General features: G+C 41.4%; 1 protein-coding gene and 1 long non-coding RNA gene across 2 annotated transcripts; one reads left to right on the forward strand and one right to left on the reverse strand.

Annotated features, from left to right (window-relative positions):
• The first annotated feature begins 10,960 nt into the window (after window positions 1-10,960).
• LOC117886638 (cytochrome b-c1 complex subunit Rieske, mitochondrial) lies at window positions 10,961-16,024 on the forward strand. The gene is made up of 2 exons (XM_034788634.1): window positions 10,961-11,255; window positions 15,237-16,024. Exons 1-2 carry the CDS (start codon window positions 11,045-11,047, stop codon window positions 15,845-15,847), a joined length of 822 nt encoding a protein of 273 aa, XP_034644525.1. The 5' UTR covers window positions 10,961-11,044; the 3' UTR covers window positions 15,848-16,024.
• Window positions 13,240-183,395, reverse strand: LOC117886639. The gene is made up of 3 exons (XR_004648009.1): window positions 183,288-183,395; window positions 73,899-74,044; window positions 13,240-14,130 (listed from the first exon to the last, which is right to left on the reverse strand). It is a non-coding gene; the product is annotated as an uncharacterized LOC117886639 (long non-coding RNA).
• Window positions 183,396-288,358: the final 104,963 nt, after the last annotated feature.

Genomic DNA, 288,358 nt, shown 5'->3' on the forward strand with positions numbered 1-288,358 from the left:
GCAGTGACAAAATCAAGTGAGAGTGATGCTATACAATGTAAAACTTTATTTTCACAATCATTTGAAGACAGATGGATCTTCCAGTTTCTTGAAAATTTTTTAACCTGAAAGTGCTGTTATTCTCCTCCCCTTCCCAAATCCCATGAACCTTTAGTGCAAGTTTTGAAAAGAAACTTAAGGGTATGTCTACACTACGAAATTAGGTTGATTTTACAGAAGTCAATTTTTAGAAATCAATTTTATACAGTCGATTGCGTATGTTCCCACTAAGAACATTAAGTCGGCAGAGTGCGTCCTCACTACCGTGGCTAGCATTATGGCGCGGTGTACTGTGGGTAGCTATCCCACAGTTCCTGCAGTCTCCTCTGCCCATTGGAATTCTGGATTAAGCTCCCAATGCCTGAAGGGGCAAAAACATAGTCGCAGGTGGTTTTGGGTACATGTCGTCAGTCGCCCCTCCCTCCATGAAAGCAACGGCAGACAATCGTTTCACGCCTTTTTTCCTGGGTTACCTGTGCAGACGCCATACCACGGCGAGTATGGAGCCCGCTCAGCTCACCATAGCCGCTGCTGTTGTGGGTAAGTCTACTGTGGGGGCTGCTGTGATCCAAGTAGCCAGTGCAATCATTGACATTCTGTTATCAAGAGTAGGGACTCTGGGAAATGTGCAGGCCTTTTTAAATTTTAGGTGCATCATATTCCACTCCTTTGTCGCTGGTGAACAAGTCTTGCAGCTGCACATTCCAGTCTGATCGGTACTGTAACACCCTATAGCACTTCTGTGGTTGACACATGTAACAGCTCCAGGGCCCTTGGCTGAGGTACCTTGCCCTACCAGGACCTCCAAGCATTCGGCACAGAAGCACCTGCAGCAGCTGGCATTGCTACACAGCAGCAGCTCCTTGTTTTCGCAGCAGACGGTGCAGTAGGACTGGTACCCATCCTTGTCTTACATGTAGAAGAGCTCCAGGAATCGATCCCTGCAAGTCTGGCAAAGACCCGCCTCAAACAGAGGGTGGAATATGTCTGGGTTTTTTCCTCCCGCTAAGCCAACCACCCTCCCCATTTCGAAATAAAGTAACTATTGTTTTGAAACCATGCACTCTTTTGTTTGTTTGTTTGTTTTAAATTAATAGAGAGAGCGAGAGAGAGAACGAACAGACAAGGTGGGGTGGGGGAAGACGGAAGGACAAGGCCACATTGCTTATTGTAGCCACACTAAAAATCAAACTGTTTGAATGACAGCCTTCTGTTGCTTGGGCCATCCTCTGCAGTGGAGTTGCTGGTGCCCAGACCCCTGCGTTCTTGGACATCTGGGTGAGGAGGCTATGGAACATGCGGAGGAGGGTAGGCAGTTATATAGTGAGTGCAGCAGGCTGTCTGTGCTCTTGTTGGCTTTCCTGAAGCTCCAACAGACGCTTCATCATATCCATTTGCTCCCCCATTAGTCTCAGCATCACTTCCTGCCTCTGCTCTTCGTGTTCACTTAATTATTTCCTGGCCTCTGAATGCCTCCATGCATTAAGCTGTGCCCTATCAGTGCAGGAGGACTGCATGAGTCCGGAAAACATGTCATTGCAAGTGCGTTTTTTTCACCTTCCAATTGACCTAACATGGCTAAATTCAACCTAACACCGTAGTGTAGACCAGGCCTAAATAACAGAAGGGCTGGAAGTGCTGCCCAAAGGAATGAATCCCTCAGATGCGGGCTAGCATTTCCAGCTGGAATTTGCAATGTTGGTATTGACTATAGGATATGCTTACCTAGGCAGCTGCTACCTCTACCATGATGCTGCAGCTGGGATATATGGAAGCACTGAAGCTAGAGCCTTGTTGTAAAAGAGGTAGCTGATAAGGCCTTCTCAAGCCTTACCTTTCACATATACTCCCCCACACTCAGTCTGAAACAACCCATGTCTGCTGGCCTTCAAGGCACACTGCAAAGCTCAACTTTTAAAGGGATCTTTGGGGGAGGGAAGGTTTGCTTGAAGGGTAATATTTAAAGGATGGGGGAGTGCATTTATTTGTAATTTATCTGTAGGGTGTGGTTTATTCAGTTATTGTTCTGCCTTGAGGGTGGCTACTTCTATTGCATTTTTAATTACATGTCCAAAGTGCCAAGAGATTGAGACAGGCATCTCTGGGGGGGTCTTATAAATCTAAATTGCAACTGAGCAGTTTTGGCCTTTAATGGCTTTGCATGTCCAGATATATATATATAAATAAATCATCTGAAAAGCTCTACAGTGGCATGCAAACTGACGTTGCACTATGTTTTAGGAGGGTCTGACAGATGAAGTCAGTTTCATTGCTGTCCTTTAGGTTGGGTTTAAAATAAACAAAAAGGCAGCTGGCTCTTAAAAGTTCTACTAAAGGAAAACAAGAACTCATCTGTTTGCTTATCAAAGGTACTGATACAGGGCCAGAGTCTCCTCTCACTCACCTAGGCATAAACCAAGAGAAACACCACTGAAGACAATGGGTATAAAAATCAAATTTGCATTGTGTAGGTAAAATTCCTATACTATAGTTTCTGCAGTAATAAATCAGTCAAAATGTAAATAAATGGCCTTACTCTCCACTCTTCTATACTAACGTAAAACTGATGTAATAGAGTGGAGAACTGGGCCCCAAATGTGTGCAGCTGAGCCTATGGTATAGGGATAATTTGTGGTCCCAAAATGAGAGAATATATACTTCTGGTGATAACTACAGCTGCTGTGTTCCTTCACCCTGCTAATCATTGATGATGAGAATGAGTTTCTGGGGAACTGTTTGACTTCCATAGGAGTCTGAGTTCCAGACAGAACGTGCTGACGGTAAGCAATGTAAGAGAGACTGAAGCTGTAGAAACTGGTCACAGAAGTGTGGTGATAAAAACAACAAGTATGTGGTAAAAAACGTGCTTTACATTTTTCAAACAGGATGTAAAATTTACAACCCACAAGTTTCCAGAGATAAATTGCAAGATTATCACTGTTTTCCCCCCCTCTCTTGCAACTGAAATAACGACTAGAAAAATGGGACAAAAATTAATTGGATCAGCTTAAAGGGGCAGGGGAAAACAAACAAAAAAACAAAAACAAAAAACAAAAAAAACCAAACAGACTGAAGGAAAAAACCCTAGGGCTGGTCTTCACTACCCGCCCCCGGATCGGCGGTAGAAAAAAAAAAAAAAAATAGATCTCTCAGGGATCAATTTATCGCATCTCATTGGGACGCAATAATTGATCCCCGAACCGACACGCGTACTCCACCAGCCCAGGTAGGAGTAAGCGCTGTCGACAGGGGGGCCGCGGCGGTCGATTTGCCGCCGTCCTCACAGCGGGGTAAGTCGGATCAGATACACAAATTCAGCTATTGGAATAGCATAGCTGAATTAGACGTATCTGAAATCGATCCCCCCTCCCCCATAGTGTAGACGTAGCCTACGTTGCGCACACAGGAAGAACATACAACTTGGCTCAACAAAAATTTTTTCCTTCAGATAATGTTTAGAGATGTTTCTTCAATAACCCCAGACAGTGTCATGAGAGAAGTCATTCAGGATAAAATTTTCTAACTTTCAGATGTTGTAGGTTCATCCTGCTTTTGTTAGCGTGAACCTGTGTCCTGCAAGAGAGTTCAGGACTATTCACAAGTCTCTACATTTTTTTTTTTTAGTCCCCCTTTGAAATGTTCCTCGTGTTTTATTTACATTTTTGTAAGGACCAATACAGTAATTCTTAAAGATACAACATGTAAAAATGATATTGAGATGATAGGTAGGTAGGCCCCAATCCTGCAATGACCTCAGTGCAGGTGGGCCTCTATATATTCCATCTCTAATCCATTAATTACTGCATTGTTCTCAAAAATTTCAAATTAGGACTCCAGAAATGATTGGGGACTTGAATAATGCTCAGCTGGTTTGCAGGACTCAGGATAAACTCAACAAGAGCAAGAGGAATGCAAAAGATCTGGGAGTGGTACTAATTGTATCCTGTTTGACCTTTCTCCTGCTGGAAAAGTCAACCTAATGCAAGGGATGATCAAAACAACATCAGTAATACTACATTAAAGAGATATTCACAGTTTTGGAGCCAGTTTATGGGACTTTTCCTTTGTGTAAGGAATTTGTTTTGTTTTCATATTAATTTGTATTACAGTAATGCCTAGAGGCCCCATCAGTAGGCACTGTACAAACATACTGAGAGCCAGTTTCTGTCCTGAAGAGCTAACAGTCTAAATAAGCAAGATGGACAAAGGGTGGAGAAGAAAGAGGCACAGAAAGGTGAAGTGACTTGTCCAAGGTAACACAGCAGGTCTAAGGAAGAGCAGGAAATACAACAAATTCTCCTGAGTATGTTAGGCTTAGTTTGCATTTTTGTTTATTTGCTAGGTAATCTGCTTTGATCCGTTTGCTATCACTTAAAAAAAAAACAACTCTTTTTAATCTTTCTAGTTAATAAACTTGTTTTATCTTGACCAGTCTGTTTTGAGTGAAGTATCTGGGAAAATCTCAGCTTTATGAACAAAGGCTGTTGCATATCTTTCCCACATCAAGAGGAAAGCTAACTATAGTAATGAGCTTGCATTGTACAAATACATGCGCAGTACAAGATGGTATAATACTGGGTTTATTCTCCAGCAAGGGTGCAAGGCTGGGGGAGCTGGGAAATTGGATGTTGTCTTCTGTCTGTCCTTGAGAGGCTTAGGTAAAGCACTCAGGTAGCTCAGTTGGGTGTGGCACCACCTGCTGGCGTGTTGGTGATAACAAGGCAGCTGGCTGAATCACCAGCAGAGCAACGTGAAAGAGACCGGCCCAGCAGTATGGTTAGGGGGCAAAGAGGTTCCCAGACTGCACCCCGGGGGGTGATGACCCATCACAGCCCCATTCACAAGGTTTCATTGGTCGTTTTCATCTCAACAAAGATGAAAGCTGTTGGCTGTTTCAGGTACAAAACAATTGACCAGATTCTCAGACGTATAAATAGCCTTCTGACACGAACATACTCACCCCAGAGGGACACGTAATAGCTGAAGCATAACACAGGTTTTGCAAAAGGTTCCAACATCAATCACTCTTTACTTTAAAAAGCACAATATACAGATCTAGACAAAATAAAACGATACACCATTCCCTGCCTCAGTTTCCTCACCACTGTGGAGTGTTGGTCAGGATTTGGGTCAGTGTCTTTTCAGGATTCCAAGTTCTTTCTCCTAGACCTCGCTTTTCATGGCTTCCTCTCTGGGGTATGCTCTGTCTCTCCTCTCCTTCAGAGAGCTTCCTTTGACCTTGGCTGGACCCACAGTCAAAGAAGTTCCCTAGGGAAGTTCTTGCACTCCCATTGGAGCCAAAGTATCTGCTATTACTGCCTCATATGTTCATTAAATAAAAAAAAAAAAAATAATAAAAAAAACCACAAACATCTCAAGGAGCATACCATAATAAAGGTCAGTTTCCATCCACATTGTACAAGTCTCCTCCCTCAGTATTGCATGGGAAGGATACATGGTAGCAGAGTTCATGGGACCCCCTATGCTCATCACCAAAATACTTCTGATTAGCTTCTTGGGGCCATTTCAACCAGTCTCCCTGCAAACACCAGGGTCGTAGCCTGCAATGCCTCAGGGAGATCAGCAGTCCCTGTCCCAGGGTGAGGTTAAAAAAAAAAAAAAAAAAAAAACTTCCCACTTCTCCCCGCCCCCAAACCAAGCCTAAAATCTTCACCTTCCCACTTTGAGGAGAGATGAGCTGTGCTTCCTCCATCATCCCTCTTACGTTATCACCCCCCAAGCAGTCACTTTACATTTATTGGGATTTTTCCCATCTTCTGGTGGGCAGTACTCATTACTAACCTCAGTTTCCCCTTCTCCCAGAGGTGTTTCAACTCTCAGTACTGTTCAGCCGTGCCCCAGTTTCCCCAATTCCTGCAGAAGTTTGGAGCACAGACACAGTCAGCACTGACTTAGTTTCCCCAGCAAGGGTAGACAGATCTTGCCCCATTGGCTTGTGGGTCTGACCTAGGTGTGTGTGCATCTGAGCCCCCTGGGTTTAACCTTACTCTTGGAAATGATGTATCAAAAGAAATATCCCCATAGTCAGCACTACAGAATCTTTTTGCTGTCCACAATGATTCAGGCCACTGGCAGGGCAATGCGATTCATCACAGGGCCCTTCACCCACATCTGATTGTCTGCCAGCCCCTCATGTGGTTTGACTATAGTGCGTGCAGTTTCCATGTCCCAACGCCCTTCAAATGCCTCCCCATTGATTCAAACCTCAAGGTCCCATCGGGGATATGGCTGTACACGACTCTCCGGGTACGCAAGACATATGTACAGAAGGGTGGGGGTGTAAATTCAGTCACATGCACATTGTATCTCCTGTTTGCTGTCACATGGTTAACCTGCTGCACCTGTGGCACAGCGCCCTCGTTCCACTCTGGCCCGGCTGCCACAAAGTTAATCTGCTGTGAGGCACAGCCAGCTCCTTGGCATATGTTCACCAAGCAGTTTGAATATTTGTGCCCCACCCCCTGACAGGTGCCGTACCTCAGCTCCTTGAAATCTTTCTTTTGTGGTCAGCTTGGTGCTGCTGCTCCTGCTCCCTTGGGTTTACCTACTTCGCCTCTATGCAGAACATCCCCCTCTCCTCCTGCGTCCCATGCATGGGCCACTCCCCTCTGTGTCTTCTCTCACGTCCAGACCAGCTGTCAGCAAAAGCATCAGTCCGTTTTCCCTCCATGCACACATCCCTTGGGTCTCTATCTATTAACCAAGAGTTCAGGTCAGTAGTTTGTAGAACTGCTCCAGATTCATTAACACATAGGCATCTTATGCACTGTTCTTACAACACCAGTTCCCCATTTCCATATGTAAACTCTTCAACTAACTCATAGTCTCTTTTCTTTGAGCCACCCTAATTATCTTCCTGTATGTTTTGCTTATGTAACCCCCTGGGTTTCTCTCTCACCCAGAGACTCTGACAAGGACTACAAATAAGATAGAAGCTGGAAGGCCTTTGGCCAGAGGTGGGCAAACTACAGCCCGCAAGCCACATCCGGCCCATGGGACCCTCCTGCCCAGCCTCTGAGCTCCTGGCCCAGAAGGCTAGCCCCGGGCTCCTCCCCTGCTGTTCTCCCTCCCCCGCAGCCTCAACTCACTGCGCTGCCGGCGCAATGCTCTGGGTGGTGGGGCTGCGAGCTCTTACCAGGCCACGCAGCTGCAGAGACTCAGCCTGACCCGGTGCTCTGTGCTGGCTCCAGCCGGGCGGTGCGGCTGCCTGTCCTGGTGCTCTGGGCGGCGTGGCTATAGCACTGCCAGCCACCGGTGCTCCAGGCAGCACAGTAAGGGGGCAGGGAGCGGGGGGGGGGGGTTGGATAGAGGGCAGGGGAGTTTAGGGTAGTGGTCAGGGGGCAGAGGTGTGGATAGAGGGTGGGAAACAGTGGGGTTGAATGGGGGCATGGCTCCCAGGGGGGCAGTCAGGAAGGAGAGGGGTGGTTGGATGGGGCAGCGGGAGTCAGTCAGGGGCAGGGGTTCTGGGGGTAGTCAGGGGAAAGGGAGAAGGGCTGGTTGGATGGGGCAGGGGGGGGCAGTCAGGAATGAGAGGAGGGGTTGGAGGGTCCGGGGGTGGTCAGGGAGCAGGTGAGGGGTGGATGGGGCAGGAGTCCCGGGGGGGGGGCAATCAGGGGACAGGGAACTGGAGGGGGTTGGATGGGGCAGGCATCCCAAGCGGGGGGAGGGAGGCTGTCAGGGGTGAGAAGCAGGGGGGGCGGAGGCCAGGCCACACTGCCTGTTTCAGGAGGCACAGCCTCCCCTGACCAGCCCTCCATACAATTTCAGAAACCCGATGTGGCCCTCAGGCCAAACAGTTTGCCTGCCCCTGCCTTAGACGCTGGTCTCATCATGCTGGCGTGCCAGAATCTCCAAAAGCATAGCCAAAGGATCACAAGCTCCATAATGTCTAGCTTCCCCCTCCCTTTGCAAGAAGGCCACATGGAACTTGTGCAGGAGGGGAAGAAAAGAGAAGCGCCCAGGGGCTGTGGAGTGCCATTTAAAGCGGGAAGGTCATAGGTTTACCCTACACACATCTGGCCATTCTCCTCCCCACTATGGCTCTCCTCCACCCTCCAACAGCAACTTTGCCCCCTCTGGCCCCTACAGCCACTATCTCCCAGGCATCTCTCTCTCCAGGGACTCCCCTACCTTACCTCTCAAGAGCCCCTGCCACCCCAACCCCGCTCCTTATCTTACTCCTCCTTGCTAGCAAGCCTTGCCCTTGGGTGACCAGTCTGTTCTTCTCAGTTGGTCCCCAGTGCTGAAAGGAGTCACTGTGGTTTCAGCAGGCGAGAGCCCAGAACACTGCATACTGTGAATGCACAATGGGGCCTGTGTGCCAGCCATGACACATGCATTGCTAGTTACACATTCAATACACGTGACCACACATGCACACCATGAAACCCCCCTGCAAATTACATCTTTGGACTGACAACCACAAGAGTAGAAAAATCCACCAGACAGGTGGCAAATCTAATTTCCAGTTACTTACTTAAAAGTGGCCTGGGTGGCTTCCTAAGCTCTATGACCTATGGAAGAACCAGTCATGATGCTCTGGGCAGTCTGATCCTGAGGAGTTGTAGCTGGCTGGACTGATAGCAGGTCTCCTTAGGGAGAGGAGATCAGAGTCCTCATGCACAGGAGGAGAAAAAGGATAGTAGCCTTTGCAAGAGGCAAACAGCCAGCTTGCCTACAGAAAGAGTAGGAGAAGCATAGACTGGTGACGAGCCACACTGAGGCACAGAAAGGTGCCCTTCGCAAGAAGAAGAAATTGTGTTTGCTGAGCCATTTCCCTGCCAGGAAAGAAATGAGCTAGAACTTGTGCAGTAGAGACCTTTAACCCAGTCGCACTACCAGATACCAGCTAATCCCCCAGGGCAACGAGAGGAACTTCAAACAACCAAGACCATCTGAGGACTGTACCCCTCTTGGGCTGATGAGGATAAACTGAATTATCAGGGGGATTGCCCCTGCTATAATAAGAGAATAGTGTAAAGAATAGTCAACAGACTTTTTTTTTTTTTTTTTTAAATATAAACTCTAGCACCCTGGGGGATTAGGAGTCCCCTCCAGCCTCCACTTCAGGTCCACTGCAGTTGGAGTAAAGAAGAGACACATCCTCTCCTCTATGGAAAAGGAAAATCTATGGGAAATCAAAAAGAAATAAATCTGACCTGAAACTCAGGCAGTCTTCCTGTGGTAGCCCTTTAGACACATGCTCCAACTCCAGTGGCCTGTAGCTCAGGTCCTGTGAGACTTGATTGCAAGCTCCTTCTTCCCAGGCCTGTCTCAACTACCTATTCATCACCCCAGGACATGGCAGGTTTTCCCTTTTAAACTCCTCCTCCCTCCAGGCAGAACAAATCTTGCAGCTGTGTCTCCTTGAAAAGGCCCAGAGGAGCTCATTAGTCGCCTGTCAGTGTGAGGGCATTGTCCCGCCACACCTCCCCAAATAAAAAAGTTGTATATGTCCTTGTTCCTCATATTGTATTATCTATATGATTTAGTTGTACAGTTGCCAGTGTCTGCCCGCACAGAACTTTAGGGCTGACCCTGAGTATGGTAATAAAGTTAAGCACATATGTAAGTATTTGTAGGTTGTGGCTTGCTACCAGGACCATGAGTGTAATATAAATGTCTAAAGATCAGATAGAATCAAAGAGAGCATTCCAAAAACACAACAGTGAACTATCATCATGCCGAGGCAGGGCTGATGTGATGATGTTTTGGAGTGACAGGATAGTGTTTTCATGTGACATGTTTATGTGATTGCAATTTTGGATCTGCTTAAATAGCAATCTGATGTAACATAATGACACTGTGTAGCAACAGAACAAAGTTGTTATGACTATGATGACCTACTGGCAAGCATGATCACAGGTCTATGATGTGACAGTGCTCTCATCTTTTACAAGCTGTAATGGCAAGACAGTGACTTGGGCTGTGACATTATGACATGTTGTTGCTATATGACAGCATTTCAATATGACCTGATGATTCTGTGCTGTGATGGCATTTTGCACTGATCTGATGGTGTTTATCTGAAGCAGTTTGGTACTTCAATATCTGTGTTGCAGAATTAGGGTGTTTTGGTACCTGGGGTGATAGTTTCATGTGAGTTTGTCAGTAGGGCATAATATGCCATTTATATAAGGCACAATGTTATGATACAACATACACATTCTAAGCAGGTATACTTAATTTTGCCAGATGAGGGGTTTTTCTTTCTGAGGCCCCACAACATGCAATAAAAACTTCAGGGCCCACAACTACTATTTTTCTGGATATAAGAGCCAGAGCCAGCTGCAGGGGGTAACAAGCAGGGCAGTCCCCAGGGCCCCATACCACAGGGGACCCTGCAAAGCTAAAGTTGCTCAGGCTCTGGCTTCAGCCACGGGTGGCGGGGTTTGGATCACCAGGCTTCAGCCCCAGGTGGTGGGGCTTTGACTTTCTGCCTTTGGCCCCAAGAAGTCTAATGCCAGCCCTGCTTGGCAGACCCCCTGAAACCTGCTGGCAGCCCCCCCAGCGGGCCCTAGACCCCTGGTTGAGAACCAGTGGACTAGATGACCCATGGGGGGCCCTGCCAACCCTACATTTCTGTGATTCTGGCATGCGGAGGTGACATGTCATTTTTGGCCCACTCTCTCATTTTTATAAGGCCCCGTGTGACCTCATGCATTACGTGGCATGATGTCACTGGCACGCAGTGGTGTTCTGAATGACATCACCGCGCTGCACGGGCAGTGCCCAAGGTGACACAGCGTGGCATGGAGCCTAGGTAGGGCCGCTACGCAGCAGAACCCAAGGCTGGAGGGCGGGGGACAGAGCCGGGCCTGCGCACCGAGCCGGATGCCTGGGTGACGCCCCCCGCCGAGGGGGCGGGGCGTGCGCACGTACGTACGTGCAGGAGGCGGGGCACGGCGTCCGCGCGGCGCCACGGCCACCGGGAGGTTGCGCCCGGGAGTGACTGAGGTGATCCGCTCGAGACGCAGTCGCCGCCATGTTGTCCGTGGCTGCCCGTGCCGGCCCCTTGGCTCCGTACCTGTCGGCCGCGGCGCACGCCGTGCCGGGCCCGCTGAAGCCACTGGTGCCGGGGCTGGTGCTGCAGGCCGAGAAGCTGCCGCTGGACCCGAAGCGGCCGGTGCTGTGCCGGGAATCGCTGAGCGGCCGAGCGCCCCGCGGAGGCCTCGTCGCCACCGCCAGCCTCAACGGTGCGGGACAGGGGTGGGGGCAGCCTGGGGACGGGGCGCGGAGATGGGCCTGGGGGAGCCGCAGGGTCGGGCGTGTTGCTGGGGCCTGTGGGCCTTGCTGCCATGGGGAGCAGCGCTCGGGTCACTGCGGCGCAGAGGGTCTGGGGGAGGGAGCCAGCCCGGGAGGAGACTCGCACCACCAGCGGCCCCCAGCCTCAGGGCACTGTGCGAGGGGAATGGGCCAGGCCTGCGCCTGGCCCCTCTGCATCCGCACGTCAGGGGTGGCTAGGCCTTGGGGTGACCTTGGAGACTGGGGCTGCACTTCTCATGCTCGGGTTTCTTCTGCGGCTCAGCTGTGAGTTACTGACTCTGATCTGCCCCCCGGAAGTGTGTGGGTCCATCCCCAGCGGAGTAACTCTTTTCAGCCCCCATAGGATCAGGTGCAGGGGTGCTGTAAATCTCCCGTGTGCGGGACTGAGGGAGACTGGGAAACGTGAACAGTTTGAGTGTTTTCCATACTTGAGGAAGTAATTGAGTCTAATTCAGTGCAAACTGCGTGATCACAAGCAGTGATTTTAGACAAGAGTTTGTGCTTGACTCCTTGGTAGGTACTCCGGGCACGATTTCACTTCACGGCTCCAGAATAGGGAGAGAACAGAAAACACTGCATGTACATGTTAATGGTACTTAATTGTGTTAACTACAAGTGAAGGACTACATCTGAGACCAAAAGTGAGGGGGTTCTTTATAGTTACAAAAACAACAGTTTTAATCTTGCAAGGAGACTCATGCCATCAGCCTCACTGTTGTCCAATTCATGCAGTGTTTTGCAATTGTATGTGCAATGGTACTGACCGAGTAGTTCCTGTTAATAGAATGTTTGTATAGTGGATGACTTTACAGGACTTAATTTTCAAACTTAGCAAACTCAGCTCTCCATTCAAAACTTCAATATAACCCCTTTTCCAATAACACTATCCATGTTCCAGTTTTTAAAACTGAACGTATTAATTCCATTTTCCTATATTAAAAAAAAAAAGGGCTCACACATGTTAGTGCATAAATATGGAGACAGTAGGTGTGCACAAGTATTGACCAGCTGACATGTTAAATGCCACTTGGCCTTGTCTACATTGACTCAAGTCTTGTTTAACATCAGGTTGAGGTCGTTTCTCAAGGTTCAAGCATTAACCTAGTTTCTAGGGAAGGCAAGGCAATGAGGGTATAAGCCTGCACAAAATGGACAGAATGGTTTCTCTCAGCTTCCAGATTGCCTTTTCTTGATTTAGTTAATAACATTTTTATTGTAAATGGAACAGTTGCAGCTGCACTTAAAGTGGCCGCTGAATGTGTGTGTTGGGGGAGGGACACCATCACTGGACCTAACCAGATCAGCTACAACATCACCGGCTCATTCACCTGCACGTCCACCAATGTTATATATGCCATCATATGCCAGCAGTGCCCCTCTGCTATGTACATTGGCCAAACTGGACAGTCACTACGCAAGAGGATAAATGGACACAAGTCAGATATCAGGAATGGCAATGTACAAAAACCTGTAGGAGAACACTTCAACCTCCCTGGCCACACAATAGCAGATGTTAAGGTAGCCATCTTACAGCAAAAAAACTTCAGGACCAGACTCCAAAGAGAAACTGCTGAGCTTCAGTTCATCTGCAAATTTGACACCATCAGATCAGGATTAAACAAAGACTGTGAATGGCTATCCAACTACAGAAACAGTTTCTCCTCCCTTGGTGTTCACACCTCAACTGCTAGCAGAGCACCTCACCCTCCCTGATTGAACTAACCTCGTTATCTCCACACTGAGATATACCTGCCTCTGGAGATTTCCATTACTTGCATCTGAAGAAGTGAGGTTCTGACCCACGAAAGCTTATGCTCCCAGTACTTCTGTTAGTCTCAAAGGTGCCACAGGACCCTCTGTTGCTTTTTACAGATTCAGACTAACACGGCTACCCCTCTGATACTTGGAGGAGGGAGAGTCTCAAGTTCTGAGTGACAAACTTGAGACTGTTTTGGCTTGATTTTCAGAGGAGCAGAGTACCTGCATCTCATCTTGGGTGCAAATCAACCTCAGCCTCAGTTTTTGAGACCAGAAATTGCACTTAGAATTAGCAGCTGCTTCTGAAAATTTTGGCCTTTATCTGACGTAATTGAGATACAACCATAGAACTCTACATTACAATTTTCAGAGTCACATTCCAGCATAAGAACCCCACTTTAAAATCCTTAATACAAACTGGCTTGTGTGCTGCTACGTTGTACAGAAGTCATCAAAATCTCCCAATTCAGTCGCATGTAGTAATAGCTTTCACTATGTGGTCTCACAGTTTACACAGATGTTGGAAACTACTATTCCTTGTGGAAAGATGCTTTTGTAGTGATTACAATTACACAAATATTTGAGGCTGACATTCTGCTATAAAATGCACATCCTGTCATTAATCTGACATACTTGCAGTGCAAGTAATAGGAAACAGTTTATACTCAACACTATACATGAGGGTTAATACTAAATAGCACTTCTCCATTGAAAGGAGAACACAACATTTTTAAGCTTAAAACTGTGTTGCATCATTACATCCTTACGGGGTGTAAACTCTAAGATCAAGAGTTAAACAGAAAAGTAAATGAATAATACTTGCTATCATCGAATTTTAAAAATCACTGCTTAATTTCTCTGCAATTAAAGACAGAGAAAATGGCTGCTTTTTGCAAAGTTCCTTGTAAATAGATGCCCTTTATAGTCTCCATTAGTTTTATCTTGGTGCAGTCCCTGCATGATGATTTCCTTTGCACATAATGTCTGTTCTTATAAATCCTTTGAGGGGACTCGTCTGTTAACTTTCTGTGTTATTGATGGGAATTTCTAGAAAAAAATGAAACATGCAATGTAAGGCTAAATATCTCAGTACACAACAGAATATCAGCAGGTAGTGTTTTCGGTCTTTAAATTGATACTTACTTTATTCTTTAACTGAGTATCAGTTTTTGTTAAGACAAATAGCATTCACCTTTTCTGAAAAAAACTACCACATATGTTTGCATTAGTCCTGACCCAATGGACCATTTTGGCATAATTGTGAAACTGGGAATCCAACCAGTAAAATTTGGCACTGGAATATGAATACAAGACCTTAGGGAAACGTCTTAAATGTGTGCAGTAATCCAGCAAACACATGCATGCTTATCTTTACACACTCTTGAGTGGTTCCATTGAAGTCAGAGTAAAGTACATGTATAAATATTTGCTGGTTCACGGCCTAAATGCTTTTTTAAATCCATGTTTCTTAATCCCAGTGTTTCTGGGGAGCTTTAAAATGGAAAAAATCTCACTTTAAGAATTTCTTAGTCTTCCCTCCCTGCTGCCCATGGTATTCTTCAGGTTCAGTGTAGAACGTTAACATGTATAATAGGCCACCATTTAACCTACTACTGTCTCCAAAAAAAAAAAAAAAAATTGATTTTAAAGTTTTAAATTTAGGGTAAGCCATCGCTCATAAGCAGTCTTTCAATGAGAAAAGTATGGAAGGGAAGATTTGGCAAGGAAACAGATTTCAAGCTTTTAAGAGGTTATAGAATTTTAAAATGTCCTTTAACATTGCTGTATTTTAAGTTGTGCCAGGGCCCTTTAAATCATTACATAGCCCAGTTGTGAATATAATACAATCTGGAATTTTTCTTTTTAGACAGACTTGGCTTATAGTGTCAGATATTGGTGGGGGTGGTGGAGGTCACATGTAGAAACTGGTTAAGTTTCCCAAATGGTTTTATACTACCACAACAGGGTGGTAACTATTACTTTCTAACAATATGCAGTTATCAGATTTACTGTTTACAGAAAGTATTATGGACCTCTTTCCAATTTCACCTTGAATTCCTGGAAACACAACAAAAAAGCTTCATAGTCAATATGGTACTAGGTTTTTATTATGAAGATGCTTGCAGTTAATAGTATTTACCTTTTTGTTGCAGCTCCAGCTAGCGTTCGGTACATCCACAATGATGTCACAGTACCTGACTTCTCTGACTACCGTCGCCCAGATGTGTTAGATAAAACAAAATCTTCTCAAGATAGCAGCGATGCTAGGAAAGGGTTTTCCTATCTTCTGACCGCAACAACATGTGTAGCCTCTGCATATGCTGCTAAGAATATTGTCACCCAGTTTGTTTCCAGCATGAGTGCTTCTGCTGATGTGTTGGCAATGTCAAAAATTGAGATCAAGTTGTCTGAAATTCCAGAAGGCAAGAATATGGCTTTCAAGTGGAGAGGGAAACCCCTTTTTGTGCGTCACAGAACCCAGAAGGAGATTAATCAGGAAGCTGAAGTACCATTGACTGAACTAAGAGATCCACAGCATGATTTAGACAGAGTAAAAAAACCAGAATGGGTTATACTGGTAGGTGTCTGTACTCATCTTGGTTGTGTACCCATTGCAAATGCTGGAGATTTTGGTGGTTATTATTGTCCTTGCCATGGGTCGCACTATGATGCATCTGGCAGAATTAGAAAAGGTCCTGCTCCAGCCAACCTTGAGGTTCCATATTATGAATTTGCTTCTGATGACTTAGTTATTGTTGGTTAAATAGCTGGACATTTGTCTGCTCATCTTTTTCTGTATGAACATTGTGAAAAAGGGTTAATATTCTGGTGTGGTATAAAACTAAATGATCCTAAAAATGTACCTAACTGTCTAAAGTCACTCTTACGAAGAAGTATGCTAAATGCTTCCCAATAAAGAATCAAACTGAGTGATCTGTCATTTACTTGCTGTTATAAAATGCTGTTAGTGTCTAATTACTGAAGAAATCTGATGGCGGTACCTAATAAAAAAGTTATGGATGCCCTGTAATACGTATGGGGTGATGTAGCATTGGAACAGAAAACTTAAGTCAGAATTTTCCATACTTATCCCAAGCCACTCTCCAGAAAACCCTTGCATACTATAAGAGGAAAATCTGACCTGGGAACAACTCAGTTGTTTTAGGGAACAGATAAAGACTAATCTTTAAGAGGCAAACTTAAAAAAAAATCCCTACTCATAGTTACAGACATGTTATCAAGGCAAAGTCTGACCAGGAAGCATTCCTGCTTTAGGATTGCTACTATTTATATTTGTGCTTTCACACAATTTATCAGTCTATAAAGTTAGATGAATCATTATTATAATGTGAGAGAGAGTGCCATAATCCTTTCCTTTTTAAAGCATGTGTAGTTTGGAAGGGTTAGTCTGTCGCTTAAATCTGAAAGTGTCCTCATTTTAACATTGCCACAAAAGGAGATGCTGTATCCAGTGGTGGGTTTTATATACATATAGGAACACTGGAAATCTATGCTTCTGGCTCTTGTGGTTTTAAGAACAGACTGCCATATCTGAGTAGCCTAATTCTTCCATGTTTGACTTGTGTAACCTCATAACAGCCGTTAAATTCTGCAACTCCTTTCAACCTCTGTGAAACCATAAAGTGTTAACATAAGACATTTACTTCAGTTTGCAACATTAGTCTGGCGTTAAGCTGAAGACCTCTAAGCTGGTGTTTTAAAAACACACACTACTGCTTCCTCTACCTACACTGCATGGAGCCCATTCTATTAATTTTACATTTTTTAATAACGAACTTTCCTAAATTGCATCCAGTTTTTTATCAGGTCACTATTTCTTGTCATTCTCTGCTGCACTTCAGCTGGCTTTGGGGGATACAAAGCAAGATGAGTTGTGTATTACAGCAATATGGGCACATATTAGTAGAATTAAGGGTTTGTTATCATTTCTGTGATAACACCTTGTTTTATAATGGATATTCACAGAATCTAGCTAGGTTCACTTGATGCCAAAAGCCTGCACTGGCAGCATGCCAGGAACCTGAGTGTGCCTAATTTACATATACACAAGCATATTTGCTTGGATTTTCCTTGACAGTTGAAAACAAATTACTTGTTTAAGTTTACTAGCAATAACTTGGTGTTATCTTCAACTTACATTTACACTAAGGGAAAAGGGGGAGGTAAGGCTACTTTATGAACACTTGCTAATCCATAACTCCCCTCTGAGCTAGGTAAATCACCATATTCATAAGAATTGTGATATTCAGAACAGCAGTTGATGCAGTCTAGTCTTTCATGTCAGATACTAGCCAGAACCAGATGCTTCAGTCAATGTTGTAAGATTTAAGGCTGGGCAAGGAATGGTAATTCTGTTTCATGGAGGATTTTGAAATGTATTATTGAAATTTTGAACAGCCAAAATTCTTTGAAACAGAATCCAAAAGTTTTGGAAACAAATCTAAATACTTAATTTCTGTAACTTTAAACTAAATTCTACCTGGAGGGCTGCTGGGGAAACTGGAATGCCTAGCTGAGATGGGAGCCTTGGAAGTTATGCTCTCGGGGCTTCCCAGCTCTCCTTGAGTCTGCAAGCTCATAATTATTCTGAGCCCACAGCATCTTACTCATGATCCTTAAGTGAAACCTGAAACAAAATGAGTATAAAAAAATCCATTCCAATTTCTCTTAATATATTAATTTTACTGTGTTAAATATGTAGGTCTAAATAAGGGCTGCATCTGCTACTGAGTGAGATGCTGCTGTTCAGAAGTTCTGTGAACCAGTCTGTTTCTATTTAGGAGCCTAACATTTGAAAATGTTGGTGCTAATTTTCAAGCCCTGTAGTCTGACATGTTTGAAACAAGTGTCTATTTAAAAACACAAAACCCTGAAATAAAGGCCTTCAGCTTACACATATGCACTGATTTTCCTCAACATTTGGGAACTGTGATCTATATAGGGCACCTTGAATTAATTAGTGAATTTCATAAGTTCTCACATCCGAAGAAGTGGGTTGTAGCCCACGAAAGCTTATGCTCTAATAAATTTGTTAGTCTCTAAGGTGCCACAAGTACTCCTGTTCTTCTTTTTACATTTATCAGTGTACATGTAATCATTATACTTTGACCTGCTTCGCTTCTGCTACAGCTCTTTAAATGCCTGGTGATAAGCCTTTCTCCATATTCCTATTTTTAGGAAAATTGCATTGTTCATGGTTCATGAACTTTTGTTGGTTTCAGTTTATTTCAGGGGGGGAAAATCTTGCAAGTTGTTGTTGGGTAAGTAGAATCAGACAAGTTAAGACTTTTTGCTCCTCTCCCCCTGTTTTTAGGAGAAGCTGAGCTCCCAAACTGAACCTTGAATTTATATGAACATCTTCCATTGTGTAACAGCAAATAGCTAGCCCAGGGGTCAGCAACGTTGGGCACTCGGCTCACCAGGGTAAGCACCCTAGCAGGCCGGCCCAGTTTATTTACCTGCTGATGCGGCAGGTTCGGCCGATCGCTGCCCCCACTGGCCGCGGTTTGCCATCCCGGGCCAATGGGGGCGGCGGGAAGCCGCGGCCAGCACATCCCTCGGCCCGCACTGCTTCCCGCCGTCCCCATTGGCCCGGGATGGTGAACCGCGGCCAGTGGGGGCCGCGATCGGCCGAAACTGCCGCATCAGCAGGTAAATAAACTGGCCCGGCCCGCTAGGGTGCTTACCCTGGCGAGCCACGTGCCAAACGTTGCCAACCCCTGAGCTAGCCTATTAAAGAATAGTTAAAATCCCCATAGATTCTTTTGTTTTAAACATTCATCACAATTATAACAAGCTATATAATCCTTCAAAAACTGAATATTTTAACAAGTTCTGTCGTGTCTGTGCATGTATAAAATCCTAGACCGCTTTGCAAGCAGGCAAAGTCCTGCCATACAAAAGTAATATATAAACCAGTTTCACCTGCTACTTCTTTTAAGGGCACTGTCAATTTAAATCACACTTCTATGTAATATTAACTAATTTTTTTTACAAGTATAGATTAGAATCCTGTAATAAATATCAAAGAAAAATGTCTATTCACAATTTCTTTACTTTGTACATTTGACAGTAATTTGTGTATTATATATTGTTTCCCTGTCATAGTCAATTTCTGTTTAGTGAGTCCTTACAAGAATGGGGGGAGAAAAATATTAAAAGGATGCAGATGTAAAACTATGCAGAGACACTTAGCTCCTAATATTTTTAACTCTACTGTTAGGAATTGACAAGTTTCAAGTTGACAGTCTCCTGTTACAGTTAATCCCTCTTTTCTGTTACTCTTTTACCCCAAGGAAGTTGAACGATTTACTGAATGGAAGGTTTTCATCTCTTTAAATTTTCTGGCTTGGGGTATGCAGGAGGTCAGATTAGATCAGTGGTTCTAAGCCTTTTTGGGTTTAGGACCCATTTGTAAACCTTGATGGCCTGTCACGACCCAGCGACCCTCATGAGATTGCCCCGCACCTGAAGTCCTCCACCCCCCTACAATTGTACAAGGGTATTGACTCTTAACAGCGCAGCCTTAGCCAACTTTCACAGTGACTTCAAACATATAAGATTAAGTGAAGAAGTTACTCCAAAATTTAGCAGTATACGTGTTAATGACTTTTCCAGAATATTCATTTCATGCCATTAATTCTCAAAATACATTTTAATGAAGGATAAACTGACATGCACAGAAGTTGTGACTTTTGCACAGTCATCATACACCAGGTCAGCCACTGAACCAGGAACAGAACCCTGCTTCCCATGCCCCAAGTCTAACCACTAAAAGCATGTCTTCTCTTATACATATGACAACAAAGCCCAGTCGAGTTACTGAATATGATGCTTCAGTTGGATTAAATTCACTTTACAAAATCTTGCCAAAGAAATTAATATAACACATTAACACTCAGATTTTTTTGAATGAAGTGCAAGTTTTATTATTGTATGAGTGGAATATTTTCAGTTTTGTTCTAACCTTAAACCCTCCAGAGCTCAGGCTGTTGGAAAATTCAGATCCTGATTTCTTTAAAAAGGAATAGAGATGTAACATTTTTCAAGTCAGAGCAGTTTTCCCATTTTCAAACAGATCTTCTTTTATGAGAAATGACATTTAAAATGGGGTCAATGTATGAAACGCAGTTAAGGCCAGTTGTCAAGAGGAAAATGGCAGTAAATAAGGAATCAAAATGAAAAGAAGTCTTAATAAAATTCTTATGCACAAAAGTGGCTCCACCCTTTGACAGAAGTAGGTTTCTGTTTCCTTGTTGATTAGTGATTCCAGCAGTTCAATATTTCCCAGATACAGGAAATTATGGCATGAGAAGTGATAAATCCTATTGTTCTATATTGTGTCTCCTGCCTATGCCAAGCAAATTTAGTATTTAACAGATGGACTAAGATACACTTGAGCAGAAATATTTTCCATTTAGGATGGTTGAGCATTAAAGGTTTGGTGGTACTGTACTCCTCATGGTGAGGATACACTGTGTGAATGAAAAGTTGAAATGTTTCTGTGTAATTAAACTGCTAATCACACAGCATACTCGCTTGGATAGTATCCAATTCCGTGCACCAAAAAGAAAGACTTAGTGGCATTAACTTGCATGTATTCCCAAAGATTTAATGGCCAAGTAACCTGCTGTTTTGACATACTGTGTTAGGATGTCTCTATTTTGACTTTCTTCATTAGCCTATAATGGAAATGAAAGTCTGTGCAGATTAACTGCTGCTGCTCCAATGATGACCAAGCAGAATACCTGCCAGTACTGCTAACACCAACGCAACTCCAACAATATGTCCACATCTCTGGTTATTATTTATTTATTGTGAACTCACTGAATTACAGACCCATATGCCCATTTTGGGAACTTGCTGCACCTTTCTCTTTAAGAATGTCTCTGTAATGGTGAGTGAGAGGGGGAGAATGGTGTCTTAACACCAAAGCAGCAGCTTATACTACTGTTGAAGATTAGATAATTATAAACAGATAATACTTAGTGTATTTTCATTTGTAATCAAGTATTGAATGCCAACGCCTTAACTAAAGCAACAAAATCTTAGCTAACTTTCACAATGTTTTACAATTAATTTTATTGATTTTAAAAAACTATGCAGATTCTATTAATTTAAAAAACTGAACAGTATAATTCCCAGGTGCAGCCTTACCCATCCAGGTGCACTTTATGACCCTTAAAGCATTTTATAAACATTAGGGCCCCAATCATGCAAACACTTAGTTCATTGGGACAACTCACATGTTTAAAGTTAAGTATAAAAGTGTTTGTAGGGTAAGAATCTAATTACTGAAATCTCTCAGCATCTTTATGGAGGTAGGAAAGTATTTTATCCACATGACAGATGATGGAGCAAGTGAGGCACAGAGAAATAAACTGATTTGCCATGTGACTTTGAGTAAGCCTGTAGTAGAATAAATGGGAATAAAATCCATAAGATTTGGTTCTCACACCTTCTCCCTAAACTATAATATATGAGAAAACACATCCTAATTTAGGAATTAATTAACCCACTACTTAAACGGAATCAAATGTTATTCTGCTTATGATTTAGTGAACAAAAATAGTAAAACAGTGAACATGAATAAATGAACATGAAAGCACATTTTTATTTATTATTGAAGACTTTGTGAAGACTCGGTAATTCATTTCTTAATAAAGGAATAGATCAATGTTAGTCAAAACAGCCTTGCCATTTTCATGCACTGAACTTCTCTCACCAGTAAATAAATATGTAAAATGGCGCTAAAATACAATACATTATAAAGAAAAATGTTCAGGATAAAATAAGGTGAAATGGAAAAAATAATGAGTTCAAATGCTATGTCAATTAGAGCTGCCCAAAAAAGTTTCCACATTTTGTAAGGAGTACTTCTCCATTCTATCCTTGACCAGAGACTTCTTAAAGTCAATAACTCCAGAAGAGATAAACATGCAGTCTGAACAATGATAAATCTTATTGTCCATTATTGGTCTTCCTGCCAATGCCAAGCAAACTCAGTAATTAACTGATGTGCTAAGATGCACTTGAGCAGAAATATTGTCCACTGTTTCCAAGAAGGATCATTGTGGTCTAACAGTTTGGTGTAGTTATCCTCTGCATAGGTAGGATACACTTTGTGAATGAAAGGTAGAAATATTTCTGTATAATCAAAGTAGTATGCATACAGCATAGAGAGCCAAGGAAAGTCCCTCACACAGACCATCAGCACCAATGATATGGGGTTAATTGCCTTCTGTTCCCAACATTTTTGTGGCTCTTCGCCCCATGCTGTTTTAATAAACTTCAACTCCTTTAGAATGGTCTTAATGTAGCTGTTATTCTTTAATGAGCCATAAGGAGCATGAAGATACTGAGCAAACTCACTACGAACAATCCAAAGATGGCCATGCAGAACACTTGCCAGAATTGCTAAGATCAACAGAACCCCAACGATAGCCTGCCCACCTTGCCTTTTATTTCTTTTAGCACTTTGAAACTAAGAGAAACAACAAGCTCCCAACATGGCAAAGATAATTCGGCAAGCTCAGTCTGTAGCCTATGCTATTGTTCTGCTGAATGCCTTCTCTATTCTGCTTTATTGCATCATGAAATAGTTGCAAGCCAGAAAATGCTGGTGGTAAGTTAGCCACACATCATCCATACCAACCATGCAACCTCACAATGCATTCCTTTGAAACTCACTATTACATAGCTACCAAGGAGATGTTATAATTGTAAACGAGCCTCCTGTGAAATCATAGGCCTCCAAGTTAATTTCTCTTTACAGAAAAAGATACGCTGAGCTATGAACAGTTATTTAGGACACACTGGGAGAGATGGAGCATTTGTTACATGCATTTAAATGACAATTCACAGCTGATGTCATGGTAATGACACAGGCAAATTATAGATATGTAATTGAAAATGAGGAGTTTTGAAAAACTAACCCTAAGCTTCTGTATAAATATTGTGTAGAACTAACCATATCTGTGCATGCAACATACAGGAGGACTCAATGGTTCCTTGGATATATAATTGGAAGTAGAATCTTTCACTAACAGGTCTCTGGTTGAATCCAGAAAATGCGTTTTTTGGTCTTGGCTCAGTTCCATAATGAAAAATATTCATCACAGTTGACACTTAGGGCAGGTCTACACTAACCCCCCAATTCGAACTAAGGTACGCAACTTCAGCTACGTGAATAACGTAGCGGATGTTCGAAGTACCTTAGTTCGAACTTACCTTGGTCCAGACGTGGCAGGCAGGCTCCCCCGTCGACTTCGCGTACTCCTCTCGTCGAGCTGGAGTACCGCAGTCGACGGCGAGCACTTCCGGGTTCGACTTATCTCGTCCAGACAAGACACGATAAGTCAAACCCAGAAGTTCGATTTGCTTGCTGCCGAACTACCGGGTAAGTGTAGACCTACCCTTATGGACACCGTTGTTGATGTTCTCCTTTCAGAGGCCACAGATTGAATAGTCAGAGGCTGAACTGTCTTACCTAAAGCTTGTTCATCTAGATGAGGGTTTTGTCAAATAGAGGTGGAGAAGGCTGCAACTGCTTCTGTTTGTGCTGTACCTCTACCGTTCTCCATATCTATCAATCCAGTCCATTTCACAAGCACTAAACTAATTCAAAGTTATAGGCATGAGCCTCCCATGCTGACTGAACTGGGCTCTGTGCTGGACTGGAGATGGTTTTAAACCACCTTTGCTATTCCTAGGCCCTGAGGCTGGCTAGAGACCTCTCATATTCCTGGCCAATTTATAATAGGCTGTGGGCTGCTCTAATTTATATCCAGCTGCACAGGGCCCCCTAATGTCATTCTGGTAGATTGGGATAACTTCAGCCATACTCCATTTCTCCCGAGTGTCAGGAAAGAGATTGTAGAGCTCCAACACCAGCTCTAATCCATTTAGGAATTTCCTATCCTGTTAAGATGGCCTTCTGGTAGCTTGGTGCAGGCAGAGGAGGGGGGGCCAAGATTTGGTTCAATGTCTTAAAATTTAAGACTTAAGCACAAATTTTATTCTGCACGTAAATGGTTTAAAATTCAATTCCTTTAGTAAGTCAACATGCTAAAGCACTAAAGTAATTCAAGAGGTAGCCTCATTTTAGAGTTTATTTCAAAATTTATATTTTTGAACCTAGGGTGCCAGTCAGGACAATAGCGCTATTGTGCTACGTTCTGTACAATTACATATGAATTCAAAGCCATGAAAATTTTACCTTCTAGACCCTCATACAGAGACCTATGCATGAATAATCCATACATGAATGCATAAGTCATTGCAAGATTGGGGTTTAAGAAGTCAAAAGGCTATGGGGAGGACAGATATGATTTGCACACTTTTCGTTTTTATTAGACATAGATAAATAAAATGCTGTCTTCATCAATCCCTCAACCTAGCTATCACTGATCAGTTGATTTCTGACAGATGTCATGACAGAGATTAGTTTTGCAGAGAGAGTTGAAGGAGAAGATGGGTAATGGCCCTTTGAAGTATCAAAGATTCAGACTATTAAATTTTATTCACAGAGTGTATAAATCCTGAAAGAATCAATAAAACAGGCACAAAGAGTAGTGATAAATGTGTAAAATCGAGACTGATGACTTCATGTATGTTATTTGGAACTGTTTGAAATGTCTGGAGAGTGGTGGTCAAACACCATGAGGACATTAGGGATATACAAAGTTCTTTCCACCTGCAAGTTTGTTATCTAGACAAAACTTAGTTTGACTAATGTAAAGCCAAACATATTGCAGGTTCATTATTAGTAGGTAAATTAGCTGTTACCACTCAAGAAAGAGTGGAGTCATTGTGGATAGTTCTCTGAAAACATCCACTCAATGTGCAGTAGCAGTCAAAAAAGCGAACAGAATGTTGGGCATCATTAAGAAAGGAATAGAGAAGATGATAGAAAATATCATAGTGTCTCTATATAAATCCATGGTATGCCCACATCTTGAATGCTGCGCGCAGATGTGATCACCCCATCTCAAAAAAGACATATTGGAATTGGAAAAGATTCAGAAAAGGGCAACAAAAATGATTAGGGGTATGGAACGGCTTCCGTATGAGGAGAGATTAATAAGACTGGGACTTTTCAGCTTTGAAAAGAGAGGACTAAGGGGGGATATGATAGAGGTCTATAAAATCATGACTAGTGTGGAGAAAGTAAATGAGAAAGTGTTATTTACTCCTCATAACACAAGAACTAGGGGTCATCAAATGAAATTAATAGGCAGCAGGTTTAAAACAAACAAAAGGAAGTATTTCTTCACACAACGCACAGTCAACCTGTGGAACTCTTTGACAGAGAATGTTCTGAAGGCCAAGACTATAACAGGGTTCAAAAAAGAACTAGATAAATTCATGGAGGATAGGTCAATCAATGGCTATTAGCCAGGATAGGCAGGGATGTTTGCCAGAAGCTGGGAATGAGCAACAGGGAATGGATCACTTGATGATTACCTGTTCTGTTCATTCCCTCTGGGGCACCTGGCATTGGCCACTGTTGGATGGATGGACCTTTGGTCTGACCCAGTATGGATGTTCTTATGTTCTTAGTAGCTAGGACTAGTAATGTTCATTATTGGAGGAAAGATCAATTCAGTTAATAAAAGGAAGGGAAGAGGATCTATGATGTTTGACTGCCACTGGAAAAGGTTGTTTGTAAAGTAAGATCCTATTCTGAGTTCTTTGACAAAAACATGGATCTCCATCCTTCTATCTACACAGTATTTTATATCCACCATCACTGTATTATTTGAACACCATGCAGTTTCCGTCAAACTATTCAGCACCCTGCAAAATCAGACTCTAACATAATAAGTATTGAGTGGGGGCAATGGGGAAGGATATTTGGTTTAAGTTTTTATCTTACTGGTTTAATGGTTTTTGTGATGTGTCTTTCTCCTTTTGTTCTACATAGCTTTAGATTACATAAAACAATAAGGGGAGGGCAAGAGCAACCTTGGGCTAGAAGAGCAGTTGCTTAATACTACCCTCTGGAATATTTCTGAAAGAGAAATGAAAAACAAAACAGCAGCAATAAAGACTGTTACAAAACGAAACAACTGGTATTACAATATTTGACTTATTCAGAAGGTATCAAAGCAATTTGCACGATAGGTCCAAAATCATAAATTAAATGAAAAAAAATACTTCTGCCTTAAAGTTCATTTAGTTGGCCACTATAGGATTCCTTCTGCATAAGAGATAGGAGCCTCTGTTCTGCTCTGTGTCACTCTTCTCCGTGAAGCTAGTACTGAAAGTGTGGGTGGCAAAATGGATTATGACTAGGGAATCACCATGATGATCAGGGATACCCAGGTGCCATAACGTCTGTCACGTCTATTACCATCAGGTACCAGTTAGAGCAGCCTTCAGGCTGCTCAACCTGGATTGATTTTGATTTACTGCCAAAATCTTTCAAACATAAATACAACACCCGACAATTAATACATTTCTGAACAAAGCAACTTTTATTGTGAGATAAGGTGACAATCAAGTTTGGTTTTTTGTTTTGTTTTGTTTTTTCTTTCCAAATGTCAGAGTTCAGGAAGACTCAGGGATTGATTTCAACAGAAATGCAGAAGTTGCAATGTCAGCCCATTCTTCTACCTACAGACTTTGTGCTATCCTCACTACAGATTCTATACTATTAAGAGGCTCAACATACAACATCCAGTAAAAATCAAAGTTGAGGAGAAAATCAGGTGAAATGCAATAATAAAGGAAGGTAAAATTTCCATAAAGTAATATTGTATTAACGTGGCCCCACAGGGAAAAAGGTAAAGCTTTCCATTCTCTCTTGGACCAAAAGCTCCAGAAGCATATTAACTCCAGGGCAGATAAACTCAGAGCTTGAATGATAATAAAGACTGTTGTCCAATAATGTGCTGCACGCCCGAGCCAGGCAAACTCTGCAATTAACTGATGGGCTAAGGTGCACTTCAGCAGAAATGTTGTCCACTGTTGCCTAGTGGGATCCTTCAGGTCCAAGGATTTGGTGGTCACATCCTCTGCATGGTCAGGACACACAGAGTGGATGAAAGGTAGAAATGTTTCTGTATATTCAAAGAAATACAAATATAGCATGGTGAACCTTGGGTATGTTCTCGCCCAGCTCATCTGAAAAAGCAGTTTTCTGAGGTTAACTGCTTTGTATTCCCAAAGATTTTGTGGCTGTTTGACCCATACTATTTTCACATGCTTTGGCTTCTTTAGAATGGCCTCCTTGTGGCTATTGTTCCTAAGACCATGAGGAACATGTATATCCTGTGCAGATTCGCTGCTGCTGCTCCAGTAATGACCACACAGGACACCTGCCAGAACTGTTAAAGCAAATGTAACCCCTAAAAGAACGTGCCCACGTCGCTGGTTGTTATTTCTTCTCATATTGAGAACTTGCTGAATTGTATTTGCCATCTTGGGAGCTAACTCCACCTTTCTCCTTAAGAAGATGGGCTATGCCACTGTTTTGCTGACTTCTATTTTCCCTTTATTGGCATTGGGAAATAACTTTTGCGTGTTATCCAACAGTATCTGCAAGAGTACTCACTGCCAGTTCCTCTAGCCTCTTCCATTAGTTTCACTTCGCAAGTTTCATCTCCTTGTTTGCTTTTAGCTTGATTTCTGATGTCATACACTACATTATCTTTTCAGAGAAAGTCTCTATAAAAGTAATTTTGCCTTATAGGATTTGAAGAAAAACAGGATACTTATTGGCTCACATACACTTCTGGTCCTGTGCAGATTGAGATGTTAAAGATCTTTTCTCCACTTTGGGGAAAGGGATTTTCGGTCTCAGAAGTCTGGGTGTTCAGGGTGTTACAGAACTGATGTTTCTTCAGTCCCCATGATCAGTGGCACAGCTTCCTTCTGCCCATTCCTGGTGATGTCAAGTGAGTTAGATGCCTCATCAGTGACAACCATGCTACCTCACAATACACACATAAGAACTCCCCAACTACAGAGTTATCCAGGATAGGCCAGAATGACTATTTTGGAAAGTATGAAGGAGGCCCAACCACATGGTAAGTTATTTTATATATATTTATGCCACTGAATTTTTTGGGGCAGGGTGGGAGGAGTGTTAAGTTCATAATAGGGATCCTCTGCTAATTTTATCCATACAACCTGTCTAGCTTAATACTGAACACATGAAGAGAATATTTTGTAAAGATGGTTTGGAATTTTTTACAAAGTATTTTTCTGTTGAAAAATGCCAAATTCAAAACAAACTATTTACGAGACAGGGGATTTTTTTGGGGCAAATTTCCCGTGTCAATTTAAAAAAAAAAAACTTTTGAAATTGGCAAAACATCCAATTTCAAACATTTTGAAAATAGGGGGAAAAAACCCTGGTTTTAGTTCAAAATGAATTTGTTTTGAAAACTTTTTTTTTACTATAAATAACAAAAATAGAAAATATCATAAATGAAACTAAATTTTCAGTTGAGCCAAACCAAAATTGTTTTCAGCTGATTAGTTTGTAAATGTTTTTAGAGATTTTGACTTTTCATCCAGACTCGGGAAGGGAAAAGTTTTGGAAATCTTGAAAATTTTCCTGGGATGTGAAACTATTCCCTGCTCAGCTTATTATTTTGCCTATCAAATTAGTCACTACAAATTAATAAGGTTCTAATTTTCAGTACATAACATGTTGGCATTTAGGCACCCAAAACTGCGTGCCTATAAGTTGGGGATTTACATGTGCACATAGACATGATACGTCTATTTAGCATTTTGTTTGCTCAAAAATGCATCTGGTGCATAATCATATACAGAATGTCTACACTACAGCTGGAATCTCAAACTACTTAACAATCATTAACCAAACAAGTCTCAAAACACCTATGTTTTATACCCATTTTATAGTTGTGATACCAGGATACAGAAAAGGTTAATTTATCTTCCAAAAGTTACTTACAAAGTCCATTGAAGAATACAGGATTAAATCCAGAAGTCCTGTTTCTTAACCCCCTGCTCTATCAAATAGATATAAAACAACAAGACCTCATTTGGGTGCTAATGAAGCTACTAAGTAAATTACATCAAATCTGTCTTAATTGCAAAACCTTGTGAATAAAAATAAGGCAGTTTCCTGACACTGCATACATTTCTGAACAAAGCAGCAGTTTTTATTATACATGAGAGGGAAACCATTCCTTTTTTCTTTTCAGGGTTCAGCATTCGGCAAGGCTCAGGTATTGATTTCTCAGCAAATGGATGTCTGACAATCATAGCCCTCCTTTCAATTACCAACTTGGAACTTTCTTTCACCGCACAGAAAGCATGTGTAATGGCGCTAATGTACAACAATAAGTAAAAACCAAGGTCTTCCAGAAGCTGAGTAGCAATGAAGTACTACAAGGTAGAAAGGAATTTAGTGACTGCTCCACAATTTGTAAGAAAGTTTTCAATTACCTCTGTGACCAAGAACTGCAGGAGGGAAACTCCCAAATGAAGCCGTGTATGGTATAAAGGATATATCCAGTTGTCCCTATATAGTGCTGCACACCAGTGCCAAGCAAATGCTGCAATTAGCTGGTGGGCTGAGATGCAGTTGAGCAGAAATATTGACCAAGAACTGCTGCCAACTGGGATTTCTAAGGTCTACAGGATTGGTGGTTATATTGTTTTCATGGCCTTGACACACATGGTGGATGAAATATTTTTACCTTTCTGTATAATCTAAACAACAACATTAGTTGGCGTCTTGGAGAGACTTTCATTCCATTCCTAAGAAACAATGAATTTCTGGGCTCAAACACCCTGTGTTCCCAAAGATTCTGTGTGTGTTTGAACTCTTCAGCTTTAACACACTCCCACTCCATTACAATGGCCTTACTATGGCTGCTGTTTGCTAGGTTACAAGAAGCTAGAAAATCATGTTCACTGCTGCTGTCCCACCAGTGCTGCAAAAACAGAACGCCTCCTAAAGTTGCCGAAGCCAACACCACCTCAAAAAGAAGCACCAGTCTCCTTTTCTTTTTTAACTCTTTCCATCTTGGGAGCTTGCTGATCCTCTTTGTTTAAAGCTATGACCCATGCCAGAGTTATAAAAAATGTCTCCTCTTTTCTATTTAATGCCATTAGGAAACCACTCTTCAGTTCCAAGCCTTGGAACAATGCAGATCTTGGAGAATCTTTCTCATTCTTCACTATATTTTGGACTGTTTCTTGGAGGACACCAGCTGTACACCTAGGCAGTGCCAACAGAAGCTGTGCGCCACAGTTCAAAGTGGTAGGCAGGAGATGGGCCTGGATGTCAAAACAAAAAGAGTTTACTAACAGAAATCTGAACGTCGCTTGTAGATTCTGTAACAGTCTTCTTCCACTTGGTTTCACTTTAAGTCTCTTCTTCATTTTTGCCTCTTAGTTGATTTTGGCCACCATATACCTTTACATGCCTCTCAGGGAAAGTGTTGACAGAAATAATTATGCCATACAGGAATTGAAGCAAATCAGGATTATAATTGTTTTTTTTTGGGGGGGGAGGGCTTTTTTCTACTTTGGGGATCAGAAGTCTTGATAGTAATTCTGCTTACCTGCCAATGATCAGTACCTCTCCCTCTTCCTGGTGCCAAAGGAGTCAGATATGCCATCCTTATGTCCCTCACCATACAGGCCTTAGTAGCATGCTAGCAGTAGAGTTATTAAGGATGAGCTATAATAAATGTAGGGAAACCAGTGCTCATCCTCAGTTACATACAGCTTACAAAAAAGACCATAGGTTCAATTTTCACTTTTTTTACTCACCAGATCAGAGGGATACTCGCAGGAGGACAAAGGAAGCCCTGTGGAGAGCACAAAGCTGGAACCTGGCTAACCTTGGGAGGGGGCGGGGACAGCTCTCCTCATTCTGTCATATCTCTTGGGTTTCAACGCAGGCTCATGAGTTGTGAGGAGCTCCAGATTGCGTGGCACAGCAGCATCTGTGCATGTGTGAAGGTGTGAGAGATAGTCCTCTCTCCTTCCCACCCCACTTCAGGGCATGTCTACCACCATCTGTCATTAAAAGGGTAGGAAGGTTGTCCCATCACCCAATACTCCCATATCCATGACTAGCCTCCTGATGCTCATGTATCTCCTCTCCAGCAAACCAGAGAATGCGCCTTCTGCTGGTGACCTATGTTAAAAGAGGGACTGGCACCCCCTGGTTTACATGGCATCATGTACAGATGCTCCCAGCCCCTTCTAGCCTCCTTACATGTTAGCAGGAGATAAAGGGCATCATTTCTTCTGCCAGAGACATTCTTCTGGCAGGGAGATATATCAGACAACACTGAGCAGGCACGTGGGATTCTGCTAGGAACGAACGCTAAGGAGGAGGCAGTGCTCTAGGTGAAAGGCCACAATTAGGCTTTGGTGAAGAGTGGAAGGGGGAATCCATAGAAGGTGTGGCTACCATGTGGGTTGAATAATGGCCTCCATCTGCACCACAGCACCAAAGGAAAGGCAGAGAAGGTGGCCATCAGGCAGCCCGAAGGATGCTATGGGTGCTGGCACTTACTGCACATCGGGAAGCACAGGGCCAATGGTGGATCTAGGGGTTGTGGAACGGAACACAACACATCCCTACTCCTTCAGGAGCGGGATCAGGATGACTAGCATCCTCAGTCGAAATACTGCTACACAGCCTCTGTTGCAGCTCCTCACTGTACCCTGTCCAAGGATCTCCTAGCTCCGCTCCCACTTTACACAGTGAGCTGTGGGTTCTGCTGCCTCTACATTATTGTTACCAAATGTGGCAGCTGGATTATGGTGGTGCTCACTCAGGGAAGAAAATGACTATTACTAAAGCTATCACCTCAAAAGACCCTCCCCCCCAAAAACAGTTTTGGACTAAAAAGGAGATCTGAGCTAAAGGGTAGATACAAGGATAGCCTTCGATGTGCAGTAGTATTGTTACAAAAGGATTTGGATAAAAGGTGAGATGCTACACTGAAGTCATCATAAAGTGGTTTATAACATGCCATCCAGGACCCTGAACTCCCTCAGACTTTCCTCAAAAAATGTAAGGTCCTAAAAACATTAGCTTCTAGGTTTGGTTTATTGAAAAACTTCATATGTATATCAGCTTGTGACAAAGTGTTCTCTCTTACTGCTCTGGTGCCTCCTACTGGCCCATTTGAGGATCAGCTTGCTACATGGTCTGACACCTCTTTCTGCAGTTGCTCAGCCCATTGTACCACTCACTTGCTCCATGGCCTGTCTCATGCTCCCGGAGCTGCAGCACTTTCTTTTTTGTGTCTCAGCCCTCCGGCCAAGTCACACTGAAGTATTTCTCCCGCCCCCCCGCCTTTCTGAAGTATTATCAAATCCAGGGACTTAACCCAGCAGCTCAGGTCTTTATTCTCCCAGCCCTTACTGTGCCTTCCTTGGACTGCATCCTCCTGGCCTATTACAGGCGCCCACTCTTCCCCCTGGCATCAGGGAATATGACTGCAGGCCCCCTTCCCTGTTGTTAGTTTCCTGGTTTTCTGGAAGCCCTGCTTGTTTCTGGCCAGGTGAGCTTCATCCCCAGGTAAGCCTCATTGCATCTGGGCTCCCCTCCAGGTGCAGCCTCTGGCTAGTTGGCCTGAGGCCTCCCATCTTTATTTCCCCCTTCAGGCCTGGTGTGGGGTGAACGCCCCATCACACAGCAATAAAGGATTAAAAGTACCATTGAATGGAAAACCTTGAAACAACTGCAAGTCACTCCACCACAATAAGACAACCAAGCCTGTTTTGGCAGTTACTGAACTAGCTGCTTAATTTGAATCCAATTTGTCTTGCTGCCCAAATTTTGTGACCAAAAATGATACTGCATGTTGACAGAACACACAGGTTAACAAAATAATATTTAATATTTACTTCCTTTCTTAATAAAGGAACACACCAGGCAGAGCAGCTGAAATTCTCTTACTAATGAACCATTACGGAAAATGGTGTTAAAGTACAATATATTGTAAAGAAACATTTTCAGGATAAAATGAGGTGAAATGGAAAAAATTAATTAAAATGCTATCTTGATTAGAACTTCCCAAAAAAGCCTCCACATTTTGTAAGGAGTACTTTTCCATTCCGTCTTTGACCAGACATTCGTGAAAGTCAATAACTCCAGAAGAGAGAAACACAGAGATAAATCTTGTTGTCCAATATTGGTCCTCTTACCAATGGTAACCAAACTCAGCAATTAGCTAATGGCCCAAGATGTACTTGAGCAGAAATATTGTTCACTGGTTCCAAGAAGGATCTTTATGGTCTAAAAGTCTGAGGGTGTTACAACACACTTTGTGGATAAAAGATCGAAGTATTCTATATAATACTAGTATTATGCATACAGCACAGTGAGTCTTGGAAAATTCTTCACACAGTATATCAGAACCAATAATATGGGATTAATTGCCTTGAATTCCCAAAGGTTTTGTGGCTGCTGGCCCCAGGCAGTTTTTAATATAGGTCAGCTTTATTAGAATGGTCGTAATTTAGCTGTTATTCTTTAGTGAGCCATAAGAAGCATAAAGGTCCTGAGCAAACTGACAGTCGTAAGATAGCCAAGCAGAATACCTGGCATGATTGCTAAGGTTAACAGAACCCTAACAGGAGCCTGTCTACCTTGTCTTTTGTTACTTCTTGCACTAGGAGCTTGCTCAGTGATTTTGCCATCTTGGGAGCTTGTTTTTCTCCTAGATTCAGTCTGTAGCCTATGCTATGTCATTTATTTGCATTTAGAAATACTTCCTGAATTATAAGCCAGGAGATGAACTTGGGTTAATCCTTCACTTCCATAGCCAGAAGGCAGAGAAGAATCTGGACATATTTAACCCTAAAGAGTTACGTATAAACCACTACTGGCTCACAATGGTGTATGTCACATATATTTAACTGGCTCTGAACATGGTATCACAATCACCATACACCTAATTTGTTCACAGAAATTAGTGTACAGTTGAATTCAAATTTTTGAAAAAACTCTCTTACATAGATTCTATATAGATGTATCCAGTATGGACGTACATAGTGCTGAGAGGAATGAATGGTACATTGGATACACAATGAAATGTGTATCCTATAGGTCACTTGAATACAGGCTAGGTCAGTAATAGGGTTGGTCAGAAATGGAATTTCCATCCTACTGGAAGTTCTGACATTCTACAACAATTCTACCTAACAAATCGTGGATATATTGGGAATTATTCTGATCTCACAGCAGTTTTACAATGGTGTAACTGCATTATCTTTGACAGCGTCACTCCTGATTTACACTAATCTAAGTCAGATAAGGATCAGACCAAACATGTCTAGCCCATTCCTACTTGATGCTGAATTTGTGGATTCAGCAGACACTAATTCTATTGTGTAACTACCATGCGTATCATGGAAGAAAATTAGCATAGTGAACTTCTCTCAGTCCTGCTTTGTTGTACATACAGGTAGCATAAACCTGTCATATAGCTGAACAGAGTGGGCAAGAGTATAAACAGCAGTTATGTCTGATTCATGACTGCTATTTGTGAGAGCTAAATTCACTCACTAATCATAATCAAGGGACAGAAGACGTAGAGGATTAGAGTGTGTCTCTCCAGAGAAGGACTATGATGTGAAAGAATGGGGTAGAATGCTACGCAGTATTATTTGCCTGCCACTTCAAATTTCTAGTATAACTTAGAAGCTGATTAGTGCTGTTGAAGAAAACAATGTCCTCACTCTGAGTTTGATGCAACAAGCCAGAGGCAGCTTTATTACGAGCAATTGCAATTGCACGGAAGAGTACACCCGGGCAGGGGTTCCCCTCCCTAGGCAGGTCTCCGCTAGATAAACAATTAGGGCAAGCTTTGATACCTTTTGTTACATACAATAATGAGCAACAGCTGCATTTTGTTATACATATTTCTTCCTGATAGCTCACTTTTCTCATTAATTTCTGCTACAGTCTACATTCCATTCTTATCTAACACAAGGTCAAAACAGTATGTCTTACAGTCTGTTCCCACTCGCTTTCCACCCGCCTAGGCCCTGCTTTCAAGTCTCGTGTTATTAGAGTTAGTATCAGCCTGACTTTGTTAGCCTGACTCTTGCTCTGTTCCTAAAGACTAAGATATCTATGTTCAAATTCCTTTTATCCCTTTCTCCACTTCCACAGTGCTAAACATGGTGACAAATTGCAAACCACTTTTTTAAAAGGAGGGTTATTTCTCTTTTCCCCTCCCTCACCAGTTTACCTGGATAAACAGCTGAACTCTTTCCAGTGAAAGAGTGGGTAGCACATCATACTACATCAAAAGGAGAACAGGGATGTGTTTTCATAAATGCACTGGGCCAGGCCTGGGCTTCCTCTCTAATCTCCTTGCACCATTCCATTGGCACAAGATGGACATACAGTTCTTCTAATGGAGCAACTGAGAATTCCCTGGCATGGAATCCTTAGATGGCACAGAGATGGTATAACCAAGTGACAAACCACCTCTTCTCAAACTCCCTGCCAGAAAGTTCATGTTGGGGTTGGGGCATGGCTGAGTTTCAGCCATTTCTTGACAGTACAATGGCCCCTAGGGAACTGTTACAAGCTGATGGAATTTAGAGCATTTGTGCCCCTAATTTACAAAGCACAATGGCCACAAATGATCAATAATATCTAAATGGTGATTTGGGTGAACAATTGTGCTTAGTAGATATTGAAAATGTAGCTCTTGATTTCTTTCAACCAAATGAGGCATACATTCAGTTTTTACATGTTTTAATTCTATGACTTCACTCTATTTTAACTAGAAATAGAACAGGTCTGCTTCGTAACATTTTTAATTGATCACTTTTTTACCCTTACAAATCAATTCTCATATTTCAAGCTTTACTAACAGCTAAATAAACCCAAGAGAGAGAGATCAGGTAGTTTATAACTCAACTTGATAAAAGCATGCACGGAATTGTTGCCATTAATTACCTCAGTACAATTAATAACCGGTTTATGTCACAAATGTGATAAATTTTCTTTATGAACTATTTAGCATAATCATTTTAATAACCATTCTAATATTAATTATGACATCACCTTGTATTCTAGCAGTGACTATTTAAAAGCTTTTTTAAAAAAAATAATTGAAAGCTCTTGTATTATTCACTAAACTCTTGTAGATAATTACAGGTCACAATGGAAAATGTAGCTAAACAGTATTTTTTGCCATGTTATAATGAATGTTATTGTTGAAATAGACACAAAAAGCCAAACTGGTGAATAAAACAAAAAAATTCAAGACCTCAGAACATAGCATAGAAATCTTTAAAACACTTGTTGCAATCGCAAGTACTCTTTTTAGCATGAAAATGTTTCCATGCCATACATTGGACTTAAATGACGTTTTCCATAACTGCACAGTTTCCCTAACAAGCATGGGCAGGTTATTTTTTTCTTTGAGGATTTTGTTGTTAAAAGAAGCTGTCCTGTGTGAATATGTGGGTGTTATGTTGCCCTCTCATGGCTGACCCACAGAGAAAATAAGGGAACGGCTAATACCAACATCATGGATCTGTTTTACCTCACGTGTTAGAGGCCTGTGTTTTTGAAGGCTATGGGTTCTAGTCCTGGTTCCCAAAGGGTAGGTGTGATTTATCTTGTAATTATGGCTATTGTCTTTAGCACAGTATAGCAGATTGTCTATAACACCATGTAGCTAGCATAATTGCCTGGGGGAAGGCCGGGATGGGGGTGAGAGAAAAATCGCTCTCCATTTGGGTCCAGAGAGCCTTAATCAAACTGTATCCAAGACATTAGCTGGCAGTTTCAACCTTAGAACATTTACAATCCTATGGACACCAAATTATTGTTGCAGATTCTAGGTAAGCCTTCCTCTATCTTTGGTTTCAAAACTCAAAATTCACTAGTTTTGAAATGGGTACCAAAAGTATCTACAGTTTCAGTGACTTTCCTGGAAGCTTGCCTAGGGTTGAACAAGACACGTAATCCCAGAAGACTAAAGTCAATGGGAGTTTTGTTTGAATGAGAACCAAATAAGTTTGGCTTTTACATTTCCCACTAAGTGTACTGGTATTATAAATATAGTCACAAGCTCTGATCTGCTGAACTTTTTTTTGTGTGTGTGTGTGGCTACTTGATAAAATATCTATGCATTTGAGCCAAAGTCATTTTATTTATAGAGCTGTAAGGTGCCCAGATCCTGTGGTGATGAAGTAAGTTTATAATACATCATAAGGAGATAGAAACAATTCCCCAATGTTAAGTGCTCTCATATTTAAATGTCAATATCTTTGGTGAACAGGGAGTGCTCCTGCTTACATCACATCTGTATTTGGCCCTTAATATTTTAATAAGTAGAAGTTGCTTTCTTATTGTTCTGTGTTTGCTCTACTTTGCAGTACAAAATGTAGAGACCTGTCAACTAATCCCTATGCGTCACAGTCATTAAAGAGATGAAAAAACAAAGGGTTCTATTTTACACACACATTGATTGCACAGAAGCTGCATCATGTTACTTCTAGCCAATAAAACAGAAAAATTAGCCCGTCAGCACATATCTATGTATCTTTAGACAAATGGTCACAGACTTGGTTGAGCTCCCCCCATTGGACACTCAGACTTGGTCGGAGGTGATCCAAACACTGAAGGTCTTAGCTTGCTGGGTCTGAGCAGATTTTAGGCACTCTTCCTGGCTATGGACCTCTAGGCACACACACCAGGTATAGACCTTGTGTCTGACACTCCTGTTGGCAGTGAGGACTTCCACAGCCCAAATGCCTAGGCCCTGAAGTTAGTGCCACCTCCACCATGCCTCCCCAGCAGCTCTTGCACAATCCCCAGTATCCTAAAGGTGTGAGCCTTCTGATTTACAGTTCACCTCTTCAGGGGCACTGACACAGACAGACTGCACAGGATTCTAAGGCCTGGGCTACACTGGTGCTGTACTGCGCTGCAACTTGCTATGCTTGGAGGTGTGAAAACGCCCCCCCACCCCAGCGCATGCTCGCTCGCAGTGCTGCAAGCTATTCCACTCGGAGAGGTGGAGTACTTGCAGCGCTGCGAGAGAGCTCTTGCAGCGCTGGCGGCGCGACTACACTTGCACCGTGGCAGCGCTGTGAATTCTGAAGTGTAGCCAAGGCCTGAATGTAACGTGGTCTACCTCATGAGCTAAAAACCAACTGGCTGCTAGCTAAGGCTGTAGAACAGACTCATTTTATCTCTCTCGCTCTAAGTGGTCTCGGTGCCACTAGATAGGACAGAATACCACACCCAGGAGGTGTGTGGGTTACATAAACACCACTGCTTTTTACTTATTGCCACAAGAAGTGGCACTATCTATATAAAATGCGCATTTGCTTCCACAGGTTCCTCACCATTCCAGACCATTCTTTGGGGTTAGGCAGAGTCCTCTGCAGTATCCAGGATTCTTCCCTGGAGCACACGATCTCTCTTCAGACATGGAGCCTTTCCAGCCCAACTAGCTTTCTCTGAGCATGGTTGGTCCTGCAGTTAAATCAGACCCACCCACCCCCTCTACCGCTACAGAAACTTGCCCTTCTCTTCCCCTTTTCTGCCCAAAGCTTCCTGTCCTTCAAAAAGCCTTCCCCCACTTTTGTTCCTCGTGGGAATCCTTTTTAACCCCCTGCTTTGTCACCTCTTTCTCTTTATTCTGTTTGGGGGGTTTCCACTCTCCACTCCCATGCCCTGCTCCTTGCAGACAAGTTGGAGGAAGTAGCTTCTCCCAGCTCCAGCGAACCTCCTTAGCATCCCCACTGTTCAGTCCAGAACACAGTTGTTACAGGTAATAACTCTACATTGTCCCTGGTCTGAAACATGCTGCAAACCATGTCAGCAACTGGTGGATTCCACATCCATCTAAAAGCATTCCCTGATACAACAATTTTATAAACAACTTCCTAGTACCAACCAGAATTCGTAAGTTGTACACAGACAGATTCTTCAAATTGTCACACAGATAACAACTGTTGGGTCAGAATGTTCAAAAAATGAAAGATACTTCAATATTGTACCAACATACATGATAACAGCAAAACAGCATGATTTGTCACTGCTGAATGCAGTCATTTCATCCTCATTTAGGGTATTTTTTTTTTAGCAGCTTTTGGTCAAGTGGGTGTCCATCCTATGCATCCCTTAATCTGTAATAACACTCTTTCCCACAGTTTGTCTGGCCCACTGCTCTTTATGAGGCTAATGGAAGAGTTGTTCTTGATTATTTCATTTCAGTGAATCTGACAAAGGTTTTCTCACCTTGTGTCAGTCATTCTTCAAAAACATTTGTTTTTTTTTAAGACAGTTTCCTCTTTGGTATCTAATTTGCCCTTGCTTATGATTCATATCCATAGGAATGAGCCATTCTGACATATGAGCATATAAATCATCAACCTCTTTCAGTGTGGATTTCTTGTCATCTCCAGATTGCTTTATTGGGGTCATAAAGGTCACTGCTGCCAGTGCTATTTGTCTTCTAACTTTGTTCTTACGTCTACCCTTTCAATCCATTTTATTTCCCAGGCAAATATACATTCAATTATTTCAATAGATCACCCATTCAGTGATAGAGATCCAATTCATTAACTTCTGTCATTGATATGACTGACACCAGGAGTTCCTGGGCTCTTAGAGCAGATGTAAACCTGGGGTCCTTCACCTCAGTTTCACTCTTCGAGGTAAAATACAAGCAGTGAACTAGGTAGATGGGAAGAGTCCCCAATAAATCAAAGTATTAAGCAAAAAATTCATATTAAGTAAACAGTTAAAAATCCTGCTCTCATCACTGAAGTTGTGTCTTTCACTTGCTGGAAGAACTGAATCCCATAAAGAGCTCTGATTGCCCTTCTCAGGGTCCAAGACAAGCTACAGGGCAGACTCAATTAGGGCGCAAAAGTCCATGGAGTTTATTGAGGCAGCTCCCCTCTGGCAGTGGTTCCCTGCAACAATCTCATTTAGACCCCCTCAGGTCTAGGCAGCACTGACAGCCCAATAGTCTTTTTTGTAATTAAAGCAAAGAAATAGTCCCCAAACCAAACTCAGCAGTCCTGTGCCAGACCTACCTTCCTCTGGAGGGGCTCTGGCAATCATCAGTCAATAATCTCTGCAGAGGGTCTTGGCTGGTCCCTTCCTCCAGAAGCAGTAGACAGGACATTTATTCTCTTCCTTGATCAGCCCACCAGCGATCTGGCCTCTTCTCTTGTTAACTACCCCTTCATTACCTGATAGCAAGTGCAGGTGTAGTGGGGCAAGGCTGAGTGGGCCCTGAGCAGCTTGTTAACCCTTGCTAGATTAGGGTGGGATTGGTATACCCTGTCACAAGAGCCAATGGACTAGGCATTTATGAAACTGAGCATCAACTATTTCCTCAGTCAAAGCTGTTAGCCTTTGCATAGGAACAGATTAAGATTAGCCATATCTGAGGCCCCATGTAAAGCCATTCAACTAGGCCCCCATCTACGAGATTCAGTGTATGACCTTCTAGACCTCACCCTACCTTAAACAATTGTACAAGGTGGGGAAGGTTTTAAATCCATAGGTGGTCAGCCAGTGGATAGTACTGTCCAAAACTAGTGTAGCAAAGAATCCTATGGCACCTTATAGACTAACAGACGTATAGGAGCATGAGCTTTCGTGGGTGAATACCCACTTCTTCGGATGCATGTAGTGGAAATTTCGAGGGGCAGGTATAAATATGCAAGCAAGAGTGAGTAAGGCTAGAAAGGAAGATGATATCTGTCTGTACTTGTGCAAGTTTCTTCATGAGGTTGATGGATTTCCACTCCATACGGCTAAATGCAGTGCCTTCAAAACTAGTGTGTTTTTTCCATGGGAGAATTAAGATACTTCAACTGTTATTTCATATAATTATCTCCGATCCTACACATAGGAAAAGACCTGAAATATCTTACATAGCACTGTTTGGCAATTGTTGGCGGCAATATTTTTTGTTTTTAATTAAAACAAAAACAACAAATAAACAAAAAAACCTCAACCAACTCCAAACTGAAAACCAAAACATTTTAGTTTTTTGAAAACTGTTTTTGGCATAAATGTTCAGTTTTTAATAAAAATGTTCAGTTTTCAGAAACCAAAAACCAAAAGATTTTACCAAAATCCAAAAATGTTTACTGAAAAGTTTTGACCTAAATGATTTTTTTCCCACTAGCCTGAGGTACATACTAGATTTGTGTTCTTAAGCATTACCTGGTTGGTCAATGTGTTCATTGCATATGAGTGCACTCTGACTGGAAATCTTGTATCCATTACCAAACTATGGTTGGAAATGGTCATGACTGGGGAAAAAGGCTTGCTACAAGGGAAGGGAAACTTGCATAGATCCTGCCCCCACAAAACTTGAATCCAGCAACTGGTCAGAACTTTAGGCCTGGTCCATACTAACCCCCCCACTTCGGACTAAGGTACGCAAATTCGGCTACGTTAATAACGTAGCTGAATTCGAAGTACCTTAGCCTGAACTTACCGCGGGTCCACACGCGGCAGGCAGGCTCCCGTCGATGCCGCATACTCCTCTCGCTGAGCTGGAGTACCGGCGTCGACGGCAAGCACTTCCGGGATCGATCCGGGATTGATTTATCGCGTCTAGACAAGATGCAATAAATTGATCCCAGAAGATCGATCGCTTACATCCAGACCAGGAAGTAAGTATAGACGTACCCTTACACTCAGACGCAAGAAAAATACTTCAATGAATACATAGATTGCCACACCCAATACCCCAAAATTAGCTTGCTCCCTAGATGAGTTTTATTTCTTTCTCAGATACAACTTGTTGAAATAATTACTTATTAATTAAAAAAAAAAAGGCAAATAACCTAACAGAGCTACTTGTGCATTATCGTCTCAGTTTGCCTCACATATTTTAAAAATTGCTTAAAATGAGGAGGTTATTGTTAGTAATTTATTGGTAACTGAAGAAATGTAATAATTTCTTCCCGCATAGTATGAGTCTAATTTCTTGAAAATGATATTAAAAATATGATTGATATAAGTCCTAAGAGTGTTTTACAACCCTATCAAAAGAAAACATCAAAGAGCACTAATTCCAACATTATGCTCTCATAAATCACCGTGAATCATTGGTCCTTATAATACATTTTCACACATCCTACCTGTAATATGAAATATTATGGCAAAGAAAGTATAAAAATATGTACTGAACTGTCTGTTGGGTGTTAATACCTTAGCCGTGGCATCTCTTAAAGGTTCTGCTTGTTACAGCAATAATAATAATAACCACAATTAGTGATGGTTGCAAAAGGTGCCTTGAAACTCTTCCTGAAACTAAGACACACGATTCAGTAATTTTACAACCATTATATTTCATGTCTAAAGTGCTCTATTTCTTGTGTGGACTTCTGGTTTTAATTAAGAAAAAGAGGAACAATGATCTTGTGGCTTAAGACATTGAGCTGGGACTCAGGAAAAATGGATTGTTTTCAGCTCTATCACAAACTTCCTGCATATCCTTGGGCAGGTCACTCTCTGTACCTCAGTTTCTCGTCTGTAAAATAGAGATAATAATCCTTCATTTCACCCACCACTTGTTTGCCTTATCTGTTTAGATTGCAAGCTCTTCAAAGCGTGGATGGTCTTTTACTATGTGTTTGTACAGTGCCAAGCACAACTGGGCCCCAGCTGGGTCTTTAGGTGCTGTCATGATATAAAAAAGTAATAATTAATAATTCTGAAAGCTAATTCCTACCCCTAATTTATGTTATGTTGCATGGTATTGATTATTTTTATTTTGAATTTTCCCTAAATATACATGAAGATCTCTTCCAAGAAAACCCATTGTGTCCTGATTCCTTTGTATCTCAGGGAACTGCACAGTACAAAATGACTATCACAATAAAGTGAAATCTCGCAAAGATGTGTTTGATGGTATATAGACAGATTTGATATACAAAACCACTTGATAAAATCATAACAAAGTAAGGCATATTTATCACAAACAAAGCAATTATATATCTTGGTTTGTTTATTCTAAAATTAACTTGACATTAATTTAACATGAAAAGAATGATTTAATGAAGTCTGCAGAGAACTGCTATCCACCCTTTGAATGAGTTATCTAAAATGCCATTTTATTGTGCAAAGCTATGTAAAATAAATTGCACTTAAGCAGTGGTTCAAAAAGTCGCTTATCGTAACCTGATCCTGATGTTCACAGAGAAATGATATAAAAGATCTGGGAATCACTGCTCCACTATAAAGAAGGGGAAAATTAAGTAGCAATGGTCTTTCATTCAAAAATAGCGAATTTGATGAGCAGATAATTATCCTATTACTTTGAAATGTGATTAATTATAGCCTGAAGAAAAACTACAAAAAACAATGAAAACAAAATATAAGTGTGAAAATGGAATGCAGGCTGTTGTCATGTATGTGATTCATGTGACATGCTGGGCCTGATTTTTCAACAGGTTAGAAATCTGCATACAAAAAACATTTATGCAGCTCCCTCAGTTGTTTACCTAGATGAGGTTTCCATGTTTGCATCCACATGTAGCGCCATGCTAATAAAACATGGCTTACGCACAAATGACTATTTGAGTTAAATTACTTATTCATGTCTGTGTATGTGTATATATAATATATCTTCAGTTAGGCAGACAAGTAAACATGACCCAGACTGGTCAGGTTTTGAAAATGAAGCCCTTTAAATAACCATTAATCACACATTTTCCTCAGAATCTCTGTTTCAATTAAAACACAGGAATATAGGAGATGCTACCTAGGGTGATGGGGTGGAGAACATGATCAAGGGAGTTCCAGATAGTTTGGTTTCTTGTCTCCCACAGTGATTAGTGCTGGGAGTTTGAGGGAAGTGTAAAAGTAGTATAATCTATTTTATTGTACAGTGCAATACAAAGAGAAGCAGTGTCCTCCTGACCTGACCTGGTCAGCTAAGGTCTTGAAGCATGACACTTGATGGCCCTTGTAATATCTAATGTAACAATACACACTATTCTTATTCAATGCATTTGTTAAACTCACTCCAAATTCATTCTAAATTCATCTGTATGTCTCACTAATAGCTTCTGGCAGTGAATTCCATAGGTAATGTCTATATTGTGTTTATTTAAAAAGTACTGTACTTCTTTTTATTTGTTTTATAAGTGTTGTCTTTATATTTCAAATACCCTTACAGTCTTGTTTCCTAGCAGACTTCCTTTTGACACATAACAGTGTTCTTTCTGATATGGGTTTCATCTGCTATTTCAAAATCACACATTGAGATTGGTCTTGCTGAATAATTACTCTCTTTTAAAACCATTGTTTTATCAGATCTTAAAAAATGGAATTGGGTTACTGCTTGTTATGCATGTTATGTCCTCATCCGTAATGTATTGTTTGATGTGTTTGTACATAATAATGTGGAACATGGCTGCTGGGCTCTGACTGGCTTGTGGAAGGTGATTGTATTATGAAGAGATGGTGAAATAGTATGTATTAATTGTGATTGATTCCCCCTCCAAAAAGCCTTCCAAGGCACAGCATCTCTCAATGTCTCACTGCACTCCAGCACGCCCCCTGCAGAGGGCTTTGTCCAGATTACAGAACTGAGCCTTAAGGAAGCAGGGTGGTGAAACGATTAGGAAGAGCATAAGGAGTGTGGCAGGAGGAGAAGGAAATACAAGTAGAGGAATATAGGAAATGGGGCAAGATTCTGTAAGTCCTTGTATCTGAGGACAAGAAGTGCTCACGGTATGCTGTTGGAGAATAGAAATCAGTGGAGGAATTTATAGAAGGGAATGATGTAAACAGGACAACAAGAGGATTTTTGCAGCGGCATTGTGATTGGAGGAAGAGTTGAGAATAAATGAGATGGAGGTTATATTAAGGGCCAAGATCATTTTGGCTCTGGGATGAGACTAATGCAAAGGTAGGTAGACGGAGGTGTGTGAGAAGTGGAGTTATTTATATTAGAGTTGCCAAGATTTGGGTGAGATATTAACACCAAAGCAACTTCTGGACATTGCTGTTAATTGCCCAGGAAATCATTAAAACTTGCATGGCACTTTTGAAATGACCACAGAGGTAAACATGTCTGTCTGGATCAGGTTTTCCCCATAATTAAATAGATCGTGTCATCCAACTCTATGTGAGCTATGGCTGAGCGCATCTGATTGCTGGATTTCCCTGCATGACCAGTGCTTTGGAGTACCCAAAATATCAAAGATAGTAAATCAATCCAAATTATTTTCTCTTCTGTTGCCTATATATTAATCTAGCCAGCAGTGCATCTGTATAATTTATTTGCTTCTACATGGTAAAGCCTCTAGTAAATACATTCAGAAGGAGAGAGATTTAAATACCCTCCACCTAATGTTAGACTCTTCTTCCATCTAGTATATCCATATTAAATTAAAAGAGCGATTTCCAAATCTTACCATTGTATCTGACTCAGCTTTGTTCTGTTTCCATGTTCTGGTGAAAATGGTAGAAACATCACATTTGATTCTTTGAGTCTGGTTAGGTGTCGGACTAGCATCCTATTTTTTATTTAGTTATAATCCAAAAATCCAGAGAATCTGGCGTTACGGAAGATAAATTGACTTGGCAATAGTAGGGGATGAAATGGGCATGTAAAGGAAGGAGTGCAAAAACATTTTACTTAAATGCAGGGAAAGATTTAAAATGAGCTACCAAGAGCTTTGGGTAGCACAAGGGCTGTCTAAAGTACACTGGAAGTTTCTCCAGCCTCTGAAGCAGCCCAGGATCAGAAGGGTGAAAAGGTGGCTTAAAGCCACTTTAACAGCTCCAGTCCCCAGACTATGAATTCTGTGCTGCACCTCTTAGAGGCACAGCACAGAATTTTTCCCTAAGAGTGTACATAACAAGCTTGAATAATCACCTGATCTTGTGATAGTAACCTTTGACCTCGCTTACTCTATTCCATCCCTCCTCATTGTCTCAGGCTTATATCTGGGGCACAATCCTGTAATGACATATGTGGGCAAACTGTTGGCTCTGCATGGTCATAAGAGCCTGCCCATAAGATGTCACTGCAGGATCAGGCCCCTATGCTGCAAGGTCTTCAGGGCAGGGGTTGTCTTTTTTATTAGTACTTAAAGGTCTTAGCACACATTACTGTGTAATCATCATCACCTTTCTTCTTTTATTTCATATAGCATGGGAAAGTTTATTACCCCTGAAAATTATCTTCATATCTATATGTAAGCAGGGTCTGAATGAGTTCTTCCCTGATAGCTAGCTGGGGAGAGACTTCAGGAGCAAACTGTATTTACATGAATACACCTACTCTGCCAAGATAGCCAGCAGATAAGTGGTGTTGCGTTACAAATCAATGTAGTACTGAATGCAGGGGCAGTGAAATGTTATCAGTGGTGTTGTCTTTATTGTATGAATAAAGGGGAGCAAAACTGTGCTTAACCTATCCCAAATCAGGGGGTCACCCTCAGCTGAAAGGACCTCATTAAGCCAGGGGCTCAAATGCCAGACCCCTGTGAAAATAAGCAGGTTGGGGACAGGTGTCCCAGCCAGGAAGTGTGGACTCTCCCTAAGGGTCCCGGTCTGGTTTAACTTGTTCCTCCTCACTGTTCAAAGAGAAGGCTCCTAATGGAGCCTATTTAGCTCTTTGTTATTTGAAGTACTCAGTACAATCTGATATCACTTGTGGTGGGGCAGTGTTTCTGCTCACCCTGCTCTGAGCTGAAAGTCACTAAGAGACTGACCTACACAGGTCACAGCAGAGAGACAGGTGCAGCAGAAGGTGGCTGACTGGTGGCTGGCAAGACCGGCCGGCAAAAGTGGCGAACAGTCAGCCAGCAGGAGCAGCCAGCCAGTAGGAGCAGCCGGCAAAAGTGGCAAGTAGGGAGCTGGCGGGGCGACCAGCCAGAGCAAGGGCTCAGATGGCAGAGCAAGCAAAGTGCCTTCTTCCCTGGGTGGGAGGTGAACTCACACAGAAGCACCTCTGAACCCTGGGTCGTCTCTGATCAAGGACAACCATTCTGAGTGCGGTATGGTGAGGGAGCAGAGGGAGACACAGTAAAGGAACTTTTGGTTATAGAACTCAAGAATATGAGGCAGAAGACACTGCCCCACGCACTCTGGAGTGGGCGACCTGATCACAGTTTTATGTTTATGAATCCTGCTTGTGGCATTTTCCTTAATTAATGTTGGGTGACTTCCCTCCTTTCATTAAAAGTTTATTTTCTACACTCAGACTCTGTGCTTGCGAGTGGGGAAGCATTGCCCCTCAGAGGCGCCTAGGGGTGGTGTGTAATTTCCCCAGGTTACTGAGTAGGGGCTTGGGCCAGTTCTGTGTGGTATCATTGAAAAGGAACCCCTAGATATTGAACCCAGCTCTGGTTGCTGCTGGCTCCACCTGGCAGAAGGGTTACATATTATTTGAATGTGGTTCTCCCACATAATTGTCTCTCTTCCTTCATTTTAAATAGTTTTCTATTGATACGTGGCATGAGGGTAAATCTGTTCACAGTATGTCATAGTCTCAGTGCTGAGCATGTTGATGATGTTTCAGTAGTAAGAGAACCAAGTTGTGACTTCATACATAAGCCATGTCAAATTCATGAACAGGCAATGTACCTTTCAGCTACTACTGTACAATTTACATACGCTGTGTTTATGAAATAGGGAATTCTAGGCTGTTGAATTATTAACCTATTTTAGTACCGCCTTCAGTAGTCATAATATTTGCAAAAATGTTCAGTTAGTGGTAAATCATTTTTAATTCCTTTGGATTTCATTGTAATGATGTTAATCATGATTAATTCTTATGGCATTTAAGAAACGCAATTGTCAATTAGCTTTTATGAGGAATTATATATTGTGGTTAGTCATCAGTCTGGTGTTAGACCTTCTTTCTTCAAGAACTGTTATTTAAAATGTACAATCATTTGCTTTTATTATAATCCGTCTAAAGCCAATACTAGTTTCAAAAATAATTTAAGCTTTGTAATTACAATTAGAGGGTATTTTGAGGAATTATTTGATAATGCAATGTTACTGTTCATAGCTAATTATTTTGTATAATGTAAATTTCAGTAAATACTTTATTTACAGGAGCCAGATAACCACATTTTTGAAAAAAAAATATTTCAATAACTAATAACTAACTGCAAGATTTAAATAAACTGATACTTATGTTAAAATAAATAGGGAGTATTCTTTAATGAATATAAGCTTTAGTCAGGAAAAAATAAACTTAAGCAAGCAACGGTTAGCCAAGGAAACCTCACAAGTTTCTATGGTTGAATGGTTGTGGATCTTGATCTTGGTTCACTAATTTCAAAATATAGCCAGCCACGTGTGGCCAAACTCTCTGGTCTACTCCATTTTCTTTGTGAAAAGGGGTTGGAAACTGAGTGAATTTCTCTTGCTGAGGATTCACACTCCCAAAGTGGGGAGTTCCAAAGAATGTGCTGGAAGCTCACAGAGGGTGGGGTAGAATGACCCCAAGGATATGTCTATGTTGAAGTTGGGAGGTATAGCTTACCACAACTTATGCCATGGCTTGGCACATTGAGTGAGTCCTTCAGAATCCCTGCTTAATATCCACCCCAGTTTGTTAAAACATACTTTACATTCAAAACACTGGACCTGAGCCCGCAAACTCCTGCTACCAGGCATAGAGTTAACTACCATGATTGATCCCAATTAACCTAGTGCCCGGTTGTGTTTTCAGGATTGGTCACTGTTATTTAAAGGTTTTCACTGAGTCATTACCTTAAACTGAATTGTTTACTTTATCAACCTAACTGCCCTTTCTCCTCTCTCAGAGGGTTTGTGACTGAAAAGTCAACTGGATCAGATAAATGCGATGGTTCATTTATAGAACTAGGTAAGTTCAGTAGCTATTAAGCAAAATCTGCAAATGATTTCCTAGCTTGTTTGCTTAAAGAGTATTGTGACATTTTGGGGATCACCCAGACCAGTAAAGGGATTCTGCCACCCAACCCTGTAACCTTGGGGGGAGAGAAGGGCTTGGTGCCATTCTGCTATGGCTCAGAACCCTAACAGTGGTACCGTGCCCACAAGCACAAGGTTTCTCTTGGGTCTCACCAGCTTAGTTACTCCTGGCTGTGTGATGCCAACAGCCCTTCCAGGCCCAAATCTCCCCAAATCCATCTTCCTAGAGTTGGACCAGACAGTTGGACCATTCCCCTGTGGTTCTTAACCCCCAAAGGTGTGAAACCACCATGTCCCTTATCAGTCGACTTTGACACATACCCTCCATGCAGATTGCATACCGGGGACCTGATTGGGATAAAAATAAACAAAAAGTGTATTTAATAGAAAAACTACGGATTCCAAGATGAAATAGTAAGGGAAAGCAAATATATACAAGTTACACAGTAGATAAACAAAGATGCAACCTTGGGCTTTACGCTTCCATGTTAGATAAAATCCCTTTTTGCAAGCAAGTTACCTATTGCTTTTGATCAGTTTCCCAGGGTATCCCTAGCAATAGAAGAATTTTTTTCATAGACAGCTTCCTGCCTCCAGGCTGTCCCTCAGTTTCTGGATTCTTTCGCTTCAAACAGCTTAGATTTTAAAAAGAGTTTGTAGGGTGTGTTTTTTTCTTCAATTACTATAGATACACAAAGTGGGAAAATCTCCAGTTGTCTCAATGTCTTTCCATTAACTCTAATAGTCATCATTGTCTTTTCCTGGGTTGTACTATTGATCCTTTGTTGAGTCCAGTTTTGGATAAACACCTGACTTGGGAGGTGCCTCTCCCTGTCTGATTGATCACTGCCCTGCTATGAGGTAGAGCCGCAGTTTAGGAGCACAAATTCATAAGCATAGCCTGTAAACATACCTCATAGTGATTATTAAGGTTAGACCATTACAAGCTTTCATAAAAGACCTGATATATTTTTACAGTACAGTAACATTGTCATATACAGTCAATTGATTTAACTGCTTTTCTTTTGCAAATTTAAACCTTCTGTTCTCTCTTTGGGGTGTCTGGACCCTGATTGTCACAGGTATATTTGTGATTATCTCAATAAAAAAAAAAATAATTAAAGGATTAAACTGAACCATGAAGGACAGAAGCTGATCTCAGTTACAACAATGAAAATCGGCTGCATCTCCAATGAAATCATTGGAATTACCCTGAATTTACCTTGAATAAACTGAGATCAGAATCTGGTCCAAAGAGTGTAGAAGGAGTGAAGAATTGGTGCATACCAAAGTAATACTCCTTGCATAGATGATTTCTTCCTGGCTGTCTGGCATTCTTCTTACCTGAAATCAGTCTACTCTTGCCCTGGGATATTTATTGACCACAGCTTTCACTACAGAGCAGCCAAGTACAAATAACCTGAAATATATGCAAATTTTAAAAGTCTATATTCAGGGTTTAAACCTTTTTGCTTATGAAAAATGTTCTTACTGGCCTCTTCCTATCTCATCTGGGAGATAAAAATGTGAGCTATATAGTCGCTCTGCTTAGCTCTAAAAGAACCATTATGATTGCAATTCAAGCCCCTTGATCAACGGCACCTTACTGAAATATAGCAGTCTTCTTTATAGTTGTATATTATACTACATGGTTACAATGTGAAATCAGGCTCTGTAAAGATTTCCATATTGAAATCTTCTTTAAAATAATACCACCACCAGTAACTGACACCCGCCATGTATAGAGTGCTTCACCCAAAGAACTCAAAATAAGTCCACAGGAGTCTATTGCTTCACCACAGATAATATGGAAATTAAGGCTGACTGCTCAAATTTATCAAAAACTGCCAGCAGTATTGAGCTTTTCTCTGTGCCTCTGCCCCACTCATTCTCGCCTCACCCTCTCTTTTGTTGGCTTTGGAGCTGCTCCAAAGAGCATCCTCAGAAGGGGAAATAAATATACTCAAGAACAGCAGGGCTAAGAAATCTTCAAATAAATTATATGGTGTTAAATCAATGGGATTAATCTTTAACAGGTAGCTGACTAGAATCGATATTATGATGACAGTTTTCATACTGAATTCAGAAAATGACCCACCATTTAGTTTACTTAAATTGGTAGAGGTAATTCCATCATAATAGTTATATCCTACAATGAGTCAAAGGATGAGTGGTTCATTCAGAGGGCCATATTCTGAGGTAAGGTGTTCAGTGATACAAGTTAGATTCCCTTATGCACAATCACTTCATACAATATTTGATTTGATTCCCTCAAACCAACCTACACCACTTACGCCTGGAGGGAAGTCTAAACTGCAATAATTTTCAAGTTGAGAGGCCAGAAGGAAATCTGAGCATTTTAAGTGAGAGGCTAAAGTAAGATGTGACCTATTTTTAGTTTACATATTATTACAGCTTCCTGTTAATTATTTTTCTTGCTATATCCCTCCCTGTCTTCTTGTTCCTCAGTATGTGAGATACATTGGTTTTGATTTACTTACACTTCCATAAATGCACTTAGACTCAATGGGTCATATTCAGGGGTCTAGTGGGTAAGGTACACATTGGTAAGTGTGTGTGAATCTACAAGGAGTCAATAGGGAATATTCCCTTCTATAACTTATGAATATGAACCGGACAGAAGAACAATTTAGATCTCCTATAAACATATGTAAACTTCTGAATTTGGCCCAAATTGTCCAAGTAAACTGTGTTGTTCATGAATGATTTTAATTACATCCCAAATGAGTATGACAGTTCCTGCTAGACAGTCTCTCTCCTGTGGTTAAAGTAATCAGGAACCCTTTTCTTCCCTGTGATATAACCTTTCTAGTCCCGAGAGCCATAGTTAAATGGTTAGTACCCATTCACTGGTATGGGAGTAGAAGAACATAGCTGACAGAAAATGTAGATGATTTAATCAAAACAGATGAAAAAATACATCTAAATATAAGGAATGAATGAAGTGAGTTGGACATGTTTGCAGTAAAGAAAACATCAAAGATCACTGCATAGATCTGTTGAAATACATTATACCATGTATGTAGGGTTGCTGTGGTTACACTGAAGGGCATTGCGAGGGCAGCCAGTGACTTGAGACAAGTGAATGACAAGCTAATATTGTCCTAAATAAAATATGAATCAAGAATAATGAAGATCACTGAGACTTATATTCTCACAGAGTGAGCAGATGGAAAGGAGTAGGAAGATTTTTATCAAAAACTACAATCAGTTGTAAGCCGTGACTTTCTTGTTTAGCTTAAATACTTCAAAGCAAAATGTCATTCAGGATTACATACTACAGTACATCTGGGACACAGTTTGAAAAAACAACAATAATATGAGCCTTTCATCTAAGGATCTCAAAGCACTTTTAAAAACATTAATTTATTGAGTTGCTAAAAATGATACCACTCAATGACTTTAGCATATAATGAGTTTGTTGTAAATGATTTCCAAATATCAACAGATGAACATGAATATTCCCAAGATACACACAAGAACTAAAATGACTTTGCAACTCATCACAAAGACTATATCTAATACAGGCAATGTTTGTGTTTTACTTTATAGGAAGACACAGTTGTGGTAGAAGGAAATGGAAGGAAAACATGTGTTTTACACACACCAATATAGATCAGTTAAATAAAACCCCTTAAAGCTTGCTCAGGAAAAGACAGCCAGAAAGCAGCCCCCCCCAAACCCCAAACAACCCCCCCTCAAAAAAAACCCCGCCCCCTAATCTACCAAAAATGATTTATTGTTTGTGGGTCAACCAAAAGAAACACATTGACGATGGACGACTGCTGAATGAAAGAAGCACATTTCATGGAAGGAGCAGGTGAAAAACACAATATGACGCAGTTTCTACTGCCACAGAGATATGTGAAGAAAATAATTGGGGAGGGGGAGGAATAGCTTAAAAACTATAATCATGAAGTTAAACTTGATGGGAATTAGTGAGCTCACAGTTACTGAAACATTTCCTAAAAGTTACTAAATCTTCTCTAGCCAAGGAATAAAGGGTGTCATCCTGGCCCCACTGAAGTCAATGTGAGTCACTGAGGCCAGGATTTCACCCAAGATATATACCATTTTCCAAAAACTCCCTCTGTCAGAACCATTCAAACTAATGTGCGTAAACTGGGCAGGATTTAACCCACACACTTCTTTCTAGAGAAAACTGAAAACTGAGGGCATATCTACACTTACCAGGAATCGACGCTGTGGTGATCGATATACCGGGGGTCAATTTAATGGGTCTAGTGAAGACCCGCTAAATTGACCACAGATTGCTCTCCTGTCAACTCCGATTCTCCACTGGAGCAAGAAGCATAAGGTAAGTCGACACCGCAGTAAGTCGACCTCAGCTAGTGGATGTGTCAGCTCTGTGCCATCTGGTGATTCCCCATGCTGGGGGAATCCCCAACTATCTGGTGAAGTAGGCTTTCTGCCCATTTTACATTGTGGAGTAGTGCAAAGCCAATGGAATGGGGGACAGGATCTGACCCTACTTGTGATGTCTTTTTTCATAACATATTCTCCCAGACTCTGGTTTGCTTTCTTTAAGTAAGAATTTGCTGGACACTTAAACTTTCAGTTAATTTCACTTTCTTTTTTGTGGTGTAGCACTTAAAGCCACTCAGGTGACTGCAATAAATTGTAAGTTCTTTGGGACAGGGGCTGGTTTTTGTTCAGTGGTTGTACAGCACCTAGCACAATAGGGTCCTTCCAAGACTGGGGCTCCTAGACACTATCACAAAATAGATTAGATTAATAGATCCTTAATAGATAGATCAAATATTGTTAAAGGAAAGTAAGTAAATAAATAAATAAATAAAACATTGTTAAAGGAAAGTGAGAAAATGGAGCAAAGACATTTGAAACTGTTTAATAGGCTAATCAGCCAAAAGATTCATTTTACTTTTTTTTTGCAGGAACAAATAGATCAGGACTGTGATAGACTTTAGGCCAGTGGTGGGCAACCTGTGGCCCACGGGCTGCACACAGCCCATCAGGGTAATCCGCTGGCAGACCGTCAGATGGTTTGTTTACATTTGCACGGGCACCCTCAGCTTCCAGTAGCCGCGGTTTGCCGTTCCCAGCCCATGGGAGCTGTGGGAAGTGGCGCAGGCCACAGGGACGTGCTGGCCACTGCTTCCCACAGCACCCATAAGCCGGAAACGGCAAACTGCAGCCACTGGGAGCTGCAGGTGGCTGTGCAAATGTAAACAAACTGTCTGGCGGCCTACCAGCAGACTATCCTGACGGGCTGTGTGCGTCCTGTGGGCCACAGGTTGCCCACCACCGCTTTAGGCCCTGATTCAGCATATGCTTCACTTTAAGTCCTATTGGAGCCAATGGGGCTAGCTAACCAAATTCAAATAGCTAATCACTAACGTGCAGGATGGGGCTTCAGGACATGCTTAAAACTCAAGGGTTTTGCTCAGTAGGGATGGACAGACCCACATGATTAAGTGCTATGTTGAATCAGGTTCTAAATTGATTTATGGGGACGTGGAGAGAAAATTGTTCATATTCTAGGCCAAATGTTAGCTGGCATCAACTTGATCTTTAAATGTTTTATACACAATCATTTGCACTTGCCAAACCCCATTTTTTTCCACTAGCAGGAATTTGTACAGGCACATTCAGGCTTCGTGCATAACAATTCAGAGATTGTGTCTGAACATTTGATTCTTCCAGCCCAATAACAAAATGGTCTCCAATCTCCTGCAAACCAGACTCATGCAAGTGACCTTTCTCAGGTGAGTAGTCCCATCGAATCTAATGGGAGTGCTGACTACTTGTCTGAGTCCTTATAGATTGGACTTGAAGTCATTAAAATAAGCTTTCATCTGCTATGGAGGGTTCTCTCTCTTTCTCTTTCTCCTTGGTTTTAAAGGTTATTATTTATTTGAATGAAAAGGGGGAAAAAGAGATTCAAAATGAGAGCATGACAGCATGTGTGCTAATGAGCAAAGAGCTCCTGCACAGCATCCACTTGTGAGCACAAACATTTCTCAGTTGGATATAAATCTGATGATAGGCTGCATGTGCAATTGGGCAACGCAAATAATTTTTGGTTGCACTAGGGGCTTCGGCTGCACTTCTGAAAATAATATATTGCTTTTGCATACACAACGTTGAGGGTCATTGCTCGTAAATTGCATAAAATGCTCTCTCTGGGAATCTAGCCTTATTTCCTTGGCGTGAGTTTCTATTTCACTTTGCAAGATAAGGCCTATTTGCTGCTATTGCCCATCACAATGTAATCAGCTTCTGTTATTATCATCGGTTTATTCATTCCTCTGTAACCTACAGCCCTGTGCTTGAGTTCAATACAATAAATTTATTCTAAGAACAACTTGATTGTTGGTTTGCTTCTTCTGTGCTTAACTTTTTTATTATTATTTTTTCAAACAGTATACATGCAGAGGGATGTAGGTGGGCCACAACAGACAAGCCTTCCCACTCATAAATTAATGGGATGTCTAGTGATTTCTCCCATCTGGGGCCCAAATCCAGGGTCTGATTCTACCTCAACAGGATATAAGTAATTACCATTGACTTATGCTTGCTTCAGGTCAACAGGAGTTACCTGTAGGCCCAGGGAGGATGAGGGAGCAGGGGTAGAAAATTAGGCTGCTGCACTTCATAAACGCCCACGCACTGCAAAGATAGACAGCCAGCTGTAAGGAAAGGGGTCACAGAGAGAGAGAGAGTTTTCTCTGGTATAGAAAAAGGTTGTGGCCTGAAAGCACTGTATGGTCTCAGGTAAGTGGGATCCTCTATAGCACATAAGTAAAATAATTAAACTCTGTAAACTCTCTGTCTTACATTTTCACCTAACAGAGCACTTTGTGCATCTTCTATCTTATGCTATTACTAGAGGCACCCCAGGGACTGTGCTAATATACAAAGGGGACACTTTTCTGATAACCCAGTCTAAATAGTTACAGCAATAAAATCAATAGGCATTATGCTACTGGATGATGTGAAAGGGGATCATTTCATTATGTTGATAAATAAACCAATAAGCATTACAATACTGTATGAAAGCGGACTATGTAATACTAGCCACAGATGAATCCGACGTGCATTACGCAATGAAAGTAAAGGGAAATAATTACAGTATATTCTGCTTTCCAACAGCCAATTGGTATTTCAAGACAATCTCAAAGAAAAAGAGTCTATCGTGCATTGTACATTAAAAGACAATAGACATTACATTGTAAGGGGGGGATTCATCATGCAGTAAATCAAAAATAAATGTTAAAACAGACATGCCCAGCAATGAATGCAAGAAAACAATGATTAGCTAAGGCTTCCCAGGCAACTAGATTATTTTAACGTTGCTTTCAATGTTAAATTTCCTTGTTTATTTTTTAAATACACTAAGTCCTAGTGGAAAGAATGATGGTTTCTCCCGCTTAATTTTGAAAGGTATGTTCCTTACAACTCATTTGCCAGTTCACATATGCTGTCATTTCTCGGAGAAACTCATAATTTAATACTCATGAAAATTAAAAATAGCTGCATTGATTTAAAAAGTGTTTGTTTTAAAATTCCATTGCTATAATAAAGTAAAAAAACCTCCTACTTTGAATGCTACAATTGGCTTATTTATTCAGTACATTTTCTCACTAAAACAAGCCTCTCTCTTTAATTAAACACATTTTATATTTTTATTGCCATTGCATAAAAACTGAAAGATGCAACTGGGAATGCATTACTGAGCCATTACACATCTCCTGGGTGATTGAAAGCACTTGGCTTCACCTCATATGTCACAACACACTGGAGAAATGGGATATAATTATTAATAATACTAGTAATAACAGTAGTCACTTAAATATAGTGCAGAACATATATGCTGAAAGACTCCCACCGACTGGGCCTGGGATCAAGCTCACAAACCCTGGGACTGAAACTGCAACCCCCTCACTCCCAATGTGCTCTCTACTGTCCCCCCTGAAGTCAGTGGGTGGAGCAAGCTACATGGCCTCTTCCTCCACAATGAGGGAGAATCAGTGCACGATACAGCTATATCCCAGTCCCTCCTGCTTCCTGCAGGCTGCTGCTGAACTCCCGTGTCAGACAGAGGGGTACGCCCTGACCTCCTGTTCTCCTTCCTTCCACTGTGCAATGGAACTGCTGCCAGGGGAGCCTTCCCAGCTTAGGCGGCAGCGGCTGGATTTGACCCTAAATATGCAGGGTGAAATTCAGCCCTATGCAGAGGACCAGTACAAGGTGCGTGCACCACTTCAGCCCTTTTCACCCTAGAAGAGCCGTGCAAAACAAATACCGAGTAACAAAACCCTGTCCCAGAGGGGGTGTGATCGGAGGGCTTGAGCCGGCGCAGAGCAATGTAGAAAGAACCAGTACAGAGCTTAATGATAGGTGGCATCAGAGGATAGGTGGGTTTTCAGACATTCACGAACAAGAAAGGGGCCTGGTGAACATGGAGGGGGAGGTTGTTCTACACACACGGATTAGAGTAAAAGAAGGTATGACATCCAGTGAAGGCAAAAGAGACAGAATCGGTGATAATGTTCCAATAACGGATGACTTGCTTTGTCCTCTTATATGAAAATCCCCAAGGTACTAGATTCAGATTTACTGTACCCCTGAGATAACATTGAGAGACTCCAAGAAATATTTCTATGCAAGCCATAGCAAGTTGTAGGTCATGCATTTCACAGTACTATACTTGGGGCTCCCAGGGTTCAGTCTCTTTACAGTGCTTTGACTGTTTGAGCTCCTTTGATCTTACATAGGCTTGGTCTACACTAGAAAATTAAACTAATTTAACTATGTCAGTCAGGGGTGTGAAAAATCCCCACCCCTGAGCAGTGTTGTTAAGCTGACTTAAGTCCTCTTGTAGACTGCATTAGGTCAACAGAAGAATTCTTCCATCAACCTAGCTACTGCTTCTTAGGGAGGTGAATTACCTACGCTGATGGGAGAACCCATCCCATCAGGGTCGGTAGTGTCTATACTGAAACGCCACACTGCTGTAGTGATTTAAGTGTAGACAATACCTGATCTACTTGCTAGGTCTTTCCCTCTCTACTTCCTCCTCTCTCCCCTCACACCAAAATCTGAGCATAACCAATGTTTCTCTCTATCCACTCTTTAGTCTTATTTCTCTATCTGCAGTCAGGCCTTCTCTCTGCAGAGCTAGACACTTGGTTAGCCTTGGTCCCTCCTAATCTCTGCCTGTCACACTTAGTCTAGTCCCCTAAGGGCATAATACTTTGGCCAATTTTGACTGTTAGGGTTAGTGTGAGGATGCTGGGTTGTGTTGGTGGCTTGTGATATACAGGAGGTCAAATTAGAGGATCTGATGATCCCTTCTGGCTGTAAAACTCTACAACTCTGATTCTTTATACTCTGTCAGGATCCCTTTTCTACACCAGACTCCACTTTCTCTGCAGATGGGTCACAAGAACACTTCTTTCCATCCTTCTGCTCTAAGCTGACAAATCTCATTTGCTCGTCTCTGCAACCCCCAGGCCAAATCTGCCTCCCAACTTTCCGAAGACTATTCTCTTCATTCCACCAACACTATTTTTCCATCCATTCACTACTGCAGGGGTCGGCAACGTTTGGCACGCGGCTCGCCAGGGTAAGCACCCTAGTGGGCCGGGCCAGTTTATTTACCTGCTGACGTGGCAGGTTCGGCCGATTGCGGCCCCCACTGACTAATGGGGTGGTGGGAAGCCACGGCCAGCACATCCCTCGCCCGCGCCGCTTCTCGCTACTCCCATTGGCCCGGGACAGCGAACCGTGGCCAGTGGGGGCCACAATCGGCCGAACCTGCCGCGTCAGCAGGTAAATAAACTGGCCCGGCCCACCAGGGTGCTTACACTGGCAAGCCACGTGCCAAACGTTGCCAACCCCTGCACTACTGCATGCTCAGCTGCTTTGGGGGAAGGGTCAGAGAACTGCCACTGATGCTTTCACTTGAGTGGACACTGTTAAGCCATAGCCTTGGTTAAAAAGATAATCGGTTTGAAATCATTCATCTCATGTTTCGACTAATCCCTACTGCCCACATTTAAAATTTCCTTTGATTAGGTTAGTTTTTGTCACATGCACCAAAAGCATCCTATTTACAAAGTATGCCTGCGTTTGTCTTCTTTGGATCTAAATGTTGCTGCTTTATTGACCACTATAAGTCAGCTCTAATTGGACTTTTAGAAAGCACAATGAATAGACAGGAGGCAGCCAAACATCCATTATTAATATGACAGTGCTGGCCTTTAGTATGTCTGTATTATTGACTTTGGGAATCTCAGAAACGTGCTGAATTATGTTCTTTCCCCTGTAAATTAATCACTTCAAAATATTTGTTTCAGTTAAAAAAAAAAATCAACCAGACTAACAACATGTGCTTCTAGCAAATATGAACAAACCTTTAGTTGTCTCTAATAATATATTGAAACTTGAGGCTTTTCTTCAGAAGGAGGGAGTTTGGAGTCAAAAACAAGTTAAGTATTCTCTACCGAGAATAAAAGAAGCTAGTTATTTCAAGGCTAGTTTCCAACATGACAACCTCAATTCTTTGTTATTACTACCCCTTTTTAGCCCTAGCTGATAGCCAATATTCAAGGTCTTACGGGTGGTTTCTCTTAGGATGAGAAACTGATGATGAAGTCAGTTATTTCTTTGATCCAAATCCTATGTATTTACAAAGAATGTACACCAAGTCCTATTTCCTTGAACACAGTTTCTTTGCTTACATTGCCATGCCTCTATTCAGAGAGCACTCTCTGTCCAAAAATATCTCTCGGCTTTCTGTCAGGGTAATGCTGCAATTGTTTTTCTTGCTGTCTTCTTGGCTTTCTCTGGTGTCCTTTCTGCCACTTCTGACACACAGACACACAGAGCTCCACCAAAAAGTACCCAAGCCCCTCTATTTGCATTCAGACCACAGGGAAACTTCCTTAGACCACATCACTCAACTCCTACTCTATCCTTGCCAAGTTGGTCTGTGATTTGGGCAGTGGGTTTTATTGTTTCAGCTATTACTAAACAACTGGGCATTTACATGCTCCTCCTACATGCAGCCTGAATGAAAGGTGGCTATCAGGCCCACCAGCACTGCCCATAGAGCAAAGACACTCCCTGAGAGTGACCCAACCTGCAGAATTATATTATTATTTTTTGTATGCAGTAGTACCTAGGAGTCCCAGCATGGAGCATTGTGCTAGGTGCTGTACAGACACAAAACAAAAGTCCTTGCCCCCCCCAAAAATTTACAATCTAAGTATAAGACAAGACAGAACAGGTGGAGATGGAGAAGGAAGAACAAGTAAAAAATAAGACAATATTGGTCAGTTTTATGTGGAGTGGTCTTAGCACACCAGCAACTGTTGTCAGTTTTTTTTATTGGCATTGTGGGAAAGGAGGCTTTTAAGAAGGAATTTGAAAGAGGACAATGAATAAGTTTTGCAGATGTTTAGTGGTAGCTCCTCCCAACCATAAGGAGCAACATAGGGAAAAGCATGAAGGTGCTTGTTTCAGGGTTAAACAACCAGTGAAAGCAGCTTAAAAGAGCAATATCCTAACCCAGTAGAAACAGAGATGCTTCCCAGAGCTGATTACACCAGGCCCTGGCATCTTCAGGAACAGCCAAGCCTGGTGCAGAGCCTGTTTACACAGCCCACTGGGGCTTACGAGCTCCTTGTAACCATGTTAGGCCTTCAGGAGGAAATTCACACCTGTGGCACTGCTTGTCCATACCACTGAAGTCCTCAAAATAGGATTTAAGTGCAACCCTGGTAGTCTTTTGCAAAGGGAAATCAATATTTGGCTGAAAAGCTGCTGTCTCTGGAATTCTGAAATAAAAATCAATCACCATAGGTGACTGTACATTTCCACTAGGGTTACCATATTTAAAAAATAAAAAAAGAGGACACTCCACGGGGCCCTGGCCCCACCCCAACCCCGCCCCTTTCCCCGCCCAACTCTGCCCATTCCCCGCCCATTCCCCAAAGTCCCCGCCCTAACTCCCCCTCCTCCCTCCCAGCCATGCGAAAAGGGCTGCCCAAGCGCTACCGGCTTCACGGTTTGCCGGGCAGCCTCCAGACCCTGCGCTCCCGGCCGGCGCTTCCCCAGCACAGCTGGAGCCCAGGAGGGGAAGCGCCCACCCGGGGGCACAGGGTCTGGAGGCTGCCCAGCAAACCATGAAGCCGGTAGCGCTCGGGCTTCGAGCAGCCCCTATGCCTCCAGACCCTGCGCCCCCAGCCGGGCACTTCCCCTTCCGGGCTCCAGCTGCTGTGCTCCTCCGCTGACTCTTTGGCTCTGTTTAAGAGCCAAGCTGCCCGAGCCAGCGCTATGGGCTTCGGGCAGCCCCCTTGCCTCCGGACCCGGCGCCGCCGGAGCAGAGCAGCTGGAGCCGGGGAGGAGAAGTGCCCGGCCGGCGGCTGGGGTCTGGAGGCAAGGGGGCTGCCCGAAGCCGGTAGCACTGGCTCGGGCAGCTTGGCTCTTAAACAGAGCCAAAGTCTGAGTCAGGGGAGGCACAGAGCAGCCGCGGGAGAGGAAGTGCCCGTCCGTATTTTTCCCGGACATGTTTGGCTTTTTGGCAATTCTCCCCGGACGGGGGTTTGATTGCCGAAAAGCCGGACATGTCCGGGAAAAACCGGATGTATGGTAATCCTAATTTCCACTCTTGTGCATCAAGCACTCGCAGCACAGTAATTAATTAGCTATTTAGAATTGGGATTGGAGGCAGCCATTCTCTCCCCCAAATCATTCAAATTGCTATCTGTAATGTTCATGCCATATTCTGCCTCAGAATATCAGACACTATTAAGACATTTACTGCTAAAAGTTAGCAAACTTGTTACAGGACCATAAATGTGCGTATTGTCCTGCTACTCCTTCTACAGTGCAGCCCGAACGTTGGTCATTCAGCAGCAATCTCTTATTGAAAAGCCTGGAGCGAGTCCAGTGAAATCTGTGCACAATATTTAGTTTCAAAAGTATTCATCTAGCTTCTCTTTCTGTCTGATCAGAGGAAATTGCTCTGCTCTCTCACTGGAAATCTATTACCCACTCCTGTAGAATTGGTTTCTAGTTCATTTTCAATTCTACAGGAATCGTACTGGGGCAGAAGTAGTGTTATAATTGTGTCTGTAATAGAGACCTTGGCTAGATGCTAATTGGCTCTTGCCATGGAGTCGAGAGAAAGAAAAGAGCAAGGCACTCATCTCTTGTGCCCTCACAGAGGCTGACCAAAATCCCATTTCGCCCTCCTCCTAGCACTCCTATGGGTATCAGCTATCTGACAAGGGAGAAGCAGGGTGAGTGCATAGCGCTGGTTCTGTTGATCACTCGCCTCCACATACATTGGCCCACAGAACTGGCTGGGTACAAAACAAGAATCAAGCTCCGCCATCCCCAAAGCTAACAGTTCTACCCATAGGTGCTGACTCTATGGGTGCTCCGGGGCTGGAGCACCCAAAGGAAAACATGGTGGGTGTTGAGCACCCACCAGCAGCCCCCCATCAGCTCCCCCTTCCCCCCCCCCACAGCACCTCCCTCCTGCCGGCAGGCCCAGCCAATCAGCGCCTCTCCTTCCCTCCCAGCGCCTCCCACCTGCCACGATCAGCTAATTCACAGTGTGCAGGAGGTGCTGGGGAGGAGCAAGAGTGCAGCGTGCACAGGGGAGGGAGCAGAATGAAGCAGGAAAAGGCAGGGCGGGGACGGGGCCTTGGGGGAAGGGGTGGAGTGTGTGGGGGGGCTGGGACAGAGTGGGGGTCGAGCAACCCCCCTGGCTCATTAGAAAGTCAGCACCTCTGGTTCTACACTCCAGTACGGGTAACTGTGGAGCACCCCGGAGGAATTTTGGTTAATGGGGCTCCAGTCTCTCCATACCACCTCCAGTGGGTCTGAGTGCCCTACAGGCAGAACCTTCACCTGCATGGACTGATGGTCATGTCAGTCAGCAGTGTGATAACCCAAAGTTGATACCATTTTTCCATTTGTAAGATAATAGACCATTATAATTGCTACCTACAAGAAACAGCCATCCTTTCTTTAGTAGACATTTTGCTTATGTCATCCCATTTTCAAAAACAATTCCATCAACTGGAATATTGGAAACAATATTTCAGATTTCCCAATCCAGGAAAATATATAGCAGTTACTGAATGCTTATTTCCTTCACCCCATATTATTTAATGCATTCTTCAAGTTCTGCCATCAACAGAAATGTGTCATAGAGCATGTCACTCACCGCCAGACTCACGCCTCCTTCTGGTAGTTCTGGGGATTAGGTCGAGGCTGACACCCTCAGTCTGTGGTCTGCACCCCATCACTCCTTATCCAACTGCAACCCCCTCTTGCAGCATCAGGAACCATGGTGTCTGCTTCGTGGCTCAACCCTCCGGCTGTGTCACTATCCGTGTTCCCCCCTTCTGGGGGAGTTTAGCTCCTAGTCCTGCCACTTCTCCAGTGGCGAGTGGTGGGGGAGGGACGCAGACCTGCCCACTATTCTGGGTCCCGGCCTAGGCATCCTCCAAACTGCAGTCACTTACTGCGTTCCTTTGCCTTTACTATCTCTGCATTTCCCTGGGCCACTTCCCCATGTCCACAACACCCTACTCAGTTTCAGCAGCCTGTCCAGAGCAACTTTTCTCTCCATGTTCCTGCCTATGCTGTCCTGTCCAAGGTGCTACAGAGTTGCAGCCTACTCCAGGCACAATCCTCCATCCTCCACTCTAGGCAGCTACTGACCCTGCTCTGCTCTGAGGCACTTCTTATATGGGCCTGCTGGGCCCTGATTGGCTGCTCCTCACAGCCTCTCTCCTGTTGGCTGCTTTTCACGTAGCCTCCCAAGAGCTCTACTAACCCCTTACTGGCCAATGTGGGGCGGACGCCTCATCACAAAGTGTCATCATCTTCATAGGTCCACAGTGTTTACCTAATCTATTCTGACCTAAAGTATATCACAGGGCATTCAATTTTACCCCGTTATCTCTGTATTGAGCACAATGACTTGTGTTTGACAAAAGCATACCTTAAACACGGGAATCCAGGCTTGATTTGAAGACATCAGGAAATGGAAAATCCACAGTTCCCTTGGTTGTTTGTTCCAATGGTTAATCATCCTCACTGTTAGAAACGTGTTGTCTAATTTCTAATTTGAATTTGTCTGGCTTCAGCTTTCAGCCGTTGGTTCTTGTTACGCTTTTTTCTGCTAAATCAAAAAGCCCTTTTGTACCCAGTATTCTCTCCCCAGGAACTGTAATCAAGTCACCCATCACTCTACTTTTTGATAAACTGAACAGATTAAGCTCTTTAAATCTCTCACTGCAAGGCATGTTATTCAGCCCTTGAATCATTTTTGTGGCTCTTTTCTACACCCTTCCCAATATCTAACATCTTTTTAAAAAACGTGAACACCAGAATTGTACGCAGTATTCCAACAATAGTCTCACCAGTACCATCTACAAAGATAAAATCACCTCCCTATTCCAACTCACTACTCCTTTGTTTATACATCCCAGGATTTCTTTAACCCCTTTGCCACAGCATCGCATTGGGAGTTCATGTTGAGTTGCTGATCTGCTATGACCCTTAAATCTTTTTCAGAGTCACTGCTGTCCAGGACACAGTCCCCCATTCTGTAGGTATGGCCTGCCTTCCTTGTTCCTATACATACAACTTTGCATTTGTCTGTATTAAAAGACATTCTGTATGAATGGGCCCAGGCTACCAAGAGATCCACATTGCTCTGGCTGAATGCCTTGTCATCATCATTATTTACCACTCCAGCAATATTTGTGTCATTCGCAAATTTTATGAGCGGTGACTTTATATTTACTTCCAGATTATTGATAAAAACGTTGAATAATGTTAGGCCTAAAAACAATAACAATCCCTCTGAAACCCCACTAGAAACATCTCCATTTGATGATGATTCCTGATTGTTGCTAACTGACAGACCCCCAAAAGTAGTCAACTTTTTAATCTATTTAAATGTTTTATGAATGTTTTATAATGTTCTATGTTAATGAATATGTTATCAATTGAATCCCATCTGAGAATTTCCATTATTTTGCCCAGAACTGATGTTAGGCTACCTGGCGTGTAGTTACCTGAGTCACTTTGCATGCCCTTTTTGAATATTGTCTAATATTTACTGGTATTCCAAGACTTATTAAAAATTAAAATAAGGGACCCAGAGTTCTCTTTAGGCAGTTCAGGACATAATGTTTCTTTTCATACCTGATACTCTGTTCACATGAGACATTATTCTCTGCAGAAAGTCTGTGCCCAGAGCCCCTCCTTTTCTTTTCCTGGAAAAATGTTTTTTCAACTCTTTAGGTGTTAGATAAATACTATGTATCTTAGTTTTGTGAAAACTTTCCTTTGCCTCCAAGCGCAGATGAAATCTATGCTGATAGAAAATAATAATTGAGATGCTCTTTGTTCTTGGCTCCAAGGAAAGACAAAAATGGATTATGGAACATCCCTGATTTTTTACAAAGAGACAGAGATAAGGAATGTCTTTGTTGAGCTGTTAAGATAAATATACCTCTGAAAAGAGAGCTATGAATATTCACCTCCTCACATGATGGAAACCAACCTTTATTTCATTGTAGGGGTGCCAGCCTGTTATATCTCGAATGGAAACAATGTTATTAATGGCAAAATTCTTCTCACAAACTGAGTCCTCTCATGAATATATATTTACATTCCAATAGAAATCTGTTTCTCATCTGAGAAAGGAATTCATGAGCTTTAATAGCATCTTCAGACAATTTGATGTTTTTGTATTTCCTCAAGTAAACAGCTTTACATTAGCATAACAATGTTATCTATCCTTTAACTTTCTCAGCCACTTACTGGCCACTTTGTTGCATTTTTTAGTAACTTATCTGTGGGTTTTTTCTTTAAACATTTTTGATCTAGCTTTACCTTTGATGTCAGCTTCAGAAAGAATTTTACCTGTTTGCATATCAATCAATGAGCTAAAAATTACTTAACAATGCCTTATACTGGCCTAAATTATACAAAAAGATATTACAGAACTGGGTTTGCTTCTCTATTACAGCATGAATAGTTGGGACGAACAAAGATTGATGTTAATGACTGAAGGACATAAATGTAGGCAGTGTTGGTCCCAGTATATTAGAGAGACAAACGGGTGAGGTAATATCTGTGTAAGCTCAAAAGTTTGTATCTCTCACCAGCAAAAAATTGGTCCCATAAAAGTTATTACCTCACATAACTTATATCTCTGAAGTACTTAAAGACATTTAGCTCTTACAGGCTGCATTCTCCCCATTTTGTACCAATCAATAAAGTTGGTCAAAACTTGGAATTTTCATTTTGTGAAAAATTTTGACATGTCAAAAACAAATATTTTTTTTAAATCTCCTGAAAAATGGAAATTCAGAACAAAATATTTTGAAAATATTGTTTCAGAAAAAAATGACTTTTCATTTCAAAACATAACTTTTGTTTTGAAATGTATTTTATTCTATTCTTTTCATTTTATATTATTTTTACATCAAGTTATGACATCTCAGTGTTAGTGCATAATATGATATCCCATCATCATGGTAAGTCACACTATGCACTAATACTAGTATTGATGTATCATATTATGACATAGCAGTCAAATTGTATATTAGTTTATCAAGTTTGGTTTTTAAATGATATATCATTTCATTTTTTTTCCACTGGAAATTTTGTTGCAATCGACACAATTTCATTAAAAAATTCTAAAATTAAAAAATGGAAAGTTTATTTGAGAAAAAAGTTCCAACTGGCAGTAGAGGTCAGTGCAGGTGAAGCCAACCTCCACTAAGACATGTGTAATAAAGGAGTGTAGGAAGTCGCACTGTTCATGACCAGCACTGCGCCTGTTAAACAGTCACTGAACACAGAATAAGGGCCTGAAACAGCAATAAGCAATAAGCAGGAGAACCCCCTAGGCTCCTGGAGATCACCATTAGATTCCCCTGATTTTTCTGCCTGCTCGGAGCTTTCTGCCTGCAGGATCAGTCCCTAAGATTTCTCTGCAAATATTTTACACAAAAGTAATCTTTTTGAGTTTGGAAAACTTGAAAGGACAGGGTTAAGCTCTGACTGACTGAGGTATAATGGTTCAAATCTTGGCATGTGAACTATTTCAATTCAGACAATTGGGATGAAAGTCGGGTGTCATGTGCAAGTAGCAAGGGTTTGCTGGTGTAAATATACAGGCAAACCCTCCTTATGAAGACACTGCTTATCCCATAGAATCATAGAACTACAGGGATAGAAGGGACCACAAATCATCTAGTTTAACCCCCCTGCCAAGATGCAGGATTTGTGGTATCTGAGGGCTTAGCTACACTGGCGCTTTACAGCGCTGCAACTTTCTCGCTCAGGGGTGAAAAAACACCCCCTGAGCGCAACAAGATACAGCGCTGTAAAGCGCCAGTGTAAACAGTGCCCCAGCACTGGGAGCCACGTTCCCAGCGCTGTAAGCTAATCCCCTCCTGGAGGTGGAGTACCTGCAGCCCTGGGAGGTGGAGCGCTCTCTCCCAGCGCTGGTGCGCGACCACACTCGCACTTCAAAGCACTGCTGCTGGAGCGCTCCCGGGGCAGCGCTTTGAAGTTTTGAGTGTAACCACAGCCTAAAATAGATAAGCAAGACAAGTACTTTTGGCTTATACCAGTTAACTGAATGCAGTAAGCTATACTGGCAAAAGGACTTTGCCAGGATAACTGTGCTTACACCAGGACTTTTCCCTCAAGATCTATGTGGGGTTTTTTTTCACACTCCTAACTGATATAACTGTGCTGGCAAAACTTTCAAGTGGAGACCAGGCCTCAGATTAGCCCAGAATGTAAGCTGTTCAGGGCAAGTCCTCTGAATTTCTGTATGTTTGCTCAATGCCTAACACAATGGGATCCTGATTAGATCCTTTGGGTGCCACTGCAATAAATATAATAAGTAAGTAATGATAATAATGGAGATTAATTTACTGAAGAGCTCACAATGCAGTTTGCAAACAAAGGAGGTTTTTGGATTCTCAGCAAGAGTGGAGAAAATGCTTCCAAACCTAATTAAAATGCACCCAGCATGGAAAGGGAGGATCCTTCTATTCTAAATAGGGTGACCAGATGTCCCGATTTTATAGGGACAGTCCCGATTTGTGGGTCTTTTTCTTATATAGGCTCCTATTAGCCCCCACCCCACTCCCGATTTTTCACATTTGCAGTCTGGTCACCCTAATTCTAAACTAGTGAATCAGACAAACTCACTTAAACAGGAAACATGGGCCTAAAGCAGGTGTGGGCAAACTTTTTGGCCTGAGGGCCACATCGGGTTTCCAAGATTGTATGGAGGGCCGGATAGGGGAGGCTGTGCCTCCCCAAACAGCCAGGTGTGGCTCGGCCCCCTCCCCATATCTGACTCCCCCTGCTTCTCACCCCTGACAGCCCCCCTCCGACTCCTGCCCCATCCAACCCCTCCATTCCCTGTCCCCTGATGGCTCCCCGGGACCCCTGCCCCATCCACCCCTCCCTGTTCCCTGACTGCCCCTGGACCCTCCACCCTTGACTGCCGCCCACTGCCCCATCCAACCCCTCCTCTCATTCCTGACTGGCCCCCTGGGTCTCCTGCCCCCATTCAACCCCACTGTTCCCCACCCTCTGACCGCCCCGACCCCTATCCACACCCCCGCCCCCTGACCACCACTGCGAATTCCCTGCCCTCTATCCAACCCCCACTACTCCCTGCCCCCTACCGCGCTGCCTGGAGCACCAGTGGCTGGCGGCACCACAGCCGTGCCGCCCAGAGCATCAGGACAGGCAGCTGCGCCACCCAGATGGAGCCAGCCACGCCACTGCGCAGCATAGAGCACTGGGTCAGGCCACGGCTCTGCAGCTGCACTGCCCGGCAAGAGATCGCAGCCCTGCTGTCCAGAGCATTGCACCAGCGGTGCAGTGAACTGAGGCTGCGGGGGGAGGAGGAACAGGGGGGAGGGGCTGGGGGTAGCCTCCTGGGCCAGGAGCTCAGGGGGCCGAGCAGGAGGGTCCTGCGGGCCGGATGTGACCCGCGGGCCGTAGTTTGTTCACCTCTGGCCTAAAGGGTTCAAAGAGAGAAAGTCACATGCGCTCTCTCTCAGCTTGCAGATTTGATCCGAAAGAGAAAGGCTTAACATAAGAACATAAGAACCTCCATACTGGGTCAAACCAAAGGTCCATCCAGCCCAGTATCCTGTCTGCTGACAGTGACCAATGCCAGGTGTCCCAGAGGGAGTGGACCAACAGGCAATGATCAAGTGATCTCTCTCCTGCTATCCATCTCCATCCTCTGACAAACAGAGGCTAGGGACACCATTCCTTACCCGTCCTGGCTAATAGCCATTAATGGACTTAACCTCCATGAATTTATCTAGTTCTCTTTTAAACCCTGTTATAGTCCTAGCCTTCACAACCTCCTCAGGCAAGGAGTTCCACAGGTTAACTGTGCGCTGTGTGAAGAATAATTTCCTTTTATTTGTTTTAAACCTGCTGCCCATTAATTTTATTTGGTGGCCCCTAGTTCTTATATTATGGGAACAAGTAAATAACTTTTCCTTATTCACTTTCTCCACACCACTCATGATTTTATATACCTCTATCATATCCCCCCTTAGTCTCCTCTTTTCTAAGCTGAAAAGTCCTAGCCTCTTTAATCTCTCCTCATATGGGACCCGTTCCACACTCCGAATCATTTTAGTTGCCCTTCTCTGAACCTTTTCTAATGCCAGTATATATATTTTTGAGATGAGGAGACCACATCTGTATGCAGTATTCAAGATGTGGGCGTACCATGGATTTATATAAGGGCACTAAGATATTCTCCATCTTATTCTCTATCCCTTTTTTAATGATTCCTAACATCCTGTTTGCTTTTTAGACTGCCGCTGCACACTGTGTGGACATCTTCAGAGAATTATCCACGATGACTCCAAGATCTCTTTCCTGATTAGTTGTAGCTACATTAGCCCCCATCATATTGTATGTATAGTTGGGGTTATTTTTTCCAATGTCCATTACTTTATATTTATCCACATTACATTTCATTTGCCATTTTGTTGCCCAATCACTTAGTTTTGTGAGATCTTTTTGAAGTTCTTCACAGTCTGCTTTGGTCTTAACTATCTTGAGCAGTTTAGTATCATCTGCAAACTTTGCCACCTCGCTGTTTACCCCTTTCTCCAGATCATTTATGAATAAGTTGAATAGGATTGGTCCTAGGACTGACCCTTGGGGAGCACCACTAGTTACCCCTCTCCATTCTGATAATTTACCATTTATTCCTACCTTTTGTTCCCTGTCTTTTAACAAGTTCTCAATCCATGAAAGGATCTTCCCTCTTATCCCATGATAACTTAATTTACGTAAGAGCCTTTGGTGAGGGACCTTGTCAGAGGCTTTCTGGAAATCTAAGTACACTATGTCCACTGAATCCCCCTTGTCCACATGTTTGTTGACCCCTTCAAAGAACTCTAGTAGATTAGTAAGATATGATTTCCCCTTTATAGAAACCATGTTGACTATTGCTCAACAATTTATGTTCTTCTATGTGTCTGACAATTTTATTCTTTACTGTTGTTTCAACTAATTTGCCCAGTACTGACATTAGACTTACTGGTCTGTAATTGCTGGGATCACCTCTAGAGCCCTTTTAAATATTGGCATTACATTATCTATCTTCCAGTCATTGGGTACAGAAGCTGATTTAAAGGACAAGTTACAAACCATAGTTCAGGGGTAGGCAATCTATGGTACGTGTGCCAAACGAGGCACACAAGCTGATTTTCAGTGGCACTCACACTGCCCGGGTCCTGGCCACTGATCCGGGGGGCTCTGCATTTTTATTTAATTTTAAATGAAGTTTCTTAAATATTTTAAAAACCTTATTTACTTTACATACAACACTAGTTTAGTTATATATTATAGACTTATAGAAAGAGACCTTCTAATAACGTTAAAATGTATTACTGGCACGTGAAACCTTAAATTAGAGTGAATAAATGAAGACTCGGCACACCACTTCTGAAAGGTTGCCGACCCCTGCCACAGTTAATAGTTCCCCAATTTCACATTTGAGTTCTTTCAGAACTCTTGGGTGAATGCCATCTGGTCCTGGTGACTTGTTAATGTTAAGTTTATCAATTAACCCTCTGTAGTTAGAGAGGCTGGCTCAAACCCTGAAGCATGAGGGTTTATATCAAGCCCAATTGTGTTGGGTATTTTTAATATTTCCTATTACAGCTCCGGATATTGTAATGTTCACAAATATGTAATCCCCTGGTGGATTGTACTACACTCTTGCCTTCAACTATGTAGCAATGGCTTCCACAGGCTAACTGTGTACTGTGTGCTAAAGTGTTTCCTGTTATCAGTTTTCTTTCAAAATTTCATTGACTGTCCATTTGTTATTGGTTTGAGCTGTTGGTCCAAGAGTTAAGATTACCCATATGTGGGTTGCTAAATCCTTCAAATGCAACTTTAAAAAAAAATTAGATCAATAATGACACTAAGGACAGTAAAAGATACGACAAAATGTGATCTAAGTGTGTCCTATTTCTCTAGAAAGCTATAGGGCCATACCCTGACATAGGAAATGATCCTGTGAAATGCTGTGTACTCAACTCCTGCTGCTTTCCCTGTTTGGTTTGCCTTCCATTTCAGCACCACTCAGTAGCAAACTGTTGATTCCTTATACATTACTGACATTTTTAGGTATATCATTAATTCTATCAAAACCCTTTAGTGTAGCTCTAATTAAGGGCCAGCATGTCTTTAATAATTATTATCAAATAATTAATTGAAATATTTCAAATTCAACTGAAATGGTTGTTCTGCAGAAATCTTGCAGCTGCGGTATTAGTGTGAGGTCTTAGCTTATTCTGCGATATTTTACCAAACCGGAAGCAAATCACATTGGAAATGCAAAAAAGCTCAAAATATTAAAAACAATAACAAAAATCAACTTCCCTTATATCTCCCCTCCCTCCAAATCAAAAGTCGTACTGATCAATGTGAGTAAAGGGTGCAGAATTGTCACGCAATTTGAATAATGGGCTCCACTAGCACCCACTGAGGTCACTAAAGATTCGCCATTGGCTTCAGCAGGAGCAGGCTCGCCTCCGTGTTAGAAAATGCTGCTGCTTTCATTTCTGGTCTACTTGTTTGGGGGGCTGGATGGGGCAGGGGAACAACAGTGAAAAAAGCAATTCTTAGAGAAGCAAATGCACAATGTACAGTACAACAGCTGTGCTATGCAGCAGCCTAAAAGAACATAATACTGTAGCTACGTAGCCAAGTCATAAACCAACACAGCGTGCAGGGGTTTGGAATTTGTGTGTTCCAGCGTGTGTGATAAATGAGGTGGGTAAAATATCCTAAGGCTAGTACTCCCACTGACTAGGAGTGGGGGCTATCTTCTTCCCCTCCATTGTGTTTAGTGAATATAAACACCAAGACTAACAGGACATGGGTCAAAGCAGTCTAATGCCTGGTAGTGTGACATACTGACTTCAGCAGCACCTCCTGGCTCTCACCTTGTGCAATGCTTTGAGAAGTAGAGACCAGTGATGTAACAAGCAGAAATTCATTGTGGTCCTTAAGCTCCCCCTACCTGCAGGTTGAGGCACACGTTTGGATTTGGTTAGTTAAAAAGCAGGCCTGGCTGGGGCAAGCTGCTTTATGTAAAAGAAGAAAAGGGAATTTTTCATTCAGGCCAGAACTTGCTGAGAGGACTGATTTTCGTTTTAAGGATGGATTTTCTTTTTCCTGAACAGCTCTATCCTCTTTACAAGCTATTTGGGGAAGCTTACTTCTTTAACGAGTGGTGATTGTGTTTTGCCAGAAGTGATACAGGTGCAGCTGATTTCTCAGGAGGAAGTATAGTGCTTTTACTGTACCCCGATGGCCAAGTAAAACTGCAACAGAGAATGGTGCTGGACATGATATATAAAGATAGACAGACAGTAGTACATTTGGCAGTGGTTTGAAAACAGAGTTTATGTGACTTACACCATGTGTGGCAGGGTAAAGTAGATACATTTTAATACATTTAGTAATACATTTAAGGGAGATTTGCTGTATAAATGATAAAGAGCCTGATTTTCATATATAGGATTAGATTCTCTTCCACATTGAGATTTGTTTGGGTTTAGATACATGAAAATCCTAGTTATCCAAATACAGTGTGTCCCTTCCATTGCAGTCCTGTGTTAGCAATTTTGTTTATCCGAATGCCCCATTATCCAGAACGTTTGGATGTCCTGTAGGTTATTTGGATAAATGAGCATGGATTGTATTTGAAAATTCTATTTCTGAAATTATGAAAATAGCTACATTTTGCAAACAATTTTCAGCTATGTCCTCACATAGTATTAGGGATGGACTAAGCTGCAACATTTAGATCTAGATTTTGAACACCCCAGTGCTGGGGCCAGAATTTCACTCCTGGGGTTTTGGATGTAAAGATGGCAACATTTATGAAGATTGGTTCTTGCTTTGCATTTCAAATACACCCCAAATTTGAGGTTGCTCCTACTTGGGGCTTTGGTTTGTACCCAAATATACTAGTTATTTTATTTTCCACAGAGAAAGCCACTAAGTTGTTTTTTTAAACTAAAATGATTGCTATTATTATTGTTATTAATTTAGATTATCTAAATCTTGTCCTAGATCCCTTCTTGTCCAAATCACAATTTGTGTTTAAAGTTCTCATGTGAGTGGCGCTTGTCTCCTGCTATTTGTGTTTAGTTCCAAACACAACAGCAGCATGGGGCTCATCTACAATTATAAGTTGTTCAGGAAGTGCGTAAATAACTTTTGCAACATTAATGCCATTTCTCCTCAGAAAGTGCATATAAAATTCACTTACCATTCACAGCTCTTTTCTTATTGGGGTTCTACAAATAAAGTTGGCAAGGGAGGATTGGAACTCCATTTAATGGAATAAGACTAATCTCCACTTTTCTCCACCATAAGCTTCTCCAATTGATCTGATTAATTGTTTTGGTTAACAACCTGAAGAGAAAGCAACATGTACAGTATAATACAAGGTTAGCATATGGCTTTAGTTATCTTATTCTAAGTCATGAGTCTGCTAACAGAAGCTCATAATGTAATTTATGCCCCGTTCTTGATTTCAGAATTTCTTTCAGATGAACATGAAAATCCCTGTTCTGCATGGACACAGAGGGCCAAATATTCAGATAATGGTGACTAAACTGGGCCTATAAAAATGTTTGTGAAATTCCCCCTTATGCAGAAGGGCAGGCTCAAAGCAATGTCATAATTTAAGCCCCACTAAAGTGCAAAATGGTGCAAAGGCCTTGTACATAGGGGCTAATTTCACCCTCACTTGCACATTCTAAAACCACCCAGTGGGCATGGACATGCTCACACCCAAATCTGGATGAATGCATGAGTTCCTGGTTGTAAATGCAGATGCCAGACAAATGTAGGTATTATGTGAGCAACATTTCAGTTCTCGATTTCTGCAGAGATAATTTAGCTGCCAGTAACTTGGCCCTATACTTGATGCTTTTTGCAAGAGTAAAGGTTTATCCCGTGGCTCTTGGCCATGGAGTTTTGGTCCCATCTCAAGGTACCATGTGCTTTCGGCCAATTTTTCACCTGGTGGTCACCCTCCCCACCAAGTGACAGCTGCATTTCTATGGGATGTAGTCCAATTACTTATATTGTTTGCAAAGCACTGTGGGATCATGAAGAATAAAGATGCTACTCTACAAAATTTGAGATTAATATTAATCATCTTTAGATTTAAAAATAATAAAATAATTCAAGGAATTAATACACAAATGTGATTCAAGCCCAGGCTCTGTCTGGTCCAGTGGTTTTGGTCACAATGCCTCCTAATCAATAATCAAAGCAACAAAAATTTGCTTTTTCAAACTGATGAAACTAGAAAAACTTTCTCCTAAACAATTAGAAAAATCCCTTTACTGTTCTAACCATTTTCTACTCCTCACTAAAGAGCTTGTTTTTCTGTTGTAAATTTCCACATTCCTTGTTTTCTTATCCATCTCTAAAGCCCATGAAATTTAAACTAACCTTAGAACCAGCATTGTTCAGGCCCCAAAACATGCACGGTCTGATTATATAGGTATAAAAAAGAATTCCTTGCTTATAACAGGTATTTTCATTAGATCATTACCTGAAAACCCCTGAGAGAGAATGCATTTCATGCAAATTACATCTTTGGTAAGCCAATGGTTTGTGGGGTTCAGATCAAGTATTTCAGATCAGTGCCATCTCGGCTACAAACCTAAGTTCCAGAAGCATTTTTGACACAAGACACTTGCATCTCTTAGTTCAATAGCAGAGTGTAAAGTAAAACTATTGTTAAAGAGAGACAGAATCGTTTGGATACTATAAGACCTAATCTAACCATATCCACATCCATCAAACTGCACCAAACTCAACCCTGATTTAAGAGTTGGGAAAAAACCCAACAGCAAACTTTTTTTTTTTTTTTTTGATTTTGCTATATTTTCATGCTCTCTGTGCTACTAGGTTTCAGCTGGATCAAGACAAGGAAATGGAAATACTCCCAAATGCTCTCCTCCCAGCTGTGCAAAAGTCACCAGAAACCCTGCTCTTATGAGACATCCCTGCATGCATAGTGCCTAGCCCAGAGGGGAGCATGCCAGGGAGAATAGCTCCTTCCTTAGCCTCACCCTTCCCAACACAGGTAGCCTCAGGCCTCCAGACATAAGTCTCCTGTCAGATTTGAGGAAGGGGAGAATGCAGCAGAATCAGTGCTGCTCCCCCCATCCCATTCTATTCCCTATTCTGCTCCCAAGATTCTGCCCATGTTAATGCAGCAAAGCATATAGACATTTTCTGCCTCAGTCTTGAATCCCTGTATACCTTTGTGAATGCTGTTACAATCAAAGCTTGGGACAATAACAATGGCATCCTGCATGCAGGAGCAAACACTTTCTATTTTAGCTCTTTCATCAGAGAAGGTAGATTTTGTCAGCCTGGTTATTCTCGAAAAACAAAAAGAAATTAATTGAGCTGGGATTAACTCTCCAAAATAGTGAAAAGAGCAGACAGAAATGGGATTTTTAATGCTTAATTACTTTTCTACAGTATTTAATACTTCCTATAGTTTCTGGGGCTTAAAGCCTCATTTCCGTATATTACTATCCCTTTGAAACAGCTTTTAGGGCCCAATCCAAGGCCTGATGAAGTAAATGGGAGTCTTGCTATTATCTTCAATGGGCATTGGATCAGGCCTGAGGCAGCACCTCAGCACACGCATCTTTGGGCTTAGTGAGTTTCCTGTTAGTGAGATTTTTTCCCCTCCATAGTGTTGTAGATCTTAACATCCTCTTCCCCCTTGTTCTTCTTCCTCCCATAGAGCCATTGTTAAAGTTTTGCACGTCTGCAACAGTTCAGCAATTAAACAAACCCCTCCATCCTAAGCACCTTGGTTTCTTATGCCTAACTGGAGCAGCACTAGTGATTTTTCATTCTCTCTGAAACTGGGGGAGGGATAGCTCAGTGGTTTGAGCATTGGCCTGCTAAACCCAGGGTTCGATGACCTTTCAAGGTTCCTTCCAATTCTAGGAGATAAAATAAAAAAAAAAATTATAATACATCTCATATACCCCTGGGCGTTCAACATTCCGGTAGCCAAAGGAATGCGGTGTCGCATGAGTCTATTAACAAGCATCTAGTCCATGACAGTGACTTTGTTTTATAAAGTACTTTTGGAAGATGTGGACCAGATCTCCAGCTGGTGGAAATTGGCATAGGTCCATTGACTTCAACAGACTTAAGCTGATTTAAAACTAGCTGGGGATCTGTACAAACATAATCAGAGGATCTGGCTCTCTATCTTTCACTTTCCCCCCTCTCTGTACCCCCTGAATTCCTCCCATGCAGTCATGAACTAATGCATATGACTTGGGTGGGTTATCTTTGGTCTTCACAAAAATTACCTAACATTCCTCAAAGGCTTCTCTATGCTTTTTCTCAGAAGTTTATTTCCCCCCGCCCTCTGGTGAGAGTGAGTTGACAACTCCTTCAGAGCGAGAGAGTTATCAATAAAATCATATCTCTTTAATCACATTTAACAACACTACATAAATACTTGAAAAAATTATGGAAAAAAGTGTTTACAGTAGCTGAATATCACAAGGGAATTTACAGTCTTATTAAAAATTATTAGGCTTTACTTCTTATTCACTGACAAAGCTGCTTTCATAAACTGCTCTCAACAACTTCATATCCAGAGTTTGCAGGATGTTTATTTTCACATTTTCAAAATGCCATATTTCTTCCACCATTAAATTTTATTTTTGTGTCGTTTAAAACAGCAATTTTCCATCTCTCCTGACCCAGTAATTCAGCTAGAAAAATATGTTTCCCTGGAAACACTTCAGAATATACGGCAGCGTAGCATGACTGCAGGGCCTGTTGTGAATAATGTTGTAAAATGCTCCCGAGTATTCAAGTAATATAAATGTACATGTCAGAGACTGAAGCCTGCAAGTTTGGCGTTGATTCCAGGTTCAACTGATATAGAACATTTGGATTGGACTCACGGACCTTATTCACAAGGGGCCAGTCTTTGCCTCTCAACAACTAGCTTGGTAAATAGGGAGGCAGGAAACTCAGAAGACAATCAGCTTGTCAGACTGATTTTCCTGCAGGTTTTATTGCTGGTTTTTTCCTCCTATCAGATTTTCAAGGAAGTTGAATGGGTCAGCAGCACTCCCTCATGTCTGTGGCCCTGCAAGCTTGGAGAATCACCCTTTTCTTTGAGATAAGTGTCTGCATTTCACTTTCTAATGACAGGTTTCAGAGTAGCAGCCGTGTTAGTCTGTATCCGCAAAAAGAACAGGAGTACTTGTGGCACCTTAGAGACTAACAAATTTATTGAGCATAAGCTTTCGTGGGCAACACTTTCTAATGTTCCCAGAAAGAAGTGAATTGAGAGTGTGTAGCTCTCTCTCTCTCTCTCTCCTCTTTTGCAATATTGCCATTTTGGATTTTGCATCAGGCTGGCGAAACTCTGAATAAGGTCAGTTTGGAGAGACTGAATCCCTCTGAAGATCTTAGGATCCTGTACTCGTCATTTATAACAAATAATTACTTCTTGAAAACCTTTAGAGACATTCAGCAAGAAAGGATGCGGCAATTACCAACTGTATAATTATGCAGGGGTATTACTTTCTCAGAAATTAAGTCTGAAGCAATTTTTCCCATTATAAACCACATTTTCTACCCCATTTCCTAACTTGGTCAAAACCAAACCAACATGCCTTAAACTTTACATGCCACATCTCATTCCAAGGTAAAGTTGTCCTGGAAGAGTTGGGGCAAATCACGGCAAGGAATGCAGAGATCTGAGATTTCAAAAAAATCTTGTTTAATTTTCAAAGATTTCTGTTTTGTTTTGTTGGGGTTTTTTTGCTTCTCAACTCTCTGAAACAAGTTTGTATGTAAACTCTGAACTTCTCTTCTGTATTATTTAACAAGTAGAAGTGCTTCTCACGAGTTTTGAGGCAGTGCATCTAGAAGTGATTTAGATATTAAAAGTTTTTATCAAGTAATTAACCAAAATGGTAGTATGCACTTACCAGCATACATCTGTATTATTTACAAACACTATTTGGATGTATACATTCTATGCAAATACCATTTTGATGTATGCTTTGTCAAGTGTTCATGGGCTCAGAAACACATTATAATACAGACATAGCCCAGATGCAGATAACCAAGTGCAGGCAACAGGTGACAGGGTTTCACAGGGGTTCATTGGGGCAGGGGGGTTCATCTGGAAGGAGCAGAAATGGGAAAGCTACCTGGAGTGAGATGACAAGAGATCTGGTCTAGGGAATGGCAGGAGGAAGTTACAGTTTGAGGACAAATGTTGTCCATCTCTGTGTGACTTGCAAGGCCCTGCTGCTGAGCAATTCTTACACTTTTTTTTTTTTTCAAATGTAAGGAAATTCTTCAGCTAAAATCAGCGTAACCCATGAACTGTTCAGATCACAGTGACAGGCTCTCAAAAAACGAAAACATTAGAAATCACGGACTTTCCAACGTGCAGCCCCTGTGTGTGACGGGTGGATAAAGTTAAGATTCAGAAACAAATTCATCCCTCTGCAACTCCGCTGAACCCAGGTGGATGGGGAAGGCAGTGAAGTTAAGGGGAGAAAACTGCACAGTTTTCTGAAGAGATTTTGAGCTGAAGTGATAGACTTAACCCAGTTCCTGTTTGGTTTTTGGCCTGGTCCTTCAAAATTTGTTTCACGTAAAGAATAGTACTTAGGGATGCTTGCTAAGGGATTATTATATATAAAATATTTGTTTCAAACAGCAAAACAAAATAACATTTAAATGTCTTTCTCTGAAATCCACTTTTTGTTTCCATAATTGATAACCAATTACAATGCAGTTCATCACAATTCTTGTAAAATTCTATGGAGCATGCCAAAGTTCTGTACATTTTTTCAAGAATAGGCCTTGGACTCTTTTGTGGCACTTGCAAAGCCTTTTGAGAATCAGATCCATGGTGCCTTAAATACTGGATAAACTGTCTGGGTTATAGACAGCAATTCTAGTCAAACCATGTTAATTAATTAAATACAAGACTGTACAGGAGCATTGATCATAATTTACATGAAATAATCGGTCTGACAAAATCTCAGTGGTAAATCAAAATGAGGAAAATGGTTTATTCAGGTTAATTCTAGTTAAACCAGATAATTTTTTCAACATATCCCAATGGTCTCTTTTACAGAAAAGGGGAATGTGACTTGAATATGAGAGAACAGATTTCTATCCTGGCTTAGTCCATTCACAAGGAGAGGTAGTAAAATCCCAAGCCAAAGGCAAGAGACAAAATGGTTTCAAGTTTTTCCTCAGACTTTCATCTCTGTGATATATGGCCCACTGAGCAGTCTAACCCTTTGAGACTATTTAGCAAAGCCAGCAAATCATCACTGACCAACAAAGTAATTAAAATTCAGCACTACCCCTAGCAGTATCTGCCATTTGCTGAAGGCTAACACAGAAAAGATGCTGCAGAGGAAAACGCTGCAACATATTGAAAGGCTAGAGTTTAGAGGCAGAATGACAATGATTTTCAAAACTACACAGTTATTAAACAACTGGGTGTGACCTATTCCTATGGGTATTACTGAGTTTTATAAAAGCGTGAACTACAAGAAGCAATAAAGTCTATTGTTTTAAATCCTAATCCACAGTAACAATCTGATTGTAATTGTAGAACATGTTTCCAGATTTTAACAGGCAAATTAATTATTTTTACTTTAAATTTGAGGAAAGAACTGTGTCTAGGAACATCCGATAGATTTTAATCTGTTTAGTGTGGTGGTGCCTGGAGGCCCCAATCAGATTGGGACCCATTGTGCTAGGCACTGTATAAACATAATCAGAGGCTATCCCTGCCCCAAGAGCTTAACAGCCAAAAGACAAGATATGCTAGGTAGCTAAAACAAATGAGTGAACGGGGCATTGGGGGAGGGGGGGAAGTGGCAAAAATAATAAGATGGTTTAGCACAAACTAGCTGTGTGCACAATTTCTAGCCAATCAGGAGCAGCAACCACAACTGGTCATGGACCTGGCTGTTATCAGGTGGTAGTGTTTAAATTAAGGAGATTACATCATCCACTAGGCATAATATCATTCAATCTCAAATACTTATGAGGGTAAGTACTACAGGGAACCATGCAAAAGTTTTTGACTTTAGGCAATCGGACTTTGAGGAATGCAAAAAACATCTCAGGCAGCTCGGTTGGAATTTTGTAGCATGTGGGAAATCACTGTAAGGGAACCAGAAAATAACATACTTAAGAAACAATTAGTAAGTTTGAAGATAAAATTTAAATCAGTAAAGTCAGACAAAGGATGTCAGTTTAAGGCCAGCTTGGCAAAGTAAAAGTGCAAGTTGAAATTTTCTTCAATGCAGAGAGATGGCTAAAAAAGCCCTGTTTTGAGGATTTAATAGTACACAGGCCTTGGGCTTCTGCTGTGGGTGAATTTCACCTCCTATAGAATAGTATAAGCAACAGAGATAGCAAAAATTAAAAATACATAAATATTAAAGCAATCTAATAAGGAAGAGGATTTCAACACTGCAACCATATGCAGAGTCAAGTTGTTCAGATATAGAGAAGTGCAAAACTAAACAAGTAAATATATAGAGATTATTTCAGATAACAGCAAAGGGCTCTCAAAATACATTTGCAATAGACAAAAGGTAAACATGAAAAATAATGGAGTGGAACAGAGATAGGAGAGAACAAATGGCAAAGTTATAAGACAATTATTTTCCTGCTAAAGGACCCACTTCCCAGCCCTCTGTGTTGATTAGCGTGAGCTGTGTTCAACATAGATCAGCCCTGGAACAAATCCCACTACAACAGTCTGGCAGGAAAGTGTCTGGAAATATATTTTGCTAGTCAAATAGCAAACAGATTTTTGGGACATCTATTAATATTCTCTTGAAAGAGAATTGTCCATGTAAACCGACACTAATAATATTAATGATTAATCCTGTACAACAGAGCTGATGGTTGCTTCAAAGATGTTACACTTGCAATACCCTCCTCTTCCAGCTTGGAATAAACATCTAGTTATATTCACTTCTCCACAACTGGGTAGCAGACTTTTTGGACTACTATTTGATCTGTGGTACCATCTGCTGCAAGGTTTTAGTTCTAATTAGCTGCATGATACCTGTTTGTCTTGGTCTTTTAAAATTTTTTTGGGGGGCAAGAAAAGAGACAGCAACATCTGAGCCCCCAATATTCTTCAGGAGTAAGATGGCATTCTGAGAGAGCTACTCAATCACCAGGACTGCTGGGAAGGGAATGATCTTGAACAATGAGTACCCATGGTCTGATTCAGACCAGGTCATATGGTTGTAGACTGCTCTTTAGTTGAGGAATCAATAGGCTCTTCAGAACTGTTACCTATAGAGTGGGACTGATGTTGGAATAAAAGGTTTTGCTTTAAGCTCCATTCTAATTATAAGGGGTAAAAATATCCATGACCAGCCAATCTCTGAAGCTAACTCAAACCAATAATTCATATCATTGCAATTAGATAAGACAGCTTTTAAAATGGAAACTGGATTAAACATGAAACTACCATGGCGTGATTTGAGTAACTAGCCAATAAAGTCTCTTCCTTTGGTACAAATATTTCAAAACAGATTGATGTCTGATCCACAGGACTAACATCATAAACAGTCCAGAAAAGGAGAGAGAAAACTGATGGAGACAGTGAGAGGAAAAACAGTAACACTGGAAGCTGCATGGGATTAATGGTGGACATGTCCAAAGAAAGAAAGCAATCTGAAACAAACTCATACGATTATTTGGCCCTGGCTTGACATTTATTAACACACAAACAAATCAACAACGTAAATCTACTAATGTACACTGCCAAATACAATGAGACCCTCCAGACTGACTTCAGTGCACTTGACTCTGTTCTGCACGAAGATAGTTCCACTGAACTCCATTGAATTATTCTAGAGTTATAGTGGTGCACATGAGTACAAAATCAAACCCTATGTATATGAAATTCAGACTCCACATACACCATCTACTGGATCACTATACAAGCATACAAAACCAAATAGCCTTTCTCCTCATACAAGGACAGAGTCAAGAGCAAAAATCAAGTTTGTCCTATGTTTTTCTATATACATGGCTTTCACACTACGGCACCTCATGTTATTTTAATATATCCATAGTGAAAGTACTTCAGCATCAAATTGGAAAACACCATTTTAAGAATGGAGAGCCAACTATAGCTAAATCATATTCAAGTCACATTGTAAAGGAGGGATAGGAGTTGCTGGTCCAATGAGAAAAAGTTATTGTGTTCCCTTTACTTAAGCACTCTTCTTTTTCAACACCACCTTTTCCCCCACCGTTCTTTGCTCCCTTTCCCATCAAAACAGAGTATTTGAGCTGTAGATCAAATAATGCTGGGGCTTTTTTTTTTTTTTTAGAGTAGCTTTAAATCCCCGTTTGCATTAATTCCCCCCAAAATAATTACAATAACAGGTGCCAAAGTAAAGGAGAAGTGTCAAGCTGATGATTGTTTTAAATGTCTGATTCTCTGGAGAAATATCCTTTGCTGGATATAGTATGATACTAACAGATACTGGATCCTTAACAAATTTCAATGGGTAATTACAGCGTGGATATCTGTAAGAGCAAGACTTTTTTTTTTTTTTTTGCATTGTCAGAAGCTGGAAGTTTAGAATGGTAGATAAGCTATTCTACACATCTCTAGTGTCTAAATGTTGGATTTATCTGAGCCTGGACATATCTTCTTTAACATTATGTTGTGGGCATGCAACTCAAGATCTGACTGATTTGTGTTTTAGAATATTCTCATATTTCCCAATAATGAAAAATAAAGGCAGCCAAGTGAGCTTTGTAATGCCAGTGTTTTAAGTCAACTTCTGAGTACAATCAACAGACCATAACGAGGAATAATGGGCCAATGATTAGGGCACTAAGCTTAGAACTGTGCCTCAGTCCTCCATCTGAAAAATAGGGATAATAGCATTTTTCTACCTTAGAGGGATGTTGTAAGGAGAAACACAATAAAGACTGTGGGGTGCTTTGATCTTATGATAACGGGGGACATATGAATACCTTAGATAGAAACAGACACTGTTAGTTGGAAAGTTCTGAACTCATGTACTGAGGGACAATATCACCCAAGAGTATGGCTCAACACAGCAATCATGTGAACAAATCACCAAAGTAACTTTTCCTAAGAGCAAGAAAGTGAGCATGAAACAACAAAGTTGGGTAGTTTACAGCAACTTTAATGACTAGCTCCATATGACTTATTACAATTTGGGCTGCAATGAGAGAGCTTTTGACACCACAGAAAAGAAGTAGATTTTACATGGACAATTATGTGAAAAGTATGCACTGATGTAATGACTAGCAGGAGGTGAAGGGATGTGCTGAGTATGCAAATTGTCTTACATTCCCTTTGTTGGTGTACCCACTTGAATGGTTACATTATTGGAGTTCTGTAACTTTGCAACAATCAAACATGCATGTGCAGCAAGGATAAATTCATCAGGGTCTTTCCCCCCCCCTTCCCAAGATAGTAGGTGCTATTTTGTTAATTTGCACCCATCATCTTTCATGTGTGTTAGTTTGCACTACATTTTTCAAATGGATCTGGAAGCGCAAGCAGACCATAGCTTGGCAGTTAGCACTTTCAGGTGTTGCTGGACATGTGTCTTAACACACATTTAGTTTGACTAAAGTGGAAACTGCTTTTCCAAGTGCTACTTTTTAAACCTACATCTTTCTGGTCTGCTGTTGATTCAGCAAGTGCAGTTACACTACATCACCGGCCTGTGCATTGGATTCTGCTCAGATGTGTTATCCCTGCTTGCATTTGGGTGGATTCAGACAACTGGAATATTTTGGTGACCAGAAAGACAAAAAACAACCCAAAAAACCTTGCTATGTTTTGGACACCGCAGATTAAAAATAAACAAACAGGGTCATCATACAAGTGATCATGTACCTCTGTGACTTTAGCTTCTGCTTCATATGTAAGGGCAGACCTGTCTTTGGGGAAGCTGTTTGTCAGGATTACAGACTTCTCACACTTCACTGGTGACACCTTCACATTTTAATTGGGAAGGTTCTGACCACTATCATATCGACCATTTCTGCTAATTCTTTTACAGAGATATACTAGTTCTAGGTAACTGCCTGGATGCTGTAAAGAATTCTGTAAAGGGAGCACAGTTCATACCTTAGAGGCCTGATCAGGTAGTGGCATGCACACAAAATTCCATTGATGTCAATAGGAATTCCATGTGCAGAAGTGACAAGTAACCTAGTCTAAAAAATCTGAAGGGGACATTAATTCTAGAGGGAATACAATGTATTCTATAGAAATGTTTAATTGTACAGAACTGGAAGATTAATTATAATTGTAATCCCTAACCTAGATAGAGTAGGAGGCAAAACACTATATTTGGCAAATTATAGTGCCACAAAAATTGTTTTGGAACTTTTCAAAAGTTAAGCCATGAAATGGCTGACCACTCTCTCCAACAGTATTTGTGTGTGAGTGCTATGAAAGGTATAATGGCTGGATCATAGTCACTGGACTGTATGAAACATTTTGTAATCTCACATATCAATAACAGGTGAAAAGTCTGTTCCAACAGGTGTACAATACATAACTCAATAGCATATGCATGAGGAAGCAAAATTACACTTCAGATATTTAAGATAAAACTCCTTTAATATTACCACAATGTGATATATGCCATCATGTGCCAGCAATGCCCCTCTGCCATATACATTGGCCAAACTGGACAATCTCTACGCAAAAGAATAAATGGACACAAATCTGACATCAGGAATCATAACATTCAAAAACCATTGGGAGAACACTTCAACCTCTCTAACCACTCAGTGACAGACTTGAAGGTGGCAATTTTGCAACAAAAAAACTTCAAAAACAGACTCCAAAGAGAGACTGCTGAACTTGAATCAATATGCAAATTAGATACAATTAACTTAGGTTTAAACGGAGACAGGGAATGGTTGGGTCATTACACTAATTGAATCTATTTCCCCATGTTAAGTATCCTCACACCTTCTATGGGTTATCTCGATTATCACTTCAAAAGTTTTTTTTCTCCTGCTGATGATAGCTCATCTCAATTGATTGGCCTTTTACAGTCGGTATGGCTACTTCCACCTTTTCATGTTTTCTGTATGTATAAATATCTTCTTTCTATGTGTTCCAGTCTATGCCTCCGATGAAGTGGGCTGTAGCCCACAAAAGCTTACACTCAAATAAACGTGTTAGTCTCTAAGGTGCCACAAGTACTCCTGTTCTTTTTGCTTTTTATCTGGTTATTCTACATTTGCATGCTATTGGGGCAGCTCTGTCATGCCTCCTTGATTCCTTGTTTGCTCAAAGCTAATGTTAAAAATTATATAATACACAGGTTAAGCAAAAAGTGTCTGTACATCTGGGTGTAATGCTTAGATTATCCAAAAGTACAAAATCTGGTTTAAAAGTCATAAAATACATTAGTACATAATCTGCATCAACCCAAATTTAGGTGAATAAATTTAACGATACAGTTTAGATATTAGAATCCAAATACTCGGGTACCTCACTCATGAAAAGTTGTACAGAGAGTTGGTTGTAGAAAGCAAATATAGGAATGAGTGTAAATTGTCCCTCAGTAATTGAGCATTGATATGCATCCGAAGAAGTGGGCTGTAGTCCACGAAAGCTTATGCTTTAATAAATTTGTTAGTCTCTAAGGTGCCACAAGTACTCCTGTTCTTCTTTTTGAGCATTGAGGATAGGTTGTTGTCCCTATTACAATTAGCACCTGTCCTTAAGAACATTTATTGTAAATAAAGGCATATTTATTTCAGTTAAGAAGGTTCACAATTTCATTCCACTGGGATAGACCTGCACAGGATCGACCTTGTAAAGCAGAGCTCAGGGGAGGGGAATTGGAGTAACTCAAGATGTCCACACTATTACTTGGCTGGGGAGCCTGCAGCCAGCCAGTGCCACCTGAAAAGCATGACAGGGAGTTGTTAGAGTAGCTGCCAATTCAGTATAGCTTCTGCCAGCTAACGTCCCACTGTTGCTGGACAGTCAGAGGGAAATGAGGGAGCAGTACTGCCAACTGCCCCATCTCAGGTGAATAGCCCTGGATGAAGTTGGGCTGGCTAGCAAAGGGAGGTCCAGGATATGCCTTCTTGTGACTGTACTGTCAAAACTCAAACTGGGGTGGCTCTTAAAAGGGAGAAAATATCAAGTAGGTCTACACTTAAGGCAACCATAGAAGGCATACACCGCATGCCCCCAAGCATAGGAATAAATAGCATTGAAAAGGGTGAGGCACTGTTAGGTGAATACAGTGCAGGAACACCCTCTACCTTCCAAGGCAGTGACTTCCATGTCTACGCTGCTATTTTAGCAGCATAGCGTCCTGCTGCCTCCCCACTGCAAAAGGCTCTGGCAGGAGGAGGCAGCAGAGAATGGCTCCTGCAGTGGGGCTTTCACTGTGGTGGGATCTGGGAAAAGGGGCCAGGAGATCCTCCTGCCAGAGTTTTCCCTGCCACAGTGAAAGACTCCTGCAGTGGGTGAAAGCTCTGATGGAGGGAGGCCACCCTTTCCTTACTGCCTTCTACCTGCCAGAGTCTATCACTGTTGTGTGTAGCTACCTGCTGCAGTATGGATGCAGCTTGTCTTTCACTGCACTGGGTAGCTACACGTATCCTACATGCCACCTCGAGTGTAGACAAGGCATTATTTTAGTGAGGGTAGATTGTGCTTCTCTGTATGAATCAAGGTGGTAGGTGTGCAGAGTATATACTAAGTGGTGAAAAACGTACTGAGATTCTAATACTCCCTATATTATAATAATAAAAATATTTACATTTACTCAGCTGCTTCCATCTGAGAAGCCCGAAGTGCTTTCACAAAAATTAATGAATTAAGCTTCCAGCCAGAGGTGCTGCCATTTCATGGGAAATTCTGACATTTCAAAAATTTGTTTTTGTTTCAGAACAAAACCAAAAATGTTGTTTTGTGGGAAAATTTTCAAAAATGTTTGTTTTGGGTCCATTGCAACATTCAATTTTGATAGAACAAAATGTTTCTTTGACAATTTTCTTAATTCATATTATATTATAATTTGCAATGTAATACAAATATCTAAACAAAGAATCATTTCTTACATAAACAAAAAACTAACCCCAAAAGCTTTGTTCTGATAAAGTTGAAATGGAATGTTTCAATCTTATCAAAATGCTCCTCCCCCATTTTTTTCTAAATGAAATCTCAAAATCGACCCATTCTGATGGAAAAACACCTCTCAACCCTTGCTCCCAACATCTCCGAAAAGAAGGGTAAATTGAGGCACATAAAAGCAGAGCTAATAATAAGACCTAGATCTCCAAGTGCAAATCCTTTATCACAAACCAATACTCACCTGTTCACATTAGCAATAATATGAGCGTTAGTCATTTTAGAACTGATTATACATCCTGTAATTAAACCAAGAAACAATGATGTCTGAAACGGAGAAATCATTTTGCATCAAGTTTTGAAATACTACAGAATGACTTAACATGGAAGTAATTATCACACACACACTATACAGTACAGCTTGCACACATTAAAGTAATTGATTGCTTGTGGAATAATAATCCTAAATTTTATTTATATGGCACTCATCCGACAAGCCTTCCTAGGCAGCATTTTCAAGTAGTGCTTACTGAATTTAATTAAAATTATTAAACTAGAACAGAGCTGGCTTTACAGCTTTTCCATGGACATTGAAGACTCAGTGGGAGGAGGTGCTACTAAGCAGCTTCATTGCAATGACATGGAGGGCTATGACAGTGCAAGTGTAACACTCAGGCAGTGTCTGTCAAGTCCCCCTCTAATGGTTGGTCCACTCACAGAGGAAGAGTCTAATACTGCTGCTAGCTAACTGAGGTGCTTCTTTAACTCAAATGGTGCAGGCCTATGCTTTTGTACTTGAAGTCTCCCTGTTGATGATGCAAGGTGAACAGTTGTTATACAAGTTGTGTGACACACGGATCTGAGATCAACACAATGGAAACAGAATTTTAGAGTTCTTCTGTCAGTTACAATAATGCTGTTTTCATTAGAATAATGTTCCAAAAACAGAATATAAAAGCTGCTGCAGATTTGGTGCCATCCTAGAATTCTGCAGGCCACTGCTGCCATAACGCCTTGGAATTGCTGACGTTATTGCTCTGCCGCCCTGTCTGTCTAATGTTTGGCATCGTTCAGATGTAATAATGTCAGTCAAAAAGAAAATCATACTTCTGTTAAACTGGAACATTTCCAGAGAGCCTTCACTTTGCTCTGCCTTATCTGTTCAACGGAACGTGAAGATTTTTCATTAATATTTGATTAGTATTTTTAAACCCTCAGAATTTCTTGTAAAACCTGCACAGACCATCAAAATGTGTTAAAGTAAAGCATCATAACCAGTACAGCATTATCCTGAACCACAAGGGATATTGGCTGGCATTGCTCTTTACATCCTGAATCCCAATCCAGAAACCATTACATAATAGGCAGGTCTTAAACTTCCCAGTGCCGTGTGACAGACCAAGACCAGTTGGGTGCAGGAGTCTGGTAGAAGGCAAATATACTGGCCACTGGATGAATAGTTTTCTGTTCCCTGAGTGACCAGAGCAGGGGCTGCCCTACTGCAATCAGGAACCTTCTAGAACCAATTAAGGCAGGCAAGCTAATTAAAGACACCTGGAGCCAATTAAGAACTTACTAGAATCAATTATGGCAGGCAGGCTAATCAGGACACCTGGTTTAAAAAGGACCTCCCATCAGTTAATGGAGGACGTGCAAGGAATAGGGAGTGAGAAGCGGCTGGAGGACTGAGGCGTACAAGTGTAATCTTCATACAGGAGGAAGATCCAGCGGTGAGGATAAAGAAGGTGCTGGGGGAAGGCCGTGGGGAAGTAGCCCAGGGAGTTGTAGCTGTCACATGCGCTGATACAGGAGACATTGTAGACAGCTGCGATCCACAAGGCCCTGGGCTGGAACCCGATGGAGAGGGCAAGCCTAGGTTCGCCCCATCCTCCCAACTCCTGATCAGACACAGGAGGAGTTGACCTGGTCTGTGAGAAACACCAGAAAGGAAGGTCTAATTTGGAAAGGGATCTGGCCTGTCGCCGACCCACTAGGTGGGACAACAGAGACTGTGGAGATTGTTCTCTGTTTCCCCCATGCTGGCCAGTGATGAGGTTAGCTGAGTGAACTGCAGGTTTGAGCCTCTAGTAGAAGCGGCCAAACTGAGGGCTGCCATGAACCTCTGAGGTGAGCAAATCTGCCAGAAAGCGCAGGACCCACCAAGGCAGAGGAGGAACTTTGTCACAGCAGTCATTAAAGAACTCACAAAGGAAAGATGAGGAAAGCAGCCCAAAAATAAATCGAGAACCACATCTGAAGAAGTGAGGTTCTTACCCACGAAAGCTTATGCTCCCAATACTTCTGTTAGTCTTAAAGGTGCCACAGGACTCTCTGTTGCTTTTTTCTAGAACCACAGATCTTCATGCAATAACAGGACTTGCAATCGTTAGTCAACAAAAAAACAAGGTAATATATTGCACTGATGATATAGAGTTTATAAAGGTTACCTGTTGAAACAAAAGAGGGAAGGAGTTACCTAGTGCATCTTTGGATGTGAGTAAATATAGAATAAATTGCAGGGGCATATAGCACCTGAGAAGTGTCACAAGTTATTCCTTTGTATTCGACCAGGGCAACAGAGAAGTAGAATGCAGATGTCCCTAAAGCTACAGTATTAATAAAAAATAAAATAAAATTAAAATAAAATATATTGACATTCAAGGATGCTGGGTCTAGGATGAAACATGTTTGGAAAATATTTAGGGAAGAATTTCATTACTCTTAGCCAACAAAAATATTCCCCACTTCCGATTTCTTTTCAAATACTCTGGCCCTAGTTCTGATAGTCACAACAGCGTGAACCCTGGCTTCAATTCACTTACTTTAGATTAATGGTGGTGGGACAGAGCAGAGTTTGGCCCTATGTATGCAGAATAATATGTTTAGGGATGTTTAGTCTGCTGAACCCTTAATTTATTTAAGATTATCTATTTTCTCTCTATTCTCTTTCCCCGACTATTTCATTTTGCTCAGAAATTGGTGTTCTGGCTGGCTTGAGGAATGACTGCACATGCCATACACCAGATCTGAGTTTAGGTTTCATGCTTGGCCTTTTGATATCTGGGAAGGGAAGGGCTGAGAGCCCTGCAGAGGCAGCCCATTGAATCCTTGTGGTTGGGATAGACTTCAGTTGATCTTGCTGGTTGATTCAAGGAGGCTGTAGAAGGAATCCTTCTATCATCCTTTTCAGCAAATAGTAAAGTTGCCATTATGGGGATAGGGAGGAGGATTAAAATGAGGAGGATTCAGAGGAAAGATCTCAAAGCACCTAAACACCTGGCAAATCTATAATATTTCCCTGGAATTCCTGTGTAGAATCTGCTCTTTAAATGACAAGTAAAATATCTACAGAACATGATTTGTACATAGAAGCTTAAAAACTGAGCTCCCAAACTATAAAGTAGAGAACTGGGCTGTTGACAACTCAGAGCTAAACAATAAAGGAAAGAGTATAAAAAGGGGATAAAGGAAAAAGATACTAAATATATTTTCATATACTATTTATGGCATTTACACCTTTAGGACCTTTTTGACTAGTGGACGATTCGTATAAAAATGTACCATTTGAAATGAAAAGCTCTGTCTATGCTCATTTCTTTGGGGTCAAAGATAAATGCAATGACTTTGAACATGGGGGACTTTAAGAGGAGTATCTGACCACGTATTAGTACTCAGAAAAGATATCTCAGAAACAACAGGAAATAGTGCTTTTAAATCCAAAAGAAGATTTGTAGAAGTCTCATCAGGGAATTTATGCAAGTCCTCATACACAAACAAAATTAAAATGAACAGGTTCTTCAGAGTCCAAAACGTGTTAAAAATGGTGCCAGGAGAATAAGACAGCTCAGAAAGTCTATTAGCAACCTAGCCACATTAATAACCTGGAGGCAAATCCAAGCTGCCAACATAACTGCCTGAGGAATCTGCAAATGAGCCAGATGCCTTTGTTAGGAAAGTATCTCCCACAGGTTGGCATCTGAAGCTTGTGACTGTCATCCAGAGATGGTGTATTTGAAAGATTAAATGGCACTCAACCTGAGAGCTGTGTTGTTGCTGAAAACATATGTGTTAATATTTTATATAACTAGATCTTTTGTTTGCAGAGCAGAAATATATTTCATACTAACTACAGGTGGGGATGGCAGTACCACCTATACTTAAGATTGCCCAACACTTTCCATCATCTGATCCTGTTTTTGGTTGCTTAGAACTTTGCAAAACTAACTATTCAGGTTGAAACTCAGGCTTTGGGCTGGGGCAGAGGCTTTGAGTGTGGGAGGGCGGGTATGGCTCTGGGCTGGGGATGCAGGCTCCAGAGATCAGAAATGAGGGGTTCCGGGTGCAGGAGCGGGCCCTGGGCTGGGGCTGAGGGGTTTGGAGTGTGCAAGGGGACTCTGGGCAGGGACATGGGGCTTGGGGGTGTGAGGGCTCCAGCTGGGGGTGCAGGCTCTGGGATGGGGCCAGAGATGAGGGGGTTGGGGTGGAGGAGGGGCTGTGGGGTGCTGGCTCCAGGAGGCGCTGACCTCAGGTGGCCCCAGGGGCCGGAGGAAGTCCATGCGGCTCCCAGGGACGGAGGAAGTCCATGCGGCTCCCAGGGAATGGCAGCATGTCACTCCAGCTCCTAGGCAGAGGTATGGCAAAGGGGCTCTGCACACTGCCCCCACCTGCAGGCACCACCCCCACAGTTCCCATTGGCTGTGGTTCTTGGCCAAGGGGCGCTGTGGAGCTGGCACTCAGGGAGGCTCCTGTGAGCAGGGGCAGCATGTGGAGCCCCCTCGACCACCCCCCACACCTAGGGGCTGGAGAGACATGCCGGTCACTTCCCGGGAGCCACGCAGAGCCAGGCCTGGAGCCTGCCTGCCCCAGTGCAGCCAACTGAAATTTTAGCAGCCTGGTCAGCTGCACTGACTGGAGCTGCTAAGGTCCCTTTCAACCGGGCATTCTCGTCAAAAAACGGACACCTGGCAACCCTAGAAAAAACCCTTTGTTTTGCCTGTTAAAAAATTCATAAACCATTTTGTTGAGATGCTCTAATTTCTTCACGCTTTTGAGCAGAGACTTGAAATGTAGCAGAGGAATTGCCCTGGTGTCAGAGAAGTGCCTTTTGCCATCTTCATGAAAATTCTCCTAAATCTGTTCACACATGCCCAGTAGAGTCTGGCAGCTGGGACAGGAGCAAAAATAAAAACAGTATGAAATAGGACTGGACAAATAGTGTGTGATCCTGTAACGAAATACAATGCATACGTACAAGGGGGCTGAATTAAAGTTACAACCTCAATTCTGGCATTTCCTAGGTTTTGAGTGCTTGATTTTGCAACCTTAATATTTTTGTAAATTAGGATTTTTATAATACTATACATATAATACAACTACTCCCCCAAAACAGGTGGGGATGAATCTGACATTTGAGAGGTACAGACATTAACACTTAGGACTCCTAGATTCTATTCCTACTTCTGCCACTGCCCTGTTAAGTGATTTTGGGTCATTTCTCATAACCTCTCCATATCTTAACGTTCTTATCTATAAAATGGGGATAACAACACTTACCTATATCACAGGGCTTTGAGGTTTAAATCATGAATGTTTGGGCTATCCTGTGTTTTACTTATGACCATTGTTAGTTACGGGCATTCCAATAGCAGCCCAGAAGAAGTGAAGTAACTGTGCTTGATTTTCTTCCATCCTTAATGATTTAAAAGGTGGGGACTTTAGGTAGTTTGTATGTTAAACATCATGAGCCACTACTTAGGACATCTGCATTTTATTCACTGGCATTATTGCAATATTTCATGTAAACACATAATTGAGTAAAAACAGTGTCGTCTTAAGAAGAGATCAGATTCTTCCCTCATTTAAATCTATGAAACCCCCTGGCCTTCAATATGACCCAACATACATTAAACCAAGTTGGTACAACTGGATATATACTATTCATGGATCAGACTTGTAAATACTTGTGAAAAGCTCAGGTTTCATATGCAAATACTTAGAGTGAAAACCAAGACAGAATGAGCAGAACAATGAAAAGTCAGTATTTTATTCTCTCTCATCTGTGTTAGGTAGTACATAAAAATAACTCAGAAAATGAACAGCAGAAAATTATATTGGGGGAGGGAGAGAGGAAGAAAGAGAGGAGCAAAGAGTGATAGCCCTGACAATCAAGTGGGGAAAAAATGAATTAGTGAAACACTTTTGTAGCATTTGTTCAGTTCTAATCAGAAATCATACAACTGAGCCTTAAAGGTAAATTACACCAGGGGCTCACCACTGATGCATGGACTAAGACTTTTGAATCACAAGAAGGCTTACAGATTAAACTGCTATTCTGGTGGAAAAGGTTTTTAAGTCATTTTCAGCAGTCATTTATAATGACTAAAATTTGCATAGTTATATTCCTTTATTTCTAAACTGAATTTGGTATATTTGATACCCTGATTTATATACTTAGACAACAGAAGAGAATGCTTTACTTGAGATTAAATATTTATATCTGTTCGTTTCTGCACAGATTTAATATGTTAATAATTTAGGTAATTGTCAACCTAGGGTAATCATAGGCAATGGATACTACAGAGACGTCTCATCACATTTCCTGGGTGACATATTTTGTCACGCTGGATAATTGGGCTCCAGACAACACATGGCATTCGAGTGCACAGCAGGAATTTGACACAGTTTGCACAGTACATCTAATCCACTCAAACAGAATGCAAGTGACACCAAAAAAGATGCTACGTAATGATCCCAAGAGAAGGCTACTCCAAGACCCTGTCTGCCTGGAGTCGCAGTCCCAAGACTCTCTGCTAAAGCCTGCTCACTCCTAGCAGTGTTTGATCTCCCTGAGCATCCCCGCTTCATTGCAGCCTGCTGCTGCTCTTAACGGGGAAATCACCTGCTCCTTAGTAATCAGGGTTGGGGGTCCCGCGGCCTCCAGCCGCCTTGTCACAGCCTCCCAAAGGTGCCATCCAGCACATCACCGTGGTCCACAAAAAAAATCAAATCAGACATTGCTACCCAATCACTTCTTTTACGTAATTGAGATTAACATTGAAAACACTTGGGATGAAAAATACCATAAGTATTGTATATCTTAAAAGGAAAACCATGAAGCTTTCTACTGGTCAGGACCTTAATGCTGGGATTCATGCATCTGTGTTCCTCCTTTAAGTGGTGATACCACAACCATTTAAGCAGTTCCAATGGAACTAATATGGAAGGGCCAGGAGGGGCTGTTATTCTAGCACTACCATTGATATTGCAGAGGAGACTCGTACTCGGCTGTGGAGGTAGGGGCCTGACCAAGGTACTATCGCTGCTCATCACTGATGACCGAAGTGCACACATGGCAGCACCGTGGTTCTAGTACAGAATGATGGTGCTACAGTGTAAACAGACAGCATTACAAAATAGATAATGCTTTAATGAAGTGCATTCAATGGAGCATTATTTAGCATACAGTCAGATACCTATGAATAATTAGTTAAATGTTTTCATTAGTATCAAGTGTTCAATTAATGTATCGTACAAAATTTAAATGCTACAGTATATTTTCCTGTCACTGGGCAGGGATTAACATATGTAACTCCCATTACATCTGAATATATTAAAAAGTGTATTGATTAATTTTCTAATTACGTATTTACATATATGTAGTTATGTTCTATTCATTGGCTCTAACTCCAGTACTACATACAGGATCTATAACATGAATACAAGAAAGAATTCTGCTTTGCCACTTATTTTCAAGTCCCTCTCCAAGAAACCTCAATTTCTTCACTAAAATAAAATGCGGGTTTAGTACAGCATATTTTGTCAGTGCAGAGTCTCTGAATCTTGAGGGTGATCACATAACTCAGATGTGTCTCCTTCTCAGGCATGAGTGGGCGATACCTCAATATGGTTTACAGCAGGGGTCGGCAACGTTTGGCACACGGCTCGCCAGGGTAAACACACTGGCAGGCTGGGCCAGTTTATTTACCTGCTGACGCGGCAGGTTTGGCCGACTGCAGCCCCCACTCGCCGTGGTTCGCCGTCCCGGGCCAATGGGGGTGGTGGGAAGCCGCGACCAGCACATCCCTCGCCTGCGCCGCTTCCCGCTGCCCCCATTGGCCCAGGACGGCGAACTGCGGCGAGTGGGGGCTGCGATTGGCCGAACCTGCCACGTCAGCAGGTAAATAAACTGGCCTGGCCTGCTAGGGTGCTTACCCTGGTGAGCCGCGTGCCAAACGTTGCCGACCCCTGGTTTAGAGCCACATTTTTAAAGGAGGGGGCAATGAATGAGCCCCTACAAAAGGTGTGTGCACCCATGAGATTGTGTAAACCGTGTTTATGCAGTAGAAAGATATAACTGTGAATTCCATCTGAAATCTGAATACACAAGTGCCCATTTCCCCTATGCAACAGCAGTTTTTGGTGATATATACAAATATGTTTCCTCAAAAGTACTGTGGGTGCATTTTTGGAGGCTCTTGAATATCCCTTCACATTTCATGCCTTGTTTTGCTTGGCTTCTTTGCCATAGCAAGTGCTCTTCGGGCTGAAGGTTGTGCAACATGCAGGACAGTACATGTCTTCAAGAATTAGCTGCAAGGCTGATCGAGAGCAGCAGAACTTCTTTCATACAACAAAAATGATTGTACTGCCAAGTGGGGTGAAGTAATATGCTACTCAGTATCACTTCTTTAAGTCTTGAAACTTTTCCACTAGAAACTTCATTTATTCAAGATATAGAGCAATTAGGAAGATTCACATTTAATGCTTTTTCCAAATTTATACAACAACTTTAGGTCTAATTTATGAAAATCTAATACACCAAGAAAACACTACCCTAGCAATGTAGTTTTCATCATAGATTAAAAGCAGGACTTTTGGAATTGATGATGAGCTGCAGGAGCTAATTGAACACCTACTAGATCACTCTCCACGGGGCCGGCTCCAGGGTTTTGGCCGCCCCAAGCAGCCAAAAAAAAAAAAAAAAAAGCCGCGATTGTGATCTGCGGTGGCAATTCGGCGGGAGGTCCTTTGCTCTGAGGCGGAGTGAAGGACCGTCCGCCGAATTGCTGTCGAATACCTGGACATGCCGCCCACCTCCAGAGTGGCCGCCCCAAGCACCTGCTTGACAAGCTGGTGCCTGGAGCTGGCCCTGACTCTCCAAGCATTCTTCAAACATATGGACGATATTTTCCCCCCAGGATAGTGAATCAGGACAGAAACATGGAGACTCGTGCTGTAGAGCGTTAGTTTCGCTCCAGCTGGAAGCAGAATTGATTGCTCCTTTACCCCTTCCTAATGTGCTGCACTCAGGCTACTACCAATCCCCTAAAGAGCCATTACCAATTATTGTGACAGCCAGAAATACTTGGTGTATTATCTCTAATAAAAAAAGAGTGGCAATCCATCCCCCTTAAACATGCCATCTCCCATTCGTTTGGCCCCCATGCATGCACTGCCCCAGACCCATTGAACTGCTTTCATTTCTTCAAATGTTACCCAGATTACTATAGCAACACAATACACGTAGTTGGCCAGAAAATTTGAGTTAAACACGGATTCCCTAAAAGAGAAATGGGAAGAGGAACTAGGCCAATTATTCTTTGCTACCAATGGAAATTTTTTTTTTTGCCAGTTCTCTGAACTGCTCCTTGGATCTCCAGTTAAAATTAATCCAGGAGAAAATCAGATGCAGAATGCGTTGGATCCCTCACCAATGGTTCAAAACCTGTGCTGCTAAACCAGACAAATGTTGACTTTGTGATTGAGCAGGCGCTAATTTAACCCATGTGCTCTGGGAATACTCCTTCGCCTGTATGTTTTGAAAAAAGTTTAACTGCGGAGTTATTTTTTTCTATTAAATAAAATTCTGTTACAAGCTAAACCTGTCATTTTAAACCAAGCTCGGTAAATTAAAAAATTGGCTCAGCAAAATACTATTAATTGCTAAAAACACTAAAGCTACAAAAGTGGAAATCCAAAAAAATGATCAACAGTTGTAGATTGGAGCAAAAAGATCCTAAGCCTGGCTACCATGGAAAGAATTGTATACCGTACCAAAACCCCAAGACAAATTCAGAGATATGGGAGGCTTTCCTGAAAGTACCTGAATGATCCTATTAAATGCCTGTCTCTCACCCTTTTTCCACCCACTTCCTTCCTCCCTCTTCTCTTTCCCCCTCCGCTGAAGTTTTGCTTCTGTTCTTTATCTTATTCTAATTTATCTTTTTTTCAATTTCTCTGTAGATAAAATAAGAATAAGTCAGAAAGATTTAAAACTAATTGGATTTATAAACAAAATTTGTTTGTAAACTGTGTAAGACGAATTGATTTGTGTTTTACCATATTATACTTAATCAAAGGTTTCAAGTACACCTCTACCCCGATATAACGCAACCCGATATAACATGAATTTGGATACAATGCGGTAAAGCAGCGCTCCGGGGAGCAGGGTTGTGTGCTCCGGCGGATCAAAGCAAGTTTGATATAACACGGTTTCACCTATAACACGGTAAGATTTTTGGCTCCCGAGGACAGCGTTATATTGGGGTAGAGGCGTATAGTTAAAATTAGGTAAAAAATTCTTAACACATTCTGAAAAGTTTGTGTTTCTATGAGAAGTTTATGTGTAATTTATTATGTTTGTTTAGACTCTTTCCAAGTTTATAAATTCTTATCTTTCAGAGAAAATACAACTCACATTACCCCCATATGACAAGTGTGGTGTGATAAAATTCTTGTATAAAAGAGCCAAGCGACCTGGTGGTTTGACTCGTTTCTATGGTTTAGGGTAAAATTCTCCCCTGGGATATTAATTCTACATATGACTTCAGTGAGAACTCACACACATGCACATATCCAAGAGCAGAATTAGGCTTCCAGCTGTATCAGAACACACTGTAATTATAACCTTTGGTCTGATTCTACTCTTGGTTACACAAGTGCAAGTCAGAAGTTACTCCTTTGAAATCAATGGAGTTACAACAATGTGAATGAACAGAATGAGGTCTTCTATTCCTAGGTTTTCCACAAAGTGGGTAAAAAAGACTTATATATCTTTTTTTTTCAAAATTTGACTGATTTTAAAAAGGATACTGTCAAGATAAGAGTGTTAACACATTCATGCAAAACCTTTAATCAAAACCTGGGAAGGGGCGGGGGAGAGAGAGACTTAGTATGTTATGTTTCTTCAGGACCAGGGCAAATGCAAAAGAATGAAGCACTACAAATTCTTTGTAGTTAATATAAAAGGCAGCATCTGTCAGAAAAAATGTTCCCTTATAGGACAGCAATGGAAGTGCCTTTTGACAATTCTAATCAAGGATGTTCTAGTTAGTATTCAAGATGGCCATGAGGATAAATTACATGAATAACTTTGGTTCTTTGTCAGGACTTAGATAATATCTGTCTACAACACATCTATATCAGTGCACACTTAATTACTGACTGAAGGACAGATACAGAAGCACAAAACTTTTCTACACATCCTTTATGCTCAGAAAATGACAAATTCATGTAAATTATGGCATACATTACAGAAGCAAACATTATTTTCAATTTCTCTGTCACTCATTATACACTAGTGGGGCACATGACACAAAACTACTTTGGAGCTATGCAAGAAAAAGACCTCGTTTGAAGAGTTTACTTGTTTTAACAAAATAAAAGTGACTCTCTTTTAAAGAGACCATTTAAGCAACACTCCTGATAGATACTATATAGGAAAATCACTCAATGAGAACTTTAGTGGGGACTCTGGGATTTGGTCCTATATGAGCAAGGAAATCTTACTTGTATTTGTTATTAGTCTAATGATTACTGAAAAAAAGTATTCATGAACATTCACCTTAATGGTGTTTGCAACCCCCTTTTATTTGTTCTGAACAGTTATAGGAGTATTTTTTTCTGTTTGCAATAATTTTTGCAGAGAGAAATGGCCTTTCTCATACTAATCTGAACAGGTGTTCATCCAACAAGTGTGGGACATTTGGCCCAGCAGTGTGAATACACATTTGTACAAATGTTTCCATCGTGGGTGACTTATTTATTTAAACCCGTCTCCTATTCCATTAACCAGTCAGGGAGCTGAAGCAATACTATGACTCTTAGTGCAGATAATGAATAACTGTATAAACAGAAACAGCAAACAATCAAATGTTGCACTCTTTGGCACAAACCAGTAGAATAGTTGGAATAAACACACTTCAAATCAAAGTCTATTATTTATAGTAGCATCTAGAGTTCCCAATCATTGAGCAGGGTCCCACTGTGGGAGGTGCTGTACAAACATGTAACGTAGAGATGGTCCCTGCCTGGCGAACTTTCAGTCTAAGGCTAGCTGAGACACAGCAGGTGAATGCAGCAAACAGATGGAATGTGTAAGGAAACAATGAGATGACAATACTAGTCAGTATAACAAGCAGTGGTCACAACACACCAGCAGCCTAATCATTCCCTTTATAAAAAAAAATAAACATCATGGCACACAACAGCTTAAGAAGGGAGTGAAGGAAGCCAATGAGGTGGTTTTGGAGAAGTCTACAGGGAGTTTTCCCATGTATAGGGAAGGTGGAATAAGAGAAAAAAAAAAATAGGGCCATGAAGCCTGGGTATAAAGAGCTGAGTCAGTTGTCATCAACTTGGCAGCATGTCAGAGCTGATAGGGAGGGCAATGGTAGGCCAGGAAGGGTTTGAAAAGTAAAGACAAGTAGTTTGTGTTTGGGGTGCTAGAGATGGAGGAACTAATGGAGAGAAAGACAAAGAGAGGGGATGTGTTCAAAGTGATGAGCCAGGAAAATGAGCGGTGTCTTTCAAAGCTGACATGCAATTTTTTTTTTTTTTTTGCATCAAAGGAAGCACAAACATACGTCCACTTTTCTCCCATCTGTTCTTTATAAACATGCCCAAACCAGGTCATCTGGGGCCCCAGTGCAGTGCTAGAGAGTTTGGGAATTGGGTGGGTTGAGGGGGTGGGAGTTGTGTAGATTTCTACAGGGTGGATTCTTAATATCCTACCCTCCTCCATCCTACCCACAATATTGTACATGCTCTCAAAAAGGAGCAGGATTTGCTTCATAAAAGGCGTTCCAAAGCATTCCAGATATTTTCTGCTTTAAGTTATTTACCAGATTTCCTGCAGGAGAGTAACATTTTACTTTAACTTAAAAAAAAAAAAGATTAGCTTAATACGGTATGTTTTCACTGCTCCATTAATTATGGGAGGAAAAAAATCAGTGATGGACACATCTATAATGGCACAAATGTTTAGTCAAAAAATTCAAAGAGACTTAGGCAGGTAACCAAGCTATTTCTGTAACCACTGCATTATGATGCAGTGTATTCCTGTAATGGGCGCTACTGTATTGGTTCTGTCTTTGATATAGTGAGCTATCAGACTGGAAAATTGCTATTGAAGACATATAATCAACATTTTGACCAGAGTACACATACCATGGAGACGTGAATGTGAAACTCTTCTGCTTTGTCAGATCATATATGACTTGTCAGGAGTGTTTGTTTCATACAATTGGAAAGTATCTTATAAGAAATATGATGAAGTGAACAAATTCCTGATAACAGTTATTTGAAAAAAGTTTGTTTGGCATTTCAGCACACAATATGTTCAGTATAAACTGTTACTGGACTTGAAACCTATTGGAATTACACAGCTGACAAACTGATTTGGAAATTACTGATCCTGGTAACTTCTTGACTAGCATTTTCAAATCATTCTGGTTCATGACCTCTGCTAGTTCAATTGATTTAGCACAATCTGACCTGCTAGTTCTGTTAAACTATTATTATTTATTTGTAGTGCTGTAGGACCTCGGAACCCGAGGCATGGACCAGCAGGGATGGCCTTCAGGTGCCAGACTGTGTGGAGGGGGCGGGAGGCGCCACTAGGACCCAGAGTGTAGCAAATTGTGTCTGCTGCTGGTGCATATGTATTCTCTCTGCTCTAGATGCACAGAGATGGTGGAGTGCTGTGCTGGAGGAAGGAGGGCTCAAGAGACATAACAGGTAGGCAAGAGAAAAGGTGAGAGGGAATAACAGAAAGCAGCAGGAGCTGCAGGGAGAAAGAGGAGGAGGAGCCTCTTATGTACCTCTCTAGCACCTCCAGGAGCCTGGACTGCTTAACACCAACTTCTCAGGGAGCTTCCTGTTTCCTGAACGCACTTGAGGAGAACAGGCAGACAACTGAAGTAGTAGGAGCCAGTTACGCCCTTAAGACGCTGATATCTTTCCTGACTCAGGCACTGCTACCAGCCTGCTTATTTGTCCCCTTCAACTGAGTATTGAGAGCCACTATAACTGGCACAGAACAGCAGTCATGAGTGAAAGAAGAAAACATCCCTCTGTGGCAGTATTCAGAAAAAGCAAGCAAGCAAAGGAAGCTTTTCTACCTAAGCAGGAAGGAGCTCTCCTGAGATACACAGACACAAATATTCATGGTGAGCCTTCCGGCCCCAGTGAGGATGTGAGTGGTGAGGAGATGCCTGAACTTCCAGTTAGTCAGAGTGCAGGTGACCTGGCAGCTACTGCAGCATCCATAACTCCATCTCAAATGGATGTAACCATGCATATTCCTGAAGAAAAGTGTAGGTCAGAGAAGAGTGTGCTGGAGGCGCAAGAAACAGCTGCTGCTGAGCTTAGTTCCCTAAGTTTAGATGGTCCAGGACTGTGGACCCACTTGAGCTGTGGTCTGAGGGACTTCCTTGTACTGCCTGGGCCACAGCAAGTGAAAATATTTTGTTTCCCAAAGACAATGAAAATAGAAGTTTCCATCCAACACATTACTGGCGTGAAATTCCACAAAGTGGAGAGGCCATGGCTTATGTACTCAAAAACCCAGAATGCTGTTTGTTTTTTTTTGTGGCAAACTCTTCCAGTCTAATGTTCCAGCCACATTGGATTCTACAGGAACAAAGGACTGGAAAAATCTGGCTAGAAATCTGGCATGCCATGAGAAGGCAGCAAATCACCAGAGAGCATTCCATAGGTGGAAAGAGCTTGAGATGAGACTAAGGTTAAAGGCCACCATAGATGATCAGCATCTAGAGAAGATTACATCAGAGTCTCTTTATTCTGAAATATTCTGAAAAGGCTCATTGCCACTGTGAGAATGCTTGCTACCCAAAACCTAGCATTGCGTGGCACTTCAGATCAGCTGTATGTGCCAAACAATGGAAACTTCCTTAAAATTGTGGAGCTGATGGCTGAGTTTGATGCTGTACTCTAGAAGTATCTAAGAAGACTCACCACTCAAGAAATGTACACACACCACTACCTTGGAAAAACAATTCAAAATGAGATCATACAGTTACTGGCAACAAAAGTCAAACAGAAGATTGTGGCAGATCTGAAGTCAGCAAGATATTACTCTGTTATTCTGGACTGCACACCTGACATCAGCCATACAGAACAAATGACTTTAATGGTGCATTTTGTAACAACAACAGAACCTAGTGAAAATGTGCCTGCAATGGTGACTGTCAGAGAGCATTTTCTAGAATTTATTGACCTTGATGATACTACAGGAGCTGGTATGACAAATGTGCTGCTTAAAAAGCTGGAAGATAGGGGAATTGTGATAGCTGACATGAGAGGTCAGGGCTACGATAATGGTGCCAACATGAGAGGAAAGAACAGAGGAGTGCAGACACGGATCTGAGAGTTAAACCCTCAAGCTTTTTTTTGTCCCATGCAGTTCTCATTCATTGAACTTGGTGATCAGTGATGCAGCATCAGCTTCTAGTGAGGCTGCTGAATTTTTTAATGGAATCCAAAGCATCTATGTACTTTTCTCTGCATCAACTCATCGATGGCAAATTTTGAAGCAACATCTGGGAACATCCTCTCTGACACTGAAACCACTGAGTGCCACATGATGGGAAAGTCGAGTGGAGGCGATAAAGCCTATCAAACACTAAATTGGGAAGATAGCATTATTCTCCATAATGGCAACTATGGCATCATCTATGACAGGAACTGTTCATGGGAGAACAGTGGCAGAGGGAAATGGAATCACCAGAAACATACATAACTTCAAATTTCTGTGTGGCTTAATGTTGTGGCATGACATACTGTTTGAAATAAATGTTATAAGCAAGAGACTCCAAGGTGTTGACCTTGCTATATCTAGGCAATGGAATAACTGGACAAAGCAAAGTCATACCTACAGTCTTACTGGTCAGATGAGGGATTTAAAACGTTCTGCTAACTTCTGTGCACTCTTCAGAAGAACTTCACACTGAAGCTATTTTCCCACCCATTCAAGAGTCACTGAAGAAGACATTTTGATTACGAGGCACGGGATAATCCCATAAGAGACCCCAAACAACAAATCAAAGTTGAATTCTTTAACCAGGTGCTAGATCGTGCAATACAGTCAGTTGAACATTTCATGCAGCTCAAGGAACACAGCACTATATTTGGGATGTTGTATGATATTTCAAAACTCCTCACTATACCTGAAGAAGACCTACACCAGCAATGCAGAGCACTAGAGACAGTGTTGGCACATGATGACATGCATGATATTGATGCGAGTGATTTAGGTGATGAACTGAAAGCCCTTTCAAGATACATCTCAGCAGGATCAACTCCAAAGGCTGTTCTGGAATATATGTGCATAAATAAGATGACCACCCTCTTTCCAAATGCTTTTGTTGCTCTGCGCATACTTCTAACATTTCCTGTAACAGTTGCCAGTGGAGAATGCAGCTTCTCCAAGCTGAAGTTAATAAAAACACATCTACGCTCCACGATGACACAGGGGATGCTGGTCGGCCTTGCAACCATCTCAATAGAACATGAGCTGGCCCAGACTGTGGACCTTTAGCAGGAAGCAGTTCAAATCTTTGCAACCAAGAAGGCACGGAAAGCACCACTTCGATTATTCAAACAGATAAAAATGCCAGTGTTTACTATGCAGACAAGAAAAGTTAACTTTCAAATGCCTGAACAGCAAATGTAAGTGTTACTTTAAATTTTGAACAAAGCATTTTAAGTTGTTAGTTCTCCTGTATTGGGGTAGGTAGCAGAGCAGTACCATGAGAGGAGAAGAACAGGAAGAAGGCAGAATTGAGACCTTTCAAAGTTTTGCCCCAAGCGAGGGGCATGGTGGGGGCATCATTTGAGCTCCCCGCCGCAGCTGCCAAAATGTTGTGGACCGGCCCTGTGGACCAGGAAACTATTGTGGCCTGGGTAAATACTTTTTCCCTAGACTCACTCAGCTGGTTCACATTCGGAGCCATGTTCTTTCAGTTCAATGTGCATTAGTTAATACTGAGATTTTTTGATTGTTAAAGCATCAAAATACACAGCTCTGCAAACCATAACCTAGGGTTGTTTTATTATTATTATTATTATTTGTCCACACATTCTGCTCCTGAAGTCTTTTGTATCCAAGATTAAATCACAAAGGACAATTAGTTACTTGGACTAAATCAGAGAACTGATAAATCATAGCTGTTATTTGCTGATCTATAAGAACTGTCCCATAACACCTGATTCAAGCACTTGCCCTTAAAAAGATATTCAGCTCTAATACCCATCCATTGGTAAAATCCATGAGCTAATTATGGATTATAATTTAATGTTTTATGGCTACATTAGTGCAGTTATTAAATCTGTGCTTTATCATTTTAGAAATATCACCAAGCTAAAATCTTTCATGCCAGTGTTTTAAAAAATGTGTTCCTGTTCTAGGTTTTTTTTGGAATTAAGAAATTCATTTCTGGTTGGGCTTCTGGATTATGTTCTTCAGTGACTAAAAGTGATTCAAATGCTGCCCCATGGGCCTGCCCCTTTTCCCAGTATAAAGGATCCCAGATTTATGAGCGTTGGAATAGCTTCTGAAGGCAATTATCTAGAAACCATGTAACTGCACCACTGAGTCACCATTTTTAGTGCGGTGTATGAACATCTAGAAGCAGAGGTGAAAGTAAGCCGGTACGGGCCGGTACAGAGGACCGGTAAGAAAAGGTGCAGTCTGACTCCTCCTCCAGCCAGGCTGACGATGCTAGGCTCCATGCTTTCCCCCGCCTGGCTCTCAGCAGTGGCTGCAGGGGCTTCCCTCTAGCTTGCAGCAGGGAGCAGGGAGACTGGCTGAGAGGGAGAAGCAAGCCTACCCCCTGCATAAGAATAGTTTAAACTCAGCTGTTCCCTGCGCCATTCAGCCCCCGGGGTTAGGAGCCGTTTTTGGCATCCTTGTTAATTTCATTCTCAGTTGCTGGGGGGAGAGGGGGGAGGGTGTGTTTGACCATGGCAGGGGCAGTTCTTTTCTGCCCCCGGGATGAGGGGATCTCTCCAATACTAATATACACAACAAATACAAGCATTTGGCTGCACAGCTTAAATCCTCCCCACCCCCCACTCAGCAGGGGCTCTCCCCTCTAGCTGCCTGCATAAGAACATAGGGCCCAATCTCAGATCTCTTTTTGTTTTGTCCTGCCTGCAGAGTGCAGAGGCTGAAATTGACAAAACTTTCTCTAAGTATCTTGTATATTTCATGAAGGCTATTCCAGTTGTCCTTCATTCACCCCTGCCCTGCCTTCCCCTACTACTAGCCACCCACTGGTGTGCCCCCTGCACTCTTCTTTGTGCCTGGAAGAGAGATTAAAAAATCCTTGATATCTGACTCGCTAGGAAATAGGGAGGATCTAGGGAAAGCGGTGCACTGGTGGGCATGGTGCAACGCAGTCCCTGGCTCCCACCATATAGGGGTATGGCACTCAAAAGCTAACTTTGGAACATCCACATGAATATCTTCCTGGGAAAACAAAATCTTCTTGTCTTGCTTCACAGATCTAAATCTACTTTGACCCAGGTATGTTCTAAATGTATAAGTACAGTATGGATGGATCTCTCAAAAACGATAGCTCTTCAGTGTAGGAGTTGGACCAACAGCCCCCTGGGGAAGGACGGACTCCATTAAGCAGCACACATGAAGCAGAAGCTCCTGAGGTGTTAGCCCAGAAACACTCGTCTCCCCCCCCACTTAAAAGGGCACTGGCACCTTCCCCACAGGACAGTAATACAGACAGTATGTATGTGTATGAATGTGTGTGTCACAAACAATGCAGCTGCAGCCTGCCGCCGACTGCCTCGACCCCAGCAACCGGCCCCTACTATTGTATTATAGTAATATTGGAGATCCCCTCATCCAGGGGGCAGAAAAGAACTGCCCCTGCCATGGTCACACCCTCTCTCCATCCCCCCTCCCTCCCCCACAACTGAGAATGAAATTAACAAGGATGCCAGAAACGGCTCCTAACCCCGGGGGCTGAAAGGCGCAGGGAACAGCAGAGTTTAAACTGTTCTTATGCAGGGGGTAGGCTTGCTTCTCCCTCTCAGCCAGTCTCCCTGCTCCTTGCTGCAAGCTAGAGGGGAGCCCCTGCAGCCGCTGATGAGTGCCAGGCAGGGGGAAAGCACAGCCTAGCATCGGCAACCTGGCTGGAGGAGGAGAGAGGACACGGAGAAAAATGTGACAGTGAGTTTTCACTTTTTCAGGCTTATTCCAATATTAAAGTTTTATTACAGACAGTATTTTTAGTAGTAGTAGCAGCTTTATTTTCTATATCTATGTCATGCAATGGGAGGGATCCATGAAGTAGGTAGGAGAGGTGGGTTGCTTGCAATTGGACCATATGGGTAAGAAATGTAAATTACTTTTACCCCTGCCAAACCCCAGGGCTCCCAGCCTCTGCAGCTGGTAGCTCTGGGGGTGATTTAAAGGGCCCAGGGCTCCTAGCTTCAGCCGGATTCCCAAGCCCTTTAAATCCTGATTTAAAAGCCCCGGGATTTAAAGGCCCCGCCTTTTCCGGTTGAGGCCACACCTCTTCCGGTTGAGGCCACACACCCCACAGGACTCTGGAGTACCGGTAAGTCTTTTAAGTTACTTTCTGTCTAGAAGTACTTTTAATATGATTTTCAGATAGATGCTACTGACCCATGGGGTAATAAAGGTTAAAGAAGATCAGACTAGATGATCCATAATTTGGCTTTAAAATCTATTAATCTATGAAATGTACATGCATTCATAGGATATTTGATAAGATTTTTGCTGCAGTAGCTATTAGATTAAGAACTGTGTTCATGTTACATGTATCCTTAATTCCCATCACTAGCTGCTACAGGGCCGCCCAGAGGATTCAGGGGGCCTGGGGCAAAGCAATTTCGGGGGGGCCCCTTCCATAAAAAAAGTTGTAATACTATAGAATACTATATTCTTGTGGGGGGCCCTGTGGGACCCATGGCAAATTGCCCCACTTGCCCCCCCCCCACAGGCGGCCCTGAGCTGCTGATGTTTACCATCATAAAAATATTGTTGTAAAATATATTCTTGTGGAAGTGAGGGATTTCTGTTGTTGAACTTGTCCTGTAAGCATTCACACACAGCTCTAGCAATGCACCTCAACCCTAAACTACACACAGCACCTGGTTTACCCAAATTCTGCTCCTCCTAAATGCCACATTTTGTGGTGGATTTGTGATGTGAACTAGTGTTAGAGGAAGATAACCCTACAACACTTGATGCATTTTCATTTGTGATCAAAGCAATTCCTCTGCTACCATTTAAACCCTGCATTAGCTTGCCCCGCCACATCTTGCTGCGATTTCTTTAAAAACACCTTTTAGCCAAAGGCAAAGTTATGCTTTGTGTGACAGGTTGACAGGAGCAGAAGACCTAGACTGAAAAGAATCTAGACAGCTGGGTTTTGATAAGGAAGAGAGGTGGTTCATACAATAACTGCACATAAAAGGAACAAAGGCTGCTCCTAACTTAGCCTATGGTGGAAAGCCTACCTCTATTCTCTTCTAAAACTAATTCTCTAAAGAACTTGCCCTTCTGCTTTTTACAGTACTGCCTGCTGACCAGCTGTTTCCTGCCTGGTAAGCTCACCAGCATTCCTATACAGATTTTCTGCTAACCAATTAGGCCTTTCTATTTGTTTGCTAGCAGCCAATGTGTCAGGTGGTTGCATCAACCCAGAGGGTTAGTTACTGTTACAGGTGCACCTGGGGTGTAAAGGACAGGGTTTCAACCCTCTGTTTGCTACATGCAAAGTTGTAGGCCACTCAGCTGGTCACATTCTGTTGTCAAATTCTCTCTCACTTCTTGTTGCCTCATTAGAATCAACAGGGTGCATATGGTGTCTGTCCAGAATCCAGGGAAGTAAATTGCTACAGTTACACAGATTATATCATTAAACTGTAGCACCCAGAGGAGAATTGCACAGAACCCTTCTTGTACAGACAAGTCAAAATGTTGGGATTTACTTTTTTCCCAGTTTCGTAATAAAGTGAAAATTTCATGGAGTTTTGCCAGTTTTCAAAAAAGCAAAATACATTATTTTAGTTTGTTTGGAAGCGAGAATGGGAATAGACCTTGGAGTGGAAAGACTCCCATGGGCTTTGGTCACATTCTCAGAGCTAGGTGATTTATTCATGTTTTTGAATCTTGCTCCTCCGGTGGGGTCTCAGAATTTTCACTTTCCAAATAACAATATCTCAGGGTACAAACTTTGGATTTGGTCACAGTGGGCAGTACAGAGCCACCCCCACCTTGGGGAGCTCATTTCTTAACATGCACATTCCCTCCTGAGGGGCCCAGCACACCAGGAGACTGCAGAGGCAGACAGACCCCAAGCTCCCAGTTGATTGGCAGGAGGGAAAATAGCTTTGCGTCCTGCTCATCCCGCTCTGCCCTCTTTGGAGCACTGTGTACCCCAGAGGCACTCCAATGGAATGATCCCTGCGTCCTTCAAAACAAAGCCTTGGAAAGGTATAGGAAGGCTTCTGCACTCTTCTGCCTCCTTTACTTAAATCCCTTTCACAATGTGGGCGTAGGATAATTACACAAAAAACAGACAATGCACTTTCACTGTTTAAATTAAATGCTAGTGAAATAGTTAAGAATTTATTGCATTGTATGGTGCAAATAGACCTGGTTTGTATGTTAAAATCTATATTTGCCATTAGGCAACACTACTGCATCATACCTCGAGAGGTCCCCCATGGAATTATGTTGATATTGAGTAGAATTAATAAATAGGACTAAGGAATGAAGCACATCATCCTTTCATGTTATCAGCCTAGTGTGTTTATATTGACACATTATGAACCATGATAATATTTTAGTATTTTTAAGAAGTGCCTGGTTCTTTGAAAAGAAATTTATCTTGCAAGCTTGGCCGTGGAGGTGGGTTTAAATACACCTTTTACAGAAGTATGCTTACACAAATAAATTTTCCTTAAAGCAGACGGCAGCACTTCACATCTTATTTTCTCTGCCATGGATCATGTTAGTGGCCTTACTGACTAGAAAGATAGATAGGACACTAAGAAGATTATATTTAGCTTGTAATGACTGCAGATTGCTATAAATGATTTGCAGAATGGTAGATGAAAGAAATTTGCCACATTTCAGCGGTAATCAGTCCCTAGTTTATATTTGTAATTTGAAGCAAAGCATTCATTGTATTTAGAAATGGTTAACAAAATACTAACTGGGATCACAGTGAAGGTTTCAAATTTAATTCTAAATTGTGTGCTATATTCAGAAATCTAGTATATATCACATCCAAGTAATGTTTAACCAATCATTTCAAGACAGTGTTTTCCAAGGGTCTAATCCAGCTTCCATTGAAGTTAATCTAAAAACTCCTGTTGATTTCAATGGCAGTTTCAGCAGGGTCTAAATCACTTAGGACAAAATCCAGCCCATACTATCACCAGTCATAGAAGTTCTTGAATGGTGTTTGCTGGTCTTGACCAAGTGCAAAGGAGGATGGCTCAAGGTGGACTAGGATGGGTGGGAAGCCATGTCTGGAGCGCACCATACTGCTGCTTCACAAAAGAGAAGCAAATACTAACCTCCCTAACAAGTACTGCCAATCATGGCCAGCATCCCTGTGTGAATGCTATGTCCCCCAAATGGTAGACCACATCTCCTTGGAACTATGGATAATCAGCAAGCTTGTTACCCATATATGCCACCCAACATTCCAACACATGCTAGAAGGGTGTCTGATCCTGCAGTTGCACAGAGATATTGTGCCGGGAAAAAAGGAAAGAAAGAATCTGTGTATTTTGCCTTCTGAGAATCATGAAGTAAATTTAGCTTTTAGTGAGGATCCTAGGAAGAAACAGCCATTCACATTTACAATCCACAAACATAGCCAACATGTCCAAGTATAATATACAAGTTCAAAGGTTATTCTTATTATTTTACAGCTGTATAATGGCAGGAGAGCCACCCTGTTCAAGAAAAGCCCAGTGGTCCATATGAATTGTACAGCAATGACTACAGTATATGAGCAAATTATCTTCACTGGCAGTGCCTGTGCCCTTATCACAGTGATGTCTGGGTGGTGGCTCTCTCCGTCTCCTACCTGCTACTGGCAGATACTCCCCTGAAACCTGGAGACTACCTGTCAGAGTAAACTATTGCATCAGCATTTTACCTTAGAAGAACTAAAATGAAATCCTAATTTAGGTCACAAGTAGAAATTAGTTTGGTGGATTTATCTTAGTCTCCACTTGCAAACTGGACAATTCTGGAGGGTGTAGTTTGGGATAGAATGGCTAACAGCCACACCTCCATTTGGGTGGTGACAAACAGCCCTCTCCCTCGTTCTTCTTTGGCAGGGATTCTTTTATTAAGAAGGGTGCCAGAGGCCTGCTATCCTGAAGTGAATGGCATGCCACATGGGCACAGTGGTCAACCTTTGTGCAACACAATGCAAGATTGAGGCCTAGCATTGTAATTCAATGTGGGGAAAGCATTTACCTTGGCTTGATGGATGATCCCTGGTTTAACTGAGTGGAATCAAAGACTAATCTGAAAACACCTGCAGGACAGAAGAGTATCTGAATTATACTTGTGAAATCTAGGATTCCAACAATACAAATGAGAATGGATTTTAAAGTAAATGGGAATATAAATAAAGGGGAAATAAACTAATCAAGAAGACACTTTGCCTCAACTGTCCACTGAATACTTGGAGCAATATATTGAATGGTAAATATTGGTGATGTGTGATACTATAATGGAGATAAACAAAAAAGTATATAAGAGACCTACAGATAGCATGGTTGTATTTTTCTGAAAATTTCAAAGGATTGGAGAGAATGCTTAATGAGTTAGAGCCAAATTCTCTCATCAGATATTAACACACACAACTCCCATCTAACTCAAAGGGAGTTATAGATACCTATATCTGGGGGCATAATTTTTGTAGAGACGATGAGTATGTCGAAGACTAATTTTATTCATATCCTAGCTTGCACGATCAAGAGAATAACTTAATACATGGAAAAGCTTTAAAATAATCTTCAAAGGAACATTTTACCTTGGGCAGATTTTACTTTGCAGGATGGCAATCATGGAAAGAAAATTAAGATGAGGATGCAAGTCAGCTGACAACCTTTGGGAAAGATTAATGCAATCATGAAACCAACCCACCAATGTGTTTGAGAAGAAAGGCTTTCAATAATGGCTGCTGGCAGGGTTTAGGGCAGAAACTGAACTACAGGGTGGAACAGAAGGACAAGAGGAGTACAAGATGCTCCAAGAGAAGATGGGGAAGGGTAGGTATAATTATTAATTTTGACAATCCTAAATGAGTTTGAGATAGGGAACCAAACTGAAGAGGACAAAAGCAGTACTGGGGAGATAAATTAAATTAATTCTGACTACTAAGGACTAATGTATGAGACAGCCAGGAGCAACAAAACAAGATTGTGAGGAGCTAGGTAGCTACACACTGGATTGTCCAGTTTGAGATTATAATGTCACTGAAAATAACAATGACATAAGACCTTGCTCCTTCAAACCTGCACTCTCACACAGTTCCATTGACTTCAATGAGAATTCCAGTGGGAATTTTAGTGAGAGTTAGGGCTTTTCTTGTGACTCTGGGTATAGAAAATTAGGTCCATGATGTAACAAATCCACTTCAGCCACAACATTTTCAATCCACAAAGAAACTTTTGAAAAACAAACATTTTTGTCATACTTTTTGTATGTGGTCTATTTATCATGAGTGCTGAATGGGTGAATAAATTGACTTCGGGAACATTTTGGTATTGTAAAATCACTACCACTAAATAATGAAGAAAAAGGAAAAGGAAAGAATAGAGATTTTAAATTGAAATCCTTTAGACACAGGTAAATGTGCTATAGTGTGATAAGCAAGACTACCATTTGGCACTGACTTTTCCATGAAAGAGTTTCTAGGATAAATGCTAACGAAGAGCTTTTTCCATAGAAAATGTACCATGGATTTTACTTAAAGCTTTTTCTTAGGTTTAGTTACACTTTAGCTTCCCATCAATAGTTCAAATTTATTATATAAAATGTCTATCTTTCTGGCTGAAGTAGCAAAACACATTGATTTCTGTGAATGTTACAATTTAGCTGATTATGTCGGACAAAAAGACCACAGAGAGAGAGAGAGAGAGATACAAATTCACTAATCTTGACATGGCACACTTGGCAATAGAAAATGAAGATCTGATTGTCACATGTGGCTTTGTTGCACTGTATTAGAAACTGCCCTCAACTTCTCTTCCTTGTCCTTACTGTACTTGGGGTTTAAATCTGTGATATATTACCTGGGTGTAAACTGAGTGTCTGTAGCACCTATTGTACTTACCTGCTTTTTGACTCATCAATAGATTTCTCTAGACTAAGGAGGGAAAATTAGGAGCTAATGTTACAGAAATTTTCCTTCTGACTGCCACGAGACACGATGATGGGACATATTCACTATGGCCTCAACTTAATTTAGCCCATGCTTAAAATCAAGTCAATGGGACTACACAAATTTTTAAAGTAAAGTGCTTAAGTGCTGTGTTGGATTGGGACCTATGCACAGAAACTTAAAAAAGTGCTTCAAATCTTATATAAAAGTATGCCTGGTTATTAACATGGATTACATGTTTCCAGAACCTAGTTTGGAAGGTTAGTATAAATGAGAGTTGGAAAGCAAAAGCTAACCTGAGCATGATAACACAATGGTATAAAAATTATCTCTATACTATAAGTCTTCAAGAAGGTTCACAACTGTAAACAGTGGTTAATTCCTTTTCTGTTTCCAACAACTTCATATCTTTTTTATAGACTGTGGTTTAAATAATAACAAGCAATAACAACCCTACAGGTACAAGTCATTCTGATATCCTAATGATTAGTTCAAACACATATTAAAACAATGTACTGCCTGGTTCCGAAGGAAATGCTTTTAAATTGAGGGCAAGAGGCCAACTGGAGTTATAAGCACACTTAACGCACATGCTGCAGATTGTAAACATTTTTATTCTTCTAAACATGTAGCTATTTAGTTTATTAAACAAACTTCTCTACAGGGGTGATTTTAATCAGGTTTGCCTGCAACATGAAGATTAGCCCTTTTCTGTAGTTTCTGAAAAAGCAGGATGTAAGTATTAACTAGTGTGGATTTAAATTAACTGAAGCTGAATTCCATAGATGATAATCTGTATTTTTAATTGCTAGTCTCTTCTTAAATGAACTCTGTAGGTTTGCCTCCCTTTTGTACTAATGTACTTGAATAATTATATTTTAATAAGCCTAATGGCATAACAGCAGCATATAAAACTGCCAGGCAAAATATCCTGGTTCAAAATACACCTTTGGGTTCCAATTCATGGCCTGTATACGCATCTTGAAGATTCTGCAATGAGGTGAAAAGTTAGAGAACTTGTTCTATTGATTTTTTATTTTTATTTTAAGGAAGACATACACCAGGTTTGACCCAGTCCTTCAAATACACACATACAACTTCCAATGAAGTGGGCCTCATTTACATTCCATGTTTCTTTCAAATAGGTCTTGACATGTAAATTTGAATGATCTAAAGCAGGGGACGTATGTAATTCACAATAAATGTAATGACTTATTTTCTGTAAAAAACCAAGCAACATAAGCTGGTTTGTTAGCCTACGTTCACCAGTAGTAAAAGAAGAGCACTGCAACAATCTCATACAAAGATAATGCAAAAGTATAAGCAATAAGAACTCAGAAAGTGTGTGCGTGCATGTATGCATATGGGGACTTTTCTCATTTTCTTTCTATTATTTTCTTACATAAAAGCTCTTGCTTTTGGACATGTCATATAATCTAGACAGTAAAAACAACAACAACAAAGAATTTGAGCCACAAGAAAATTCCTGAAAAAAAGCACTCTTCTGAGCCTGAGGACTTGTCTAGATGGAAAGTTAGTATGTGGCAAGCTGGGGTATAGATCTACAGCATACTAACATGCCATGTGGCTCATGCTAACACACATCCGAAGTACCAAGTGTGTCCCTCGGGTGGTGGTGGGTGGGGGACTCTCCACATTTGGACAGCTCTAAATAACAAATGAAGAGATGTGGATATAATGTTCATGGGGTTGGAAACCTCATAATGTAAAAATAAGCTTTCTGAAGAAATCATAGCCAGGAGCCATATCAGTATGCAATAGGCTCGAACAAGAGATCAACTTCATGCGGAGAATATGGTGGGCATTAGTCAAACCCATAAAGAAGCCCATGTCCTGAAAGTCCCTTGCTGAAGACCAGATCAGTAACAAAAATCAGATTTTGGAATGTGAGAACAAAGTATGAAGCTACTCAAATAATTAAAGAAATTGATAGATCTTGATGCCCTTGGAAGTGTAAGTGTAGATGGACAGGTTCAAACAAACTACACTTTAGAGAAACTAATAAGACCATCAACTACTCCGGGCATCTGGATGGCAGACGTGAAGCTGGTGTAGCAATTTTAATGTCTAATGAAGCCAAGCAGGCCCTGATTGAGTGGGATTCAGTCAATGAAAGAATCATTAGTGCTTGCATTCAGACTAGATTCTTCAAACGAACAGTCATACAATGCTATGCACCAACCAACCAAAAGCCATATAAGAAAGAGATGCTTTTTATGATTTGTTATAGGATATGTTAACCAAGGTCCCAAAACATAATACAAAGATTGGAAAGGACAATGATGGGTTATATGAAGTTGTGGGCAAGTGGAGAAGGAGTTTGGACCAAAATGACATGAACGATTAGTAGAAATTTGCAGTCTGAAGAACCTATTGATAAGTGGAAGAATATTTCCTCATAAAATATCCATAAAGAGACATGAAACTCCCGAAATGGCACGGCAGAGTACCAGATAGATCCTTTCCCTAAAACATTTTGCAGCTCATTGGCAGATGTACATGCATACAGGGCAGCGGATGTGGGCAGGGACCATAATCTTTGTATCGCTAAATTGAAGATCTAGTGAAAGAGAATGAAGAAGGTTAAAAGACAACTGTGTATCAAGATCACACAACTAAAAGATCCAAACATAAAAAGTGCTTTTCAACTTGATCTGAAGAACATGTTCAGTGTTCTAATGAAGTTAACTGAAGAAAAACAAAACATCGATATTCTGTTGGAAAACATCAGTGTGTGCTATCTAGAAAGTGCAAAGACAGTTCTAATAAAAAGGAAATCTAAAAGGGAAGAATAGATTAGTGATGCTACTTCAGCGGCCGTGGAAAAGGGAAGTGTAAAGCAAAAACTCATGAATACTAAGACACGTGAAGAGACAAGCAAGTGGCAAGAAGAATACAGAGCTCTAGATAGAGAAGTAAAAAGGTGTGCTACAAGAGATATGTGAAGAGGCTGAAGATGTTAGCCAAAGAGGTGACCTTACAACTTTGTATCAGAAAATCAAACAGCTAACGTGAAACTTTAGCAGAATTGGAGGGAGATGAGCTTGGAAGCTATGGGTGCCCCAAGCATCGTGATTCCAGAATAACTCCACTTATGGACAAGAACCAGATCTGTAGAGTTTAGCAGGAGTTTGGGGAACAAAAGGAAGGGAGGACTGGACCCTGTGCAAGTTTTCAAGTTCAATTAGTTTTAGTTTAAACTTCGTTTTGAAGCTATAGTTGCATTTTACCATTGTTCCTCTACTTGGCATACAAAACAAAATTATTATTTATCGGTGTTTCACTACATATAGCTCAGGAAGTACTCAATGTTTTTCATTAGTTAGTTTTTTCTTTATTTAGGTACTGCTAGTATTTATACACAGGCACATTAGCTTAACCTTTTCTTTTACCTCATTTACATTTAAAAATTATGGCATAATTTAATTTTCCCAGATTTATTCACTCTTAATTAATCTAACAGCTCCAAAGCTTGTTTTTTAAAATTCTATTATCACTATTTAAACTTGAGTAGAGACTTCTAATTGATCTAAATTACATATTCAAATGAATCTTTGAGTTATAATTCATGTACCATAGAAATGTATTCAATTTGTTCCCAAAAATGTCACCTAAGTAGGTAATTTAATTGTTTTAGAATGTATAAATTAATATAATTTACAAATTGACACTTCAGTGAATTTCTGCCACTGATTTTTCACCTTAAATAAGACATATTATGTTTTTTCCATTGTTTAAAATTTGTGAAGTATTCCCCCCAAAAAACTTAAATCACATCCATATATGGTATTACTAATTCACAAGATATCCCTAATTCACATACTACTTCCCCAAGTATTTTTTTAAAAACTAATTTTTGTTTATTTATACCGTGGCACTTCCTGTTTCCAGCCTGCCAGGGAGCAAGAAGTACCTGAAATGTTCTATGAATGTCTATTTGGATCAGATTTGAAGGCCATAATTCAGATTTTGCCTGCTTTTTTCACATGGGACAACAGACAAAAATAGAACTGGTTAAAAAAAAAAAATCAGGAAAACAAAAACATTTTCACAGAATAGGCCCCATATTTAGGTTGACATTTCAAATGTTGGAATTTTTCAATCCGCTAAAAGTTGGTTGAAAAATAGGAACAATTTTTCATGAAAATGTTCCCTAAAAATTCATTTAGTTTTTTTCTTCAAAAATCAAACTTTGGAAAATTTCAGTCAGCTCTATTCAGAAATGAAGAATGAGGCTGTTACCGACCACCAGTGCACTCCCATTGCAAGGGATTCTTCCTCTTTAGTACCCGATTGTGTCTAGGTTCTGCAACTGTCTCCCATCTCCATAGCCTACTGCTCCAGCTAGGTCAACTGTCAGTCCAGTCCCCTTCCCGGGTTAACAGAAAACAAAGTCTTAACTCAAAATTGCCATCTAGACATTAAAGTCCAGATTATAAACACCAGACCTACCTAGAGATCCCAGGCCAGTCAAGGTTAAACACATTTCCTCTCCTGGCATCACCCAGGACTGGCAGCTAGTAAAAGCAATCAGCTTTTTTAATCTGACCTGATGAGTTCTGATTGGCCTTTGCCTGCTCCCAGCGTTCTAGGTGCCAGGGGACCAACTCTCGCTGCTTCTGCCTGGTGTTTATCATGGGAGGCCTCTCTAGGCAACGGCGGTCTGAACTTTCTGCTATTCTCTTCCAGCAGGGCATCTTCATATGACGTGGTATGCCCAGAAGGTGGGCAGCAAATGTCTGGAACAGTGTTAGAACCATTATACTCATAGATTTAAGGTCAGAAGGGACCATCATGATCACCTAGTCTGACCTTCCTGCACATTGTAGGCCACAGAATCTCACAAACACACTCCTGTAAATAGACCCCTAACCTCTGGCTGAGTTACTGAAGTCCTCAAATCATAATTTAAAGACTTCAAGTTAAAGGGAATCCACCAGTGACACTACTTTAAACCTGCAAGTGACCCGTGCTGCAAAGGAAGGTGAAACCCCCCCAATAAGTATCCTTTACACCTGCTTACTCCCACTTAAGCAAGAATAAAGTGTCTAAAATAATGTAACTTGCAAGCTCAGGAGCTAGACGAAGGCTATTTATTTAGTATATTTTTGTACTCCTTTATTGCCAAAGCTTTTGATTCGCTCAGAAGCTGTCCAAATCAAACATGCTGTGACATAAGACTAATAATATTTGTGGGTTCTCTTCGCTCTAATGAATACACTGTAAAAAAAATTCTTTGAGTCTAATGTTTAATACTTCACACGATGCCTCAATAGTTAATGTTTTGTGTACTTGAAATGGCAATGTTTCAGAGTAGCAGCCGGGTTAGTCTGTATCCGCAAAAAGAACAGGAGGACTTGTGGCACCTTAGAGACTAACACATTTATTAGAGCATAAGCTTTCGTGGGCTACAGCCCACTTCTTCGGATGCATATAGAATGGAACATATATTGAGGAGATATATATATCTGTTCATATACAGAGAGCATGAACAGGTGGGAGTTGTCTTACCAACTCTGAGAGGCCAATTAAGTAAGTGGAAAAAAAACTTTTGAAGTGATAATCAAGATAGCCCAGTACAGACAGGTTGATAAGAAGTGTGAGAGTACTTACAAGGGGAGATAGATTCAATGTTTGTAATGGCTCAGCCATTCCCAGTCCTTATTCAATCCTGAGTTGATCGTATCTAGTTTGCATATCAATTCTAGCTCAGCAGTCTCTCGTTGTCTCTAAGGTGCCACAAGTACTCCTGTTCTTTTTGAAATTGCAATGAGATTCATTGGAGAAATTCAGCTGCTGACTATTCCATCTATCCAGCCACCTTTGTCACTGGCTTAAATAGCCCATCAGAAGGGCTTAGTCTCAAGAAAACAGGAAAAAATAAATAAATAGACTGTCTTTGTGAACCAGAAAAGCTAAGCACATGAAAGGTTGCTTCTGGAACAGTGTTGATTATAGAGCTACACAGTTGTGTGCCTGCTACTATCCCTTTTCTACCACGGACATGAACTCTGACCTAAGCATTGGAGATTAAATTCAGTCTGCATGCTTATCCCACGTTTATCACTATGCCTCCTCTGAAAACTGTCAGTTTTCCCCAATATCTAACTGATGTATTTTGTTTAGTGATATAGCTTAGGTGAGTGATGGCCTCATTAGCACTAGTTCTCTGGTCCCACAGATGAATGGACTGTGTTTTCTCTACTAAGTCATCTATCTACTGTACTTAAATATATCTCCGTTCACTAAAGGCTTGACTGATTTTGTAAAATAAAGACTAAAGTTGTCATTTTCTGCATTCTTCACTATAGCTGCAGTGTTCACAGTACAGATGGCCTTTCTCTGTTTCCTGAACGTAACTCTCAGATTTTCCAAACCCTTAAAGCCTGCATTTCCTTTATTTTGAACAAACTGTCTAAACTAGTTAATTGTTTTAGACTAGTAACCAAAACATGCATCGGTCTCAATGACTTTAAATCATGGCAGAGTTATATGGAGGTAATATTTTAAAGTAATGGCATGTCAATTGCTTGTTGAATCACAGTGGATATATGCCTGTATGACTTATCTTTGTTATCCACAACAGGATTAACACTATGCAATGTTTTCATTTGCCTAAGACAAAATTCTATCTTAAATTTCCCAAGATGCACTGGGGTATGGTAGGGGAGTGGAATGGAGCAGGACTGGCACAGCAGAAAGTCCATGAATCACCCTGACAGCAGAGAGCAGGATAACACAATAGCTCAGCAACATACCATTCTGCTGCTGAAAAATGGAGCCACCTGAAACCCACTTAAGCCCTATGGCCAAATGCAACATGTTTACGCTACATAAGCATTTTACATTGTGGACCTGACCATCTCCCAAGCTAGAGAGCCATGCCCTTTTGGGGTTGTGGAGAGCCATCAAGCTTGTTGTCCAAGTCCCTTTACTCCTGCATCTTTGGCTCCTTCTATCACCTTAGCATGCGACCTCAACTCAGGATTCAAATGGTTTCCATCGGGAGCCTTTGGGCACTCCCGTAATACAAATAAGAAAAATTTGCATTTTCCAGGGCTACATGTTCATACTGGAGAGGGACCTGTTAAGTCTGGAAGTTTGCAAGTTTATACTCTGTGTTATTACCTGTCTACCTAGTGAGTCAGTGTAAAGTGAGAGTTTGGATGATGGCATTAATGAAAGCACCACTCAGGGAAGCCTCACCCAATTATGTAGCAATACTGAATGATGTCTCTACATCAGATAATGATTGGCCAATGCAAGGTTGCTGGGTGTGTATGACAGACAGATGGAAGTAGTTCTTACAGCAATAATTTGTGTAATAGCATTATTCAAGAAGACCATGTTGCCCAGTGTAACTCACAGAATTGTTATTCCCTTTTTTTATTGTAATGTACTATGTTCAAAATCTGAATAGATATAACTGACATAATTCTATACACAATTGCAAATAACAGTAGGGTGATTCTATTAATGTTATTTTTTGAAAACATCTCACATATCCCAGGTCTGTGTTAACTTGCACCAGCCACCACTTTGTCCCTGCAGCAGCCCACAATCCAGACAGTGCAAATGCGACAAAGCTACGTTTGGCCCTCCCATTCCTGGGCTGCACAGAAGTTGCCCCCCTATGACTCATCCTGCAAAGAGATACATATGGGCAGATCCTTACAGCCATTCAGGGTATGTCAATAGTGGAGCTGGTGCCATTTCTAGCTCTCACAGACATACCTGCCACAGCTCTGATGAAATCAGTACTAAAAAAAGGAAGCATAGCTGTGGTGGTTGAAGCGGCAGGAGGGGCAAACCATCCTGAGTATGATCCCATCTGAGATCCAAAGTACAAACTCAGGCAGCTAACCCCTCACACCACTCATGCAAGTGCAGCTAGATTTCTATTTTGAGCATGCTAGCTATTCCTGGGGGAATTCTGCGCCACTGCCCACTCACAGAATTCATGACCTCCGCAGATTTCTTTGTTTCTCCACAGAAAAATGACTTCTGATGGGGAAGCAAAGGGAAGCCACAAGAGTGGTCATGTGCCCCTCCCCAGCAGTGCAGACACATTGGTTCAGGTGCCCAAAGCAGCCGGTAGAAATGTAAATCACCACCAGGAGAAGGGAGAGAGAGTGAGTGTGTGTGTGAATGTGAGTGTGAGTCCATCCCTGACGCTTGCTATTGTGGCACATTTGGCATGGAGGGGCAGGTAGGCATGGGGCAAACTCTATCCCCTCAGGCAGAGCAGAATGTAGCAGCCTGCCTGCTTAGTGATTGTATCCACTGTTCTTAGTGAATTCCCCCCAGGAGTATAAAACAGGTGTAATTGTTTTAAGTCTCCTTTATATTGCCAGAGTGGTCTAAAGGAGCCTTATTGTAAAGCACAGTGTGGCCATATAAATGCTTATGGTACTTTAGTGATTAGAACTGGTCTAAATTTTTGGACTGAAAAAATTTCCTATCAAAATGTGCTCTGTGAACTGTTTACTACTGATCTTTCTGGAGATGGTCAGTAGTCAATATAAATTGTGAGTTTGATTCCCTCATGTGCTCTTCAGTTGCCTATGATGTAACACTGAGCATATGGCTGAATATATATTTGTGTTGACTAATAATTAGAAGTAAAGGGTCAACCCTAGCTACATTACTATTAGACAAAGGGGATTAGGGAATTTCCTCCCATGCTCCCCACTCCCATTCTCCATCCATTGTATAGTAGTTTAAATAAATTACCAAAATAATTGAAACCAGCGTGATTACATTGCATTAGTTTAATAAACGAAATAAACAGAATTTTGCAGAATTTTAAAATATTGTGAGCAGAATTTTTAATTTTTGGTGCAGAATTCCCCCAGGAGTAATGCTAGCTCTATCAGTGCTAGCCCAGAGCTGTCTACCAGAGTTGGAAATTATAGATTCCTTCTCTAGTGTAGACAAACCCTCAGAGTCCCATTATCTTCAGTGCAGGATCAAGGCTTAAATACCCTACCCAAGTCTACAGAAGAAATTATTGTATTATACAGAACAGTGTGGGAGCCAGTTTCTTCATTTCAGGGGGAGCTTCACAATTTCTTCCATTCAATAGAATCAAAACAAAAAATTGCATTTTCCCACAAGCTAAAAAAATTCTGAATAATTCATTTCAGGTCCATAGAACTGTTTCATTTTGACAAAAACATTTTGTTTTGAGTCTGAATTTTAAAAAAAATATATTTTATCTGTTTCAATTTTATGTAAGTCAGTTCTAAAGGGAAAATTGAAATGTTCCACTCCAAAAAGTTTGTAATGGAAACTTTTTGTCCTGTCTCCTCCTCCCCCCTCTCCTCCCTACTTTTCTTTCTAAACAAATTTTCCATGGACATCAGCTTGTTTCCACAAAACATGTTGCTTTTGATGAATCAGCATTTTTCCGACAGATAACCATTAGGTCAGAAAAATTCTGACCATCTCTAGTATTATATTATTATTTGTATTTTGTCGGTGGTAGGACATAGGAGCCCGAGTCAAGGACCAGGACCACATTATGTTAGGTGTTGTTCAGAGAACAAAAGATTGTGCTTTCCCCCAAGGAATTTACAACCTAAGTATGAGAAACGAGGCAGCAGTTGGATAGACAGAAACAAGGGAGCACAAGCGAGCATGGTAGGTAGTGGTCTCAGCACATCAGTAGCCTAACTGTTGTCAAGTTGTTAGAGTGTAAGAGGTAGGATTATAATTCAGACATTCCTGATGCCCAGTTCTATGCACAGACTAGTAATGACCCTTTGCTGTTTTTGAAGAACTTTAGGAACGCCTTCCCACCCCTCCCCCCGACATACACAAATTAAGGCTATGAAGAGATGTAAATATAAGGAACAAAAGCAAGCAAACCAGCCTCTTTCCCTCACGATTTCCTGTGCTGTTGCTCTTTTCCTAATCTTTGTGTCCAGAATGTATAAATACACTATTAGTAGATATAATTCCACAGTATTTTTATATATCTTTTATTGATTAAACCAGAAGATGACTTTCTATACCAGAAGCAGGTCTTTATTAACTAGAGCTCTAAGACTGTCAGCTCAACAATCTGAATACTTCAATAAATACTTTTCCTAGCATTTCTGTCCATAAAATGAGATTCCTTCAGCAGATTTTATTTTACAGCTGAACAAACAAGATATTTAACAAAGCCACAGTGGTAACAAAACAATCCTTTTTCTTCATACTGCAATTCTTCATTTGCAGTATCAAAGAAAGGGCTACAAAACTCTGGCAGCCCTTGTATATATTTAAAATAAATCTTATTTCAAGGAAAGGTTTTCAAGTTCACATCAAATCTATAAATTACATTGTGGAAAGAGAAAACAAGCCATAGCAAACTTTCACACTTCTGCTATTATTGGATCACAACAAAATAAAATACAATTCTGATGATGTCAAGGATATACATTCTGCAACTGAGGTGAGGGGAACACAGAAATATAAACCCAACACTGTCCACAAGCCCAGAAAATCTACAGACAAACTGCAGCACACTATGACACATTTTACGATTTTCTTGTCAGAAGCCTCCTAGAGCTGTCCAAGAGTCATCTCATTTGGGGCTGCTTCCTACAAACCCTTAGTTTCGGGAGTGTCCATATTCATAGAATTAGTCCTCTTGATTTCAATGGAGCTACTCCCTTGAGGAAGGATTTTCAGGTGAGTAAGGATTTGCAAAAGGGAGCCCTTAATTTGTTTTGAACTTGAAAAACAAGTATATATTGTAGTTATGGGCTGGATAATTACCACAGATGAAGCTAAACACTTGACTACATTTGAATCTTCACAGATTAAGAAGCACATTTCTTTTTCTGTAATTCACTATCCATATAAGACATTTCAAAGAGGAAATTAAACATAAGGTTAATAAACCTCATATTTTACCAGTGAAATCTCTAATAATAATAATTAATAAATAATAACATCATAAAACTGTCCAAGAGAGGGGCAATACAAAGACAGCCAGACTCAAATCATATGATGTTTGGGAAGAGTTCTGAGAAATTTACCCATACATGCACCAGGAGAATTTAAAAATTACTATCCTTACACAAAGAAAAAAGGAAAAACAAACAAACAAAAAAAAAAAAAAAAAACCCTTGAAGCTGTGGGGTGCTGAATTCCCTCAACTCCCAAGTAAGCAGGAGTTGAGGGTATATGATGGTCACCATCTTGGCTGACACACTGCAGATTGAACCAGGAACCTCCAGAGATGATAAACTGCTACAGATTGACCTGAAGAACCAAATCTCCCTACTTAAGCCGGTAGCAGACAGATATGCTCTGCAAATTGAGCATGGATGCTGTAACATACCCTCACCAGTGGGTTACAGGTACTTAACATCTCACAAGATCAGAGCTACTGTGGGAGACTGGATGCCTGCTAATAAGGCCTGTTTAAATCCTCTGATTCACTGGTTCCAATCCAATTCTGGTGATTGTTCTTTGATGGCCTGGGTGGAAGTCAAATCTCATTCTGGACCAGGATTTCCAAAGGAGCCAGATGGGAGTTGGGCACCTAACTCCCACTGGTTCTTTCAGAATCCCAGCCCTAGTTACTAATGAACAACACCACTAAAGTTAGCACTAACTGTAGCAGTTTCACCAGAAAAGCCAAAGAGGGGATGGCCCTGGAGACAAACAATTTTCTCACTATTAAAAATGATCCTCCCTGTGAGGATTTTATGATACAGGCTGGAAGGGGAACCTTGTACTGCTGCTACCCAGGCGGTACCTATTCCGTGTATAAACACCGGAATTCTGTCCTCAGGCTTCTGAAATTTTCAAGAGAGCTAAATTCACTTAAAAACACTTTAGAGCAAAATGACTTCTACTTAGAAATGTAAAAGTTATTTTTATAGCTAGTTCATATGAACCTGAATATCAGGTAATGATTCCATTACAACCAAATCAAAAGGTGCAATAAAATAATATACCAAACTAACAGCCAGGGTATTATAAGTTACCATCATACATAAATGGTATAATAATGTACTTATGTAATACAAATATATATAACATCGTATATTATCACTAGAGAAGTTGGTTTTTTTTAAAGCTGGGTTACTAGCAAAACCCCTGAATTTTAAACAGGTAATTTGCACTAGTCAGAGGTAGCACAGAATAGAAAGTGACATGTCGGATGTTCATTCGATTTCCTATTAAGATCAAAGGTTAGAATTACATTTTCTCTGGAGGGATTGCTTACAGGTATCTCACAACTATTTCCAAGTTACTAGTATTTTAACTCCCCAGTTAGCTACAAAGCATCATACAGTATATTTTAAAACAGACGTACCCAAACTGAGCTAGTTCAATATCACCATTGCTCCTTCCCCAACAGTTTTATAAAAATGTATGTTACAAACCTTGTTCACACTGCATCCCTTGAGTGAACCATTTATAAAATTTAGAAGGGAGATTTATTTAAATCCATGTATAGATTATGTCAAAGGGTTGTCTATTAGTATATGAAAGTGTGCAATAAAACCCCATCCTGCAATGTTTACTCACATCAGTAGATTTAACTGATTTCAATTTACTCGTGTGGCAAAGATCACAGGACTGGGTACTATGGCCCCAAACCTGCAAATGCTTATGTAAGTGCTTAACTTTACACAGGTGAACTCCATGGCACTACCCACATGTGAAAAGTTAAACATGTGCAAGATCAAGGCTTATCTTTGTTGGAAGGATTGCTATGTAGTGAAGGTGTCACATGTAAGACTGAATTCTACTTTCAAGTTGTATATTTTGTTTTTTGCCATTTTGTTTTTTTTATTATGATGTTTGTTCTTGGGGTGAGCTTACAAGTTAATGAATACTAGTTTGCAGTGTTGTAGCTGTGTTGGTCCCAGGATTTGAGAGACAAGGTCAGGGAGGTAATATCTTTTATTGGACCAACTTCTGTTCGTGAAAGAGCTTTTGAGTACCACAGATCTCTTCTTCAGGACCTGAAGTTAGTTCAATAAAAGATATTACCTCACCCACCTTGTCTTTTTCAATTAATTCTTGGACAGTGAACATATTTACGAGTTCAGCATTCTGAGTTTGTGAAAAGAACCCAATCCTTCAGACCCTATTTGTGTGAAAATTCTTTATACACGTGAGCAGTTCATTGGGTCTGAAGTTGGGTATTCAAAAACTGAGATCCAAAACCTAAGGCTGTTTTTGAAAATTTTAGCCTATGTAATCAATCTTCTTGTGTCCGCATCATCAAAGAATATATTAGATATTATTCAATCTATTTTTTCAGAGGGGCACATGAACATATTTGCATATTTTGACTCTAGGTGCAAAAAACTTTGCATGTGTCTGCCACTATCAAAAATATCAATTGTCTTCACCTATAATACATGCATTAGATGATGGAAATTTGCAAGGAAGGGAATCTAATACAGTGACAGCATTAAAATGAAAAAAGAATTAGTCTTTCTCTAGGTGCATGAAATGTGTATCTGGAATTTTAATTCCTGTCACAATATTTGCCTGGTACCAAGTAGCTGATCTAAACTTCTTTAAGGGAAAAATTACCTTAAGTCAGGCCTAAGAAAATATTATATTTTTCATGGCACTGTGTGTTACACTTGAAAGTGTGTTTTGTTTTTCTCATTTTACAAGGCTGTACAGCATTGTTGTTTATCAATTCAATTATTCCAAAACAGCCTAGGGTAAATCTGAAAAAACAAGCTCTGAATAGTGAACAAGCTAAAATCAGTGGATCTGCACATTTTTTTAACCAAAACCTCAAAAGCTTAAATTAAATCAACTTCTTATTACTCAAATTCCTTCAAGCTCTGAATCTCTCTCTCTCTTTAAGAGACTGGGCCACCAGTTCAGTCAGTTGAATCAATACCAGACTTTTTTTGATAATTTCAAACATCTAATTTTATTGCAGGTTGCATTTCAGATACTTAAAATATTTCAAGTGTACTTTGCTTGCCATTTACTAATAACTGCATGTAGCCCAATTGATTTACAATAAAACTACTTCCTATCCCAATTCCTGTCACTGGGAGTCAGTAGAAAAACAAGCTGAGCCTGATTCCCCTCTCCCTTATATTGGCGTAATGGACCTACTCCTGATTTCTACTGGTGTAAGGTCTTATTTACATGGGAAAGATGCACTGGTTTAACTCAAAACTTAAACTGATTTATTTAAAACAGTGCAAATTCCTGTGTGGCCATTCATTGCAGTGTGTGTGTCCAAACAGAAGCTCACATCAGATTAACAAAATCCATTTAAATTCACAATTTAGGTTCAACCGATGCACCTCTCATGCAAGCAAAGCCTTTTGTGAGATCACAGTCAGGCCTGAACTGCATCCCCTAGATTATGATGATAAGCCATTGCCCAGACACAGACTGGTCAAAGAATCCTTTCTTGATTACACTGCTTGCCACATGCCTTACAATTTTACCAATTTTGGCTTAGAAAAATAGATATCCTAGGAGTAATATATCCCCTATGCTTACTACAGAGAATAGCTAGAATACTGAAACAATGTTATTTAGTTATCTAGTGGGCGATTAAGGATGGCGACTGTATTTTGCATTTCAATGGCCACAACTTTTTTTGTAGAATAAAGCTGAAGGAATGAGAAGAGGGAAAGTTCAGTTGGAGGCAATTCCTGATTCCACTCTCAAGTCACAGGGGTCCCATGCTGTGGTTCTGCTGCGTGAAGGGAGTGAAAGCACAGCACTCTGCTCTGTGGCAGCTCCTTATACCTCAGCATGAAGGGGGTTTGGTGGGAGTAGGTCTGGGATGGAACTTGGATCCTTCCTACCCATGGCGAGGATGCTTGAGAGACCTGGGAGCTATTGGAGACTCCAGGCTGCAGACGTGGCTCCATGGTCCGAATGGGGGAGGATTCCTTTCCCTCTTTCCTAGAGATCTTCAGAGGACAGAAGTTCAGTTTTGCAAAGGATTTTGAGTTTTCAAAATGTAGCTTGATTCCAAATAGCAATAAAAAGCAAAACATCTCTAAACTCTCCATGAAGGAAAATTGAAAAAATCGTTTCAGGTCAATTGAAATATTGTGTTTCAATTTTGACTTTTTTTATTTTGTATGATATTATGGTACGTATCCTCATACAAAGTAAAACCAATTTAAAAATGCAAAGTCATTTAAAAATGAAACATCAAAATGTTTTGCTCCAGCAATGTCAGAACGGGACATTTTGTTGGAAGCTTCCCCCTCCCCTTTTCTTCATAAATGAAATTCTAGCAAAACTGACCCTATTTTGTTTTGATTTTGACAGAACTACATATTCCAATGGAAAATGGTTCCCTCAAAGTTCTCCAACCAACTTTACGTTTTTCACCCACACACTTCTCCCCAGCACTCTGTGCATCTGATATGCCCTTTTATGCCCATGGACTACCCCATCTCCCAGCTACAGCTTTGAAAACATACCCCACAACGTCAAAGCGAAAATGGTATGATTTATCAATTTGCTCTATTAAAAATAAAATAATAATAATTGTGCTTGTGGGCTTTTTGCATGATAAAAACCACTGTTTGTTCCGATTCTTTCCTCTCAAAAATATAGAACAGTGTGTCCATTAGAGACACTTACCATGCCTGAAACAACAATAAATATGAATCCAAGGTATAGAATAGCAGGGTACTACTCAGCCAACAAAAGCAACAGCCAAAGTAAGCAAACTAACAAGGTCAGATTGAATCTGGCCCTTACAGGAATCAGAGGGGGCGGGCTGGCATATGGAGTCCTGCTCCAGCTCCATGTTCTACACACTTGGGCCAGTCACAGCCCCTGTGCTTAGTCTCTGCTTCTTGTGCACGCACCCAGGTTTGCAGAAATTCCCGAGCGGGTTGGCAGGCATGGGGATGTGGTACTAACCCTTCTGCACTGGCCAATCACTGGGATGAGCAGGATGCGGCAGCTGACACACACCTGTTGCTCACCTTCAATCTAAGAGTGGGATTACGCCTCCTGGAGGCACAATCCTTTCCTGAGCACCCCATAAGCAGTGCGGCTCTGCCTCACTCCAGAGCAAGCCTCAAGTCCTGTACAATGTATAGAATTTGTCTTGTCATGTACCTAAGCAACTGAACAGTGATTCTGCCCTTGTAGAAAAGCAAGAGGTCCCCCCGCAACAGTTTATACACAAAACAAACTTTGATCCAGATCAATTTGAGTTCATATCACTGCGTCTGATTAATAGAAGGTGATTTTTTCTCTACTGTCATCATGTAGTCTTTTTGCTCACAGATTTAATTTAGATTAGCAAGACAAAACGGTACGGAGAGTTAGCCAGATTTCAGATAACATCTAACAATTAGGGCATCTTATTCATATTCATTTAGTACAAGTCAAGAAGGATTTCCCTTACAATGAATTTTAAAGAGAGTGAACACATGAGATACAGTTAATTCTAATTTATGGAATCCAGAGTAATTTTATGTTAAGCAGAACAAACACCAAGTATGGTTGGTAACTTCCTGTAGTCCTTCATGGTCAGTGTGTGTGATAGATCTCCCCATTGGGCCTGATTCACACAAGACAAGAGTCTGTTACTGCTCCAGTTATTGCGCCTTGGCTATAGCAGCTTTGGAGGTCTCTTGTTCAGTTCTGGGTATGTGGGCCAAGATGGTGGCTGTCACCTAAGGCGCACACTTCCATATGCAAAATACTCATTTCATGCCAGACATCAGTGGGTGGTTCAACTGACAACTTCTAAGATGTAATTATGCATTTTCAATACAAACAACATGATGAAAATTTGGGAGCAGCATAATATACACAACAATAAAGAGTACTGCACTGACTGTACTGGCCTAGGGGAACGAGATGGTGGGGAGAGACTTGGCAAGAGGAAGTGTCTCACAATTCAAGGAGCCTGTTGCATAAATTAGATCTAGTCAGTCACCTGGGACATGAACATTGGTAACAGTATTATTCCTCTTCCATTTAAAAAATACCAAACAGTCCATTGGAAGTGTTATTCTGCTCAGTAAGATTCCCTGAAGCCATGCTTACATTCAAAATTGTGTTACAGTTTCCTCTCACATCATGTAATCCTTTCCCTCACAGATTCAATTTAGATTAGGAAGAAAAAAAGAAAACAAAAAAAAAAACCCTGAATGTTTGCCAGTTTGTTCATTTAAGGCCTGAAATAGGTCTGTTTTATTGTCCATGCTCATGTGGTTTTCAACAAGTGGGGGAACAACATGTAACAAAATAATTTATTCTGTGAAATTTGCCTCTTTTTCCCCCTCCCTCCCACAAGCTTCTCATTTGTGATCTACCCTGTCACGCTTCCTTATGGGTGCAGACGGCCCTCTGTCAGTGGAATTGGTGTGGGTCCAGTGCTCAAGTGGAGGGAAGAAAATCTGGGAAGACCATACAAGAAGTGCACACAAGCTGCGTCGTGCAGCCTTCAGACATGCTAGGATATTACGAATGGGGCAGTAGGAGGTTGGGAAAGGGGCAGGGCCAGAATATGGATCCTTTGTCCTTCCCTCCTGCCACCCATCCCACACAGAAAAGGGATGGTCAGACTGTTCATGCTAATGTCATAGTAGAACAGCTATTAGACTGGAGTAGTAGCCCCCAGAGTAGGTTTTTTCCTGTCTTGCAGTGTAGCAGTGAGGATCCCTCACTGCCTTCCCCCACAGAGAAGACTAGGGTGCTACCCTACAAAGCAGTGCCCACTGACTCCAGTCCAGCAACTCACTGGAAGCACGTGCATAGTCCTATTGAAATCAATGAGACTGCTCCAGTGCTTAAAGATAAGCAGATATTTAAATCCTGAGAGGGGACAGAGTGCTTAGCACCTTACAGGCTCAAGCCTCTAATGTACAACCCAGAAACTTGTCCCTTAAGATACGTTTCTCAGACTCCATGAATATACTTATGAGAAGGATACACAGAAAACCTGAAGCCACATGAACCTTGCCTAATTTTTGGTAATTATATTACAGAGGTAGAGCTCAGAATAGGTGAGTGAACTTTTCTCTAAATCTCATGGAGGGAGCTTTTCAGGATTCCTCAGCCTGCACTAAAGTCACGTGAAAGCCATGGGTGAAATCCTGCTCCACAGAAGTCAATGGCAGAACTCCCATTGATTTGAATAGGGACAGAATTTCGCTCCGTGTGTCTTATTTGATTTTGAGTAAACTTTTTTTGACTGAAACCAAACTTTTCTTTGAAATGTTGAGTACATTCTGAGTCCAAAGGGAAACTGCAGCTGAATGGAAAGAGGAGCAATGCCACTTAGTATGTAAGGAAATTGTCCTTTAGCTGACAGAGTAGGCGCCTGTGCTTTCAGAGTGGGAGGCTCTGGAGTAGGAGTTTTATTCCCACTGTCACTGAATCATTCCAAGTGGCCACGGTATGGAGTGTAATGAAAACCACAAAATCCTAGGTGGCCACAGATTGGTTACATTATGCTTATTTGAATACTGATATATACCCAGAATCCTTTTCTTTCTGACAGCAATTTCCAAGGACAAATGGGGATTGCCTCAAATGGAAGCTTGGGACCAGATAACTGTAATACTCTGAACACCTCATGGCAAGTACTGAGAAGCTTCAAGCTCTTGTAGGACTGGCCCTTCTCTTGCTTACAGTGAAACCAATGGGCATTTCACCATTGACTTCAACAGGAACAGGCCCTTAATTTGCATTTTTCCCCCAGCTGGCAGCAGCAGGTGCAAAGGAGTTAGGCTGAGATACCCAGCTTTTGAGCATTTAGATGGTGGGGTGGATAGGGAAAAATCTTTGGGATTGTGAGAAACACAAGAACAAGCAATCCAATCATAATTAATTGAAAGTATTCTAGATATAGAATAATAAATCCGATAGCAAAGAATACAAAGAAAATGCTGTATCTGCCAAATAGCAAGGTGCTGAAACCTGCAGACCAGACAGATTTGCCAGGGTTTTTGCATAAAAATCTATAAAACACAGCATATCCTGGTAATAAGCTTTATATTGTAGTGCAGAAGAGCACAAAAAAGAATAATAGAAGATTTAAACTTCCGATGGGAAGAAAGTAAAATCCGAACGTAGACAAAACATTTTAATGAAAATGGTCATATACATATCAAATGCTGGTACACTATCAAAAAGAACTATTGAAGCAAGGAAATCTGAGAATTCTAGAGACACAAAGGTGAGTTTCTAAATAAAGAGAAGGAGAAGAAATTAGAAGAATGTAAACACATGGTATTTATTAATTATTCAGGTACTTATAAGTGGCAATTTTGAAAGCAAAGAGGGGTAGAGGACAGGGCAATTGTCTATAGTTCTTTTCCAGGGCCATCTGATTAGAGCATCAATGTCTAGTGAGAGAAAGCTAAAGGAATTAGGAAATGTTAGGCTGAAAACAGTCACTAAAACCATGTGAGAGCACCAGATTGGAGCCAGTGGTCTCATATTGTGTGCTATAAGGGAAAAGAGCAGGAACTATTTGGGGAATTAAGATACTTAATACAAAATGGAGTCAGGCCATAAGAAAGGGGATGAGCGAAAGAAGAAGAGACTATAAAATAATATTTTAGGAAACATATGGGAGAAAATGTGCAAAAAGTTGCTTAAATCCATAGCAGTGAAAATGCCATTACCAACCATATTTTTTACACTCACACTCTAGCAGTAGTCTACTCTTTGGGCGAATCTAGCTATCAACAGTGCGCTTCCTCACCTTCAACTTTTTTGTTTGCTAAAATCTCTTAAATAAAATTAGCATAACTAATTTATCCACACTGGATGCCTCATACCTGACATGACCTCACTCACATAAGGAATTCATTTTATTTCTGTAAATTTTTACTCTGATGATCTACGATAGAAATAGCAAAATTCAATGTATCCCTATAATTGGCAGTTGATTATTAATGCGTAAACCAAAATACCAGACTTCTCCTCAAAAAGGCACTTAAATGGTTAAAATCCAGTAAGGAAAACCTTTGATGACATCTAATTGAAAGGTCAATGTTGAAAACTGCCTGAATTCAGCATCCATAAAGATAAATGTATCCAATTTCAAGTTCAATGAAAACACAGAAATTATGTCAGTTGTCCCATTATAAATCCCACATAATAAGGGTAATGAATAAATATATACATCTATGTGTATGTGTACACACACACGAAATGTAAACCATTACAGAGCTCAGGAAAATAAAAGAAAGGTCTTGCATCACCAAATTTATATAAAACTTCCAAGTAACTCAGAACCATTCAGTTGTGCACTAGTTAGCTTATATAACTGCATGATCTTATTATTGTTACCCTAATAGTCCCCTTATGCTTCATAAAGAATAGGCTACAGTGTAGAATAAAGGGTTTGGAATAAACTCATTGACATGAGTTTGTGATGGCTGAGTAACTTGTGAGTGGCAAACCCACGAGTGAGTATGAAGGTGATCTCATAAGATGGGTGACTAACAAATACGTATCTCCAGCTAGCACAGATTTGTCTGCATAATAAACGTGATAATTCCATGTTAGCAGGTTAAAGACATTTAAATCCGTAACAAAATAACACTAACAAAAATACTCTCAGCAGGAATAATTATTTAATCAGAATGAGCTGCTTAACTGTACATTTAAATTTGAAAAAAATCAAGGTCTCACAGTAGCAGTTTTGTAAACAAAGGGGAATTGTACTCAGCAAGTTGCCTTTGAGAAAAATGCTCATGTTCATCATGAATTGAACATAATAGGCCCTTTGCACCATACAAAATTTCTGGTTGCTCCTAGGCAAGAGCTGTTCTAAAAAAAATAATTTAAACCTTAATGTTTTTGTGTTAATTCAAAGTATGCAACTTTCTGGAATTGAATTAAAAGAACATTTTGTAATTTAAGCAACGACATAGCAAGAAAACAATTTCTTTACCTTACATACTGATAAGAATTTTTTGTTGTTACTGAACTTCAGTAATGTAAGTGGTATTTTCCTGGGCGCAAATTTCAATCAAAATTTAAAAATCTTTTGCAGGTAAATCATCCAGTACATTAACAAACTATGTAAATCTGTCTATCTTAGGGTATGTCTACACTGGCAAGTTTCACCACTTTTATTAAAACGCTGGAATTAAACCTCTGTTGCGTGTCCACACTGTGCTCCTTGTGACAGTGGAGAGCTTCCACATTAGCCGCTCTTACAATGGCAAAGACAGCAGTGCATTGTGGTAGCTATCCCACTGTTCAACTGGCCGCAGGGTGCTTTGGTAAGGGTTTGCAATGCCTCATGGGGCAGGCACAGCATCACATGATGCAGGTTTCCCAATCCCATTGTTCCATGCATATCCTACTACATTGCCAGCTGCTTTTCAACTGAAGGTGGGGAGAGGGAGTGTGTGTGTGTGTGTGTGTGTGTATGGGGGCGGGGGGAAGAGAGACAGTGTGTTTTGGGGGACAGAGAGTGAGTCAGCATGCTGTCTTGTAAGTTCAGACTGTGGCAGGAAACAACCAGTCCTGAGGCAGGGGAAGGGGAAAACCCCGACATAAACCCCCGCCTCCCTCCCCAGCAATCTGTCTCTCTCTCTCTCTCTAACACACACACACACACACACACACACACACACACACCTGCCTCTGTGTTCAACCGCACGAGCATTCCACATTAATGGTTTGCTTTGTGTCCCAGAGCAGATCAGCACAGCACGCAAAGGCTGTCAGAAACAGAGCTTTGAAAGGATAGAGGCGCATGTCTCCAGGGCAGTCAAGTTCAAAACAATGAGCAGAGTGGCCACTTGAGGGACACTTCCAGAAACCAATTGATTGCTTTCTGCACTGTAATGTGTTACAGCGCTGGAGCCTCTGTGCTTTAAGGCTTAGGACTCTTGTCGAGGTGGCTTTTTTGCAACGCTGCAACTGAAGCGTTTCTGCACACTAAGTGGCTTGGCAATGTTTACACCTCAGGAGTTACACTGTAGGATGCTGCTGTACTGCCCAGTAACTTGCCAGTGTAGACAAGGCCTAAGCTACTTAGATGGCCTTCCATCACCTTAGCATCCGAGTACCATGTATTTATTCACGCATCCTGTGAAGTAGGGAAGTTCTATGGTGCCCATTTTACGTACGAGGAAGTGAGGCACAAAGAGAGACTAGAGTAATAATTTCAGTGACAGTCAGGCCCTTAACTGCTTTTGAAAATCCCCCTATGTGCCTATCTGTATCTTTAGGCACTTAAATATCATTAAAAATCTGAATCTAAAATGGCTTTACAAGGTCATATAAAAAGTCTATGGCAGAGCAAAGAATTGAACTCTGATCTCCAAATTCCCAGACTACCAGCCTAACCGCTGGACCATCTCTGTAAAGTAACATATAACTACATTTTAGCCAACACAACAGGGATTTACCGGGAACCCTCTACAATACAGAACAGAGAGGGGGTAACTAGTGGTGTTCCCCAAAGGTCAGTCCTCGGACCAATCCTATTCAACTTATTTATAAATGATCTGGAGAAAGGGGTAAACAGTGAGGTGGCAAAGTTTGCAGATGATACTAAACTGCTCAAGATAGTTAAGACCAAAGCAGACTGTGATGATCTTCAAAAAAATCTCACAAAACTAAGTGATTGGGCAACAAAATGGCAAATGAAATTTAATATGGATAAATGTAAAGTAATGAACATTGGAAAAAATAACCCCGACTATACATACAATATGATGGGGGCTAATTTAGCTACAACAAGTCAGGAAAAAGATCTTGGAGTCATCGTGGATAGTTCTCTGAAGATGTCCACGCAGTGTGCAGAGGCGGTCAAAAAAGCAAACAGGATGTTAGGATCATTAAAAAGGGGATAGAGAATAAGACTGAGAATATATTATTTCCCTTATATAAATCCATGGTACGCCCACATCTCGAATACTGCATACAGATGTGGTCTCCTCATCTAAAAAAAGATATACTGGCACTAGAAAAGGTTCAGAAAAGGGCAACTAAAATGATTAGGGGTTTGGAATGGGTCCCATATGAGAAGAGATTAAAGAGGCTAGGACTCTTCAGCTTGGAAAAGAGGAGACTAATGGGGGATATGATTGAGGTATATAAAATCTTGAGTGATGTGGAGAAAGTGGATAAGGAAAAGTTATTTACTTATTCCCATAATACAAGAACTAGGGGTCACCAAATGAAATTAATAGGCAGCAGGTTTAAAACAAATACAAGGAAGTTCTTCTTCACACAGCGCACAGTCAACTTGTGGAACTCCTTACCTGAGGAGGTTAACAGCGTTTAAAAGAGAACTGGATAAACAATTCATGGTGGTTAAGTCCATTAATGGCTATTAGCCAGGATGGGTAAGGAATGGTGTTCCTAGCCTCTGTTTGTCAGAGGATGGAGATAGATGGCAGGAGAGAGATCACTTGATCATTGCCTGTTGGTCCACTCCCTCTGGGGCACCTGGCATTGGCCACTGTCGGTAGACAGGATACTGGGCTACATGGACCTTTGGTCTGACCCGGTACGGCCGTTCTTATGTTCTTATGTTCTTAATTCTAGCTAAAGAGCCAAATCCTTCCTATTCAGAGCTGTAACAAACCCATATGTTTTGTGGATTGAGCATTGAGGGGATGTGTAACATATGCTGAGCAGTGAGCTCCAGTAGAACCTCAATTTTACAAACACTGGTCAACCACACCCCTCATTTGAGCCAGAAGCATGCAATCAGGAGGCAGCAGAGACAGACAGACAGACAGACAGACAGAAAGAAGCAAATACAATACAATACTGTGTTAAATGTAAACTAATTAAAAAAAAGGAAAAGTTAAAGAAAAATTTGACAAGGTACGGAAACTCTGTGCTTGTTTCATTTAGATTAAGATGGTTAAAAGCATCATTTTCCTTCTGCATAATGAAGTTTCAAAGTTGTGTTAAGTCAATGTTCAGTTGTAAACTTTTGAAACAACCACCATAACGTTTTGTGCAGAGTTACGAACATTTCAGAGTTACAAACAACCTCCATTCCTGAGGTGTTCGTAACTCAGATTCTGCTGTATAACAAAACAATAGTTTTTCATAATACAATCTTGCATAAACCCCCCTAAAATTACTCTGCCTAAACAAGCTGTGAAGATATACATATAGAACACAAGAATTGACTTAGTAACATTTGGTGTGAAAGAAGGCATCCTAGACCCAGATGAATGTTCATGGCACTCTGTGCTTGGCATACTACCCAACAAGCTTGGTGAGGTGTCTGTATTTTAGTGCTAAATCCCCCTCAGTGATGTTAATAAACACAGTGCTGTTAACGGAGCAGATGAATTTCACACCTTCACAGAGCAGAATGTGTTAGCTTGTTAAGACGACTGGGACTCCTTGCACTCAGAAGGAGAGAAAGAAGTGTTAAAACTTAGGTGATCAATGTCTGAACAGCTCTAGATACTGAAGAGGGTTTTCTGTTGGTAGCAGGCTGAAATAGAGAAAGAAAGAAGGAAGCAACAGAGATACAAGCAGCTCTGGACCAAGGCTACCGCTGAATAGGTTCTGGGCCTTCGTACATATTTGCTGTTATTGAGCAAATAGTGAGAAGAAGCTATTTGCAAACATTTAGGCAAATGAGAACCAAATTTGAATTTGCCATACGTGCAGTCTTTTGTATTTGCTTTTCATGCACATTTGTCGGGTGAATTGTTTGCAATGTATTCGGAATACCCAGTGAGATGGATGATGACAGTAAGTGTCTGGGCAGTTCAATAAAAGCAGCAATCAGGAGTTGATATTCTAATCAGTGGGCAGACCTATTTTGAAAAACATGGGTGAGATGTAATACTGTATATGTGCACTATTCAAAGGACTGGCGCGGTTCCTATTCAAAACAGTGGCAAAACTCCAATCAGCTGCAGTGACCAAGAGCTATAGCTACCTAGATGTGATACTTCCACTATTACTTATCATCCTAGCCCCACTATATAGTCACTGTCACTAAGGTGCTACCCCCTACACTGATTAATTACCTCTAGGTAGCCAGGGAGATCTCGATGGAGGAAGTAATTGTAAGTAATTATCCTTGCCTTGAAGGAGCCAGTGCTTGCAGCTGAATGAACTTCTTTTCCCCATGCAAAGGAGTGGGAAGAAGTGATGTACTCTCCAAGTACGAGAATCAATATGGTGGTGAATGCAGTGGATTCTTCAGGGAGTGTTACTCCACAGAAAATCCCCATGACAGCCTCCCTGTAACTGCCTACAGCTTTCATTCCTCACTGGGTTTCTTAGCTCAACTAAAGACTTAAATCTGTGGTTCACCTGAGACATCAGTCACTTCCAGGCATTCTGAACACCATCATTATGGTGAACATACAGCCTCTTCCATTGATCAGGCCACTTGGCTGGCGGTGCCTTTTCTTCAATTTTAAATGGGTTACACTGTGGGCCAGACCCCACTGGTGATCCAACCTATTTGTAACGCCAGTGCTGCTTTTCTTTGACAGAGGCACCCACTGGGTGAGCTACTTCCTCGTCTTCAAATCCTCTACAGACCCAATGACAGCCAAGCCAACCCCGGATGTTGTCATTTCAAGGGAATGCTTCTGGCACAGCTCAATTCCAACAATAGCCAGTCCTCAAAGGCCACAAGCCTGATCAAAGCAACAGTCCTAGGAACAAGGTTACTGAGGCAACAGTCCATTTCCCCATTACCTTTCTTTTCTAATTTCTGGTACACAAACCTAACTGGAAGGGGCCTGGCTGCTCTAAGTCCAGATAGATCCTTTGTCACGTTCTATTAAGTGGTCCCTGAAGCTTCACTGTCATTTTCCTTCTTTTAAAATTAATTCTCCGCTCCATCTTCTCTCTTCATCCGTTTTCATAACAGCTGAATGCCTTTCCACAGCACATTGCTGCCCACATGTTGCTATGTGAACTTGGTAGCTGTAGACGCTAATTAACCAGACCTGAAACACCTTTGCTAGTGTTTTCCAGGTTTCCTTCTGTACACAATGTGTTTGCCACAGAGAAAATACTTCTTTGTACTTTAGCACAATATAAATTACGTGGTGAGCCTAGAAGCAAGTGCTTTTATCTTTCATAGGCTAAAAAAAAAAGGTTTGCGCTCTTTTGTTTTGGTAAAACAACTATAGCAAAAGCCGCAGAAGCAGGAGGAATATGTTCAGCAGAAATCATAGCTCTAGCAGCTGCAGCCATAATCTGTCTAATACTTCCACGATAATTTCAAGTTTGGGACTAACAGGCTAAAACTAAAACAGAGGGATATTACCACATTTCTAAATGGGATAGAATTATGCTGAAGTTTGAAGCAAGGGAAATTTTTACCAGCCACCACAAAAAAAAATCATCGTGGTCTCAGTATTCTTGACTCCAATAGGACACTAAACACTGTGGTGATATTTAATATACCTATCATATATACTTCATAAATCTAAAATGGGAGACAAATGCAATACCTACCCAAATTAACATATTGTCATGTTTACTTGAGTACATATGACTTGACTATGGGCATATGGAACATGAGGTCTTTATCAAGAAGAATTATTTTTATCTAATTGTTAGAGCACAGGAATTAGGAGCAAGAGTTGTGGGCTCTGATGCTGTCTCAGTCACTGATTTCCTGTGTAACTGTGGGCAAACCTCTCTGTACCTCAATTTACCACTCTGTAAAATAAGTATACCACCCTTTTCCCTCCATCACCAAGGATTAATCCATTCATGTTTATAGAGAGCCTTGAGAGGCTTTAATAGTAAGATAATTTGTATTTCTAAAGATTTTGTTCTAACAGGCTGTCTAGGAGAGTCTCTGCTTAAGTTGGTTACCATAAATACATCCCTTTGTAATTATTAGTTACATACCTTTTGGGGCTTGTTACTAGTATTATTATTTATTCTTTATATTACTGTAGCACCTCGCAGCCCTATTCATAGAAAAGCAGAATAGTTAAAATATAGAAAAACAAATCGTCAGCTGCCAGCAGCACGCTGCTGCGATGTTACTTCTTTCAAAGCCCTGGTTCACTGTGATTTACAGGGGTTATCATTAGGTGGACACCCGTCATTAGGGAGCTGTTGGTAAGTGTCAGTTTGTTCAATCCTTCCTTTTTGTTCAGCTCCCAGCACAGCTAGCTATTTTTCTGCTCTCTCTTCATCGAGGGCCACCTGCTGATTCTATCTGATACTACTTTGTTTGCCTCTCACTAGGTCCCGGCAACATCATGCAGAAAGCTGATTCAGACTCTTAATGAAAAAGCCTGTATGTTTAGCGTCAAGAGGAGCCAGCGAAATCTCATATCCACTTCCTGTGCCGTTCGGGTGAAATTTTCAAAACCAACCTCTAAAAATTGTGCCTGCAAGTTTTGCATGTGTAAAATGTGGCAATGCAAAACTCCTAGTGTACATAATCAAATAAGACTAAACTATCAGATTTCAGGGCACAAATGTGGGGTTCGTGTGTGAAAATGGCAGACTTCAGAAACCTTGAGAGTGCTATTTTATCAGAGGCCAGTGTGAAAGTGCATGGAAAACATGGGCCTGCATTGTTGACATATGATTAAAGGATGTCTGTTTAGTTCACTCAAGAAGTTTCATCACTTATTTTACAAAGTTATGGGCCTGCGGCTTCCCTAATTTACACCAGTTTAACATCAGAGTAACTCCAGAGACTTCAATGGAATGGGTCACAATTAAACTACTACTTGTAGTTTAGTTTAGACTCCTGCTGGAGTCTCCTTCCTTGGAGGTTTTTAAGGCCCGGCTTGACAAAGCCCTGGCTGGGATGATTTAGTTGGGAATTGGTCCTGCTTTGAGCAGGGGGTTGGACTAGATGACCTCTTGAGGTCCCTTCCAACCCTGATATTCTATGATTCTATGATACTTGTTTAATCTATATTACCGATGCTTAAACTACTTTGTACTTATGGAATGAGGGTTTAGTGACATTTCATCCTTAGATTTTTTGCAAATGCTGCAGCTGCTAATTCTGAGCATTTCTGAAACATTTCCACTTCTGTTGGAGGAAAATTCCTTTCCCGTTTGGTTCTAAATAGAAACTGCATGTTTCTTAAGTGAGTTTCCAAGTCTAATCTATTCAAATAAATAGATTTAATTACGGGTATCATCATGTAGGATAGAATCCTTATTTCACAATGGGAGACATTTAAATCTGTTTTCATGGAATACATTACTTAAAGACTATGTTTTAAAGTGTGCATGAACCTGGATGTGCTTTTAGTGATGAATTCAAGAGATCCAAATTCAGAGGAAATAACACCTATTCATTGCCTTGTGACTTTAAAATGAAATAATAAACAAAGAGATATTGAGACCTTTAGTGGAAACACTGGAAATAACCATTTTCACTGTTGGGTTAAAATCTAACAGCAGAAGGTGATTTATCTCCATCCCCTTTACATATGATTGATGAACAGCTTATTCTAATTAGTTTTGCTATAAGAAACATTTGCCACATCTGTAGAAGGAGAGAGACTGGCTAACTGGTGAAATCAGAAACCATGATACATTTTCTTCCCTCTCCACCCTGCGCACAGACCTTAATTTTCATTGCATCCCTTTGTATTGAATTTAAATGGCATCTAGATAGTAATCTGATAGGTTACTTCCATTTCTACTCATGTTCAATTACTCAGGGTGGCACATGCCACTGTACCTGCATCTAATGCTGATTAGTTGTTCTGGTGATGAGCAGGCTTTTAAACAGTGTTGACTAGCATTACTACCAAAGTAATGAAGGATATATTGAGCAGCGGTAGGGTATAGTCGATATATATTATATACACCCTAAGATCAAAAACCTACACATGCAGATTTTGTCTATCTTGGTTCCTATTTTGATTTTATTTTCCTTTCCTACTCTTCATATGTTCATTGTCTTCATATGTTCATGGTCTTTGGGGCAGGGACCGTGCTTTATGTGTGTATAAGCACCGAGTACTAGAAGATCACATTCTTGGGTTCTAATGCAGCAAAGCTCTTAAGCAATGTATAATTTTGAGCACTGATAAGTCATCATCATAAATAATATAAATACTAGACCATATCCGGGAAGCCTCACTAAGGCAAAATTTCTATTTCAGTTAATGCAAGTTTTGTTTAAGTAACAACTGCAAAATCTGTCTCAGGCAGCTTTCCTCCAGGTGGAGGGGAACTCACAAATGCCCTCATATGAGATATGTAATATACTTATGTGGAAACCCTTATAATGATGCTCTGTTTCACAAAGCTTTTGTCCATTTAGATTGTAAGCTCTTGGGCTATAGGTATGTACAGTGCCTAGTACAAGTGCAATAGGGCCCTAAGCTCAATTAGGGGCTCCTGTGCTACTGTAATAACAATGGGAATCAGTTATGGCTTGAGATGTCATCATCCTTGGAGTCTCTAGTACTAGGTGCTAGAAACACTTCTGTGAAATGATGTTTTAAAAGCTGCAAAATGCAGAGTGTTCTGCAAGTCCCTGTGGTGCAAAGCCCCCCCGCCACCAACACTGACAAACTGAAAACTAGATGAAATAAAAATATTAAAATGGGCATTTGTAAGCCTCACCTCCTAACTGGCGGCAACTATCTTTCATCTGGGACAGCAAGAGAATGAAAGGCTAGAATCCTAGTTTAATAACCTGAAAAAAGAGCTGTGCTGCTAAAAAAACGGAACCATTTCTTTAATATTAACAGTACATTTAGTTTGTAAGTGATGGTCCAGTTTTCAGCAGAATGCAACTGTTAGCCAGCTAAGACTCTTCCTCACTATAAAGGGAAGAGAAATCAAGTCACTGTAGAGTCAATCCTGCCATCCTTACTCAGAAGAAACTCTTCTGAGGTCAGTGGGAAGTTTAGCTGAGTAAAGGCTGCAAGATTTTGACCTTTGAAATGGAGCAAATAATCTTTGGTTTTAAAATGTCCTTTTTTGAAGACAGACATGGTTTCAAACAGGACAAGGCAGCTACATAGGGCATGAATTCTCTACTACCCAGTCCTAAAGTTCACTGTGCCTGAAAGGCTACAGTTGAGATGATTTGCCAAACTATTCTAAAACTTCCTTATTCACTGTCTTGTTTTATTTATTTCCTACTTATTTCTCCTTTTAGTATGCCTGGGAAAAGCTAAAGGCTATAAATCTATTTAATCTAAAGAGACTAAGGCAGCATTTGTCATTAGACACGTCAAACATGGTAAAGGAGAATGCTGTCAATAAACTTAATGTGCTATTCCAAATGAATGTCGTAAATGGTGATGATGAGCAAGGAAAGTGAATGAAAACCAAATAGCTTGGCTTTAACAGCTGGGATATTTTAGGTGAGAAGAGGAGTGTCAAATGATAAACCCAATGGGTAAAGAATATTTATAACCTGGGAATATTGCAACAGAGGAGGTGTAACGTTTCATACATTACCGGGTTTACGTTAAAAATTTACACAAATTGAAATCACTGTAATTTACATGTTAGTTAGATCCTAGAATGGGCTAATCACAATGCAATAGAGAGAGTTGCTCATACGTATCTGAGGGGAAGCTAAAAAATGTTGAAAGCTTTAAATAATTACAGCCAGCTAAACGTATAGTACCTGATTCAGTGCCAAGTATTTGAATGGTGCAAGCCCAGGTAAGTCTGTGGATAACTGCTGTAACCCAAAGAACATTCCGCCTACCTTTTAAGCCAAATCTCAGCTACCCCGTTGCCTTTCCATCCCTCATGCCAAGTCTCTGGGAAGACAAGGCAGGTGAGGTAATATTCTTTATTGGACCAACTTCTGTTGGTGAGAGAGAAGCTTTCAAGCCACCCAGAGCTCTTGTCTCTCTCATCAACAAAAGTTGGTCCAATAAAAGCTATTACCTCACTGACCATGTCTTTCTCATATCATGGGATCAACACAGCTACAATAACACTGTATACAAGTCTCAGGGAAGTCAGCTTGACGTAGATACTGTTCATCACCCCTAGGGCAGTGGTAACACCCCTGCATGTGCCAGATTCAGATAGCCTTATTCACCTTGAGTAGTATTTTACTCAGGGAGCAGTCTCCTTGACTTCAATAGGACTCATTGAGGAGCACAGTATGAGAGTATCATTATTTGGCCCCCCGGCGGCAAGTGGGGAATATGACGACTCAGGATCAGTCTGGGGCCTGACATTTTTAAAACAAAATGAAATGAGCCTAAAGTTTTGCTGGTGTAGGGCTACTGTAATTGGTGGAGTTGTGCAAAAATAGATTCAGCCCAATGCCTGGGAGTAAGAGGTCTCTCCCACTCCTGACAGCTTGTGATTTCTTCTGGATTCTTCTGCTCCTAAGTGACATTGTCACAGTAGAGGGAACTTGCATGATAAAATTAAATAATAATAATCAATAGTCTCTGTACTCAGGGCTTGTTCCTGCAATGTGCTGAGCACTCCTGTGAGATGTTTATCATCCCTAAGTTCCTGCTTGGAACCTTGCATTATCAAGCCTGTTCATATCTAAATAAATCTGTCCTCCCACGGTCTCAGAGTGCTTTGCAAGCATTGGCCAGCAAACACCAGCACCATGCAACCTCCCCCACACAGCTCTTCTAGTCATTTCAGTCCCGGAGACTTCCTTATTTTTCCCAAGTACACTGACTGGACAAGGCTCCTTCCTAAGTCCATCACTGATGCTTCACAAGTCAGCAGAGCCAGATTGTTGCAGAGCAAAGCTCAAGAGCTGCTGCAGAACTACAAGGGCCCTGCTGGTTCAGAAGCAAAAGACTGAGCTATGGATTTGTAGTCCTCTAGATGACAATGCATTATACAATGGCTAGACCAGTTCCCAGGCTAACCTCAGTTCTTACCCCTGCTATTCAAATGGTGGGCCCTTACTGAGCAGAGATGGACAAGTCTCCTGAATTGTTCAATGGTTTTGTGATGTATGCAAATGGAGAGTAAAATGAGACCAACAATCAACTTAACTTTTAAACCAAGCAAGGATTGGAAACCATATCTTCAGAACTGAAAGGTGTCAGAGCTGAAGCTATGTAATCTCCTAGTCTGCTCTGGTTTGTTTCCTCTAGGGTGTCCCCAAGCAAAATGAATGGGCCACATTCTGACCACAATATTGATGGTGTAAAGTAACTGAACTACTTAGACTATAAGCTCTTTGGGGCAGGCATTGACTTTTTGTTCTGTGTTTGTGTGCTGTGCCACGGTCCATGACAATAGCACATAGGCACTCCTACAGTACAAATAATAAATAACTGAATTGAGTGAAGTCGCTTCAGATTTACACGGGGGTAAGGATCGAACACAGTCATTTAAAATACCCACATTACTTCTGATTCCTCTGGCTAGGGCCCTCTCTTTCATAAATAGTATCTCACTTATATGTACATCATGTTCACGTAGGTAATTCTTTTCTAAAGTACAATACAATGAACCACAACATTTCCAGCATAGTTCAGCTTGATGACTGTGCTGTACATTGATTGCCTTACTTCAGATTCCTTCATTTGATATTGATAGAGTTGGACTGGCACGTACTGCAGCAATCCATTCCTACGGGAAATGCCACAATATAAGCACTAATGAAAACCATTAGGACATTCTAGAAAAAAGCAAGACACCATGCTAATCAGTAGAGGACACCACCACATCTAGAAGTAGAACTCAGCAAATAAGAGAAAATATTTACCACCAATATTGGGTACAACTCAAAAGCAAATTTTACTTGAATCTATATGATTCTTTTTTGTACAGTTCATGTAAATATTTGAATGATTAGGCTTTGCCAGCAAGAAGATGCTGAAAAATTAATTTTAAACCCATGTGTTCATTAAAAGTGAATTTTGAATAATATATTACATTGCCATTTGTGCTGGATGTGTTATTTATGTAAGTCATCCAATCAGGAAACAAAACCAATACCACATCACTTGCATAAACAACACACTGTGAATTATTACATTTGAATATTGACCAACTGTCCACAACAGTCTACAGAACAAGAATTATTTGCAAAGGAAAAGTGTGAATAATTTCAGGTAAACGGATAAGAATTTCACAATCTTTTCATGGACAAATTATGATTTAAAAAAAAAAAAAAGCAAAATCAAACAAGTTGTTTGTTATTCACTGAATTATATGCAGAAACTTCTCCAATCCACTTATTCAGAAGAGCATGTGATGGAGATGCACAGTATGTCAAATTATATTTTGTGAATGTACTACTCCACGAATCAACACATGGTAAAGCTGGTGTATTCATATTGTCCACCAAAACCCCATTATATTATGATCCATATTTTATTTTCATGATAGAAAATTCCTAACAATAGTATATTGCTTCATTTTACTAGTGATATCCTCTAATTGGGTGGGAAAGTTCCTTGATTTTCCTCTGAGGATTTTGAGGTATCCTCCCTGACTTGGGAACTGCATAAAGTTACCAAAAATGTTTTGCAATATCCATGTTTGACTTCATTTACGTATTTTGTTACAAACAAGCTGTAATATTTGTTCTCTACTTATTACATTTTACATATTATGGGATAGTGGGGTTACAACAGAGATGAATATGGCCCTAATATATTTGTTGCTTTAACAAATATATGGATTTATGGATGCAAAACTGTGCGCACACAATTATTATTTCTTTCATTGTAAAAGTCAAATGCAATATATCACTGCTACTCCTTTGCAATTTTTCCTACATCTGGCAGCATCTTCACTGGCATTCCTCATTTCTGAAGATGAAAAATGGGTTTTGTTTGCTTTTATGTGGATCAAAATATATATAGGCTTGCATTTTAAATTGGAATCATCTGTATGGGTGATGTGTGTGTGTAACAAGGTGCATCTGAAAACCTCATTTTTCCCCCAGAAAAGCCAGGGAAAAACTAAATTCTCAGAAAATATAGCAAGGGCACTCTCTAACAAGGGAGAAAGTAGCACAGAATTTAAAGTAAAGATACTTTTATTTTCCTTGAATAAGTCCATGATTAGGTCAAAATGGAGGTCCTACTCTGTACAGTTTTATATGGTAATAAAAAGAGATTAGTTTTCTCTTAAATTCAGTACTGACTGCTCTCTTGTTAGAATGTGCTCCCACTGCATTTTCTGAGAGTTTAGTGCTTGTTTTAGTAGCATTACAATTCATACAGTTGCAGTTTGGAGACTACACAGTCCTCCACCCTTTCCCCCCGCCAGGGCAATAAGGCTATTTGGATACACTCTTTGAAACACTTATTGAAGTATAAACTTTTTTCTTTAAGTCATGAGAATCACGCGAATGTTTGATGTCAACTGAAAGGTTTAAGGAAGAGGCTGAAAGTTAATGGCATGACTGAAATGCAGTATTTTATCTTTATAGTGATAAAAGTTTTTAAATAGTGCTATGCTGCTGCTACACTATTCCTTTTACTCAAGCAACTGGCAGCAGATAAAGCCTGCACTCACATGAAGGGGCACATTAATAATAGCAAGAGGAAGGGAATGTTACAACAGCAACAAAACAAGGAGGAAATGTTCCCTGCTGCTGTTATTCAAAGGTTCACCTTTCAAATCATTGGCTTAGCCTGGAATGGACTAGGAGGCATTCTTCCAACGTTCCAGAAGAGCCTGCTTTTGATATAATCAGAATATAGCCGAAGTATTTTCAAATAATATTCTGCAATTTAGCATTATTCCAGTTGTGGGAAGAACAAACAAACAAACAAGGAAAATCTGTGCAATTTATGAACATAACAAACAAAAAGAGCTTTCCCCCGTCCAGGGCTTTATTTGCATTTGATAAAACTCAAACAGCACTAAAATGTACCCAGGGTGCGTCCCTCAGGCGTTGGTGTGCAGTGGCGACAGAAGTGTCTGACTCATCTCATTATTAAGCAAATAAATAAATAATAAACTGGTTATACAAACAAAAGAAAATGGGTCTCTCTGCCTATAACTTGCTTCCTTCCGTGGGGTAGATCAACAGGTGTAAATGGTCATAGCTCCACTGACAATCTCCACATCCCTTCTCCACATGGGAAAAGGGCAGGGGATGGATAATTTTCCCACCTCCCAGATTGCCTTGTCCCAAGACAGGACTATAACATGGCTACTGGGGGTGGGGGAGAACTACATTTCCCAGAAGTTCTTATCACCTGAATCTCAGAAACAGGTAATGTGGGAACTACAATGAGCTAGCCTTGCCCTTCATTGATGAGCTGAGAGAGTAATTCCAGCCCATTCTATTGGAGCAGGGTCTCCCACCTTCCATGTGGAGTGCCCGTACCACTGGGCTAGAGTGTCATTCTCACTCTCCCTCGCTGGTCCAATGCATATTTAATTACTCACACATAGTGCCCTGCCCCACAATGTCCCATAGCCAGTGGTCAGGGCATTTTCCTGAGAAGTGACAGATACAAGTGAAAATTCCTTCTCCATATCAAGCAGAGAGAGAACGGAACGTGGGTCTCTCAAATCCTGAATGAGATCCCCAGCCATTAGGTTAAAGGTTATAATAGCACACTAGCTGCATGCCCCCTTCCCTTCCCTTGCCACCACCTCCTCCTTCAGTGGTTCTCGCAAAACACCACCTTAGGCACCTAGTTGCAGGAGAGGATTCACAACTGTGAATCCTAAGGAAAGTCAGGCACCCTTTGAGGAGCAGGGATTAGGCCAAAGCCCTCTCCTTGCAATCTCCTACTGGCTAGACAGCTCTCCACTCAGCGTGCTGGTTTTGGTGAGTCTCATTTTTAGGTGCCTAACTCTCCCCATGCATTGTATTAGGTGCCTACATCAGTGGATTCCAATTGGCAGAAAGGTGCTTAAAAGTTAGGTATTGCAATGCTCAGTTCCTTCGTGACTCTAGTCTTAACTCACTTTTGAAAATGGCACTTAGGCTCCTAAATCACTTAAGTGTTTTTGAAAATTTGACCCCCTAAGATATTCTTAAGATATCTTATTCTTCTCTCTACCTTCCCACCCCCAGTTAAACTTGCATAGAAAATTCAATTACCCCTTAGCTAAAGAATATGGGTGCCCAACACATAACTCATCAATAATACATTCATGAAACAGTAAGACAACGTCTGCAATCAGCTAACTATCCTAGGACTGTCAATTACCCTATAAATCATACAGACACATTGCTGCTGCTGCAGCCCAAAAGTCATGAAAAACAATATATTGCTCTAAGAACATGTGGCGAATTCTTAGAGCACTGTAACCTTAAAAACATTTTCAGTGCCAGATCCTCTGATGGTTCATTATTTTTATACAAATAAATGTACTTTAGACTCTAAGAAACAATTAATTTCAGACTTCTTACCAAGTCTCCCAGAGGAAAAAAGCTCTCTCTAAAAAGGAGTTCTAGACACTTACATTTAGTTTAACATCCCCTGCATTCTCTACACATCCAAACAGCCCCCAAATTTGGGTGCAAAACAAACATGGACCTAGACATTTATTGACATCATTTCCAAATTTTAGTTGCAAATTACTTATAAGATAGCTGAAGCACAGATTTCCCCTCCTCAAACCTTTGTATCCAAGATGCAAAGTGTCAGATTGTCAGCTGAGGCTTGATCCAGATTCTATTGGAGTCAACAAAAAGACTCCCATTGATTTCAATGGGCCTTGGATCAGACATCTGGTACCAATCAGCACAGCTTTATTGACTTCAATGGTGCTACAATGACTTATCAACTGAAGGTGTAGCCCACTGTGCCTTTCATTCCTTAGATGGACTGACCAGTTAACCAAGATACATCTTTAAAAGCACAAATAGGTCGTTTGGCACAAATTGTTTTGTTTTGTAATGAGTTTTCACTTCTAACACTATAATGATCTATTAAACTGTACTTGTAAATTCTGATCAATTTAAAAAAAAGGAAACATTTTGTTTTTTGTAAACATTGTGTCAAATATTTGGCAATTCTGAAGCTATTCCTAAAAACAGTTTTCAGATTTTCATCCACCACAGGAAGTTTATTGATCAGCAGTGTAAATATTCTAAATGCATTGCTGTTAGTGAAAGTGGTAATACAGTGTAACTGTGTTTTAAAATAAACACATTACAGTTGAGTGGCCCAAGTTTTTTTGTGCCTCTAGCTTTTCGATTATCGTAAATAACAAAAGCAATAATGTCCTACATGATTAATTAAAACGACATCGTCCAGTGTGAAAGAAAACCAACATGTTATGGTCTACTAAATGGACTGATAGTTCAGAGCTGTAGTTACTTTATAAACCATTGATTTTGGAAAGTGAAAGAAGAGATTTAGCACGAGACATTTTAGATCATTAGTAAATTTAATAATTAAAGGGTTCTATCTCCTAAGGCAACATCTGTTTGTGTACTTTTGTGCATTGTATTTTTTTTTCCAAATTAGCAGGAACAAACAATAATGTCACTGGAACATCCTTGCAATATCATACTCTCAAGTCACTTAACAAGTTGCATTTAACTCCCTCAGGCTCCAGTTTAGCAAAGCATTTAAGCATGCGCTTAAGTCCCATAGGGAGAGCCTCAGCTGGTGTAAATAGTTATAGCTTTGGAGCTATAACAACTGCCCCAGTGGGGCATAAACACATGGTTAAGTGCTTTGCTGAATAGAGATGGATTGCTGGATTGGGACCTGAAAGACTGCTCAGGGGTGTGTAAGAAAAGAAAGAAAGAAAAAGAAAGAAATGTTTGATTCCCGACATTTACAGCATTAGCAGCATAAAAATAAATATTTATTAATGGTATTTCAGGATATTTATGTGTTTCATTTATTATGTATGCTCGTTCAATATTTATGTCAAGCCTTCATTAATTAATATTTCAGTAATTTATTATATTTACAGCATTAACATTTTTCAGCCTGAGGTAATGTAACACTTCTTAAAAGTTCATTAACATTCCCTGTGGTTACGCAGTCATTTAGTTGGTGATCTCATTATGTAGCCATTAGGATAACATAAAAGTGATTTCAGGAAAGCACATGAGTTAATTATAAAGTAACCTAAAACAAACCAAAAAGGAAAATCTATTTGATTTATTCTAATTGTTTATAGATGCTATAAATCCTCTGAATCTCCAAATTTGAAAGCCTACTGCATTTTTCGTTGCACATAGAATCATAGAAATGAAGGGCTGGAAGGGACCTCAAGATGTCATCTAGTCCAGCCTCCTGCACTGGGGCATGACCAAGTATACCTGACAGATGTTTGTCTAACCTGTCCTTAAAAAGAAGTTACTCATTTTGTGCAGTAATGATGGTTCTTCAAGATGTGTCCCACTATGGGTACTCCACTGTAGGTGTGCTTGTTTCCCAAGGTTGCTGATTCAAGAACTTCAGCAGCGATGTCCATTGGGCCTGCACATGTGCTGTCTCTCTTCGTGCCCCACCACAAGGCTAGCCAGTGCACGTGGGCTAACCTCCCTCAGTTCCTTCTCTGCCACAGAACCATAGTCAAGAACTCTGAAGTAGAGGGGAGGTTGTGAAGCACTGTGGCAGGGTGCTGCTTCAGAAGCCCTTAATCAGCTCCTACCACTCTAGCACCAATCAGGGAGAATGGATTGGGGCTGGGTGAACCACCCTATGTTTGTCTAATAACATTTGTTTGTCTAATAATGTTTGCCTTAGCAGGAGCGATAAGGCTGGAAGGAAGTGAGAGAAATGGAGGTGGAGACTAAGGGCAGGTCTACACTACCCGCCTGAATCGGCAGGTAGAAATCGATCTCTCGGGGATCGAATTATCGCGTCTCGTCGGGACGCGACAATCGATCCCCGAATCGACGCTTGTACTCCACCAGCGGAGGTAGGAGTAAGTGCCGTTGACGGGGGAGCCGCGGAGGTCGATTTGCCGTCATCCTCACAGCGGGGTAAGTCGGCTCCGATACGTCGAATTCAGCTACGCGAATTTGCATATCTTAAATTGACCTCCCCCCACCACCCCCATAGTGAGGACATAGCCTAAGAGGGGGAGGTGGTCAGGCTCAGTGGGAGTAGGAGCCTCCTAGTCTGTTGCTGGCCAGGCCTGTGGTAGGCGAAGTAGTTGTAGAGCCTGTATATAGTTGGAAACTGGTGGTGGGGAACTGATCATGAATAAATAACATGGGTGTTGCGCCAGACTGACGTGTCCCTGATCCACAGAGGAGAGGGGCCAAGGGGCCGAATCCGGAGAGGTGCAGTGGGTACCCCCTTATGAGTACCCATAGGGCGACACAGCTCAAAGAACCATTGTTACTTCACATGGTGAGAAACTTCTTCTTTAAGTAGTGTCCCTTTGGGTGCTCCACTGTAGGTGACTCCCATGCAGTATCCCTAATGGGAGGCTGGGGGGTTCGGAGTCGGATTGGTTACCGATGACAGCACTGTGGAGCTGAAGGTGGCATCGGAGGGGAGTTCCCAGTGATCACATAGTGTTCTGTGAAAGTGTGGACTGACACCCATGGCACCACTCTACACATTTCTGAGACGGGGTGATGGAGGAGGAGATTTACCTGGTAGAGTGTGTATGAATAGTATCTGAATGTGTAATGTTGCGAACCGGATAACATGGTCTAATGCAGTCCGAGACCCATTTGGAGGTTCTCTGGGCCGATATTGATGAGTCCTCGGATCTTTCTGTAATAGAGAAGAAAAATTTAGGAGACTTCCTGAAAGCCTTCGCCTTGTCCAGGTAGAAGGCCAGGGCTCTCCTGACATCTAGTATGTGTCATATTGCTGCCCTGCTGTCGCAGCGAGGCTTGGGGTAGAAGGTTGGAAGGTGAATCAATTGGTACATGAGGAAGGGTTACGTTAGGGATGTATTTTGGATGTGGCCTGAGTGTAACCGTGTCCCAAAAGAATTCTGTGTCGAGGGGATGTGCCATCAGAGCCACTATTACTCTAATTTTCCTAGCCAAGGTGATTGCTACCAAGCAGGCTGTTTTCACTGAGAGGCATGTAAGCAAACAGGTGGCCTTACTCCGCTGTTCCCACTCCAGGCTACACTCCCTTTTCTTGGAATCATGAAATCTATCATTCCATGATCACTTTCATCCAAATTGCCTTCTACCTTCAGATGCAGAATCAATTCATCCTTGTTAGGGAGAGTCAAATCTAGAATGGCTTTTTCCTGGATAATTCCTCCTCCTCCCGAAACAAGTAATTGTCCCCCAGTACATTCCAAGAACTTATTGGAGATTTTGTCTTGCTGGATTACTTTTCCAACAGATATATGGGTAGTAAAAATTCCTCCATTACTAGTAGGTCTTATGTTTGGGCTATTTCTGATTATTTGTTCTAAAAATGCCTCATTTGGTGATATATAGTAGATCCCTACCATGATATTACTCCTACATTTTGTCCCCTTTAATCTTCACTCAGCACCTTTCAACTGGTCTGCTTCTCATGTCCTTCTGGACTGCAGAACAAGTGTATATATTCTCGATGTATAATGCAATGCCTCCTCTCTTTCCTCCCTGATTTTCTTCCCTGAAGAGGCTATACTCCTTTATACCAATATTCCAGTTAAGAGATGTTTCCCTAAGTCTTAATTAAGCTTGTGAATTAAGATTTCCAGTTCTTCCTGTTTATTCCCCATACACCTTGCATTCATGTATAGACTTCTAAGATGTTGAGCAGATTCCACCATTGATTTCCCTACTGTAATTTTCCATATCCCCCCCCCCCACTCTCCCACAAATACCTAGCTCTCTGTTAAGGTTGCCTTTTTTTTATACTGACCTGTGTGCTTTTCTCATCTTCCCCCCCTTGAACCTAGTTTAAATCCCTCCTTGGTAGGTTGGTGAAAGCGTGTCTGAAGATGCTCTTCCCCTTCTTGGTCAGGTGTTTCCCACCTCTTTCTAGCAGTTCTGCTTCCCAGAACAGCATCCCATGGTTGAGGAAATCAAAGACCACCTGTTTACACCATCTGTACAGCTATGTATTCATTTCCAGGATATGTGTGTGGCCTTGCCCCTCGTCCCCAACCAGAAGAGTAGATGAGACCGCCACCTGCAGCCCCAACTCCTTACCCTCATTCCCAGAGCCCCGCTGATCTGCTCAGGGCATACTTAGTAGCATTATTGTTGTCCACATGGATGAGTATCATGGGGTGGTGGTCAGAAGGACAGATAAGCCTCATCAGTCTTTCTGTAATGTCTCAAATGTGAGGTCCAGGCAGGCAACACACTCCGAGGATGTCAGGTCAGATCAGCAGATAGATGCCTCCATCCCCCACAGAAGGGAATCCCCAACCACCACCATCCTACATCTGCTCCTTTTCTGTGTGATGATCATGAACCTCCCAGCCTTGAGGGTAGGTGGCTCCTCCTACATCACTGATGTCTGCTCCTCACCTCCTGTTGCCAGTAAAGCTTACTGGTTCTTGACAGCAATGGACAGGGGTCCTGGTGGTCATGGGACTACATCTGGTAGAAGGCAGCCACTTTCCTCCCTGCAAAGCAATCAGTTCTCCTTCCTCCTCTGGTGCCACTGTAGTCTTCTTTACTTGGCTAGCATCCTCCATCCTGGACATTTCCATGTGCATCTTGACAATGAATCATCATGCACCCAGATGCTATGCAGAAGAACCACCTTCTCCAGTAGCTCTGTTACATGCTTTCCCAAGGACTTAATCAACAAACATTTCACACTGGGTGGTTTATCTTGCCTGACTTTCTTCAGTAGGGACATGCAGGCTGCATTCCCAGCAAGTCCAGACCAGTACCTGGGTAGAAGCCTCCAGGTCAGAATGCCAGTCTGCAGGTGCAGGCAGAGGAAGAGCTCTCAGTGGTGTTGGCAATGCATCATTTTCCTCCAATTGTGGGTGTAACGCATGGCTAGAAAGGGTTAAACAGTCTGCGGCTGAATGACCCAAAGCCCACCTTTAAAGTCATGTTAGAAAGGTATGGGAATGATGATTAGGGCCGTTCATGCTAAATAGGCTAGAACTTTGAAATGCAAACCTATATTGTTAGAAGTAATACTAATTGTGTACATCTTAGATGCTACCTGTAAACAGACAGTTCCTGTCTGTCACTATAGTTATGGATTCAGAGATCAAAAGGGAATATTAACATTTAGATGAATCTTGGGTAAAATTTGTCATTGTCTATATGTCTCTTTGAAGTTTGTAATAGATTGCCTAATGGATAAATTACTCTAAGTTAATTTGTATAAGGAATTACTGGTGGTGGTTAGAAAGCAAAAGGTTACATCAAAAGCCTATTGTTTAACCAGGACTGTGTGGTCAAGTGGATACTAGAACACAGTATAAAAAGACCATTGGGTCCTGATTCTGTCATCTCAGATCTGTTTAGGCTTCATCAGGGGAAGTTTGAGTCGCAAGACTGAGGTCCCAGTTATGCTGGTATGCCCCGAATATGGTATTTGGACATTGGACTATAACCTAGGAACTATTTCTGAAAGAACTCTTTGCAACTACAAAGCTCACCATCTATGCTATGAATCTGAACTTCAATGAATTGAGCTCATGTCTGTATGTATATTGATCTTTTAACCATACTCTCTCTCTCTCGTTTTTTTTAATAAATTTTAGTTTAGTTAATAAGAATTGGCTGTAGCGTGTATTTGGGTAAATTCTGGAATATTCAAGAACCTGGGAGGTAATGTATCCGATCCTTTGGGATTGGTAGAACCTTTTCTTTTATATGATGAAATAAGATTTTCAGAAATCATCATATTTGACATGAATACCTGAATGAGGCCTGAGGCTGGATCACTTTAAGGGGACTGTGTTGTTTGGACTTCTGAGTAACCGGTAAAGTAATAAAGACGCTGTTTTATGCTGACTTGGTAAATCTAAGTATTAGAATATTCACCAGTTTTATGGGGATTGTCTGACCCTTTCTTTGCAGTTCACCCTAATTGAGTGACCACAGCTGACCCCTACTGGGACCCTGGTCACAGCGGGTTCTTCCTTGTAGAACACCAGGAAGTTAAAATGAAACAAAGAAAGAAAACAAAACCTCCTTTCCTTCCTTTTCAGCTCAGGAAGAAAATTCACATACTTCTGTTATTTTGCTTTTACACAATTTCCACACAGGTTAAAATTTTTCATTATGCCCATTGGAAAGTTTATTCTTATTGTGTATAAGGCCTAGCCTACCCAAGGAAATACTGTAGGCAATCCAGCAATTATGCTATTAGGTCAGATAGCACACATACATGCTCCAATGCATTATATTTGTTGCTGGTGGATAGATTTTTTCCCCCCTAACATTCAGTTTCTTAGGCATCGAGGTAAGCCAAAAAAAGTTCCAGTATGCCTCCCCATCTGCATCAACCATTAAGTATTCTGCAATGTCTCTCTCACAAAGTCCTTTCCTTAGAAAGAATCGAGCTGTGCTCTCACTTTCTTCTCCCCATCACCATACCCCATGAAATGCTAAAAGAATGCTGCAAAACATACCCAAAGTCAACTGGTCCCTTAAATCCTATTAGTGACAATTGTGGAACACACTGGGAGCTCAGAGTACAATCAAATGCCTGTGCCTATGGGCTGTGCAGCTAAAAATTCCTCTGCTGAACACCTCTCCTGGGACCAATCTGGCACCCACAGAAGCTCATCGACTTCAGTGGGAGCAAAATCAGCCTCAAAATATGGAATTACTTCCATAACTAAGGGCTGCAAGATCAGTCCCCTTACTATAAGAAAATTGCTTTCCCAAAAGAAATGTAGAATTATTAACAAAAATGGGGGTATGTGGTCATAATCCATGTTATGGAAACACTGGCTGTAGACTGACTAATACCCATACTGGTGCTTGGGAAATTGGTTTATTAGTTAGCTGCAATAAGCCAACTCAGCCTTGCTTCTCCCTCTTCCACACACATGCACACTTATACTTTCCATATTAAAAAAAAAGGGCTATCAGCATCTTACATAATTAAAATATTATTTATGACATATATTTTTCAGGCAAAGTAACCAATCAGTTTCTGAGTGTCAGCTGGTGAGTTGATATTCTATGAAAGAAAATTAAGGACAGTTTTCTAACTAGTTATATATGAGCATTTATTCACACAATCAAATCAGAAATATATTCAGATGCCCATTGTGTTCCATTATTTCTACATCTTGGTATATACATACATTACATTACTGTATGTTTTGTGTATGTCTGTGTGCATATTACATCAATGCTTTGAAACAGGAACTGCAATGCTGGATCAGACATGTGGCCCATCCTCATCCAGAAGTCAATTTCAGACAGTGACCAATACCAGATGCTTCAGCAAAACGTGCAAGAAACACCTTAATAGACAATTATGGAATAACCTATCCTTAGGGGAAGTTTCTCTCTAACTGTCAATAAATGGTTGACTGATGTGCTGTAGCATGGGCCTTTATATCTCTTTTACATTTTAATCCTGTCTAATGTACCACTAGATACACTGATACAGGTCATGCAGAATCCGGCCACAACTGATACACCACCATCTATTGCCAGTTTCAGAAGCAACACCCAAATACAAACCCTTCAGAGGTAAATATTACTACTCCATAGACATGGAATGCTCTAGACACACCTGAACTGGTGTGGTTCCACAGCATGAGGGTGGGAGTCATGGGGTGGTCTGCAGCCCTTATATTTCACACTCCTCTGCTCACCCAGGGATAGGAATGTTCCTTCTGCATCGGTGCACAGGAGGCTTAGGGAATGAGACACAGGATGGGGCCACTGCACCCACAACTATGCTCACCCATTGTTCTCATTCTCTCACACATGCACCCCAAAAAGGAGGGAGAATTGCAGAAGCCAAGGAGTGGTTCCTTGGGAAGGATTCTGTCTTTTCTCTGACTGTTATGTAGAGAACTCATCAGTCCTACTGACTCGCACTTGATTTCTGACCAGGATTTGGCCTTCAGTAATAATATTATTATTATTAATGGAGATATCCTATCTCCTAGAACTGGAAGGGACCTTGAAAGGTCATCGAGTCCAGCCCCCTGCCTTCACTAGCAGGACCAAGTACCCATTTTGCCCCAGTTTCCTAAGTGGCCCACTCAAGGATTGAACTCACAACCCTGGGTTTAGCAGGCCAATGCTCAAACCACTGAGCTATCCATGAAACATACTCCTCATCTTCTCTTCCAGCCAGGGTGGTCTCCTCAGGGCAGCCTTTGTGTAACTTGATTTGAGCCAGAGAGAGTTCTCTTCATCAGCTACTGTAAATTTGCTCTGAGCAGCACAAGTCAGTTTTGCTTCCCTACTTTCAGTTTATATCAGCTTCCATCACTTTCTACAGCACATAATCCCCTGACCTTCACCAGCATTTTTGAATGGACTCATTTTCCTCTAGAGTTTTAAAGGAGTACAGATGCATTATTATGCACAGCCACTGCTGTTCATTGATCAGCATTGATGCAGCAGGTAGGAAACAAACCTAGGCACAACTTAATTTCTCTGTGGGAGACGAAGGTCATCATTTTAATTATACTCCTCATTATATACCATAATTAAACAGATTTGTTAATGGTGCCAATGTCTATGTTGTTTAACACAACCAATTAAGTAAACAAGAGACCATTCTACAGAGTGGCAAAACATCATCTGTACATTCGCTGATATTTTTCATTTTACTTTACTGTTTTCCATCCCATATGAGAGAGAACAGATTGGAAGTTACTGAGGGCTTGTCTACACTTAAAACACTACAACAGCACAGTCGTGTCACTGCAACTGTGCTGCTGTAGAACTTCAGTATAGACACTGCCTACACCAACTGGAGGGATTCTTCCACTGGCATGGGTAATCCACCTCTCTGAGAGGTGGGAGCTAGGGTTATGGAACAATTCTACCATTGGTCTAGCACTGTCTACACGGGAACTTTGGTCAGCTTTACTACGCTTTCCAGGGGTTTGGATTTTTCACATTCCTGACCAACATCATTAAACAGACCTAATTTTTGAGCATTGGAAGATTTTATATAAATTGTACACAAACCTGTAATAGAAAACCCAGGAGCAGGTGGCACAGAAACAGAAAGGCATAGAAATTATATAAACAGCAAAAGTGGTGTAAACTGAAACTTATTCATGCGTATAGTAGAGGGAACAGAAAACAGATGAATAACGTGCTTTATGCTGATTGGATTATGGTTAATGAATATGTAATGTAGAAATTTATAAAAAGACTGAAGTGAAGAAGGCCCTACTTGGAGAAACACGGGACCAGAAACTGAAGGAATGGGAATGCAGGACTAGACAAGGGATCAGAGTGAGCAACAACCATCATGACGTATTGGAGAACTTCCCGGTAACCTGGAAGGCAGTAACTTGGGCCCCATTTTATCATCTGGCATAAACATATGTACAGACACTATACATGACAATAATTCTATGTGAAATTGTATAAATAAAGGCAAAAATTGATTAAGCCTAAATTGGGTGCACTTGTGCCTCAGTTTCCCATCTTACATGCCCAGCAATGGCCCTTGATAATATCTAGCCAATCAAGCAATAAGTCGCTTTATAAATAATAGGCTCTCATATGCTCTCCTGACATGTATCTAGTTAAGTTTTTTTCAGTATGTTTCATAAGGCAGAAATCTTCCCTGTAAATTCTCGGTATGGGAAAGGGGAAGGGTGAGGATTTAAGATTTACACTGCACTGTTGAAGAAATGGTTTACAACTCCTGATCTCTTGCTGAATTGAAAATTTTAACTCCTCCTCTTCTGCCTCTTGATTGTTGACGTTATGTACAATACAATACAAAGACGATCTTCCAAAATCATGAGCTGGGTAGGGAGGGAGGGAGAACAACCCCATCTGTTGTTGGTGCATCATGTAATCAGAGACAGCAAAACACTATTTCCCCAGCAAGCCTCATAGTAATGTTAAATCAAGTCAGAAGATACCACGAGACTGGATTGAGTAGGAGTGGCTTTATGTTCATCTAGCAAAAGAACAGCATTAACAATTACTTCAACTAGTCCTGATCCGGGATTGCCTTGGAGGAATGTAATGAAGTGATCTGTAACAGGACCTGAAGAAGAGCTCTGTGTAGTTCTAAAGCTTTGTCAGAAGCTGGGAATGGGTGACAGGGGATGGATCACTTGATGATTACCTGTTCTTTTCATTCCCTCTGGGGACCTGGCTTTGGCCACTTTTGGAAGACAGGATACTGGGCTAGATGGATCTTCGGTCTGACCCTGTATGGCCATTCTTATTTTCTTGTCTCTTTCACCAACAGAAATTGGTCCAGTAAAGGATATTACCTCATCCACCTTGTCTCTATGATCAATTGAAGTAGGAAAAGAGCCTGAGACATAAGCCCTTGTATCAGAGGCCTAGTATGAGGCCTGAACTAAAGTAATGTGTGGTAAGATGTTTCGCTGCGTGCATGTTTTCTCGTGTGTTCTCCTGTGTGCTATCCCAGCTGGCATAGCAACCTTGAGCGAACCACCCAATAAATCCACAGACTTGGCTCATAGCGAAGGCACTTGGTCAGGTTTATTGCTGACAAAGCACAGTGCTAATGCCCCAGCTCAATGGTTACGGGTACACTAATACATGTATGCCCATGATAATGGACCACCTCAGTGAATGGCCGGACTTTCCATTCCCTCTCAGCCAAAGACATTCCCTCTGAGATACATCTTTATACACCAATACAAACAAGTTACGCATCACCCTGGATGTATCAGGGTGCCACCCTCTGACATATTAGGGTGCCACCCATTGCCTTGTACCTGTTGGTTTGATCAAAACATCTCTATTCATCATGCTGTCATCCTGACCCTACACTTAAGATGGGTCAGCATGTTCCTGATATCTTCGGGGAATGTGTTTATCAGAGTGTTCTGGTACCATTCTTCTGAAATGGGTTTATGTGAGTGTTTTGTGCCTAGCATCTCTTAGGAGTATGTGTTTTTGCAATATCAGCCCTAGGCTTGCCAAATTCTGAAAGCAGAGCCTGCCTCTTGCCCACATCTTAACTTTGCTTTATATTAGCAAGTTTTGATCATTACTTTAGTTGAGGCCTCAGGTCTCATACCAGGCCTCTGATACAAAGACTTATGTCTCAGGCTCTCTTCCTACTACATTCCCCTACTTTTTGTCTTTTTTATGGGGAGGATGTTTACCCATCATTCCGGAAAAGCATAGTGCATGGATTGAAGATGACCCAGTGGGCTAAACACTGCTATGTGGCCACCTTACTTTACCATCCACACAGTCATGCCCCATCTGTCCATTAGTCTGCACATTCCCTTGTATGACTGACTGATTTTTTATTTTCCAATTGTTTTTAGTCCCTTATGGTGGCCCTGGGAATGTTAGGCCTGGGACCATGACTGATGTGGCTCTAGAGTTGTGCTTTGATAACCTTTGATAACCATGAAGAGGCCTTTATGCTTAGTTGGTTTTTGACGAGAAGGGCTTTGGTTTGGATTACAAGTATATTGTGCTTACCTTATAAAATAATGTAGATGTGTATATATACTGACATATATGATGGATTATATGATCATTTCCTTGAATGGTGTGACAGACCCAGACCATTGGGGTCCAGGAGTCTGGTAGAGGGCAAATATGCTGGTCATTGGATGAGTAGTTTTCTGTTCCCTGAGTGACCAGAGCAGGGGCTGCACTAGAGTAATCAGGAACCTTCTAGAACCAGTTAAGGCAGGCAGGCTAATTAGGACACATGGAGCCAATTAAGAAGAAGCTTCTAGAATCAATTAAGGCAGGCTAATCAGGGCACCTGGGTTTTAAAAAGGAGCTCACTTCAGTTTGTGGTGGGTGTGTGAGGAGCTGGGAGCAAGAGGTGCAAGGAGCTGAGAGTGAGAGGGTGTGCTGCTGGAGGATTGAGGAGCACAAGCGTTATCAGACACCAGGAGGAAGGTCCTGTGGTGAGAATAAGGAAAGTGTTTGGAGGAGGCCATGGGGAAGTAGCCCAGGGAGTTGTAACTGTCATGCAGCTGTTACAGGAGGCACTATAGACAGCTGCAGTCCACTGGGCCCTGGGCTGGAACCCGGAGTAGAAGGCAGGCCCGGGTTCCCCCCAAACCTCCCAATTGACCTGGACTGTGGGTTCTCCCAGAGGGGAAGGTCTCTCTCTGGGATGTTCCCCAACCCACATGTTGAATCTCTGAGGCAAGAAAATCCACCAATAAGCGCAGGACCAACCAAGACAGAGGAGGAACTTTGTCACAATGGTTAAATACCAAATAAGTTTTTTGAATACCTTGTGATGAATAATATAGATAATTGACACACACATGCATATTATCGACACATATATCTACATAAATATATAAATTATCCACAAACAGTGGGGGGAAAGAGGGGTGCTAAGTGGGTTATAGATTGTTATTACAACAGTCTCTTCCACCTTGTATTTAGCTGTGACACTCTGACTACATTTCCCAGACCTGAAGAAGAGCTCTGCGTAAGGTCAAAAGCTTGTCTCTCTCACCAACAGAAGTTGGTTCAATAAAAGATATTATCTCACCCACCTTGTTTCTCCAATATCCTGGGACCAACTTGGCTACAACACTGCATACCATAAATTCTGTCCAGCAGTAAGGAAGGCCTATTCAGTGACCAAAAAACGTATTTTTGGTTGTAAATTGTTAGTTAATTGTGATAATTGCATCATCTTAAATGTTTTCTGACTCATGACAGAACCCACACCTGACCCATTCTTTTTGGGTGGCAAATCTGAGGAACTGTCCCAGACTGAAGTATCAATAAAACAGGATTTAGAACAAAGTTAATAAATCAAACAGTAATAAATCAACAGGACAAGATGGTATTCACCCAAGAGTTCTGAAGGAACTCAAATATGAAATTGCACAGTAGCTGAGTGTGGTATGTAACCTATTGCCTAAATGAACCTCTGTATGCAATTACTGGAGGATAGCTAATGTAACACCAAGTTAAAAAGAAAAAAAGAAAAAAGAGAGGCTCCAGAGGCTATCCCAGCAATTGCATGCTGGTAAGCCTAACTTCAGTACCAGGCAAATTGCTTGAAACGATAGTAAAAAACAGAATTATCAGACGCACAGATGAACATGATGTGTTTGGGGAAAACTCAACATGGCTTTTGTAAAGGGAATCCTGCTTCACCAATCAATTAGAATTCTTTGAGGGGGTCAACAAGCATGTGGACAAGAGTGATCCAGTGGATATGGCGTACTTGGACTTTCAGGAAGCCTTTGACAAAGTCCCTCACTAAAGGCTCTTAAGCAAAGTAAGCTGTCATGGGATAAGAGGGAAGATCCTCTCATGGATTAGTAACTGGTTAAAAAGACAGAAGACAAAGGGTAGGAATAGTCAGTTTTCAAAATGGAGAGAGATAAATAGGGGTGTCCCCCAGGGATCTGTACTGGGACCAGGGCTGTTCAATGTATTCATAAATGATCTGGAAAAAGGGGTGAACAGTGAGGTGGCAAAGTTTGCAGAAGATACAAAATTACTCAAGATAGTTAAATCCAGCTATAGTACCACAATGTCATACAGAAATACTAATCATGACAGATTCATCAGGGGTTGTATTTGAAAATATGGGTGAGAATTATCCCTGGTTTAGCTCCATTAACTATAAAAATTTGCCCCCTGAATCATTATAAGGTGGTATAAACATGTGAATATTTACTGTACTACCTTCTAAAGGAAACTGCAAGAAAATTCAGTTTCAATTTATGTTTGCTTTCAAACAAAGGAGATTGTGGGACTGCAAAGAACAAAAATACAGTTTCCCCTGGATATTGTTATCAATCCTAAAGTCACTGTCATAATCTACTTTTAAAAGGCACCAAGTTAAGCATCTAATCTAAATATAAAATGCAAAATACTTATTTGTAATTTTTAATAATGCACACAGGAATTATATTCTTATTACCATTTGTAAGCATAAGTTTTTCTCACTACATGTGTAGTAGTATATTTAGAAAATAATTGATCTTGAATTAACTTGCCTGGACAATCTTTTTAATCCTCTGCAAACATTCCTCGCTCTTTAACTTTAGTCACTTACATGACAATTAGATTTATCTCTTACATACTTAAACTCAATTAGTGCTCCTATAACAATCAAATTATCTTTAATAAGGAAAAATTACTTTTTGTCAAGGCAAACAGGGCATCAGACTGTTAAAGTCTGGTTTAATTTTAGAGAGCGTTGAAAAAATGTCAATACTTTAGACAATTTTCTCTCACAGGTAAAACACCTTTTAAAAACACTACCAATATATTACTGAATCCCAAGGGCCTAGTTTTCCTGTTAGATACAATACAAGAAGCATAGATGTGATTTTCATTTCCCCCAAGTTTACACAAGTGAGGTGTTTACATTTTCTGACTTGTGTAAATTCCAAAACAAATTAACACATCAGTCAGGGAAATGTTACACAAAGTCCAGATCCAGACAGAGCAACTGAAGTTACAGAAAATGTTATTAATGCTTTGAAAAGGAATGCCCATAAGTTTAGTCTTCCTGCACTGTGGTTCTATGTCCCTACCTTGACTTGTTAATAGATGCTATGGCCCTGATCCAGAAAAGCAGTTTAACACATGTTTAACTTTAGACAGCCATGCGAGTTGTCCATTGACGGAATTCTACTTATTGGGAGATTTGCATGATATCACCTGACAGAATGGGACATCTTCCTTGACTTCAGTAGGACTACTCCTCTCCTTAAAGTTAATCCCATGCTTATGCGCCTTGCTGATCAGGGGCCGATAGAAACAGCAGCTACAGAAGCTACTGTGGAATTGTGCTCTATAGTGTTTCGGTAGAACCGTTAACCATTTAGCTCTCTGAGTTTTGTGTTCCTGCTCCACTGGCCTAATAAATAAAATGACTGAATTCTGCTTATTGGATGTCTTGAATGGTACCATCTGACAAAATGGCCCAGCTCATTGAAACAGTATTATTTTAAATTAGAAGTTTGACACACCTTCAAACAATCCATCATTATTTGAAATAAATCATCAAATAGCTCGCTGAAATGGCTCGATTAGCAACGATCAATATGCATTTAAAATGGTAATGTGATATTTCTCAAACCTTCTACCTCTCAAACCTTTTGGAGTCATCTAATTCTACTCACAAAAGAGAGAAATTACATATACCATTCTTGCTATTAGAACCATTTGTAAAAGGAGTCATTGGCCTCATAAAAATATCGGATGCCCAAGAGAAAGAGGAGATGTATCAAGGGCAGTATATAAATGGTAGGAAATAATTGAAAAGGGGAAAAGTTGACTTTTTCAGAAGCAAAATCCAATAGCTCTAGATCAGGCATAGTTCCTTCAACAAAGATCCCCTCCAGTCTGTCCCACATCAAGCAAATAGAATGTTCTACAGACAGAAAGGAGTCCATTACTAAGAACACCAGCACTAGTTCTTTTTTAATATGGATTTAACTTTTAGCACATGATTTTTTTGTAATGGCCTTGAGAATGTGTTCTTGGTTATTTTTCCACCAACTACTATGGGACAATGTTTCTGTTTTGGAGACAAACTGATTTTAATTTTTTTAATTTGTATTTATTTATTGTGCAAACCTATGAACCCAGAAAGAATCTGGATTCACAGTTTAACCCATGAAAATAAAAGTAACATGAAAGCTTTTGCAGGGCCACCCAGAGGGCGGTGGGCAAATGGGGCAATTTGCCCCAGGCCCTGCAGGGGCCCCCACAAGAATACAGTATTGAATAGTATTGCAACTTTTTTTTATGGAAGGGGCCCCCGAAATTACTTTGCTCCAGGCCCCCTGAATCCTCTAGGCGGCCCTGGCTTTTGTAGGCTTCTCCCTGGATAAAGTCACTTCCCAGGTAGTTAGGGTAGATGGCTACAAGCCCCTCCCAGAAGACCAGATATATGGTAACAGATAGGTGGGTTTTTTGAGAATAAAATATCCATAATGTGGTGGCTTTCTCCATGTTATGGGATATCTTCTAGAACTGGAAGGGACCCTGAAAGGTCATCGAGTCCAGCCCCCTGCCTTCACTAACAGGACCAAGTACTGATTTTGCCCCAGATTCCTAAGTGGCCCCCTCAAGGATTAAACTCACAACCCTGTGTTTAGCAGGCCAATGCTCAAACCACTGAGCTATCCCTCCCCCACCAAACCATTCTGAATTTTTCAGCCTATTCTTTATTTAAGTATAGTATGACCTGAAATGAAACATCTAAACCCCAAAAATGCACAGGGAAGATCAGACCCAGATCTGTATCTGAACTGTGTCCCCAAAGTTTTTTTTTTTTTAATAAACACAATGGTTCAATCCAGCCAGAGGTCCCCTCTCTAAGCAAAACATGATTTAATGGGACTACCCATATGCCTAAAGTTCAGCACACGATTAAGAGTTATGCTGGATGGGGCCCAGAGCTCTCACCATCTTGCAGGATCAAGCCTTAAAAGGCAAGATTAAAACAAAATATTTGAGGAAGATGGTGAAAGGTGGCTGATTCTTATCCTGAGCTATTGCTTTGCTCTCTTGGAACAATACTAAAAGAATAATATAGATATTTAATAATTGTAATGTAAAGTAATGCCTATTTAAAGTCCATGTGCTAATCAAGTAATAAATCATTTTATGATTAAATAAAGGTTTGCCATGACCTTCCTTAATTGTGTCATAAATCCAGACTTGCCTATACTGACCTATGTGCTATTACATCTGCATAAATCTATCATCATTTGCAGTAAATCATATTAGGAATGTACATCCATGTCACCTTTAAAATAACATAAAACCAATTAGTCATAACTGCATATTGATATTTACAAGAAGTTATGATTATACAAAGTTATTAAGCTTAGACAGCACTGGATATTTTAAACATACAGTATTATTACCCTGCATAGCCTAATCCACTCAGTTCAACCTTAGTTATGGCAAGGTCAGCCACCAGAGTTAGGTGAGAATGTTTGTGCTGGAGTTCCAAACTTTCCTGAAAAATTACATTTGAAAATGCTTTGGACCCTTCTGAACAATGTGCTGCACATTACTACAATTTATAGCTGTTCTTTTTCAAACACTCATTATAGAGAAAATGAAAGACTTTAGTATACTGAAACAGACAGACCCAAATGAACTCTAAGACTTCTGTTTAACAAACTGCACTTTACTGCAGATAACACAAGAGATCCAAAAATGCAGTGAAACTCTGCTGCGCATTAGGTGTCCTTGACTAATTAGACTGGTGATATAACAACCCCCACAACAATGTTCTAGAGTTAAACAGTTTTTGACTTCCCTTGCCAGCTTTGATGGTGAATATCAAGGGGAGAAACCTAACATAAAGCAGATGGAAGAACAAGCTGCTAGTCGGAGTATATGAATCAGAAGTCTAAGCAGCTGAAGACACATCTCTTATGCTTGTAGCATTTCATGCAAAACTATAAATTGATTTGGAGGAAGTTCTGTCACAAGTGGACATTTTAATGTCAGGCAACTGACAGGTAGTAAACACTTCAGCATCTTGCTTCAGCTGTATGGGCAAACTGTCAAGGAAAGAGATCAGCTGCTATTTATTCAAAGCAGGATTAAAAGGTAGAAACCAGAGGAAACTAATTTATTAATATTTGAACTGTGTGGGTGTATCTTCAATTTGTTCTGAATTATCTGTGTGGGAGGACAGGTGAATTCACTGCAACTATTAATAAAATAGCATGGTTTTATACTATTCAGGGGGAAATACCTTCAGGCCATCTGCTCTCAGGTTCTGAATGCTGCCTTTGCATCATCTATTGATAGTCAACTATGCACTCTCTTGTTTTACATATTCAGTGGCTTAGCATAAGACAGAACAACAGGCCCAAATTCTCAAGGCTGAGGGCTAGTCTAAACTTGGGGGCAGAAAATCGATCTAAGACACGCAACTTCAGCTATGCTATTTGCGTAGCTGAAGTTGAAGCATCTTAGTTCGACTTACCTGGCCACCCTCACGGCAGCAAGTCGACCACTGCGGCTCCCCCGTTTACTCTGCTTACTCCTCCTGCCGAGGTGGAGTACAGGCGTCGATTCGGGGATCGATTTATCGTGTCTAGATGAGATGTGATAAATCAATCCCCAATAGATCGATTACTACCCGCCAATCCGGCAGGTAGTGTAGATGTGGCCTAAGACTGACAAGTAGGACCCTGAGCCATTTGAGTCTTTCTGTTCACCCCTGAAAGTTATTGGAGGTGGGACAGGACTATTTGGCAATCAGTAGTGCCAAATGCCACAGAGTGGCACATCAGGAGGAGCACAAATGTCCTTCCCTTTGGACAGAAGTCATCCACCAGAACAAGAAGTTCTGGGTCTGTACATGCCTCAGCTTGAAGGCTGACTTAGAGGGATCCAGGATATAGGGAAATTATGCATGGTTTGGGGAGCTTTTTTTCCTAGCTTGATGATTAGTTTGCTTAGAGAAGGAAGACTAGATATTGGGTGGTAGTTTTATGAGGGCTCTAGCATTGAGAAATGGTTTGTTTTGTATTGATAAGATTATTGAATATTTTAGCAGGAATGGGAGATTGTTAGTACCTCCTCCAAAGATAAGAGAATCTCTTTTAGTAGGACTCCCATGTAGCTCTTCTCATCATCAGTTTGTCCATGACTACATTCTGTGTGTATATGCTGAATTCTTGGAAGGAGGGTAGTATATTCATGGCTTTCTTCTTAACTTGTTGCTCTCGGTGGCCTATAAGATTAGGACCTAACTTTGAATTAACCTTCATCAGCAGTTTGTTACATTTTGTTACTGTTTTGGGGCATCTAGTTTTCTAAGAGAACTTATTTGTAAATGGCAACAAACTGTCTATTAGATTATTATCAACCTTATGTGCATTATCAACATACTATTATTTCCCCAGGAAACAAAACAGGATGGCAGTCTACAAGAGTGAGTTTTGCCCGGGGTAAATTATTTTTCGTTTATACAAAATATCCATGAATCCTAGTCCAACTGTAGCTGAGCACTTCCATTTCTATTATTAAACATCTTGGACTAGGTTCATGGATTCCATAGCCAGAGGGACAATTCTGATAATCCAGTCTGACCTACAGTATAACTCAGATGATAGGACTTCCCCAAAATAATGCCTAGAGCAGATCTGTTAGTAAAATATCCAGCCTGGATTTTAAAAATGGTCAGTGGTGGAGATTCCTCCATGAACCTTGGTAAATTGTTCCAGAGGGTAATTACTCTCTCAGTTTAAAAGATTGTATAATAGAATCAGATGAAACACATTCTCACCTGCTTTTCAAGATTCCAAAGTGATAATTATTAATCATTTTTTTGCAATCTATTGGGCTAAATTCAGGGGTGATAAAAACAGTATTATTATGATGGAGGTTGGTTAAAACCCCATTGAAGCTGGTGGGCATGGTAGCCACCTTTCGTTTGGGACAAACACAAGAAACAGCTAAGTTTCTTTTTCGAGTAACATAGTGAAACAATAGGAGCCATCAACCAAAATACAGTCCACATGCAAGGCCAGTCAGAAAATGAGTATGTGATGAGAGGAGTTTTGCCGAGCAATTTTTGATAGAGAGCTCAGTGCGTCTGTTAGAAGAGCAGCCAAAAACCTAAGCAGACAGAAAGAGAAGGACTGAAAAATATGACTTTGAGAGAAAGCAAAGGAGCTGTTTTGGTAGAACTCTGCCTAGAAAGAGGTGATATAAGTTACATGCAGGAACATAATGGGAGAACGCATGGGAAACTGTTCCTTCACTAACAAAGCGCTCACTTGTAGCATCCCAGAAGGTTCAATCCTTTGCTCCTTATTATTCTATAATTAAGCCATTGAGGGAGCTGGTGATACAACACAGGCAGAAAGGCCAGTTGACAACGTTCAGCTCTACATCTCCTTTATGTCAAATGTAAGCTGAAGCATCTCTCAACTCTCTCAATAAATAGCCAAAATATCACCAGGATAAGGAGCAGCCAACTCCAGGTAAGATCGATGTATTGTTGGTTGCACGTGGCAATCTCTATAGCTGTTTAGGGCATCTGTCCTCAGATTTCTAATTTGACGCTCAGTATTTGGACTCCTCAGTATATCTGGATGACCAAATTAGCAATAATGGCAAAAAAAACCACCCACTAACATCTGCTCCCTATTCTATCAGATAGGGACTTCACCATGGCGATCCACACATTTGTAACCTCTAGGCTTGATTACTGGAATTTGCTATATCTAGAAAAGAGGAGACCAGGGTATCTCCATGAGTATGTAGACATTATTTTTTCAAACCATCTGTACAGAAAACAAATGTGCAACAATTTACCAAGGATCGTGGAGGAATGTCTGCCATTGGGTACTTTCACAGAGTAAAAATGACTGGTAAGGGGCCAAATTTTGCCCTCAGTCATAACCCCACTGATTTTACTTGTGGCCAAGATCTGGTCTAGATCTCATCAATTGACTGAATCAATCATTATTGGCAATGGGACTTCTACATGGAATTTAGTCCATTTCATTTTTCTTTGATAATTAACTGACGCTGATTTAAAAAGTCTTAATAGTCACACCTAGAAATTATACTGACAGACAGTTCAGGCAGTAGCAGATTTGCCATGGTGCCAGTGGCACCAGGCCCCCACTCCAAAGGGGACCCGCCCCCTGCTCTCTCCTGAGGGGGCAGACTTTTGGTGCTGCCGGCTCCTGGGGCTCGGGCTGCAGCAGGGCAGGCTCCATCAGCAGCCAAGCTCCTCCCTCCCCCACCTCTTCCCCTGCCGCAGAACAGCTGGTGCGAGGGAGGGGGAGGAGCGGAGCCGCAGCTCGCTCGCCGCTTGGGGGGAGGAGGCGGAGAAGAGGCAGGGGCGGGGTCTTGGGAAGGGGATGGAATTGGGGCATACCCCCTTGTGATGAAGTGAGACTGTTCTTAATGTTTCCTCTGAATACTGTATGGGTTCCTCAGTTTCCCCTATGCATTTCTTAAGTCTCCAGTGAGCATACGTGGCCAACACTCTGTATCATGGCAACAAATGGCTGGGGCCCTTCCCCCCCTGTGCTCTTGCCCCTTCACGCCCCGGGGAGGGCCCACAAACATGTTTGGTGCAGTGCCCACAAAAAGTTAATCTGGCCCTGCGTTCAGGTTGTTACCAAAAGCAGCAAAGCATGGTATGCACAATTAAGCAACAAATACACCATATATCCTCCAGTGCCAAGGAAGAATGGAGCTCACTAAAAAGTCATTAAGATGGCACCCCATTATGTCTAGGTATTTGAGGACATATGGTATGTTTTCACTTCACGGGGCACCTCATGAACTTGGTCAGATTATGTCACAATCTCACATTTTTCCCATTGGTATTTTTATGCATACATTTCATTTTTACAAAAGGTTTATAGTTTATGGTCCAATTTCAGCACAGCCTCGCTGACTTTAGAAACATAGCATGGTGTGTAAGTGGTGCTGCATTTGGCCGGGTAAAATTCTGAGCCAGATTGAACTGGAATGTATAAGTGTAATTAGGGCTTCCCCACAGAGTCACTACTAATCATGGCACATAATTATGGATGTTTCCGTAGTTAAGTTTGTGTGCTTTTGGTTCCCATTGATCTCTCAGTGGGCTGCCCTTGTGCCTCTGAAAGTAGAATCTGGCAAATAACAGAGACTGAATTAAATATTGATGCAATACTTTGAGAATACTACATATTACATTTAACATCCCCTAGGGGGAAAAGACCTCATAATGAAAATATGATTCACTGTAATTAGAACACTGTGAAGATAGCAATGAAGAGTCCTGTGGCATCCGACGAAGTGAATATTCACCCACGAAAGCTTATGCTCCAATACGTCTGTTAGTCTATAAGGTGCCACAGGACTCTTTGAATGCATCCGACGAAGTGGGTATTCACCCACGAAAGCTTATGTTCCAATATGTCTATTAGTCTATAAGGTGCCACAGGACTCTGTGTCACTTTTTACAGATTCAGACTAACACGACTACCCCTCTGATACTGTGAAGATAGTATCTGTATTATCTATATGTTACTTTTTAATTTCACTTTACTTTGTTTTTCTTAAGGTTAAAGCTAAAAATAGTGACCTACTTACTACACTAACCAATAGCTTTCAATTAAGTATCAGCTTCACTAGCTGTTTTATTTAGGCATTGCTCTAGAGCATCATTAACATACCAGTCATTCTCATTGTCTGTTAGCATGTCAAAAATGATTGAAAACAAATATACGTAGTCCTGAAGTGTTTCTCAGTTTAGTTTAGAAATGCAATAGTGTTCAGCATTCTGTTTCTCCAAGTGTGTCCTGTAGTTAATTACCAAGTTAGCAATCAACAGTGCTGAAGACATGTTCCAAATAAACCCTTGAGATGTGCTGTGCAGATGAGCTGCTGGATTAAACTGATCGTGCATTACATTTTCTCCAAACAGAATGACAGTATGTCACAGAGGACAGCATCTGTGCAGGAATCATGGGAGGTGCAGGGGGAAGGGGAAGTCTCAAAAGGTTGATAGTATTATCATTCAAAAATATCATAGCTGCTAAAAACTTGGTTTTCTCTATGCAAACACACACAGACCTCTATGTCATGGGCCAACAATGTGCAGGTCACATGGAAAATCTCTAAAGCAACCCCAACGATGGTGGATTGGCAACTGCTTTTCAAGATGGGGCTAGAGTAGATCTAACTAGTCAAACTGGTGGTAGCATTGATGAAGAACTGGAAGAAACTGAGTTGGTGCAGGTGCAAGTTCTTTCCAAGACAAGGAGCTCTCTATGGAATGCTTTGCCATACACTCAATTTCCTTTATACGTAGTAGCCCCTTCCATTTATCCATTCTAAATTAATCTCCATTATAGTTCTACTGTTCTGCATTGGAGGATTCAGAAAGCCATAGGTTAAAGCAATCCTTAGACAAAAATCAGCCCAGAGACTCAGCAAATCAGGACCAGCTCCTTAACAGAACCTTCCCATTTCCCCCATGAACTGAGTGGTTCTTGGTGCAGGAGAAAATCAGGTCCATGAAACCCAGAAGGTATAAATCATGATCAACTGTACTGAAATCTATGGAGTTATGCTTACTGGCTCAACGTGGTATAAATGAGAGGACAGTCTGGCCCATATTACACAAGACTATTCACAGAAAATACACTGCTTGTTGTAACCTATGCAAGCAGTCTTGTGGTTAAGAATATATTATATGAAAAACATGTAGATTTGTAAAAAAATATGTCTCTTCCCCAGTACTGCTGACAATGCCTTCAATGTATGCGCTGCTTTTGAGGAAGCAGAGAGAGAAGGAGTTGGAGAACTGTAAACCAATGTTTAGAGAGAGATCATTATGTATTTTCTTTGCTATCATTTGGGAGCACTTAAGATAAATTATCAAACCCCAGATAATAGATAACAGCACTTAGAAAAGATTGTGCTGTAAGTGAAAAAACACAAAATAAGTCCATTGGGTATTATTTGAAAAATACTGAATTGCTAATAAATTTTCTACTTATTAATTTTCCTTTATGAAAAATTGGCCAGAATATACAAATCCAGTCAAGCTCCTGGAGATCAGAAGCACCTCAACAGTTCTGCCTGGAGGGTATATATTTTAGAGTAGACAATAAAGGTCATGTTTTTAGTGTGAAGAACCCCATTTGCAATATGTATGAGCAATTTTGTGCATGTTTTACCATAATTGCACATGTAATAATCACAGGTTCACATGCAAATAGGACATCTAGATACCCATGTGCATGTGCAACAAGAGCAATTGCATGAACAATTGCAGTAAAATGTACACCATGCAATTCCACTTGCATCTTTGTCTGTGGGCTTTTGGCCTCTGAATTTGGCCCTAAGAATTGCTGATTTCACACGACTGCACGACTGACCATTAGTAGCTACAAACCTACACTAGTGATTTTGATATGATCAGGTGGCATAGCTCAAGTTAATGAGTAGGAGCAGCTCCTTTTTCAGTTGGCCATGGAGTGCTAAAATGCAGTGCACTGATACAAAAACACTTGCCCCAGAACTCCATGATAATCAGTCACACACAAAATGGTTGGTCAGTAGCTAACTAGTTACTTCTTGATAATCTACTCGTTAAAAGGCTGAGTGAACTGTATGGGGAGAAAAAAGAAGTGTGAAGGCATTTTGTTTTATAAGGCCTTGTCTACACTACCGCTTAAGTCAACGTAAGTTACAATGCTCAGGGGTGTGAAAAACCATCCCTGAGTCACGTAAGTGATATCAACTTAAAGTAGTGTCTACACGAGCTACATCAGCGGGAGACACTATGTTGACGTAATACGTCTTCACCAGACACGCTAAACCAGCATCGCTGGCAGCGGCACTGATTTAGCATGGTAGTGAAGATAAGCCCTTAAAAGTAAGTCAAACAAACATCCAGGCTAGGATTTTCAAAAGTGATTTGTAAGCAGTTTTCAATGGGATTTGGGAGTACTTGTGGCACCTTAGAGACTAACAAATTTATTAGAGCATAAGCTTTCGTGGACTACAGCCCACTTCTTCACAATCCTAGTGAAGTTGCAGTATTAACATGTGTCAGCAAGTCAAAGTAATCCCTAGACTCCCCCATAGTGTTTACCTTGACCTGCTAACTCGTGAAAACTACAACCTGCCTTTTCTTCATTAGGATTTTACCTCAGACTGGTATTTCCAATCCAACATATTGGATGATAGATGACACCTATTTAACAGTTGGAGATAATTCACAATTCACCCTGATTCTTAGCCCATAAGAATCAATCCTCACAATAAGCAACAAGTAAATGAGACAAGGCAGTCTGTGTCTGGAATTTAGACCTTTACAAAGCAAAATATTGTGACTTTTCTGCTATAATTTTGAGATTTTCTGCACTGAACAGGATGTTAGGGTGTCTTGAGACATGCAAAGAGGCTTTAGAATGCTAACTGTGCAGGAGCTTAGTTGGAATTTTACCTGTCCCAGGATCAGAGTGATTCTGTAGATCTTGAAAGAGTCTAGCAACTGCTTATGATATTTTGTTCCTGATGCATATTCTGAATAACCACATAGCTCCAAAAATATCCTACCCTTCCACCTTGAGTTTGGCTTACAGCAAATGCAGTGCTGGATGTTGCTGACAGCCAATTCCTTCAAATCATCATGGAAGTCAGTGAATACAATTGACTCATCAATGCTTTCAGGGAGAACATAAGTCTGTGGCATGAGACACTGGCTGTCTGATGAGATCCTTACTTTCAGATTAACTTTGTGAAGACTTTGACAACTTTAGGGTCTGCTAAAATGCTGTTAATTACTGGAGAGGGTTGCTGTGTCTCATGTAGAATGATCTCTTGTGACAGTTTTGCTGTAAGCCACCATTTGGAATGGTTAACAAAATGCAACAGGGGATGGTTACTAACACATAATTAAATGAGGAGCCACATATCTCATTAACAGCAGCTGGAGTTCACTTCTTGTACGAAGTTTGACACCCAGTCCTAAATTCAGGGATCTCTGTGCAAATCCTTCAGTCATCTATGCTCACCCCGCATGTCAATGTGCTCAGGCACAGTACAGTACATTTAGTATTTTTAAGAATCAATTTGTGTCTGAAAGTCTGGTGAATAAAATCTCTTGGGGAAAAAATTACCAGACTATTGCTTTTAAAAGGACTGGAGTCCTAAATTAGCATAGCGCTTCCAATAAACAGCATGCTCAGTCCTTAGCTGTGGCTCTCTGCTACCTTTATAAGCCCCAGACTAGGTTTTGCCAGGGGCTGATCTGGTCCCCAGCACAGTTTAAAGCAGCCTGTGTTGCTTTGCACTGTGCCAGCCTTAGATCACCACATGGCAGCAGTGCTCCAGACTGGGAAGTCTGTTACCGCAACTTCACTGCCCCTTTGCACAGCTGCATCAGCACAGAGATATCATGGTTAAAGAATCTGGCTCTTTATTACCAAGATAGCTTAAAATATCTTAGAATGTAGGTACTGGCATGCCAGATCAGTGGTCCATCTCTCCAGTATCCTGTCTCTGACAGTAGCCTATATCAGATGCTTGAAAGGAAGCTTAGAAAGGGGCATTATATGCAGCAAAATGAATAGGGAGGAAGTTTCTTCCTAATCATAGGCTGTTAATGGTGAGTTTAGCTCATCTGTTTAGTTATTTATACCAAATCTTATAAAATAAAAGAGGTAAAACAGATGGTTTCTTCTCACCTTATAATAAGTATTTGTTGAGGTGTTTTGTTTAATGACATAGTGTGGCAGTGAGTTCCATTGGTTCATTGTATAAAAAAAGTATTTCATTCTATCTATTTTAAAAGTGTTGCTTTTCCATTTCATTCAATAAATTCTGAGACAGCAAACAGGAACGAGCATTTAACCTTTTCTATATCATCCATTTTTACATGTATTGTGTCAGTTCTTAGTCATATATCCTTTCTTAACTAAATAGTCTGATTTCCTTTAATCAACCAGTCAATGCAAAAGTTTTAAGGAGTTGGGCAAAGTTATCGTGCTCTTACTATCTGACAGCTCCATCACAGCAGTCAGCCAAGGAGGGGAAGAAAAGGGCCCATTGGCTGAAGACTCTACTCCTACAACCAAAAAAATGAGTAGAGTCAATGGAAAAGAAAGAGTGCTACTCATCTAGATGAGGAGTCCAATGATGGAAGAGCATTCCTAGTAGCAAACCATGAATTGTGGGGAGATATGGAGGGGAAAGGTGCTCCTTTCTATGTATTTACACTCCCAGGGATAGTTTTTGTGAGCTCAGCAAAACAGAGGATAGGCTCAGAACTAATCACTCTTAGCCATGCAGGAAATTAACTACAGACTATAGCAATTCCTTGGCCTCTTGGCCCCAAGTACAGGAGAGACTATTAGGAGAATGATGCATGGGAGACAGGATTAATTTGCATCAGTTCTTGTGCCCTTACCAGCCATGCAGTGTGTGTAGCTGATTTTTATTCATGAGACATGGGGCATAGATCAGCATTCATGTCACACTCCCCATTAGTACCCAGGATGGGACAGGGAAGCAAACATTCGTCCATGAATCCTGGTCACATGCCACATGAGGCACAGTACACATAGACTAAGGAGAAGAAGACTCATGAGAAGTGGAAAGAGGACTGTACGAGGGTGTCAGGTTCTAGTTCTCTGCATAGCTATTTTTCTGATTCACCCTGGAAGCCAGGCCAGGTGGATCCTCTTAGCTCCAAATTAAGTATAAAAAAGTTGGGAGCATCTTTAAGATGAGGGACTTCAATGTAGGGAGAAACGGTGAAAATAGACAAGCTCAGAAGGTAGTTCAGGTTGAAAACTGTTTCTTGTTATTTAAGTTAATAATTATAACCTCAAGAAAGCAGTCATTATTCAGTGTATGTGTTTAGTATGTCAGCAGCATAAGAATGCTATCTGCTTATGCATTTGGGGACTTAGCTTTGGTTCTGAATGTTTCAGAATCATTCTGCATACATCCCAAATGGATACAATAATTAGCAATGGATTTTCTACAAAGGAAACCATTTGAGGAGTACAGACGCTCCCCGGGTTACGCAAGACCCGACTTATGCAAATTCACACTTATGGACAAAGTCCCATAAGCCAGAAATAGGATTTTCGAGTTGTGGAAATTTTTGCTTAACGTATGGGTATACATTTCTGACTTATGCAAAATTCGAGTTACGCAAGGCTTTCCAGAACGGAACGATTGCGTAAGTCGGGGGGGGTGTCTGTATAAAGCAAAAGCACTGAAAAAATAGGGATTACTACTGCACTTGGCTATTTTTGAGTATGTCCACGTAACAAATACAGGTATAACAAATTCTGTGCATTAGTCATCATTTTTATTATTATTCATGGAAGCATTTAATGAGTGTAGATGAAAAAAATGAATCATATGTTCTTGTCCTGGCTGATATTTAAATACAAGTGCAAAAGAATTCATTGTTGGTATGCGATGTTAGCAAGATTTACAAATCCCAAGGTATTTATATGTTCTAATTAGCAAAATGTGCTATGTAACAAAGATATTTGCTGGCATTAAAAAAAAAAAACAGTGAATTTCCTATACACGTAGCTGGTACTTGAATTTTATAATTTCCCTGTTGCTTTTTAAAGTGGAAGTTGAAAAGCAAATCTTATAACAACAAGAAAATACAATGCAATACGTTCAAATACAGGCATGTTCCATTTGACTTTGTTGTTGAAAGGTGCATTTCGCTGCATTTCCCTTATCATAAGTGCTTTATTTGTCTAAGTATTAATTAGTTTTCACTTAATGGACTAATTCGTTGAATAGTATTTGTAATACCCTTGGGATATCCTACTATATCTTGAGGGTAAAATTTATCCTTGATTCACTGGCGTAACACTTATTAATGTTAATGGAGGATAACTATGCACGGATGTCAGAAAGCACCCCTTTAGATCTTAATTTTTCACTTTTAAAATCCCATTTGAAGAACTCCCCCCTTATGTTAATATATAAACTTCTGAATCCTCCATTTCTTGCACAATCAGATCACATTTATGCGTAAAGCAAGTGATCCTAGGTGTACTTTTAGGCTGATATACAATTACCACCATTCTTTCTGCTTCTCTCCCTTCCTTCAAGTTTCTAGCTTCTGTTCTGCTTGACTTCATGCTAGGGAGAAGGCAGAATTGTAACAGTATTTATAGAAAAATACCCACATTTGAATTAACTACTAAGAGAAAAGGGCCCAATTCCACTCTCAAAGCCCTGTAAATCAGAGTCTTTCATTGAAGCCCCTAGAACTATGTCAGTGTAACTTTGATGTGAGATTAGAATGAGGCCCTAGGGCTTTCAAAACACTCCATACGAATTAGGGCCAGATTCTGCTTTCTCTTTCATGCACCTGCACAGTAGGGCTATGGAATAAGGAATCAGAATGCCAGAAATGGCGCTGCTTGCCCCTGACAGTGGGTCAGGAGAGGCAAAGAGTAGGGGGAACTAGGACTCTGCTCCACTCACGCCATGCACCAATCAGCAGAGCTGGATTGCTGTATGCGGGGGAGCAGGGGGTATATTGCACTCCTTGCAATGTACTGCAGATTGCACTGTCAACGAAACTGGGAGCTCTGGGAGGCAGTGACCTCTGTGGCACCTCCTAGGTTGGCGTATCTCCACATCATCTCTACTGCAGACCTATGGCGAAATGTCACAACGCAGCTCTGAGAGATTGAGTTAAAGTCATAGTTCTCTGTCAGCCTATGTAGAGTGATCAGATGTCCTGATTTTATTGGGACAGTCCCAATTTTGGGGTCTTTTTCTTATATAGGTCCTATTACCCCTCACCCCCGTCCCAATTTTTCACATTTGCTGTCTGGTCACCCTACTATCACATAACCCAAGAGCAAAATGGCACAACATGTGCTAGGGAAAAGCAAAATGTGTACAATCTATGACAAATCCATTTCACCACTAGAATGCCCTGCTGTGTGCAGCTAGCTGTATTGTTAGACCCGTACACCAAGGAAGAGGGCATGGCTGCAAGAATAAGGGGTGTCAGTCCTCTGTTCCCCCCCCAAGTAAACATGCCTTAGGGAGAGTATACAAGAGCATGTGTTGAAGCAGCCCCTGGCAGCTTTCCCATATACTGCTAGAAGAGTGTGAAGTACATTGATCATGGAAATCTCAATCATGAAGGCAGATTCCTGTGCAGGAGCCAGCCAATGAATGGTGATATTGATTACAAAGCAGTATCCTCCACAACGGAATGTGTGCGTCTTGGAATGTGGTCTGTGGCCAAGCTCTCTGGTAATTAATCAGTCCTACGGCAACCTCAACAGTGCGATATAATTACACATCACTTTTTGTCACTGCCAGTAACCACAGTCCCGTGAGTGAATGTCTTTTGTACACAGAACATACTGTATGCTCTTGTGGTGCCTTGGTATGGTGGGGCATTGTCGCTTAGCCCTACTTCTCTTTGCAGCCACAGTAGCGCTCAAAGGAGGTAGATAGGATTAACTTGTGCTCCTTGTTCACTGTTGGCCCAGTTCTATGGATACATTCCATTCCCATCAGTAACTGTCATCCTTGGTCATATTTGTGTAAGCTTTTGCAGCATACTCATCACCCACCAGCTTTCCTTATTTGCCTGGTAACGTCATCTTCAAATCTGCACAGCTCTAGGGGATTGGGCACCTTTTATTGTACATTTCTGAGCATATCATGCTTTCTGGAGTATATCATGCACTGATGAGGATATACTAGAGAAGAATAAGGTTTCACCAGCAATTCTAGAGCTCTGTAAGGGTTTCCAGGGTATGTGTTTCTTTCCTCTAGAAACTGATAACTAAGTATCTTGTAATTTGCTAGGGTATTAATGATCAATAAATACAATGGACAAATTTCTGCCTTCCAATAAACATGCGCAACAGCTACAGACGTCAAGCACGTATCTAAAGTTAGAATATGGCTCCACAATGTAATAATGTTTTGTCTACCTCTCACATATAGTAGGAACCATACAAATATTTTAAAGGGCTCATATTTTTATTCTTCTTAGTGATATATTTTTAAAATAGCCATAAAAACCATGGAAGACAAACCCAGACACTCAAGGTCTGCAGTCTTGCCCCTTCTGTAATCAGACACACTCATGCCAAGTGAATGCAAAATGCCACCATTCTTATTTGACATGGTTTGCACTCCCTTTGCATAGGTGTAAATGTCTACCGAAGGGTACATGGCAGTGGAGAATGAGGCCCTAAAACTCATGCTTCTGACATATTCACTGTACTGTTTACTAGTGCGCCAGATGAGATTGGCTGTGAGAACAGCCTTCATTAATCCTCCCACAGGAGCATGGATGCTAATAACTCTGACCTTCTCAAAAAGGGGATATGGAAATAGAGATATGGGTTCCTGTGCTCCAGGTCTTCTGAGTCATCTGAGAAGCAACTATTGTAAATCCCAAATTAACAAGTACACACTGTTCCTAACTCTCCCAACTACTCTACTTCTTGACAGTTCAGCAAATTTTCTGTTTATCTTTATTCAACAGAAAGTAGACCTGAAGAAAAACACTGATTAAATAAACAGCTTGCAGAAATATACATGTCAATGAGATGTGTTTTTCTTTGTATATAATAAATTATCATGTGCATTTCAAATGATTCTGGAATAGGAAAGAAATCATATACAGCCAGAAGGAGCTCTTTGCATTTTCCTTGCCTACAGTACCTTTAATTTTCATATTTCTGACATAATCTGCTTTAATCTAAGATTACTTTACATATAACTTCATGCAGCTATATCCCTGGCTATATCTAGCCTCAAAAAGTAAAATAAAATGTAAAAAGCTACTCCAATAATAATAATGTCTTTGAAGTCACTAGAGATGACAACATTGGATAAAATCTGAATCCTCTGTCAAACTTTCACCCTGAATTCAGACCGAAAGTTTTCTGAAGTTTGAAAAAGTTTGATTTAACTGCAGCATGCACTTCCAGATTTCAGCCATAAGCACGAATGCCAAAATACCTCAAGGAAGTGAGTCCTCTCCATTAGTAAATTTTCTCTGAGTAAAATCAAAAAGACCCTGACACCTAATGAGAAAATCTGCTGTCATTGGAGATGGGCACAAAGTTCTGCTCTGAATCCAGAACTGGATCCAAATTTTCCATTGTTTGGGGAACTGAGATCTGTGGCTTTGGTTCAACCTATTATAGCGAATGGGCCAAGCTGCAAAGTTTGGGTCAGTATCCAGATTTGAACATGCCCAGAGTCTGGAGGTGTTTAGAGCCATTATTTTGGTTCAGACCAGGCTCCTGAGTTTTACAGACCCAAAAATTTCAGATTGTTCAGAAAAAAAATTTCAGATTAGTTTCTAAACCAGGGGTCAGCAACCTTTCAGAAGTGGTGTACCAAGTCTTCATTTATTCACTCTAATTTAAGGTTTTACATGCCAGTAATACATTTTAATGTTTTTAGAAGGTCTCTTTCTATAAGTCTATAATATATAACTAAACTATTTGTTGTATGTAAAGTAAATAAGATTTTTTAAATGTTTAAGAAGCTTCATTTAAAATTAAATTAAAATGCAGAGCCCCCCGGACCAGTGGTCAGGACCCAGGCAGTGTGAGTGCCACTGAAAATCAGCTTGCATGCCACCTTTGGCACGTGTGTCATAGGTTGCCTACCCCTGTTCTAAACCTTTAGTTCTTATTTAAAATGAAATGGTCCTTTTCTATTCCCCCCCCCCCCCCCCCCCCCCCGAGTTATTTATCAGCCTGCTACACTTGCTTTTGGAACAGATGTTTTCTCTTGCCTTTGAAAGCTGTGCTCAAATGAAGCAAGACCACAACTAGCCTTTCAGAGACATGCTATTGACTTAGCTCCTATAATGAATCACATACCGGCTCTAGCACACCATGAGAATCAAGCTTCTCATGTTTGGGAAAGGGCTTTCACCACTGAAGTCACACTCAACAGAACAATCTTTAAAAAGAACGAGGCGTACTTGTGGCACCTTAGAGACTAACAAATTTATTTGAGCATAAATTTTCATGGGCTGAAACCCACTTCATCAGATGCATGCAGTGGAAAATACAGAAGGAAGATACATCTATCTTTGTGTCAGTAAAAGGCAGGACCACTCCTTGTCACCAAAACCTTTATAAACAAAGATACTGGGAAGCAGAGGGTATGAGGCATTAAAGCCTCATTTTGCCAGTGGTATCAGAGACCTAGGATGCGTGTGCCTGATTTCTCTGTCACATATGCTATTTTTATACTTGCATGAATCCACTGAAGTCAATTGGTTGTTTCTGATTTAGACAAGCATAAAATGAGAATTAACCCTTAATATCTTCTTTTAAAAACATTGCACATATGGTGTCAGTTATTAGAGATGAACTGTACTAAACACTATGATCAACTGTGAAGGGGTCAACTCACTGCTGGTGCCTCCTTGTGGCTGGGTGTGCTGTAGCAACTCTCTTTGTTGAGGGTCCGCTGCTAGTAGTTGCTTAGTCTCTGCAGTGGCCTGCTTCTTCCTATGACCTGGCCAAGTCACTGCAAAGTCTCTCCCCTTCTGTGGTAGTCTGTGGCCAAAAAAAAAGCAAGAAGAATGAATGCAAATAAACTGAATTAATAAGGGATAGAGAGGAATGACTCTCTCTCAGAATGCATCAGGATCTGGTCCTCCCTTCCCTCAGGGAGGGCCTTCAGGCAATGGTTGTCTGGGAAGCTCCTGCCTTCAGTCATCCCTTTCCTCAAGAGGTGAGGGTTAAAGGTCTGTTCTCTTCCCTGGTCTGCCCACAAGTGAGCTCTTCTGCTCTCCTTTCAAGCGCCTCCTGCTCTAGCCTATACATGCCTTGCAGGTGTGGCAGAACTAAGCTGGCTGAGCCCAAAGTAGCTCCTTAACACCTTGTTGTCCAATGAGGGGTTTGGATACCCCATCGCACCAACAGCAAGGGCCCTGGGAGCCCAGAAGAAGGTACTACCCTAAAGAGTGCTCTCTTTCTTTCCACTTTTCCTCCACCCCAATTCTTCTTCTTTACCTTAGTGTTTAGTATAATACATGGCGGACACCGTTTGCAACTCTGTTTGTGGAAGCTCCTGGTCTGAGAGCCCAGAACTGAAAACTACTATTTCTATCCACTCCCCCACCTATCTGATTAGGAGGGGACGAGGTCAGTCTCTATGCCTATTCAAATCCGTAGCAGTGACTGCCAACATGAGAGCCAATTGGGGTGTAAGTTTTAGTGATGCCTGTCCACTAGGAAATAGACTGTGGACTCTGTTAGAGAACCTCATCTGTGTAGCTATCATGCATTTTCTATGCGGTGATAATCTAGTTTCTTTTACAGGATATTTTGCTTTGTCTAGTTACGTGGGACTAGAACTTGCATGCCGATACCTAAAACCATATTGCGTTCACAAACAGAGACCAGCAACAAATGTAATTGATTCAGACAACATATGTAAAAAAGGTAAACTACATCAATTTGTTTCAGGAATCTGCTCTTCTATCTTTCACTAGCAGGTACTTATATGCCCCAGTGGATGATTAGCCTGTGGAACTCATTGCTATGGGATGTGGTGATGGCAAAAAGTATAACTGGGTTAAAATAAAGAACTAGATAAGTTAATGGAGGATAGGTCCATCTATGGGTATTAGCCAAGATGGTCAGAGATGCAGCCCCATGCTTGGGGCAACCCTAAATCTCTGTCTACCAGAAGCCAGAAGTGGAAGACAGGGTTGGATCACTCCAAAATTGCCCTGTTTTGTACAGTCCCCCTGAAGCTCTGCTACTAACCGTGGTCAGAGACAGGACACTGGGCCAGATGGATGATTGATCTGCCCCAGTATGGCAGCTCTTCTGTTCTTGACTCATTAGCAGAAGTCTTTGGTAGTCTTGCATTTCTGCCTCTCTTGCTTCTCGTTGCCTTATTGCCCCAGACCTGCAACTGGCTGTGCCCGTGTGCACTATTGACTTTAATGAGGCTCCATGAGGGTACAGGAGTGCGCTCAGTTGCTGTCAATTTCAGGATTATGGCAATAAACTGAATTCTTTGAGGCAGTTATGGTTCCTACCCCTGTGTTGTACAGCACCTAGCACAACAGTACCCCGATTACGGTTGGTCAAGGATTATCAATAGTAAATAATGTCTAGTGCTGCATTTTCTTATTTCAAAGCTGAGGCATGTAGTAAGTGGGAAAAGAAGCACAGAGTAAAAAATTCAATTTCTAGCAGAAACAACGGGATGAAAGTGATCTTGTACATGGGCCCGGAGTTATTAATTGTAGCCCTAGGGATTTTTCATAAATGTTAATGCCAGAAGGAACCATTATGATCATCTAGTTTGAGCATGTGCATAACACAAGCCACAGAATTCTTACCAAGTGAAATCAAGCCCATAGCTCTTTGCTGAACTAGAGCACATCAAAGAACAGGAAATACAAAATATACAGTTTATACAAATGTTCAAGTTGTGTGGAATATCCAAAGGGCACAGGGAGATAATGAAAGTCAGAAAGATGAGAATAGCACACAACCGTGTAACTTTTCTTTGACACCCCTTTTCACTTGCGATAAATAGAACAATGACGGGGCTATTTTTCTCAGAGGAAAACTGCATGTGTGTTTGTGTGTGTGCGTGCATGAAACGTTTGTAATGTTAATTTCTTTGCCCTCTTGATCACATACAGGGGTATTAGGCCTGTGCAAAAAGTTCCAGTAGATCCCAGAATCCACAGTGAGTCGTTTCTAAACAAAATACAATCCATGCTTGGGAATGTTTCCTCAACAGGAGCTGATCTTGTTTGAAAAATCCTACTTCTCCCAACTTCTGCGTTCCTTACATTTGCTACATGGCACCACAGCCATCCCATTGCTCCCAGGCTCCAAGGACCATTTCTCACACACACATTCAGAAATAGAAATTAGCAGTGACCCTAACTAGATTGATGGGATTCAAAGGATCAGAGACTAGAGTTCCTAAACTTCACACACATTCATATGCAACTCCTGCCTAATTTGGGTGTGCAATTACAATTGTATGTGATACCTGGGAATTCCATGCACACATTACCAGTTCAGTAGCTTACTAGTTACCTACATGTGTAGTTAACTAACGTGCACATGCAGCCATGGTAACTGTGCCCTTGGGTGCACGTGTGAAGTTCAGAAAACCACGCACTACAGGTGTGAGATTTTTCAAAGTTAGTGCATACTTGTAACGTGCTTGTTTTAAACACATGATTGTTTAGTTAAGCATTTTGCCATAGTACAGTAAATGATGGTTTATTTAAATCTGGGTTTTGGTGATAAAGCAACAGAACTTATAAGCAATGTATTTAGAGATGGTTTGTGGAAGAGGCTCAAGAATAGCTTTGATGAAGCTAATCTTAAAGTTAGTGCCCACATGAAATCTGGCCCATTTGAAGTCAGTGAGAGTTTTTGCCTTGTTGTTCAGAATGAGAACCAATAAACAGATTCGCTATCAATGTAACCCCCGATACAGGATAAGCTGCACTGGAACAATCACCAGGTGTTTCTCAAGTGCAGATCAATGAATCATTCTCCCAGCCAGATCTGCACATCGTGATAGAAATACCCTGATAAAAGTGGTGTAAAACTTGGCGATGGCTAGACAGAGAGAGGCACAACAAGCAGTGAGGTCATTGTAAGAGTCTCCACGATGGGAACATTGCTTTGCTTTGGACCTGGGAATCTTTACATTGACTCATTGCTATTATTATTCTGATCATGGTAACATGCTGCACAAATACAGAATGAGCAGGTGGACTTTGCCCTAGAGAGTTTATAATCTAGGTATAAAACCAGAGACAACAGGTGGAGACAGACAGAAGGAGAATCAAGCTCACAGTAAAAACAGAAATGTCAAGGAGTTTCATTTATTGAATGAAATGAAAACTATTTTAGTCATTTAAATATGTTATTATATTATACACAGAGATGTCACTTTTTTATTATAGGGGACTATTAGAAAAGAAATACCAGGTTTTATTATGATCTACCTTACCCATGTCATGTATTTACCTTATACCTCACTCAGTTGTGTTGAGATATCAGAAATATTTTATAAATGGTATTAGAAAGCGAGCTACCATGGTACAGTAGCTAACATGACTGTCCCGAAGCTTGGTACTTTCTCCTGATCATGAATATATTCTTGCACCTATATGCTTCTTCAGCAGCAATCACTCCAACAAAGTGCAGGATGACTGCCTGCCAGTAAGCACAGAACTTTTGATTTTTTTTGATACTAGGGATTCATCATATTCTGAATGATTCAAATAGTTCCAGCTGCATTAATATCAAACTGCTGTTTTAAAACAAACTGCTCTTCTGAAGTCATCTTGTCCCGCATTTGACGCTGGCAATAACAGCCAAAAATCAGCTGTCTGATCATGCTCGGTCCCACCATATCTATTATTTTTAAAGCCCATGGAATGGAAAAAGAAAACAAAATTTCACCCCCATACCTTAACAGCCAAAGCAAAAATGTGCCATCAATTTAAACTGATGCTGTTACTGCACTGTACAAAAGCCTTTAAATTAGATTGTTTCCCTCTAATGATTGTACGATCCTGGCTGTAAACATTTCTCTACAGCTTTTCCTGGTGTTCTATCCTGAACAGCAATATTGATGCATGATTAGATGGTTGACTTCTGGCACAAGCCAAAGCGAATGCATAAAAATCCTTTTGCCTTTTAAAGCACTGGCTTAATTCCATGCTTGTCAGACACTATTACAATTCGACTTGTTAACAGGAAGCCATGGGTAAGACTATTGCACATGTAGCTTTTTAAATTTCTTTAACAGCTAAGAAAACTAAATTTATGCTGCATCCTCTTCCGTTTGCTTCACAACACACGGATTCTGAGCCAGCCACCCCAGTACTACAACACTGACAAGAAGCTCCAATCTGCCAAAGTAGGCAGCCAAAAAAAATTAGCTGTCATTATGTCCTGCAAATAGATTGTTTTTAAAGCAAGACTAATGGGAGAAAGTAAATGTAGCTATAGGTTCCTCTGAGCTGTTTAATACAGTAATGTTCTGGTTCACTGCAGGTGCTCAGATACTAAGAGAACTAGTATCTAGAATAGTTTCACCACTTACATGGGGAGATCCAGTGTGCATTTCCTTAATGTTTGAAGTTTCATGAAGCTCACTTCCAACCCCACCTCTCAGGCTGTTTGTCCAGAATCTGTTTGAATGATTCTGATTTTTCCTGTTCTGCTCCTTAGATGCCGCTTTTCCTGAGTAATGATGGCTGACGCTCAGGGCTCAGTTCAAATAAAATAATCCAGAACTTTTGAATGATATTTATGTGAACTGGCATTAGCTTCTGCATCTGTGTAAGAAGATGGGAATCTCAGTAGAGGACAGGGATTCTCAGGAGATTCAGAGTGTTCCTGCTTCCTGTCTAGAGCACAGCCCAGAAGGGAACAGATGCGAAAAAAAAATGAAAAAAAAAAAAAGTGGAGATGGAGCTGAGCAAAGATAACAGCATGGGGCCTATAAGAGGGGTTCTCCTTTCCTTGGGGCCAATTCTGCCAAACCTACAGACACAGTAGGATCTGGCTCTCTCTCTCTTCACCCATCCCTAATGTGGAGGAGAGAGAACCTCTCCCTTCCCTGCGAAAATAGAACCCACAATATTAGCTCTCTTGCTAGAGTCCCAAATTAGTCTATGATCGATCTGTCCAGGGCAGTACTCTCGGGGCTTATTGCAAAAAGGGCTTTCAGAATTTCACTCAGCTTCTTCGATTTTACTTTATGCAAACTTACTTTTCTGCTTCCCCGCCCCACCATTTAAAGAAAAAAAATATATATATATACACACACACACACACACACACTATGGTTTTCTTCATACCTTTCATCAGGAGAAAAGTTTTCTGTATCTTTCTGCAGCCTTTTCCTTAAAGAACTATATTGACTCAAAAGATCAAAGGGAAGAATAGTTCAGGGAAAGCTTCTTCTGACCAGTCAAATATAAACCTGTATCTTGAGATCCATTCTGCACTGATAAAAGCTTTTCCTTCCCAAAATGTATTTCTTTGTAACAATAGATCTGATCCTGCCATTCTTACCCAAACAAGTAATCCAATTGACAGAGTGGCAGGATAAAACCCAATGACAGCTCTTCATCTGCACTTAACAGGAATATCAAAATATGACTTTGGCTTAAAGTTTTGCCTGAAATAAAGAAAATGGTGGAAGATGACAGCATGCAGTTGGGCACATTTGTGTATGCTGGGTTTTCTGTATGGCTCAAAGCCTTTGATCTGTCTTTCTTGCTAAGGACATGGAAATGGTGGGGAAAATAGCAGATAAAAATCTCCACATTTTCAAGTAAGAAATAGTTCAGTCTAAATCAATTCAGGCTAAACTCCAGTCAGTGTCCGAACCGAGGTCAAACATAATGTTATCATGGTAAATGTCAGCATTTAGGAGTTCAACCAGAAATTGACTAGTCTTTATATTCATCCCTAGTTGTATTTTGGGAACTATCTGCGACTATTAGTGAATTATTTTGTCATGTGTAAAGTATTACACATTTGAGAACCATCATATTTCAAGGACACATTAAAATATGCCCCTATTATGGACCATGCTGATTTTTATAAATCTTTATTTGCAGGTCCCAGGATAGAAAAATAATTTTAGTAGACGCAATTTATTCAATACTTCAGCAGCCAAGGGCTTCACCAGCACTCAGGAACATAATCATATAATGACAGCACTGGAGTCTGTCAGAGTGAAACGAAAAATTCATTTTCAGATCCTTTTGATCATTTTGCTTTGCATGAGGATAAGCTTTGTCATATATGTAAAGCTCTTATATATTGTAGACATCCTGCACTTATAGAATCAATGTCTTCCATTAAGGGGATCGAGTCTTTCATTGCCAATGAAAGAGTTCATTTGTCTTTCTTTTTTGGACTCAGCTATTAACATTAGAAGAGACTGACTTAACCAATACTTGTAAGAGGAGGCTGAAAGCTTAGGCTTGTTTATTTTCTTATCTATCTTAGGTACTTGTATGGCCCACATTACTGTAGCATCTGGGCCTATCACAATCCTTAATGTATTTATTCTCACAACACTGCTGTCAGGTAGGGAAGTGTTATTATCCCCATTTTAAAGATGGAGAACTGAGGCACAGAGGAGATAAGGGAGGTAGGTACCTAAATACCTTTGACTGGGCCGATGTGACTTTGGTAGCCAAATGACCTTAACTCTGCCCCCTTAGAGGCACTGGTCTCTCCTCTTTCCTTCTTTGCAGAAGGAATATGCAAAACATGCACCATAGGATGTCGGCTTCCTAACGTGCTTCAGCCACACTTGTATCCAATACTCAGTGTGCTAGTTTGTCACCCAGTAACAAGTCTCTATAAAAGAAGGGACCAGGAAAGTCTGAGGCTAGTGCCCTAACCACAGAACCTTTCTTCTTAACCAGAATCTTTGCTTAACTCTTGATTTTTTTTTTCAAAGTTTTGCTTGAATGACAGGTCACTTTATAAATGAAACATTTGTCTGCCATCTGTTATTGACAAGATAATTAGTAGGGTGAAGGATTCAAATCTACCCAGGGGAAAAAACTTCTCCTTTCATATCAAGTTCATTTTGAAACCTTTACACAGACTTAAGAGCCTTGGTCTGGGGGTGATGGTGTAGGGATAAAGTCTGGTTGCAAATAGGGAGTTTCCAAGAGTTTAAGAAAATGTAGATAAGCATCGGGGGGGGAAAAGCTTTTGGTTCTCCTCTTCACCAAAACTTGCCTTTTTTTTTTTTGGAGTTTTATTCAACAGGAGGGTTTTCTGGTGATAACGTACTGACTGTCTCTCTTGACCTGGCTATTGGAGACATCAGTATATGGTGGTGATGTTACCTTTGCAGGTCACCATTAAAAGATGTGAAAATCAATTTACTGAAATTGAACGTGTCAAAACTTAGTGAGATTTAAAGTGCCTTCATTTGAAATCACTGCAGACAGTAAGTGAATTACTAAAACTAGCCCCCCTTAATCATTCTGTCCTGCAAAAGAGACTAAAATGTTATTGATTACTAACCTTCAAGTGTGTGAAAATCTATTAGTCTATTTACAAAATATTTTCATAAAGTTCCAGGGAAAATCTTCGGAGTGTACAGCCACACGTACAGTTCTGTTACGTGGGTGCACCTTCTACACTCAGCAGAAATTGCAGGGAGGAACTTAGATATGTCCTTCCAGCACTTTGGGCCCAATTCTGCTCTCAGCTACGCCCACACAATGCCCACAAATACAATAGGGGCTGTACAGGCACATTTGATGACAAGTTTATAAAACGTGGACCAAACGGTTTTGTGCTGCAAGTTGTAGGGTAAGCTACATGTAGAGCATCAGTTGGTTAAAATACCCCAAATACACCAGATTTAATTAAGGCTAAACTAATTGCATAAAGCACTAAAATCCTCAGATGGAAGCTGGACAGCACAGAGGTTTTTGGAAGCCTGGGGGGGAAAAAAAAAAAAAAAATCTAAAACTGAAGACCCACATCCTTTTAAAAAAAATGAACATGGAGACAAGAGAGTTTAAGAAAAGAGGTTATGGAGAGGGGAGAGAGGGCCCCCACCTGTGGGGTCGCTCCCCTCCCTATGGTGGTGCTCCAGTGTGTCTGTGGGGCTACTCCTGATCCCAGACCTCACTGCCCATGGGAGTGGTATAATCAAGTCCTGACCCCGCTCCTACCTGCAAGCTGTCAACCTGGTGGGTCACCTTGGGTCCAGTGAGGTAATGCCAGTGTTTGCAATAGAGGGATCTAGGGCAGATATCTTGCTATATTGATGGTGGGTACCAAACCTGAGTGGTACTGCAGCCCCATGCAGCAGATCCCAACACCACTCACTCAAATTTGATCTGGCTGCCCCTCTGTCATTTATGGGGTACTATCAAACAGAGTGCCCCCATGCTCCAGGTTGCCGTGGATAGAAAGTGCTGTACAACAAAAATCGTATTAGTTATAGGGAGAAAGTCCAGTAAGTTTTACTTAGTGGGACAGAGAGTAGGCAGATGTTTAGCAGAGATTGAGCCATAAGTCTGTAGAGTCTGTTAATATTCATCAAATATCTCTTGCTTTTCTAATATTTTATAACCTCAGAGTTTTTCCTCTCACCTCATACCAGATCTGATCCTCTGGATCCATTCTTTCTTGGCTTGTAATGATAAAGTCTTTGATCCTGGGTGAGGTGATACATCTAAAAATCAATAAGGTGACTTCCATGAACCTTTTTTGAAAACTGTCCCTATAATGCCCTTGTAAACATGTGGACTCACCCCTGCAGCACCTCCTGCTGGTCATCCATGGGAATTAGCTCTGCCAGCTTGGAGCACCCTCCACAGGCTGGTGATCCACCTCACCACTTGGCCCCCCATGTCCCTCCCAGACCCACTGCCCCTTTATCTGTGGGCTGTCCCCTGGCAGTAACCCCTTTCTCTTTGGGTCTCCCCTCCCAGGGGAATCCCCACCCACTAACCCCACCTTACCTCAGTGTAAGGCTACTGCCAGTCACCATCTAGCCCCACTCCCTGGGGCAGACTGCAGTATAAGCCACTCATCACAGGCAATGTTGGGTCTGGACCTGCTGCCCCTATCTGGAACCCAGTGCCTCTCTAGGGCCTTGGACAAGGCCCTGTAGTCTGGGAAGTTGCCAGCCTGGAGCTTCCCAGCCCCCCTGGCCTTTCCCCAGCCCTGCCTCACTTTAGGCACCCTGCACTTCCCAGCAGCTAGGCCCTTCTCTCTCTCAAGGCAGAGAGAGATTGAGTGAGCTTCTGGCTCACAGCCTCCTATAGGGGCCAGCTGGGCCTGATTGGGGCATGGCCACAGCTGAGCCTACTTTTCCTCCATCAGCCCAGGCTTCTTGCCCAGCTGTTTCAAGCCCCGTGAGGCAGGAGCGGGTAACCACCCCACTACAGCCCTGAAGCAAACTTTCCAAGCAAATTAATGGGTTACTTACCTCCACTATTTCTTCCAAGCATTGTACTATCTGATGCCAAAATATTTGCATTTTCCTCCTCCTCTTAATCCTCATGCCAGAACTATAGTACCTTGTTCAGTGCTTATGCCTGTCTCAGTGCTGAGTGATTTTCATTAAGTTTATGCATTTTTTTTCCTAGTGAGCAAACTGAAGCTCATACAGAACACAGTTTTTTTGCATATCCACCGAGACTTCAGATTACATTGTTTGCCAATATGTTGGAAAACTAGTCAACAATTTAACAAATGAGAAGTATTATTATCCCAAATGGAAGATTTACTGAGCTTTATAATCCACAAACAGCTTAAATCTTTTCAACATAAACATGCACCACCGAGTTACCATTCAGGGTCATGCAAGATTTAAAAGTAGATCCCTTGATAACTGTGGTATTACTATAGGGAAGGAATTCAAACTCTAGGAATAAAGACAACATGAAGATATGTAGAGATCTCCCACTAAAGCAGAGATCACAACTCAAGGACCAGATCAGTCTGTTTTAAGGGTGAATTGAAATGCTTTAACTCCTTTTGTCCCAGTGAGAGCTATGGAGGTCTCTGAATGCAGCAGAACCAGTGCGGTTCCACTGAACAGGGAGGGGCATGGCCCAGAGAGGGACATGCAAGGGTCCACCATACCTCCTATGGTCAGTAGGCCTTCAGAACAGATACCTGATTGCAGACCAAGAAAGTGGCAAGGTGGAGGAGATTGTGGATTAGATAATGGTCTCACAATCCTCTGAGAAGATTCTTTTCAGGTGGCCTGGCATAGGGACTGAGATTTGACTGTAAATATTTAATAAATCTTGAAAAGTGCTTAGGATCTTATCCAAATATACACTTAAGGGGAGACTTTCAAGGTGGAATGAGGCACCCAAGGTGCCTGTCTTCTTTGCCTTTGAAAATCTCCTCCTCAACTTTTAACATTACAAATAAGTACAATTTAAAAATTAGCCCACAAGGTGGGTTGTTCTTTTTGTTTTGCCCAGCTGACAAGATCTGTATTCTGTGTTCCTCCCGCAAGTGTTAATGAGACTGCACACTCCAACAGCTCCGGTTGAATGCAACTATCTGCCTTGATTAAGTGCCTATGAAATCACCTCCCCTAACAAGACAAACACAGAACCCTGATACAGAAGGAAATCATGTTCAAATACTTTGCAATGTGTTAACTAATAACTCATGTCTATCCCTGGGTTCAATTTATTATTTACAGTCTTAATTTCTGTCCATGTTTATTTTTAAATGATCATTTGTTTCCAAAAACACCCAAATATGCTAGGTATTGTGCAAGCCTAAAGAGAGGCAGTCCCTTCCCCAAAGAGCTTACATTCTACAAAGACAAAACACACACAGGGGAGCAACCAGGGGAACAACCAGGGGAGAACATGGCTAGGTGGTGATTGGCTATCCTATCCCTACAATCTTGCACTTCAGTTCACCTCTTAAAGGATTTTGCTGGAAACTTCACAAGTACATTTGGACAATAACAGATCAGAATTAGCGCAGTACTAACTCCCAAACTTGCTGCCCACTACCACACACAATGTTCTAGAGTGTCCATTTTGACTAAGAGGAAACTGAGCACTAGTTTTATTTCTGAAACCAATGTATTACCGTTATTGTTTCAGGATAGCCCACCTGCTAATCTTGATGGCCAGTTCCCACTCACACATGACATATTGTGACAATCACTTTAAAGGTCCTTAAGTAAATTGTTTATAAATTGTTACTTTTTATTCCTATCTTCTAAACTTCATGGGGGCCTAAGTGTTTTCAAGTCTAAAGCCTACAGGAAAGGCAGATGAGAACAGAGCAACCTTCAACAGTGCAAAGAATCTTTAACAGAACAAAGAAATGCCGCAGCCACTTATTTATTCTGAAATGTGTGTAATTTGAGGGTGGTTTACACTAATGGCAGTGATTTGCATAGCTTCCATGGTGCACTACAGTGAAATGTTAGACCCCAGGGAAGCAAGCTGATCCCATGCATTTTTTCCCTTTTCTTCTTTCTCTCTTTTAAAAAAAAAATATTAAAAGCAAAATTAGTCTCCTTATTCAAGAAAACATGAATGCTGGAGAGCTAGGAATGATCACCTGGGTTTGAAAACAAGTTTGCTCATTTGTTTTTAACCCATGTGCATTAGGAGGGAGGTACACATCCTCTATAGAGATGGAGATTGGTAGGAAGGTAGGATGAAGCTATTGAATAACAGAGATCCTTGGAGCACTCCCCGCATACTAGACCTGCTAGGTGCACCTTATTTCCTCTATCCGTAAGGGCGTCAGCTGTGTAGCTTGCTAATATTTATTAAACACGTTACCTGAAGTGGTGGATAGGGATCAGAAGCAAAAGACTAAAGATGAAACCTGGCCCCGCTGAAGTCAGCTGCAAAACTCCCCTTGACTTCCATTCTAAGGGCCCAACTCATACTTGCCACACAGCTCCTGTGTGCCAGCATAAAGAGGCAGTCAGCTCACTGTACCTGCTCCCCTGGGAATGTCCCTGGTACAGACTGAGTCCCCACCAGGCATTGGGTCAGCATATCTGGATCTATGCAATTCACCGCAGGCATGCCCCCAGTGTTTCTTATTTATCAGAGGGGTAGCCATGTTAGTCTGAATCTCTAAAAAGCAACAGAGGGTCCTGGGGCACCTTTAAGACTAACAGAAGTATTGGGAGCATAAGCTTTCGTGGGTAAGAACCTCACTTCTTCAGACTTGCATCTGAAGAAGTGAGGTTCTTACCCACGAAAGCTTATGCTCCCAATACTTCTGTTAGTCTTAAAGGTGCCCCAGGACCCTCTGTTGCTTTTTAGAGATTCAGACTAACATGGCTACCCCTCTGATANCAGTTTGACCTCTTGTACCGCTTAGAGCAGCATTAGGGGCTGCACTCACTTGTGCTCAGCTGCCTATAGCCCCTATGGATCATTCTGATGGTTGGGATATAGAAACACTGGGACAGAGGGTCCTGTGGCACCTTTGAGACTAACAGAAGTATTGGGAGCATAAGCTTTCGTGGGTAAGAACCTCACTTCTTCAGACTTGCATCTGAAGAAGTGAGGTTCTTACCCACGAAAGCTTATGCTCCCAATACTTCTGTTAGTCTTAAAGGTGCCCCAGGACCCTCTGTCCCAGTGTTTCTATATCCCAACCATCAGAATGATCCATAGGGGCTATAGGCAGCTGAGCACAAGTGAGTGCAGCCCCTAATGCTGCTCTAAGCGGTACAAGAGGTCAAACTGGCAACAAGCGGCCCTAGTATAGAAGAGAATCCATGGTGGCCCTTGCTCTTTCCTATTCCCCTCCGGTCCTTGTTCCAGGCTCAATCATAGCACAGAAATTAATAGGGGCCTAAGTTCTTTGCTTTATGTTCTCTGCATCTCCCTGACGTTTTCCTCTGTTATGCTTTGGCTATCTAGGTATCCAGGGTTAGAGGGATTTCTCTGGTAGAATACTAAGTTGCAGCAGGAACTCAGCTGCTTCAATAGTTGAGAAACGGATAGAAAGAAGCAAGACTCCTCTCATCAGTTGTTGTCTCAGTGGATGGAATGACGCTACCCACTAAATGAACCAGATGGGTAAACATGAGAGCTTTGAAGAAGCAAAATTACGAAGTGAGAAACTACTTTTTTTAATCTCCTGCTTTCATGTTTTGGTTGTCGGATTGTTTCTTGCTATGCTGCAACTGTTATTAACTTACTGATTCTAGAGATAATATTTAATTAAACTACTTTGCAGCTTACTACTGTTTTGGGATTTTGTTAATTAATCTTTATGTAATTGCTGTGGTGTATAGCAAAAGTGCTTGAATTAGACATTCTACCTCTTTCAGTACATATAATTTCTGAACATAACCAACCACCTGTTAACAAGAAGGGAGGGAAGAGTTTAGGACTGAACAGCTCTGAGCCAGTTCCTTTGACCTCAGCTGTTGGATTCTGTTATACAATTTTTTTTAACATGAGATATACAAATTTAGGACATTTTTCTTGCTTTCACCCCTCAATCCAGACCCCACTTATTTAAATTGCAGACTGCATAGAAATCAGGCGATCGGTTGCAGGGCTGGCTCCAGGCACCAGCTTGCCAAGCAGGTGCTTGGGGTGGCCACTCCAGAGAGTGGCGGCACCTCCAGCTGTTCGGCGGCAATTCGGCGGACGGTCCCTCACTCCCGCTTGGAGTGAAGGACCTCCCACCGAATTGCCGCCACAGATCGCGATTGAGGCTTTTTTTTTTTCTTGCGCCACTTGGGGCGGCAAATACACTGGAGCCGGCCCTGATCAGTTGTCCAGTAGGAGTTCACGAAAGACAAAGCCAGATTCTGATCTCAGCTACACCAGTGTAAATCTCTAATGGAGTTACTCCATGTTTACACTGGTGTAACTGAGATCAGAATCTGGACTTTGGAATTAAGTTTCTTAGTAATTCTCTAACCACTGATAGACACTTAGCGGATTTCCTCACAGCTACAACTCAAAAGAATGCTATGCAAAGCAGTGATGATACAATCTGTTGAGACCCAATAATCAATCTTAGCAAGACCCTAAGAAGTGTTCCAATTCCAACACCAGTCCACCTGGCACGACCAAATTCCAGAGACAGAATCAACTGAGGTTTAGCAACAAGGGAGAAAACTTCCATTTTCTTGTTGGGTGCTTGGGTGCAAGATGAGAAAAGAGCTGGGAACGTGTATGGGACACTGACCCCTCATGCACTTGAAGTGTTTATATATCAACCCATTGTACAGACAAACACTTGGTGAAACCCTCAGTTAGCTGGAGATGAGCTTGTGCGGGGAAGACAAAGGTGGTTCTAAACCTGATTTCAGTCTTCCCAGATCTTGGGGCTCAATTAGCTCCCAGCACAAGTTTTAGTAACTCTTCGGCTGCTTTTATGGTCACATTTTCCTATTTTAATTGTTGGTATGTGAAAGACCCACACAAACAATAGAGGGAACGGTCTGACACACGCTATATGAGGGAGATAGTGAGACTAACTATACACAAAGTCATGTGAAAAGCACACATTCGACAGGCTGAAATACTAAAATCACGTCCAGTGTTACTTTTAACAGCAGGGTGTACTTTTTCATAGAGAAGAGGATTTTTAAGTTGATACTGTCCCTTTATATCAGAGGCCATAGAGGGAAGGGTGGCAACAGAGTAGGAGGCTACTTATTGTATGGGCTGGATCCCATTGTATCAGATGCCTGGCCAGGAGCTATAGATAAACCATGGTACTGCAACCGTGGCAAAGGGTAATCGTGGCTGCTTGGTCTGGAAGAGAAGGAGAAATGCAAAGGTGAATTGGCTGAAAGCTTCAAATCCCATATTTAGTGTCACGTGTGTCATTGATATTAGAGCATTAGCTTAAAAGTATGATTTGCACCTGGAATGGCATTGTTTAGAATGCCTTGGAAGGGAAGACTTTCTCTTTTTTTTTTTTCTCAGGCAGAAACTGCAAAGAAACCTATAAATTACTGTCTACATCCAGGCAGTTTTACTATTCCCTTATTGATACCAATCCGTTTTGAACAAAGCATTCTCAAAGCATGCGTTTTCCAATCTACATGCCTAGTTCAGCAACATAGGGCTAAGAGTCAATTGAATCTTGTCATTGTCTCACAGCTCTTTGAAAGGACTATATATCCAGAAGGAGGCACATTTAGAATTTTTTGTGATCCATTGCTGAGAGTAGGAAATGAGCTGTGGTTCATCCACCATTTAAACCAGGGGTCTCAAAGTCCCAGCCTGCAGGCCACCTGCACCCCGAGAACCTCTCCACTGTGGCCCGCGGAGGAGAGACACATGCAGCCACGTGGCCGGCTCTGTCTGCCGCAGGCACCGCTCCCTGCAGCTCCCATTGGCTAGGGAAGAGGGACAGAGATACCATCACTAGTCGCCGGGCAGAGTCAGCCAAGGAGACAGCATCATTAGTTGCTGGGCAGAGTCAGCCATGGCAGCAGCGTCACTTTTTTCCACAATGAATATAAACAAGTCAAAATACTGAACACAACTATCTGATGCACACCTTGCTGCAATCCTGAAGGTTTCAACTGCTCAGTCACTGAGGCCAAACATCAACAAACTGACAGAACTGAAGCATTGCCAGGTGTCTGGCCAACACTAAAAACTCTCTGGCAGGCGAAGAATTATATAAAGTCGTATGAGAGTTTTATTATTACTAAGAAATTCGAAATAAAAAATACAATATAAACATTTTCTTTTCTGAACACCATCTTCAGTGACATTATTGGCCCACTGGGAGGATTTGAGGACTGGCACTGGCCCTAAGGTAAAGTGAATTTGAGAGACCTGATTTAAACAAACAGAGTGTGGTCTTGTGCTCCTTGACATCAATGGGAGTTTTGCTTAAGGAAGGACATGAGGATCAATTCCCAAATATTTTTGTTACATAGGTTTTTACAAGTCCTTATGTTGTAACCCTACTAACTTAAATTCAGTGCTAATGGTGAAAACATAAGTAGATGCTATTAACTGTTGGTGATTAGGGATTAGATACATGTATGTACATCACCCATGTGAGAAGACTACTTTTGGCAGAACAGTTAATAAAATCCAATAGTTCACAGTGTTGGAGATTTCTATTTCCAGCCCATTTAGATTTTATTCAATTTTGCTACTCTAAGGAAAAGAAACAGAATATAATTGATCTGAGTTGTCAGGACATCATATCTTCTTCAATGAGCAAAATATTCTATTACCATACATAAAGACTAGATGAACAAATATCGTGTATTACCCACTGCTTTAACTGCTTTCTATACAAACAGCTCTCCAAATGTTGGAAGCATTTGGGGTCTGATCCAAAGCCCAGTGAAATCAACGGGAGGTTTTCCAGTGATTTCAGTGGGCACGGATCAGGCCCTTTGTTAGGACATAAACACTCTATTAACATAAAGACAGTTATAATTCCTACAGCGCCTTGCCACATAAACAACCATGTGGAGAATTATGTACCCTCATGTTTCATTGCTTTTATGTTTTCAGAGATTCTGTAACCCATTTACAAACAAAAACATAACCTTGCCATACTAGAAGTGACAGTTACCATCAGGAGTTGTTGTTTTTCTGAGAACAGTGTATGTCTTCAAACAATACATTTAGCTATGGAGAAACTCAACCAAGTGTAATGAATTTTATTACATAGCAGCTGTTCAAATAAAGCAAACAAATTTTGGCTTAATAGCTACTTGATGAATATTCACTGGCCTAACGGCAGGCAAATACAACACAGTAGCTATATTGTATATACTGTAGTGCATCAAGGTTACGAATGGGAATATGCAGAAAGTACACGGATGCTATTTCGATTTCAGTTCTACTTAGATATTTTGGGGGATTTATATAGCTGTGTCGGCAGTCTCCGCAGCTAAGGCTGCTTAAAAGAATTGCTTTGCCAAGGTAGCCACAGCACACTCAATTGAAATTCTATTGCAGTGGCCTGGCAAATTCCATTAAGGTGTCCTAGTGGTATACTGCATTATCTCAGAGATATGGTGGCTGAGAGAGGAGAAAACTATTTAGTACACAATGCTTTTTTGGGAAGAATGAGGTTGTCTAAAGACTCTCAAACTGGAACAGGAGACCATAGCGACCAATGTATTTCCCCAATAGAACTCCAGTTTGAAGAATAAGATGCTGGCCAACAGGACATTCTCTATGTGAGACCAAATTCTGAATTCATTCCCTACTTTGGGCCAAAATAGCCCAAATAAATTAACCTCCAGGTGTGCTGCAATGATGCTAATCTATTTTCTCTGTCTGAGGAGGCATCGAGGGCAGCTGATTAATTTTAATTCAGGGTATATGGGAAAGAAGTCACAGGATTTGATAGATTTTGCATGCATTTGTAAGATTTCAAAGCTATACTAAAGGTGCAGTGATTGCTTTGATTTACACAGACAGAAATTAAAAATTCCTCATCTCACAGGGTTGTTTGTAAGGCTTCATGAATGCTTTGAAATTTTTTTTTTTTTTTTTGGAATCTGCAGATCTAAGATGCTACAGGAGGGCAAAACATCATTGTTACAATAAATAATTTAATAGCATGTCCAGGCTACCTGAAAAGAAATCAGAAATGTTGGCATGCAGGAACATAGGAATTGCTGTAGTGGATGCTTTGTCAATCCAGGGGCCCAACTACTCCAGTAGCCTTTGGATGTCAATCTTTGAACCTGCCGCTTCTCTTTTGTAGTCAGAGGGAAGTATAAAGGAGTGGAAACCTGACTCAAAGAGGGAAGCATCAGCATCTCCACTGCATGATTTCCTCTCCCTGGGAGCTGGCTGAAGTGCTCCATAGAAGGCCCTTAGGTGTGGGGCCATGAACTGTTTGATGCAGGCAACAAACAATTATTGCATAAATCACACCAACACCTAGAAACCTGATCCTTCAGCTTCAAAACCACAAGTCTTTGCAACTTGAGCTAAAAGAACTCTCTGTATCAAGCAGTAGTAGTAGGTCCTTTTTCTCTCTGGACCACCCACAAGAGAAGGGCATTATGCACCCACAAAGCCAGTATATACCAAGTTCTCCCTGGGATGGGAAGTGGAAGAGAGCAGAGGAGCAGGTGTTCTGCATGGCACACTCCCTCAGGAACCCATGGTATTTACTAGCGGAAATATACACAGGAGTTAACCTTTCTCCAAGCAGCATAATCTCATCTGTGCCTGTTTGATTCTTTGGCGGGAGAGGGATTGGGCGGTCAGTGGTGGCACAGCTCCATTGAAAGAGATGCTGCTACTGGAGAGAGGAGGGAAAGAGAGCATTGTGAAGAGACTGGTTTCCTGTGCAGATGTCCCTGGATATGCAATGATGCAGCTAGGAAGACACATTCTGACCACATCCTCTTCCCCATCATTGCTGGCTAAGTACCCTTGAGGAGCAGGTGCAGAGGAAACTACAATGAGAGAACCTCACAGAGTTTCCAATGGACATTTTCCCCTCCTATGGATATTCTGGACCATTATTTCTAGTGGCATTCAAATGCTTTGAATGACACCTCTTCTCGACGACAGCCTGGCTTTGAACATGCCCATTAACACTTTGAGAAAGGGAGCTGGCTGCAAGCACTGAACAGTCAGCTATGCAGGATGTAGTGCAAAAGGAAAACTGATCTACGCTGTTTATGTGATATGTACAGTGTAAGGAGATGACAATTCATGCTATTAATATGGAAAGCAACAGCAGAAAACCTAATCCCCTATGGAAATCAATGGGGAACTCTCCAAACATTTTAGCTGAAAACTCCTTACAATTTCAATAGCTTCCCTTATCTTCCTTTGTCCGTAGTTGCTGACCGAAGCTAAACACTTGCATCCATCCCAGTCTATTACATGAATTTAATCGAGTGGCTATGTGACGACATGTTTGGCCACAGCAGATTTAGTTACCCTGCTGTGATAAAGAGTTGATCAATGTGCTATTATTCTTTCATTTATTGACTTTTCTTTCCTCCCAGTGTGCACCATAGTACAGTATCACAGACTAAGTTTTCTACAATCTTGATTTCACTGTCCCTTTTTAAATTGAGGCAAATCTGCATGTTTCAATGACAATGGGTATTTATTCCTTTATTAAAGCCTTGATTTTCAAGCAATTCTTTCCTTGGCCCAAAAAGAAACAATACTTGAATTTAACCACTGTTTTCTTGTTGGCCTCCAGTAATTAGAGAGGATTTTATTCATTTTGAAAATAGCTTAGCGTAACTACCCTTTATAAAATATTTATAAAGGTCCCTGTTACATGATCTTCTGGATTTTTGGTACTAGACACCAAACAGCTTCTTTTGGTTTTCTGTGAGTGCACCTAGATTTTCAAACTCTTACTCACTGTGGCTTTGATGCTCAAGTCAGGCTGAGCTGCACTCAGTGAATGTGGCTATAGAGCCACATTTGCATTCCTTGTGCAAGTTCTAATTTATGGCCACCTACAAAGGTGCCCATGCTGAATCAGGCCCTTACCGATATGCACTGCGTAATGCTGTCTGGCTAGGGACTGGAGCTAGTGATTGTAATGGCAATTAATTATTAATAATGATTCCTCCTATGTATCATTTGTATAGTGCCCACAGGGTGAAAGGTGTTCTGCAGAGCAGCATGAAATCTCCCTTGAAGGAAGGAAAAACAGTCACCACAAAGGAACTGCGGAACTGGGCGCCAGGGTTTTCATTTCATAATGGATTTGTTGTCAGCAGTAAGGAATATCCCCAAGAACTGGGCTATATGAGAAGCAGAGTAAGATTTGTTTCTGTACCACCACTGGGTAAGTGACAAATATTTCTGGTGCAAATACTCCTGTGTACAAATTTTAAATCTGTTTTCTGCATAGTTATACTTTCCACAAATATTCATGCCAGTAAAAGATGATTCTTACATAATGTACCACATGATCTTCAATGACGCTAGTGGCTAGCCCCTTGGAAGAGAACATCTCCAGCAGCAAAATGCTACTTGACACCATGCTGAGACACTGACATATTATTATTACTGAATAACTCTTATATAGCACCTTTCATCCATAGATCTCAGAACATTTCCCAAAGTAGCTCAATATCATTAGCCCCATTGTATGGATGGGGAAACTGAGCACAAAGAGGGGGACTGACCTCTCCAAGGTCACCCAAAAGGCCAATGGCAGAGCTAGAAAATAGAATGCAGGTCTCCTGAGTCCCAGCTCAGTGCTCTAGCTATTAGGCCACACTGTCTCCCTTGCACTGAGTCACCAGCACCGCGTCAGTCAACCATCTGTTTTCCTTGGACACCTCCCATCCAAATTCTAATCATGGCTCAACTTTGCTTAACTGGTGAGAAATTGCAAGAGCACCCCAGGAGCATTTGGTAGGATTCACATTAACAATGAACCTGCACTGTCTGTACAGCTTGCCCTGCTACTAAGAGTGCTGTTTTGTGTTCAAAACTGTGTATTAAAACTAACTTTAAATTTAAATAAATCAGTGAAGGTTCAGAAAAGCAAAACTCCCCTTCAGGCTTTTTGCTGTTACTGAGATTTCTAGTCTAAGTACTATTGCTATCATGATGTCATTGCTTCAATGGCAGTAATTGTGAGAAGTACAGAAATCATTCAACTACAGTCAGGGCCGGCTCCAGGCACCAGCCTGGCAAGCAGGTGCTTGAGGTGGCCGCTCCGGAGAGGGGCGGCACGTCCAGGTATTCAGCGGCAATTCGGCGGACGGTCCCGCACTCCCGCTCGGAGCGAAGGACCTTCCGCCAAATTGCCGCCGCAGATCGCGATCGCGGCTTTTTTTTTTTTTTTTTGGCTGCTTGGGGCGGCCAAACCCTGGAGCCGGCCCTGACTACAGTAGGTCTTTGGAAATGGGCACTTAACATTAGAACTTGTCTTTACATTTCAGTTATACAGGAAAATGGTGCATGTGATGTAAAGATCTTTGTAAGTGAAACTGGAGTGCATGAATTTATAGCAGGTGCATAGGAGGGTAAAAAGATCTCAAGAGGAAATGCTGCTGTAATGATCTTTTAATAGAGGGGAGAGAGAAAATAACCAACTTGTACCACAATTGAACACAGGCACAAATCAACAAGAAAACAAAATTAATGATTAAACTACTAGCAAACCCAGCCCAACAAATATGCAATATGACAATTGCAAAGCGACCTCTCCTCAAACAACAGGCACAAACCTAGAAAGACAGTGATTTCTAATGTAAAGGAAACTATATAATTTCTTTTAACCGACTTACTGATTGAAAGCACTATGTTCATTGGGGTATTACAATATCCATTACTTAAGGAGATCTCAATGGTCATGAGAACCACACATTAACGACAGTGCTGGCACCCTTCATCTGTGTTATCCATTTTGGAGGCACATATTTACTATCTGGCACCATGCCTGTCTTCAGAACAACAGGCTTCTGACTGGACAACACCTAAAGAATTAAAAGTTCAGTTCAGTTTGGATCATCTTTCAAAGCTATGAACACTTATTGTGAACTCTAAAGCTTTCACCTTCTCTGTCCCAACAGCCGTTTTAGAGACCCTCAGGTTCTACAACAGCATTACCAGCAATTCAGAATGCTGCTTGCTGAGCGATGGCATTTGCCTTGAGAAATTTCACAAGTGATGTTCTAGTAACAGACATGAGGTCTATTGGATGAGGTACAATATTCAAGCTGTTAATTCTTAAAAATCGAACCAAAACGATACTACTGAATAGACTTGCCAGGTATGAAAAACCTGGAGCCAGCCAATACAATTTTGATTTTTTTGGGGTGCAGTTTCATAAAAATATGCAACATGTAAAGCCTGATGTCACATAAACAGAGTGAAAACAAGGCTTGGTGGGTCAATGGAAGAATTTGATACGTGTCTCTGTCGTACAGCAGTGATAGCATGCATCTCACTTGATGATAGATCATAAGGACACACCATAATCATCATAAAAGTCATCCAGAAACTGAGCTAGCCACCACACACAAAAATCCAGAAGCGTTTCAATGAGACTGAAGGAAATCAGAGACAAGGTGGGTGATCCAATAAAAGGTATTACCTCGGCACCTGGTCTCTCTAATATCCTGGGACCAACACAGCTACAACTACACTGCATACAACCAAGGAAATCAGTCACTTAAAAATAAACATTCAAAATAATTGGTTTCTTATTGCTTGATATCTGCCCTTTCCTCAGAACCAGTCTAGTGTCCCATTATTTGGGCGGGGGCAATTTTAGCCCCCCTTAATTTCACTATTTAAAAAACAAATAACCTTGCGGGATTCAAGAGACTAGTTACACCCCCACCAGCCTGGCTCTCCTGGAGCCCCTGCCTCTTCCCACCCCAGCCCAAACTCCCAGAGCCCTGCCTTTTCCCACTCCTTACCTTACCCTCCCTGCTGGTGAGCATGAGGCCCTTGGTTGATGGATCCTGCTTCCTGAACCTGGCCAGTCCATAATGCTGAGAGAAGCTGCCACCACTGTTTCAGCAGCTGGTGGCAGCATGCAGCACACAGAGTGGGACCTATGTGTTGGTCAAGCCCTGGCGCACTCCCTCCCAGCCATGTTCAGGAACCAGGATGGAAGTTCAGGTTTTTTAAAGTGTGTATGGGGCGAGGGGTGTATGGCCCCTACTCTGCATTTTTAAAAAAAGGAGGGCAAAGGCCCTTTGACCCACCCATTTCTAATGCCTATGAATTTGGCGCTCCTTGAAAATAGTTTGGGTTTTTTTCGGGGGTGGGGGGCAAATATTCCTTGTTCCCCCCTCACAGGTAGTGCCAGCCCTGCCTTTGATTACCTCAGTTTAGAGATAAATGTGTTAAAATCCATTAACCTTCTCTAGTCATAAGTGTAAACAGTGTCTTCAAAGCTAACATGGCCCACTATAAAACCACAAATAACTCTTTGAAATGAATGTCATGGTCAGTTCGCTTCTGTGGGAAGAGTGTGCACGTGCCCATTGCACAAGCAAATCCCCACATTCATATGCAGAGAAATGGATGCCTGTGCCAGTCAAGTAAGTGCATGCACAGCTACTTATCTACAAGGTCAATGGTGTCCATACATTATGTTCAGCTCACATTTGGTCTGGGATGTTAAAATTGGCCGGTCTTCACTTGAGAGAGGCCTGGAATGTGATAGAAGAGAAGTGCCCATCAGCATTTAAATGAATTAGAAGACTTAAAGGGCCTGATCCTTGGCCCTTTTTAAGAGAACTTAAAGCTTCTTTATGGCAGAGGCTGACGATTTCCCGTGTAGGCTAGCCTCCCCACCAGGAAAAAGCAGTGTTCTGGGCTAGACTGAGGATGTGTTAGAGGTAAACCCATATCACAAGGCTCTCTTGTGATCCCAGCTGGAGGAGTGGCCCTTTGAAGGTTGTAATCCATGTGATCATGTTAGAACAACGCTGCCATTTCTCTAACTTTTGCCAGGTCCAGGTGTGGCATCCATGCACCCCTACAGCAGGAGTGTAAACAGGTGGCTCTGGCACAGCTGGGGATCGAGTCTGAAGGATGGAATCTCACAGGCTATCAGACCCTCCCTTTCCTGGGCATGAGGTTCCCCCTTCTTTGAAGAAGGACAAAGCAGACATGGTGACAGATCATCTCAGCAACTTTACTGGAATTCACTGCCCTCATAGCCACAGAATCCTGCCCTACCCTGCTCCTCTGTCTCTCCTCCAAAGTGCAACAGAAACAGGAAAAGTGTGCAGGGGTGGGGGGACATAGGAGCATTCTCTATCCCACTAAAACCCACAAAAATAGAAGTGGGAAATAGTGATTTTCTTTTTGAAAATCCCATGGGAGACTAGTTTCCCTCTGTGTGTGAAATGTTTCTCCAGCTCTAATTACTTGATCCCTGCTCCAAGATATTGGTAATTCCTTATATGCCTGTGGTAATTGAATGGTAACATAAACGTCAGATATATCTAATCAGATTTAAATCTAAGCAGCATAATGCTCCACCCAAACAGAATTACAAAGGTAAATGCAAGAGTAAATATTTAAAAATACATTTAAAAGACAAATGATTAAATGAAAGATTGATCCTATTAAGAATAATAGTGAGGATAAGTAATTAGAGACAGAGGATAAGGAAATAGCAGAGGCATTAAACTTGACAAAATCAGAGATTAGATTCGAGAAGCTGCAGATAAGGAATTAATGAAAGTGTGGAGAGCACTGAAAAGGAGTTGCCAAGAGGTTAGAGGCTTATAAAACTGACAGAGGACCAAGCCTCTGTATACACACTGGAGATGGAGATAGGGAACGGAAAAAGGATGGAAATTAAATGGGATTTACTATTTAACCCCATTTGGGGTCAACCAAATTAATTCATTTCAGCCCCATTTTATGTGAACTGCACATAGCATGCATCGCTGTTACAGGGCTACATTGTGTGGCCATTACGCATGTCAATGAGCACCCTCAAAAGCACTTGTGCCTCTGAAATCAGTGGAACTACTACAGGGGCCCATTGACATGAATCAGGGTGGACTCTTACAAGGCCTAGGACCAGATGTCAAATTTCAGGCTATCCATGTCTGTTCTGGTTTTACGAAAATGTGCAGTAACTCTACAGAGGGTCAGGCATGGGTATTAATTTGTCAGGAAAAGTTTTTGTGACTCACACATATTGGATTTGTTTATGTGTAACATTGATAAGAATAGGCTTAGTCACGATTATAGATGAGTTTCAACTGAAAGCTCAGGTCTGAGCTCTCCTAAGCACTCCTAGATGAGATGTTGAAAATCTGAACTGGGATCCAATGTTTGAAAATGGCCAAGCCAAACACCTGTCCGTGAATGTGCCTAAACTTTGGAGTGGTCACAATCCTGAACTGGGTCTGAAGCTTGAAACCTTGCTAGCCACTATTTCACTTTGCATATGAATAGATGTAGAGACTCTGGAAGAAAGACTGCCTGAACTGAGCTTGTTGAGAAAGAAGTGTGTGTGTGGGGGGGGGGGGAGAGGAGGGGAATCTCAGCACTGATGCAAAAACAATTAAAAAAAGACAGGTCTTTGAACTGTACCAAGGGTTGCACCATAAATCTCCACATTTGAAACCAGAAACAAAAGTTAGAAAATTCCTTCTTAGATTTCAAGTTCTTCAGGGCAGGGACTGCCTCTTTGTTAGCAAACATCCACCCATCCTATCTGGGGCTTCTGGGTGCCCCATTAGCATAAGCATTAAATAATTTTCTATAAACTAAACAGAAATGATTATGAATACAGGAAGGGAAGGGCAGATCTGCTGACTGAATTTTCTACTTTCTCATAGTCATTTCTTAGAGCCACCTGCCCAAGGTCATTCAGGAATTCGGTGGTGGACTAGGGAGTAGAACCCAGATCTCAATTCTGCCCAACTTGCATTTTAACCACAAAACCTCCTTCCTCATATGGTAATATGTAAATATGTTTGTTAATTGCAGATTGTCAGAATGGAAATTAATTACCCCATCATGCTTTTTTCTGTTGGTTTATAGACCATTTCAAACAAGCCAGTCTGCAGAAAATTCTCCACTAAATGCACCAAACAGTAATATCTATGCTTCATCTAGCTTTATGAGACATGGAAGCACCAATTTTTTCCCCCTCGATCACAATCATGCCCAGAACAACGGATCTCTACGGACAGTAAAATAACAGCCATCCGAGAGAAAGCTAAAGGGAAGTGTCTTACAAGCCACCCACAGTATTTACACATCGGGTACTGCATGCTTATGCCCCTTGTCTCTCTACTCCAATATTTCTTTTTCCCTTTTTTAGGTTATAATTACGACATTTCTATCTCCTTATCTGGGTAGAAGAGAAAACAGACGAGTCACCATTAAAAGGAAATGATGGACAGAAAGACATCGGACACTGGAAAAGAAAGGGAAAAGAAGACAAATCCTGTATAATGAAAAAGAAGAGAGGAAGACCAGGTCCTGAAGAGTAAATCCCAACCAGCACTGCAGTGACTCACCCCATCTGCTAAAGTAGCCTTGACATATCAGAGCCAGGGGAAGGTGCATTGCACTGAATTAGTGGAATTGCTCCTCCAACTGTTCACCACAGAGAGCAAAAGGAGCCCAAGCTCATCACAGGATTCTTCCATTATTCCCAGGGCTCTGCGCACTCTGGCAATTACATGGCTGTAGGATTTGTTACAGAATTCACTCCTTACCTCAGCCTTGTGCTTCAGAATTCTAGACTTCAAGGTTCTTTCTAGACTTCTGGGTTGCGGAAATAGCTTGCATTTGCAAGGTTAAGAAGAGCTAATGCAGTGATGTCTACCTGGTTCTGCAAAAAGTCCAAAACCACAGAGACTTTGAGACTATATAAACAGCCCCATTCCCCTCAGCATGCTGTTAACGCTGAAACCTATGGGTTTCAATCCCAACAGTTAGCTATTTCATTGCTGACTATTTAACCCAGGGGTCGGCAACGTTTGGTATGCGGCTCGCCAGGGTAAGCACCCTGGTGGGCCGGGCCAGTTTATTTACCTGCTGACGCGGCAGGTTCGGCCGATCGCGGCCCCCACTGGCCGCGGTTCGCCGTCCCGGGCCAATGGGGGCAGCGGGAAGCTGCGGCCAGCACATCCCTCGCCCGCACCACTTCTCGCCGCCCCTATTGGCCCGGGATGGTGAACCGCGGCGAGTGGGGGCCACGATCGGCCAAACCTGCAGCATCAGCAGGTAAATAAACTGGCCCGGCCCGCTAGGGTGCTTACCCTGGTGAGCCGCGTGCCAAACGTTGCCGACCCCTGATTTAACCAGTAGAAACATCCAGCTGGTGGTCTTATCGCACAATCCCAAGCTGCTTTCTGTGCTGCCCCAAGTGTTGAAAAGCCCAGCTATAAAAACCTCCATCTTTCCCTTTATAACTTGGACAGTGCAGTTAAGCACCGTCAGAGCAAAACTCTGCAGAGTACTGAAAACTGAAAGTGGGGAGAAAGAGTAAAATAAATTACATTTAATTTCAAAATAAACAACATAGGACCCTCTGCACTGATTGAATTATTCATCATCCTATTTGAGATGATAAAAGTAAGTCAGTGGGAAAGCGTCATAACTTAGGTCAACTTACAGCTTTAGTGTAGACCAGCTCACGTTCAAGGCTAGATGTTTTATGGTTCTAATTACCTTCAGCTACATTCTAATGTCTGGAAGTTGAAGCTAGACAGTTTCAGGCTGGAAATAAGATGTAAATTTTTTAACAGTAAGACTAATTAACCATTGGAACAAGACACCAAGAGTGATGGTGGATTCTCCATCACTGACCATTTTAAAATCAAGATTGGATGTTTTCCTAACAGATCTGCTTTAAGAATTGTTTTGGGGAAGTTCTATACAAGAGGTCAGACTAGGTAATCACAGTGATCCCTTCTGGCCTTGGAATCCATGAATCTTGCACTGGAGTGATGGAGTGCCTCTGTCATAGGTTTTACCCCCACTCTGGACTTTTAGAGTACAGATATGGGGACCTGCATGTGAACCCCTAAACTGAATTACCAGTTTAGATCTGGTTTTGCTGCCACCACTCCCAAGTTTTAACTCCTTTCCCTGGGTAGCCTTGAGAGACTTTTTCACCAATTTTCTGGTGAACACCGATCCAAACCCTTGGATCTTAACACAAGGAGAATTTAACCTTCCCCCTTTCTTTCCCCCACCAATTCCTGGTGAGTTCAGATCCAATTCCCTTGGATCTTAACAAAAGGAAAAATTAATCAGGTTTTTACAAAATAAGACCTTTAATTAAAGAAAAGAAAGGTAAAAGAAAACCCTCTGGGAGATAGCATACCAGCTGATCTCTCAGACAACAGATTCAAAACACAGGATGTTCCCCTGGCAAAAACTTAGTTACACAAAAATTACCCAATTTGATTATTTCCTAATGCCCAAGACAAGTTACAAAGAAAATAAACATAAACCTATTTATTCCCTTCACTAATACTTACTACTTGATAAGAGGCTGATTTCTGGAGCTTTCCCACTCCGGTCAAAACTGAAACTAAACTCTAAACAAAGGGAACTTCCCTCCTTCCTTTTGAAACATCTTATCCCCCCCTTGGTTCCTCTGGTCAGGTGTCAGCTAGGCTAGGTGAACTTCTTAACCCTTTACAGGTAAAAGAGGCATTAACCCTTAACTATCTGTTTATGACAGCCCCCATCCACACCACCTCAGCAGAGCCAGAGCTGCTGGACCAGAAGGGAAGGGCATGTACTCTCTGTCATCAAGGGGCATATTCTGATACCTTTATTCACAGTCCTGGATCCTTACTCCATGAGTAGTCTCAGGGGTGAAATCCTGGTCACAGTGAAGTCACTGGCAAAATTTCCATTGATCTCAGTAGGGTCACCCCAAAACGTTAACAATGGGATTATTCAAAGGTAGCAATGTTTCCCAGTACAAATTAAAATTAATTAAGGCTGTCGGCTGATTAAAAAGATTAATTGTGATTAATTGCACGAGTAAAAAAATTAATCGCACGATTAATCGAACTGTTCAACAATAACAGATTACCATTTCTTTAAATATTTTTGGATATTTTCTACATTTTCAAATATATTGATTTCTTGAAACACAGAATACAACACAGAATACAAAGTGAACAGTGTTCACTTTATATTTATTTTTGATTACAAATATTTGCACTGTAAAAATAAAAAGAAACAATATTTTTCAATTCACTTGAATTTCAATTCACTTTTTAATCTCTTTATCATGAAAGTTGAACTTACAAATGTAGAATTATGTACAAAAAATCTGCATTCAAAAATAAAACAATGTAAAACTTTAGAGCAGTGATGGGCAACCTGCAGCTCATGGGCCGCACGCAGTCCATTGGGGTAATCCATTGGGCTGTCAGACAGTTTGTTTACATTTGCATGGCTGCCCGCAGCTCCCAGTGGCCGTGGTTTGCCATTTCCGCATCAGAGTGTTGCTCTTTTAAGACTTCTGAAAGCATGCTCCACACCTATCCCTCTCAGATTTTGGAAGGCACTTCAGATTCTTAAATCTTGGGTCAAGTGCAGTAGCTAGATTTAGAAATTTCACATTGGTATTTTCTTTGCATTTTGTCAAATTTGCAGTGAAAGTGTTCTTAAAACAAACAACATGTGCTGGGTCATCATCTGAGACTACTATAACATGAAATACAAGGCTGAACGCGGATAAAACAGAGCAAGAGACATACAATTCTCCCCCAAGAAGTTCAGTCACAAATTTAATTAACGCATTATTTTCTTAATGAGTGTCATCAGCATGGAAGCATGTTCTCTGAAACGATGGCCAAAACATGAAGAGGCATATTAATCATAAATATCTTGTGACGCCAGCTACACCAGTGCCATGCAAACACCTGTTCTCACTTTCAGGTGACATTGTAATTAAGAAGTGGGCAGCATTATCTCCCATAAATGTAAACAAACTTGTTTCTCTTAGCGATTGGCTGAACAAGAAGTAAGATTGAGTGGACTTGCAGGCTCTAAAGTTTTACATTGATTTGTTTTTGAGTGTAGTTATATAACAAAACAACCTATATTTGTAAGTTGCACTTTCATGATAAAGAGATTGCCCTATAGTACTTGTATGAGGAGAACTGAAAAATGCTATTTCTTTTGTTTATCATTTTTACAGTGCAAATATTTGTAATAAAAATAATATAAAGTGAGCACTGTACACTTTGCATTCTGGGTTGCCATTGAAATCAATATATTTGAAAATGTAGAAAAACATCCAAAAATATTTAATAAATTTCAATTGGTATTCTATTGTTTAACAGTGATATTAAAAGTGTGATTCATCACGATTAATTTTTTTGAGTTAATCATGTGAGTTAACTGCTATTACTTGACAGCTCTATAATGAATATATTTGAGGGAAATATGAACTGCTCTCAGACACTCACATCCCTTCATGTGCAAAAAAGGGGTTAACTTTGTTGAGTAAATTATTCATTGTGAATCATTCTCCCAGAACTCAGTTATGAAGCACAATCATGTCTATATTTTTGTCTTGTCTTGTCTGTGCCATTTTCTCTCTGTTTGCCCCCTTCTCTTCTTTGTTGTCCCAACTCTGTAAAAAGCCAGTGCAGATTTTTAAACTTTCAGACTAGGCAGGAGGAGGAAAAGAGTGAAATGTTCTGCTATGCTGATCAACATGGGATCACAAGTCTTGGAGCAAAAAGCCCAGTGAGGGAAACTGTGTGAAATGGAATGCAACTCCAATATAATGACCAAGAAAAGGATTCAGGAGTTATTACAGAAAAATCCCTAAAGCCCTTAGCAGCAACAGTGAAGGAGATATCAAAAGTGTTGGGTTATATCAAAAGAGGAAAAGAACTGCCAGCTAAAGCAGGTGAAAATATATGGAACTCCAGTTAGACAATTTTTTTAAACTAGGCTTTCCCCAAAATATTGTGTATTAAATAATTTAGAAGAGATCATTATCCTCGGAATTAATCGATGAAACTAATGTAATAAAAAGTGTAGGGGCTAAACTCACCACATGGTCTATAAACACCTCCATCAGCACAGATCCTGGAGGCCTGCAGCAGTGGAAAGTCTGCCAGGAACAGAGACTGTGGTGGAAGAAGTGGCCAAAACTTACCCTTTGCCAGATTTTCAGACATGGATAGTGCTGGCTGGGGGAGGGGTATTGCCTTAGCAGCATGTCCTGGTGGGGTTCCTACAGACCCCCAGCATGATTTAAAGCTACCTTCCCCAAATGGAAATCAGAGGGAGGCCGGGAAGTCACAATGACCAAGGTCAAGGTTATCTTTTAAATCACTCCCACCAAACTCATTGATTTGAGCCCTGACCACTTAAAGAAAATGTAGTTTTGTTGTAGAAGAAAGTATTGCTGACATCAATCCACACTAATTCTGGGCGATAAAGTTGCACATCAGCTGTAAGGGTAGTAAATTCCTTTTGTATTGAATGTATTCAATACATACACCACTCGCATCATATAATAGTGGGGTCATCTGGATTTACACCAAAGGCACAGAGATCACAAGGGGTGCACAGAGATGCACTTCCCTGATCCTGCTCTGTGTATGTTCGACCCCCTCACTATGCTAGAGCCGCACTGGTTGGAGACATACCATTGAAGACTGGATTACTTCTACATTACATTAATCACAGATGGGTGTTTTCTGCACTCTGCTGATACCAGGGAGAGGTCACAAACCTCTACATCAGCTCTGTGCCACTGCACCGTCAAGTCTTGCACTGGGATCATCAGGCAGAGTGTTCAACCAAATGACACCAGCACTGCTGCAAAGTGGCCACCCTGCACTCCAGGATCTGGCTCTGAAGGTCGAAAACTGTAGTGTGCAAAACTCCAAAGATTGGTACGAACATTATCCAAACCATTCAAACCTGTTTGCTTTGCAAAGTCAAGTTGGAAATCATAGGACTATGACCTTTTTCATAGCATTTTTGAAACCTCTTCGGCTGGTACCAAGACACAAACAAATACAGAGATGTAAAAAAAAAGACACAATATTTTAACATATTAACCAAACTTTCTGGAAACTGGAAAAAAAAAACAAAAACACGTATCTGTGGGATTGTGTCAGGGCTTCTCCCTGCACTCTTTACTCTGGCAAAATTCCCACTAATGCCATTTCCCTGCTCTGCAGCACCATCTAGTGATACTGAAATGAATTGGAATTTATCTTCTCTGCAGAATTCTCTAGTAACACTGCAGTCAATGTGAATTTTGCCTGAGTAAGGACTGCAGGACTTGGCGCTGTCATGATCCTTCCACCCCTAGCTAGTTAAGAAATGTGGACTCCTTATAAAGGAAATGTATGTGCTCAGAAGGAGACAAGACAGAAACTTGAAGAAATCACTGGTGTGTCACATAAACTAAGCACTTTCCCTCCAGTTCTTGGGGCATAGGGGAGGATGGGGAAAGAAGAGGAAGAGATTATTTCAATGAGATTGGGGTGGGAGAAGAGAATGTTTTAACAAGATCTTTTGTATAGCTGAGTTTAAAATCACAAGCAGTGATTAGTAAGGTTTTCCTTGTATTAATCGGCTGTCACTACGTACCATAACAATACCTGAATTCTAAACAAATTAAATTAAATATGAGTTATCCTACTGATGGAATAGTTGGCCAACCATTCTAATAAAAATTCACTTGAACATGCCACTCAGTGGAATTCTAGACAAGGAAAATTATTTCAAAATATGGTTTAGTATTCTACAGTGTAATGAATACAATTATTCTTATCACATAGCACTAAAATAGTGACTATTACTGGTTGTTAAAGACTGTATTTGTTAAGAAATGCTTCAGATATTGTTCCTGCATACCAAGAGAAATACCTCATTTGTAGACTGCCTTATCTCAGCTTTACCGAGGAGATTGTGAGAGACAAAGATAATGAGTTTTTGTGATGTCACAAAAGGTAAATATAACCTTAAACCAAAAAAAAAAAAATTTCTTTATACCAGAAAGTTTTAACAACATTTTACACAAAGGAAACCCATCAATCCTGGTTTTTTTCTTATTTATTTTTTAAATACATACTAAGGCTGTTGTTCCAGGCTCAGCTCACAAATAAAATACAAAAGATCATCTCCTTTATACTCTAAACTGAAATTTCCAATACCAGTATTTCCAATGCTCCTCATTATATTAGTAAGTACCTCTTTTAAAAAATGAATGGGGTCATTTTAAACACAGATTTTGCATCGGCTCTACAGTTCAGGAGAGATTGCAGGGTTTATTTTAAGCTAAAATGGTTCAGCTTTAGCGCTCTTCCCTTTAAAACTTTTAATAACTTATGGATAAAGTTGAACTAGAAGACATTTTCTAGGCCATTTTGAGATGACAGAAACACAATATGAACTGAAAAAGAATACTTGAAGGAAGATTGATCAGCAGCAAATTACAATCACCAGCTGAGCACCCATTTAGATACATACAACAGGTACGGGGTCTGGGGGAGTGAGAAGAAAGACAGGATCCAGGAACTGGAAAATTTTACACATTGACTGAGACATTGCCTCAGTGACAGCCATTGACATAGCTGCAGCTTCACCAGAGCACATAGGCAAAGCCACTATGTACACTCATGCTTGAGAGCAGAGTGAGCTAAATTAGTGCCAACAGTGGCTTTGCCTGTCTATTCCAGGAGTTTGTATCAGCCCATCTACACCAATGGCTGGCCACAAAGAGCTGTACTCAAAACTAGGGCCTAGCGCAGACAAGGCTTGACACTCTAAAGGGAACAAATTTCTTGCCACATATGACTGCTATACCAGTGTCAAACCCAGATTAGACCTCAGGAGTGTCAGGCCTCCATTCCCAAACTTTGTCAGCTACACCATGTTTCCTATAGCAGGGACCATACAGCATGTCAATGGCAAGCAAATAATCAGACCACAAATTAGGAGTTTCATAAACATAAGTCCAAAATTGGACTGTAAGTTCTATGCACACACAGAACATGGATAGGATTTTCAGAAGTGCTGGGCTCAGGTCTACTTTGCGCCTATTGAAATCACACCCTATATGTACATCGGTTTATATGAGAAGAAGCATTGTCTAGTTGACTGAGCTTGAGAATGGCCACCAGGAATTCTTGAGTTCAGTTTCAATAACCCAAAACAAAACTACTTTGCAGAATCATCTAGTGAAATAGAACAGCTTCATTTTTTACTGTTCTTCAGTGTGATACTAGCTTGACCTAAGGGATACTTACGATAGGGATGATTGATGGCCAGATCCCAAGTCCGCTGAAGGACTCCTCCTGATTTCAATTATTTTTTCATCAGGCACTAACTATTTTTTAAATTCATTTCTTTTAGTAGTATTTGAAGTTAAGGTAACACTTACGCAATCTCTTTAGGGCAGAGGACACAGATTGTAAACTCTTTGGGCCAGGGTCCATCTTTTTGTTCTGTTTGTACAGCATCTAGCGCAGTGGGGTTCTGGTCCATAACTGAGGCTCCTACAATACAAATAAAACAAACAAATAAATATCTTATTGACAGGGTTTAATCCTGAGAGGTGCTGAGCACCTACAGTTTCCAATGAAATCAATGGGAATTACAGATGCTCAGCACCTACTTCGCCCATCTGGTGATGTAAAGCATTATGAGTATATAATATATTATGTCAAATCCTAAAAGGTGCTAAGCATCTGCAACTCCCATTTACTTCTTTGGGCCAATGTTGTTATCCATCTTATAATTTATGATAGAATAAAACTAACTGTATTTAAGTATGCTTAACTCCATATAATATTGATCACCTTCATTTAAATGTATTACCAAACTTTTTCTTATGAGCTTGATGCTTTGCATGGTGTCCTACAGCCATTTCTTTTCCATAGACTCATTTGTTTTCCTGGAAGCTTACATATTAATTTATCCTGGGGTAAGAACAGTCTCCTAACATTGGTATATAAAGAAACTAATTCCTGAATAAGTTTTTCTGTTGAATCAGCAATTCTTAATAAAAAAAAAATCTTAGTGTTAAGACTTCAGCAAGTTTAACTCTGAACGAGGGCTCAAACATGGATGTATTAACAGGAGACAGGAAAGCACCTCATTCTCCTCCCATAACACACACCATGGTTTCAGTTAATTTTGATTGAAATGATCACTTTTACACATATCACAGGGGAGTCTTATATTGACACTGCTTAGCTACAGATGTCTTATGAATATAAAAGAAATGCAATGAAGAAATATATGTTTCAGAAATTACAGCACAGAATATTGAAATACTAATTTTTCCACTTTTCCAGTGGCTACAACTGTTTAAGGAGGCTTATCTTACACTTCCAGAAATACTGCGGTAGGAAAGAAAATAATCCATAATAAGCCAATTGGTGAAAATGAAAAAGGTATCAACAGAGCAGGTGTTTTTATACCACAGTGTGACCCATAGATTAACCATTGACCAAGATTATAATTGCATTTCACCATCACAGAGTAATGTTTTTGGTGGTCACAGACCACAGCTGGATTTTAATGTATGATCTGTGAGAGATTCCTTATCCCATTGTTAAATCTCCTACCATCTTTTCATGTAGTGTTTTTTAATCGTTTGCCTTCTTATTCCCACCTCATCTATCATTATCTCTGCTTTCTTGGTTTTGAAATTGCTGAGTGCATTTACTGATTTTGGGCCTGCACAAAGCCTTACGTTCCAGGCTGCAGGGGACTCCAAGCAGAGCCCAGATTCCCTTACCATTACATGAGTCATCTGCAAATGGCTATAAAAGGAAAGGGTAAACAGTTGCAAAGGACTCTAAGGGAAGTGTGCATCCAGGTTGGCCAGTGCTTGGGCCTGGTGTTTGAATCTTCCTTAGATTAAACAAAGCTTGCCCTGAAGCAAGGGACAAGAATTTCTCTAGAATTTTAACCTTATTTGAACTCCTCATCTGGTGTTTCTGGGCACCAATTTTACAGGGCCCAATCCCAAATTCTGTTCGATTCACATATGTGTAAACTCGTTGAAATCAACACCCTCCCTACATTATGCACCCTTGTGTAGACAAAGCTTACAAATCTATAAAATTGAAACATTTGTATATTGATTTGTTCAAATTTTGTCAGCCTACATTAGCATTTTTAGCTCCAATCCTAGCTTTTACTGACATTTACATTAAGCTCAAGAGAATGAAGTATTTGATTGCCCCAATAAACAATAACTGTGCCCTCCTCTTACAGAATGATCTCAGAACAGAAGTACATCCAGTTGTGAGTGCTACTAACAGTAACTCCAAAGAAATGTTTTTAGAACTGAATTCCCAGAGTAACAGATCATAGAGGAAGGAACTGACAATACTGTGGGATGAAATGAACAGCAACATTATCAAGGATGTCTTTAGAAATAAAGCACTACATAAGTGACTCATAAATGTTATTACTAAGAGAACTCTAACACACATTGTCTGGCATTGGCTTTTTAGCACCATCCTCAGTCATTTCAGAATTAGTGAGGCAAATATTAAATACGACAGACTCACAATCAGTGTCCAGGACCCCATGGGACTTATCCCAGAGTACTAAAGTACAAAAATGCATAGGCAGCATGAAGAAATTACTAAAGTCAAGCAAAACCTCAGAACTTCATAGCAGTGAACATAATACTGATTTTTCTAACAAGGGACATAGAACTGCACTGGAAAAGTAAAACTAGCTGAATACTTTGTGCCCTGTATTGACATAAATATATAAAAAATACCCTTTTTTGAGCAATGCCATTTGTTCTGATAACACTGTGAAGGTCTTGCACCAAGATTCTAAGCTTTTTTGGGTCAGGACTGTCCCTTTCAGTGCATTCCACAGTAGGACCTTGTCCTAAGTGAGGCTTCTGGGAACTACTAGAATACTGAGTAATACATTATAATATATGGGGTCTAATGTGTGCTCTGTTTTGGAAGGTACAGGCACTATCATTTAGATCTTGTCAGAGAACTGAACCAGTGGTATAACACTGATTGGTTTTTGTTTGGTTGGGTTTTTTTTATTGAAAATTACTTCTGTTGCAAAATTGAGGACTAGCTAAATCATTTCAGCTCATCTGTACCCACACTGACACTAAAATAGTTTAAGCTGAAATGGTTCAAATTCAGTTGGTATTTATCCCAAGTGAAGCACAGTCTACTTCAAAGGATATTTAACATCGTTGTAAACCACTCAGAGCCTTTGTGCATATAGGCACAAGGTGTGTTACAATCTTTTGAGGAGGTACAAACAGTTGTTAGCAAGGTAAATATTTCTATGGTAGAAAATACTCCAGATGTAACCAAAAAACGGGGAAACAATGCCACGTACTGTGAAACTGACAAGCTAGTGAATACTCTATTATAGGTTTGATGATTGGAGTATACAGTGTGTGACACACTGTAGTTTATTAAGATTTTCCACAAAGATCAATGTGACAGATGTCTTTTTAAATCACAAGATGTAATGTTGGGGATTCACAGAAGGTTATCTGAGTGCACAGAAGGAATTTAGAATGAAGTGAGCTGTAACAGCCTTGCTCTTCTGCCTTTCTCCTCACATTGAAATGATTTAAACTCAGATATTCATATATGCATACACCTGTTTGCAAGGTATTGTAAGTTATTCACATCCATGTATCCTAAAGAATCTTATTTTTGTACAGATAGTAGGAAAAATATTAAACACTAATACATTTAATCGATTTATCCAAATAAACCTTTATTAAAAGGAGGAGCTGGATTATCATTTTTTTTAACTTTCAGGCACTTACCCTTGCAAACTGAAGCTTCAAACATCCCTTATGTTCCATCCCTCTTTCAAACTACCTTACACTTTCAAACATGTGTTGATATTCTTTATTGCTATCATATCAAGGGATTATAACTTTCTTCATTCTGTTCCCTTCTGTATGTGAATGATGGAGTGACACAAACTTCAGGTGGGGGGGTGGGCACTCTATTGAGCCCAATCTGTGGGATGAAGTTGTTTAAATGGTTAGTTGGTTTGGTCTATTGAAAGAGTCAGTAGGACAGCACTCCATAGGGTCACATTCAGATGTCTGCCTTTTAACCACAAAGCTAGACATTTAATTTTAAAAAGGCTTAAATTGTGCAGAAATTGATGGGGGAGGCCAGTGACTGCTGGTGTGGTGCACAAATGAGTATTGGCTCTATCACAGCCCTGCGCTTAGATGTACAAGGATTCTATGAGGGGCATTCCATTCATTTACTATTAACAATGGAATGCCCAAAGATGAACATAAGATGATCAGATGCCCTTTTTTATTCCCCATAACAAACACTTTTATGGAACTCAGCATGTCTTATTTCCAAGGGGTTTAAATGAAGTAAGCAGTGAAATTAAAAAGCACAAAAACAAAACTTTTGGACGAATGTAAATATCTTACAGCCCTTGTAGATTCACTCCCACCCCTACAAAAATTGCCAACCATAATCTACTCAGATAAAGATTTTTTTTTATTATTAAAAAAAGATAAGCTAGTTCACAAATGGATGCACATCAGTACATTTTCCATTAAAATAGAAAAACATTAATCTTAGTCTCTTATGAAGTCTTCTCATGATTTCTCACGCACAAAAGCACAAAAACTCTCACTTTTTTCCTCCTCCCCAGCTGACCTGACAAAGCGGATTCGCTCTCCCACAGGCCAGTTAGGCAACTAAAAATGTAACATTCATAGCTCCAGGCACCATAGAATCATAGGGTTATAAGGGACCTCAAGGGTATCTAGTCTAACCCCCTGCCAAGCTGCAGGATTTGTTGTGTCTAAACCATCCAAGACAGACAGTTATCCAGACTACTTTTGAAAGCCTCCAGTGAAGGAGCTTCCACAACCTCCCTGTTCCATTGTCCTACTGTTCCTACAGTTAAGAAGTTTTCCCTGAGATTTAATCTAAATATGCTACACTATAGTTTGGACCCATTGCCTCTTGTCCGGCTCTCTGTGACAAGAACAAACAACTTTTCTCCATCCTTTTTTATTTGAAGACCATTATGTCCCCTCTTAATCGCCTCTTTCTAAACCAAACATACCCAGTTCCTTTAGCCTTTACTCATATGGCTTGCATTCCATCCATTTGATCATCTCTGTCACTCATCTCTGGATCCTTTCCAGTTCCTCTACATCCTTTCTATACAAAATTGAACCCAGTACTCCAGCTGAGGTTTGGCCAGCACTTAGCAGAGCGGTCCTATCACTTCCCGCAACTTGCATGTTATGCCTCTGTTAATGCAACCTAGACCTACATTTGTCTTTTTTTTTTTTTTTTGGCAACAAGGTTGCATTGTTGACTCACCAGAGAGACTGTGATGTCCTTCTCTGCTCTGATTAGGAGGTGCTGCAATTGCAGGACAACAATAAAAAAACCTGACAACTTTTAGAGCTTTACAAGGTGCCCATTCTACACCTCTCTGAAATTTCTTTTTAATTTAACTCCTCCCTTAGGTCAGATGGTGAACCCCTTACTCATAGTGGTGAGCAGTTGTTCAAAAGAGTAGTTCATTGTCTCCAATGCAACTACTCCTGTGAAAAAGGAGCTCACAATTTGGCCCTTAGTTATGGCCTATGTAAAGTCTTACACCTTTAGATACACTGTGTAGTCAATATAGGGTCCTAACAAGAGATCTTTGGGGGGAGACAAAAACTGGCCAACCTAGTTTCTTAGGGTTTTAAAGAAAGACAAAAACTACTATTAAAAAAGAAAGTTTAAAGTCTATTCAGATTCTCATTCTCCATTGTGGCAGCATTTGTTCACCCTAAGAACTTGTATACCTTGAATGGCTGAAAATATGACGTTTCACAAGTAATTCAAATCCAAAGTGAAATGAGATTTTTGACTTCAGCACAAAGAGAGCAGAGGCATAAACAAACTGTATTACAATCCAGAAAGCACTGATTCAATTACAGCTGTGCAAAGATGGTGTAAATCTGTGTCAGATCAGAATTTGAACAGGTGTAAACTACTACACAAGCTGGGAATGAATCAGGACCTTACTCTGTGTAAACTAGAGAGGTCTGTGGTCTCGAGTATCAGACCAAAGACTAGGAATTTCTGGATCCTAATTACACCTCTGGAAATGATTCCTTTATAGCCTTGAGTTCATCATTAGGTATGGTTTTGTTTTCAGATATGCCAAGAGCTCAGAATGCCCACTTAAATCAATTGGAGAGTCAGCAGTTTTTACAGTCAGGCCACTGACTTTCATGGTCTGATTTTTTCCCCCCATCTCTAAAATAATAATTAGGATGGGCCAAAAATTGGTGACCATTTATTTATTTAACCGTTTGAATTTTTTTTAAAAGAAAAAACATTAAAATTCTGAATTTCCAAAAAGTCTGACCATCTCTGTGATAGCTATAAAGAGAAAAATATAAAAAGCCCTATAAATAACAAACTATATATGAAGCTTCTTGCAGATGATTATTAGAATCAAGTTTTGAAGAAAAGAAATGTTACTGTTTTTGCCTTTAAAATGTATAATAATTACTACTATTACACCAAGTTAAATAAACCTCAAGAAGTTTAGATGTTTGACAGAACAGTAATCAGCTGAGCTAAATTCTGAATATGAAAACCTGTTGATTTAGATATGTACTAGGAATATATAAAAATGGCCGTTGAGAGCATGAGAGGCAGGACAGATGACTTTGTGTAAGAGAAATAATCACAGCCAAAAAATATGCAGAGCATTTGGGATCTCATCTGAACATGTCTGGAGCCTTTAGTATAAAATTGCATGACTCTGGCTCTTCTATCTACTCGCAGGACTTGCTTTACAAAACTGCGGCTTGGAGGAGCATAGCTTCCTTCAATGGACAGTCACCAGAAATGTCCAGCACGGCTGTTCTTTGCACTTTGACCCCTCACAAGTGCCCAAATACATATATATTTAAATGTAAAAAGAAATGCAAACTTAATTGCATTCAAACTCCTTGGTAGAGAGATTAAAAAGAGTGGAAATCTTTGAACTACAATGACACTAGCAGGCACTGCTACAACAACAGCCTCATCCCGAAGGGAAAGTGCCCCACAGAATGATGTGTTTTCAAATGAGTATGTAATTATTGACTGCCGCAATGTATCCTAGCATAATTAGATTGCAAAAAATAACATTCAAGTGCTTCTAAATTAAGTGTTCTAAAGTAAACAGGGAATGGCAGCAACATGTTAAATAATTAACCCTCAGAAATTACAAAAATATTTTTAAATGATTCAGAAGCAAATTTAGAGAGAGGGGAATGATCTCTCCCGTGAGTGATTGGCAAAACCACCATCTTCAAATTGCATATAGCTTCAGGTGTTTGTTCTCTATTATTAAATGTATATCAAGCATGTCTTGTTTGTTACAATCAGTTGGATTTGTCAGGGGAGGAGGGGAGGAGAAGCACAGCATGTAAACAAGATCTGAGTCACATCAGTAGATTACCTTTTGAATGAATAATGCACCAGATTTTAGTGACAAAAGGCATAATTCATCCCTGGTGTAAGATTGAATTTAGTCCAGTCTTTTCTGGTTTGTTCCACAGGACACTTACTTAGCAAACCAACAACAAAGCAAACTGGCGTTAAAAAATTAATATTGTTTTCCATTATATTTCCTTTCCTTCTGCAAAATGTACAATGCAGCTGTCAGAGAAGAACACATGAAGATTAAGCTACAAAGAACAGAGATGCAATGGTCAGTGGCATCGTGCAATGTTGTTACTTATTAGAAAGAATTTGTGGTAATGCTTCATAAATAAATAAATTCCAGGCCACAGACAAAGTGGCTCAATATACAGTGTATAGGCAACTAGCTTGTTGATCTTGGAGCTGTCACAGAATTCAAAGTTTACTTCCTGGTCTTGTGGCACTTACAACGACATGATACAATTTGGCAATGTAGTAAAACACTGTATTGCAAGACACTTTGGGGGGAATGTTAATTAAGAGTATTTGTACCAGATTGTGCTCCCCTTTCAAAACACTATTCCCAGTTCAATTGCAGGCTACTTTATATTGTTTCAGGATCTGTCACTGATAACAATTCAGAACAGACACCAAACTACAGATTGCTGAGAAATCTCAGCTCCCATTGACTGCCAGCCATGCTCAGCACCTTGCAGAATTTAGGTCCCTTCTGCCTACTTAATAATGCAATGACCTATGGAATAAGAATCACCAGCCTAGGAAGCAACATACATTTAGTAGGGTTGATAGGGGAGGGAGCAATCCAGTTATGCGAACTGGTGGGACGGTGAAAGAGAAATGAGCACAGCACCAGGCAGCAGTGACTGCTCAGCAGGAGAGACGCTTCAGAAACACAAACCAAACAAAATCTTTCCCAGCTCAAGAATCTACCCAGGCCTCAGGATCCTGAGTAGGGAGCCAACCTCTGCCTCTTGGGCCATATTTAGTGCTGTCCCTAGTAGGAAGCACAGAACAGAGGTGCAGCCCAGAATGAATGGGGAAAAGGTGACTTTTGCATAATCTTTCACCTTCCAGATTCTGGCATGGTGCAGGGGCCACCATAACTCCCCACCCCAGGGCTGCTCTAACTTATGGTAGCTGCACATAGCCATCAAGAGGCAGCTTTGGGCTCCAGCCACTCCAGACCTCCTGCTGTCTCCAGCCGGAGCTGGGAACTGCAAGGGGCAGAGTTGGCATAGGGACATGGGCACTCACCCTACTCTGTGCTTATGCTGGGGTTTTTGCTAGGAGGCTGGTTGAGTCAGATTTGCCAACCACCTTGCAGGGGCTGACTGCTTAGCAGAGCCCAGAATCAGATATGTCATCTACATTATTTAAAAACAGATGTCCTCAGCCTTAATTCTTTGTTAATTGAGATTTTTTTATCACGGAACGTTTGGAATGTCTCTATTAGGACAGAATGTCTCTCTCAGACAAAGGACAAGAGGCCCTTGTCAAATTTTGTTCTATTCTTAGTACATTTATTTAGCTAGGGTGCTTCTTCCAATAAGACATTCATTTACTTCATTCAGTGCTGGTAGCTTTCATCAGCTTTGTTTATTTTTTCCACTGCTGCTGCTGCAGATAAAACCAGATAACAAACCTTCTCCTTTTATGCAACCCTTATTAATATCTTCTTTAGATGGGGCTGGAATTGGATGGCAGCAGGTTTTCAGGGGGCTTTCAAAATCTTTAATTGATGACAGTTCTTGTAGAGATGCATTTTCCTGGTCCTTCTAATCAGAAAAATTGTGTGAATCAAGACACCATTAATTTTGAGACCGCACTGTTAACATAGTCCAGTCTCACATTATAAACAAGCTTTCACTAAGTAATGCTTCTTTCTTTATAGGTTTCAGAGTAGCAGCCGTGTTAGTCTGTATCCGCAAAAAGAAGAACAGGAGGATTTCTTTATTGTTCCAAGTCCAGAAGGGTTTTACTTGGCCTTTTGAGAACCCGTGTCTCCTCCCAAAATTCCCATTAACTTCAATGAGAGTAGGATCAATACCATCCATGCTAATGATGGACTTGATGCACAATATGTACAGCGGCCTTCTGAGTTGTGCAGTCTGTTGAAGGCTACAGATGCTGGCTCTTTAGCGGGCCAGCATATTCAGAAGACAAATTACACTGCTACAGAGAACCCAAAAGAAAATTCTGAGCACCATGGGGTTGTGGAGGAATATGAAGGAGAGCCCACGTACACATACACCTTGTTTCCCACTCTGTGCAATCATCTCTCACCTATCTGTTTCCCCAATGCCACAGACAAAGCCAAGATCACACAGTATGAAGGAGATTATCTAGTCAAGAAGCTGGAGTCACCCCTGTGCTCAACCACCCTTGACAAAGGGACAAAGTTACTCTTGACAAATCTAAGGACCAGTTAAAAAACAGTACATCATTGCCCCTTTTCGACTCACGTAGCCAGTTAAAATTCAGGATCCTGGGGATGCCCCAGTTGGAAGCAGAAGTTGATTGAGTGTGGTATTCTCTTTATGCAAATGTACAAAGCCTTGTGTCTCCGAATGCAGAAGAGACCAAGAAAAAAAGGAGCAGTTTCTTGGCTTACAGCCCCAAGCTTCTTCAGCCAACATCAAAAGCTCTTTCTCTAGTTTTTTGCATGGTCACCATACATACTAGTACCTACTTGGCTTTCTTGCCTCTCCCTCTTCCTCTGTTCTTTGCTGTTCACAGCTTATGTGTGTTCTCTCTTCCACATCCCCACACGCCTACCCAAACTATACTCAGTCAACAGCTCCTGGGTGGGTTCACACACGTAGAATCATAGAATATCAGGGTTGGAAGGGATCTCAGGAGGTCATCTAGTCCAACCCCCTCCTTAAAGCAGGACCAATCCCCAACTAAATCATCCCAACCAGGGTTTTGTCAAGCCTGACCTTAAAAACTTCTAAGGAAGGAGATTCCACACCCTCCCTAGGTAACCCATTCCAGTGCTTTACCACCCTCCTAGTGAAAATTTTTTTCCTAATATCCAACCTAAACCTCCCCCACTGCAACTTGAGACCATTACTCCTTGTTCTGTCATCTGCTACCACTAAGAACAGTTTAGATCCATCCTCTTTGGAACCCCCTTTCAGGTAGCTGAAAGCAGCTATCAAATACCCCCTCATTCTTCTCTTCTGCAGACTAAATAATCCCAGTTCCCTCAGCCTCTCCTCATAAGTCATGTGCTCCAGCCCCCTAATCATTTTTGTTGCCCTCCGCTGGACTCTTTCCAATTTTTCCATATCCTTCTTGTAGTGTGGGGCCCAAAACTGGACACAGTACTTCAGATGAGGCCTCACCAATGCCGAATAGAGGGGAATGATCATGTCCCTCGATCTGCTGGCAATGCTCCTACTTATACAGCCCAAAATGCCGTTAGCCTTCTTGGCAACAAGGGCACACTGTTGACTCATATCCAGCTTCTCATCCACTGTAACCCCAAGGTCCTTTTCTGTAGAACTGCTGCCTAGCCACTCGGTCCCTAGTCTGTAGCAGTGCATGGGATTCTTCCGTCCTAAGTTCAGGACTCTGCACTTGTCCTTGTTGACTCTCATCAGATTTCTTTTGGCCCAATCCTCTAATTTGTCTAGGTCTCTCTGTATCCTATCCCTACCCTCCAGCGTATCTACCACTCCTCCCTGTTTAGTGTCATCTGCAAACTTGCTGAGGGTGCAATCCATGCCATCCTCCAGATCATTAATGAAGATATAGAACAAAAACGGCCCAAGGACTGACCCTTGGGGTACTCCATTTGATACCGGCTGCCAACTAGACATGGAGCCATTGATCACTACCCATTGAGCCCGATGATCTAGCCAGCTTTCTATCCACCTTATAGTCCATTCATCCAGCCCATACTTCTTTAACTTGCTGACAAGAATACCATGGGAAAATGTATCAAAAGCTTTGCTAAAGTCAAGGAAAAACACGTCCACTGCTTTCCCCATCCAGAGAGCCAGTTATCTCATCATAGAAGGCAATTAAGTTAGTCAGGCATGACTTGCCCTTGGTGAATCCATGCTGACTGTTCCTGATCACTTTCCTCTCCTCAAAGTGCTTCAAAATTGATTCCTTGAGGACCTACTCCATGATTTTTCCAGGGACTGAGGTGAGGCTGACTGGCCTTTAGTTCCCCGGATCCTTCTTCTTCCCTTTTTTAAAGATGGGCACTACATTAGCCTTTTTCCAGTCATCTGGGACCTCCCCCGATTGCCATGAGTTTTCAAAGATAATGGCCAATGGCTCTGCAATCACATTCGCCAACTCCTTTAGCGCCCTCGGATGCAGCGCATCCGGCCCCATGGACTTGTGCTCGTCCAGCTTTTCTAAATATTCCCGAACCACTTCTTTCTCCACACAGGGCTGGTCACCTCTTCCCCATACTCTGCTGCTCAGTGCAGTATTCTGGGAGCTGACCTTGTTCGTGAAAACAGAGGCAAAAAAGGCATTGAGTACATTAGCTTTTTCCACATCCTCTGTCACTAGGTTGCCTCCCCCATTCTGTAAGGGGCCCACACTTTCCCTGACCTTCTTGTTGCAAACATACCTGTAGAAACCCTTCTTCTTACTCTTAACATCTCTTGCTAGTTGCAACTCCAAGTGTGATTTGGCCTTCCTGATTTCACTCCTGCATGCCTGAGCAATATTTTTATACTCCTCTCTGGTCATTTGTCCAAGCTTCCACTTCTTGTAAGCTTCTTTTTTGTGTTTAAGATCAGCAAGGGTTTCACTGTTAAGTCAAACTGGTCGCCTGCCATATTTACTATTCTTTCTACACATCGGGATGGTTTGTTCCTGCAACCTCAATAAGGATTCTTTAAAATACAGCCAGCTCTCCTGGACTCCCTTCCCCCTCATGTTATTCTCCCAGGAGATCCTGCCCATCAGTTCCCTGGGGGAGACAGTCTGCTTTTCTGAAGTCCAGGGTCCATATTCTGCTTTTGTCTAGGTGGGGGCTTATGCTTAAAATTATGTTAATTGAAGGGTGAGTTCACACCACTTAATTTCAATGGGGCTTTAATTCAACTCATAACAAGCTTTCAGCCAGCTCAGGACAATAAAATAAAATTAAAAACAACAGCTCATGTAGACATGGAGAGGGCCAGACCACTCCAATGATGATCTCTAGTGAGATGCAAGGTCTTCTAGCTTCATTGCTGACCAATGGACAGATTTTCATAAGTGATCAGGGTGCAAAATTGGCCCCAGATTCTCAAAAGATTTCAGCAACATTAGGTCCCTTCTCATGGAGAAGAAGAGCTTCCCGGGCCATCTGATGGGAACTGAATAAAACTGTTTTGTAGAAGGAGCAATCTTTTTCCAGCAGCTGAGACCCAGGGTTTGTCTACTTATACAGGGCTGCAGCTGCGCCACTGCAGCGTGTCTGGTGAAGATGCTCTATGCTGATTGGAGAGAGCTCTTTTGTCAGCATAATAAAGCCACCTCCGCGAGAGGCAGTAGCTGACCCACTGACATAGCGCTATCCATACTGGTGCTTATGTCAGTGTAACTTATGTCACTCAAGGGGGTGGTTTATTCACACCCGAGCAACATAAGTTATGCCAACATAAGGTGTAGTGTAGACACAGCCCTAGAGTTAAACCTCTAGTCAGGAAAATCAAGAGCCCAATTTTCCATTGCCCTGGAGCACCACAACACCACTCCCAGGGCATAAGAGGGGGGTCATAAAAGCAAATAATTCCAGTGCTAGAGGCATTCCCCTAGCACTGGAACTTCCCCCAGGTAACACAGAACTGGCTATGATGGTTCTACACCATGCCCCCTGCACGAGACTGGGCCAACTGCCTGTCCCAGAAAAGGGTATGTAGTCAGAACTCACTATGCTGTGGCTAGTCTTAGTCACCGCAGTATCTTCCTGGGGCTGCGGTCAGCTGAACATAATCCAGGGCAAGCCTGAGGCCCCTGAACAACTACAGAATATAGATACACACAACGTTGAGACAGTCACCTCCCCAAATCATTCCTGCACTGAGCACAGTTTGGCCAAAATATAGAATTAGGCCCTACTTCCTTTCAATAGCCTGGATAGTGAGCCAGACAATGGCATTCCCAAGAGCCTGATTGTCTTCTGATAATCCAGTTAGGCAGAGACAGTGCCAGCCCTTAAGAAGCAGACCGTGTTAAGCCATTAAGTGGAGCAGTACTCTCATTTTAGGACTTGCCACAGTGGTTGCATGGTCTGGATAGCTTTTGAAGCCTCTGTGGCACAAGAGATACAGAGATTATTTTTCCCCTTTAAAAACCCAACTAATATGGTTTATGAGTTTTCTAATGCAGTGTTTCTCAATGACCAGTGCCAGTCCCGGATATCTCCCTGACACATTTTAGGAAGGCAGCAAGCCAGTCCCTGGTATCAAAAAGGTTGAGAAACACTATTCTAATGAACTTAAAAGACCAAAATAGTACTTCACCACATAATCAGCATCTAAACAATATCAGCTGATAATGTCAATGAATAAAAATATCATATTTGAAAAGGTCCTTACTCTTTCCTAGAAGGGACCATAGATAGCAAACCACAAAAACTATAGCAAGAAAAAGGAAACATACTTGTAAATATTCATGAAGTTTTCCATTCCACTTTATTTCTATCCTGATGTTCTTTAATAACAGCGTCTTTGAGCAACAATTGAGCATTAAAACAAAAGGAGTAGAGGTACAAAAGCCAATGTCACTACAGACCAATGTTCCCTCTAATTTTTTCCATCCATGTGTGGAATGAATTTTGTTATGTGCAGCACATTATCGAGGTAATGTGCAGATGTGCACCATCAGAAGAAACCAAAAACCTATATATAATATATATTTTTAAAAAGTTACTATAGGGATAATTACTTCCCAGTCAGGACAGGGTTAGACATTTTAGAACTCACTACTCAAAGAACTAAATATAAGCATAAGAGAAAAAAAATGATGAAATGCATAGATCAGTCAAAGAACTCAAATAACAGCACTTTAAAAGAATAAAATTACAGAGAATATATGTGCTTTGAAGGAGTGAATTTCATTTTCTATTCTACCTAAATATACATGAACTTGAGCAATATGCTAGTTTTCAGAGAACTGTCCACAATGACTCCAAGTTCTCTTTCTTAAGTGGTAGTAGCTAATTTAGACCCCATCATTGTATGTGTGTAGTTGGAATTATTTTTTCCAATGTGCTTTACTTTGCACTTATCAATGTTGAATTTCATATGCTAATTTTATTGTCCAGTTTTGTGAGACACCCTGTAACTTTTTACAGCCAACTTTGGACTTAACTATCTTGAGTAATTTTGTACCATCTGCAAATTTTGCCACTTCACTGTCCACTCCCTTTTCCAGCTCATTAATGAATATGTTGAACAGCACAGATCCTAGGACAGATATGTGGGGATCCCATTGTTTCTCTCTCCAGTGTGAAAACTGATCCTTCAAATTCCCACCCTTTGTTTCCTAAATTTTAATCATTTACTGATCCACAAGCATTCTCTCTTATCCCATGGCCACTTAGTTTCAGGTAAGTTTCTGTGTATTGGGCAGCTTATGTACTTTTTACTCAAGAGCCGCCTTCACACAGCTTAAGTTCGCAGTAAAGGATGCTTGAAAATACTGAGAGCAACAGAAAGGGATCCGAGTTGTGGAATATTAAAAATTCAAACGTTTTGGGATATAAAAACTTTACTTGTTTGACCTCTAGATGACAGAGATGCCTTTCACTTTTCTGATCCATGAGCATTTTACCAAGCAAGTTCAAGATAAAGAAAAATAGCAAGGGAAGCAAACCAGATTACAGATAAAAATAATTGACGTGTTGCAGTAATTTGAACTGAAAATAATAAGATCTCTATTGGTGCGCACTTGCATGCAGACACAAAACAGCAATTTGGCACATGCTAAGGAACTGGCACTTCCCAGAGATGTAATTGCACATTGCTGCATTATATTTTAGGGCCAGTTTGTGTCCCCCACCCTTGCATGGCTGTGCAGAGGAGGTGGCAGAAATATGAAGCCTATATCTGTCCTTTAAACAGCCTGCACAAGAGCCATCCAAGAGCACAGGGGCGCCCTGAAACCATCTCAACAGGAAGGGAGCAAGGAGGACAGGTGGAATATTTTCCATCCCCTAAAAGGTTGTCTGAAATTGTCCTTCATCCCAGCAAAGAATGTGTCCTGTTATTTCCCCCAGCACCACGCTATTGTCCCAAGGAAGGCTGTTGGAACATGCCACAGTTTTTCATTTGACCTTTGGTCAATGGCTAAAGAAATGCTCAGTAACATTAGCATTTTGGAGCTTGTTCTTTGAAAAGTAAGAAATATTTTCTAAAGAGAGTACAGATACTTTGGTTGACAGGTGCAGCAATAAATATGAACGTAAAGTGAACACTGCAAGGCAGCACCTTGGCAGAGAACAGCACCTCTTTCAATAATTTTCATTTGTCTGTAAATCCAATGATCTTTCCTTATAACTATTATTTTAGCAAAACTATTCCTTAGATTACAAAAAAGGCACATTTTGTAGGTCAAAGAATCTCTTTCCTGTCCAATGACAAAAATGATAGTGCTTTTCTTTGATCACATTTAGCACCAAAAAGAAAAGAGGTCTTCATCAATGTTGCTTTGAGAATTATAAAGTAAGATCTGAGCTGATTAGATGCACATGCAGTTCATTTACTATGCCTGGTTGAAACTATCTGGACTGGACAGTTTGAAACTTGGAGGTCGGCCCTCAAGGTAACTTCACTTCACATGCCTGCAAGATGAGTAAACAGGTTTTATGGACTTGTCTACTGTAGAAATTTGCCCAACTTCAGCCACAGAGGCTAGCCACCAATGTATCTCAACCAGGGCAAAACCATAGTGCAGACAAAGGCAGTCACAACTGTTACTGTAGACTCTACTCCTGCTTCAAACAGGATAAGGCTCCACCAGTGTCAGTCGCTCAGCTACATTCCTGTTGGGCTGTACTTGTCAGGGCCGGCTCCAGGCACCAGCCCACCAAGCATGTGCTTGGGGCGGCGCCTGGAGGGGGGCGGCACGGCGGGGCGCTCTGGCCCGAGAGCGGGGCCGCGACTGGGCTTGCCGCCCTTCCCGCGGCTCTCCAGCCTCAGGGGAGAGCGGAGCCGCAGCGGGCTTGCTGCCCTCCCCCCGGCGCTCCGGCCGCCCTCCCCCCAGCGCTCTGGCCAGTGGGGAGAGCGGAGAGCCCCGGCCGGGCTCTCCGCCCTGCTCCCGGCGCTCCGGCCGGTCAGGGATTGCGGGCCCGCGGCCGCACTGGGGGGGGGGGGGGGGGGGGCGGCAAAAAAGCCAGAGCCAGCCCTGGAACTTGTGCAGCCACACTACTGCCTGCCCGCCAGTGGTTCAAATAAGGACAAGTCTCCAGTGTAGACGTGGCCTAAGTGAAGTATGAGTGGGATGCGGAGGTGAAATCCCTGACCTCCAGTTCAGAGCACTGGCAACAGCTCCATCCCACTTGCATTCTGATGTGTCAGAACTGCCCGATTCAGGTCATCATATGTATCAAAAGGGTAAAACTCTGATTTCAGATCTGATGACCTAAAGCAGGCTATTCAAAACAGGCAAAGTGGGCAGTGCTTTCATGAATCACGTAGCTGTCACAGGAAGTACAGTGAGAGATAAGCCCACCTTACTTAATAGGCAAAATCTCATTGCAGTGTATAAGAGAAGCGGTTATCTTTCTTTGCACTCAAAATGGTGTCATTACTGTCAAAGATTAAACAATAACTGAAATTGCTGGGTAAGCCACGTACTGTATCAAACGGCTTTTGTAAGCCACCAATCCATCCTTATTGCATTTTCTTTGGTATGGCTTCTGACTACAAGATTGCGGTTTTAAGGCTGTATTGAGAGCTAGTTGTTTGTGAGTCATTTCCCATGCTTGTTAGTGCTTATTTCATGAGAATGAGGTGTCAGAATTTTAATGCCTCATACATTCTATGAAAGATAATAAAGTACACTACTTTGACCTTTTCAGTGTTCTGCAATTTGATTCATTGGCCAATCTTATTCTCCCCTATTTATAGTCATAACACACTGTGAGAAAAGAGCTGTAGGGGATGGTACAGATGTACAAAACATCTCCAAAGGGGACACCTTGGTGGAATAGCTATATAGTAAACGATGGGCAATGATGGCCTTCCTCTTCGCTATTCAGTAATGCAGCAAGGAAGAAAGGAGCAACCACAGTTCCCAAAGTGAAAAACCTATAACCAGCAGTTAAAGCAGATAAATACAGAAGGGAAAATGCATCAGCTCTGGGGCCATCACAGTGGTTCTCACTGTCACGAGTGACGTAGCCTTGCTTTGTCCTCTGCATCTACACTGGCACATCTGGAACAGCCGCAGGAGTGGCTGTAGTTTTACACAAGACTCAAACATTTTAGGGTTAGATGACACTTTTTTTTTAAACCAAAGTTTCAGCCCTGCCTGACATTACAACTACCACCATTGCTACCACTATTTCCCAACATATAGGTAGCCATCTTGTGGTTCTTGGACTTAAAACAGGGGAAGACCAGGGGGAACAGAAATTTACAAACAAGGGTTCATGTTCCCAAACAGACCCACAGCCAACCAAACAAGAGCATCTATGTGCTCGTGTGCACAATGAACTATTTAATAGCACAGCCCTGATGTTTCACACCCCTACAAACGTTGTCTTGACCAGTAAGGTGAATGTAGATTGATGTAAAAATCAAGGAATAAAAATATGTGGTCCAGAGTTTACTGCCAGAAATTCTGAAATACCTTGACATTTTCTGCACTTTCAAAAGGGATTTAAGAACACAGGTTTTATGCACCAAAGTCTCAAAATGACTAGGGCCAGAACCCACCATATTTCTTATCTGACATCCATATTAAAATTACATTATTATTTTGTAGCACACAGAAATGTGTCAGGTAACTTACAGTACAGAGAAAGAAATTTGGATAAGATTTTCAAAGGAAATGGGTGATTTTTAGTGCACTAAAAATTACTAGCTACTTTCGAAAATCTTGGCCCAGCTACCTACCTCAAAAAGCGTATAGTCCATGACTGATAAATAATTATATCCAGCCAAGCTTCAGTAACATTTATAAGGCTCTGCCCAGACATCAGAGCAGAATCAGGGCCTATGTTCAAACATGCTACAACAAAAAGAAGTGTCACCACTGTCCTTCCTTTCCCACCCACTCCTTGCTGTTGTGTCATCAATTGGTTCTTGATTTCGGAGGGTAAGTGCACATCATGGTTGGACAGTTTTGGGTTTTTTTAAATAAATGTAAGCATTTATAAACACACTAAAAACCAGCATTAATCATGTCAAAAGCTTCAGAAAACTATATCAGATCATTCTCTTCCTTATATGTAAGAATACTAGGCTCCTGTGTCCATCTATCATCCATAACCAGGTCTCTCAAGAGTCTTCTTTCTATGCAACCATGCTCCCTGGCAATGTATGTTGTGTTGTAAAAAGTTTAGCACCAGACATTCTATGTAACAATAGTTGTTATGGTTTTGTTTGGGGGTTTGTTATTCTTTAAAATTCTGAGCCTGATCTAGTGCTCCCTGAAGTCTGTGGAAAGACACCCTTGGACCAGTCCAGGTTTTCTATTCTCTTTTTTCTTCATATACCTCTATTTTCCTTTTTCCTTTCTTGGGATCTTTTTCCCCCTAAGGATTTAAGATTTTACAGTTTATCCTAGCACTATTTTTTCCTTACTTGCATCTGAATCACCTCTCTGTCCCCTTCTTCCTCCAGTTTTTCCCTCATTCCCCTGTAGTTTAGTGCTTAGAACAAAGGGACTGGAGATCAGGTGTCTCGCTGGGTCTGATCAATTGCATGCAAATTAACTTTCACTGACTTTAATTGATTGGATGACTGGGCTTCAGGTTCTATTCAGTTTTACCACTGACTTGGTATACGTGACCTTGGGAAGTCGCAAACTGAGTGTATCAGTAACCGGAATATAACACCACAATAGTGTTGTGAAGCTAAATTCATTAATATTTCCAATGTTTGAGGTGCTAAAATTATTGCTATGATGGCTCTGGAAAAGTAATAACATATTTTGAAATCATTAATGCAAGGCTTACCAATGAATTTATAGTTCAAACAATCATTTACTTAGATGCCTTTTCTTTATAAGTGTTTAGCTCTTAACTTCTACAGTATTAATTAAGCCTTTCCCATACATCATGTGTTTTCAGTGTGCAATTTATCCAGCTATTGCATAGTTTTATCCTTTTTTCAATGTATATTTCCTCTTTCCTTGCAGTAAATTGAAGTAATGAGTACGCGAACGTCATTTCAATTTATTCAGCCCTGTCTCCACTTGCTCAACAAATTGTATCTACTGCTATCATCATCATCTTTAACAGCACATAACTGAAATGTGTTTTTTAAATATCATGGGTTTTGGTTTTTTAAATCATAAGTAAAAGTGGAATTCTAAATTGTATTTTACAGTTATTCCCAGGAGGTATATACATTAGGACAAACAAACAGACTGCTATTTCATAATATGCATTAACAAATATATCACTTTGCCATCTGTCACTGCATGATCGAGTTAGGTAATATTTCTTCTGTGCTGCAGTGTTTGTTATTAATGTAGTCACAGTAGTACTGTATTTCATTATGTCTGATATAATTGAATATACTTTTATTTTCTGTGCAAACAAAAAGACGCCCCCCTCGAGCCAAATTCTCTGATCAGTTACACCAGTGTAACTCCAGTGAAGACAAAAAGGGTGCACCAGTGTAACTGAGCAGAGAATATGCCCCATCAGGGGTACTGCAGGTTCAAATTTTGATGCGACAAGCTCTTTACAACTTGGTAAAACAATGTCTCCAAAGCTTAGCTCCATTTATGCAGCGCAGAACAGGAAAATATCAAAAAATCAATAAAGCGTTTTTCAATAGATTCAACCTAGATTCTAGACTGAGATGATATACTTATTTCACTTGTAACCTAAACGAAATTTACACCTCATTCCGCCAAAATGTAGGCTACTGTGTTAAATCACTGCATCACCTCCCGCCCTGCCTATTGTCTTACACATTCAAAAAGCACTATTTTCCTGACTATTACAACATTTCTGATAGTATAGTGAACCTCTGCTTCATGCCATTCTGTCAAGCTGAGACATGGAGCCTGACCCCAGTCCTACTTACAGCTCACACCCGTGTGCCAACTCCAGTGGAGTTTCTGCTGATTAACATTTGATTCGTCTAAGAAGAAAAATAAGGGCCATAAAATTCACAGTAAAAGCAAGCCATTTTGTGCACATTTTAATATTCACCACTGTGAATGCTCAGGCAATACTGCAGTTTACAGGGTTGTGTGGCCATAGTAAACCACCATTATACGCTGCACTGCACTGCACTACCATACATATGAACAAAGCCAATGCTAATGCCTTTAAGCGATCAACTAGGAGTTGATTCTTGAAATTGTGGGGTTTTTTTAATATTTAAAATATTTTCCAATAGTTGAGTAGCTTTCCAATGTATTCTGTATTTAGACATTTACTGCTATCAAAATGGTCCTTGGAAGGTATGTTTGCTGAAGAACTTTTCATTTGGATTACAGGAGTTTTAACAAAAAATAGCTTACAAATAGTATTACTTCTGCCTACAATCTGACTGCATTTCCAGGTTCCATCTGGCTGCATAATTACTTTTGCAATATTGAGGCTGTCCTAAACTATTGGGTTGCTCTCATCCCTTTGCACTGTATGCCAGGCCTGTCCCATTCCCCTTGTGTCTGATACAGAATCTGTAGCAGATCCAAGGGAGGAATGGTGAGCTTTCATCTTCAACCAGCAGCATGATTGAAAGGGATCAGTACTGGACTGAAACAGAAACATTAAGTTGAAAATCTTCTCCATCTGCCTCTAGGCTGATGATAAATTATCAACCAGAAGGATCAAAAATCTTCAAAGGGGTATCCTGAGGCTCAAAGTAGATTGTCCTGCTCTGACCTGAAATAGCTTCAAAAGCAGGCCTCCTTCCCCAGCCCTTCTTTGTAGAACAAACTTGAAACATAAGAGCATAGCATGTTGTATAAAAGTACCCTTCAAATATCCTGGCACATAATGTGCCACAGCGGTGTCCCTCCTTATCTCAGGCTTTCAAGCTGAATTATTACTTGTGGGCTTGCTCATTACACAAAAAGTCCACCTCTAAACAATTCCAGACAAAATACTTGTAACTCAGATTAAAAGAACAGTTCTACTCCTGGCAGCTCCAAGTGTGAAGGAGTATGCACTTGTATCTATGGAGTTCTGCTTGAAACTAAAACCGTATTGCCATTATGCAAACTGCAGTGGTGATCTCCGGTATGTTAAAAGGGTGTGTGACGGGGCAGGGTGGGGGACAAGGGAAGACTAGGCTGGAATCTCCAGGTGGAACTCTGGCTGACTCAACCCAGACTGCATCCTCCTCCCCCGACTCCCACAGCAATAACCAAGGAGGGGGCTTGCCTGTATTGGTGGGGGAAAAGAGTAGTGAAGTGTTTAAGATTTTGGTGATTGGGAGAAGGGGTTGCCAGGGTGGTGGTGGGAGGGAAAAGGAGGGGTCACCTCAGCAGTAGGTAGGCTTGCGGGGCTCAAGTAAAGCCACTGGTCCCTGTGCATCTGAGGAGGGTATATAAGCCCTGTACCTTCAGCCTGAGTCCCCTCTCATACTTGGGGCAACTGAGGCACAGCTGAATGTTGCTGCAGATAAGACCCCAGCTGAAATTGGGGAACTGGCAGTATGACCTAGTGATTACGGCACTAGACTAGGACTCAGGAGACCTGAGTGCTATTCCCAGCTTGGCCACTGGCCTGCTGGGTGACTGTGGGAAAGTCACTTCACCCCTCTTGTGCCTTAGTTTTCCCATCTGTAAAATGGGGATAATGATACTGACCTCCTTTGTGCAGTGTTTGATGAAAGTGCTATAAGGTATTATTAGTTACTGTTGAGTGCTGCCTAATGAGGGATTCCTGCCTGAGTGTGGGAAACACCCAACATATGTAAGCAGCAGCCATGAGGTGTTGACTGTAATAGAAAGGGGTAGGACAAAGATTAGGAGGAGAGTTGGGTCCAGGGGAGCAGCAAGGCTTTGCCAGGTGGACAATGCCGTGATATGGGGAAATCGGCTAGTAGCTAAATTACAGAAGTGGAAAAGGTTGGTGACAGCCCATCATGAAATTGCACCATGCTTAAGGGAAACAGGTGATTAGTTGCTGGTATTCAAATACATACAGGATGTCTGAGGCCTTCAGGTGAGAATGAGAGTCCAGTCATGTGAATGTGCTCATTTTCCTGTTTTTCAGGAACAAGAGAGCAGGGCCTGAGCATCAGTGTTTGGATCTGTGGGCACACTATCATGCACTGGGCCCACAGCTGGGCAACCAGGTCCCACGGAGGTTCACAACCGGGCCTCGGGAGTGAGGCAATTCTGAGCTGGCATGGTAAAGGGAGCGTCCCAGGAAGCAGCTATCTGAAGTGATTATTGTTTGGGATTTTGTAAGGAGGTTGACTTAATCATCAGGGCACAGAGAGATTTAGGGCAGATCCAGGAGCTTTTCCCCAGGGTGATTGTGAACAGTCTGAGATGATGCAGCAGAGGATACAGTGGGGCATCAACAGGGCTCCAAAGGTTGACAAAGCCAGAAGAGGTGTGAATCACCCAGAATGGGGAGGATCAGTTATTACCCACCAAAAATATCACATTCAGTACCAGAGCCAAGCGGGAATGATGGGGTATACCTTTCCGACCAGGGAGGGAATTGTTAACTATCCGGGAACCCAACAGGGATGGGGAAGGTACCTAATGAACCAGAAGCGGAATTGGGGAAAGTCATCCCCTAAAGCAGCTGGGCAACAAGGTTGGGACTCCTAATGTCTAATACAGTGAGGAGACAACCCACTTGCCCAGTCCTTAACCTTCCTATAGGGGCTGGAGGTGGCTGGAACCTACGTGCAGAGGGCTGAGGAGCTGATCTTAGTCCTCCATCACCCATAAAGATGACATGATGGCCTGCTCTGTGCAAGTTGTTGACATTTAACCCCCAATGAATTCAGTTAAAGTTGCGGCCTAATTAAACCACATGCCTTGCTTCATGTCTTTTGTCCCATACATCTGGGACAATTTCTCCTGCAGCTTCCTGGGCAACACATCAGCCTTGCAGAGGGTATAGCATGCTCAACTCTCCCTGCATCTGGCTAACTCCTCTGCTTAGGCCGTGGGAATGAAGCCATGACTCTGTTCCATGTCAGGCAGCTGGCACATAGGGATCCATCTATATGCACAAGTGAGACTCCCAGCCTGGCTCAACAGACTTGAGGTAACAGGGCTTGTGACAGTACTCAAAATATAGCTGTGTAGACAACTCTTTGATGTTGTGGCTTGGGCTCTGAAGCCCACCCCCCTCCTTAGACTTCAGAGCCAGAACTGCAACTTCAAAGAGCTGTCTACACAGCTTTTTTTTTTTTATATATAAAGAGTGTTAGCCCTGCTAGCCCACAGCTGTTGACTGAGCCCAGGAGACTCATTTCCATGGGCTGTGTAGACATGCCCTATAGGGCCTAAGTGCTCCAGCACCTTTGTGCCTCTGTGCAGCAAGCCCCAAGACAGGAAGTTGCTTCTTATGCCTCCATCCCCCTCCCCCCCCAATCAAGGCACAATCTGTCTCTTAACATGATGAGGCCAAGTGGTTTCTATTTACCATACCCCAACGAATGATAGCAAAAATGATGCCAATTGCATTGGAACACAGGATCTTTCCGTTCTAGTCACTTGCCCTATTTCCCATTCATAGATAGCAATTACAAATATTGATTTATTTGGAATCCAAATTCAAGTGCAAAAATTTTCAACAACCTGCCCTGCTGTCTCAACATGGATAAGATTTTCCACATGAATGACATATGAACATCCCACCCATCCTGCCACACAGATAATTCATCAACCACTCTTTATCCTTTAGCCAGAGAGCTGTATTGGAAGTGTGGGCCATAAGAGTCACTTATCAAATGACTTCAGGTACAAGTATTTGCCTTCTCTATGCGACCTGTTTGGTGCTTGAACATGAAGGGAGGGGACAGATGTGCAAAGCTGCCTGACACCTGGAGCTGTAATATTTCAGTGTACTAGAAATACGTTGAAACAAAATCACCGAACATGCTAATTCCCCTCTACCAGAGACTCTGCCTGACAGAGTCTCTCAAGCAGTGTTGGTGTTAGCCTGTTCTACTGTTTCACTCCATGCTCAGCCTCTACCATACTTCGAATGATGAATACTTATTATATGAGGAAAAGGAGCATTAAAAGCGGGAAAGAGCTTATTGCAGTTGAGCTCCTTAGTCACTTTGGCACTTTTTGTGACATCCTTAAAAAAAAAAAAACCACAACACACAAACTTTAAATACCTTTTGTTTTCCCTCAGCAATAAAGCAAAGGTGGATATCAAATTTCTCTGCTCCCAATAGAAATATTCATTAAAAGGTAAACAACTACTACCAGGTTCCCCTCTATTGTGAGCTAAATGGCTCTTTAAATAAGAAATCAAAATTAACAACAGTTCTTGAATAGTCTCACGTGTCCTGTTCACTATTTTTCTAAAGGATCTATTTTCAGAGGTTTTCAAAATAAGAAAATGCAGATGAAAAAGAGCAAACAATGCACTAGAATGAATTATTTTAATAATTGTTAATATCAGAAGAATAGGATCTGTTTGCCTGCATGTTCCCTTTCCTTCTCAGTGATACAAAAACAAGAGATATACAGAAAGAGAGAGAAGGAAAAAAAGAATGGATGAATGAATTTGCTTTAGAAAGAAAAAATACCTTTTTGTTAAACATTTCATTTTGTTCCTGTGCATTCATGCTAGAAGATGAAAGCAGATCCAGTATTAGGTTGAAAGATCAGGAATACGAGCACACACACACTTTTTCCATTTTGGTAGCTAGATGCTGTAAGAAAACTGTTTAACAGGCAGCTCAGCTGTTCTCTTCGGCAATGGCAATCCCAGTGGCCGTTAAAGGCAAGAAAATATCTGATGCAGTCATCCTATCTAAACAATGCAGCTTGAAAGAATTAAATTACTTAGTGTATTTCAAGCCTGCAATAATGAAAAAAGAAACATGCCAAGGCACATCAGGGACATTGTTTACACTGATTTTTATGCTTTAATATACTTTTTGATAATGCATGTTTCTGAATTATTCTATTAAATAGATGAAATGTGCTGACAGTCTCCAAAATGATATCTCTGAAATGTGTCTCTGTTTTTAAACTCTAAAATACTTACTCACCAAGTGCAGAAGGCTTATAGAACAGTAAACTAAGTGATAGATATATTGTCCTGAATTTAAACATAGTCTCTTCAGAATGATAGACTTTACACAGTGTTTTGAAGATTATTTCCTTTTATCTGACTTTTAATACGCATGTCTCCTCTTTGCCCACACCATTACTACTAACTTGATAAATGGCAAACATATTATCAACACTTATTAGGCTATTAATGTTCACTTAATTTCCCTTTATATTTAAAATTAACAAGCATACTTAACATTCAGGGCTATTAACTAGCAAACATTTAGACCCAGATTGCAACCCCTTGATCACATTTACAAGTAGTGACTCACCTTGAACAGTCCCATTAAAGTCAGTGAGGCCAATTGTCAACAATGGGAGTAAGTGCCATTCACAACCTGGCCCTTATAAAGCACTGTGACGGGATGGGGCACTTCTGTGCACCCCTGGTTGGCCAGGGGTGGCCCAGAAGGTGCACTTCACCTTTTTTTACCCAAACTGGGTGTTAGCAGGTATGCTTACTTAGATCAGCACAAACAGAAGCCAAAACATAAGTCTCCCTTTAATAAAGCCCCATGAAAGGAGCACTTAGACAACAGTTTAAAAGCCCTTACCTCAGAGCCCAGGTACTGATTAGCCCAAATTTAGAAGTCCAAAACAAAAAGTCTATGTGTCTGGTCAAATGAACCTTTAGGGAGCTTGGTAAGAGATCACCCTCTGCTGCTAATTGTGAAGCTACTGGTCTCCACATCTTCCTTGCTCAGATTCCTCTCCCTGGTTTAAAATAAGGCAGACAAAACACAGATTCTTCTGGTGAGCCAAAATACTCAAGTTTTGGCATGCACTACCCTAGATCTCTGCACATCTGTGAATAAAAATATACAAAAGTTTGTGCAGACCCTCTACACTGGGTGAGGTGCACCTCCACTGCACAATCAATGTGCATCATAAAATGCATGGAATTCTTTTTAATACACACACAAAAATTAAGTCAGACCTATTTCTTATCACTGTGGTGTGTTACTTTAATTCTAGCTGCACTTAACCTTCAGATGATCATATGCATGGAACTGAAACTACAATATTTAAATGATCTAGCATCACACTGTTATACAGAAATTCTATAATATAATGTCACATAGAGAACCAAATTTTTAAAACTTAACATTTTTTCTAATAATCATAAATGTTAACAAAATCCCTAGAAGTGGAAGAGTGTGTGACTATTATGAGATACAGCTAACTCAAATGCATTTATTTTATTCAAGCACCTGCCTCATCTCATGACCTTTTCTGGAAAGTGATATTGATTAACTCACAATCCTTATAAGTTAAAGTTCAAATTGTGTTTGAATGTTCATTACTTTGAATCTCACCACCTAAGGTCAGTGTCTGAAGATATATAGGCTTTCTGCAGTTTCTATACAACATCATGCAGAATGAGGAATGTAAAATACAATATAATGATGCAAAAAAGTTAAATGTCACACAAAACATATAAGAAAGAAGAGTTACAAGGACTTTGGCCACTTTCGTTGATGGAAAAAATCATTTGCCTACATTGGAGTCCTCAGAAATATTACAATTTTTATAATTTAGCTTTTCTGCATCAATTTTGCCATTTGACATTCTGCTCAGGCATGCAACCAGGACTAAGATAAATGGAAAGACATTTATATGGAATCCTTCATTAGAAAATGTTCCTCATTTTGTTCTTTAAGATATTTCTACTGCAATGGGGTTCACCATAGTAAATGATTTATAATTGGGACATTTGAAATAGTTCTCTAAAAATTAGCATTTTGTACATTTAAAGTTTATATAGATGTAGATATGCACCAAAAGTCACTAATTAAGATCATTCAAATGTATGGTGTAATTCTGCAGCCCTTAGTCACTGGAGTAGCTCAATGAATCTAACAGAATTACTCACATGAGTACAATTTGCAACAGAAGACCCATAACTTGTTATTCATTCAGCAGGCCATTTCCTAACTATAGTATGCCATCTCATTTTCTTAAAGCCCAGTCCCAGACAGCTGCAGTACACTGAAGCTTTGTAGAATATTGGTGTTCTCAGGGTCACCAAATCTCACTATTTGAATCACAAGTCTCACAAAATTTTGTGTTTTTCTTAAAGCTCCAGTTGTAGCTAAAGACCCAAAATCAGAAGAGAACCCTCACCATTTATTTTTTTAAAAGCTCATGATTTATTTATTTTTATCCTGACATGATTTTTGAGTATTTGGGGTTGGCAATACTGCATTCTTTTACCAGCCCTTTCCAGTTCTGGAATCTGACTCCAGTCAGCTGGGATCTTGGGAATTACCAGGGAGTTCTCCATGTTCAGGTTGTCCCGTAACATCCCGACATGGGAATGACTTCTTCAGCTGAATGTAAAAGTGGATAGTAGATACATTTATTGAATTGCCCCTGAATGATACCTATTTTGATGTAATCCAGGGAGAAGGAGGAAAAGTTCCCATCAGGTCAAAGATTCATGGGGGGCGGGGGGAGGGAGCGGAGGAGGGAGACACACAAAAAGATTCCCTGCAGGGAAGAAGAGGACCTTTTGGATGCTGCAGTAATGGCGAGGCCTACTAGAGAATGGTGAATGGGGTAGGAGATCCTTCATTCTAGGGAAAGCTAAATTCCCTGGAGTATTTTTTTTAAGTCAATTTTTTTTCAGCTTTTTTCCATTTTTTCAACAAGGATCATTTTCCAATAAAAATACTTTTTCATTTGCAGCCCACACTATTTCTACTCACGTCTAAATTAAATCCTTCTCTTCATTACTGGGATTTGCTTGATCTAGAATAAGAAATTAGTTAAAAACAAGAGAAAAAAGTACAGAAGATGGACTGGAGGGTAGCTTTATTCTCTAACTTTCAGGCTTTAAATCCCACAAGTCAGAATTTTTAATCTAAGCAAACAAAATTGCATACACATTTGTGTGTGTCTAACATGCAAGCACAAATTGGGAGTGAAATCCTGCCTGATTAGAGTCAATGGGAGTTCTGCTATTGACTTCAATGGGACTAGGATTTCACTCTCACTGTCTATACATGATCATAGATAGTTAAACATCTGTTAACACACAAATGCACATGTGCAGGTGCACATGCCCCAACTTCATAAATCTGCCTTGGACTGAAAGTCCCAGCATGAACAATGCATCTCTTCTTCCAATGGTATTCAATAGAAGATGCACTTTCTTGTTCATGGGGAGTACATCTTCTAGGTGAGATCTTTTTGAAGAGTAAGTGTTTGTCCTGCTGTCTACAGCCTAAAAAAGCCTGGTTACTAACTTATTGTTACTATTGTTTTTCGAGATGCGATGCAGATGTGTATTCTGTGTAGGTGTGAGTGTGCTGAGCACACTGAAGCCAGAGAACTTCGCCTAGCAGTACCTGTAGGAGCATCACTCATACCCTATGGCCCTAGCCCCTCCTCTGGATATACAAGAGTGGTGCTGCTCCAACCCCCTCAGTTCCTTTGCACTGAATGTCCAGACTCAGATGCAGAGGGCAAGGAGGGTGAATTGTGGAATACACATCTGCCTCACATCTTGAACCACAGTTACTATACAGATAAGTAACCATTTTTCCTTCTTCAAGTAGATGCAGCCATGTATTCCATGTAGGGGACTCACAAGAAATACTCGGAGGAAGTGGGGCTCAGAGTCTATTTAAACTAGAATTGCAGGATCACCTTCCCAAAGTTTGTATCTGATCTGGAAGCCATAGTAATAGTGGTAAACATACGTGCAGAGAATCAAGTGGCCACCGTGCAGAGGTCCAATAGAAGAATGTCATTTAGAAATGCAGTTAGTGTCACCTGAGCTCTGAGCTCACAGCTTTGGTGGAGGCACAGCCTGAGCTACTTTGTATGCTGTCATGATACAGGATGGAGACGAGTAACTGGTTTCCAAGAACCTCACTACCATGGAACTATATGCACTAGAAGTACCAACTTCCCATGGATGGGTGGATGAAACACTGACTTCGCTGCCAGGGGCATTCTCAATGTGTACGAAGTGCCAGACCAGAAGACTGAAGGCCTAACATGTACATCTTGGAAACAAGCCATCTTCTGTTGAACTCCTCAGGCCAACAGCCACATTGAGAACCACTTCCGTTTGGCCAAATAGAAAGCTGTCCACCAGAGCGGCCTATTAAACAAGATTTGCCAGACCACCTCTGAACATCGTCCCTCCTCCTCATCTAACCAGGCAGCATTGATGTTGTGAGATACAGGGAATTGAGTGCTGGATGTGAAATCTGACTCTAATGCTCAGTAAGGAGGTTAGGGTGAACAGGAAAAGATATGGAAGGCTGAACTGAGAATGCGGGGATGTTGGAGAACCAACATTTTCTCGCCACACTGGAGCAACAAGAATGGGCCTGACACGATCCAATTTCAGCTTGAGAGTGACCTGTGGGATGACTGGAATTGGAGGAAAGGTATACAGAAGTGTTGATTCTCAGCTCAGGTGAAAAGCAGCAGTCCAGGAGCCTGGACCACAACCCCCTCAAGAACAAATCACTTCTCCACACGTTTTGACATGGGAGACTATGAGGTGGAATTATTCAAGAGGGCATCTGCAGGATCCATGAAAGACTCATTTATTGGAGGGCTACTCTCCCTCAAGCTGAAAATTGGAAACTATCCAACAGTTTACACATATTCTGCTGCAGAAATTCAGCTTGGGTACCTAAGGTAGCGGCCATATGCCTAAGGTGGCCCTGATATGTCTTAAAGTCTTTGGGCATTGAGGGAGAGGAGGAGGCTGGCACGCTAGGGTCAGCTGGAAGAGGACAAAGAAGCGGTTTGCAATGCCAATGATGGATCCTGTTCTTGAATCACAGGATCTGGTTGAGATAACCCTTGAACAGGTTCAGTGGTTGCTTGTTGCCGTGGTGATTCAGGAATGGGAGCCATCAACAGGACCAGTGATCTTGCTCTGGTACTGAGCTCAACAACGGGATCTGCTGCCAGGCCAATGACAATACAAAGGGGCATTCCCACACCGAGGGAGCCTTCCGTGCCGGGTACAGCGTCGACCTCAATTCCACAGCCTGAGACATGGGCAGTGATAAACCTGCAAACTCTGCAACACAAGGTGACCAGGGGGCAACGAAGGATGAAGCAGTAGAAACTACAGCACTGGAAAACTCCTGAACTAGTGGACAGACAGGGACTGAGAGGCAAAGCAGGTCTGTTGCCACCTAGTAGGCTACCACCATAGAGACAGTCAGCACTGGACTCAATGGATGCCCCACAGCTGAAACTGGAGTCAACTATGAGCTCTTGCTGATCTCGGCAAAGTACTGGGGAGTTGTTAGATGGACCTGCTGGAAGGAATACAGTGCCAGGCAGCACTGTATTCTTAGAAGATGAGGAAGTGTCTTTCCAGGCCCTGGAGTGGTCCTGACTAGCCTTATGGGACCTCTTCCTTGCCACACCAGAGGCGGGAAAATGACTCCTCTCTCTTGGAAGAGACAGCAGGATCCAAACATGGAGTGCCATTACTTGCAGGTTTTGAAGGTGACTACTGATCAGATGAATTGCCCAAGAGATGAAGTGGGCCTCGTGGCCTCCTTGGAAGGAGCTGCTTCATCTGTAAGTCTCTTGCACCCAAGTCTTCAACGATTTACAGATGGAGCACCATTCCTTAATGTGACCCTCACCAAGGCACAACAAGCACCTCATGTGGAGATCACTACTGGGGATGGTTCCCACCACCACCACACATGATGGACAGTGCTTGAAGCCAGGGGAGGCATCACACAGGCAGCCAACTACTCTAACACTAAACTAAACCTAAGGTACTACTAAAACTAACTTACCTAGAGGGGAAAAAAAACTCTCAGAAAACAGACTGAAAATGTGAGGTGGAAACACCACATCGAGCTCAGACTCTAGCCTGGGGCAGTGAGAAGGACCTGAGAGGGAAATCCAAGCCCTCCCTTTATATAGCCAGGGAGGGCTTGGACCACAGGATGTGAGTGCTGCCCCTACGGGTACTGCTAGTCAAAGTTCTCCAGCTTCGGTGTGCTAGGCGCGCACACACCTATATGGAATACACAGTTGCATCTACTCAAACAAGAATTTCCCTTATCTTGTTGTGCAGTGGGCTCTATGCCAGCTGGCTGCCCCCTCTGGCTTCAGAAATGGCTTCATTTCAATAGTGTTGCATGAACATAGTTGTAAAGCACTTTTGAATGAAAGGTTGTATATAAAATAAAATGTTACTATAATTAAACGCACATTTCTTTCAAATATCTATTGTTTTTCATTATTCCCACACAATCTGAACACTCAGTAACCCTAACTGAGCTTTCAACCATCGTGGATTCTGAAGAATACACACAAGATTCAATTTCAGCTACTTAGATGCCATGGGGTTTATCGTGGAGATATATTTCAATTGCTTTAAAGGTGCCCTAAATAGATTTAAAAGAAATACAGTTCAGGCAGTTGATGTTTGAGTACTTTGGTGTCTGTATCTTAAGATCACTGTATTTTAAAAATTTTCTATTTCTGTACTCTGCAGAATTACCATTCCTTGGTGAATACCACCATCACCACCACCATTGTTCTCTAAAAACATTCAGGGAAGTCAAACCAGGATAGCATTAGAGGTTGGATGAAGAACATTTTCTTCTATTATTCTCATTACAGAAAAGTCATAAGCTATTTAATTTCAGCCCTTGGGTTTTACATTGTGCAAAAGGTTTTCTCTGACAAAAAAATTAAATAAGCATTGTTTTTTCTCTCTCTCTCTCTCACACACACACGATTTAGTAAGGGAGTATATTTTGAGGACCAGTTACGACCTGTCCAATAAATATATAATTTTCTGCAGTTGAAGGGTTTTTGTTTGTTGGCTGTTTTTTTTTTAAAACTGTAGATTATTGAAAAATATACTCCTGTATTTATCAATGTATTTTGATTTAAAATACTGTTGATTTATATTTTTAATGATAGAAATGTGCAAGATTTTGGTTTTATCAATTTATTTTCTGGCCTGGCATATTTCTACAGTTTTGCAGGTCCAACATTAATACAGAGAGAACTAAGATGACTAGACATAGTCAGTAGCCCCACTGCATCTTCTTCAATCACCACCATTATTCTCTTATCTTATACTTTTTGGTCCAATTTCTTGAGCTAAGAGCGCTTTGGAGAAGGCAGAGAGGAGTGGAGGAAGAGAACACCTTTGTCCAGTATCACACGAGACAAAAGTTATATTGAGTTCCCACTGGCTCTATACAAAAGGATTTATACTGGTGCCCTCCATTTTTTAAAATAACTCCCTGGTATTTTTTAAAATAGTATTTTTACTCGCAGCCAATATTGCTGTCCACATTTAACTAGTTTTTTGTTACACATTGCCTGCCCCTCCTCCTCTTCAACTTCTCACAAAAGAGGACAGCTCTAACATTTAAAAGTAGAGAGCACTAGTCCTGTATTGTATCTCTTCCTCTGATTGACCTTGTGATTTCTCTTGCTTAGGTGGCCAGATGAGATCTTTTCCAAAAAGAACCAACAATTTGTTGGTAAAAGATGTACTTTTTCCACACTGCATAATTATTAACTGATAAACTGCTCATGCTGTTAATATAGGACAGTTCAAAAACTGTGTTGAATAACAGGATCTGCAGTTAACATCATGCTAGGAATGCTCTTCAGACAGCTGAGCAAATATGCCAAGGTCAGTCTGCGACAGAATCTGTGGATACACTGTGGTTTTGCACACACGTCTCCTCTAATAAACACCCTGGATAAGTACAGAGCTCTGCCTATTGTGATTGCAACAGCCTGTAACACTGATTTCACAGTTTCTTATTTACATTTAGTCCAAAAATATGTTTTGATACTTTTGAAAGGAACACAGCATAAATCCATACCAAAACCAGAGATAATTCTAAGAGCTTCAATACACAAATGAAATATCCAACCCCCCAGTCACTTCACATTTTTAGGAGTAACATGGCTCCTTTGGAATTATCAACATTCTGGTTTCTATAGAAGTTTTAAACACCCTACCTTTATTTTATTTAGGTTTACTGCAATTGTGAAAAAGGGGCTATTTTATCCAGATATTCTAGGCACCCTCGCCTTACTATAAAATACATCTCAGTGCAGCAGTACAGTTTAAGATAACTCACCATCACTAAGCCAGGCAACTTAAACTCCAGTCTTTTTCTTCCTCAAACAAAATTCCCCATCCTTACAATTCTTCCCCTTTCAAATGCCTGGGGGGGTGGGGGGGTGGGGAGAGAGGGATTATCTTTGTAACATAGCCTCAAAGTCATTAGAGTTGGGAGAACTTTTTGAAAAACACTTCAGTCATATTTTCAAAAAAGTGACTTTGCCACTTAATCCCCATTAACTTTCAATGTAACTGAGGCTCCTAAGTACTAAAAAGGCAGTTTTGAAAATGGAACTGAGGCATTGCTGAAGTTTTCCATAGAGCTATTTTCTTTGGATAGAAAAAGCCACCCTCAGAATATTTTTTGGAGGTCTCCCATTCAAATACAGATTAGGCCTCCCTATCCTTCCTAAGATTGAAATACCACACAAGATCACAACCTGAATTGGTATCGCCACAGATTTTATTAGAGTTTATTCATTTTCAAATGATTTTGGCAGAGGTGTCAACAACACATTTACACTGATCTAGTTGAAGGCTTACAAAAGCAGGACTGGAGATCATTTTACCCCTTGTGTTCTCGGGTATTGGCTGTAGGAGGGCATTGCCTCTGTCAATATCCACTTCCTTGCAGCTGCCCAAGGAGAGCCCTGCACTCTATAGCCCATTAGAAAAATCGGGAGGATGACACTAGATTCAGGTTCTAAGAGTTGTCTAATTTAGGACCTGATTCTTCACCAGTGAAGGCAAGAGGAGTTTTGCCACCTATCTTAATGGGAGTGGGAGCAGGAGCAGAGACTAAGCGATCAATAACAGAACTGAAGTTCTCACTGCTCATTCACCTCTAACATTCACACATTTAGGGATAAACTTTTAGGCAAGCCTCTATCTGGCTTCACTTAGCCACTCACAAGATTACAAGGGCACACTTATACTTATGCATATACACTGCACTTTGCAGGGACAAGTTTATTCTAAAAAGTTTCCAGACTTGCACAGGGCTATTTAAGTAGTCTAACCCATATGTTAGAGTGCACATTTGTATGCCCCCCACTGGTGAGTGGGTATTACAGATCCTCTTCTGTGCTACTCTGCAAAGGACATGAGTTTTTACAGCCATAGATAGAGAACCTTGACTCTTCGGTTCAAGCTGTAATAGCTTGTGTTTTTAGTCTGGAAGTCCCTGGTTCAGGCCCTGGTGTGTTGATCAAGATGATGTCCATCACATGACCACTTGCTAACAACTGAGTGCACACAGGTGTAAGGGTGCATAAACATATTAGCACACAAATGTAGGTATAAGTATGTGCACACAAGTGTAGGATGAGAGCTAAAAATCTAGCAATTAAAACCAAATGTTCAGCCATGCTTTGGATTTGCATACAGCCAATTGCATGCTTAAAAGTGGGTGCCCACCTGTTGTGCTCCTACATAACCCACATTCTATGAACAAACAAGGTACATAAATGACTGTATGCAAGCCTAATTATACAGAGCACAATCAGAAGTAGACATAAACTTGAGACCGTTCTAATTCCCAGGAAAAAGGGAGAAGATATTACTGCTAAGCTATATGGCTTTTGTGATGTGTGCTGATATATAAATATTGCATGCTCTTGGGGCGAGTGTGTGTTTAAGCAGTGAGAATGTGGAACAATATATTCTAGTTTAGTTTGGCATTCACTGAGAACTAGGCTCAGAGTGGCTGGCACAGTTGCGCATGAAATCAAAACAGTAATGGAAAAGAGGAGATTCTGAATAAAATTTAACAGCATTTGCTCTAAGATACTACACACACTCATTTTCTTATTATGAGAGGAAACATGGTCTAGTGATTAAAGTAAGGGCTTATAGTCAGGAGATATGGTGCCTATTCCTAACTTTGTCAAAGACTTCCTGTATGACCTTGAGCAAGGTTTGGCTTCTCTTTGTTCTTCTCTTTGGCTTTGGTTTGTTTGGCTTCTCTTCCCAACATGTCAGAAATAAACAATGACAGCAACCTCTGGTCACTATTTTAAATATTGTGGTAACTTGTAAATATCTTACAAGATATTTACAAAACAGATCTGTAAAGTAGATTTAAACAGAATACATGAACTATTTCGTTTGTTATGGAAAATAGCAGGTACCCAGCAAAACACCAGGCTTTCTGGAATCATGATATGAAACTTCCCTTTCACCTCCTGCCCTATGAAAAGCTGATTTCACAATTCCATTTCTCAACAATCAGAACAGTGATCAGTCATATTTTTGCATTGAAATACAAGGGAGTCTTGGTGATGCACATGGACACACACAAAAAGCTATTATACAGAGAGATAATGGGTTAGAAGAGTCATAACTTTTTACATTGAGTTAGATGTAAACTTTCTGAAGACGGCAAGGCCATTAGTCTATGGTAGATAGCCATATGTCCCCTGGTAATACAGGTTATTCATATCTTAACATTTCTTATGCATGTGCTATTGTTAGTTGATACAATGAATGTTGGATCCATGAAAGCTCTTGAACTATCATGACCTTTTATTTTAGCAAGACAGGAAAAGACATCCACAAATGGCTTCTGTCAAAATGCGAAGTGCTTGAAAACCTAGCTTGAACTCAATATTTACATTAGCACCACCAGAATTCTTTCAGTAAGCTGCAGAAAAATATCTTAAAGATTTGACAGTTACTTGAAGGCACTAAAGGACAGTAAGTGTAGGTACTTAGGTTAAAAGTATAAAAGTAATTATAAAAACATTCACAATAAGTGGGTTTCGATCTATTTACTGTTGTGAACACTATGGGAAACCAGTGACCTCATTAAGTAAAATACAGATGAAGTTTGCACACAGACAACATACAATCAATTCCTATGAAGGTAAAAATCACAGCCAAGGAGAAAAACACATCTGCATGAGAAATATAATCCTATTTTATTCAGGCCTTTATTCTGCATCTGTCGCTGTGTTATCTGAAATTCTTCCAGAGAAGATTAAACAAGGCACTTAATATCAGTCAAGTAGGCGGGAAAAGCACATGCGTTAGTTTTAAATGTGCTCTGTGCTGTTTTAAGGGAAGGCAAGGTTGAAGAAATGGGCATTGTTTTTGGACTGGCACATACTGAGGTTTGTAGTAGTTCTTAGAACTTGAGGGAGATAGTTTCACCTTTGAGGAAGACAATTCTTGTGTCTGACAAGCAGAGCTGTTGACTGTGTTCAAGATGAAGTGGATTTTTTAGGTATACTGGGCTCAGACTGCTTAACGCTTTAAAAGTGAGCACCAAATCTTAACGTACTGTTCTGTAGGGAGCCAGTGGAGGGTAGACTGCAGAGGCAATGTGCTCTCAATAACCTGTGGTTCTGATGTGCTGCTGCGGTCTTAGCCAGTTGGAATTTTCTGAGGGTTGCTACTTTCAGTTCAAAGTGAACTTCATGGTAGCATGTATGAACATTGCTCGGCCACCACTAGCAAAAAGGAGATGCAGTCTCTTAGCTCTTCAGTGATAGTAGGAGGTGTTTCTCATGGATGCTGCTGAATGAGAACTCCGCATCAGTAAGCAGCCCAGAACACCACCTAAGCGACAGACCTGCCTGAAGACGTCTCAGCATAAATCCTTGATCAGAGGGGACTGTACCATGGCCACAAGCTCTCTCACATTACTTTTTCCCCACAAATATTACCTTTGTTTTTGCTAGGATTTAACTTGCCAGTCCTTCTGCTTCAAGTGCTGATCTGGGCTGACACTGGGATAACTCGGTGACTGGTACTGTTAAAGGTTATGAACAGACACAGCTTGATTGTCCTTGACATATGGTTAACATTTGAGCCCATGAAGCTTCCCCATTCCTCCTAGTGGCTGCAGTAACTATTTGTAGGGGGGGGGGGGAGGACTAAGGCTTGGTGGCAGAGGAGCAGTTTCCTATCACTGCTGGGATGGACCCTCCAAAAAGGCTTCAAATCACTTCAGAGTGTTTTCTTGGAGCACTGCAACACCTCTCTAGGTAGCTAGTGATCAGTTATAATGGATGCTACAAAGAGGACCAAGAGACTGAGAATGGACATTTGCCCTTTAATTCATGAATAGTATGTCTGCTGTGCTAATTCTATTTCTGTTCTGTATCTTGACTTATAGTGGGTCAAGGATACCAACAGTACACAAATGTGTTTGAAGACAGCTTTTTGCAAGCATCTCAATAAGCTAGTTCAGAAAATAATAATGGGCAATTTCTATTACTAAGCATATGAGTTGCTGAGATAGTTCACTATGCTTGATGTTAACCTTACTTTGGGGGAGGGCAGGGAAGATGAATAACTTAAAAAAATAGGTTTCTCTCTATACATTACCATGGGAGCTCAGGTTATATCCTACAGTATAAATGAACCACCTGGTCTTGATATTGACCACACGTCATTAGCTGTATTATAGAATCACCTATGGGACCCAACCAAGATTGTGCAAGGTGCTGTACAGACAGTAAGAGTGAGTCGCTGCCTCAGGGTAGTTTATAAACTAGACAGACAAGACAGACAAAGGAAGGAATAAGAACCTCATTTATACTTGAGTTCTACATCTGTAAAACAGTATAAATGACTTACCCAAAGTCACAGAGGAAGTCTGTGACAGACCCAGGAACTGAATATTTTTTCGGCATCTCCAGCATCCTAATCACAATCCCTTCCACTCTAATCCCATCTTTTAATTACTGGATATCAAAGAAGTTTTTGAAACCACACAACTCTTTCCCCTTTGCTATATAAAAATTACCAAAGTGATATCAAATGAGAAGGAGGGAAGACAACAAAAATGTTTGTTCCTAGCTTATGGCTACAGATGCCAGATTTCTGCCTGAAGCACATTTTACAGCCTAGTTATAAATGCCCGGAAGATGTATTTATCAGAATTTCCATAATAAAACCTGACTAATGAGACAGTAAATAGGTGCCTCCATAGTACTGCCAATTAATTAAATAACTATCATTCAGAATTTGCCCTTTTGTTTTTCCGTTTGCTCATAAAAATATTTTGATAGAAATACAAATTATCATTCACCTGGGTTTTGGAAGTTGAGTGATTGTAGGGTCATACGTCCATGTAAGGGTGCTAATTTGAAATAATCTTTTACTAAGTGGAAAGACTCTGAAGCTGATTTGTTTTCCCCACAGGGGACAAATTGATAGAATTCAGGGGAACACTCATGGGCTGAGACACTGGCAAAGATAAAAGATGAATTTCCAGGTAGAAACCCAACAGATTAACAAGAGTTTAAAGAATAAGAATAACTGCAGAAACAGGCTTTGGCCAAGAAGTGGAAGTTCCAAAAAAGTTTAATAAATCAGGCTATTCTGGTAAGATTTCCAGCCTGATTCTGTAGTCCCAAGACATGTATATTGTTACAGTTACACTTTTTTTCCAGATAAGACACAAAAAGTCCCTATATACTTTCCATCAGAATAACATTTATTTTAGATTAAGGGAACAAAATCAAGAAAGCACAGTAAAGCTTTCAGAAGTAGGAGACACACACTATGCTCTTTCAAGTCTGTGCTACACTTCGATAACAAAATGGATACTGAATTGTGAACATAGGGACAGTACTTAGAAATTTTAAAGTTAATTATACAGAAAGGGGAAAAAAACCACCACTATTCCGTACCTATGTACATCACAGATCCGAAGAAGTTTGAATAACCAGTTGAACATTTGGGTACTTATAAAATCCTCTCATCTATAATGATACAAAAATGGTACATTCAGAACATTATGTTTTGGAAGCATCTGAGACTACAAAAATAGAACCTATAGGACTTTACCCGGTGTATGGCTAAGCATTCTGAAAAGTAGCTTCTTTAAATTCAAAACTTCTTTTAAAGAGACATTTCTCAGCCTCTATGTTACCTTAAAATCCCCAAGCTGCAATTCATGATGAGTGAAACAGCTGCAACAGCTTCTAAAAAATAAGTTACTTCTAGACACAGGTGGTCAATATAACATTTGAAACTGTCCAAAGATGTATGTTTGTTTTTAAATGTATAGCTCTAAAAAACCAAAACAAACTGATCTATCGATCAGACAATTTCTCTGTATTGACTCAGGATTATTCCTTCTAATGAAAATATTTTTTTTCCTCTGTGCATTTATTTTGCTCATTTCCAAGCTACAGATTAAGAGCCTGATCCCACAAGGTGCCGATTACAGTCAGCTCCCATAGACTTCAATGCTACTTTAGGTCATATGGCACCCCACAGCTGGTGCACGCAGAACTCTGCACAACATGGCCCCCACTTTCCTGTTCCTTAAATTTCAACAAAATGACTATTCCAACAGAGTCTACAGTGGGGAAGCAAACAATATAAATGCTTCATATACTGGGTGCACATAGGCTCTAGCACCTCACATGTTCTCATAAAACACATCCGCAAAGATGTGGGCTGACAGAAAGGTTGCAGCTAACCTAGGAACAGGAATGCTACAGTTATAAGCAACTGTTTTTGATGCTTGGTCACAGGTGGACCAATAGGAAGTTTAATTAAAGGACACACAAGGCTAGTCTACTGAGGTCCCTTTAAGTGCTCTGCATTGGGATGACAGCTTTTTACCGCTCAGATAGGCCGTGATCCTGCTTCCATACAAGTCAGTGGTAAAATTCCCATTGACCTTAATGGTGCAGGATCAGGCCCATGGTGTTTTGAATTAGATATTTTTAAATTGTTATTTTCAGAGATGGGAGGGGGAGGAGGGAGTTTTCAAATTGAGTCTGTACCATGGCTATAACATGCTGCTGATACACTCAGCCAGCTCTACCCTATACCAGGATGGGGCTCTCCTTTCAAGACACTCTCTTTTAAAGAAATCTTGAAGGACTGTGCCATCCCTGGAAGCTCTTTGGTCAATCTCAATCATTGCCTTTGCTGGATTTCCTTCATCCTTGTTCCTACCGTACAACGTCTAACTCGGCTTTATAAATTAACTGAAATAGCCAATGCTTTCCTGTTTGTCCCTTATCTAGTCCATTGGTTCTGAAACTTGGGCCGCCGCTTGTTCAAGGAAAGCCCCTGGTAGTCCAGGCCAGTTTGTTTACCTGCCGCGTCTGCAGGTTCAGCCGATCGTGGCTCCCACTGGCCGTGGGGGCTGAAGAAAGCAGCACAGGCCGAGCGACATGCTCACCGCCCTTCCTGCAGCCCCCATTGGCCTGGAGTGGCGAACTGCGGCCAGTGGGAACCGCAATCGGCCGAACCTGCGGATGTGGCAGGTAAACAAACCAGCCAGGCCCGCCAGGGGCTTTCCCTGAACAAGCGGCAGCCCAAGTTTGAGAACCACTGATCTAGTCAACCTCCATTTGTCTGGTTTCCTTCATGTCTTCTACTGTAGAGTCTAACAAAGGGATATATGTGCACAGATTACCTAGAAAACTGCATGCATTGACTTGTGTGTAATCCTCACAGAAGGGACTGTCCTTCACAGAATTCCATGGCTGTATGTAGAATTAAACCATCTGAGCCAAAGATTCCTTTCCCTCTGTTCTCCTGCCCATTTAAGAAACAATCCCAACCACACACTTGTACTCTTCAGTATGAAGTGGAGAAAGTAGTTAGTGATTGATACTCAGAGCCAGCACAATTCACAAGACTGGTCAGAAACTACCAACAGAATAATGAGAAGATAAGAGGCCTAAATGAATGTAGGGTTAAGGTGGCATCAATCTCAGGAAGATGCCATTATTTTCATTTAAACACGCACATGTGCACACACACCTCACACCCGATATCCCTCCCTCACATTAAATTATTCTGTCCTTTTTGAACAAATTTGTCTACATTTTAAATATTGACCTAAACACCCTAATGGGCTTGCACAATGGCCTTGCACTGATGGAGACTGCAGATCAAATCAACACATCTTGATTATATTAAGTAAATAAGATGAGAGTTCCCATAATCCTTTCTGTGTCTCTACATCACTAAACTACTACTGGCAATCTCTGTTGAAGAGAGAGAGAGGTTCAGGGCTGGAATGGCAGGGATGAGTCAGGAAAGCAGTAAGGAAGTTTGAGGAAGCACTAAACACCTACAAAAATGTCAATAAGTAAAAATCTCATTTGGAGAAGGAGATATATCTACAGGTATAATGCTGTACCCACTTATTTCAGGGAAGGGCAAGCCAGGCTGCCCTGGACAATCCAAATCAGGATATTGAATGGCACTAAGTGTACTGCAGTGATTAGTTATGAGCCTTTGAACCTCAAAAGGTTCTGAGGTCCTACAGTTCGGATGCTGGGAGGGCTTGACCCTTCCTAGATGGCACAAAGAGTGCAAGCAGCATATCCTGGGGGCACCCCAGGGAGGTTTGCATAACCTCCCTCCCTTCCACCAGGAGAGATTTAGGTTGTAGTTAGGAGTCCATTGAACATCCCACTGGTAAAGGCAGTCAAGGCTACTGGCTGATTCATTGTAGCACTGGTCCTTTTTCTAAGCTCACACCCCACAGCCAGTTAGGCTCTACCATCCTAACCAGCTGTTGGTTCTTTCAAGCTCATTACTCACAAAGAGATGGGAGCAGATCCTCAGGTGGTATAAAATGGTCATGGCACTGAAGCTATGACAATTTACACCAGCTGAGGATCCATCCCCATGTTGTTCCCACAGCCTTTGTGAAGCAGGAGAATCACTGTCTCTTTCTATAGAAAGACCATTTCTGAACCTCGCACCTCAGGCAAAAAACACGAATAGGCTCCTGGATATTTGGAAAGCAACAGCCATATACCAGATATGCTGCACATATTTGTACACCATCTGCAGTGCACAACTGTTCCAGTTTCACATTGTTTCCAGTCCCTTGACTTCGAGTAGATTGGTAACACGATACAGTTAGCAAGAGAGAAAAGAAAGCTCACCACTCAGCTAGGAGCAGTTTGTTTTCCACTCTGCTCTCTCTTAATCTTCTTGGCTTCATTCCTGCATATTTTCCCACCTGTGCACAATGGCAGAGGCACTAAAAGCAGCTGTGGAACTAAGGAACGGGAGCTGCAGCTCAGAGGCCCCTCCCTCCTAGTGAAAGGCAGCAGTGCAACCACAAGCTACCACTATCACTATAGTAGTGAATCCCTGCTGGCTACAACAGCCCCTCCTGCTACAGGAAGATGAATTAAAACCCTTTGCTTTTATGAAAGGGAAGGGGGCTACTTTGTGCAACTGAACAATTATTGCTGCATCTGAATGATACCTAGATCACCCCTTGTGAATTCCTCTGAAGAACTCTATACCCTGGGAGTTCCTATCTGCCTTTATGCAGAGGAGCAAGGCAAGTGTCACTGAAAGAGGAGAAAGCATTTTTTGACTGCCAAGAAGGAAAGCTTTTTATAAACATTGAGTCTTCAGGTTTTCCTCGGTCTCTTTTCTCACTTTCATTTTAATTCTCTCTCTTTGTCCTCTCCTACTTTCCTTTGCTCTTAATTGGCTATTTGTAATCCAAAGTTTGGTCACATCTGAGAAGTAAATGCTTGCAGATTACTGTGGTTGCCCGTCCTTTGCCAGAGGATCATTATGCTCAAATAAATGTGTTAGTCTCTAAGGTGCCACAAGTACTCCTGTTCTTTTTTCAGAGGATCATTGTCACTTTAACGCTGATGCAACAATTCACCACATTCCTGTGGCTCAGACACACTTCTTATTATCCTGACATTGCTGGCACCCTACTGTTCTCGTTCAGCCTACCTACCTGCTTACACAAAAGGTCAATGCTGTGCTGCGTTAGCTTTTAACGCCTCAGGTATAGCACAGCTAAAAATGCTCATCTGCCTTCCTCCATCCCCAGCATGATTTATACAATGCAAGAAAGGCAAGAGAAAGCCCGGCTGTCTTGGTATTGTAAACTTCCCTTACTCTGGTGGTGGTGGTGGATGTTGACTAACATCTCTAAAGCTGTACGCAAAGCTGGCCTCGCCTCTCAGAAACCAAAGGACATTGATCATTTTGTCATGTAAAATGAAAGTGCCCTTGCAGCTTGCGACATGAGGCAAGGATTAATAGAGCATTAGCAATAAAGTAAAGAAATATGTATAAACAGAGCAGTAACAACTGAAAGTGCTAAGCTCTTAAATAAAATTCACTGAGTAAGCTACATGCGACATCTTTATGTTTTCAGATATTTTACTCCACCATCATTCTAATACCTTCTGCTGGCTTCCGTTGTAGAATCGGTTATAAATTTATCCAAATGGACCTTTTTGAGTAAATACCCACTAATCACCAGGCTAGAAGCCAATAAATTCAATTGTAATTTAGAAAATATGGTAGACTATCCATAAACACTGCTCTATTGGCATTAACTATAGATAATTTCAAAAAATGAGCATTTTCTAATAAAGATATCATTTTTATAACACCAAGTTCAGTATGGATAGGAAATGACAGATTAAGGGCCCCATACTGCTCTCACTGAAATCAATAGGAATTTTGACATTGAATTCAACAGAAGCAGGACCAGGCCAGTGAAGAACACATTTGCAACCATGTTGCTCCTAAAAATACATGTATTTGCACGTGTGCATATAAAGATATGTATAGAAACAAATGCATTACACTGCTGTTTTCCCCTAGGAACATATGTCTTGAACACTAATTCACTTCTGTGATCATCCTTTCACTCTCAAACACTAGATAATTTCCTATATCTTTCCCATTTCTACTAAGTGTTGCTTAAAGTCCACTCCTATTCTTCCAAAAAAACAAAGCAAGTTCTAAGCTTTGTTTTTCACCCTACACTGCACTACAGCTATCGTAGATCTGACAAATCCAAATTACAATTTCTTGTGCCAGAAAACAAGCATTCTGTTTTGTAAAAAGGTTGAGGTTTTGACATTTGTTTTTGTTCTCCATTGGAACAAAAATGAGACCTTTCCAAAATTTTCCATGAATAAACATGAGAAAAAAAGAGCGAGATCTCCACTGCCAGTAGTTAGGGCACTCACTTTGGATATGGGAGACCCAGGTTCAAGTCCTCGCTCTGCCTTAGTCAGGCTAATTGGCCATTCTGGATGGGCAGGTCTCTCCTCCTCTGGCCAAAATCTTGAACAAAGATCAAGATCATGAAAGGAATCGGCTGATTTCTAGAGGACCAATAGGAATGCTGGTCCTTGGGAATCTTATGTGACAGTGCTGTAAGGTGGGGGAGGTAATATCTTTTATTGGCCCAACCTGACCCACCTTATCGCTCTAATATTCTGTGACCAATGTGGCTACAACAATACTGCTTGTGACAGATATGAAAGATTCTTATGGGTTTCATGGGCTGCAGTCATGTCTTTTCAAAGTGTTGACCTTAAACCCCATTGTCAAGCCATGTTGTCCTTTTTCCTAGTGTGTGTCCCAACATAAAAACTTCAAGTGATACACACAGACATCATTTGAGAATTTCCTCCAAGATGCTAGGAGGGTGTTTATTACCAAATTAGAATGAGTGACTTTAGTTCCTTCCTGTCAGTTTTCCAACTGACTACTTAGGCAGCACTCTGTTTAGGTTCAGGATAGTTCTCTGTTGGAGTTTGAAATTTTCCAGTTACATCTGATTCAGGTCTGAGAACCAAAGATCTGAGGATTAGTGAGAAATGGATTATAACCACTTTGGCCTGTTCCTTCACACTCTACCATCTTTACTCTCAGAGGGTGAGCAGGGAAAAGGCATAAAGGAGACCTCTTAGCCCACCTCTGAGATAACAGGACCACAACCTCCACTTTTGAGTGGTCCTTCCCCTCATGGTACCTCTTTTGGTTTTCCAGATGGACTCAGGTGCAAATAGATTTACCAATATGCTTCCAACTTGGCTTGCAATGCATCAAAAGTCTAGATTGTCTAGACTGCATTCCCTTGGTTCTAAGTGTGTCTTGCTGAGCCAGCTGACATTGACCTTCCTTCTTGATGTAGAATCCTGAGGAACAGAGTGAGCTTCTTCCCAGGGCATGAGCAAGGGAACGTCTCTAAGCAGCCCTGAAGTTTTTCTGCCTTCTTAGCAGTTATATACACACAATGGTTTTCTGAAGAATCATCTGTTGAAATGGAGGAGTGAGCTTGACAGGTTATACTCCATGCCTCCTCCTTGGGCCTTATCATACCCCAAGTCATACAGGGGACCAGATACCTTTCTCCCCACCACCACTCCCAGGGACTTGGGATCTGTACTGATGATGAGTTTCTCTGGACCCAACATCAAGTAGCTGATTAACATTAAGAATGAATTCACCAAAGATGCTATTACTGGATCTGGATGTCTATATACTGATTTGCTGCAATTGCTGGATGGAATCAAAGCATGAATATCCAGCAAGACAGCCACTATCCAAGGAACTGAGTCATAGATTTTATCATTTTAGGAGAGGCACATATGGCAAATCAGACACTATCTTCTTCAATGCCTATTCTGAAATAACGGTTTCTTTGGACAAAAACTTCAAGGCTGGAGTTGTGGGGGCCAAAACTGTCCCTTCCGCTTATTTTCTCAAAGCTAGTTTCTGAAGGCTCTTAGTGATGTCTGCTGTGCCTTGTATAAAATAATGAGAAAGTTCATCCAGGCAAGGGTAGAAATGAACCCTTTCTGCTTGAAGAAAGGGATGATATAGCACTTGTGAATACCTGTGTAGAGGTTATGAGTCCCAAAGGGGAGTACTTGGTATTGAAAATGCTTCTTGTTGTAGCAGAAGCTAAAGTACCTCTGGGTGACTCTCCCTGACCATATCCTCAGTAGAGTTCCACGGAGGTTTATTTTCATATTCTGAAGTTTTATGACGATATGGCTGTAATGATAGATTTTAGTATTTCCACCCAGAATATCAATCTTGAATATTGAATTTTGGAGGGACATCAGTTTAGCCTGCAATTCCAATTTCTTTGAGTAGCATTGTAGTTGCCCCTGGGACTGATCATTGGAAGTTTTGAATGTGCAGCAAATGAGAGGCAGGTGAAGCATCAGTCCTGAAAAGGCTGCTAGGGAAATCTAGTTTAAAAGTAGATTTTGTGTAGTGTATGTTTTTAGAGAGTTCTTCCTGAGGGGCAGTTTTAACACAGGCTCAGAGTAAAGAGAAGGGGAACACCCCACTGGGAAGTCTGTCTGATATGAGGGGACTAAGGATAATTACATGCCCATAGTAGTACCCATAACAGCAAAAATATTAAAGGTGGATAATACCTGGACTCCTTCAGATAGCTCTTTTTTATCCTAATAATTACCTATCACATATATGAGTGAATGAGTGTTCCTCAATTACAGTGGACTGCATTTGCATCATCTTCAATCTAAAATAAGTACAGAGCCTTTCAAGGCATTTTCTTTTTCCCTTTAAATGACTAGAGCCCTTTATCCTCCAAGAGACTGAACATGTTCATCTCCCACTGAAGATGGGAGGCTCCGAGCACCTAGCAGGATCAGACCCTAACCTCACAAATCATCATTTAATATTTGTGCTACGATAGTGTCCTACAAGACAGAGTTGGTTTAAATTCTGAGAATTTTTAATTTTCTCTTTTTGATGCCACAATAAATTAAGTCAGTGTATTTAGAGAAACATGTTTTCTGCAGGTCTCAGTAATTCCCTTTGAAAAGTTTCTAGGCTCCATCTTGTACTTTTACAAATGCTCTAACGGTGTTATGAAACACGAATTCTTTGAGTTCTCTTTGAGTAATAAAATGAAGATTGCTATTGTGCTTATCTGTAATAGAACTGAATATCTTGCCTTTATTGTAACAGAGGCAGGAATGACCCTGATTCAGTTGCTCACACACAAACAAAATACATTTTTATCATACTTGCAGAGCAACACGATTTCAGCAGACAGGTGTGAAGATTACATTACTTTAGAGAAGGCAGGGTTAAATATATAGGGCTGATAAATATGTGAATTATTTAGCTGTCACACAAATGTGCTAAGTCTGTGTGTTAAAAATTCTCATGAAAGCTTTTAGTGAATCAAATAAACAAACATGTATGATTTTGTAAATGAAATAACTGTGGGTCCTTTGTTTTCTTCCCCAAACACAAGTTCACATTGCAAACCCATGGTCATGATAACATTTCAGTAAAAAACTAAACTATTATAGATTTACAGGTGCACATAACTACATCTGAAACCAACATCTTCTGGTTCCACCACCCGGACAGTATTCGTAAAATTCTTATTAAAAAAATAAAGTTAAAACCCCATCAACACTGAAATCCTATGGCATACCTCGCTCTGGCGTTACTGCTTGTAGCCATGTTATAATGAGCATTCCAAGATAAAAATGTTAAGCTCGAGTTAAGGTTGTAAATAAGTAATAATAGTGTATGGGGGGGACACACTTTATGAAAGTATTGCAGTTTTAATTAAAAATAATAAAAATAGGGGTTATGAAATATAGCACACCTCATGGGGTAATCTGAGACTGGTCTAAGTGATATTTTTAAGGACTATATATACACAAGGCAGTAAGGCTAGTCAGTGGGAGAACTAGAAATAAAATTCAGGAGTTCTGGCTTCAAAGCCTAGGCACATTTCTCTAGCCCGGGTGACATAAAACTACACATGGTACAGCTGTGAGCCTTAGCAAGCCAACAATCACAGCAACTGCTGCATTCATTCAGAGTTTCTAAGACATGCCCAGTTTGGGTAAGTTACATCCAGCTCCTGCAGACTTCCTAAACTCCTTAAAAGCAAGGAGCAGCTGATAGGGGTGGCACCCACTTTGCCCTTACCTAAGTTGGGAGTTCGCATCAACTGCATGAGAGCTACCTTGGCAGACTACTATTGCCGTCTCTATGATTTACATCATTTTGGGCCTGAGCCACTCTACGGTTCACCTGAGTGCTGCTACCATCGCTGCCATTCTAACTTCTTTTTCTTCTCCTCATACCTGTGTGGTGTCATTTATAGCCTGGCTACACTAAATGTATGACCATGTCAGTGAATCTAGGAGCCACTTAGTTGCCCCTTCACCTGGTTACAAACCTAATTCCATTTTGTAGTATGCACTGGTCCTTATCCATTACCTGATCATGAAACACAGTAACAATCCAGTAGAATCAACCAAAATCAAAAATACATTTGTAACCTGGTCACAGTAGAACAAACTTTAATCATGCTGTATTTGTAATGTAGACAGGACCACAGCATTTCATTTGCATGTTCTTACACTCGGTCTGATCCTTGTTATCTATGTCTTCTTCCAGTGTCCTCGGTTGGTACAAGTACCAGTGATTTAATTAATTAGGTAAAAGAATCAGATCAGGATTGCATGATGCAGCAAGCTAAATTTAAAGCAAAACCATTTACATTGTCCTTGTGAATAAAAGCTTTCACTTCTAGAGAGAGCTCCCAAGTTACTCAGAAAAAAGGTTGTTTTTTTAATCCAGTGGTTAACTGCCAAAACTATATTTCACTGAGTTTATGTTGTGTGCACAGTTTTGCGTGGCTCAAACTGATATCTCTGTGTGGGGAGACCGCAGCAATTTCATGAACACTGGCTGGTTCATTGCTATTTTTCTTTAAATATGGAGAAGGCATATTACTATTCATACTCTGATTGCTGCCAGTATTGGAAAGAAACAAATGCTTAGGTCACTGCCAAAAAAAAAAAAAAAAAGGCAATTTCAACTTTGCTTTCAACACATTTGTTACATGAAAAATTAGCTTCAGTGTGTGTGTGTGTAAGTAAGAGCAGTAGCAACAATACTACAATCCCAGCTGTCGAACTGGCAAAAAGATTTCAGAGAAGACCAGATATTACCATCTAAATTCAGTGATTTCTCCTTTAAGGTGTCGGTTACATTCAGACAAAGAGAAGGCCCTATGCTGTAAGTCCTCTCTAGCCCTAATACAGGAAATGCATTTAAGCACATGCCCACCTTTACACACATGGATAGTTCCTTTGATGCCAATAGATGCACTTAACATGTTGAAAATTCAAGATATGCCTATTCGTGGACTTCCAAATGACTTCTATGGGCTTTCCTCCCCACACAACCAAGTACTTCTTGCATCAAACTCATATTTAGAAGTTGTCATTGTCAACTAGTGAATAATTTACCTTTAAAAACAAAGCAGAGAGAGAGTATAGATAATACCACCATTGGATACCCTCAGCACTGACAGGGCACTTGTATCTTCAGAGTATTTCCAAACATTAACTGCTATGCTGAAGTATAACTATGTCCATTTTAAAGATGGGGGAAATAAGGGTCATGGCTACAAATGGTGTTTGTGGCATACAAGGAAGTGATATGACCGTCAGGATTAGTGCTCCTGGCATATAGATTTGGGCACACACCCTGGCATATTCTTAGTAACTGTGATTTATACATAGTTACTAAATTAAAACTATCTGAGGGCTGACTCAATTGTAATTGATTGGCTAATGATTCAACATGCGTTTTGTAGACAGCACCAGTGTGTGCGCATGCAATGTTTTAACCACTCCAAATTTGAGGGTACACCCGATAATAAAATTTTGAGCTGAAAGTTTTTTTTGTTTTGTAATATATGCTACAGGTCATTCAAATCCAAAAGGACACGTGCTTCAAATTGTCAGTTCATGTGTGTCTAATAATTTAGAATCAGTTTTTGACAAGTGAAATTAGTTTATTCATAATGGGAAGAGTTATTTGTAGCTGTATACATTTTCTGCTTTAGAACAGTTGGTCAATGACTATTCATATTGAAAAGCCAACTGGCTATAAGTGGTTCAAAGAGACCCTCCAAAAGGTCAGATGTAATCTGGGTGGTTTATTTTATAATTGCATCTTTTGGAAAACAGAAATCAGACACATTTCCAGAAATAAAACTGTTTCCATTATTCTTTGCTAAATATGCAACTGACAATTGAGAAGTAATCGTTCAACCTGGAAGTCAACTGGCATCAGACTCATGTTGATTCCTTGAAAAGTTTGCAGATGTATATGTGACAATGTGAAAATAACGTTGTAAATGGGAAATTACTTAAGAAAATGGTCATTTATAGCAAAAAATCTCTTCTGTTGTGACCACATAGTTGACAGCCAGCTGGCAACTTGCCTTTTACATCTAAAAGATCAACTTGACAAATGCATTTTGGACACTATGGTAATGATGTTTAAGAAAGGCAATTAATTTATTTTGATGGCAAATGAGACCTATTTTAGATGGAATTTTCTGCACAATGCTTGTCCCCTATTTTGTTGTGAATAGCTGAGTAACAGCTGGTGGGCTCTTGTGCATTTAAATTTAAAAGGCCAGCTGCCAACTCTCTTGTTTAAAGCAGTAAAACTGTGCAAAAAAGTTTCACTTCTAAAGCAAAACCAGCAAATTCAATCTTTGTGCTAGTCACAAAAGTTGAAAGAAATACAGGCAACTTAAATAACTCAGGGGCTTAGTGAGGTAGCATTAGGTCATGGGCCCAAATCTTGTTCATTTGGTGGTAGCAAATACCATCTGAAGGCTCTTACTCATTGAAAGGAGTATGTGTACACAGATACCACTACACAATAAGTCTATATAGGTAAAGGCTTATGTTGTACATGTATTTATATACTGCTTTTCAAGTGAAGACCTCTGAGTCTGTTCTAGGGTGACCAGGTGTCTGGTTATCGACCAGAACACCTGGTCGAAAAGGGACCCTGACTGGGCCGTTAAAAGTCCAGTTGGCGGTGCTAAGGCAGGCTAGTTCCTACCTGTCCTGTCCGGAACCGTGTTGTGCACTGGAAGCGGCCAGCAGGTCCGGCTCCTGGGGGGGGGAGGGGAGCGGCACAGGGCTCCGTGTGCTGCCCCCGCCCCGAGCACCAGCTCTGCACTCCCATTGGCTGGGAACCGGCCAATAGGAGCTGGGGGGGGGCACAGTGCCCGCAAGTGAGAGCGGTGCATGGAGCCTCCTGGCCCCCCCGCCTAGGACTCGTACCTGCTGGCCACTTCCAGGGCATGCGCAGTGCAGCCTGCCCCCACCCCTCAGCTGTGCCGCTGACTGGGAGCCAACCAAGGTAAGGCCATGCCCCAACCCTGAGTCCCAAGCCCCTGCCCCAGCCCTGAACCCCCTCCAAACCTGAAACGCCCTCCTGCACCCAAAACCCCTCATTCCCAGAGTCTGCACCCCAAGCCCAGAGCCCTTACCTTCTGTACACCAAACCCTACCCCCGCCTCAGCCCAGAGCCCCATCCCACACCCTGAACCCCTCATTTCTGGTCCCAGCCTGGAGCCCGCACTCCCTCCTGCACCCCAAAACCCTGCCCCAGCCCGGTGAAAGTGAGTGAGGGTGGGGAAACATGAGCCACCAAGGGAGGAGGAATGTAGTGAGTGGGGGTGGGGCCTTGGGGCAGGGGCGGGGCTAGGGTGTTTGGTTTTGTGCAACTAGAAAGTTGGCAACCCTAGTCTGTCCATTGGTCTAGGTGAAATGACTTGGTGATCTTAGATATGCCTGCACGCACAACTCACAATTACATTCATGAGACCTGAGGCTAAAATATAGTCCAAAGTGCCTATCCAACCAAGACCTTCACTTGGCTTGGCTCCATCTTTCCCTTCCTCCTAATTTCTTTAACCGGACTCAAATCCTAGCCCCTTCTCTTGGAATATAAGTAACTCTATGCAGGACATAATTTTGCCAGATAGTATTGATTCCCGCTTTATTGCCTTGGTATGCTTCTGTTTCTCTTCCTTTCCTACATAGGCATTGTGGTGTGATGAAAACAGTGTTAAAATTACAAGCTATCACATTAACTTGTAAGGGGTTTCCTGGTCCTGCTAGCAGGCAAGGGGGCTCTGTGAGGAAGCTGAAATCAGAGCTAGTCTGCAAAGTCAGCCTAGAGTAACGTGGGGTAAGTTGCGCTGCTCTGTTTTGGGAGCAGCCTCCTTGTCCTTTGCTTTGAGTTTGTGTGTGTTAGGGTTCTGAATTTTAAGACAAAGTAGTTTTAGGTTGAAAAAGTCCAGCAAGAATATTTTATATATTTATCTAATTTCACTGTGTTTATGCTGCGGACATAGGCTTTTCCCTGACCTAGTCCAATGCTTGTTCTCTTCCCAATGGATCTTTCCATATTTCTGCTTATATACTGCCAAAAGTGAAGGGTCTTGGCAGCTCTGACAACCTTTTGGGGCTTGGAACAGCTGTTGTCTTCCAATCTCTCATGCAATAGGTGTTTAAGTGGGTTGGAGTGCCTCCAAATGACCCCAAAAAGCCTCAGGGCATGGAAGATATGGAGACAGCTTGCAGTCCAGTAAACAAAATTTAAATATTCCCTTTTCATCCCAATTTACTAGTTTAGATAATTCCTTTCACAGCATGTTTATCACAATGATGTCATGTAAAAGTGCAAAACCCTGTACAAGAGAGTCTCTGTGACTTTGTGGTATTGTGTTTAACCCTTATATGATGGTTTAAAATGGATTATCTCAATAGGAACACTGAAGCCCACAGCTTCAGTACAGAAAGCCCACTTGTACAGATCCTTTTAATGATAAGGGCCTTAGTTATATAGGGCCAGATTCCGTTATGCTTGCTCACGTTGATTTCTGTGGGAGTACTTAAGGAATGAAGCAAAAAATGGTAGTAAAATGGCTTGTAGTGATCAGTGGCTTCTGATTTCTCTGTTGGAATTTGACATTCCTCTTTGGAGATCCCTAATCATAAGGGAAGCTGAAGAGGAAACAGTTTTCTCCTGTGGGTCAGTTCTGAATAGCACACCTCATCTCTAAAAATACACAGTCAACCAAAAAAGGCATGGAGGCATTTTATTTCTGTACAAATCTAATAGATGACAAGGCAACCAACTGTGTGCAGTATATCACATTTGAACCTCCCCAACAGTTGATATTTGGGAATAGTGTATGTTTTAAAGGCATTTAGAAATACTCAAGTTTCCACTGTATGATCAAGTTTGAGCTAAGGAAGCTCAGCACATCACAGAGTTGCTCTGCACATTACAGGATGAGGCTGTACACGTGAGAGATCACTGAGTGCCATTGTTAATCATATATTGATTATTTCTAGTGTACGTATATTTTTGGACATATTGACTACGTGCTATTTCATACTTTGAACAGATGTGCCAACATTTTATCTGAAAGCAAGTCCATATTTATTTTTATATGAATCCAAATTTTGAAACAAAAAAAGCCAACAGTTAATTTGAATTAATTTTATTCACAACCCTGTATGAAGCATATGCTATGGGAAAAAGCAACAACATTGTTTAGGGACCCTTGCAATTTAGATACGAGAGGAGCTACAGAAAAAAGTTTCAGCTTTTACCTTGAACTTCCCTTCTTTTGTATATTGTACTAAGACTCTTAACATTTCTTAAACATACTGTAGTTCTGTGAGATGGAGTAATGTTATTTCCCCATAATCTCTAAGGGTATGTCTACACTACGAAATTAGTTCGAATTTATAGAAGCCGGTTTTATTGAAATCGGTTGTATACAGCCGATTGTGTATGTCCACACAATAAAATGCTCTAGGTGCTCTAGTCGGCAGACCGCGTCCACAGTACGAGGCTAGCGTCGACTTCCGGAGCATTGCACTATGGGTAGCTATCCCACAGCTATCCCACAGTTCCCGCAGTCTCCGCCGCCCCTTGGAATTCTGGGTTGAGATCCCAATGCCCGGATGATGCAAAACAGTGTCGCGGGCGGTTCTGGGTACATGTCGTCAGGCCCCTCCCTCCCCCGTCACAGCAACGGCAGACAATAGATTCGCGCCTTTTTATCTGGGTTACCTGGGTTACCTGTGCAGACAACATGGAGCTCGCTCAGCACAGCTGAGCTCACCGTCACCATATGTCCTCTTGGTGCCGGCAGACGTGGGACTGCATTGCTACACAGCAGCAGCTGCTAACTGCCTTTTGGCGGTAGACGGTGCAGTAGACTGGTAGCCTTCATCGGCGATCTGGGTGCTGGCAGCCGTGGGGCTTGCCTTTTGGCAGTAAATGGTGTATTATGACTGTTAGCCGGCCTATTACAAGTCGGGTCATCGCACGTTAGCAGAGTCTTCCCTGAGCAGCAGCTCGTGCAATAGGCCTGAAGACCATCGTCATACACCACCCCGTATTTGCTGCCAAGCACCCAGAAAGATGCCGAGGGCTATCAGTCATGCTGCACCGTCGTCTTAAGATGTAAAAAAATAGATTTTCTCTGTATTCATTTGCTTCCCCCTCCCTCCGTCAAATCAACGGCCTGCTAAACCCAGGGTTTTCAGTTTAATCTTTGGGGGGGACCAGTCTGTGACAGTTGTTTGTGTCTCTCCCTGATGCACAGCCACCGTTCTTTATTTTAATTCCCTGGGCCTGTACGCCATGTCGTCACTCGGCCCCCCTCCCTCCTTCCCCTAGGCCGTCAGATACTACGTTTGCGCCACAGCTCGAGCCGAGAAGCGGTTCGCGCCTTTTCTTTGAATTCTGGGTTGAGATCCCAATGCCCGGATGATGCAAAACAGTGTCGCGGGCGGTTCTGGGTACATGTCGTCAGGCCCCTCCCCCCTCGTCACAGCAACGGCAGACAATAGATTCGCGCCTTTTTACCTGGGTTACCTGTGCAGACAACATACCACGGCAAGCATGGAGCCCGCTCAGCTCAGCTGAGCTCACCGTCACCATATGTCCTCTGGGTGCCGGCAGATGTGGGACTGCATTGCTACACAGCAACAGCTGCTAACTGCCTTTTGGCGGTAGACGGTGTAGCATGAGTGATAGCCGTGGGGCTGGCAGCCGTAGTGCTGCATTGCACCAGCCCCTTCCAGGCGATGGTATATTATGACTGGTACCCATCATCATCATACTGGTATGGCTGTCAATCATGGCCACCTGGGCAGACATGCTACTGTTTTGATGATGACGGTTACCAGTCGTAATATACTATTTTCTGCCAATTGCCCAATATTGTCTGCTAAGCACCCAGAAGAGGCCGAGGGCGATGCTGGGTGCTGGCGGACGTGGGGCTGGCAGACGTGGGGCTGCATTGCTACACAGCAGCAGCCCCTTGCCTTTTGGCAGATGATGGTATATTATGATTGGTACCCATCGTCATCGTACTGGTATGGCTGTCACTCATGCTGCAGCGTCGGCTGCCACCTTAAGATGTAAAAAATAGATTTGTTCTGTGTTCATTTGCTTCCCCTTCCTCCGTGAAATCAACGGCCTGCTAAGCCCAGGGTTTCCAGTTTAATCTTTGGGGGGGACCATTCTGTGTGACAGTTGTTTGTGTTTCTCCCTGTTCCTGTACCTGTACGCCATGTCGTCACTCGGCCCTCCCTCCCTCCCTCCCGCCCTCCTTCTCCTGGTCCATCAGATACTACTTTCGCGCCTTTTTTCTGACCAGGCGCCATAGCTAGCACTGGGATCATGGAGCCCGCTCAGATCACCGCGGCAATTATGAGCACTATGAACACCACGCGCATTGTCCTGGAGTATATGCAGAGCCAGAACATGCCAAGGCGAAACCCGGACCAGGCGAGGAGGCGATTGCAGCGCGGCGACGAGAGTGATGAGGAAATTGACATGGACATAGACCTCTCACAAGGCACAGGCCCCAGCAATGTGGAAATCATGGTGTCACTGGGGCAGGTTGATACCGTGGAACGCCGATTCTGGGCCCGGGAAACAAGCACAGACTGGTGGGACCGCATCGTGCTGCAGGTATGGGACGATTCCCAGTGGCTGCGAAACTTTCGCATGCGTAAGGGCACTTTCATGGAACTTTGTGACTTGCTTTCCCCTGCCCTGAAACGCCAGGATACCAAGATGAGAGCAGCCCTCACAGTTGAGAAGCGAGTGGCGATAGCCCTGTGGAAGCTTGCAACGCCAGACAGCTACCGGTCAGTCGGGAATCAATTTGGAGTGGGCAAATCTACTGTGGGGGCTGCTGTGATCCAATTTGCCAGGGCAATGAAAGACCTGGTGATAGCAAGGGTAGTGACTCTGGGCAACGTGCAGTCAATAGTGGATGGTTTTGCTGAAATGGGATTCCCAAACTGTGGCGGGGCCATAGACGGAACCCATATCCCTATCTTGTCACCGGAGCACCAAGCCACCGACTACGTAAACCGCAAGGGGTACTTTTCAATGCTGCTGCAAGCCCTGGTGGATCACAAGGGACGTTTCACCAACATCAACGTGGGATGGCCGGGAAAGGTACATGATGCTCGCGTCTTCAGGAACTCTGCTCTGTTTCGAAAGCTGGAGGAAGGGACTTTCTTCCCGGACCAGAAAGTGACCATTGGGGATGTTGAAATGCCTATCGTGATCCTTGGGGACCCAGCCTACCCCTTAATGCCATGGCTCATGAAGCCGTACACAGGCAGCCTGGACAGTAGTCAGGACCTGTTCAACTACAGGCTGAGCAAGTGCCGAATGGTGGTGGAATGTGCATTTGGACGTTTAAAAGCGCGCTGGCACAGCTTACTGACTCGCTCAGACCTCAGCGAAAAGAATATCCCCATTGTTATTGCTGCTTGCTGTGCGCTCCACAATATCTGTGAGAGTAAGGGGGAGACCTTTATGGCGGGGTGGGAGGTTGAGGCAACTCGCCTGGCCGCTGATTACGCGCAGCCAGACACCAGGGCGGTTAGAGGAGCACAGCAGGGCGCGGTGCGCATCAGAGAAGCTTTGAAAACGAGTTTTGTGACTGGCCAGGCTACTGTGTGAAACTTCTGTTTGTTTCTCCTTGATGAACCCTCCAACCCCCCCCCCCCCCGACCCGGTTCACTCTACTTCCCTGTAAACCAACCACCCCACCCCACCCTCCCCTCCCCTCCCGCTTGCAGAGGCAATAAAGTCATTGTTTTTTCACATTCATGCATTCTTTATTAGTTCCTTACAGAGGTAAGGGGATAATTGCCAAGGTAGCTGGGATGGGTGGGGGAGGAGGGATGGAAAAGGACACACTGCATTTTAAAACTTTAACTCTTATTGAAGCCCAGCCTTCTGATGCTTGGGCGATCATCTGGGGTGGAGTGACTGGGTGGACGGAGGCCCCCCCACCGTGTTCTTGGGCGTCTGGGTGAGGAGGCTATGGAACTTGGGGAGGAGGGCTGTTGGTTACACAGGGGCTGTAGCGGCGGTCTCTGCTCCTGCTGCCTTTCCTGCAACTCAACCATACGCTCGAGCATATCACTTTGATGCTCCAGCAGACGGAGCATTGCCTCTTGCTGTCTGTCTGCAAGCTGACGCCACCTATCGTCTTCAGCCCGCCACCTCTCCTCTCGTTCATATTGGGCTTTTCTCATCTCCGACATTGACTGCCTCCACGCATTCTGCTGTGCTCTATCAGCCTGGGCGGACATCTGCAGCTCCGTGAACATCTCGTCCCTCGTCCTACGTTTTCTCTTTCTAATGTTCACGAGCCTCTGCGAAGGAGAAACATTTGCAGCTGGCGGAGGAGAAGGGAGAGGTGGTTAAAAAAGACACATTTTAGAGAACAATGGGTACACTCTTTCATTACAAGGTCGCATATTTCGGCTTGCAGGCAGCCATCGTAGGCCACAGTGTTTTGGCTTTTTTAACCTTCTTAACATGCGGGAAAGGTTGCAAACAGCAGCGCATTTCCCATATCAAGGATGAATTGGGTTGTCCATTTAAAATGGGGTTTCAATGTAAAAGGAGGGGGCTGTGGTTTCCCGGTTAACATGCGGCACAAACACAAGTAAACCACCCCCCCACACACACACACACGATTCTCTGGGATGATCACTTCACCCCTCCCCCCCACCGCGTGGTTAACAGCGGGGAACATTTCTGGTCAGAATAGCAGGAACGGGCGCCTCTGAATGTCCCCCTTAATAAAATCACCCCATTTCAACCAGGAGAGCTTTCTGGAGATGTCCCTGGAGGATTTCCGCTCCATCCCCATACACGTTAACAGACTTGCTTGCTTTTTTTTTGGAATGTTTACAAATATTTACAAAGTTACACTCACCAGAGGTCTCCTGTGTGCCCTGAGGGTCTTGGGTGAGTTCGGGGGTTACTGGTTCCAGGTCCAGTGTCACAAACATATCCTGGCTGTTGGGGAAACCGGTTTCTCCGCTTCCTTGCTGCTGTGAGCTACCTACAGTACCTCCATCGTCATCTTCCTCGTTCCCCGAACCGTCTTCCCTGTGTGTTTCTCCAGTGAGAGAGTCATAGCACACGGTTGGGGTAGTGGTGGCTGCACCCCCTAGGATCGCATGCAGCTCCGCGTAGTAGCGGCAAGTTTGCGGCTCTGCCCCGGACCTTCCGTTTGCTTCTCTGGCTTTGTGGTAGGCTTGCCGTAGCTCCTTAATTTTCACGCGGCACTGCTGTGTGTCCCTGTTATGGCCTCGGTCCTTCATGGCCTTGGAGATCTTTTCTAATACTTTTCCATTTCTTTTACTGCTACGGAGTTCAGCTATCACTGCTTCATCTCCCCATATGGCGAGCAGATCTCGTACCTCCCGTTCGGTCCATGCTGGAGCTCTTTTGCGATCCTGGGAGGACTCCATGACGGTTACCTGTGCTGATGAGCTCTGCGTGGTCACCTGTGCTCTCCACGCTGGGCAAACAGGAAATGAAATTCAAACCTTCGCGGGTCTTTTCCTGTCTACCTGGTCAGTGCATCTGAGTTGAGAGCGCTGTCCAGAGCGGTCACAATGAAGCACTGTGGGATAGCTCCCGGAGGCCAATAACATCGAATTCCGTCCACACTACCCCAATTCCGACCCGCAAAGGCCGGTTTTATCGCTAATCCCCTCGTCGGAGGTGGTGTAAAGAAACCGGTTTAAAGGGCCCTTTAAGTCGAAAGAAAGGGCCTCGTTGTGTGGACGTGTCCAGGCTTAATTCGGTTTAACGCTGCTAAAGTCGACCTAAACCCGTAGTGTAGACCAGGCCTAAGAATAAACCTTTAATAATACTCACGCTGTTTGCAGTACATGATCAAAACAAGTGATTTAATCACTTGGGAAAAGTTATTTAGAGTACACATTTCAACATTTGGGGTCGTGTCTTGCAAAGGGTGATGCTTGTACATAGCTCATGTAAGCAGCCCTATTAAACTCAGCCACTGAAAATTAGAGACCACCACCACCACAGGGTGAGGTTTAGGGACGAAAACAGTTACAAATTAAGCAAAATGCAAAAACTCATATCTAAAGCTATGGCTTTGTGAGTGTGAAAGTAGAATGAATTATATTGTTAAAATAGAATGGATTAAAGAAATTCTGTATGTTCCTTTAAGCAGGAATAAGGAATGTTGAAATATAGTTGTCAGGAAGAGAAACATTAAGGTATGAAACAATGGGTCCACTTAAGCTAATGGTGGGACATTAACAGGAGATCGGTAATAGTTAGTAAGGAAATAAGAGATGCATGTCTAGCCCCAGGTAAACTTATCAGTTCTGCTTCTTTTTGTTATCTTGTTAAGTTCGCACCCTTTTATCTGTATAAATAAGATAATGTGAGCACCATGCAAGACTCAAACTATCTGGGTGTATTAGCAGAGCGCTTTGCTAATAAACTTAGTGGTCTGACAAATTGTAAGTCCTGAGTCTGACTTTGACACGAGATAAGAGCAGATGAAAAGATTAAGAAAATGGAAAGTAAGGTAGCAAAGTTTGCAGAGAACTAAAAAAAGAACAGATTACTGTAAAATACATTTTGGTAATCAGGTAGACATAGGTAGAAAAAGACAAGTTAAAAAACCTCATGATCCTTTTCACAATGTTTTGTTTGGAATGAAAGGGTGCCGGAACACAATGCTGCCCCACAGACACTTTCCAACATACATACTTGTACAACTGTTTTTCTTCCTCCCCTCCAGCTATGCTGCTTAATGCTTTTATTTAATTGATATCAGTGAAAGTGTATGTAGTGGGAGTTTACTTGCAATTAAAACAAAGTAACAGAACATAGCCAGAACAGTCTATGTTTCCCTAGCACAGTTAAACTGGCTAGTGCGTAGAGGCAGGAGGACGGGGTGGAGGAGCCAAAGCTCTGCCCAGTTCCCCTGCTAGTTTCACCTCCTCCTGCTTTCCTGCGCAAGATGAAGGATGTAGCAGTTCTGAAGAGCCTGCCTGGTTTACTCCCACATAACCTGTACTGCAGGGAACGGGGACAGGGGGACTAGTGACGGCACTTTGCATCCCCTCATACATCTGCTCTGCCCTGCTAATAGTCACAGAAGACTCTTAAAATGCACCTGGGCACTCAAAAGGAACCCTAAAACAAACCCATGAGGGTGCATATACACTGGTGAGACAGACAGATTTTAGGGTAATACCTCTATGGATTTTTTTTAAGAAAAGATAAGTGATAAAATGATGAACACACCTTAAAAATATGCTAACTAGATCTGCTTCTTCTGTCATTTACATCCATATGACCCAGCCATCTCCCCTGTCCAGTGATCTCAATTGGACTGCCAAGGAGTAACAGGGAAGATGTGGTTGCCCCATCTCCAAAAAAAAAAAAAAAAAAAAAAAAGTTATATTGGAATTGGAAAAGGTTCAGAAAAGGGCAACAAAAATGATTAGGAGTATGGAACAGCTTCTGAATGAGGAGAGATTAATAAGACGGACTTTTCAGCTTGGAAAAGAGATTACTAAATTGGGGGGAGAGGGAAGAGAATATGATTGAGGTCTATAAGATCATGACTGGTCTGGAGAAAGTAAATAAAGTGTTGTTTACTCCTTCTCATAACACAAGAACTAGGGGTCACCAAATGAAATTAATAGGCAGCAGGTTTAAAACAAGCAAAAGGAAGTATTTTTTCACACAATGCACAGTCAACTTATGGAACTCTTTGCCAGAGGATATTGTGAAGGCTAAGACTATAACAGGGTTCAAAAAAGAACTAGATAAATTCATGGAGGATGGGTCCATCAATGGCTATTAGCCAGGATGGGCAGGGATGATGTCCCTGGCCTCTGTTTGCCAGAAGCTGGGAATGGGCAACAGGGGATGGAGCACTTGATGATTTCCTGTTCTGTTCATTCCTTCTGTGGCATTGGCCACTGTCAGAAAAGAGGATACTGAGCTAGATGGACCTTTGATCTGACCCAGTACGGCCGTTCTTATGTTCTAAGAATTTGGCACGGTATCCAAGTAATATAAATATACCCTGGGATTCAGTCACGACAGATTATTTTTCTTTTACTGTATAGACGGACAGCTCGAGGTGGAAATTTATTTTGATGTAATAATATAGGGCCCAATTCAGAGAGGCGTTTAGCAACCTTATCTGCCACTCACATTTAAAAACAAAAACAAAAAACAAAAAAACAGAGCTTCAGTCTCTGCTAGGGGATATGTTGTAAATTCAAGGGTTCAACTGGGAAGAGCTCATTGCAGGATTGGGACATAAGCAAATCTCTTTCAAGCTTCAAATTGTGCAAATTAATGTACGATTATACCCATATATGTGGACCACAATATAAAGACTACAGGGGGCAGTGTGGTCTAGTGGATAGAGCCCTGGACTGAGACTCAGGAGATGTGAGATCTAGTCCCAGCTTTGCCCCTGGCCTGCTGGGTGACCTTTGGAAGTCACAGCTTCCCTCCTGTGCTTCAGTTTCCTCATTTGTAAAATGAAGATAATGATACTGATCCCTTCTGTAAAGAGCTTTGAGATCTACTGATGAAAAATAAAAGTTAGGTTTTATTATTGTAATCATGTTTTCTAGAAGCTGAACTAAAATTAGATCCAGCAACTGTAGGAACAACCAAGAGGTATCTGTATCTGACCAGTAATGTTCTGTTTGGCATGCCCATATTTTCAACATTTTGTCCTTCCAACTGCATGTCACCTTTGTCTTTTTCTCTCAGCTAGCTATATTTATTTCCTGTCTTCAGAGATTTACAGTTGAAATTAACAGGGAGATAGCCATATTAAACTTAAAAAGGGTGGGCTGAATATTTTATTGTTTTAAGTCAGTTACTTTGGCTTTTAAGCTACCAATAAATTTAATTTATATAAATACAAGTGTCATAAGAAGTCACAGTCTAGTGCATTAGAAAGCACTTGCTAGTCTGTTAAGGACAAAGATGATTAAAATCAAGTCAGTGAGATGAATCATGATAGTGTCACTTTGGCTAATGCACTATACAAAACATTAAATGAACCTTTTTGCCCAAGTAAGAACTTTAAGGACCCACTATCAACATCACTGCGGTTTACTTTGTAATCGCTAATGACACTAATAGGAACTCTGAAATTTTGTGAGAAAAGATCTGGCTATATTATCACTGTCAAAACCTGAGAGGTTTTGTCTGCTACAGTTTGGAGTACATGTCAGGAAACATTAAGGCTTTATAACAATTATTCATGGCTCTGCAGTATTGCAGGAATGCATTATGGTTAGGACTATGAAACTAAGAAGCTTTACCACTTGAGGTGTATTGGGGGCTGTTTTGTTTTTTAGCCAAATTGGAGCAATTTTCTAAGAACATTTTTTTCCCTTGGACATTTTAGAGCAAATCCTGCTCTTTTGTAAGGGGTGGGGGTGGGGGTGGAGGTGGGAGACAGGTGAAAACTCCTGACTTGATAGGAGCAGCAGGAGTCATGCTAGATCTTGATTTTAATTTGCTCAGAGGGGACACCTTCAAGCCCAATATGGTTAAATTTCCCACCAATTTTGTTCCTTCAGTTTCCTCCCTAACATCCTGATTCAAGTAAAGCGCTGAAGTCTCATTGACTTCAGTGAGATTTAAGCATACCCTAAAGTGCTTTCCCAAGTCAAGGCCTTAGTATTTTCCATCTATAGCAATAATTCCAAATGATTAGCAGTATTTTGCACTTATATAATGCCTTCCATCCCATGAACTGAAACGCACAAGAAAGCTCCATAAATATTATCCCCCCTATTTTACAGATGGAAGAAACAAAGGTTGAGTGATAGTGACCTAAATTGCATGGAGCCAAGAGAACAGAACTTAATTCCAGTCTGGACTGACTTCCAGTTGCCTCCCCTGCTAGACAGTTTTGCCTCCTTTGTTATTCTAAATGCCTTGTTTACCCTTTTAAATGCGTCCCTCTGGTAATGTTGTCTCATCTGCCTTGCATCAATTTTTGTCCATTCACCACAGCCAGGGAGAGTTTAACTTGAAGTACAATTATGTGTACATATCTGCTTCCAAGTGGATAACCTGAAACATTACTCTAAGCTGGGCAACATGTTGTACAGTACAATTACATCCAAAATAAGGCAGATACCATGCAATGCTTGTCATTGCTTGACCTGAAACACTAAGGGGCTGCTATGCCCTCCCCTCCCCTCCCCCATTCAAACCCTTCTACCCTGAAGTTCTCCTCCCCCAGAGGGACTACACGTAGCCTGGAAAAATCAACACTCCCAACACTCAGGGCCAGAATCTTCCAGAAGATTCTACCTTCAAAAGGCTTAAAATAAAAGGATATGGAGTCTCATTTCTTTTTGCCAAGTGCCTCCACTGCTGTTGGGCTGCCTGGAATCCAGCTCATTAGAAGGGGCATTGCACCCAGGCAGCTGAGTGAGGCTTTCAAAAGGGTAAAGCCACCGCACTATGCAAGCATGAAGTCTCAGTTTGGCATAAGTGAGCATACGCTGGTTCCGTTTTTGCTTTGACTCTTCAAGTACCCTCTCCTAAGTCATCTTTAAAGCCAACAAGAGTTGATGCTCCAGAAAAAAAGTGATATGGGTGGCAGGATTTCATGGTAGGGAGTTTGTGTGGCACAGAAGTGAAAGGCATGCCAGGAAATGCTGAAATCTGTTCGCATAAGAAGTTACTATTAAGTTGTGTTTTCTCTCAGATTGCATCTGAAATAATTAAGCAAAATGAAGAATATTTTAAAACTGATATTGGGTCTTGAATCACTCATTACACTAAGATTACTGACCTGTTATATACATTACACCTTTTAAAAATCATGCTTGTCGCATCTTCTGCTTTGTCAAATACATTTGCCTGTTTTACCCTGGATATCCTACAGCAACCTTGCCAGCATTTTTTTCAAAGGTACTTGAGCTTGTTTTAAATATAATGTTAGCCGGTGAAGTCAGGTGGAAGGAAAATATGAGCTTTTTAATATGTTGCTCCCTTAAGTCTTACAGCTTTTAAGTATCCACAGTTTGGAGGTCAAACCAGACAAATTGTGCTTTCTGTGTTCTGATTATCTGGAACAAGAACTCATACAATCTCCTTAAAAACAAGCAAAACAATTACTTTTTTTTCACTTATTGAGGTTGGAACTGAATCTTCCAGGTCAGCTCTAATTGTCATATAAGGCACTGCAATTACAGAACTTCAAAGTACCTTGAGGAAATGCGACATCTGTTGAATATTTTGATTGAAACCCTCTCTGTGCATTTGACGGTGATAGGCCTCCCCTGTGACTGTTTACTGTGGGGTGTTTTTTCTGATGAAGAAAATGTGTGAAATCTCAGAAATATGCAAATCAAATGTCCTTTCTTGATTGTGCTATTATGAAATTCTGTGACAAATTATTACTGCTCTGTGACTGCAGCTTGACTCCTAACAGTTTTAATACAGATTTTAGTGTCAAAAAACCTTGCCGTTATAATTTTTATATTGATTTTCCCCCCTCCCTGTTTTCTAGCTATATGTAGCACAGACAGGAATACAGTATTCACATTTTTGGCTGATCCCAACTAGTGATTTTGTTGGTTTTTTAAATTCCTCAATTGTTCAGGGCTCAGGGGATTTGTTACAGAAATAGAGACTTTGACCTCTAGGCTGCCAGGTCCATATGGATTAAAACTGATTATCACATTAAAAGTGTTTGGTGACCTAAGTGACATCAACTGATGCCCCCAGTAGAGTTAGTAGTAGACAGTTATCCACATAATCTAAGAGTAATCCCTACAATGATTATTAATCTATAGTACAATAGTGCTTAGAAGCCCCAAATGAGATCAGGGACCCATTATGCTAGGCCTTGTACAAATATAGTGAGATACAGTTCCTGCATGAGAAGGTTCACAATCTATATAGACAAGAGTGAAAGAGAAACTATTACTGGGGTGAACCTTTGTCAAGAAACAGTTTCTCAGATCCAGGATGGAATCTCTGGTCAAAGCCAGAGATGCCAGAATAGCCAATCAGCAGTTATAGCACTCTTCTGGAATGTGGGGGATCCAGAGCAAAGAACAGGAAGCGCAGGGACCTGAATGTCAGTCTCCCATATACAGGTGAGAACCCTAATCTCTAGACTATTGGCTATTCTCTTTGCAAAAAGTGTCAAAAGGTCTCAGTTTCATCCCAACGTGTAACAGGAAATTTTTTGCAAATCTCAAAACTTTTCACAGGCTGGAAAATTGTTTCCTGCTGCTCAATAAAGTAGGTCGTCTACTCCTAAACTCTCATTCCCATCTGCTGTGGCACTCACATAGGTACAGGAAGAGGAGCAGTTTCATTTCTCTACCTTATATTCTCACCTGCCTGTCCTTTTCTCTCCACTACCCTGTGCTCCCAGCCATACTCCCTGTAGCCACAGCTGTCCTTCACCTGACTCACAGCACTGTTACACTTTTGAACCCAGTTCATTCATTTTATGTTAGCAACTATATACTTTTTTAAAAAAAAAAAACACTAACTGCAGTGACCACTGCTTTGCATAAATAGTTTTGGTTCCAAATTTTCTCGTGGTAAATGTTTTAAAATTAAAATAAGGACAAATGCACTTACCAGGACAGACTATATAATGTGCTAAGTTTACTTAGGATACAGATTCTGTTGGTTTCAAAGACAAATCAGGATCTTTCACCTACCATTTGCTTCTTCCAGTTCAAGAATATAATGCTGTGAAAGCCTGTCATCCAAAGTGCCCATCTCAGAGTACCCATTTTATATATGGTAAACTGACAGACTGGTTTTGTATCTTTCCTAAGGACATGAAGTAATTCAGTGATGGGGTTGGGAATAAAAACCAATCTCTTCCAACCACTAAATAATACTATTTAATAGATTTAATAGCAAGTATCAATCAATATTCAGAATGATTGAAAAATAAAAATCAACATATGCCACTTTTGTTTTACATGAAAGCTGCAAGCCTTTTTTTGCCAAAAGACACACTTCCAATGTTCATCTGGGGGAAAAAATATTTCAATTTCAGATATTTTGTTTTTATGAATACATCTTTAAAGCTATTTTTAAGGAAATGAAATATCCAAATCAACTATTTCTAAGATTTGTTGTTTTTATGCCTTCATGTTAATGCGTAAGTCAATTTATAAGCATTCCACTGTAGATGTGAAGGTGCTTATAACAACATCTCCAGAATTATCACCCTCATTTCAGCTCATTATATACCATACTATACCTAACTGTCTTACATGCACCCAGTGAACCAGCAGTGCAACAAGTCTTTCAATAATAAATTATTTCGATTTACTTGAGGACTATTGAAATCAAATTGAACGCATTATGAATTCGTTTGCACCTGAAGGTAATTATGAGCAACTATAGCAACTGCTGCTTTCAGTAAACTTCACTCACTCCACTACTATACATGAGTTAAATGCATATAACAAGGGACATAACGCTTTTGCCTGTGAAACACACACACATAAAAAAAGCTAATTCCAGTTGGGGTTCAATGCATTTAGCTAGATGTATATTCTCCCACTACCCAACACAAGCAGCTATTTGATAGATTTTTTTTATTCCTGCTAGCAAAACTCTATATCTGAACACATGTAAACTTCAGAAAGCTTGGATCTAAACTTTTCATGGTGGGGTCTTTTTTAATTAGTCCGAGTCCTGAATTTCTTATTAAGGTAAACCTGTCACTGAAGTCAAGAGGAATTATCCCATTATCACTAATAAGTGTGCTAAAAGCACAAAAAACAGTCAAACCAGCAAAAATGCCTCTTTCACTTTAAACGGTTACAAATCTATATAAGGGGGAAACTTATTAGATCAGCAGCAGCAATGGACCTAGCAACAGGTTGGCACTTCTTGTTGCCCAGGGCCTTTTGCATAGAATTATGTGATGTGCGTACTACTAAAAGTGACTGAATTTGCAGAACCAGCTGTGACCACTTTGTTTAGAGTTATGTAATTAACATTTCACTGACAAGTTTCATATCAGTTAAAATACAGAGCAACATGTACAAATAACTTTGTATATGAACCCTGATTTGACTTACCTAGAGAGTCATCCCCTGATGATCACTCAAACTGGAAGGAGTGGGATGGTAAAGTTAGGCAAGACATCTTCTTTCAGGTGGAGTACTGCTCCACATAATCTAGCCCACCCCTGCAGTTGCACTGCATTTAGTACCTAGCATACAGTTCCCGCAGACAGCCAGAGAACAAGACTAGCCAGGAGCTATAAACAAGGAAATTAGTGCTGCAAGATTCGCAGCCCCATCTCCACCCCTGGAAGAAGTGACCCCCTGTGCTATGTCTCAATGAAGTTTATTGGATGGAGTGAAGCCCTGCTCCACAAAACATTTTACGTTCCCTATAACGGAGGTCAGCGGGATCTTTGTGGCCACAGACATTCACCAGCTCCTCTGTGATCTACCTCAGACTAGCTGGCAACAGACTTGAAACCCAAATTCTCATTGGAATGTATCTAATAACAGACAAATCTGTTGGTGAAATAGTATGCAGCTGAGATCTCCAGGGTTTTCAATACAACATATATTACTAATGGGCTCTGTGACAGGGTTGGGACTCACCACCACGGTGCCTCCTACTGAAGGTCTCGGGGAATTGGTTCAGTCCAGTAGAGCACCTTCTTCTGGTGGTGTCCCGTCTGTCGTCTCGCCTTTGGTTGGTGTGCAGACTCGCATTGCTCCCGACGCACAGCATCCTCTTCTGGCCCCCTGTCTTCCAACAGTGTCCTTCTGTCCATTCGCACCCCCTTCCGGGGGGGCGGGAGGGGAGCTGGATGATCAACAGTCCCACACCTTTAAGTCCGATCCCTACAGTCCAGGATCTGGTGTGGTTCCGGCTGGCCGCTCCCTGCGGCCTATGGCTGAGTGTATGGCCAAAGGGAACAAAAAAGGAGGAAAGGGGGGACCCAGGCCCACCCACTACTCTGAGTCCCGGTCCAGAGGCCCTCTAGCGACAGCCTTGCTGTCCTCCTCTGACTGCTCCTCTGGACCGCTTCCCCAACGGCCCTTCTCCCTGTTAGGCCTTTTCCTTCCAGGCCTGGCAGGCTACAGAGTAGGACCTTCTCCCGCTCTCCAAGGCTGGCCTGCACTGCGCTGTCCATGGTGCTGGCCTCCCAGCTCTGGAGACAGACCTTCCCCTCTGAAGGCCTGGGACCAACTGACTGCTCTCTCCCTGAGCAGTCTTTTATATGGCTGAGCTGGGCCCTGATTGGCTGTCCCCATTCTGTTCTCTGATTGGCTCGCAACAAGCCCTTCTCTTATTGGCTGCCGGAATACGCAGGCGCCCGGGCCTGCCGCAGCCCACACTCTCTGGGCTGACAACCCATTTAAACCAGTGTACTGTGAAAGTATTGGGTAGACTACTTTCATTGTTGGGACTATTAGGGCAACATTTTCTAGCTCCTCGGACTAGTAGAGAGCGACACAGGTTTCAGCCTTGGTTAAAGCAGTTCTGCTTCAATAGGTGCTATGAATGTGTGTGCACTGTTGGGAGCTGCTGTGTGTTGAAACATGATGTACACTGTATACAATTGGCATCGTCTCACTTCCTCCACACACACACCCCACACTTTCTCAATTTCTTTAATTTGAGCAATGCATACATTTTTCTGTTTCACATTTAGTATTTGCCATGGTACGTCTAGATGACTCTACTATACAAATATACACATGCAGATGTTTTAGAATGGACTGAAGATATGGCGTTAGAAAGGATCAGGACCTTGTAGTGGCAGGAATTTTAAAAGTCAATACATTATCACTGCTCTACAGCCAAAATGCTTCTGAAATAAACCTAGTCAAACTTCACTAATTCTGGGTCACTGAGAATGAAAATGATGCTTAAAATTGTTGATTGGCTCCAGTTTTCAAGATATGCTATTGGGTCAGTATATACGACCCTTGACTTGGGAATGGCGGAGGATAAGTGAGTTATAAAGGGAAGGGATCTCAATTTAAACCAGAAATGACTAAAATACATCTTTGACTGGATCTATGACTAAATCTATGACTGGGTTTGGACAGTACTTGCTTTTTAGGCAAAACAATGAATGATGCAATCTGAAGCTGGTATTGCGTCATACATGATAGGAATTGCATCATGTTATTCCTAGAAGTCATGGATGATGCAATCATAACGAAGCTTACATCACTCTGCTGAACAATTTGCCCTATATCAGTTCTAGAAATCATACAGTGTCGTGCTCTCTTATTTGTCAGTGTTTGATTTTGCAAAGGGACACATTTCTGTTTAGCCAAAGTGAGCAGAGATGCCTCGTACTTGTGTGAACAGTGCAGATAACTTCTGCTATGTTTGTGGTGAAGTGACTTTTGCATCACAAAAGCACAGTATAACCACTACGGTTAAGAAAGCCTATCACCTTTATTTTGGCTGTAAAATTGGAGATCAGGACAAGAGGTGGGCCCCACACATATGCTGCAACACTTGTGCAACAAATCTTCGCCAGTAGTTGAACAGGAAAAGGAAATCTATGCCTTTTGCAGTGCCGATGATTTGGAGAGAGCCAACGGATCATACCAGCAATTGTTACTTCTGCATGATGCCTCCAGTTGGGAAAGGTGTGTCAAAGAAGAAAAAGTGGACTGTGCATTATCCAAACATTCCATCAGCTATACGCCCAGTACCCCACGGAGAAGGACTGCTGGTTCCTGATGCACCAGAATCATTCTCACTTGAGTCAGATGAGGAAGAGGATGAAACTTCTGGTCCTGAACCATCAATGTCACAGGACCCACATTTTCTCCCATCCTCCTCCTCTGAAGCACACCTCATAAGACAAGGTGAACTGAATGACCTTGTCAGGGATTTGGAACTACTCAAGAGTAAGGCAGAGCTGTTGGGCTCCAGACTACAGCAGTGGAATCTCCTGGCAGGTGGATGTTAGGGTTTCCATATTCCGTGACCATCAAAAGGATCTTGTCCCATTCTTCTTCATGGAAGGTCATCTTGTAGCCTGCAGCAACATCGATGGTGTGATGGCAGCCCTCAACATCGTTCACGATCCAGATGAGTGGAGACTGTTCATTGATTCATCGAAGACGAGTCTTAAAGCTGTTTTACTGCATAATGGCAATGTTTTGCCATCAATTCCAGTTGGTCATGCAGTCCATATGAAGGAAACCTATGACAACATGAAACAACTTTTGAGGTGCATAAACTATGACCAAGATCAGTGGAAGGTTTGTGGCGATTTGAAGGTTGTTGCTCTCTTGCTTGGTCTGCAGACTGGATACACAAAGTACTGCTGTTTTCTCTGCGAATGGGATAATCGTGCAAGAGATTCCCATTATATCAAGAAAGATTGGCCACTCCGATAATCATTGGAGCCTGGGAGGAAAAGTGTTCAGCATCCACCACTTGTTGAATCAAGGAAGATTTTGTTACCACCCTTAGACATCAAGCTGGGTCTGATGAAGAACTTTGTCAAGGCCATTGACAAAACACAATCAGCTTTCAAGTACCTCCGTGGAAAATTTCCAAGGTTACGTGAAGCTAAGATAAA

This window comes from Trachemys scripta, chromosome 13 (genome assembly GCF_013100865.1).
Source record: "Trachemys scripta elegans isolate TJP31775 chromosome 13, CAS_Tse_1.0, whole genome shotgun sequence".
NCBI lineage: Eukaryota > Metazoa > Chordata > Testudines > Emydidae > Trachemys > Trachemys scripta.

What these genes read in the sequence shown, in the direction of transcription:
- LOC117886638 (XM_034788634.1), top strand. Translation starts at nt 11,045, where the DNA reads ATGTTGTCCGTGGCTGCCCGTGCCGGCCCCTTGGCTCCGTACCTGTCG. An exon ending in CGCCACCGCCAGCCTCAACG is followed by an intron (nt 11,256 to 15,236) that starts GTGCGGGACAGG and finishes TTTTTGTTGCAG; the next exon opens with CTCCAGCTAGCGTTCGGTAC.